This window comes from Tenebrio molitor, chromosome 5 (genome assembly GCF_963966145.1).
Source record: "Tenebrio molitor chromosome 5, icTenMoli1.1, whole genome shotgun sequence".
Classification (NCBI taxonomy): Eukaryota; Metazoa; Arthropoda; class Insecta; order Coleoptera; family Tenebrionidae; genus Tenebrio; species Tenebrio molitor.
This window is the reverse complement of record NC_091050.1, coordinates 20,671,758-20,960,115: the sequence shown is the minus strand read 5'-3', so window position 1 is coordinate 20,960,115 and position 288,358 is coordinate 20,671,758. Positions and strand designations below refer to the sequence as shown.

The window sequence follows — 288,358 nt, the reverse complement described above, 5'->3', positions numbered from 1 at the left end:
GATCGTGACACAAAATCATCCTCATGAGTAATAGCCATCATTACCCGCTCGTTGAATAATATACTATTTTCTACAGTATACCCTACAATCAAATTCAAATTGTAGTCGTAAACTGTGTTCTTTGGAGTCGGTTTCAAGGTAAATTACAATTACAAAAGGAATTAGGAAATATTACCATAGAATGGATTCCAATGGTATGTAAATGCCCCGTAGGTATACATATATATTAAATATAAATTACGTAAAGTAATAGACACATTTGTAACCATTAACAAATAGTAGTTTATTTAATAAGTTCGTGCGTAAATTGGGCCTTTTTCGGCACGAGTGGATCATTTTAAAACGCAAGTGAAACGAGCGTTTTAAAGGTCCACGAGTGCCAAGAAAGGCCCAATTTACACACGAACGAGTTGAATACGTTTTTTTGTTCGACGAGCCCCTTAAAGGCTCCAAATGGCTTAAAATCTTTAAAATTAGCTTGACGTTTCGTTTTGACAAGTTGTGACATTTATCAAAATCCGTTCACACAGGAGAAAATTCTCAAATTCTGACAGTGTCGAACAAAAAAAATTATTTTTATTGCCTAAAATTTAGTTCTGGTGACATCTATATAAATTTAAAAAAGAAACAGTTTTTTTTTTGTCTTGGACGCAGTCCGGATTTCAGAAACAATAAATTTTACCCTCTCGATTACAATATTTTTAAAAAATTAAAAAAAGGAATATAGTTTCTGTCAACCTTCAAAAACTGACTCAATTATGAAGAATTATTATTTGTTGAGTTCATATTATGTTTTTGTTTGTTATCAATTTTTCCTGCGAATAAAATAATAATAATTCTACAAAATGAGAATGACAGGTAAATGGATATGAACGTAGGCTCCTTTATCTTTTAATGAAGTTCCGTTATAATAACAAAGCAGCAATTTAGACAACAAAAACGACAAATATAGATTTTTACCAGTTTCATTTATTATATCTCAATTTTGAGCAAGACACGGAACCTGCTCAATCAATGAAGTGTTGGCCATCAAGCATATTTTTCTGAATTAGCTCCTTCGTATTATCTAAAAGTTAACAGGTTTGCAGACCAAGAAGACCTTTTTTTTTCCAAAGAGCTGGAATTACTTTATGAACGTTGTGTTAAGTGCACAATGTCGATGAGTGACTATTTATACTAGGCTAGAAACTTCTGAATACTTCTTCGTAGTCTACGTGATTGATAATGTTGCAGATTAATGTAATTTTGCGACCCACGAAATAATCAGTTAATACTCACGGTCGCGGGTAATGAATCGCATCACTTAAATTTAATTGAGAATAAACGTATACCTTTATAATGAATGTACGAGGAATTACGTTTAAAATTGCTAATGGAGCAACGTTTTTTTACAGAATTTCAGTTATTGGTAAAATGTAAATTAAAAATACAATAATTTAAATTTGCATTTTAAAAAATCCTCTGGTAGCAAAACCACCAACGTCAGCATTCATCTGCACTCGTCAATTAAACTTCCACGCTTGTCACACCAGTTGTGATTTTAACTCCAAAATAATGTTAAACTTAATTTGTGAAAAGATTTTTTTTGAGAAAGGTTCTAATAATTAAGAACTTTTACAAATTAACTTATCAGTTATCAATGTTATCACTATTGTACCTTTTACAACTTTTGTTGTATTTACATTGAATATATTTTTTGTTGCTAATTAACTGATTAAATTGTCGTTTTGTCGAGTAAATTTTCCAGGTAACAAAATCCCGAGTGCCTAGCACGAGGGATTTTGGGTAGAAAATTTAGGAGAAATATTTCTTTAAGCAAAACGTTGCGACAAAAAACGTCAAAATTTAATTAGGTTATTTTCATGCACGCGGAGTATTCGGAAAGATTATCTCCTGAATTATTATGAACAAATAGATTTTATAAAGAAGCGATTAAATTTTGACACATAGATATTTACCCGATGAAATTTTGACGTTTCAAATTTAACCGATATAAAAGCCAGAAAAACCATCGCAACTACGGCTTTTTATACAGGGTCTCTATAAATGATTGTCTGGTCAAGCCAGCCTTGGAAAAAAAATTTACTGTTCCGCTTTTTTGAAACCGATGCCAAATTCTAGTTCGTTTTCACGGTCACTTCTGACATTAGTGAATGACGTTTCGTTTGCGCTTGTCAGTCGAGTTTTGGTTCCTTATATTCGTTTTATGGCAGTTAATCACAGTTAATATACACCAAAAATCTGTATTTTTCAATCAAAATTGCAAGTACGTCCGCTTTTAGAGGTAAATACACTGGCAAAATTTGTGAGGTTATGCTTTAATGTTTTATGTTTTATTTTAGCTTTATTTTCTTTACAATGGTTTATTCTGTTGAACAGAACACGTTCATTGTTGTTTTTTACTTTCGAAATGTAAGGTTTAGTAATGGGGAATTATCTGTTTGTAAAAATGAATTCCATCAAAATATCTGAACAACATTGTGAACAGATTTTTAACAATCAGAACAATTAGCAAGGGTAAATCATTAGGACGACCACCAGTATCTGATGAAATACTCGAGAATTTGAAAGAAATGGTGGAAAAGACTACAGATATCCATAGCCTGTTTATCTCAACAATCTGGTGTACCACGATGCACTTGTCACAAAATCATTAAAAATAGGCTACAACTGCATCTTTATAAAATTAGTGTTGTACAAGAACTCCAACCTGTAGATTATCAAAGCTGTGTTTAATAATGTATTCAGTTTGAAAATCACCTCAATTTCATAATTTGGAGTGCTGAGAATCCACACCAATTTGTAGAGACTCCTTTACATGTTTTGAAAATTGGTGTGTGGAACTGTGGATAGCAGTGTTGCTGTACCCTTAACTAAGAAATGCTGCAAAATATTTTTGAAAATAAATGAAGAATTGTCAAGTGTTTAGAAGTTAATGGGACATCATCAATCTATTTTATAAAAAAATACCTATTTGTTATCGTTATTTAGTCTTGTAAATTATGTTGTTGAATATATTTGATTTTATTGAAAAACCAGTAAGACTTATTTGTTATGAAAAACACTGTTATTTATATTGGAAGAAAAAATGGGAGTCAATACCATATTCGACAATTCAGTCTAGGTCGGTCGTATGTACCACTAGCATAAAACAAGAAATGTGAAAGCACTAAAGCAGACAAAAAGGCAGTATCAAGTATTGTATTGTGGTATACAGGGACAAGGTGTTCTCAATATTTATCTGTTTGGATTTGTTCTCATACCAATTCCTGTACAGTGTGTGGCGGTACGATGGGGGCAATAATTGTTCCCCTGTTGGTGTTGATATTAAATAATAAATACATTAATGTTAGCAAGAGTAAAGCACAGTTGAAACTTGTCTCTGGTTAAAAGCCAACAACCTAACCTGAAAATATGACATTCGTTATTTGCCCAACAAAGCGGCACATTCAAAATTTGACAAGTTTCCATGGCTGGCTGGACCCGACAATCATTTATAGAGACCCTGTATGTATGAAGGAAATAATCACTCTTATTATGTACTTAATTAATTGGTTATTGACAGTTTGCATAAATCGTTCCTGGTCATAAACATCAAGCGAATATTATTTTACCTAATTATAGACTTTCTTAAATAAACTCAATGGATCAATACTGAGTGGGGTAGATAGGCGATATTTTCTTTAAAGTTACGCATTCGACGGTTCTTTAATAAATTTGGGCGGTCCTGTTTGGTCGTTTGTGTGAAAAGTAGATATTAGCTTTATTTCAACGACAACCTTCGATGATTGATGGATTCCGCCATGACTTAACTAAAATACATTTCTACTGTTTCAAAGTAAAATTATCCAATGAAATTTATTATTTTGAAGTCTGCATACGGTTGGGAGAAAGTTATTTCGTGTTAGCTTTTTTACCGAGGCTTTTTCAAGTTTTGATAAACTTCAATATCAAATTTCAACAGTTTGTCCTCTGCGTCTTATTTCTGCTTTTACATATTTAAAATTTAGTGTTTCAACTACTTATTTTATTGGCGAAACATGGTTTTTAGTGTGTTATTTTATTAGTAAAACTGGATACTCGTGTTTTTTTTTAAATTTTGTTACTTATTGCTCAACTGAAAAACCTCTAAAATTTGTCAAACCTCCAATTTGAGGCCATTACTGGTTCTTAATTACAACGGAACTAATGTTATTTCCAACTTCGGTCAACCCATTAAAAGTAAATATCAATAAATAAAATAGTCGCTATCTCTTGCACAACATCAATCAATTCACTCTAAATCAGATATCATATTAACAACCCTGTAGGAGCACGCAATAATTTTGAATCTGATATTTTACAATATGTTCCCTATCTAATTTTTTACAGAACTTATTAAAGCTATCGTTAGAAATTTTTGTATAATTTTTTTTGTTTATTTAAATTTAGAAATGTAGTCAATTTTAGCTGAATCAAAATTGAAAATGGAAAACTATTACTTATGGTAGAGCTTGATCTTTGACATTCTAAACGTAGAAACTCCAAAAAATAAAATTTGCAGGAGTTGAAAATTCTTTTTTTCAAAAAGTCTATTGAACCCCATATTGCAGAATGTGTTTCCTTATGTATCGTCGTAGGCGCACTGGTCAGTTTTAAAAACTTATGGAGTTTAAAAGAATCAGAATAGAATAGATCTGTCTCTAGCTGCTGTTAATGTGTTCTTAAAAAAATATCTGTCTATCAAGATCTAGTTCAGAAATTTTCTGAAAAAATAAGGTTTCCCAAGATCTTTTCCAGAAATTTCCAAAATTGACGAATTTACAGCGGTTTGAAAAGAAGTCCTCTCTAAAATAACAGATACGAAATTCTCGAAACTACGAGTATGTTTTTTAATGAAAGAACATACAACGTACAAGAGTCACACACACTACAGTCAGTGAAAGAAGTCAAGGATCTAGGTTTTACAATCACAAGTGATCTGTCGTGGTCCCCCCACATCTGCAAAATTGTAAAAAGGGCTAATACAATGATTTATCTTTTATTTAACGCCTTTAACTGCCCTAAAGGGTCACTTGCCCAAATATTATTCAAAACATATGTTCGTCCGATCCTGGAATTTGGCAGTGTAATTTGGTCTCCTTGGCTGGTCAAAGATAAAAACCTATTAGAAGGGGTCCAGAGAAAGTTCACAAAAAAGATTCCTACATTAACAGGCAAACCCTACAATGAGTGACTGGCAGAGTTGGACCTGTGTCCCTTGGAGGAACGACGAATAACATCTGATTTACTAATTACGTACAGAATCCTCAATCACGAATATGGCGAGGAACTATTTGGCATTTACGAACTCAGCGATGACTCCCGACTCAGAGGTCACGGACTTAAACTATACCACGAGAAATACAAAACAAAATGCAGAGAACATTTTTTACCCAATCGTGTCTTTCTGTCATGGAACAGCTTAAGTAACGACATAGTCCAATCAAGCAGTGTAGCCATTTTCAAAAATAAATTGCAAAAACATCTCTCTTCTTAGTGCTGTAGACGGCTCGAACGGAGCAAACAGTGAAGCACAGCTGTTGGAAATCGTACAACACTAGGGCTTGCTACGTAAATTTCTGGGAACAAAACAGGCTCATGCCTCTGTTCCTCAAATTGATAATAATAATAATAACAACCTCTTGTCCTGCTGGAAGTCCTTTTGTACAGAGACGATGTCCTGCCGGTAGGACAACGTCTTGTATATGACTGGGTTCTTCTGGAAGGAAGGTTCGTTCTTTCAGCAGTACCGAATCAAAAAGGTGATCGATCGCTAATTGTATAATCCTAGAAATTCTACCTGAAAGGGCCGTTACCTCCCCCCTTGCAATTGTAAATTTAGTTTAAGCCTGTCCACCTTTTACCAACATTCGAGATCTGTACCTCAACCAGCACACTTCGAACGGAGTGAGCTGGTAAAACGTTAATAAATTGTTATTATTATTAACAAGTCTTTATTCAAAAACATTCGACCTCACCGGGTCAAACATTGGTCCTTCGAGCCGGATCTAGTGCGAACAAGTAGTACAATTCACGAAATCAAACCGCGAGTTCTATCGATAAACGTGGTACGAAACTCCAAGAAGAATCGCCACTTCGAGGAACTCCATTCAACCCAGGATTCAAAGGTTCAACTTCCGACAACGTCCAAGGCAGGCGCTCCAAACTTTCCGAGGCCCATCACGTCGTCAGGTTAGTGTCTCTCTTGATTCCTACCAAATCTACATTAACGTTCAATTAATTCAATACACGCTTCGATTTGCACTGAGATCATATTATTCAAAACAATTCAAATATTCAATCCTCACACATATTCAAGTAACAATCCTTTCAAAATTTATTAAATCAATTTCACAAAATGTCTAAAAAACAACTCGCAGAGGTTGTAATCATCTTAGATACTGTGCAGACAAAATTGCAAAGAATAGAGGAATACGTACAAGGTTTTGATCCCACCAAAGCTAGCATCAACCGCTTAAAAACACGCCAACAAATTCTTGAAGGCATTAGAAAAGAATTTGAAGAGACTCAATATGAGTACGAAATATTAGATTCCAAAAATGACGAAATGAAACAAACTCACATCAGATCTAGAATAGCCTTTGAAAATAAATATTGTGACATCATGTCCGACATGATGGATATTATCGATAAGGTCGAAAATTCCTCTATTTCTCATAGTAACACGGCTCCAACGTCAGGAAACGCCGCTAAAGACGTACCTTTTAATCTACCTGTAATTAATTTAGAAACTTTTTCTGGCAGCTACAAAGACTGGACAAATTTCGAAAATTGTTTCAAATCTGTTATTAATGAAAAACAAAATGTGGTTTACCGGACCACCTTTCTTAAAAAATCACGAAAGTCAATGGCCACAATCGAACATAAACGTTGGTCAAATGGAAATTGCAGAATCACGAGCACCCGCCCTAATTTGCAATCTAAACGTTGAAATCGAATTTCTCAAAAAATTCTCACAATTCAAAAAACTACAAAGAGTCACGGCGTGGGCGCTCCGGTTCATAAATAATTGTCGAAGTCAAGACAAAAATTTGAAACCAAATTTATCAACCACCGAACTAAAAACCTCTACTATGACAATTGTGCGACTCCTCCAAGAATCTGAATTTCAAAACGAAATTGTATCATTAAAAAACGGAAAACCTTTAACCAATAATTCGAAATTACTTCCTCTGAACCCATTTCTTGACAATTTCAATATCATACGCGTCGGTGGAAGACTAAAAAACGCAAACATAAATACTGATATCAAATACCCGATATTATTGCCAAAAAATAATTTTGTGACTAAACTAATAATAAAGCACACTCATGAACAGCAGCTTCATGCCGGTCCCCAGGGCACTTTAGCGGCACTCCGCCAAAAATATTGGATAATGTCATCACGCAGTGTCATACGGCAAGTATTACACCAATGTCATAAATGTTTCAAGGTCAAACCAGTAGTGGCAAAATTCAAAATGGGAAACTTGCCCAATCACAGAGTGCAACCTGCACGTCCGTTTGCAACAACTGGTGTTGACTACGCTGGGCCATTTTACGTCCGGGAAATTAGAGGCCGCGGTAAAAAACTAAGCAAGGCGTATATAGCCTTATTCATATGTTTCGTCACAAAAGCTATTCACATAGAACTTGTAATGGACTTGACCACTCAAGAATTTCTTGGCGCTTTAAGACGTTTCATAAGTAGACGTGGTCATCCACATAATCTGTACAGTGACAATGGCACCAATTTTGTAGGCGCTAACAATGAATTAAACGAGCTCTTTAAATTTCTCCAAAACCAACAAACCCAGAACAAAATTCACAACAACTTAACCGAAATGGGTATAAATTGGCATTTTATACCAGCCAAATCGCCCCATATGGGTGGCCTATGGGAAGCCAACATAAAATCTGTAAAAACCCATTTAAAAAAAGTACTGGGCAATTCCCATTTAACGCAGAATGAACTATACACACTCTTGGTCCGAATTGAAGCATGTTTGAATTCCAGACCACTAACCCCGCTAACCGCAGATCCCAACGACCTTGAAGTCCTAACCCCATTCCACTTCCTTATAGGAGAGACACTAACGACTTTTCCAGAATACGATTGGAGTGAGGTGCCAATCAACCGATTGTCGAGATGGCAACTTATAGAAAAGGTCCGTGCCCACTTCTGGAAAAGATGGAGTCGGGAGTATCTCACGTCGCTACAAGGCCGCGGAAAATGGCAAAGGGAGACACCCCCAGCAGCCGACCTTGAGGGTGCAATGGTACTTCTTGTAGAGGATAATATCCAGCCTCTCTGCTGGAAGACAGGAAGAATCGTGGAAACCCACCCCGGAAACGACGGCCACGTAAGAGTCGTCACAGTCAAAACCAACCAAGGACTGGTTAAACGTTCACTACGCAAGGTATGCCCGTTGCCCATCGAAGAGGAGACAACATAAAGTGGAAGTGTATTATGTGAAGGGCAATTTAGTGAAGTGAATAATCCAATATGTTCAGACATTCGTTTCATCATATGTATTGTTGTTTTCCCGTAAATTGTGTCATAGTGATTACTGTATTCAGAATTATGTATTGCTTAACCTACTCATTATGTACTTGAAGCTCAATTCTTGATACCTTCAACGGGGGGAATATGTATAATCCTAGAAATTCTACCTGAAAGGGCCGTTACCTCCCCCCTTGCAATTGTAAATTTAGTTTAAGCCTGTCCACCTTTTACCAACATTCGAGATCTGTACCTCAACCAGCACACTTCGAACGGAGTGAGCTGGTAAAACGTTAATAAATTGTTATTATTATTAACAAGTCTTTATTCAAAAACATTCGACCTCACCGGGTCAAACACTAATTGTCTTGTAGCTAAATATACTTGTCCTGCTAGCAGGAGGTAAATAATTCATAAACTTGCCCTGCTGGTATAACTTAAACCTTCTAGAAGGACCGCGCTCCTGGACGTAAAAATTGTAATTTTTAGAGATGTTTGTTCATAAAAAATATAAAAACGTGAAACTAACAAATGAAATAAAGTCACTGAAATAAGTGTAATTATATATTTTTTTAACATATAATTTTTAAGCAGGAATCACATGCTGAATATGATTGTTGAACCAACTTCTTCCCGTGGCCCATAACTGAAGGACCTCCACAAGAACTGCACCTATAGCTTGCTTTTTGTTGCCTTTTGTGACCAAAAATTGTAGCTAATGCCGATACTCGATCGCCAACAGACACCATTTTGCAAGATCTGACCAGACACACTGTGCAGCTTTCCCAATACATAACTTTGAAAAGAAGACACGTAGAAACTTGATTCAAAAATGCGCTGATTCCTTATTTCTTTATTTACAAAACAAGCTAGATTGCTGTCCAGCTGGCAGTATGCAAAGTACTCAGATATCTTGATTTCCAGCGTCCTCAAATGAATCGATCCCAGTCCTGGAAGGACGCTGTACGCTCTATCATTAAAATCCACTTAACCAATTGATTTCAAATCTAGCATATTCCGTCAGTGTACTTGTCATTATCGCCGGTACCAGAATTGAATTAAAATTATCTCTTCACCCAATTTTTTGAAAAACCAAGAACATTAATAGATAGTTAATTATCAAAATGCCTACATTCTGCCAATTTTTGATATAAATTTAATATTTTCTTTTGGGCATGGATTATAAACTCACTTTTACATCTTATCGTTAATATTTATATAAGTACGTGGAAGTATTTTTAAGTATAATTATTTAGTTTTGAATGATTCAAAGGATAATCGTTGAATTATCAAATATTTGTTTTAAAACATTTTTTTTACATTTTGGAATTTCATTGTATTTTAATAACATTTTAATAAAGCATAGATCACTTTAAATAAGGCAATCAAACCAAAAATAAATAAATAAATAATGAAGTCACTTCAGTAAAGTAGGTACTCTTCATAAAAATAAAATCTATTTTTTTGATATTTTTAGTTTTAGTATTTCTCAAACCATAATTCACGCCTGGTCAGTAAAAAATTGATTTGAACGTTGTACATGATTGATTTATGCTGACGAAAAGCACTTTCTGTTGATTCCTACATAATGCAGCCAAATAATCGCCATTAGACGTAGACTACTTCTTTCCCAGAAATTCACCATTATAGGAGATCCAATTTAATGGTCGATTTTACATCAAGAAGAAAAAAACTAGCGTGCCACCTGCACGTCACCACAACCACTTCATCCCCCGACCGACTACTCTCTCAACCCCCATGCGAAATTTTAATTCGTCAAAACAGGATCGACAACATCACCCCAATTTGCGCCGTCGGCGCGAATTTGCCTTCCCATAAAATTTAACGAGCCACAAAAACCAGCCGCGGTGAAATATGGGCACGAATGCAGCGGACCTGATAAATAAGACAGGCCTATGTAAAATGCAGTTGCAATCACGTGACGACATTAACATTGAACCTTGACCCAATCGTAGGGTCAGGAAAAGTGCGCGCGTCGTGGGCTACTACATGCGCCGCGACGGGGAACGTCAAGCTCGTTACGGTTGAGTCAGTTAACTGTTGCTGAAGGAGTAGCGGCAACTCCTCGGCCGCAAGAAGTTCGCGCCGCAGTTTCAAACGCCAACTCGCTCGGAAGTTTTTCCACGCGTTTTCGGAAAGTGCCATCCGGAGGCGGACCGGGCGCCAGTTCTTGTGTTCCCAGTGTGTGGTTCCAGCTGAAGACGACTTCCAAATATTTTTGCCGGAGTTGGAAGGGCGGAGGTACCAATCGGATTTTTGCACAGTGGTACGAACAAAGAGTGACACTTTCGGACCCCCGATCAATAATTATTCTTCCTTAATAAATAAAACGTTTTAGATTTTGTTAACAGTGAGTATTCAGCACGGTCAAATTTTCCAAATTTTCTCCACCGACTGTTTGCCAAACATATAAAAATAAAACCGACAGGAATTTCTCTAAAAATTGTTATGTTTATGCAGCGCGAGAGGAAGAAAGTGTTATTTTACGACTCGAGAGACCAAACAAATTTCCAGCGAATGGCAAACTGTCCGAAATCTTCTAATTGCCGTTTCGCCTCTGTTCGAATTTTTTCCGCTTGATTATTTATTCGGTGACCAAAATCCCACATTTGCATGATTCGAGTAACAATATCCAATATTCAAATTTGAAAGTGTTCGTTTATTCATAAATCGATAGCGGTGTTTAGCTGTTGGCAGAAAATGTGTTTGACGTGAAGGTCTGAAATACTGAGTAAATTTTAAACCGAGTCTCTTGCGTTTTCCAGTTTGGGAAGTTGAGGTGATGTTATTATTGCTTCCTCTCAAAATATCATCAAAGTTGGATCGTGAGCAAACAAACCGTTAGTTTGATGTAATTCGTCCTTGCGCTAGCTGGTGGAATTATGAAGGATTTCCGACATTATCCATTTAGTTATAGATGCAATCCTGTCTAAGGTCGTTGTTCCGCTTCACAGCTTACGGCTGCGGAATTATAGCCTATTACAATGTATGCCAAAGCGGTTGCTCAGGGTTTAGTTTTGGGCAAAATTATGACTGGATCACCTAACTTGAAACTATCCCAAACTAGGACCTCTGACTTGAGAAAATAGCTAACTAACAATTTCTTCTAACTCTGGCTATTTTAAAATTTAAAAAAGCATTGTTGATTCTTTTCGGTCTCGATTTCAACTGTACATTTTTTACTAGATGATGTGGTTAGAGATTCTATCGATTTTAGATAATGTCAGCCAATTTTGGCCATGGGAATTGTACAACAACAGCGTGTTGCTCTTCGCAGGTGACAGACTGAAGGGCTGTTAATTATTTTTGAATAATTTACAAATTTCATTAACACTTGTGAAATGCGTGTTTACAGTTTCTATAAATTTGACTCATGTACAAATGCTCAGAAAGTAGATGCCAGTGTCTAGTACAGCTTCACGAATTTTACTAGAATAAATGGAAATACTTGGCTCGGAAACAATTTGTAATCATTTATTGTCAAAAGAGCAAATGATTTCTTTTGCCAATTCGCGTTCCGGAACACTGGACTGCGTTCAGTTAAATTTCTGTGACCTTTAAGAATATAACGGTATTTAAATACGTCTCAGCTGCAAAGTTTATTTCTAAAAAAGCTATAAATGTGTTTTACCCGTTTCTTTGTGCTTTTATTGTGCTTGAAATTAACTAAATTGAATTGAAATGTTATGAAAGAGTACAGCAATGGTTAACTTTGGCCAAAGAATTCTAAATTCTAAGGATACTTCAACTTGACCTTGATTTATTTACTGAGTAATTTAATTATATACAGTACTGACTCAAATCGTCCCCCGTCTTAACTTTTGAATCAGGCAAGATGGAGATGGTGGACAAAAACCGAATAAAGTGGTATCAAGTTCACCACTTTTGAATCTAAAACTGAACCGCTAACCGTGCAAAGATGGCGTTAGGGGGCTGCCAACTTTGAAATTTCAAATGGCAAGGGAGGTCATGTGATACATCGTTTGAAACAAATCACAAACTTTATTTAAACTTGGTGTACAACCAAAAAAATAGAGAAATGTGGTTATTTCAAGAATCATCTTCAGAATCAAGTTCGATAATGTTAACTCATGATTCTAAATATTCGCATAAGAAAAATCCAGAGAAGTTAAATCGGATGAACGAATTGCTCATTCGATTGGACCACGTTTACCAATTTAGAGAGATATTTTAATTTTTCATAAAATAAGGAAAAATGAAACTGATTTTTTTCTATTTACTACAAAGTGATTCACGAGTAATAATGAGCCCGACGGTATTGAAAATGCAACCCACAATACATTTGGAACGTAAAGCTGGATATAGGACATTTATCTGACCCTGAAGGCCCGACTAATAAAACTATAATTTTCACTAAATACAGGGAGCCGCATTTTGTAGTTGTATTTCTCAAAGTATTAGGATTAAATCTGAGTTTACTAAGAACGCTCCTTGCAGATGAGGGATTGAATATTCGTTCGGAGTTTCTACCTGATCTGACAAGAATTATGAATGAGACAAAAATGACACTTATGGTAAAATGTTTTTAAGGTAAATTTACAATGAAACCTGTGGTGCCACCATCTTCATCTGGTATCTCTTCGGTGAACAATTGAATATTATCGGTTTATTAGTCGGGCCTTCAGAGTCAGATAAATATCCTATATGGACGCGGTAAATAATAGCTTTACCTAAGTGTGTTGTGGGTTGCATTATTAATTCCGTCGGGCCAATTGAATTTGTTTTACATTTTTCTGACGTTTACGGTAATCCCTTCTACACCGTAGTGCACCATCAGTGCGCCATTTTTGGGACACCTGTATAAAATTATAGAGTTAAATCGAATTTAATTTTTTGTTGTTAGCTGAAGTTAAGTGATTTAATCGATAAAAAATATTTATAATACTGTGCTCCATTTTTATTCAATCTACTTCGAAATGGGAGTATTTTATTGGAAAGCTCTTTAGCGTGGAACATTTCGAGTGAAGAGTAAATTACTCCAGTTTCCTACATTCTTGTTAGCTGGATGATGAGTAGCTAGTTCAGGTGGCAGTTTAGTTTAATTGTTATTCATGTAAGCACTGGAAGTTCTCCAACATGCAGGACCTGTTAAATGTATTATTGGAGAGCTCGAAAAGAGGAAAACGTCGATACGAACAAATCCATAAAATAATTACCAAATGTATAAAACATATTTTCTTAATTACACAATTTTCTCGTAAAATTGTAGAATCTCTCATCTTATGATTTATTTCTGTTGGACAATTATTTTACTATTACAATTAAAAAGGGGCACGGCATCAAGGCCGGATATATTTATCGTTACAGTTATTTCTATCAAATAATTATAATCCCTGGACAGTACAATATTTTCATGTTGTCATTTATTTTACTATACGCCCTCTAGTCTTTACATGACACTCATGCTGGAAAGTTATTACTATTATTATTATTAACTTCATTGGCTACAAAGCCGTGTTTACAATTATTCATCCAAGCAGAAGCGGACCAAATGATTCGCAAAATTCGAAATAACCCGATTCGTTGATGTTTTGTTTGGTACTTTGCAGTTTTGTAACATTTAGCTTGAGCAATTTCGTAATGAGCAATTATTCTGATGCTCGGTCTGGCATGGATTCGTGAAAATAGACGTCGCCGGGTCATGCGACAAGCAGAGCGTTCAATAAATTATTTTTTAGTGCAATTTGTGTCACTTATAATCCGGCATGTTAAATTTATAACTTGCAAAAAGCAACGTGATCTTAACGCTTCCATCCCTACAAGAAGAATTAAAAATATTTGGAGTCTCTGGCCAAAAATGCAATTTTAAATGATGAAGCGGTCGGGGGTGTAAAAGTTTAGATTAAAACTGTCTGAGATCGATTCCATTACTATCTACTGATTCATGCTTCTGGATTTAAATAGTTTGTAAAATATAGATCCGGTAGGTATAATAAATGATTAATGACTGCTTTGGCGGTGGAATGTGTGTGTATAAAATGTGAGTGCGAATTGATGCTTCATCTGCGTATGAAATTTATCCACCTTGGTTTAGTTTATAGCATATTGCAGCATTTATAGTCATAAGAGCAGTAAATGCAGCTAAAAATACATTTGCGCATTGCGCTTTAATGAACTCTTTATTAAAAGTTGCTTTCCCGATTTCAAACTAAAACAAAACCCTTCTGAAATGGAACGTATTTACAAACAGTTTGTTAAATTTTCAAAGGCTCTTTCAAAAATTTATTTGGAAAAATAAATAGTAAATGTTGGTGTGATTGAGTTTTAGTTAAATTTTATTATTTTATTTCGTTCTTTGAAATAACAATTTAAATTTGTACTTGGCTTTTGTGTACTAAACAACTGAAATTGTAATCGTCAAAAGCAATATAATTTTAAAAAATCGTTTCCAGGATTTATGAAAACAAGAAACGAGAAGAAGATGTAAGATTTAATTTAATAAACATAATTACATAACATTTTTAATTTACAATGCAAAAATTTCCGATAATAATGCGGAATCCGGAAAAGTGCCCCGAATGCTTGCAGCGTTTCCACGTTGAATGGCAAGAGAAATCCTCTCAAAAAGGAATTTCTTAGATTTTGAATCCCCTGATTCCGCGATAAGTCGGTCTCCGATTATTAATATTTAAATTTGTATTTTTTGTAGTTAAGTACATAGTATATTATGTTATGAGGAGCAAAAATGAAGTTTTATGAGCTGCGGCTGGTAGATTGGCTGCCGAACGCAGTGAGCCAAAGATTAAGAGCAAAAGAAAGATGGATGAATGGAGAGATAAGTGAAAGGAACAAAGACACAGATAAGCAACAAAGAAGAGAAAGAATCAAAGAATCCAGATACAACGGGAAGTATGAGAAGTGCATGACAGAGGAAATTTCGGAGTACCTGGGGAGAGAGTGCAAAGGAAAGAAAAATGATGGCGAGATTTCAATGTGGGAACGAGGAGAGAGAAAACAGCTATTGCATGGAAGGAGAGGAAACAAGGTGCAGAATGTGTTATGAGGAACGAGAGACAATTGAGCACATCTGGAATGGATGTTGCGAAATGAGAGAGCGGGAGAGAAAGGGACAGGGAGAAATACTGAATGAAGAGGATAGGGAGATAAGATTGACGAAAGAAATATGGACGAGGAGGGAAAGAATAGAAATAGAAAGAGGTGGGAGATAGAAATAAAAATGTGATTTTTTTGAAATTCTTATTTTTATTATTTTAAATGTTAATTAAACAAATATGGGAAAAATGTTAGAAAATGTATACTTTATAATTTATTGTAATAATACAAGAAGAAATAGGAAAACAAAAATATGCTAATTCACAATATAATAATAAGCAAAACAAAAACAGAAGAAATTTGGTAATTGTTCACTTTAACCACTTCTGGAATTTTCGCGTTCTTTATGGCTAGACAGCCTCAGGGCGTCCTCCTAGATCGTGTCCCACCATTCAAACCTTGTGCAAAATGCCTTTTTTTTCTTTCTTGTTGTGTTTCAAGGTCGCGTCAAGGTCGCGCCAATGTCTTAGTATAACTAAAGGGTAAGGAAAATTCATTTGCACAAGGTTTGAATGGCGGGAAACGATCTAGGAGACGCCCTAAGGCTGTCTAGCCAGAAAAAACGCGAAAATTCCAGAAGTAGTTAAAGTGAACAATGACCAGAAATTTTTTTAATTCACATTAATAATAATAAACAAAAATAATATAATGACTTGATATGCCAATATTGCCAAAATTGTTATTAATATATTTTTCTACTCAAGCTTTTAAGTATTAATAAACTTGTATTTATCAAAAATCAAATCATATTAGAAATTATTATAGGGTAGTCATTTTCACTTCATCTTAATTCATATTGCCATACAAAATATCGATTTTTCTTGATTCATAATTATATTATGAACTTAATGATGTATGACTGTTGACATTATCGATTCAGACATTTCAAACATATTAGAGAACATATGAACAAGGTAAAGTAAGAATGTTGTGAGTTACAAAATATTTTGGGCAATCATCTCTGTGACCTGCTGCGGCCATTACTTTAATTGATCTTGTCTGCAATTTTAACAAATTATACCAAGATGAAGTGGCTTCAAATAAGTAAAACATAAATAAAGAGATACGACCTTGTTAATGGAAAGTAGCTGTTCTCATACTAAGTGTAGACAAATCATTTGAAAGATTGTAAATTTGACTTTATTTAGTGGCAAGAAAGCAGTTTTCAGTTGAGGAGTACAATTAATTTTTATTGATAATGAGTGTTGACTCTAGTACTTTAGGTAAAATAAATTGAAACTTATTAACGTGTACAGAGTGATCAACAAGAAAATAAATCAAGAGTGCTACCTCATCCTTTGTTTTATCGAAACGTCTGTCTTAGCTTAATCGTACACATATGTAGGTATACTTGCATACACAGCAAAAATATTAATACATTACTAATGCGGTAGGCATTTTACATCACTCGGTTTTTTATAACACTCTCGCTGCGCGGTCGTGTTTCAATCTAAAAACCTCGTGCTGTAAAATGTAGCCTACCGCATTTGTAATGCAAATAACTATTAATTTAGCACAACACTTTATTTATATGATAAATAAATCTATCAAAAAATCATCAATATTTCAAAAAAGTGTTGCACAACTTTTCCATAAGGTGTGAATCACGGGATCTCCAAGACACATTCCTGGATTATTGCAGATTCGTCTACTGCTTCATTCACATCCTTACGGATTTTTTTCGGTGACAAATCCTTTTCCGACAGATATTTTATTACCCCTGAATCCTGGATTTCAACCATTCTAGAGAAAGGCACCATTTACAGAATCGTCTAACTTTTACACAAATTCCACATGTGTTAATAAATGATCAATATTTTTTTCATTTGTCAGAGGCAGTAAGCGAACAACCACCTTCCCATAGTAATATCAGGATGTTGTCGATAAAGGGATAACAGGATTTGAGACTTTAGCCAGAAATGAAAGTAGAAATAACACAGCAAGTGCCTATAGTGAGAAAATCAAAACTACTGTATTTACTGTTTAAATACGAAAAACATTCAAATGTCTGGAAGAATTTGTTTACATCCTAGCCAATTGTTTACAATTCTTTCACCAGATTTGATTATTATTTCTACGTCGATTATGTTACAATAGACTATTACGTTACTGTTAGTGAATAGTTTTTAGATAATATCGTACCCATACGTACGTACTTTGTTAAATGAATTTAATTTTAGAATTAAAATTTTCACCGGCATCATTTAGAGAACAATGTGCCCAGTTATTTTCCTAATTAAAAACGAGTATGTTTACACGACACCCAAATTCAGATGTTATCAAACTCGAGCATTGTAAATTTGGCTAAATGAAATTTTCCGTAGATGCTGAAACTCGCTGTTAACACAAACCTCTGAAATGTCGTTCTTTTAATTTCTTTTGTGAAAAAGCTCAGTTTTTACAGGTGCTCGCAAGTCCACAACTGAATTTTTCCCAGTCGAGGATTCATTAGATAATTAATTTGGAGCGACAGCACCCCGGCCATCATTAAATAATCATTTAAATAAGTGTAATTTAAGTGCGGAACAAATATCGAACAAATTAATTAAAATGGGAGTGATTCGTGCGTTCGGAAAAATCTCAATCGCAAAAGGGCCATTTTGCATCTTGATTTAGTGCGAAATTAAATTGAAAACTACAATGGAGATAAAAGCTCAGCATAAAGTGGTATCTATTGTGGTGAACAACAAAGTAATTTACTAGAGTTGTGGGATATAAAGCGGAACATACAAAGGAATGCTTTCTCATAAACATGCAGGTAAGATCTATATTTTATTTATTGTTGGTATAACACCCGTATGTGTGTCGGATCAAATAAAAGTTGGTAAGGGTCAACGAACAAAGACCAGGACCGGTGAATTCACAGACGAAGATACTCCATTATGCTCTTTTGTCCTGAAACGTCGGAACACTTATCTTCGGTTACATGAGTCGTCCTGTTAAATGGAGGCGATAAATTGTCTTAATATTACGGACGAGAAATAAAATCAGTTCTTTTCTTTTAGAGTGAAAAAAGTTTCGCTTCTCTCTTTTAACCGAATAGTGCGTAACGACTGACACTATGTTCGTGACAAAATGTCAAATTTGATTAAAAGAGTAGCTAAGAATTTATCCCTAGTATAAAAACGTATTAAAAACATTGGTTCACTTTTATCAGTAATATTATTATAAGTATTTAACTCTGTCAAGATTAATAATAATTAGCAAAAGTTTTTAAGAAATTCATGTATTCTATAGTCTGTTTTTTAATCAAAGAACCACGACCTGTTGATTTAGGTTTGCAAATATACAATTTTACTAAATTTGGGGAATTTAATGATATCTATTGGCTATTTTTGCCAACGCCTGTCATTTTTAATGTCCTTGAAAGTACGCAAACTCGTAGGTAAAATTTGAACGTGTTATTAAAAATGTCTCGCAAAGTAAGACATTTATAAAACTCTCAAATTAGTTGTTGTTAGTTGTTATTAACTTTATTAACTTGCTGCGCTACTAATATCTCTAATAACCTCAATTTTTATATGATGAGATTTTTCACCCTAGGTCAAAAGTGTACAATGTTGTCAGTTCTATTTTGGGTGTAAATTGCGGTGTTGTGGTTCTTTGATTAAAAAATAGATTATACCGGGTGGGGCATCGTATACGCGCACGTGAGAAATCGCGACTTCTAATTAAATAAAATTGTCGAAATTTTTCAGACTTACCTGGCTATTGGTAAGGTACATTTCATAATGTACCAAAAAAAATTAAAATGTAAATTTCAACCAAAAAGTCAAATTCTGATTTTTATACTAACCTACCCAGATTCACTTCCTACAATTATTTACGAAATCTACGGAAAAAAATACCAATTAAATTTTGAATTAAACGCAGTTTTACATTTCAACTTTCAAAATCATTTTTATTTATTACCTGCTACTTGTGCTGTCGTAAATTTAGGTGACAATGGAAACTGTCAATTTTATGGCAAAAAGGTTTAAAACGGTCGGCTATACCTTTGTTGGGAAATTATACCATTGTGCTGTAAATCACCCGTCTGGTTTACGTTTAAATAAAAAAGCGAATTATTTAGCTAACCAAGTCAAAATTAGTAATTGTGCCACCAGGGTTTGATGGGCTAGCAAATACAGATTCATTTAGTGTAAAAACTTTATAGGTAAATTAACAGTTAATTTCAGAAAACTAATAAAACTGTTACGGCCTTATTTATTAACAAAAAAAATTTAAAAATGTCTCAAATATACCTTATCAATAAGTAGTCACGTTTATAAAATTTCGCCAATTTTAATTAATTAGAAGTTGCGATTTCTCGCGTGCGCGTATACGATGCCCCACCCGGTATACAACGTGTAACAGAAATAAGTACATCAATTTTAACCAGTAACAGAACTCGTCATGATGAACAATTTTTCTATGTACCACTTTTTCCAAATCGGCAATTTTTTTGAACATTTTACCCTCCATAAATTAAGGCGCCGTTCAGGTTTACGTAAACCTTCTAAGCACAGCGACCAGGTAGCGTGGTCTCCAGTGGCGGGTAGCGAAATTTGTGAAAAATTTTAAACAATTTTAACTCATTAACAAGAACGTTTACAAAAAAATTGTATTTAGAAAAGTTGTTGCTCTTGATGAGTTTTATTACCAGTTAAAATTAATGTACTTATTTCTGTTACACGTTGTATAAAATATTTCTGGGTAAATAACCAACCATTAATATTGATGTACCTAACGAGTGTTCAGAAACTAATCGGTGTTCAGCAACTCGTACATTTTTAAACATCTGTATAGGAGGTACAGTTGTACTTATTGTTTTTCTTATTTGTAAGTCCTATTTTAGGTTATGTGACTTAACTAAGGTCCACCAACTCCACACGTGGGAGTTTTTGAACCTCCGTTATTTTCTTACAAATAAAGTTTATAGAGTCAACAAGTCAAAAAATCTAACTTGTAACAAAAAACTAGACTCTACATCTTAAGATTTGATTTTTAAATCTATTAACAAGGAATAATAATTTTATGAAAAATGGATTTATTGGATGTTTTCTTAATTAGGTTGATGTAATAATTACCAAAAAAAAAAACCTAAAACCAATACCTATATAAATTTTCATAAAAGAAATTAATGATAATCTTACTGCCTTACTATGACATTTTGTTTTTTGTTTTTTACCAACATTATTTTAGAAATGGTTTTTAATGAAGAATACGTTTTTCCAAATATGTTTTTTCAAAAATAAGTTTCATGATATCCTAAATAGAATTACATTCCTACTTAAAACTTTGTCGGGATCTATCAGGTGTTCATTTAAATTTATCCTCAAAGTAGACGTTGAAGAGTCGATTGTGATGGCACTACGGATTACAGATCACGGATCAGCTGTTTAAATCTAACCTCACTTTTTGCGTTGTTTGTGTTTTTACTCTGCAGACGGGCGAGTGGTGCGTTCACAATCAACTCTTCAACGCCAACTTTGAGGATAAATTGAAATGAATACCCGATATAGGCCAGTATAGGTATTTTCTTCAAAAAAAATTGTATAATTTTTTTTTATTTAGACCAAAATATGATAGGGCTTTTCAATGTGTAAGAATATATCCTACTGAACATAATTTAACATTTAGAAAATATGTTCAACACTTTGTCATAAGTATACATATTTGTTAATTCATATTTTTACATAAAATATTCCATAAATCTTCCACATGTTTCAAGAAACTTTTACAGAAAAGTAAACATTATTATTAATTAAGCTACAGACGGTACTTCGTCATTTTTAGATTACATTAAGGTGGTTCTTGTGGTATCTGCCCTATATAAAAATGCAGCTTTTCCTGCAAAATTTTCAATGCCTTGGACCTTGGGGGATTAATTTCAAGAAACTTCAAAACTTAATTAGAGAATAGTGTGTTAGGAATTATTCTTTGTAGCTAATAGATTTTTTCTTACGGTTTTATTTAATCTAGCCATGGTGTTTTACTTTTTGCTGTAAATTTTTAAAGCCCCTTACAGTGTAAACACAGCCAATCTACCCCCGCATGAACTAAGCTGATATACTACATACATGACTTACTGGTAGGAAAAATATTACTTCTAAAAATGTGAGCAATTCAGCATGAAAGAAGAAAACAGAAATCAGAAATAATTTGTATCTATATATTTGGAACGGTTTCATGGACTTTCCAAAATGAAATGAAATGTATAAAGTTTCTGTGGCTGCAAATCTAGCATGAAATGAAATAAATTTCAGATCAAGAGTGCTTTGGAATGACATCTGCTCCATTTAAATACATGTGTCGAATGACAGTCCATAGCAATCTTGATCTGAAATTTATTTGACGACACAATATATATTTCATTCGTCAAGCTAATATTTCTCATATTAGTAAGTCAGACGTCTTGTCATTTATAAAAAAATATCAAATTGAATCGTATGGGAGCAGATTGGTTACGATTGGATGGAATAAAAAAATATATTTTTCAGAAATATTAACTGAAATATCTTTGGTCTAAATTTTAGACTAGAAAGATACCCCTTAAAGAGTTATTTGAACACATATTTCACATTTGAATTAAATTTGAATTATTTACATTATTTGTAAGTAAAGCAATAATTTCAATCTTGTAACAGAATAGTGCGTCACAACACTTGTTTCCAGATTTACACCGCCCTCGGTCGATCTTGTGCCAATTTATAGCCACACCTGTACCCTGTTTTTCATATTTGCTGATTCGAATTTAATGAAAATCTAGAAACGATTACACAGAACACAGCGAGAGATTTTTCATTTCATTTAACGAGTTTTGTCGGTGAAATAAGAACAAATATTGGAACCAAAATATAAGAACTTGCTTGAATATGAAAGAAAATTGCTAATCTCGTTTCTTAATATGTCGACTAATGAAAATTTCATATTAAATAGAAGGCCAAGAAAATTATTTGTTTGTCAATGGAGCCAAGGATTTTCAGCTATTTATGAAACCTAAATTTTATTTTTTTGTTTGACGGAACAGGTTGTGGATGAATGAAAATGTAAATTAAGATTACTTGTGGAGCCAGAAGCATCCGTGAAAAAAAAATGTGCAGAATTTTTTAACCACTTTATGGACAATTTATTATTGTTTACAACAAAATTTGTTCTATTGTATTTGTATTTTTCATTGCGAAAAAATCAAAAAAAAAATTTAAAACGTGTGTGCCTATGAATTTTTTGCTGTAGATCTTTAAATAATCAGATATTTTTGTTACAAAATCCATTAGATTCATGCAAAGAATTTTAATTTTACTTGGGCCCTCCCAAGTATGGCATGCCCATGCCATTATCAATATTTAATGACTTTAATGTTTCACAGTTCTTTGCTTTCCAAATGCAAACATTTTCTTTAACTGTTTTTAAAAAATAAATAAAACAAAACAATAAATGTGTCTGTTACCAACCCATGCAAAAGTCCCTAGTCTAATATGAAAATTTGAACAGCCGAAATTTCAGGAATTAGTAAAGCAAAGTAGATAAAATAGTATATTACACTCGTTTAATAAAACGTATTAACACACTCGTTCCATTAAAGGACTTGTGTGATAATAAAGCGTCTTATCAAACTCGTATAATAATATACTATTAATGATTAATGAGCTTCTCATTACTACAGGAACGTAAATCCCTTCCTCTCCATGTTCTTGTGATTTGACGGTTTTGGCCTTGCCTGAAAAGTAGAGTACACCAATAAATACAATTGAGGAACTTAGAACATGTTTTAAAAGTATTAGACTTAAACACCTCATCAGTCATCACTAATTCTGCAACATGTGTTGCATTAAAGTGAAAACTGTACAAATTTATCTCCAAGAAGGTGGTCATCACATTTCGACGGTTGAAAATCAATATCTCGCAAATTATGAAATTTTTAATTTTAATACACTTCATTATTTCAACATTCCGATAACGTGAGTTACATATGAGTTATCATCATTTACCAAATTAAATAAACCATCTTATAGGGAACAATAATTATTGCATTAGCATTCTAACTGAAATATTGTTCTTTGGTAGTAAATAATTTGGATATATTCAAGAAATTGGAGCAACCAGAAAGTTTTATCTTTCTAGTGTAAATTCAATTTTTAGACTTGCGAGGTATTGATTGCAAAGTGTCATTTTGTTATAAAGTTTGGAGTTTCAGTTCACAATAATTCGTAGTCTCGTTGAATACTTTTGCAAATTTTTTTGTTTTTGTTCGGATAAATTAATTAGGAACCGTGTGTTAACTCTGCTACGAATTGTCTTAAAAATATCTATTATTTGATGCTCTTGCGTGTGATGTTTTCAGATTTAATTTTTAAGTAGCGCTCTTCTGGTCACAATTCAAGGTTCAAGTTCTTGTTTAATCACAGACATGCTCCCAATTTCCAACGTCTGCTCTAATCTGAAATTTATTTGATCCGCCGATATCCACTTATGCTTATTCTTACCTACATGTTTTTTTAAATTTTATTATTTGACGAATATCACATCTGTATTGTACATATGTCACTGAATAAAAAATGAAAATCTTTTTTTTATCAGAACTGGCGTCCTGAATAAATATGTGCCTAAATGTGTACTGAATTTATGAGTTCTATTAATCTTTATCCAAATTTCTGTGTGTGCTCTACGAACTACTAGATAAAAGAAATTTATAGTGTGTAATATAATACGTAATACCAGTAGTTTCATATTTTTTCAGGTTATAAATCTTTTAACAGCTTTGTATCGTAAGGTAATTTTTAAATATGTAGTAATTTATGAGGTGGTAGTGGTGTCAGATTAGATTCCACACAAATTGCAACAAAGTTCTGAAATCAACCTCGCTAACAAGTTTTAAGAGAGTTAAATTTGTATATGTATTTATTTTAAAAATTCAAAGTCACAAGATTCAATAGGTGTGCAGTTAAAACCCCAAGCTGTAATAAAGTTTGCGATTCATGTTTGTCAAGACGTTGACGTTTTTTTGACATTTTCACGAAAAATCTGCTTACCAGTGGCGTCGCGTTTGGAAATAAAACTAGTAAATTGCCCATTCTTACGAATGTAAAATGTTGCTCTTGTTTATTTTACAAATTTTCTTCATTATCAGATAATTATAATAATAAAGTGAGACCACAAATTATCTACGCTTATTTGCATGGAATCCGCTACGACATGGCTGATCATTTGCAACGCCTCCTCTGATTTGTTTTCTTTTTGATCACTCTGTACATCTTAAGTGCGACACACTGTATTTATAATTTTTGAGAAATGTTATTTATTATCGGATGCAATGATTAGTTTCATTCAATGTGTTAGCAATACAAATTAACTCAAACTTTAATTAATAAATAACAGATAATTTCGTGTCTCAAAAACTTGACTGTTGGCAGATTTTAATTTAATATACATGCTGTCTCAAAATTGGCGTACAAACTACATACTACCACTACTAGTAGGGCCCTTTTAGAACACTTTGTTTTTTTTTAGATCATTTTGCCCTGTTTTTCAAGGTAACTTTTTAATAAAGTTCAATTTTTAAGAAATTTACCCTGTTTTTCCAAAGGTACCCTTTAAAAAAAGTTAACATTTTAAGGAAAATACCTCGTTTTTTCCAAACGTGAATACGGTTTCGTCCAAACAAATTTCCCTTTCAAAAACACTCAAATTTAAGAATTTTGCCCTATGTTAAAGACTTTTTTCCTGTTAGGCCCCCTTCAGCACACACCATTTTTTTATCAGATGTACCCCGTTTTTCAAGGTAGGTACCTTTGTTAAAAGTTAAAATTCGCCTTTTTGCTCAGTTTTTCTATTGGGCCACTTCAGTACACAACACGTTTTTATGGGGTCTGTCCTTTGTATAAGGTTTATTAAAAAAATCAAATATTTTAAGAGAAAAATAATTTATTGAATTAATTATCAAAAAGTAGCATATTAGCAAAAAGTAGCATACAAAATAATAATAACATAATTAAAATCCACCTCCATTCGGCGGCGCCCCTTCAGAACTGTCCCTAAATTTCCAAGAATAAAACAAGTGTTAAACCATTCTTACTCGGGGTCCAAATTTCCTAGGGCTGCCTTGAAGCGTTCGCATTCTTGAACTGTGTAAAATTGAATGTTTATATTGAGAATATCGTCGATATGTAGTGTTATCGTCGTCTCATCCAATTGTCGCAACTGCTGTCTGGGTAATTTTAGATGTTGGCTTTCACTCTTTGTTCGACTTTTTCGGAGTTGATAAACACTTTTTTTCCCTACCGACACAACTTCGTTGAAAAAAGCCAAAAAAAGATGTTTATATTCCTGATTAAAACGAAAATTTTGAGAATTGAATATTAGGCTGGGTTATTTGTTTAATTAACTTGTCGTCGCATTTGAAGATTTGACGTTTGTTCGAAAATTTGAAATAAACGGTAAAGTAATCTACCTACCAAGCTTATCTGTTTATTTTTCAGATTATATGATTGATCTACCAACTTGCTTTATTGAATTGGCTTTCATTTATCAATAACTTATTTCACTTTTGACACTTTTGACATTTGTATTTTGGTACAGTTTTACCATAAACATTTCATGATTAACTTTCTTACCTTAGCGAGAAAGTTGAATTTTCTCACCTCAAATGAGGTATCCACAGCCTACATTTCTAACCGATAGGGAAAAAAATAGTATTCAAACCTTGTTAAGAAAGTGCCCTTGCAGATCTTAGGCACTTACAAACCTCGCCTACGGCGAGGTTTATAATCTTTGCCTGCGGTCTGCAAGAAAGCACTTTCTTACCTTGGTTTGAAATATACTAAATTGCCCTTGCTTCGAAACCCATCCTTTCTCGTCGAAGACCCAACTGAAATAACCTCAGTTCTTCTATGCTTGAATTTTTTACCTCAAAACGTTTTTGCTCCATTGATTTATCTGCACATAATAAGCAAATATAAAAAAGATTTGATTTAAAATGAGGCTGATAAATAATAGTCTCGAATAATTTAGCGTAATTTTTCATCTAGTGGTATTACTTACCTCAAATTGATAAAAAAGCACAAAATGAAATTAATAGAATAATATCAATCTTAACCTGGAATGCAATAATTTCAATTGTTATGGACTTGGGTCTTCAATAACTGACTTTTCGTTTATTATTAATTTAAAATACAAACAGTATCTACAAATACGAACAGTTCTCGTAGTATGCGTCTCTTTGTTTCACACGGTTGTGAAACAAAGGAAAATGAATAACAAAATTATAATAGTGTTTGTAATAGATAACAAGTGTTGACTTAAAGAAAATGAAATGATGAATTTCTTAATCTATCTTAAATACCTATACTTGTTTTTTGTTCCTGTACTATAAAGATTGATATTGTATTTATTTAAAACAATCCTCATATCTTTATTATAAAACTCTTTTCCTTTATCAGCATGTACATTTTTTGGCGGATTGTGTTTATCTTTGTTGTATGATTTTTAAAAATGCATTAGCTACTTCTAATCCTGATTTAGTTTTTAAAGGTTCTTTCTACCCATACAAATTTAGAAAAGGTGTCTTCAGCAACTAGAATAAAGATAAATCCCTTGTTAATCTTTTTAAATTTATTAAAATCATTCGTTTTTGTCTTTAGGGTTTTTGTTCTTAAAGTATAGCTTGGATCTTCTGATTTTCCTTTTGGTCTATAAAGAACATAAATATCTATTTGCCAAGTATCATCAATACCTTTGTGTTGAAAGCGATGGTGTGTGCTGAAGGGGGCCTAACAGGAAAAAGTCTTTAACACAGGGCAAAATTCCTAATTTTGAGTGTTTTTGAAAGGGAAATTTGTTTGGACGAAACCGTATTCACGTTTGGAAAAAACGGGGTATTTTCCTTAAAATGTTGGCTTTTTTTAAAGGGTACCTTTGGAAAAACAGGGTAAATTTCTTAAAAAGTTACCTTGAAAAACAGGGCAAAATGATTAAAAAAAAAGTGTTCTAAAGGGACCCTACTAGTTTAAAATGTACATGAAAAAAATATGGAAAAATGTTTCCGACAAAAAAATCAATTGTTTTTATTATCATTATTATTAACGGTAATACAATGTAAACAAACATATATTCGTACATCATTACCTTGCAATGTTACCGTAGTGGATTTAAAATATGTTTTTCGATTTCCAAAGCTTCTAAATTCTCTATTATGCAGGATTAGATATTGGTAGCGAGTGATCTTGTACTTTGTGATAATATGTACAATTAGAGGTAGCTGTCATGACAATTTCATACATATAGGTATTTCAAAATAATTGACCTGTTAAGTGCCACTTTCAAAGACCGCCAAATCAGCAAATAAATTCAATAGAATTTTTTTAACATTTTTCTGACGTTTACGGTAATCTCTTCTACACCGTAGTGCACCGTTAGTACGCCATTTTTGGGACATCCTGTATGTACATAATTTAAAAACGTTATGTTTGGGTTCTTTCAAATTTTTTATTGTTTTTCCTTTGTCTGCTCTCAATTTTTTTTTGAGTTATTTATTATAAAATTTAATTTTTATTGTAGAAATCATTTATGAAAAACAAAGAATACAATGTACAAAATGGTATGGTAGAGGACCGTCCGGTACATATGCACATCACACATTACTGCACCATTGCGAAAACCAGCACGCAATAACCTTAAAAGCTTCTCTGTTGCATTATACTGATACCAAAATAAGGTTTGCCTAACCTTTGACTTGCCAATTTGCAGTCAAAGTCAGAAAACATTGTACATTGTTCAGTTTCCAACGTCTGCCCTAATTTATTTTTTTCTTTAACTATATGTTATAGTTGAATCTATTTTTCTTTGCCGAAATTCAGACGCGCTACTTAATATAAATATCATTTATTAAGATGATTGTTGATTATTATTGATCAGCATAATAACTCTTATTTAACCCGAAGTGTTGAAAATGGTCGGTCTATTATATTTATATTAGAAATATTATTTATAACGCGGCGCGTTCCATTTTGTGAATTATAAACATACGGCATTAAATAAATCAAAACTATAATTAAATTGGTGTGTATTTATAAGCGTTGCACAGTCGAATAAAATATTCTTTGCTCAAATAATTCTGTTGTGTTTTTGAGTTTTCACCTGTCTGTTGAAAGGTTTCATTATAAATGAGTTAAGTATAATCTGTACTTTGATAAACATCGCGAAACTTCGCTACTGACGTGGCGATAAATCATCTTGACAAACATGTTAGTGAATTAAAAAGAATGGCCACAGAAGTATCTGTCGAAAAGCAATGATATTAGAGAGTCTTTTCTGAAGGAAATAAAAGAAATCCGGTACGAGCTTATACTCGTACGCGTTTTCAGGAGCCTTCATTACAGGTCAGCAGCATCGGATTCAAGAGGTTGGTAAACTCGTTGAAACTATTCGCAATGATAGGGCCATGTTTTGTGCAGGTTTGACGGTCTCGGCATTGCTTCAATAAAGATTCCAATCTCTCAGATTTTCGATTGCTGACCACTGTAAGCCGCAATTTATTGCAAGAAAGGCCATATCTCTGGAGATATAGTCGTTTGTCTTGCGAAACGATCCAGGACTAATCAATAAATTTAACGACGATTTCACACAAAAGGACAATAAAATGATATGTGCATTTGGTGCAGTCGAAAAACTAAATTTGTCGCATACAAAAGGGATTCGGTTTCTTGGTTCTTCTATTCAGATTAAAATTTATTTCCACTTCTTTTACATTATGTAAATGGGCGAAGAGAAATAGTGGATAATGTCTGCAACCTTTTAGGCACCTGATTAAGTAGAATATTATTTTAATTAAAGTTATTGGCTTTTAAAAAGCGATTTGAATTTATATGTTGATGTCATTTTATGTTTAGTGAATTAATTAAACGTGGAAAAAACAAACGAGGTATTTAAAAAATCATGAGACATCAAAATCAAGTTAGTTTTCACTTGTCAATTGTATCAATTTCGAATTTTATGTTTAAATTAACGTTTAATAAAGAAGATACTTGTTTTATTTATTTGGTCGTAAAAAAAAGTATAGTATGCAACCCGTTTATAAACTTCTCTAGACACTTGTTAAACACTCGCTGCGCTCGTGCCTAATAAAACTCGTGGCTAAAGTGCCGTTTATAAATCTTGTTGCATAATATACTATTTTCTCTCGTGGTTTATACGTTTTTGCTGTTTTGTTTACATATCTTGACTTTTATTTGTAACTTTTACAAAATGATGAATCTATCCTGGTTTTTCTTTCTAAGAAAACACTCAGATACGGCGGAAAGAATATTTTTTTCACTTTTACATTTGTGATCTTCAGTCTCGCAAATAAAGATCGCTCACGCGCACAACAGTCTGTATTCTTACATAGAAGCAAAAGTCTAGGAAATTGCAAATAATTTTATTTTTCTTCAAACGTCCGTAAATTATGACATTATCCTGCTGCATTGATAATGCTAAAGTGTCACTTCATTGTCATGGCATCTAACGAGCTAACGAGCGGCAGATAAAGTTATTATCTCCGCTGAGGGCGTCCGTGAAGTTATTATCTCCGCTGATGAGCGGCGGTAAAGTAAACTAGCTAAATCCTACTTGGTTTCTTAACATGTCTTAAATAATTTGTTATGAAGGTTTGAAGAAAAAACAGTATATGTTATTCGGAGCAAAAATGGTTTTATGTGCTTTGGCTGGTTTGTCTGCCTCACTGCGTTCGGCAGCCAATCTACCAGCCGCAGCACATAAAACTTCATTTTTGCTCCTCATAACATAATATACTATTTTCGTCATAGGCGCTTGAGATACTAATACTTTATTGATGCTGAAGTGATCTGATGGCTTCACAAAAAACATTTGACCTAAGTTATTCATTTCCCTTCGTCAACGTCATTCTTAAACAAGTGAGATTCTCCTGTTAAGGTGATTATTTAAGGTCGCTAACAATAATTCAAATTAGGATATAAATTTGTCATTAAAGTGATGAGAATTCATTTAGAATAAGAGTTACAGCTGTGGGATTCAAGTAAGTAAGTAATTGAAAACGAAAAGTTTTGCATTGCGAATTGCGAGACAGCAATGTAAAATTAAACGAAGCATCTGCTTACTTGCAGTGCTCTACGTTCTTGGAAGAATACAACAAAATAACTTTTAAAACAAAATTTCTTGCAATCGTATTCTAATTGCGTGAACGTTACTCGCTTGAGTTTGCTTGGACAAGTTACATGAAATGAATAAAAGAAATACCCAAGTTGTGTGTTCGGAAAAGAGTAATTCCGCCACGAACTTTTGTAGACATGATCGTGGATCAATATACCGGGTATCAACCACCAAACCTAAGGTAACTAGATCAACACACTACGTGTAGAGGTACCGCCATTCATTCCTCGCGAGAGTGGATTGTAAGATAAAGATATCAAATGCAAATTTCACAAGTGAAATAAGGAAGACAATAGTTTTGGGGATTTTTTTAATGAAATAATGGCATTACTACAATGTCAAAAATTTGTTAGGTTATGTCGCCCATTATTAATCAAAATTTTTTAACTGAAATATTTTACTGGTTGCAGATATTTTTTTAATTAAAATTTACAAAAACCACTAATAAAACCCAAACAAGTTACCAAATTTTTAATCGTTTAAAAATACAATATCAAAATATATTTTGAACTGCTCTTCTCGTTCCCATAATTTTACTGTCACATTTTGACAACAATTAATATTTCTCAGAAGATTCGTAAAAGGGTAGTTTTGGTTAAAGAGAGTTTCGGGATTAGGGTTTAGTTGGGGAACAAATTCAGTTGCAAGATGATCTACGGCAACTAAAATCTAGGAAAAAAGTTTAGGTATTGAAACAGTACATAATTATTGTTAATAAAATATATTACTAATGTGGCGGAGGGATAGCATAAAAAAAAGTTATAGGTATAGGTAGCTGTTTAAACTATCAGACACAAAAATACCTATAATAAATATACCTATGTTCATAGGTTCCAGTAACAGATGAGGGAAAACTTCAGGTTTTAATCGCTGCAAATCTTCAGTCCAAAAGAAATCATCTTTACTAAAATGTTTCTGCAAATGAAAATAATATTAAGTATACTGTAGCCACTTACCTATATCACCTAACATAAGAAAAACTAAATCTTTACTTTATTATGTAGATACTTACACAGCAGATTTGTAGACAGTCTCAATTTTTTTAGCCCCTGTTCCCTCCGTACTCTGTTTTTGACTCCTAATGTTAAATTGCTTGTTACTGTATATAAGTATATGTAACGGGTGTCTTACCGTTTGGAACATAAAACAATTTAAATCCATTTTTTCTAGAACTTGAACAGCCGCTAACACAACACTTGTTACTGACCATGTTATAGTATTAAAATTAACGCAAGTAACTGAACCAAGTTAAAAGATGTAACGAGAACAAAGAAATAAATGACAATACTTAAACACAAACGAAAACTGTAACGAAATAATAAGTTAGATGAATCGTGAACGAGGATTATTAAATATGCAGCAGAATAATGACACTAGTTTTTGTTAAATTACGTCAAATCATTTTTAGATTGTGTTTTTTTTATCCCCAGTTTGAGTAGATTGTGCGACAAGGACAGACATAAAAAATCACTAATGGCGGTACCTCTATACGTAGTGTGTTGATCTAGTACCTTAACCAAACCTGGCCAGAGGCACATTACACATATTAAAATAATATATGAGTTGCTATGAAATATATTATTGTGTAATGTCATATTGACAGCTATAATTATCATCCGTACAAACAATGCCATCAGGAAACTTTTGATGTAGGTAACGTAGAAAGTAGAAATACTTTTGAAATTTGGAAAAGAGAAGAACGATCACAGAGCAGTATTACGCTCAATTATTGGGCAAATTTGACGAAACAAGAATATGTTTCATAGCAACTCATATATTATTTTAATATGTGTAATGTGCCTATGGCCAGGTTTGGTGGTTGATACCCGGTATTTATGTATGTAATTATTTCTGAACCTACATCGATACGATAATGCAGATATTTTAAAGCTACGACTCTTGCTGTGGAACTACTTTTTTCAATGAACATCAATAAACTACAGAAATGAGTAGATTAAGATGAAACATTGTGGATGTTTTGTTTAGAGTACTTGAATTGTATTATTCTTAAAATAGGATAGCGATGAAAAGCTCATCCGGAGTTAGGTTTCATAATACCAACGTCAGCCAATTTAAATAAACTTTCACATTCTGTTGTCTATTCTATTATGTATAATTAAAAATAATAAATAACTTGACTGATAGACTAATGGACTAGCAAATAGCAAAAATAATAAGTGAAACGGTAAGGTAAAGGTAATTTTTTATGCAGGATTATTCACGTAAAATAACGAACCTGACCAGGTAAAAATGCTTTAAAGTTGACGTTTGTTTCCAGTTGACGCAAAATCTGCTTACCAGTGGCGTTGCGTTTGACAATAAAGCTGGTAAATTACCCATTCTTACTAATGTAGGTACAATTTTGCTCTTGTTTATTTTAGAAATTTTCTCCATGAATTATCAGATAATAATATTAAAATGCGCAATTATAATTCCAACGTCTAAAATTAAAGAGTTATGATTTAGCGTGGTTACCGTTTGAGACCACTAATTGTCTACGCCCATGTATTGAACGTTTATTTGTACAGTAACGGCCACGGAATTTCGTCAGTCGTTGTCATTCAACTGACATTAGCTGTAAAACAGGTTTTTTTGTTCGACACTGTCAGAATTTGAGAATTTTCTCCTGTGTGAACGGATTTTGATGAATTTGACAACTTGTCAAAATGAAACGTCAAGCTAATTTTAAAGATTTTCAGTCATTTGGAGCCTTTGGGGGGGCTCGTCGAACAAAAAAACGTTGTATTCAACTCGTTCTTGTGTAATTTGCGCTTTTTTGGCATGAGTGGGCCAGTTTAAAACTCGAGTGAAACTCGTTAAATAAATAACTATTATGCATTTCTAACCCCACATTGGATGTCAATTTGTCAATAAAAAACGTTACTGGTGGCATTTTGATTTTTATTGTGCGTGACAGAATTTCTGTCACAAAAATTTTGAATGTCAGTCATAATGACAATAAAACGTAGGCTACACAAGTTTTTTCGAATTGACAGTAAAATAACTGACGAAATTCCGTGACCGTAACTGTACCTATAGAATTCCGCTACGACATGACTGATAATAATTTGCAACGCGTGCTTTGATTTGTCTTCTTTTTGATCACTTTGTAAACTATACTATATGGTTCTACCATATTTTACAAAAAAAGCGCAAGTACAAAAAAGGGAGTCAATATGATGTCCACATTTTAAGTCAATCAATGTCGAATTTATCGAGTCAAATTTTAATTTAATTAAATTTGTAATATATTTCCACAAAGCTAGTTAAATTTACTGTACAAACGCTGCAGTGACCAGATTGGCTTAGTGGTTGTCATCACATCAAGCTTTAAAAGTTAAAGGTCAGAATTAACATTTTATAGAGATTTCTAGTTTCACATCCGATACTGCAGATATCCGCCGTCAGACATTAGCTGTTATTTAGCGGAAGTTTTAGAGAGTTTTATGTCTTGATAAATATAAGTACATCTTAGTACATTCATGTTAGTAAATACTTTCTCCGTACAGGTGCCAAATATGATTGGGTGAATCAAGAAAAAAAATTTAATTTAACATTTAATATTCCAGTGTTTTAACTTATTTTTATTCAAGTAGGTAGTGTTCAATTCAAAAATGTTTTTCTTCAGACTCAAATGATTTCAAAGGCAGATTTCTGTATTTATTATGTGAAATAAGTCCACAGATCATAACTGTCGCCGCTTGTTGCGATATTCAATATCCTTTGTGCTTTGTAAAATGTAACTTTTTCAACATAAACTTCATTATTTCACAAATATTGCTTTGTATACATTTTTACTTTGTCAGTGAGCCAGCATTGTGGTTTATTTAATTTATAATTTTTGCCATTTGGTTTTGTGTGATAAGAATCCAAGTCAGCTTATTAAGAATAACTACAAAAGTGCTCCTCCTTTGTTGTCCTTAACACAAAAGCAATGAACCAAGAAAATTTACCCAATCCTATTTCCCAACGTAGCTACCTAAGACATTAACACGTCTGTTTCAGCGTTTCTATTCGTAGAAGCAGATGTGCGATTGGAATTTTGAAAATAACTACCTACTAATCTCTAGAGGCTAGATTTGGTGAACAAGGGGGCTTTATACCTCGAAATCAGTGCTGTAGTATAGTCAGAAGCCACGACCTGCTGTTAGCAATTTTAATACCTATTGCCAAGTCTGAAACGTTTAAAGTGCTTGATACAGATGCATAGGTATTGATACTAAACTCATATTCTAATTGTAATGGATTTCCTGCAGCGACAAATCATTTCCCTATTTTAATTTATTAGCTCTCCGATCTGGATTTTATCCCATATCAACATTCCATTTGCCTGGGCGTACGTTGTACTTCGTGTCTATGAAGCAAATTAAAGTCATTAACCTGCACATGAACTCAAAACTAAATTTATTATAAAAAAGATTATCAAATATGGAGGACATAAATAATAAATAAGATAGTGTGTGATATTATCTATTTTCGTTTGAATTGACAGGGGTAGTTGACTTTTACCATTATTGTGTTATGATGTGTCTAGCTCCATAAATTTTTGTTGGTATGATAAAAAAATGTAATATTTTGTTGGTGAAATATATTCAAACATGAAGTTTGTGATCCTTAGAGACCAGTCTGCATAGCCGCAGCGGTTCCACAAAGGTTCATTGAATAATTTCCTATTCGTAACTTTTGATATATTGGTGATCGAATAATAAAAATGACCGTAACAAGATGATTTTTGTAGTATATTATTTTATTATCCTATTTGTTATAAAATTGGAACGTTAGCTTTTAGGACGGAGTTGGGAATAAAGAATCAAAATGGAAAAATATGAAATTACTTAAACTTTTCGCTGTTTGATATAACGGGACAGTAGTCAATCAGGACACTCTACTGCAGAGAATTTAGCAACTGAGAATGGGCTTATTGTTAATATTAATTGTTCTTTACTTTCCCTAGAGTGAACGCTTTATGGACCTTTAATGAAGAACTTTCCAAACGTTTATTCCCACCTAAACTCTTGTGAATTTGTAAATAGAGTATAATTATTTAGGCCTCCGCGGTTCATGCTTTTCACTATATTGTTCTGGAGAAAGTGTTGTCTCAAATTAAATTGAACATGACATTTCATCTGTTTTTGGGGTTCCGTTTTAAGCTCAGCGCAACTGGAAAATTAACGAAGTTAGCATCGTCCACTATATTTCCATAACAATGGCTCATTGTATTCGAGATATTTTATCAGACGTGCATAACTGCTTAAGTTTATTGCAATTTAATTTCAATAAGAGCGTTCCGAAGTCGATAGAATTCAAGAACAGAAAAACTTCGGAATGTCGTGTCGCAACTAAAGCTTATCTTTTTCTCCCACTTTTATAATATTTAAAAAGACATTTACGTAGGCGGACTTTAAAATTTCTGTCACGATTTAAGTGTTTAAGTTGTTTTTTGTGAACTGCGATGAATATAAGAACCATAAAGAGAGTTTAATGTTTTTAAAAGCAAATTTAAATCTTGTTGTTTTACTGGGAAAGCCACAAACGCTTGCTTTTAGTGGTATAATAATCTGAAGAAATTTTATTGGCATTAAAAATTTTGTCGTTATTGATTTGTGTCAATTGGTTGTTTCGCGGGACAGAGAGGCTCCTCAAAAGTTCCCTACAAGAATTGCGTGGTACTATTTTTTAAATACCTCAAATTCTAATTGAAATAAATATACTAACACCAAATTGTCTTTGAAAGTGTCTTTAGATAACGAAATCTATTGTTGTTAAGTAATTTTACAATTAAACAAAATCGATTACTGTAAAAAAGTACTGCCAATGTTATGTTATGAAGAGAAACTGCATGTTTGTTGGTAGTGTAACCAAATAAAACAATTTAGTGTATCTGCTTTCCAGCAACGTTAATTAGCATGAACACATGTCTTAAGACATCAGAGAAGTCAAAGATAATGTGGATTATTGTAAAGAGAATTTGCGCTGAAATAAACTCTTTGGGATTAAATAGATTAAAGACGGAAAATCGTCTTAGAAGCTTAAAAGTGAGTAAATTTCATCTTCCATGAACACTAATATTTGAGAAATATACTTTGAGTTCCTTCAATATTAACGATATACTTATAAAGACTACCATGGAAGCGTTCTGAATTTGTTTGTAACAGATTATTGAAAAACTCTTTTGTCCTCTAGAAAGCTATGAAATTATTATTTCTTTTTTTTTGGCAGTGATGGGAAAAGGTACTTAATAGTATGACTTATACTTTTTTGACAGAATCACTTAAATTTGACGGAATCTTTTATTGAACGAAAGTTACTTCGAAATTGTGTAAAGTTGGATAATGAAGAATAGGCGTATTCCTCGCATGGAAAAATTTCGCACAATTTTTCTGAATTTTTGTATTTCTTAAAATGACATCACTAATACAATAAATAAGATGGTACATTTTTTCCTAGTCTTAAAAAAGGTATCTCAGCTATTCGAAAGTTTCACATATCTACTCGTATTATAATTATAATATAACTGATTCACCAACGCCAGTTAAAGTTAACTGTAGGTTAAAATATACGAAATAGTATATTATATCATTAAGAGTAGAAGTGTCTTTTTTTGTGCTGAGCCCAGAGATTGAAGACCGAAACGCAGTTGAGGTCGACAACTGGGCAAACCACAAAAAAGCTTCTACTCTAAATGATATATAGTCTAGAGAACTCAGAAATGTTACCTTTGTAGCCAGATACTTTTCATCATGACGTGAATAGCAAACGATTACAACTTACTGATGTTTACTTTTTAACAGTGAACGGTATTCTTGTGTTATTTTTTAATTTTGACATCATGGCATCTGACATCTATATCCACGCCGTGGACACGCCCACAACGGGAACGGGCCTACAAAGGCGGCTCGTGGTAGACAATAGGGGAAGCGGTTAAATATTGGGTAATAATTTTGTCATTTCGCTTTTTTAGAGGCTTTCCTTTAATAGGGATAATTTAATTATTACATATTTCCTGTAATTGATAAATAAATCCTGACAAATACTTCAAATCACCTTACATTTGACTCGGTCGACCCGCCTCTGAGACACTTCTACTCCTAGGCGTACATTTTATAAAACATTATATACAGGATGTATTTTTAAAATGTGCCGAAATTTTACCTACGAGGTTGTAGAACAACGTAGAAAACTAAAAGCAATTTAAAAAAATTGTAGCTCAAAAAATAAATGTCATTTTATTTTTTGACATAGAATTTTTTAGATATTTTTTCCGAGTTCTACATGAAGCCAGTAGCTCGTGGTTAAAATATCTGTACAACTTTCAATAACACCCTGTATACAGTTTTGATGTAATAGTAGAAAAAAAGTATAATAATTGATTCAGCAAATTTGATTGTCAAATTAGTTCAGTAAGTAGAATTCATCAAAGTTATTAAATAGTGAAATAGTACAGTGCGATCAAATAAAAAAAAAATCAGAGTAGGCGAAAATGGTGATTTGAACCAATCAAAGCATCAGAATTGCAGAATCCAGGTAACTCGATTTTTTTTTAATTGATCGCACGTTATATTATGATACAAGGTTATAAGGAAATGGTCAGTTGTTGTTTTTTTGTTGCTATCATAAATTGTGTATAAATGTCTATTTATCATTTTCAAAATGTAGGTGAATTTGTTGTTACCTAAGCAACCCTTAAAGCTTTAGTGTTTGAAAGGCCCTTTTTCGCACGCATTTTAGTGTGAAAAACAGGGATTACGATTCAGGTAGATATAATAAAAAATATTTAATTTTATTGAAAAAGCATTTTGCCTAGGCACTTTTAAAAGAACAAGGCACTGCATTTAAAAATGATATACTTACAGAAAATAATGTGACTTTGGTTAGTGCCAGTTTTTACATTATGTGTTCACGGTTCTGATGTGGTAATAATGCTGAAATGATGAGACTTCCAGACATAAGCTTGGCCTTTTTACAATTAGGTCTTTGAAGCAGAGTAACATCGATGTTACGTTGAGTTATTTTCTTATTACAAAGTAATTGATTTCTACCCATAAATCATAGACCAAACTGATATTTTCTGTAGACTTCTACAACTTTCTATTGATTCAGTTTTACTATACGTCTAGTCTGAGCTCATCTGAGTGAAACAAAGAAAATATCAGTGTCGTCAAATATGTCATTTTCTTATTAATAAATATGTAAGGTCTGCGAGCGGTCCCTGTGGAAACCCCTTACACTCTGATTAACCAAGTTCTCTTTGCCCAATTATTAAGTATCGTTTTCCATTGAATTTTACACTGTTGAATTCCTTTCTTCATGAGTTGATGACGCTTCTTTTGACGTCTAAGAATTTATTAATCTGATTAAGGAGTTTGAAAAGCTAAAGTGTTCTATTATAATTTAGCGATCAATAGTCTCTGTTGTTGCTTGTTCAAGGCTTTTGACAAGAATAATCGTGTGAGGCAAATAATGTTGCAGCACTTGTTCACATCAAAATCTATGTTGGTTCCAGACAAGAAATCCTAAAAAATTATACAGGGTGTATCAAAAATATTTACATCACATGATTCTATGATGCAATAGAAGCCAAAAAACTCAAGTACCAATTTACTGTTAACCCTCCGCTCATGGAGTTATTAACAGTCGAACTTGGAAATTTGCATCAATTGTAATACATTTTAATAGCATCAATAACACATTACGAACTCCTCGGCTTCGCCTCGTGCCTGAAATCTGTTGTCGAGCTGGAAAATACACCTCCCGTACTCGAATGAAAATATAAATAATTATGACGATTACATACAATTTCTTATACGATAATTTAAAATGTTGTCTTTTTTCAGTCACCATAAATGCGGAAATTTTCACTGAACACGACTTCTGATTTAAAATGCTTAAATCAAAATAATTTTTAGATTTTAAATGAAATTACTTTGAGCTGAAAAGTAAAAAAATGTATGATATTTTTTAAAGAAAAAAAATAAATTCTTTATTTGTGCTAAGATCATAATCAAAATGTCAGAATACTGTTTATCAAGAGAAATTTATTAATTTGATAAATTTATTAAATGCGAAGACTGTAGCTTTGCATGTTCAAGCCGAATTTTTAATTAGTCCATTCGTGTTTTCAGCTACTTTGTAATACTTTACTTCCTAAAAATATTAATCATCCAAATAATCTGTGTTTCTTTTGTAACTATTCCAAAGAATTTCTTAATTTGTTAAATTTATACAACACCAGACCACAAGAGTTTAACAGCTTTTATGAAATACATATTTTGGATATCAGGTCGAATAATTTAAAACAAAACAGGACTTTGTATAGCTTCATAAAATCTCAAAAATGAATATCCTTCCAGACCGGTAGTGATTTAATAAATGTAAATTTTACGTAAATATTCCTTTACGCATATGAAAAACTCCACATCGTCTGAAATTTGTAAACATTTAATCCCCAAATTATTCCTAATTATTAAAGCTTTGAATAAAATTAACTTTATGTGCGTGCGAAAATGCGGTCCTGCTGAGACTGCATTGCGTGTATGTGCGTAGGCCACAGGCGAAAGTTTTAAGAGCAACCAAACGGTTCCTCTGATGTATGGTGATGATTGTATTCATATTTTAGTGATCGCTGCTCACATGTTTATTGCATTTTATTTTTTAACGTTTCAATCTGCGCCACTACTGATGCTGCGGAAATTAAAGAAAAACAAACCATCGACGATATTTACCAACGATAAACCGAAATTGATGCCCGTTGAGTGCGAATCGCACAAGAAGTCGAGGCAGTTTCTCTTATTTATTTTGCTTTTTTGAATTGTACGTGCCTTTCTGCAAGTAACGAACTTTTGTGTCGATCGTTGAATACAAGAAACTGGGAAGTGCTTCAAGAGATTTATACGTAACGACAGCTTTTCTACATCGGAAAACATCGAATTCCCAAACAGTAATGACAATTTTTTTTATTAACTCAATGAAAGTTAGGCAGACGCTCTTTAATGGTTCAGTGTAAAAACAGTAAATGAGGGCTGGAATGAATCAGACGAGACTAAATGTTAGATGCTTTAAAGGACACTAAAGTACAAACTTTTTGTTAAAAGCGTGCCATCATCAGTTAAAAAAACTTTCACAGTGGCTAGAAAATGTTGCTTCTAGCCCAAAATCCCATGCTTGTCTTTATGGCGGTTCAAAATAACGTTCAAGGTCATTTCTCTTGCTGTATGTTTGGTTGCCTGCCTGACATTTTTCGTGGTTCTGGTGTTCAGCGTCACATTACTAAATTTTAAAATTATCTACGTACTACTTATTTTTATTAATAATGCTTCTAAAATCGGGTTGCCAAACAGATTTTGACCAGACCTGACCTGGCCTGACCAGGCCTGTAAGCTGTGCTTATAAGATTTCTAGTCGAGGCGCAGCCGAGTTTGTTTTTGTTTTCAATTGGTTTACTCGGTTTTGTCGGTTTCGTTGTTAACTTACAAACAGACCAACAGATGGCACCAGGACAGAAAAGTGCGCCCGAAAAACAATTCCACTTTATACAGGGTGTTTCTGAAATACGTGTGTTAATTTTAACCAGTGAAAGAACTCGCCAATTTATGAAACTTTTCTCTATAACATTTTGTAAAATTCGTAAAAGTATTCCAAGATTTTTTGCCCCACAATTTTAACCAAACGAGTCGTTTTGTGTGATTAACTAGTTTCAATTTTTTGTAACCATGAGAATCTAAATTTTGATTATTTATTTTTTTCTATAACAATGGAACTTTTTAACAAAGCTCTATTTCTCTTACAACAGAAAATTTTCGCCCTTACCCATAGGCGGGTATACACTTTGATGGTTAATTTATTCCAAATTTTGAATCAATTTGTATTGTTTTTTCGTAAAAATGTTATAGAGAAAAATTCCATGATTTGGCGCGTTCTTCCACTGGTTAAAATTAACACACGTATATCAGAAACATCCTGTGTTGTGAAAATTGTGTAGAAGTTTAATTTGTTACCCAACATACCATTTATTCTTACCAACTACTATAAATTAATTACATTAAGCGTCATCATTTTTATAAACCGCAGATCAGTAGGATCTGCAATATGTTGCTATACTTTAGACACATTTATTTATTCAATTTGTTGTGTCCTATCCGATTTAATCCCATTTTATATTTTAATTTTTTATTCAGGTAATTCCGCCACAGTTTTCTTCAATCTAGGTATCCTTTTATATATCGACTACACAATTAATTCCCACTCACTCCAAGTCGAGTCATGATTAGGCTCATAAATAAATTGCCAATAAAATTTAATAAACAGGGTACATTATATCAGTTTACAGAACGAGCTACAGCTTGCCATTCCTCCAAGGGAGTTTAATTATAAGTGAAATTAATTTCCACCTTTCCTGTGCAATAATAATATCTTACGCAGCCTGTTTAGCACTTTTGTCTTTAATTAAGGGTTGTCGACAACCGACGAACACTGTTTGAAGAGCCTTTCACCATTAAATGAGAATTTAAATTAATCCAATTCAATGTTAGTTCCAAGCATTACTAGAAAATCATTTCAATCACTCATTGTTTATACAGGATTATTCACGTAAGATGACGAGCCTGACCAGGTAAAAATTCAGTCCAAAATACATTTTACAAAGCATACATTATGTTTTGGTATTTAAAAATTACATCAGGAATACAAGTAGGTATTCTATATTACATAAATGTAGTTTGAAAGTTATATCTGTCGTTGCATTTTTCGTTCATACTTATGACAGAATCGACATGATCCAACTTACCTACTCATTATTTTATGATTTTAATTGCTTATTATTTTTATTAGATCATACTTTGTTGAGAGAGGTATTTTTCTGATAGAACTTGACGTTAAAAACTATCTATGTTTTATGTGCATTATCATAATGTAATAGGGATCGAGATAGTTTTATAAATCGTATTTTGGGTTGCATTTTTACCTGGTCAAGCTCGTCATCTTACGTGAATAATCCTGTATTGCAATAGCAAAAATCCTTACATTCTTACAAAATCCTCACAAGGAGACGTAAGCAAACATTTTAAAGCAATGCAAACGCTTTGAAACATGTCAGGGAAATTTAAAATATAATTTTTCAAAGTAGGTATGCATCAAAACTTTCACAGTTTACGTAATCTCTAAGGAATATTGGAGTAAGGAATGTTCTTAAACTAATCCTTTATAATTTTCCGTGTGGCTGCAATTTAGAATTACATTTTTTAATAAAGTAACGGGTGTTTCTTTAAATTTGGCGTCGAAGTTGGCGTTGAAGAGTCGATTGTGAACGCACCACTGGATTACAACTTTGATAAGCTGTTTAAATCTAACCTCACTTTTTGCGTGTTTTTAAGACGAGTGGTTCATTGACAATCGACTCAACTTCGACCCCAAATTTAAAAAAAAACAGCCTTTGTAACTAACCATTATTTTTTTTTATGAAAAATTAAAGAATAAGAATAAAACCTAAGAAAACGATGCGAATTTAACTATGTAATCTTAAATTAAAATTTTCAAGTACATACATACTTATAAAATCCCATATAATTAATATTATGTAGTGTACACCTGCTAGCAGAAATGTGTCTAATGGAAATTCCAGTCTCCCTTATTTGAAATATTTGACCCAGTCAAAGTCACTTGCTGTTAAGGATTTACACGTCGGCATATTCCAAATATCTACCGCAATGTCATGAGAGAAGCCAATGGAATGATAAAACAAAAAAGGAAACATGACATTTTGTTTAAAATAGCTTCAGAATAATTTCTCATGAACTTGAGAAACTCATTGAAAAATCCAGTTTTTCAGAAATTCTGAATGCATTTATCAATTATGTATATTTTAATAAAGAACGAAATGTTTACTTGTTTTATTTATAATGGCGGTATCTCAGATCACATGACTATTTTCAGCATATCGTTATGTTACTGATTTCTCAGTTTTCTTTTTATAATTTTAATATTTATAATAACAATACCTATTTTTTGTATGTTTGATTTTACATCCGCTTTAGGCTTCGGCGATATAATGGATTGCTTAATTGGTTTATGGTTTGTGTAAGTCCTTTCTCTTGTCTATTTAAATTTAAGAAGGTGGCCTCGGGACAAACAAGAAAATATGAGCATTTAAAACCTCTTTAATCATTATGCTTTAATCCCGACCCACTCAATCGGGATAAAATTGTTACAGTTTTCTGTAATAGCTCTATAAAATTACTTTAACTGGTTTAGTCTGCGAAAAGCAATTTTCATCACGCAAAAGATGAGCTTCATGCAATATTAAGAACAAGCAGTTTGAAAAGATTAGAGAGACGCTCCGTCGTTCCTACACATTTCACATTTAGAGAGTTGCAAAAACCAGAATTCCCGAACATGCACTTAACTAATTACAAGATTCCAATTCTCTTCGTGAACACATATCCATATTCATTTGTGAATTACCTTGCACTTTCAGTGCCTTACGATTTGGTAGAAAATTGACATTTAATCGTGAAAAATATACCAGCTACGTTTACTTTCCACTTACGCGTACTTAATTAATTGAAAAGTTGCATGCAACGTCTCTGTGCACTTGGTGCACTTTTGTTAATTTCTAATTTAGATAGATTGTGATCATTTGCAGCAGTAATATATCATATCGTGGACCGGTGGTTGTACAGGTGTTTACAGTGTAGATGGTGTTGAACAAGCTGTGTAAATACCAAACAACAGATAATAGAAAAGCTTCCGTTTCAATTGATCCACAATTAACATAGTAAACAGTTGTTAACGTTGGAAATTGATTATGAAGAGGATTGCAATTATTATTACTTGGTTACATATTTTTTTAACGGTGCAAAGTGTTAATTTCGCAACTAAAAACGAAGAATTTTTTCCATGTTGTCTAAATTTGTCATAAATGGGTAAAGATATTTATATAAGTAAATATGAATTTTTATTGAAGGACATTAGTTGGCGGAACTAAAGGAGGTTAAGGATTTCGAAAGGACGTCAACAACTGTAATGGTAACGGACAGACGGGCATTTTTCCTCATAAAAATATGTTTCTTTGATCTGAAAACGTCAAGCCTTGGGACTTTGTCGATTTATTGCACTTTTGAATTTGAACATTTTAGGAAATGTGATTTTTTCTGGAATTCTAACGTTATTGTCTTTTTGCTGCTTATATTGGTAGAATTTATTTAATTTCAAAATAATTAAAGCATCACGTGGGTGTGTTCAAATAGTTAGAGTCCAATGTCTGTGTCACCACCTCTAAAACAAAGTGCTCACGCGGGAAATTTCTCTTCCCGCATACGTTGTTTAAATTAATGATGTTTGCATATGTATTTTATTTTAGTGCTCCAAAAAAATTCTCTATTTGGTAAATATTAATTTAAGAAAATCTACTCGTGTTAAGTAATAAGTTCATTATACCCCGTCACGTAATGACATTCATTACTCACAGCCGTCAGTAATGTAATGACTCGTTACTCCATAGATTGTGATCAATCGCAAAAAGCAAAAAGGAATGCGCATAGACTGTAAAGTTGCTGTAATAATCAAATAAAATATTTATTTGTCATAATTTGATTACAACGTCATAATTTACAAGTCTGTTAAAAAAAACGCTGTTCAAAAATCAAAAAACCATTGTGGTGCAAATGACTTATCTGTCACTGTGATAAGTAATAGGAAATGTCATGAAAAATGTGTTATTTGCACCACAATGGTTTTTTGATTTTTGAACAGCGTTTACATGTCTTATTAAAAAGTGGTAATAAATGGATTTTGAAAGTGAAAATTATAAAATGTAAAAAGGCAAAGAAATATGCAGCAGCAGTTACCTACTAGGATGATTGCGACACGAGTTGCAGGCGTGTGTAATAGCCACCATTACGCACTCGTTGATTAATATTTTCGCTGTAAGAAATAATTCTGTTCTTTGTTGTTGTTTGTTCCATTTTTAACTGATTTGTTTTTACATTTCTTTGTTTAAAAATTCATTTTTCATTCTGTTTATTTTTTTTGTAACGATAGCCTCGATTTAAATTTTCTCAGTGTGTGATGTCAGTGATGTTTATCATTTAAATATAGTCGATAGGTTTTAGAAATATAGACCGACTGATGTAAACTGTGTGTGTGTAGGTAATAATGACAACGTAGATGTATTTTGGCCAACCAACTAAAGGGTTGAAACCCTTAAATGAGTAGATACACCTGTAACACTATGGAGTACTGTTGCTACAATTGTGTACAAATAGGGTACGGTGTCAGCTGAGTTTGTAATTGGCTTAGTAAAAGCTAATCTTGCAGTAAAGAAAAGTTTACACTCACTTAAAGCACACACTAAAGTCGATAGAATTTTTTTTTGTAAATTGAGGCTTTTGTAAACATTCCGCCTGGAATTGGGGCATCATAATAATTTTATTCCCTTAAATATTTGAATTTTATCGAATGTTTGAAAAGTGCGACCCTAAAGTAGTTCCAGGGGTATTATTATAGGAGTCTTGAAGTGACATAAAAATGGAAGGACGCCAGTAACGTTTCCACCAGAAATGTGGCTAGTTTGCTCCAAAAACACAATTTGGAAAGGACAGCTCTTAAAAGAAAATGTCCAAGTAATGATTTGCGATGTGAAAATTCAAATTTTCATATGTATCACAGAAAAATAAGAATTGACGTCCTTGCAAAAATATTCATTCACACGTGAAATCTGCATCTCGTCCGTGTGTTGTTGGTTGATAATTTTATCACGTTCCCGTTGCTCATTATAATCGATTAGAACGGGTCAGTTGGTCACAGTTCCATCAATTAATTTTCACTGGTGAGAAGTAGGTAGATACATGTGCAGCTGAGGCAATAATTGAAATTGGGATTAGGCTACCAATTTAAATTGATTTTTCAAGTGCACCAGAACTGTTTATTCTACACGTCGAAAATAAATTCGTTTTTATAATCTAAACAGAGAATAGGTGATCGATTAGGTCATAAATTAAATTTGGATGCTCCAGAAGGTTAGCGTGAAAATATTTATTTATTTGTTGGAAATGATGTAAATATTTAAACTACCTTCTCCACTCAATTTTCTCATAAAATAAATTTATCTATGATTTGAGAGGGTACGTAACACTCTGGTGTTTTGCACGCTATAGAGTGGTAAATCATGTCTTGCGGAAATAACTAACGACACGTTCGCTGTCATAATTTTGAGGAGGGATCGATTATTGTCCATTAAATTTCTTTATGTTATGTGTTGCCATCTAAATTTGTCGTGGGGATCAGGCCGGTGTCGTGCGGAACAAATGGACGTGCTTGTTTATGGAAGGAAAAAAAGCAGCAAATTACGGCAATAAATTTTCAAACTAATACTAAGTAACATTTGTAAATTTATTTTTGACGTTTTTTGATCTTACCTGTATGCAAAAGAGCTACATCTAAAGGTAGAATGTGCTGCCACAAAAGAAAATATCGTTTTAGACATTTTCATCAGCAGAATGTTGTCATGAGCTCTTACGTTGGCTCTTTCCTATATTGTTAGAATTATAGATCATGTGCTGCAAGCGTCCACTTTACAACAAAATTCTCAATGCATGCGGCACTTTTTCCGCCAAGACGGAAGATAGTGGGGATTCTGGAAAATCAGACACCCATTGTTTTTTACAAAAGATACCCTCACTTATAGATGCATGCATTTTCTGTGTTGCTTGTAGGTGTGATATGCAGGTAATGTGTAATTTTACTTTTGAATATGATTAAATTATCAGCAGGACCTACATGTAAACAAGATGAAATTATTTTCGGGCTCAATTATAAGATCTGAAAGTTTAGGGTTGAGAGTGTCCTTAAATATTTAGTATACGTAAGTATGTCTTAAATTAGTATAATTTCCCGGTTTCTGATACAAAGTGATTCACGAGTAATAATGAGCTTAATCAAATTGGTGATGCAACCCACATTACATTTGCACTGATTATGTGGATTAAAAAAAAAATAAAACATAGTCACGTGCCCGACATTACATTTATCAAATTTAATCAAAATCATTATATGGAATAATTGTGTAACCTAATAATCAACATTTGTATGGAGGACATGTATTGTTGGTTGCATCACAAATTTTGTTAGGCTCATCATTACTCATGAAGCCCCTGTATTGTTTCACACCTATACAAAAACCTGGTACGACGATAAATGAAGTTTGTGAGATAATGATGATTCTGAAAGAAATAAATGAGTCTCTGAAATTACAAAATCTGAGACCTGAGACTCAATTTCTGTCAGTAATCGGTTCACTCTTAGAAATAAGAATAGTCTAACGTTTCTCTCGTATTATTTGAGACGCAAAAAGAAAGAAAAAGATACAGGGGATAGGAAACTCTCCATTGTCGCCTCCACAAACTAGCACGATAAATTTAACAGTGGCATATAAATTATTTGTGAACCTTACTTTGTTCCTGTCACAGGTGTGCTTGGTCGGAGACATTTGATACTCAAGTTTTGATTAAACCCCAACGTTTTTTGCTCTAGCAATACTAGTGTCGTCACTAACAATAGATACAAAATTACGTTTACGTTAAAGAATTCAATTTACAAAAAATATTTCTACTTAGAAAAAATGGAAATCAAAAGTGAATCGTTTCTGTCAATGTCTTCGTCGATTTTATCTATTAAAAAAATTGTGTAAAACCCAAATTCATCGTCCCTCAAAGTTGAACGTAATATTAATTAAGTACTTAACATTTTTAATTTATTTTAATTGTTCTAAGAAATCAATTTGTTGGCAGGGAAGTGGATGCTAACATATTTAAAGTAAAGTAAACATTGAACTATTGACTGAGCAAAGTTTTCTATTTATTAATAATTTACAAAGCAATAAAACAAGTTTTTATGATGATTTTTTAACAAATTTGGAGTAAGCTAGTTAGTGTCTAATTAAATAGTAACAATAAGTTCACTAGGAGTAACATAACAGTAATATTAAAAAAAGTGATTTCAAAAGAAATTAAGAATTTACTAAAAGTAGTTGCTATTACGAGTAGTACATCTTTCAACTGGACAATGAATCGATTTTTGATTTTCATATTTAGTTGCATTAAGCAAGACTTTTACGCTAATAGATCCTTAACCTGGTGCAAACATTTCTAAAGTACTATTTAAATTTTGTTTGCACTCATTAGAGTTTTTTTAATCTAAGACAAACAGATTTAATTTTATTCGCAAGGTGTGTTTGAAATGTTAATGGAGAGTCAAGTCGTTCTCTTAAATATTTAGTTTCGTCCGAATTCTGGTTGTTCAATTATTAAAGGAACGGAAGAAAATAGTAGCCAGACATGTTGACAGGAGAAAATCTTCAAACCATAATACCTACCCCCTTGACTGATTGATTGATGATTTCTACTATCACAATATAATAACAATATCGGTACATTGTTCCCAGTGGAATAAGATTATATAGCTCCAACAACTCTCGTTGGCTTTAATAATGAGGACTCGTCTGTGATTTATTCAAGGTTTTCTTTGCTTATAATTCGTAAACACAGCAGGACCGTCTCCGACTTTTATTCATAATTATTTAAAAAATTTGTAGAAAATGGTTGAAATCAAAATGAAATAATATATTACCAGGAGAAATATTATATTATTTATTTATTAATTAGTTGTTTAGTCTTATGCTCTGTGCTCAGAAAGAGAGGAGTCTAAATAGTAAACAGTCAATTACAAAGATCTGCGGATACAAATTTTTGCTTTTAATGGAAATCATTTTTAAAAAGCATTTAGTTTATCTGTGAAAAAACAGTAGGTACACGAATAAATGTCAGAGCCGATAAAAATTCATTGGTTTTTATTATTTTCAAATGCTGGCTGTAATTGCTGCGCTCTAGTGCACGAGAATTGGAAATTTTATGTGGCATAGGGTAGTTTTGTTTAATGTGCAAAATGGAAACGCATCTGGCAATTGTTTACATTGTTTCTTGTAACTAATTGGGAAATTATACAGGGTTAGTATGAATGACTGTAGTCGAAGCAGACCATGCCCTTGTTATTAAATTTTTGCCGCTTTCATGTGAACTGTCAATTTTTGTCGCTGTCACTGTCATTTTTTACGTGAAAAGTGTGGTGAGAATTTCGTTTATTTTTTTTAAATTAACGATTGAATCCAAATATATTCAGCTGTTTTGTAATCAATTCTAAAAATATTGAGTTGTTTTGCAGCCAATTTAACTCCTGTGTGTGAAGGAGTGTACTCACTTATCATTTTGATGAAGCGGCAACCGTAAATTATACATTCAGTTTTACGCCTACTTGCACTACAATCATTTATAATAATAACCTTGTACTTGCTGTACAATAAAGGTGATACGTAATTAATAGTAGATTATGCACCGATATTTATCCAAATATTCACCTAACATGTACAGGGTGTCTCAAAATTTGCGAATTCCGAATTCAGAGCGTAGTAGGGAAGGACCCAGTGGAACCCGAAAAATACTTAGAAAAAAATTCGCCCTTCCTGAAGAAGATATAAGCACTTTCATTTTGTTCAATACATAGCAGCCTTCATATCCACAGTGACAAAATACTGTTCTAGCTACGTTGCCGTTACATTTTTAAGAAAAATTACAAAAATCTAAGATTTTTTTACTCCAAAGTAAAGCTATTCTTCAAAAAATTGTTTTACGTTATTATTTTCCACAAGCATCTACACCATAAATAACAATAAACACTGAACTTTTCAGACTGTATTTGAAGAAAACGCACTTCAAAGACTGCACCTTCAGATCAATGTATCTTTGTGGGGAAAGTCCCGAGGTTTTTTTTTATTTCCATGTTTGGACTACTGAAGTGATCCCCTACAACGCTCTGAATTTGGAAATCGCGAATTTTGAGACACCCTGTATACATTTGTCATAAACTTGGTAAAATATGTGGAAAAACATCCTCGCAATTTTTTCCTTGTTTGTTCCTGGATAGCATTGCATACTTTGTTAATTAATGTACTTACATATTAATATAATATTTCCCTGTCAGTAGTCTGTCAAAAATATTTTATCACTGTTTCAAAAATGTATTGCCATAATTTGGCACTTTTACACTGAATCAAAGTGATTTTTTTAGAAGCGAATTGTCAATAATACTTCCACATTTGCTCTAACATTTACCTAAACCTAATTCCTTGGTCAACATTCTTTCTACGCTGCAAAAAAACCACAATCCTCTTCTATAAATTTCGTAGAAACCATATCGTGAACCAAATCAATGTTTCCCTGTATCATAACAGTTCTGGGGTGTCCGGCGCCTCTGATACATGTTCATTCTTTGCCAAGTTTAAAATCTCTGAAGCAGTTCTTAACCAATTGATATAAACTTACAAAATTGCATATTTATTTTATTTAACCATAACCCAACTTGGGGAGACAAATCTCTTTTACTGACTCTTTTACCACCCCAGATTGAGATGTCAAAAGTTGGTCATCCACCATACCTGAAGATTGAAGAATTAAAATACATATTCTAACTAGAGAGCATAACTTAGTAGGAATGAGATCTTCAGTATTGGGATAAAATGTGATCAAACAGAAAACAAATCAGACCAGGCGTTGCAAATTATTATCGGTCATGTCGTAGCGGAATTCTATGCAAATAAGCGTTCAATGGGCGTAGACAATTTATGTTATTTTATAATAAATCATGCCTCATGAATTTTAAACGTTGAAGTTATAATTGTGCATTTTTTTTTTCGTATCCCACCTCCACCCGGCGGAACGGCAATTTTGCCGGAGTACATACACTATTACGGATATTACTATCAAGTAATAGTGCAGTGCTTATCAACATAATTACCGGCGTCTCGCCTCCACATTTTGACTTTGTTGTGTTTTATTATGTTCTGTGTCAATGTTAAGGAACTTCCTCACGATGTGACATGAGTATAATAATATACCTTTTTGAATTTCAACTGCCAATGTGTTATCTAAATCCAGAATTTTTAAATTTTTAAAAAGAGATTGCGGTACTATTCCCGTTGCTGAAATTACAAGTGGTAAAACCGAAATTTTTTCTAAACACCAAAGATTTCTCATAGCAACGGAGAGCTCTAAATATTTATTAATTTTTGTGTTATACATATGTCTGTGTTATATTATGTGAATTTGGAACAGCTATATCTAAAAGATATGCTTGCTTTTGTTGTTTATTTAAAATTATAATGTCTGGTCTGTTATGCTTAATATGATAATGGAGAAAATTTATAAAATAAACAAGAGTAACATTTTACATTCGTAAGAATGGGAAATTTACTAGCTTTATTGCTAAACACGACACTGGTAAGCAAATTTTTCGCGGAAATGTCAAAGAAACGTCAACGATGTGCTGTTCTTAATCTAGAAAAAAGCATTTCCCAAGATAAGTGATAAAATAGGTTTTGATATTGAAGATAGAACATTAATTAGATATTAATCAATTTTTAATAGATTTTTCGAGAGATAGGCAACCAATAAAACGACAAAACAAAAGATTTGATTTCTTGATCACTCGATATATAACATGCACATTGTTGTACAGATTCATGTACATTTTATGGGTAAGTACGAACGGAAGGAACCATATTTATTTCAGTTTAATGAAATATCCTCCGCAACGTTGCTGATGTAAAATCTGTTACAGAAAATTAATTAGCATCTTCGTAATGAGGAATTTACAATCTCTCTGTTAATTTCAGCTCAGTCAGAAATCAAATAAACAAGAAATTACAGACTATGCACCTCAAGGCATTAACAGATTAAAGAACCCTCGAGCGTTTTAACTTCACAAAAAATAATTTGAGATGAAACACTAAGAAAAACAACAGGATTAAAGATAAGCAGGGGTCCTGGTTTAAATCACGTTTACGACGCAATAATTTTAGTAGATGCACTTTTATCACTGAATTAATTAAAGGAAAATTAATCAAAACGAAAATCAACTAACGGATAGATGGCGGATTAAAGCATTTAGAATTAACAGCACGTCACGTGCATTCGCTTCGCAAACACAGATATAAAAAGCACCGTGCATACAATTAAAACATTAATTTTAGGACGGCCGTTGCACACAGAGGATTTAAAGGATAAAGCTTTTGGAAAGTGCAACAGTTTTAAACTGTTGTCCTGTGAAGTTAAGCAATTTGTTCGCATCCACAAAGCAGTAATTTATATATTTCAGAAATAAAAAAAAATAATTTTTGAGTTTTAAGACGATAATCTTATTATCCGCGTAATTTGAAAAGTTTGTTCAATAAAACCGACTTCCAAAGTTCTTGTTTGAAAATTCGAGTAAGCAAAAACTTCATGCAGATTTAACTGAAGTTATCCTTGTGATTTATAGACAGTCTAGTATTGCAGACTAAAAACTCCCGGCAAGCCTACAAATCTAGAGAACCTTGAAATCAGGCAAAACCAAATCATTCATCACGGTGATACATGCGAAGTAATTACTATTAAGGGATGATCCTGGCTGTTCGAATTGTGTCTCACCCTAAATATAGACATTTTAATTATGGATGTAACAGGTACAGGAGAAGCACACAACGGGAACTATACACAGTGTACGAGTCAGCGATGTGATCGTCGAACACAAAGTGAGTTGTCATGGCTAATTTTATTTGCTCTATTGGCCAAGCACGTAATGATTGCGAGACATATGTAAGAACAGCTGTGCAAATTGTAACTATGTATAAACAACTAAAATAAGACGTAAAAGATACAATATTCTAGTAAATGTACATTTTGAATTCGTCGTTTGATAATTAAGACAAATTCTATTTAAAGTATTACAATGCGCAGAACGATCTGAACGCATCCAAAAATGTCCCGAAGCAACACCTTCCGGAACGATAATGTCACCGGTTTCGATGAATGATGAGTGATGATCCAGAGCGAAGCGCTCAGGCCTACCTGGAATGTTCCACACAGGCATGGGGTAAAAACGAGAAGACAATTCGCAACACAGCAGTGACAGAGCAAAAGTGAGGAATAACGAATTATTGGTGAACGAAGGCGACGATTTACAAATGTTAATTGCGAGTGCGAATTTCAGTTTAATTTTCTGTAGTATGAAGTTAACGTTTATTTAATATAGGTAAATTGTTTCTTTCTTTATTAATCTCAGAAAGTATTTTGTCAGACATTGAGATTGAAGGAAATGGCTATTGCAACTTGGATGCAATACCGGCGAAATCAAGACACAAAATGCAAAATGCTCACATTGGACAACAGTTTACCGGACTGGCGGAGTAAAGCGTCAGTTTGCTACATTGGTGAGGTAAAAATGTCACTTTACAACATCCGTGCGGTAAAATATGACATTGAAATGAATGTCATAAAGTTTGACTTTATGTATTGACAGTAGATTTTATTTTTTTTTTGCGAAAAAATGTCATGCCTATCACAATATTGTCTTCTGTTGTTATGTTTTAGTTTTATCCAGTCTTTTTGATTCATGTATATTTAATAACAATTTCATTTTAGATTTATTCATCTTAACTGATGATAACAGGTAACATGATCTGCATTTTTTCAACAGAACTCAATTTATAATTTGTTTTTTTTTTTGGTTAATTCTCATTTTTAACTTTCTTAAGATTCCCACAGAGTAGGTATATCAAATGTTTAGTTAACAAAGAATTACATATATGTTTAAATGTGTCATGAAAAAGAGTTTTTCAGCTTAAATAAAAATTATTTTCGTATGTTGACTTAAGAGAAACTTTCTTTCATCATTTAAACCAATCGCCACGTGTTAGCACGCATTAACTTATTTTAAGTAAAGACGATTCTTTTGTTAGATACAACGTGAAGCTACTAAACTTTTATTACTGTTTGATAGATCCCGTTTATACACCAACTGTCTAAATTACTTAACTTATTACCTAACTCAGTACTCAGTCAAGCCACGCATATTTTTAGCACCTACTCCCTGTACCTATTCGTAAATAACGCATTATTACGATAACGTAATACTTAATGTGTGACGCCAGTGGCGTAGATAGCTTTTTGCTTTGGGGGGGGTCCACGTACTTTTGCATTAAGTTTTTGGTTTTCAATGTAGTTTCCTACTTATAACACTAGAATATGAAATTATCACAATACGACTTGAAGGAACACATGTTTATTGTTTATACTCATGTTGAAAAAAAAAAAACCTCAAAGAACAATTTTAGATAAATAGTCCAGCACGGAAAAAAATCGCCAAAAATTATGCTGTTTTAATTAAAAAAAGATCATGATTTAAACAAATACGTACGTATAGTCGCGATCATTAAATTTTGGTCATCAATGTCATTCTTTGACGCAATTTAAATGGTCCATTGTGTTCAGGCCGTTAGCCCTACCACTGGTGGGGGTTACCACCCCCCCTAACGCAAACCCTTGTTAGTTCTATATCGCACTTGTAACTGAGAAATAAAACCAGAAACATCATTTCAATAAGTCTTTTTTTGCTTCACCAATTTTAAAAGCGCCAAACGATATCGCAAATCTGGTCCTGGTCCGCGATCACATTGTAAAACGGTCGTACCTAAATATCATAACCTATCATCATGTCGTATGACATTAATTTTCATTTTTTTACACTTTGTTGACGTGGACATAATCCGCTAGGGATTTTTCTTTAATTTGTGACACCAAATTTTGAAATGACATTGACGACCAAAATTTATTGCTCGCGACAGTACTTAGGCAGGCAGGCAACGTTCACGTTGTTTTGGTATAACGAGAGGCCATGATTAATTTTTTTAACGTTGGACACACTGTTTGATTTCTGTCACTAAAGTGCCTGACATGCGGACCTATTAAAATGAACATAACATGTTGCTGAATTTCCCGCGATGTCTGAGTATTCTTCTATTGCAAAGTAGTAAAACTGACAAAAATGCACTAGACATTGACGCTATTTATAACCTCAAACTTAAAAAAATATAACCTAATTCAACAGACACCGTTACTAAAATTAAATGCAACATTTCCATGGCCTCCCATTAGGCCAAAACAACGTGAATGCATTTTATGTAGTCGATCTTTCAATTTTTAAATCGTGATTTTTTTTTCAATACTTCATGTATAGGTACAGTGCAAAGGTGCCAAAGGTAATTGCATGGTAAAACTTATACCCCCTCTTAACTTTTGTTCAGATGAAAATATTCAAACCATTTTTGGAACAAAGTTGGAAAAATTTTTAAACTAAACTGTCAAAAAAGTTGTGAAAAAAATATTTTAGTAAAAGTATTTTCTTGCCACTATCATTTTTAGCAGGCTGAAATGTTAGTTAACTTTTGCCACCTTCATTTTAAAAAAAGTATTATTCAGTTGTGAAAGAATATGGATGAGCTCTGGGGGGGGTCCGGACCCCCTGGACCCCCCCCCTTATCTACGCCACTGTGTGACGCGATTTTAAAGAAAACGTAACAAATTTTCAGTATTGCAGTCAACTTATTAAGATGCCTAAAGTACATCTTTAGTTAAAACTACCTAGCCTGTTTTCCGTCAATATCGACGCGACATGTGATCAAGTCGCCTGTTGCTTGCTTTTGTTTCCGTGAAGGTATGGCGTAGCTTCATCAGCTGTCAAACCATAGATGTGAAACGTCATTTCTTCAGTCATTACTCTGTGTGAATTATTTCTTTCGCAAAAATCAATTCTTTTTATAACCAACAGACGAGTTTTCCTGGTTTCTTCTTAGTGCTCTACATCATGGTTTTTACTTTAAATTAAAGATTTAGGTAATTTGTAATAAGATGATAAAAGTGAGGTTAGATAGCTGAAGGGATTGTCACAGCACGTCAACTAAAAAGACAATCTGCATTATTGTCAAAGAGCAACCACCGTCTGTCTGAGCACAAATTATTTTGAACGTTCGTTATTTAAACTGGAGAAATAAATTGGAATGGAATGTCAAAATCATATATTTTCATAACAGGTAAAACTTCAGCATCCCCTATATAAAAAGATTTTTGTGACAGATTTAAAGTCGAAGCTGGACGCGGTATTCTGCCCGACTTGCGTATTTATCATGCAAGGAGAAACGTTACACTGGCAATGACAGACTAGTCCCGCAGGACAATAAATCAACTTTTCAGTTACTAGATCCAAGTAGGTTACGTTTCAGCGAGTGTTGTCAGGAAGTGTATCCGGGATGAAGCTGGAAATTCGTCTCGAATACGATTTAGATTTTTCTCAATACAATAATTTTATTTTTAGTTTATCAAATATGCAAACGAAGGTGACGAATATTGCTTGCTTGATTTAGTGTTAAAATAAGACTTTTATATAGATATTTAACCAACATTCTGAGGTCAATGTTACCTAGTACTATTGTTTAAATTTAATTTATTTAAACAATTTTACTATGATAACTACGTTAACAAACTAACACCTTCAGGAGGAGCCGTAATAATTTTATACTTCAAAGCGCCTATTCACTAAACCAACATTCAGATGTTTTTATATATTTCATTGTCCCACCAGTGCTATTTTACTTCAGGAAAAACTTTAACAGGAAGCATTTATTAATGAACAAAGTGGCTGTACTACATGCCGTCACACTTTTCTCCCTAAGTAGCAATTCATCAGACGTCACATCTCCACAAAGCACTGTCATCTGTCCCCTCTTCTTGGAGACATTTTCCTGGAAGTATTGTTCAACAGTTTTCACAGCAACGGTCGAGAGATGTGTTTACTCCAAAGTATCGAGAGACAAATTTGAACGAAAGTGATCTTTACTTAGGTCTTTTCTTGGGTCTGGACGGAAATCACTCTCCAACATGCTGTTTATTGGAATGGTCAGATAATAAACGTGTCGTTTGTTACATGTGGTTTTTTATTCTTGGGGTTGTATTTTAGTATTTTATAGTTGCGAAATGTGTGGCTATCAGCGGTAAAGTCAAGAACGTAACAGCGTCTGCAGTTTTTTACACATGCTTTAAGAGACCAAGAGGGTTTAAAAAATGTTTCATCATGGGGAAACGTATAAAATGTATTATTTATTTTAGTCTGGTCTGATTTTATTTTGTGCTGCTTTTTTTGATTTGCAGTTATTGCAGTAGCTACGCAACGCTTCGCCTCGCTATGCAAACAAATTGCTCGTCAAAAAAGTACCACTTTTAATCCTAATAACACAATCTACTGTTTTAATTAAAAAACATTCTTAGTTTGTTTTGTTTCGGTTAAAGCTAACTACTAATTTAGTCTTTATATTCTTGTTAATGAAAGAAAACACCAAACTCTAGAAAATATTTTTTTCGCCGCTACAATCGTGTTTACTTCTGTAATTTCTTAGTATTAGTTTTGTAAATATTAACCAAGTTTAGCGTTGAATTTGTTTTGTTCTGTCGTTTCTATTTTATTGCTGCAGTTGCTGTCGGCTTATTCCACCCTAAGAAATACTCATTCATCTGTATTGATTTTAATAAGGGAGTCATGCGACTGCATTCTAATTAGGTTTGTTTGTATAGGAAAACCGCATATCTGGCGCAAACAACTGATATTGGTAATTAATTATGAACTAATTTACCTGTTAGTCTACACTTCAATAACACCTTATGGAGCCCCTTTTGCTGCTTATAAATCATTTCCAATCCTTCCGATAACTGAAATTTAAAGAAATCTTAATTAATTTCCATTAGAAAAAGTTTGGAGAGCGCCCTTTTAAGAAAGTTGTTTTTAGATCAATCATTTGCCCGGAATGAATAATTTATGGATGGCTGCAATGCGGGTGGTCTGTTTACTAACAACATTCGCAAAGTACTCAGTTTTTTACGTTTCATTGGTGATTAATATTTAAATTTGACTAACGTGTACGGCAAGGAAATCCAAATTCTTGATTTTATTTCCCTCTATAAACTCCCGAGAAAACAAATAAAATTAACCTTCATTTTAAATAGACTGACGACAAATAAATACTTCGATAATTGCGATTTCTTTGTGTTTTCTTTCAAGCCTTGTTTGATAAATTTAACACGCGACTTATTTTTGGAAGCGAAATCTTCTGGTCGAACATGCCAGAGCGCAATTTGCTCACGATGATTGTGTACAAACATAAATTTAAGATATTAATGTGATTATTTTTAGATCTTTTCGTCTGGCTCTGCGGATCAATTTATTACAAATTTCATATATTCAGCACGAATTGCCAGACTTCAATTAGTCTGAGAATACATAACACAATACGCGAAATTAGAGGGACCCTAATAAGTTTTGCTGCTAAAGACCTCCCAATGTCTAAAGAAGTTAGGTTTTGGAGCCGGAACGAGTTTCATTATTCACGATTTCATATTGTGTATGGTTCTGCGTTAATTTGGAAGATTCAGATTTAAATTCAGGATTTTGTGGTGTTTCGTATTCACAGCATTTGCATTTTATCCGTTGTTTTCCACATTTTTTCGTTGCAAGAAAGGTAAATTAGATTTCTTCTGTGCAATTTCTCAACGTTCTAACATTTAACATTTATACATTTTCGTGATTGGTTTCATTAAGCAGTGCTTTGATGTTTGTGATGGCTTCTGAAGAATGGAGCTCACTTTGCATTCTTTTATGTACCAATTGTTTCGAAATTGTTATCTAAGGGGGTCATTCACGAAACCCGGTAAGGCTCGATAAGATATTGCAAATTCAAAACCATGACAACTGGTATTGTTGAAGCATTTTCGTTAACAATTTGCAAATTATCTGAGTTTCGTGAAATCATCCCTCAGACTGCAACTGAAAAGTCAGATTAGTAGGAGAAATTTTTGTTTTATTATAAAGTGTTGTATTCGAGTTAGCAAGTTACTGCCGTTACCTGTCAACACTTCATAACTGCTAATATACAGGGTGTTTTTAAAATGCTAGTACAAAGTTCGACATAGAAATAAATTAAATTTTGGTTAAAATTGTGGCTGCTGAATTAAAGGTATTTTTTTATAATTAAAAACGTAATTGGAGTTGTCAAGCAACAATAATAATTTTGTTGTATTTTTGTTCAAAGCATTGTCGAGTTGCTATGGTTTAACTTATTGTTTACTATTGTTGTATCTGTGGCGTAGAATGTGCATGGACAGAGTTAGTTTATCACTACCGTTTTAGATTTTAAAAAAATGTTTTCTGGACTCTTTAGAATCTCTATATGACCCAGTTTTTTGCATTGAAAACTTCTTTAGGCGCGCCATATACATTTTAATCCCGGGCAGTGAATTAGTTTCATGCGACACGGTAAAATCCTTCGCAGCACAAGCGAAAATGGTTCGCAGCACGACACGGCAAGCTAAAATCAAGGGAGTCGAGTTTTTTAGCGGAACGAGCGAAAAAAAATCAACTGTGCGTCACTTGTCAATTTTAAATTTTAATTGTACAGTGGCGGCCATAAATTTGGAAACACCATGATTGCAAATTGTATGTCACTTTGACAATGTTATTGACATATCAATTTCGGCTGTGACAGTCTGTTGAATGCGCTCAACGATGACATGGGTGACATGAGTTCATGACATAACGTTTACACTATCAAATATTAGAAATATCCAGTAAACTAGATTAGGCCGGTGTTTCCAAATTAATGGCCGCCACTGTACGTTGTGTTGTGACCTGACTGACTTCAGTGCAGAGCTGCAGGAGTAACCGTATATGTATACATATACAGGATATTTCACGAGTGATAATGGGCCTGACGTAATTTGAAATGCAACCCACACTATATTTCCGAAAAAAGCTGGCTACTGAAATTAAAATGTCCGGCTTTTTTTGAAAATGTAATGTGGGTTGTCTTTATTATTCCGTCAGGCTCATTATCACTCGTGAAATACCCTGTATAGTTTTAGATAATATAAACGATAAAGACACGACAAATATTGTAAGTTTACAGATGAATGTAGGATCTATTGGAAAAATTTGTGTAGCAAAATGTGAAGAGGAAAATGGACAAATTATCATAAGAAAAAATAGTATATGTTAAACAATCAATATCTCTATAATAATAATATACATATAATATATACCGGGTGTATTATGAAAAATCTTTGGTGCTGTAACTTCCTTCTTTTTAATACGATTTTAATAAATGATATGTCAAACAAAATCATTTTAAATGGGCTACAATTTGAAATGATTTAATTTTTGTTCTTGAGTTCTGTTTTTGACGGATGCTAATAAACTTTTTTTTTTTATTGCACTATTAACTTTTTTTTACTCAGTTTTATAGAGATTTTTATTTTGAATATGAAAATGTAAACAACCATGCTCATTCATAGAAACAAAAAGAAGAAATTAAAAAATAATGTATTTTTTTTTAAATCAAACGGACAAATTAAACAGTAATAAAAGTGCATTCTAATTTTCCAAAGTGATTAAGAGAGCTATTGACATTCAAGGCAATGTCTATTTGACTCCGCCCGATAACAGAGATGATTTAGTAAGAAAAATCGTAACAGTATGTGAACAGATACCACTATAGTTCATTTTTTAATGCTGTAGAAAAAGTCAGGCAACCCAATATACAGTTATCAATGCTGCCTAGATACCTTAAATTCATTTATAATTGAAATGGATCCACGATGCCGCTAAAAATTCTGGTTGTCAAAATCTCCGTCATTCTGACAAGGTTTTGACATTCGATAAAAAAATTTAATTGAAATGAGAAAACGTGTTTAATAATGTGTTTAATCTCGAATTCATGAATAAAAAAGCAGTAAGTTAGTAAATCAAAACAATAATTAACCACAACTCAGACATACATATTATGGATTTAAAAAATCAACTCTCATCTTCGAATTCTTCTGGTTAATCCGAATCGTCATCAGACTCTCCAAGGTGTATAATCAGTGGTTCCACGGTCACTTCAATACGCACATCCAATTCCCACATCTGCTCTTCTTTAGTTTAACCGTATCCCCAACCCCTTAAGTTCCGCATGTTCATCATAGATATGTTTGTAAATATTCAACATCATATTTTTTCGAATACGAATAAGGGCGACTTACTTTTTCGTTGAACATAATTTGTTCTGTGCGGCCCATCGATAATTAAGTATAAAAACCCTTGACCAAACTAGCCTTTAAATTAATACCTAATTGACAGTGACACGAACTGACATTAGTGCATTTATTGTGGCATATGGCATCATGGATTGAAGTAATTTACAAAATTGAAATATGAATCTAGTGAACTATTGAAAGTGTATATTTGGCTGCCTGACTTTTTCTACAGCATTAAAAAATGAACTATAGACTTTTTATGAAACGCCGCAATGGGCATTAGTGGAAAGTGGCGAATGTGTCTTAGATAGAATGGAGGTAATTTAGATCATTTGCTATAGTAAAATTATGGTTACTTGATAATATTATGTCAAACAAAAAGTATAGCATGTCGGGCTATAGTGTTTCTAAAACGATTTTGTTTGAGGTATCATTTATTAAAATCGAATAAAAAATAAGGAAGTTATAGCATCAAAGATTTTTTATAATACACCCGGTATATAATAATTAATATATATTAATTGAAAACTTTTCATGTTGGCACAACGGAAACTACAGTCTAATTTTAACAAATTAACACATGCCCTTTAGAAAGAAGAAGAATACATATTATAGGAATAATTAAAAATATAAATACTATGTAATTTATAAAATAACTTTGTTTGCCATTTAAAAAGAATGGCAATGATGTCATTGCGCAGAAATGCCAAGAAGTGGACATATGAAAATTATTCCAAACTTCTGGCCTATACTGCAATTACACAGGGTTATTCACGAATAGTGTCCGACTTATTTACAAAAATATAATTATTTTTACACATTTGATTGACACTATAGTTTCATTTTTCTAAAATCAGATTACTATGATCACAAAATTTTATTCAAATTGAAAAACAACGAAGTATTTTAGAAAAGAGCAATTCGTATTGCAGGAATAAAGGCGCTAAATCAGACACTATTCGTGAATCACCCTGTATACGAATAGATAAGAATATATTTACTAATTGAAAGTTATAAACATATTTAGCATTTGACATAAAGAAGTAAGTTATTTTTTCTTTAAACGTCAGTTAAATATGACATTATACAGCCTCAGCAGATAAAATTTCATTTTTGCTCCTAAAGTGCGTCTATCGATATTTTGAAACGACTTTTTAAACACCAGTTAACATTTTGGGTCGTTTATGATGGTCTCATTACTAGGGGGTTATTTACCTACCCTGTAACAAAAACTCTCGATGGTACCTGCGGATTATTGAGGATCGGTTACCCACCACTTTTACGACAATCTTTGTTAGCGGGCAATAAACCACTGAAGGAAGCAAAAGGTCGTTTTAAAATATCGATAGACGCACTTTAATAACATATCGTGCGTTCATTTAAATTTATCCTCAAAGTCGGTGTTGGATAGTCGATTGAGAACGCACCACTCGTGTAAAAGCGTAGGCTCAAACAATCATTTATCCGTACAGTGCGTTCACAATCGAGTCTTCAACGCCTACTTTGAGGATACATTTAAATGAGAGCACGATACTATACTACCGTGCGATCAACAATAATTATTTAAATGAAGAAGCCTTTGAAATTTTCGACGTATGTTCGAATCTACACTTTCAGATGCTCTGGATACATGGAAGTGTTTTTGGTTGCATATACCTGTTTCAATTTAAATTTGGAAAATTTGGCCGAAACTCGGTCAACAGCGCTGGATTTCCATTACTTTTACGTTAAAATTTGCTTCATAGTAACAGTTGTTTGACGTTTATTAACTGGGTTAGCAAAGATACGAAAAATCTAACACTGTCAAAGTCATAGCCGCCCCTTATCTAAGTAATTGTTGATCGCACCGTATAAGGTTAGTGTTTAAAAATGATGCTTAGCCAACGAGAAATTGTTGATTGTCTAATTTTCACAAGCTGAAATACTTGGTATTTGTGAGAGTATCCTTTAACGATTTGTTTTATATTATACTATACTAAAAGAAAAATGTATTTGAAGAGAAATTCTAACTCTTGTGATGCTGATGAATTGAAAATTTTAACAACATGATAAGTGATAACTTTGCAATACAAATATAAAGTTACCAGTTTCGGATTGCCTACACTCTGAAAAACGGCAAAAGAGATTCGAAGTAGTTACAGGATAAGTAATCAGTCTCTTAGTTCTTTTGATGCTGTCTGTCGAGTCTCTAATTACCAACTGGCGAAAAGTTGTTCGCTGAATACTTGGAACTTTTTCTTATCCATTACTTTTGGTCTTAAACACACAAACCTGCAATTTGTGAAATCTCTGTATGTTGATATAAAAAAAAGAATAATTACGATATTTTAAAAGTTCTTCACAAAAATAAAATAACTGAATTCATATAATTTTTTTTAAGTTTCAGAAATATTCTGGAAATGTCATTTATAAACATTTTAAACTTTTCAAAAATAACTTTTTTCGCATTTTATACAGTAATGAACTATATTACTGTACTCAAAATCGTACAGTAATTGGTCACTTTACAGCATAACAACCATTACAGCATAGCAATCAATCATTTAGTGTTTTTCGTATCTTTTCTTGAATTTTACAGGGAGCAGAGTTTACGAAGGTTCTCGACCAGCATTTAAAATATCTGTTGAGGTATTTTCCGTTTTAAAAAAATAATGTTATGTACAATTTCTGTTAGGTTACTATGTTAATGAAAATCTACTTACTAATGTTTTTGAAATTATTCGCAAAACTTTTTTACGAATAAATTTTAATATTCTTAAAATACGCTCCTCGTCGGAAAAGTGATTTTACTGCACTCGTATGGCATTTAAGTACTCGCTGACGCTCGTAGTGAAACTTGCCATACTCGTCTAGTAAACTTCTACTTTTCTGAACTCGTAAAGTAATCTACTATTTCCAGAATGTACACATTACGTTTCAGATATCTATTAATAGACTGCTCGTGAGTTATCCACTAGAAGAAATATGTAAATTGTAGAGGTATTCAATAGTAATTTACGTTACTAGTCCGGTAAGTTACTTGTAACAGTACGAGTTGAATTTGGGCATTTTTATTTTGGTTAGGCCCGAGAGCTTTAGCTCGAGGGTTTAACCTTTGAATAAAAATGCCCAAATATCAACGAGTAAAATTGTCTAAAGCAAAAATGTTTAAGTGAAAATTGGGAAATGTATCAGATAAAAAAATTAGGTCGTGTTATTTTTGACAAGATTAATTCCAGAATACACACTTTAACCTTAGGTAATTATTTATTTATAATACAGTTATTAAAAATACAATTATTAAAAACAATTTGAGAATTTGACAGGAGTTGCATGCAATTTTAATCACTTTTGACAGATGACAGAGCAGCCGGACGTTTTTATCGCGATAAACATTTTTGATTGGATGAAAGCAAGCGCTCTGATTGACTGAACACGTACGTTTGATGTACGTGGAAATTCATCTAAAATAAATACATAAAACTATACTATAACACTTCAATTTGAAATATAACGCAAAATATGTATACATTGGCACAAAAGAAACACAAAGCGTACGTCAATCAGTTGTCATAGAGTCATGTATAAAGTGTATCTTTTTAAAGCAGCAAAAATTCTACAGCCGACTCTATTGATTAAAAACTGAATGATTTATATGCAATTAATGTGCAAAGCAAACCCGGCCGAAAATAATCTCATTTCATATTCAAGAAATTAGCTGAAAATTGAAAACAATGCTCCACAAATGGTATACCAAATCGATTCGTCGAACTGTTTTATCGAGACAGGCAAGTTTTCCTTCAGACTCTCGTTCAGTATGCTGAAATTGAAATATTCAATTCACCGATCGAGTGTCGTTTGAATATTAATATGTATTTTGCCATTATTCAACAACAAAAGAACTGCCACTTCTATTTTCGCCAAGTTATTGAACCGTCCATTATTGTAATTTACTTCTACAACGAGACGGTAACGCAAGGGATCCTGAAATTATTAATTACGACCCATTCATGCTTTAATACCTTAGCTGGATCTAATTGGGTTGTTAATAGAGTTTCCGAGGCTACAGCAACATGCGTTTGTTAAGACGACTTAATAAGATTATTGTAGATCCCCTGATCACCAGGGTTGTTTCATTTTCCTACAAAAAAATCAAGTGTGCTTGTTATGATTTTACTTGCATGGGGTGGATTCGCAACAGAACATTTTTCTTTTCAAAAGCTTATTTTTATTGAGGACTGAAATAGGGAAATTGGAAGGAAACTTTTGTTTTCCACGTACTGTGTTAAGAATGGCAAGAAAAACATTGATTGAGCTGCTGTCTAAATATAGGCTTGGAAATGATTTGAAAGCACTGTAATTTACAAGTGGCTTTAAATAGCCGCTGTATTTTACTTCCAAACTACCACTTAGGTGAAACTTCTTCGATAGTCGGACATTCAATATTACAGCCTTCATTCTTTCCAGAGTTAAAGTGTCACCTTCACCCCTGCTCTGATAATGTTTTACCGTGTGAGAGAAGAACAAATACTCGTGGTAAGATTCGCGCTCAAAGAATTATTTATAGAAAGAGCAGGCGTTTAACTCAAATATGAATAAAAAATTTGCACTCACGTTGAAAGCACTCGTAATACAAAAGATATAAAAAAGACCGTCAAGGTTAATAGTGCCTCGACTGAACAAGTAAAAGTGCATTCAGGTACGCTTGTCAACTGACCTACTTCCACACCCTTCAAGGGTGGCTAAATATAGTCTGACCCTCGTGTACAATTACTACATATTTAATATATGTAGATACTCGTACAATTTATTGAATGTAAAAGATGATAACTTTTATTAAACATTTTATCTGAAAAAGCCAGTCAAAAGTAGAAAATAATATTTAAGTTATTTATCTCTTTAATATACGGCTGTACACGCTACAAAAAACATTATTAATAAGATAATAAGTAGGTGCTGTCGGAGCATTATGTATAGCAATGGTCAATTCCCATAAAATAATAGAGACCTAATCTATGAATTATCGTTCGTGTTCCTGCGAATGCTAAAATTATTAATTCAAAAGTAATTGAATATCGTCCACCCGCATGAAACGTACAAGCACAATGGATACCATCATGATACAGGATTAATTGATATAAAATGAAAACTTACAAACATGTTTTAATTTAATTTAAGTGTTAATAGTACATTATTCAAAGAGTGTGTCATTAGATGAGGGTGAGGTTTGCTGCACGAGCGGTAGGCGAATGTTAATATGTACATACCATAATGAGCGAGTAAAAAATAATACTTTTTCTACGACGGATAAATTAATCACTTTCAGATTAAAATTATTCACATTATGACATATAAATGTTACGCTCTATCCCAGCAACTTTCTTCTGTATAATGTTATGTAATCGTGATTTTGCGATTGGTCACAACACGTGGAGTAATGAGTCATTTCTCACGGGCGTGGGTAATGAAGAGGATTGAAAAAAATTTTTTTGTTCGACACTGTCAGAATTTGAGAATTTTCTCCTATGTGAGCGGATTTTGGTAAATGTCACAACTTGTCAAAACGAAAGGTCAAGCTAATTTTAAAGGTTTTAAGCGATTTGGAGCCTTTAAGGGGCTCGTCGAACAAAAAAACGTTGTATTCAACTCGTTCGTGTGTAAATTGGGCCTTTTTTGGCACTCGTGGGCCTTTAAAACGCTCGTTTCACTCGTGTTTTAAAATGGCACACTCGTGCCAAAAAAGACCCAATTTACACACAAACTCGTCAAATAAACTACTATTATTGTTTCAAGTGTTTTGCAAGTGTTTTTCAAGTTCTGCAGATATAAAGATAATTTCAGTGACAGATGAAGAAACGAGAGATTTTAAAATAATCTCAACTTTATTTTTTGTTGTAAACTATTTTTTTTTGTTCGAAAACATTTGAAAATAAGAAATGATATAATTATGTAATTTAAAAGTACTTTTGCTGTTTGATTTCTCAGAGTTGAATTATTGTGTAAAAGTTTCCCTATAGGTAAATGTAACAACAGCACACTTTTTAACTTTACAAAGTTAGTTCTCTCAAAGAACCAATTGTGAATAATACATTATTTTTGTTAAAAACAATTGTGTAATAAATTATACATTTTCAACCACATTTTAAGGTCTTTAAAAATGCTTTATTAGCAAAAGGAAAAAGTTACATTTCCTCCCTCAAAAGTAATTACTTAATATAAAATAGAAATTTGTACTACTATTCTCCATATATTTTTGATAGAAGTAAACGTCTCAAATTTTTGTTAAATCTATGTTTTGCACATTAAATTAGTTTTTGTACTTCTTTACTGACAAAGTTCTAAATATTATTTAGTATTATCCTTTCCTTTCCAGAGTGTATTTTTTGAAATATTGTAACGGATGTTTTATTTTCAAAAGTCAAAACTATATGATTGTGATTATGATTAATGCTGAGTATTAACGAGATAAAACTGTTACAAATTATGTTTGACGGCTTCATTTTAAATATTTGTAACAAATAACAGAAATTGCATGCACCACCCTACAATAAATTTGAGTTATAACACATAATCTAGATTTATTTATGCTCATACATTTAATTTGTGGCATATTTATGTGCTTACCAAATATCGATAATAAATTATTTTAGATTATTTAATCTTCCAAATTATTTATTTAAATAGGTATTAAAAAAAATCTCACACGAGTTTTATGATTTTGTCTGTTATTTATTCGACATCTGTTTCTATGCTTTAAACTCATTGCATATTTTTAATTATGAGGTGAATCATACATCATATTTTCGTACAACCATGTTTATTCAAAATATTTTAAAATTTATGGCATAGTCTTGTTTTTCTCTTATGTTTATATGTTTTTAAGAAACTGATTTCTTGGGAAAAAAATTGTTACCTACACAATTATACCCTGAAAAAAATTGAAAAATCTACTCTTTTCCACGATTAAAATGTTGACATTATATGGTATTATTACATTTTATTTAAGAGAAATCTATTTGGAACCCAATTGCAATTTTAATTCGTTCATTTGGAAAATATAAAATTGTTTTTATTTCAACAAAAAAATCCAATTTTTTCCCACTGTAGGATGCATAACAAATTTTCAGCGAAATTTAATCACACTTAAATCTACGTTGTTCAGTTTATTAAGGTCAGCTTTTGTAGCTCAAGTAAGACAGTGCTGGTCACACCAAATATGGTAATTAAAGCTCATTACTACCACGCGATTATATCATTGCCCTAAATTTCTATTCAGGTGATGAAATATTATCCTTAAACGAGTACTGTACGTGTTTTATACCTACTCATAAATTCATTGTACAAATTAAAAAATGATGAAAAAATTAAAAGCTTTTATGATAATTTTATACTAAGGTAGTTTTTCTTTCAGAAACCATTAAGAGAGCTCGGCTTAAAGCGTTTATGGTCCGCAGTGAAGTCAACTAACAATAATACAGGACTGCAGGGTGAACAGGGTTTAGATTCTAGTACGGAGGAAACGAAACCAGGTCCTAACTGTTCGCTTCCTTTGCTGCAGGTGAACTTATTTCTCTAATTTATGTTAGCAATTTATTATATGATGCTTCTTATCTATAATGATAATTTTGATTTTTTACGACATTCATAGCTAATCTAAGTTTCCTTTATAAGAAAAGTTGCTGGTTGTCATTGTATTAAACAAGTACAATTTTTTTTTGTTCCTTGGATTTTGAATTGGAAATATGTATTAAGCTATTTGTAAAAAAAACTTAATGCGAAATGTCAAATATCATGTATGTATGTACATATATTTGGTACCTATACAGGTTTACAAAGTAATCCGATTTTTATACATTTCCACTAACTTAATATAATATATAATAACTAAAAACTAATCTAATCGGAAATTTTCGCATTGTAAATTAAAAATGTTATTTTATGTTAAATTTTAATAAATGTCATCTAACTAAATAAATAAAACAGTGATTCAAAATCAATAACCAATTAACAAATTAGCAATTATCCCTCCCCACATATTGTCCTCCTCCTCCACTCAACATTCTTCATCCATTCGATCCCTCTTCCATCCTCATTCAACATTTCTTCTCTACTCTCATCTCTCTCTCTCAATTCTACGCATTCATTCAACAAATGCTCCATGGTCTCCTTTTTTTCTCCACACATCCTGCACACTCTAATCCTATCCTCATTTCAATATTTATTCTCTCTCTCCTCATTTTCACACCTAAATCTTGCTACTATCACTCTCTCCTTTCTACTCTCTCTTCTTAGGTACTTTGGTAGTTCTTCCGTTATTATTTTTTCATACTTCCCATTGTACCTAGATTACCTAATTCTCGTTTTTCTTTCCTGCACTTGCACATCTCTGTCTCTCTGCACCAATTCATCTGTCATTGCTCTGCCTCCCTTTCGCATTCTTTCTATCTCCGCTCCTGCATACCCACATCTTTCGAAATATGCCTCCCTCTCTTTCCATACCCCTTTTCCTATTTCTTTCCTTTTTTCTTTCAGACACTCTTGCAAAATTCTACACTCTCCTCTCTCTATCACTCTCTCCTCAAATCTTATTGCTCTCTTTCCTGCTTCTATTCTTATTCCATCCCTTTTTGTTTCCTCCATCACTATATAGCCCGGTGTCTCTCTATCTACTCCTAGCACCCATTTCAAATATTTTCCTTGCACCCCTTCCAACCCTTCTTGCTCTCTCCATCCCCATATTTCCGCTCCATACATCATCACGCTTTTCACCATACTATCAAACATCATTATTCTCCTTCTAAAGTCATGTCCAAATTTTCTCTCTCCTATCCCCCATACCGCTCCTATTATCTTATTTGCTTTTTTCACTAACTCTCTCACATGTGCTGCTGCTGTGTTTCTTTCATTCATCACATAACCTAAATAGTTAAATTCTTTCACTTCTTCAATTTTATCCTTTTCCCATCTCCACTCATTTATTTTTCTCCTACCACCCCCTTTCTAAACACCATCATCTTGAATTTCTCTACATTCACCGTCAACTTTTTCCTCCTCATATATTTCTCCATGCTTCCTAACATTCCTTTCATACCTGTCTCCTCTCTCGCTAGCACTACCAAATCATCCGCGTATGCCAAAGACCACACTTTTTCTTTGCCCACCTTTCGCTCTCCCTCTCTCGGCATTCTCCTTTCCAATCTTTCCCACCCCTCTTCTTCCACCCACGTTTCTACCAATCCCACTACGTCAAATTCTCCCAAATACTTCCAAAACTCATGCTCTTTGTTTTTTATTCCCGCTACAGTCAAATATCATTTTAAGCACAAAAAAATTGATTTTAATTTAATTTCTGAGTAGCTGTAGATAAAATTTTGTATGTCACATCTGGGACCGTGTTGACTTTACGACCTCGTCATGCTACTTTCATACGCGTATTATAATAATGCCTTTATCCCACTAATAACATAAATAACTAATATTGAACGATTATAACACGTTTTTGGAAAATGCAAACATGAATTTAGAGGTTTTTAGACATTCCTCTTTCGTGATTTGCTAACTATTAGTTTGACAATGGTTTAAAATAATTTTAAAATATTTATTATACCTAAACTACGTCATATACAAATAATCTAATTTAAAAGTAAGAAACATGACTTATTTTTTACAACCAACTACAGGTGATTCAAAATGATTGTGGATAAATATGGCAACTATGTACAAAAATGTATGTGGCAACTGTGTGTAGGATAGAGTTGACATTTCTTTGACAGTTCATAGTCGCGCAGTTTTGAAAATTGTCAAGTCAATGTGCAATGAAATGTCCTACAAATGTCAACTCAACCCCACCCACACAGTTGCCACTTAAATTTTCGTACATAGTTGCCATATTTATCCACAATCATTTTGAATCACTCAATACATTAATGTTTTATTTATGTTTTAATTAATTTATTTATTGTCTTATAAACAAAAACAGTAAAATTGAAATTGAAACTGAGGTTCATATTGTCTGAGGATACTTGGACTTAAAAATTTGTTAAATATTTTTCAAAATTTGCTAAAAAACCGAATCAGAGATTTATGTTTATTATTAGTTATTACATATCAGCAAAGTTGTAGTATTTTCAATCTCAATAGCCATTAACTTAGGTGTTATCTGCACGCAGGTGCTTAAAGTGACGTGAAAATTTTATAACAAAATATTTCTGTGTAAGTTGATATGACACCTTGTAATGAAAAAGAAAAAAACAGTTTGACAGTTTTAAACGATAAATTCAACAGTAACATGTAATATAAATATTTTATTATCAACAAATTTATTAGCGAGGAATAATTTTATTTAAATGTTTGTTTCGAAACATGAGATGTTAAAAATATCTTACTGAAGGGTACCTAGCCCACACGACCACAAGTATCCCTGTACAATGTACGTTTTATTCTCGTTATAAAATATATTATATATCAAGGTTGGTAGGAAAAGTTTTTATGGGCAATAAAAATTATTTTTATCAGATGAAAAATGAAAAATACATTCCACCCGAACCATTTAAACGGATTTTAGAAATAGAATTTGTGATGGTCAAATAAAACACACTTATTTTTAACGATTATAATAAAGTTAAAACGACTAGGAAAAACGCAGTGGTGCGTTTATTCCTCTCGTGAAAGTTATCTCGTGAATTATTATTTGAGTAGTGTTGTCTAAATAAGTATTTTTTGTAATGAATTGTATACCATCGATTCAGGTTTGGCCGAGTGCGGATTCTCCTCGAGGTGAGGCAGATGGACAAAGTTTTATTTTTCCAGTTTGTGCCGAAGATGCCACCTCTCAACACTCCACCTGCTTCGAAATCAATCACCACAATGACTCCGGAATCGAATCTACACAGGTAAATGTTTTTTCCTACTTTTATTGGATAATACTACAATTATTAAAGTGTTTTATCATTGGATAACAGGATTCATTATCCACGGCCTGTTGAATAATAATTTCTCAAAAATCACGGCAACTAGTTTATGAAGTCCAATCGCAAATTTTAATGCAATGGTATCAAGTATACAAACTAATAATTTTAAAACGTTAGTTTCAGTTTGTATAATAATGAAACATATTTATCAATTTCTCTTCATAGTCGTAGAAAATGTATAGTATTCTACTCGCGGATAATGGCTATTATTCGGACAAAAACACCCTCACGAGTAATAGCCATCAATGCCATCATTATCCGCTCATTGAATAGTATACTATTATTACACTTTAATAATATTTGTACAGTTTTAACAAACATGAAATATTTATACGAGTATTTGATTTAAGAAAAAAGTTATAAGTAAATTATGTGAACACGTGATCATTTCCAAATTTATTTCTGAGCAAATGCAAATATTCCTTTAGTTCTATTTTCAAAAAAACAAATTTTAGTCCTGATTTTATTGAGGTAAGAAGAAATAATCTTTGGAATTTACCTACGTCTGTACATATTATATCTTTACTGTACGAGGACGGTTCACTATTTATTCTCCCTGACAAACACAATAACATTTTAGGAGATACTCCAGTAATGGATTGTGTAATTTATATCGAGTGTTCGTTTAAATTTCTCCTCAAAGTAGGCGTTGAAGAGTCGATTGTGAACGCACTACGGATTACAGATCACGGATCAGCTGCTTAAATGTAACCTCACTTTACATATTTTTTTTACATTTACATATCTATGTACATAGGTTCTTTTTTTTGGCTTTTTTGGCTTATCAAATGTGAACGTGAAAATGTATGTTTTATTTATACCAAGTGACTATGAATGTTTCTTTTTGTTAGGTTGGCAATATATTTTAAGTTTGATGTTGGTATACCCGATTATATCTCAAACCAAAAGTCAAATAAAACGCAGTTGTTTTTATCACCCTCTATTTTTTAAATGGTTTTTACTATAGAAGCAACACGCTATTGAAGAGGGAATTGCAAACGTGGGACTTGAAAAGTAAGTTAATCTTTTCAATAATTTATAAAATGTTATGCACAATAACACTAAACTTCCAAAACCTTAACTCATTAGGCTTTCGAATTGCTCAGGGTCGCCAACAAAATAAATTTGCTTCAGTCATTCGTAGTCACTTGGTATTTTTAAAATTATATCATGTAACGTAAACTGGCGAAAATACGAAATAAAATAAAAATATTGAATAACATGGAGATAACCAAAAACGTCTACTTGAAAGTGATAAAATTATATAATAAAGAAATTTAAACTAAAATAATAATAACAATAAGAAACTCACAGTGTGTTGAAACTGCTAGATAGAACTTTAATTTATAATGTTTTCTCTGCGGATAAATTTCACTCAACATGCTTCAAAGCAAATTAAATATTGTAACGTGCAAAGTGAACTTAATCTTTTATAGAATCTACGATGCAAACTAACGATATTGATACACATTAATGAACAAAACTTAAGATTAAACTGTAGTAGCTGTTTAATAAGATAACATTGAAAGAGAATTTTTTAATATTTTATAAAACTGGAGAGTTGGTGTTTTGTTAATGTTTTTACCACCGATGACATTTCGTAAAAAACGCACAGCTTTTTAAGCTCCTAAAATTGGCTAGGGCCACAAGAACACAAGGCACAAAAAATCGCTATAAACTTTACACGGAATCTTTTACTGTTATGGCGCTTTTATGCCACTCTTAAGTTATAAAATTTTAAGAGGTAATTAGTTCCGTTAATTTCACCTGCAAGCTTGTTTCCAAACTGTTGGTCTCGTATGAAATTTTATCTTCAATTAGTGCACTCCAAAGTGCATTCGTTCGAATATACCTACATTTTATGCAGTAGCTCCATTCATCCACTAAAACAGTCTATTAAATTACTCAACTAAAAGGAAACATTTAAACCTGTCATGTTCTACATGTCGTTTGGAGTTGCAGAAACCTAAATTACACAGACAGACAGAAATATTTGTTGGCTTTGGACATATTTAATTAAATAATAAAAGAAAAACTACGAAGTATAAAATTACTAAAAAATTACTTTCATCAATTATTTTGTCAAATTACGTATTTAAAGGTTTATCCTTTGAAACCTTAGGCCCTTGGTGTAAAGAAACCATCGATTTCATTAATGTCATCGGAAACCGACTTATTGCGGAATCAGGCGATTCAAAATCAAAGAAATTCCTTCTAAATTTTTATTACTGTGAACCATTGCAGCTGCAAAAGTAATTGCTGTAATGTCATGAGTATTAGGAAATGTACTTTTATCTGCTAAAGAGAGTAAAAAGTTGAGAATTGCATATCAGGAGTGTTTTTAAATAATTTTTTTCCATAATCATTGAATTTCAGTGAAAATAGTGAGCAAAGATGGCAATTGAATCACTAGTGAGGAAAAAATATTTTGTCACTAGTGAGCAAAGTGAATGTTTTGCGAGTTTGTCGATAGAGGGCAAAATCGCATTGCAGTTCAGGGTAGACTGTAAACCTTTTCAAATAAGTCTACATTTCTTTATTAAAATAAATAATTAATGATAACTAAAATAATGTAGGTAGTAAAAAAGTACCTACTGTATTATACTCGCATGTAATAAACTATTACTCACTCGGATGACTAAAACACTCGTCTACATTTCGTATCGCAAACTTCGTCTTCGTGAGTAATGGCCATTATTACATGTTGGTTCAGTAATGCACTGTTTTATAATTATTTTCAGGGTAGAATTTAGAAAATATGGAATTCATTGAGAATGTAGCAGACTTTTGACATTAGTTTTGTTGAAAAGAACTTCAATTTATCATAACTACATACAGGATGAGTCAATTGTGGAGTATTTCTGAAATTTTCTTAGATGCAACCAAGAATACTAATTCCACTTAGCACTTGATACTGTGTTTAATATAAATAATAAATTGAATCAAAATTGCATTTTTGGCTACAAACGTCAAAATGACAATGTAGGAAATTTAACCAGCAAAATGACAACGTAAAAAGAAAACTAACGTAAACATTGTTCAACATGCATTCCATTTTAGAGTAAACACGCGTCAACCCTGTTTAAAAAGGACCTTTGAACGTTGTGTAATGTCTCTGGCGTTATGTCCATGCACTCATCACGAATTCTTTGAGTTCATCAATCGTAAGTACAGATGTTTGGTAGACTCTTTCCCTCAAGAAAAAAATTTAAAGGCGCTGCTAGAACCCATTTACGTTGTTGTCTTGTTCATTTATTCACATCCAACTGTTCCAACAATAAGAGTTAACTCATTTTGTAAAAAATTTAAACAAATAATTGTGTGGCTGCAATTTGGATACTTCGATACTTCGATACTTCGATCATGGCATTTTTACGACATAGGTACCCCGTACATGAGAAACCATGTCCACTTTCTCATTGTTTGAATCATAAGAGTTCATAACCAAGTTTCAGCAAAACTGTCAAGACAAAGTTGACAATTCTCAAAGCAATGCAATCATGGATTAATGTTTTAATTTTTTTTAAATTACAGATCTAGTGAATGCTGGAATTAGTATTTTTGGTTGCATCAAAGACCATTTCAGAAATACCCCACAATTGACTCATACCGTATATGCTTGCAAAAACTGTTACAAATATTTGCCAATAAATAAAATTTTTAGAATCTGCGTCTATTATTGTATTCAATTTGGAGTCGTTTATGGCTATCTATTAAAGCACTTGCGGTTTAATAGATCTCTAAGAAAATGTTTACCAATATTTCAGTGTATTATTGTCATTTACACCAAAAAAACTTCCAATGTTAATGTTCAAACTCTACTTTTTAACATCTGTTGCAGATGTACGAGTAGTTAGTTTTTTATTTAAAAATTAAAACAAGAATGCAAATTCTAAAAAATAACTCGTTTTATAAGGGCATTGGCGCACTCGTCCCATACAAAACTCCCCTACGGCTCGTTTTCTACACTCGTTCTTGAATATACTATTAATTGTAAGAATTTGGACTGTTAATAAATTTATTTCAAGATTCTTTCCCGGCGCATCCACCAAAGTAAAGGTTTCCTGTTGAAATTAAACAAAATTAAACACAATTAAAATTCTTATTATAAACAGAAGTTTTGTATAATGGGCCAATACATGTCTTTTTACATTATTTGTAAATTTGCATTGTAGGTATTTCTTAGCGTAGAAAAAGAAGTTAAAAAATTCTTAATTTTCATGAAACTTTTCACTGCCTGTTGACACAGATAAATAATTAAACCGTGAGAGTTTAAGCTTAATTTTAGGTAGTAAAAGTTTATGATAATAAATGTGAAAGTAAAGTTAAATGTTGCTGTGTGACATTTAAAAACTGCCGCTCAAGAATTAGGCGGATACTAAGCATTTAATTAAAAATTCTTAAAGTGGAAATCAATAATGTAAGACATTTGAAGCAATTTTTCGCTTAGTAAATTAACGACTCTTCATTTTAAGCATTTTTTATTTGTAATATACATTTTTTAATTTAATAATACAAATTCTCATGAAAGATGAAATTTAAAGAAGTTGAATGAACTCATTTTGTCCATTCGTGTTGAGACATCGTTAAACCACCGAGAGGTGATTTATGGGGGTCACAAAATGTATTAGAGAGATATACCTAAATATTAAATGTTTTATTAAGACTAGTTGCGTTATAGTGAACATACATTTTGTATTTATCCTGGTTTCAATACAAATACACCACGTCGACTATTAAGTGTCTCATGACCGGTTGCACCGCAATTTTTAATCCAGTGATTAACGTTAAGTATTATTTAAGTTGACAAGTTTGTTTGCACCGCACTTTAAATAACCTTTATTCAATTCTGACGTTTTAAACCGTATTTATCAACTTCATAACAACCAAGGTAAACAATTGTTTATTCGGTAGAGTGAGTTAAAAAAAATTTAACTCACTAGCGATTTAAAAAAATTTTAATTCAGTTTTTATTAAAGAACAGATATATAATGTCCTCGTATGTATGTAGAACTTGTTCTTCCCGTGTCAAAACCTTCTACTTCTTTGCCCTGTGTCCTACAGAATGCTGCTTCAAAAATATTTCTACTTGATGGAATCTACAAACCTTAATTTAGCACAAATTCTATAGATAAACATCCACAAACCTGTTTATATCGACATTTTCCTTAATCAATAACATTTTCGTCAGCTGTGAACGGTATGACCACAATTAAGATGATTTTACAGATTTTGATAGCTCCGAAATATAAGCCAAACTTATCTTCACGTCGACCCCCGGGCGTTCTTCTTATTTCTCCAATTACACAAACAATTATACTCTTTTTCGTACAATATTTTAGATTTTACTGGCACAACTTTGCCTACTGCTTCTAGTGCTTCATTCATTACATCTTCCGGAACAAAAATCTCGTTTCGGCGCATATTTCTGACTCCGACATTTTTCACGAAAATTATTGACACTAAAATAATTGTTTATAGCAAAATGGTTGTCACGGAAGTGTTGCCACTGTCACAGACTTGATTTTTGTTGCAATATTTTACATAATTCATAATAATTCGTGAATTGAAACTGTCTGTCGCAAAATTGAATAAAATATTGAATAAACCGCGTGAGTTAAACGAATGTTTATTCATTCGAAGAATTAGCTCACTCGCGCTTCGCGCTCTTGAGCTATACTCAATTTCATATAAATGTGCATCTAAGCAAGCCATGAAAATCTGATTTTCTGTTGGTATTAAAGCCAAAGCTAGTGACTTTGACTTTCAAAGTTGCGTGCTCTGCGCGAACCCGATTTGACTAATTTTTCAGTTTTGTCCGTTTTAACATTGCTGATTTCAAAAGCAATTTTACGTCTTTTTACTGATTAAATTAAAGTAATTCTTATTTGTTTCTGTCTTTGTATTTTTACCAAGTAAAGATTTATTGGACATGACCTTCATAAATGTGACTTTTGCAATGTAACTAAATTAAAGGTGCTTTTACACATGCACAGCTCACTTGATGAGCATTTATATGAAATCAACTATAAACATTCTTCTCTTGAATAAACATTGGTTTAACTCACTTGGTGTATAAATATCTATTAATCTTTGTTTAGTAAAGTAGCCAAAATCGGCGAATTAACCCTGAAACTATTATTAATTTATTAACTATTAAAATCCTTGGCAATTTTCGGCCAACACTTACTTTTTTCCTCCGAACTAACCACGTCTGTTTTTTGATTCGCTATGATATTCTTGTACTTATGTTTTTATGTACAATACTCAAAAGAAGCGTTTTTTCCTCCGGGGAATAATTCGGACAGCGTTTTCTCTTCTTTTTGCCTCGTTTTTCATCATTTTACAAAATGGAAATTGTTTCTTTTAGAACCTCTCACAAATTGTTTACAATTTATTTTGACTTTTTCCACTTTTTCTTGAAATTGTCAACTTTGAAACTGTCAAATACTAGCGCCTCTAGCGAAATTCTTCTTCCGTTGTCATGGGTTTGTTTACAATTCGATTATTATCGTTTATATTAATTAATTAATCATATTTACTTAAACAGACTTTAAAATATGCGGTGCAATGAAACAAATTTTAATACACTATTAAGTTTAAATCTCGTTTTAGTTAATAATACATGATTAACGAAAATGCGGTGCAACCGGTCATCAGTTAGATAACACATCAAAATGACTGATTAATAATTATCCTGAAATTTCATTTGATCTTGAAGCTTTAAAACAATATAAACCGATAATAAATAATCGTATATTGGGATATAAAGTTAGTAAGTGCATTATAACAGAATAATATAATATAACATAATAATCGTATAGTCCACAACGTTTTTCGCACAATCGCTTATACGAAAAGAATTGGCTTTTGTCGTCATTAATGGCTTACCTCAGTAGGTATCGATACCGTTATTTACTTACAGCATTAAGGCTGTAAGTCCAACTTTCAAATTGTGTCAACAAACAATGGTAACTAGCTATAACAACACGACTGCGACTGTGCGAAAATGAATTTGGAATAAAACTCGTATAATTCCAGCAACAATTTAAATGAGATGATGAAGTAATTATCCTAAATTTTAATATTTTTGGATATCCGACCATACACACCAGTAACTGTGAAAGTTTTATAACGTCATCGTAAAATCCTAACTTGAAGCAAAATGTGAAGTTTTTACATTATTGAAGGAAAGTTGCGTTTTGTTGTAAACTAATTTAATTAATCACTGGTTGTTCGAATATTATGTGAGTCTCGGCTAATCTGTTTGTAACAGTAACAAACAGATTAGCCGAAACTCACATATAAAGGGTGTTTTAAATTTGGCGTCGAAGTAAGCGTGGAGAGTCGATTGAGATCGCACCACTCGTGTAAAAGCGTAATACGAGTATTTAAACAACTGATCCGTGCTCCGTAACCTGTATAGTGCGTTCACAATCGACAGTTCAACGCCTACTTCGACGTCAAATTTAAAAAAACATCCGTTACTCTAACTATGGAACAACGTATTAGGCTTTCAAGATTTTTTTTGGGACCGAGTTGGCTATGACCATATAGTGTTTTTGTTTGCAATACTTTGGTGATAACTAAATTCCCTAAAGGAAATTAACACTTCTTGTGTTAGGTTAGGTGTGGGGGACCTTATTGTCAAAAGGTGGCAAACATTTTTTCAGCACTTTACGATACCACAATCATTTTGGAACACTTTGTACAAGACAACATAAAATACAACTTTTAAAACTAAGTAATTCAGTTATTGCTAAGTAACAAAACGGGACGAGAGCATTTATTGCAGGAAGGAAGCATTTATTTATACAGGGTGACTGACGAAAAGCCTTTGACGCTGTATCTTGCTTATTTTTTTATCCGATTTAAGCAAATGTCACATCAAATGAAACAGTTCTAAAAATACTTCAAGATTGTCTAATTCGATATTATTTTTATGTGTCGAAGAGATTACCGTACGCGTCAGAAAAATGTAAAAAAAATCTATTGGACTTATTTGCTGATTTGGAGGTCTTTGAAAGGGACACTTAACAGGTCAATTATTTCGAAATATACAGAGTGATCACAAAAAAAACGCCCCTTTTTTATTTGAAATCCGATTTCAGCGAGCGATACATCAAATCAAAGGGTTCAAAAAGTACTATAAACTGGATAAATGTTGCCCTTAGAAACCCTCCTTTGCAAGGGTCACTTTAATTTTTTTAAGTTAAAAAATATAGTACACCCTGTATATTTTAATGTTATTCAAACGTAAGAAATAAATAAAAGTCAATTACGTATTATTAGGAATAAGTAAAACTGTAGGTATTATTTATTTATCGTAACAGGCCATGAATTAGGTACTTATGAAGACATTCTTGTAGCCATTGAAATAATATTTACTCATTAATACAAACAATAAACATAACAATAATTTTTTTTTCAACAAAACTGATAAAATTGAGCACCTTTTTGTTCCAGACGTTGTTGACATCTACGTATCACACTTCGCGTGGCATTCAGAAGGATTTCAGGTGGCTTTTTTCTGCATGCAGTAATTTCTATTATTTTCGAAATATGATTGTAACATATCCATAAGTTCGTTATTATTCATTTTATTTCACAACACGAAATCGGAGAAAAAAATTGAACAAAAATGAAGACAAATAATTTTTATTTTCAAAATAAATTTTTATTTGTTTGTGTTTCCATGGCTACAAGAATATCTTTATAAGTAATTCATGGCCTGCTTCGAATAAAGTTCTACTTTTAATAATTTGTGATTGACTTTTATTTATTTCTTATGTTAGAATAACATTCAAATAGACAGGATGTGCTATATTTTTTAAATCAAAAAAACATAATGAATCTAACTGCACCAAAAAAATTATATATTGCCATTTTTAAATTTGACAGGTGATGGAAATAATCAACAACATTGAAACGGAAGGTCTAAAATTTCCTACTGATCAATTTTTTGATTTAACACAATTTCATTAACGACGGATCGATTATTCTGTTGAAGTGTACTTGACAGGATAGAATAATAGTGTGCTTTCTGTCTTTGTTATAAACGTTGTCGTAAAGTGAATAAAACAAAATTACTATTTAAACTTCCAAGAAAATACCTGCAAAATAAATTTCTTAGTTAACAAATATATTTTCTTAATAAGAAATTTCTACATATTACACAGATTAAAGTCAAAATTTCTGTTCAGTAATTACTGGCACAATGTTTTAGATAAAATCGTGTTTTATTTTATATATTTTTATTCTTCATTTTTCTTCTTACAGTCTCTTTGAATCTTTTTACGGTGGCTTTCAGATCTTTGCAAATTGAAAAATAATTAGAAATCAGGAGTGATGCCTTTAACTACGAAATTTTTTACTCCATCTAAGTGCATTTTGACTGCAGCTGCACATTTTATTTTGTGTGCGTTCATAAGGATGCAGATTCTTAAGACCCTCTTCATTGTATTCAATTTTCGGTCAAATGAAAAATACATATTATAGCTCATTTTTAGACAAATCGTCTTATTATTGGTCAAACAGCACTTTCGGCTATGTATTGAATCCAGTTTTAGTCTTTGTCAGTCAGTCAGTCTTTGCCACTTATCGGAACAAATGCAAAATGCAAACAAATATTGGCAAACATAATTCTCTGTTTGTTGGTTTGCTTAATTCCTCAGAAATACGTCTCTGATGCGTACTTTAAAAATAGTACGTTGGAACTCTTTGTAGAGAGCTTCCACCAGTTTGATAAAGGCATAATACAATAATTGTCTGCAGTAGCGTTTCCCCCACTAACATTTTACTAGTTCCAGAGCGGCTCCCTCTTGGAGGAACTATGTATACCTTTTCCTGAAGTACGAGGTTTTTGAAGTGAAACTTTTTATGGAAGGGGTTTGAAATTCTGATCGGCAACCTTTTTGTGTGACGAAAAATGGTGGGGGTAAACACTGTCTCGCACAACGGCGGCGTTGGTCAGTTGGGCCAGGCGTCAGGTAGAGGGATTAATTTATCGTTCAGTTGGGCCGATCATTAGTTTGGGGTAGGATTATAGCGTTATTTGTAATCTTCTTTTCGTATGTTTATGTTTTCGACAGCACCAAACAAAATACTTTATTAGAAGAGTTGCTGTATTGCTATAGGAATAAATATTTAAAATCAAAGATACAACATAAAAAAATGCACGGTGTGGTGCGCTAACTCTCTTTCGCTCTTATCTATCTTTAACAGTTACCCATATTTGCGGCCACTTTTCCATAAGCAACCGTATTCCATCGTGTAGAGAAAAAAAATAGCTTTAATTTGATATATAATTTATGAGGATTCGTTATGACGATATAAATTAAACAGAGAGGTACAGTTGCGGCCGTTGAAAACTCAGACACTTTGACAACGCCAAACTTTTAGCTTTGTAAATGGTATTGAAAGTGACGTTTCTCAAAATGTCACTCAAACATTACCCACATTAATTTCTCTTGCAATGGCTCTTATACTCACACCGTCCCTCAGTCAAACACATTTTTGCAAATCAGATAATTGCGGCATTTCAAAAGATACGCGCGATTTTGACCTAATATGTCAAATACTGACACTGACTTTATAATCCTTGATGAAAATCCTGTTTACGCTAATCGAATTTCTGAATTTATACAGAGTGTTTAAATCTTTCCTGTCTGAGATTTCAACGGCCGCAACTGTACATGTTTACACCCGGTTGCCAAAGGGTTGCGGCCAAGTGAGAAATGGCAACCCAAAGTTTTCAATTTCTTTACACATCTCTCTTTGAAATGACTTATAATTTATGTAAAAAACAAGTGAAAGAAACTGTTTGGGAAAAAATTATTTAATTAATTTTAATTAAAAAATACTTGCGGCCATATTTTGATAGGCAACCCTGCAGAATAGTAGTTTATTTAACGAGTTCGTGTGTAATTTGGGCTTTTTTTGGCATGAGTGGGCCAGTTTAAAACTCGAGTGAAACGAGAGTTTTAAAGGCCCACGAGTGGCAAAAAAAGCCCAAATTACACAAGAACGAGTTGAATACAACGTTTTTTTGTTCGACGAGCCCCCCAAAGGCTCCAAATCGCTGAAAATCTTTAAAATTAGCTTGACGTTTAGTTTTGACAAGTTGTCAAATTTATCAAAATCCGTTCACACAGGAGAAAATTCTTAAATTCTGACAGTGTCGAACAAAAAACATATTTCTCTATTCATAACTATCTATAAAAATTTTGTTTCGATTAAAAAACAGATGAACGTAGAAATCATGCAGTGGGATCTTAGACTATCAGATGTGGTCAAATTTAAGAGCATTATCTCTCTGGCCCAACTGACATACGTTCCACAACGGTTGCGCCAATATTTCCATCTCAGTTATATGTAAATTAATCTGTTTGACACGATACAAACATCCCTTAAAATTGTGTATACTTCTTTGTCTTTGTCACACTCACGGCATTTATCGATAATGTCCTCTCTTTTAATTAAAAATGAACAATGAGTTACGCATTTCGATATTGTTTAGTGTTATCGTTAAAATACAGGCTGTTTGATGAAAAACGCCTCAACCCATAACTTTGTTATTTATTACCCGATTTCAATGAACAAAAAAATCAAAGATATGGTTTTTCAAGCGCTACAAAACAGCCATAAAATGTTTTTTTTTGGCGTTATCTTCAATAGCTAACGATAGTCAACTTTTTTTTTAAAGACACATGTAGTTTTTTGGGCTTGGTCTGGTAAGGTTTTTTTTTTCTAGATCTAATGATGTATTGAAAGTTATCATTTGGTTCATAGCTAACTGAAAAAAAAATAAAACATTTTTTTGTGGTTCAGCTTATTATAAAATTTTTAAGAGTGCCGTGAAAAACAATCGGAATACAAAGTACGATAAATGTCATCTAAACGTCAGTTTAGAAGTTTTCATCTGCTTTTTTAAACTTTTTTTATTTAAGTATAAAATAACATTGTCAGTCATGCAGGATAGCAGTCATTTGACTATTATTTTATGTTCGAGTGTAATAAAAATCGTAATTAGTCAAAAACAAAAAGATAATAGAAAAAATAATAATTATTATTATTATTATTTATGTTTTCCAAGAAAATAATAATAAAACTCTTCAAGATTGCACCTGAAAATTTTCAAACTCACACTTGACATTTGTTGCTATTTGTATTCCAATTGTTTTTCACGGCACACTTGAAAATTTCATAATAAACTGAACCACAATTTAAAATTGTTTTATTTTTTTCAGTCAGCTATGGACCAAACGATAACTTTTAATACATCGTTAGATTCAGAAAAAAAAACTTTATCAGACTGAGCCTAAAAAACTACATGTGTCCATTAAAAAAAAAAAAGTTGACTATCGTAAGCTACTGAAAATAACGCTAAAAATAGCTATTTATGTAACCAGTTAGGAAATGCGTTATTTTGTGTAACGAGTGGAATATTTGCGGGACGAGCGCAGCGAGATCCCGCAAAATCACACGAGTTACACAAAATTGCATTTCCTAAAGTGTTACAAGATTTTTTCTACTTTTGACAAAAAAAAGTTTCTTCAAACGTTAAACGAAATAATGAATTTCATTAATAATAAATTATTATTGTGTTAAAATATTAAGTAGGTAAGTAGGCACGGTTATTTTGCTTAAAAACAAAAAATATGACAGTGTCAAATTGATGATACAATAAATTTTTCGTAACCAGTTAGGAAAGATTTTACTTTTCGTAACCAGTTACGAAAAGTGTGACGTTTCCCAACGTCAATTAATTTTGAAAAGTGTCACTTTATATGTCAAAATTAGAAAAAAATTATTTTATGGCTGCTTCGTAGCGCATGAAAAACCATATCTTCGGTTTTTTTTGTTCACTGAAATCGGATAATAAATAAAAAAGTTATGGGTTGAGGCGTTTTTTATCAAACAGCCTGTATACAATTTTGTTGTCTTGCTTAAGTCAGGCGCAGAAAGAACAAGAGCGTGGCGTGAGAGAAAACGTACGAGTGAAGTGACAGTTGAGAATGTGAAAAAAACGGTGTAAATAATAAAGACAATGAACCAGCAACTAGCACCTCGGCTCAGCCACCTCCTCTTGCACCTATCAGTGATAATTTACAATATTCTGATTTTCCTGTAATACAAAAGTTTCACTTCTATCGTGCGCCTTTACGACACACTCTCTTTTTTTTATTTTCACTGCCGCTTTGAGTAAAATTCCCTCGTTACGTAACAATATTATTTTAATTTTTTACGTTATTTTCATTATACTCGTAGTCGTAATCTGGAAAATCGTAATCACTCGCATTTAAAAAGACTTTATTAGATGAGCTATTTTTTCCTTACCTAACGAGCAATAAACATTTTTATGAAATTAGAAAGACCGCGCATTATAACGAGCTTTTCATCGGGGTTAGGACAATTTTCATAATAGTACCTACAGAGTGATCAACAAGAAACCAAATCAAGAGTGCTACCTCATCTTTTATTTTACCGAAACGTACGTCGTATACTAATCAGACACTTTTATATAATTGCTGTGCACTCGTTTTGTTGGTTGCCTACCTCTCAAAAATCTATTATTAATTGCCTTTATAAATTGTTTGTAATTCATGAATAATGGATTTAAAAGGAAGTTATTATTAATTATTATTTATTACTGATTAAGGAAAAAACACACAGTTACATAAAATTCCTTCATAAGGCATAAGGCAATCTTTGGTTACAAAATTTTAAAAGTAATTATTTTTCAGAATTCTTTGTTTTGTTGTTTTCTGTAAGAAAAGTGCTAGTTATTATTCTCACATTTTTGGTTAATTGAGAACTTACTCGTATATTTTCTAGCAGTTTAATTAAAACATTTAAATTATTCCAAGGTCAAAAAATAAGTTTTCACAAAAACTGCTCCAAATGTTCTCCATTGTGGTCCAGAAAGAGTCAAACTCGCCTCTCATATTTTCCAAAAACACTTATGAAGCTGTCAGGTGAAATGGACTGCCAAAATTCATTTATGGTGAAAATTTCTTTAAGGTAATGTGTGGGTTTTATTTCTTGCAACACACAAGGGAAACAAATTAATAGCCTCCTTCAAAATTTTTGCAATAAGTGCCATAACTCAATTTAATTTGCAGTCTTAAACGCCTTATGGAAGTTGAGGGATGTTCCTTGATAATTTGTCGAACATTTTGCACCATTTCTAAAATTTGAACTAAGGACTGACCTGACTTCTTCTTAATGATGGATTATGATTCATTAAAATTAGGCATTATAATTTTAAGACATTGATAAACTTGTTAATAACCAATACCATCAGGTTCAGACATTTGGCTTAAAATTCTTCAGTGTAAGGGGGTACAAAGTAAGGCCAGTCTTCACTTTCTTGTTTCACCCTCTTTCGAAAATAATCTAATAAAAATGCCTTCTCTTTAATGGTAAAACCCATTTTACAACTTATTCTGGGATAATTATTGCTTACAATTCCAATAAACGTCTGTAAATATTGCCGAAATCGAAGATTTGTTTTTTAGGTTAAATCACTTAAATTGTCAACAACAACAACCTTGAATTTTGAAATGTGACATTTAAACGAAACATCTCCGTACCAGTGGCGTCACGTTTGGCAATAAAGCTGATAATTTACTTGCTCTTACAAATGTAAAATGTTGCTCTTCTTTAAATGTTGCTCTTATTTATCTCCACCGCCGGGTGGAGGTGGGATACAAAAATTCCAACGTCTAAAATTCATGAGGTATGATTTATTATAAACTAGCGTTTGAGACCACAAATTGTCTACGGCCATGCTTTGAACGCTTATTTGCGTATGATTCTGCTACGACGTGACCGATAATTTGCAACGCTTGCTCTGATTTGGATTCTTGTTGATCACTCTGTATATTATGTTATTAGGAACAAAAATGAAGTTTTATGTGCTGAGGTTGGTAGTTTGGCTGCCGAAGTGAACAAAATTTCTGAAAATATGTGACCTAACTTAACAAACTGTCACTTCTCAGATGTGACATTTCCATAATTTTTATTTAAAAATGATTTTCCCTCAAGAACACAAAATATTCATAACAAATGAACAAAATGATGATTGGGCTTACCATAAAAAATCTTGTTTGTTGCAGTTTCGGCAAAAGCTCCTTCTCTTCATACCTGTTAGTATGATTGAATTTACGCCACACGTTTTCAGAAATTTTGTTTTCCATAGCCGCCCTTTATCTGTTTTTCTATTAATTATACCTACCATGTTACAGAAAATAAGAATTAACTGTGTACAGATTGTATCTACATAGAATACTCGTACAAATAAAAATGTTTACAAACATTTTTGTTCATTCTAATTCTAGTATTACTAAAAAGTAGACTATTCTGTTCAAACCTAAAACAATAAATAATTTACTTGGACAAAGTTTGTTGATGTCGACTTTATTGTCCGTTCCAGGTGTCGCCGTCACCGGTCCCATGTGCCTCATCGTCCCCGATCCACTCCCCCACCCCCAGCATACGTCGACCAAGCAGTGCCCTTCTGCACCCCGACCACGCCCGCCTCCTCCGCCTGTACCCCGTATCATCCCCCGAACAGACCTCCATGGAGGACGTGTCCGATTCGAACAACCACGTGATATCACCGTCGTCGTCGACAACTTCCTCGCTGACCTCCGTCGCCGCCGCCGTGTCGGCCGCCTGCGGGTCCCGAACCGACTCCGCCGACAGCCGCCGGAGATCTTCCACCATGACGGCGCGATACTCCCTGTTCGACGCCCTCGACCTGGAGTACGCCCTCTTAAGAGCGGCAGCGCGAGGCAGCGTGGGGCCCTACTCCCTCAGCGAGAGCCTCCACAAGCTGACCTTCACCCAGAGTCTGGCCTTCCCGGCGCTGGCCCGCGGCCTGGCGGGCAAGAGGAGGCGCTCCCAGCAGAACAACAACACTCGGCCATTGGATCCGTCTGAAAGCGGCTTGAACGCCTTCGCCAAAGTGGTGACGGCGCTCGTTCTGGTCCTCGTTAGTGTTCTAGTGTTCGCAGTTGTTTACAAGTTCGTGAGGACGTGAGGGTTGCTTTTGGCTCCTGGAGGAGCCAGGCATGCACGTTTTACGTTGGGGAGGAACACGTCGGGGGCGTCGTCAAGTGGTTACCGCAACGCAGGGGATGTTACGTGAAAGCCTCGACGGTCGCAATAGCGTTCAGAATCTGAAACTGTAGCTTCAAGAGGAATTGATCGTAGTCACGTAGCGTAGGTGGAGGTTTCAGTTAAAGAGTAAAGTCCTTGAATTTTTTAACGATAACTAGTCCTCGACTGCTCCTGCGAGTAAAATATTTCACTTTTAAATTTATCGGCAACACACAGGTCAGCTAATCTTCCCTTGGTTAGACAAAATATCATCTTGACAAAGCAGCCATCCTGCATTTACCTACATTTAATATTGAATACAATAAAATTGTCTTTAAGATCTGTCCAGATTCCAGAGATATTTTTTTTTTCTTATATTCTTAAATACACCATTCCACGAAGAATGTTTCTTTTTCAGTTTATGGCGCTACATCCTAAAATAGTTATTTCGGTTTAATTATAAGACGTATCGTTCAATTTTTGGAATTTAGATATTTTTGCTAGGCTTTCAACTTATAGCGTACATTATTTCAATACTGGAGAGCAGAATGGCTGAATGTTTTGACAATATTTGGATGTAAAAAATAATTTTTGATTTCTTTCAAAATGATATTACGCCTCTTTAAATGCTTCAGATGATTGATAAAAATGATAAATATTGGCCTTATAATGCATATAAGCAACTAACTATTGTTGTAAGTATAAAAGTATATATTAATCGATTTGTAAGTTAATCCAGTTTTATTGGTCAAATGTGTTTTTTGGTTTATTAATAAATTTACAGTGTGTTTGCATTATGTTAATTTGTAAAATGCACTCACTTTAAAAAAAATCACCGGAAATAAATAATAGCATACTTTTTACTCTACATATTCAATTGGCCTTAGATCTGGAAATCATAGCGGCGCTTGGATTATTTAACAAAATACTACAATACGAATGGTATTTTTAATTAGAATAAAATTCTCTACCTCTTCTTAGTGTTGGGCTTTTAGTGTTGTTATTTATTCAAGTTCATGTAGAATAGAATGAAGAGATTTTGTGTAAATTGAAATTATAATGGGTCCAAGTGATTACATATTTAAACTTTTCTCTGTACATCTTCATTCACACATTTAACAATTTTTTGATATTTCACAGAGAAGTTACTTGTTTAATGTGCAAACATAATCTGTAAATTTATTGATGAGAGCATATTTTCTAAGTAATGTACATGACCATTTGGAGTTTGTTACGAACTACATATATCATATTTTTACTAGCAATTAATTCTATACAAGATGTGCGTTTGACCCTTCGTATAATTTAACAATTGGAGTAACTTTGTGATTAAGACGGCTTTATATTTTTATAAACAAAATGTATAACGTTCTTATTAGTATTATACACGTAGGTGATAATATTGTAATTATTGTTGAATGAATCAGTTGAAATTTCTAAAGTACCCTAGCGGTACAGTCGATAAATGTAAATTAATGTAAATGTACATTTAATAATTAACAATTTTTTCGAATGGCCTAAATTTTTATATGAAAGTTGTCTATGTATTTCAGAAATATTTTAGGTGTATTTTGACAAATAAATAAACCTTTCTATATCGGAGATATTTTCTATGGACCCGTCATTCGCAAAATTAGATACTTCCATGATCCGTTCATGTTTTCATTAAAAAGCGGCTGAGAAGAAATTGTTATGAGATTTTGATTATTTCGAATACTTTCGAAATTATTATGTGTATAAAAATATGAAATATCATACTCACATTTAATGTATTTTAAAAATACTAAACATTACTTGCATAAGCATGTGTATCGATACTTAGATAAAGCAATTGAAGAAATATATTCTTGTTACATGACAATCAATTATATGTTATACTGTATTATGCACAAAGAATTAAATAGAATAAAAGCTTGAGAATAAGAATATCTTGTATTATCTGTATGGTTTTTGGGAACGCCTGGCATAGACGTGTAGGTAAGTAGGAAACGGTGGGTCAAATCTGTGTTTTACCACTGACGATTTTTTTCGGGTTTCTATTTCTATACAGGGTGTCCCAGAACTGGCTCCCCAGAGAAAAAAGGGAGCCTTAGGGCGAATATATTAACGTGTATTTTAAAGAAAAAAAGTCCTATCTCAAATGATAACCGAGAAAAGACATTCTGAAGTTGACCAATTAGAGTTGAGCATCATTAAGGTGGAATAATCGCAATTTTGCGTTGCCTAGGTTTTTTTTTTATCCGTAAACCTCCATAATTCTGTCCATTAGATTTGGTCCACTACATTTATTAGAATGATTGTTTACGTCAGTTTGACATTTGTTATACAATTTCAGTGTATCATTTAACATGTATTCTTCCTCTGAGTACGTAAATATGATTCTTACTTTTGCGCGATGTGGGAACAATGCATGTGAAGCAGTAAGGTTGTACCGTGAACAATTTCCGCAACGACAAAATCATCCGGATCATAAAACAATCCTGAAATTAATCGCTCGGAGTCGAGAAACGGGTCAGATGCAGCCAGTTCGAAGAAGAAGTTGGGGGTGCTCCAAGAAATCTAAGAACTGTCGAACACGAGGAAGCCGTATTGAATGTCTTTGAGGAAGACGGCACCCGGAGTATTCGAACAGTTTCTCGTGAAATGGGTTTATCCAAGAGTTCGGTGCAAAGAGTTCCAGCTGATAATAGGAGGCATCCGTACCACTATACAGGAGTACAACATCTTCTGCCAGAGGATTATCCAATTAGGCGAGAGTTTTATCTATGGTTAATAAACCAAAACGATGCTCCACACTTCTTGTCACGGATACTGTTTTCTGATAGGTCGCTATTTTGCCGGTAAGGTTGTTCCAATTATCACAACCTTCATATCTGGGCAGAGGAAAATCCAAGAGAATTATTTCCCAGAGGTTTTCAACATAGGTTTTCTGTTAATTTGTGGACTGGGCTATTGGGCGATCGTTTGGCAAGTATACCTGTGGTGGATCCTTCCATTTGTTAAAATTCCGAATTTCCCGCTCTAGATTGGACCGTTTGAATTCCCCGCAAGATTAACGGGGGCAAGATATGCTCAGTTCATTGGCACGGAGCTACCTGATTTACTTGAAATTGTACCTCTTGCTTATCGCATAAATGACTGGTTCCAACATTTTAGCAGAAATGTTCGGGAAATTTTGGATAACCAATATCCACAGCGCTGGATCGGTCGAGGAGGACCGCATCATTAGCCTGCCAGGTCTCCAGATCTGAATCATTTATCGGCGGCCCATAAATTCAGAGGCTGATCTGAGAGTTCGAATTCAGGAGGCTTTGTTTCAGTTACTGAAGAAATGATAACTAACGCTACTACAAGAAGTTTGTTTACGTAGAGCACAATTGTGCATACAAATGAATGGTAGTCATTTCGAACATCTGCTTTAACATTGTTACCTATTTAAATAAATGGTTCTTTTTAGAATCGCCATTTTTATTGTTTTATTTCGAATTTTGCAATTGTCAAGTCTTGATGTTGATGACAGATAAACGTCAACGAATTTTTATATCGGAAAACGTCAAAATTCCAGTTGCCCAAACATTTTATTGATTTGTGCGATATCAGCGATTTTTTGTTGTTGTTTAGCAACCGATCGGATTTTTTAGTAGCACCTGAGGACGAGCTTCGGGGATTGGTAAAATTAAAAACTTTATAACTCGGTAATTTGAGCTAGCAGAAAATTTATTTTAGTCAATTTGGAGTCTCTTTTGTTGTCGGCACATGCCTGTTTTCTCTGGGGAGCCAGTTCTGGGACACCCTGTATGTCTTCCAGTATTCATGTTTCAACAAATTTACTAAAACTGCACAAATGTTTATTGTAATTTTATGTTGTTAGTGTTGTTACAGTGATTACGTCTCACATCTATACCCAACGACATGTGACTGGATGCTGCATAACTTGACTGAACATACCGTTGCTATGACAACGTTGTAAATAATTTCGTTCACAACGACACATTGTGTCTCCCATTTGTCACGTGCCAAATGAGTACGTCATCGAGATCGTCCGTTGCGAGGTGTGTCGGATAGCCCAAAGAAAATAATTTTGAGTCTTGTGACGCCACTGGTGCCGTCCTAGATTGGCAGAATTATGAAAGACTTTTTCGTCATGGCTAAGATGGAAAATGAAAGTTCAAACGTCTTTATTGCATTTCTAATGATTTTTTGAATTTCATATCTTTTGTAGATTTTATGACAAACAGTTTCTGTTTCCAAGAATAGAAAAAATTAAAAAGGAGTGCAAACAGATCAATATACCACATATGCCTAAAATTCCTTATCCACCAATATTTGCCGTCACTATAAATAGCACTGCAGCATAAAATGTGATGATTGTATGTAGTAGCAGATTCGCCTAATTAAGCAAATATTGATACTGGTCAATCACATCGCGTGCCTTGTATTCGACTTACGTCAGACGAGTCCCAGGAGGACAAGACCGGTCTATGGCTTGTTTGGTGAATGGCTTCGGTACCTCAGTGTTCAATTTTGATAAGGACGTCTAGGTGTGCATATACAGGTTTATAAATGCCGTCACAATGCCATAAAGTTCAAATGCGGACGTGTCGAGTATTGTCGAGGTCGTTTCAATAATGCAGATGTTGGGTATAAGATCAAATGACACTGCGGTTTTCATAAACCTGCCATTAAACAGGATACTTATTGCGGCGGATCTGCTTTGCGGATGTTATATAATTGATCCACTGAAATATACTGACCTTTAGCACAATATCTGCAATATACTCGGTGTGAAGACAACGCGTCGAACCTCTCTGGTGTTTGTTATATTTTAAATCAGAATACTTTCTAACTTATTATCTTTACGGTTTAATAAATATACAGTAAAATTGGGTAAAACACCCAATTATTGTAAGGTTTAAAAGATTATTGGTAACTCGTTTACCGGTTTAGAAGAGTCATCTATCTATGCCAATTTGGTAAATGCACCAAGATGAAATCTATACGAAATGGTGACAATGTGCGGGTTATAAATATAAGGTCATGAGGTTCGATTCCGAGTAATATCGTTCATCATCTGTCAGTGTCGACTTTTGCCCGTTTGCCATTGATTGAAAAAAGAGACACACCAGTTCTAAAAGATCACAGTTTTGTCTCCACCCATTATTTCTATATTGATCCTAGTTATATGTTGTTACTAAGGTTGATAAAAACATTAGTAGCTATTGAATTATTTCTTGTATTTTTCATTTAGATAAACTGATAAGGTTGTACGAGTGTGGAATGTAGCATATTAGTCACGAAAGAAGAAGTTTAGCCAAATGCCGGCAGGACTTGTGGCGAATTTACTTGAGTGACTAATGTGCATTCCACACAGCTCTAATACAACATTTTAACCAATCTTAAATCTTTTAATCAAATTCTTTGACAGTGACAATAAGAAGTCATTTGATATCTTATGTTATTTTAGAAACTCCAAAGAAGCCTTGGATTACTTGTTATGGTAAGTTGTGTTTGTTATTTGTTGTTTTGTGGCGCAACACGAATGAACAAATCTGCAGCAATTATTTTTTAGGCACCCTTAATGAAAAAGGTAATTTTACGTACTCCCATGCGGACAAGAAGTAACTCTTTTTCGGACGCACTTTTTCGTAGGCACTTTTTCGGACGCATTTTTCAGGGCATGGACCGTGGTGCCATCTGTTGGTCTGTTTAGTAAGTTAACAACAAAACCGATAAAACCGAGTAAACCGACTGAAATCAAATGAATATTTGACAGTTAAATTTAACCAAAGTATTTTATTTTCCCGAAAAAGTGTTGTATCGTTTATTTCTGGTGCTTATTTGGTGCATAATGTGAAAATGAAGGTTCATATAATCGATAGCAACAGCGTTATGAAGAAATATCTAATACAACAGCCAAAGTAATGTCTAATGTCTAATACGCCGCCGGACATCGCAGATGATAATCGCAATAATTGTCCTGTCACCATAAATTATGTAATTAAGTAATTGTATTAAAAGTAGTAAATTTCTCGTTTTGTTGGTAAGCTGATAAAAAATACTATAAAAAGTTGTTGATATGATATTTGAAAAAAGTAGATACAAAATAAATTTGTAATTTCCCTCTCGGCTGCGCCTCGACTAGAAAACCCAGACTCCAACGAAAAAGATGCACTTTTTGCCCTTGATACACGTGACTTACGAGTATTTATTTAATATTACCACGGGAGTACAGTTTCGGCCACAGAATTTTGGCCATCACTTGTCATTCCATTGACATTAGATGTAAATCGGTCCTTACGTATTCGTAACCTCATTTTCTGCTGTTATAAGATTTGTCATTCTGACGCTGACTGACTTGCATGAAATTTTTGGATTTCAATTCCAAAAGTCAATCATATTCACAGTAAAGCATGGACTACATCTATTCTTTTCGAATTGACATGAAAGTGACGGGCCAAAATTCCGTGACCGCAATTGTACATTACTGAAAAATGTGTCTTTCTATACAGGGTGTCCCAGAACGGGCTCCCCAGAGAAAAAAGGGAGCCTTAGGGCGGATATATTAACGTGTATTTTGAAGAAAAAAAGTCCTATCTCAAATGATAACTGAGAAAAGACACTTTGAAGTTGACCAATCAGAGTTGAGCACCATTAAGGTGGAATAATCGCAATTTTGCGTTGCCTAGGTTTCCTTTTTATCCGTAAACCTCGATAATTCTGTCCATTAGATTTGGTCCACTACATTTATTAGAATGATTGTTTACGTCAGTTTGACATTTGTTATACAATTTCGCTGCGATATTTAGTTCAAGTGTATCATTTAACATGTTATCTTCCTCCGAGTACGTAGATATGATTCTTACTTTTGCACGATGTGGGAACAATGCACGTGAAGCAGTAATGTTGTACCGTGAACAATTTCCGCAAAGACAACATCATCCGGATCATAAAACAATCCTGAAATTAATCGCTCGGAGTCGAGAAACGGGTCAGATGCAGCCAGTTCGAAGAGAAGTTGGGGGTGCTCCAAGAAATGTAAGGACTGTCGACGGCATGGGCATGGGCACCCGGAGTATTCGAACAGTTTCTCATGAAATGGGTTTATCCAAGAGTTCGGTGCAGAGAGTTCTAGCTGATAACAGGAGGTATCCGTACCACTATACACGAGTACAACATCTTCTGCCAGAGGATTATCCAATTAGGCGAGAATTTTGTCTATGGTTAATAAACCAAAGCGATGCTGACCCACACTTCTTGTCACGGATACTGTTTTCTGATGAGTTGCTATTTTGCCGGGAAGGTTGTTCCAGTTATCACAACCTTCATATCTGAGCAGAGGAAAATCCAAGAGAATTATTTCCCAGAGGTTTTCAACATAGGTTTTCTGTTAATTTGTGGACTGGGCTATTGGGCGATCGTTTGGCAAGTATACCTGTGGTGGATCCTTCCATTTGTTAAAATTCAGAATTTCCCGCTCTAGATTGGACCGTTTGAATTTCCCGCAAGATTAACGGGGGCAAGATATGCTCAGTTCATTGGCACGGAGCTACCTGATTTACTTAAAATTGTACCTCTTGCTTATTTTAGCAGAAACGTTCGTTGAGAGTTCGAATTCAGGAGGCTTTTGTTTCAGTTACTGAAGAAATGATAACTAACGCTACTACAAGAAGTTTGTTACGTAGAGCACAATTGTGCATACAAATGAATGGTGGTAATTTCTGCTCTAACATTATTACCTGTTTCAATAAATGGTTCTTTTTAGAATCGCCATTTTTATTGTTTTATTTCGAAGTTATTATCTTTTACAATTGTCAAGTCTTGATGCTGATGACAGATAAACGTCAACAAATTTTTATATCGGAAAACGTCAAAATTCCAGTTGCCCAAACATTTTATTGATTTGTGGGATATCAGGGATTTTTTATTGTTGTTTAGTAACCGATCGGATTTTTTAGTAATATCTGAGGACGAGCTTCCGGGATTGGTGAAATTAAAAACTTTATAACTCGGTAATTTGAGCTAGCAGAAAATTGATTTTAGTCAATTTAGAGTCTCTTTTGTTGTCGGCACATGCCTGTTTCTCTGGGCAGCTAGTTCTGGGACACCTGTATAAAGAAATAATTCCTAATTTATTTTTATTGAAATTTTTTTTTCTTTCTAAATAACGCTTGAAATGTTGGATTACTATTTGGATCACTAGTCCAGAAAATGATATTTTGCGAGTGCGAGTGGTATTGCCTAGCCAAGGCGCCTAGCCGAGGCGATAACAGGAGCACTCGCAAAACATTTTCTGGACGTGTAATCCACAAAATTTTTCATGCCGACAAATTTAAATCATTTTTAAAAAGTAAAAAATTATTATTAGTTAATTCAACCAAAGTAACTTCTATATCAAACTTTGTTGACATTTAAGAATCAATGCTGCCAGTCCATTCTCTAGTGAATTTTTAATCAAGATTACTTTTGTAAGTACTAGGCCGGGAATTTAACGTTCCCGGCGGATTTTGAATCATGCAAAACCCTCGATAACGACCGGCGCGGTGGCATGGAAAAGTAATAAGGAATGATATCGTAACATAATTTTTCTAATTTATCTAAATCAACTTGAATAGGTCCGAGATTTGAATTTTTCATTTAATGGTTTTACATCGTGCTGTTGGTAGCAAACCTGTTTGAAAAATACGTACTAGTGACAGTGCTTGTCACGTTGAAATGAGCTTTGGGATTACTCCACAGTTTGGTACACATTCAGTGTTGTTTATACAAAATTGCATTCCTTTATGCAACTGTAGAAAGGGCTGTGTAAATATAATTCAACCTTTTCGAAATGTGTGTGTCGAGGGTTTGATTATTATGTCGGATACAAAACCCCTTTACAGACAAATAAAAATTCGTTTATTAATTTTATTCACAAACATTTCGACCATTAGCATCCCGTCAGTCAACAATGAATGTAAAGAATTAATCAGTAAAATTAAATAAATCAAAATTTTGTCGCCTCCACGTCACACTAAAAGCTAATGAGAGGCGAAATTTTCGAAACAATATCGAAATCGAGCCAATTTTACTTTAACAAATTATATTTATCCAGTTACGTCTGGAATTCTATGACAACCGCATAAACATCTGTTTGTAGCATAAATCACGGATTTAGTACCAGAGCGCCCCGTACTAACCCTTTCGGAGCGCTACCGTCGCCAGCGAAAATCTAATCGGTGGACCCCTACCGCGGAGCCAGCTGCATCATCCCCAGCCAGGCTATAAAAGGAATGCACACAATAACAAATCATCATTATTCATAATGATCAACTGATCAATTCGAACTCCCTCAAGAGTCTCACAACAAACCTTTGTTAACTTTTGTTTACCTTTATGTAAATAAACAATTTACACCACAAACAACTGTTAAAAGTGGCGCTACAACGTGGGGCATGCTGTTAAATGTTTATTTTAAATTTTAGATTTTATTTTCAAAAAATAGAAAAAATACGTGATTTGAAAAAATATCGACCCCTAATATTACACTTGCAAGTTCACTAAGTATTCCTCAAAGCACGATTAAGACCAAGTTATATACAGGGTGATTCTGAAATAAGTTTGAAAAAAAAATCCCGTAATTGGTGATGAATGATGATGAGAATAAGTCATAGACAAAAAAAATTTCTTATAAAAGTTTTTTCGTTTTCGAGATACGAATGATTGAAAATTTGGTCAAAATTGCTAGTACGCTGCTGAGTGAAAGGTGATCACCTGATTATCTTGGTAGTTTAGCAACAATAATAAATAATCAAAGGTAAAAGGTGCCCGTCAGTCACAAACTTTAATATTTACCTATGATATTACAATTCTCGATCAATTCCATAGAGACATTTACAAAGCAGTGTGCTTGCACCTAGGACTTTATTGTGGAATAGATGTAACAATGGTTGCTAATGAAGTGAACAAATTCGGTCAAATTTTCCCGTCGAAAATACAAAGATATAGGGTAATGTCCATCCTTTTCATTTCACGTCCAAAATCATTTACGCAGAATTATTTTGTGTCAAGGATACTCCACATTTTTTTTAACTTGTTTCAGAATCACCCTGTATATGGAAGCAATTCTTAGAGTTTTGCAAGAAAAAAAATTATGAACTAACGGCCGATGTCCCTGTAAACCGTATAGAAGAAATTTTACAAAATTGGTATTTCATAATTATGAAGAAAAAAGACCCTGATGACCAGATGATCATGCGTGAAGTATATTTAGAACTCTACGACCAAATTGCTGGAGTAAAAATACTTTCGGTATTTTGGTATAAAAATTCATTTATTCTTGGATATTATCTTCTGTAACTTTTAAAGGGGCGTTAAAATTTCAAGCCCTGATTGCTGAAGCTAGGGCCTATTATAACTTAATTTAACTGCGTTTAAAATTTAGCGGAGCAGTTACAGAATACGCCCCAAAGAAGCAATACTTGCCACTCTGGCCAGAGGTTCGAAAGGAAGAAGCGTTTACGGATGCTCAGACGGATGTTAGTACTTAGGTATTAACATCGGAAGAGATCCAGAAAAGATGGTTAGCTTGTGGAGAGAAGAAAATTCTGAAACTCTGCAGTAAAAATGGTTTCACAAATGTGCTTTCGAACTTGCTTGGAAATTAATAACAATGGACAATGGACAGGAAAAATAGAAAACAGAGATTATTCCAAATCACTTGCAAATAGTAAGTGGTTAATTCAAAAATAATGAAAATGAACAGTTTTGTCCTGTTCGGTTACATTAAAAACAATATTGTAAAATCTTTTTTATTATACCTGAATCATAATCCCTGTTTTTGACACTAAAATGCGTGCGAAAAAGGGCCCTTAAAACACTAAAGCTTTAAGGTCGCTTAGGTAACAACAAATTCACCTATATTTTGAACAATGGTAAATAGACATTTATACACAATTTATAATAGCAACGAAACAACAACAATTGACCATTTCTATATCAACGATTAATGACACAGATTATCTCGGAAAAGGTATTTCAATTTACTTTTATTGTTATAATTTTCAGATTGTAGTGCAGGTATAATAAAAAATAGCGTATGCTACACGTTTATAAGGGCCTTTAAAGCACTTGCGACGTTAAAACCACTCCGCTACGCGTCGTGCTCTTAAACTCGTCGCGCGTGCTTTAAATCATAATATACTATTCAATTCTAAATTTCCACCAACAGTGCATTCTACGTTAGAAATACACCCGGCAACACTGATCAAAAAAATGCATCAGGTTGTACCGTGCGATCAACAATTCTTTAGATCAAAGAAGGCTTTGACATTGTAGTGACCCAGTTTAAAATTTAAATTTAAATTTCCGGTACCGCCACAACAGCGCGCCAAATGTGAAGGTACTAGCGGCTAGACTAGGAACTACGAGCGGAAATATAGCGGGGGTTGAAGCTCGCTCGCGCGGGTGGTTAAAGGGGGTAGGTCACTTTTGTTTGGTTTTTCGAAACGAACAGACCTTGCGAAGAGCGATCCAATATTCCAAAAATCTGTAAGTTACATCTGAACCGATTACACTACCGTTCTGAGTAGATATTTTGTGTCCCCGTGAAGAATCCGGCAGTTTCTTTTTTATCCACACGGGTAATTATTTATCTCACGTTCGTTGTCCGTTGTTTTGTTTTTGGGACCAGGACCACGTGGAAAGGGTATGTTGTAGATTTTATTTTGTTGCATGCTGTTGCTTTAAGAAGCGCCCATTTGTTAATTTTAAGCGTTATCTTTCCCCCGGAAGGTTCATTATTTTCGCAATCTGGTAATTTCGAAAATTAGGAGCCGTCGTCTGAACCGCGTGCGTCCATTTTGTTTTTTTTCCTTTCACTAAATTTTCTAACGGCACTCGACCCGCCATTTTCTTTTTTGTTTAACATTACCAGTGATTATTGTATTCGTGGTTTATGTTGTTTACTGATATTTGTGCCTTTTAAGGTGGTTCTATTTTATCGTTATTTAACTTCACGTTTTGTTCTCTTTTATTTCCTCATTGTTTAATGTTGCGGTTTGTTTTTGCTTATGTTATCCTTGTTTAATGTTGCGTTTTGTTTTGTTTATTTGATTATTGTTTAATGTTGCGCTTTGTTTTGTTGAATTTTCGCAGCGTTTAATGTTACGCGTTGTTCGATTGAATTAAACTCGGGTTTTCTTTATGTTGTTGTTAAGCACCGCTAGATTTCGCAAGAGTTAAAGTAAAATGTTGTAAGTGCGCCACTATGGGAGTTAGGTTTCAATCAGGAAGTCGTGGGGTTGTCTAGTAAATTTCTGGGGAGGGCACGGTTAAGTTAAGGCCGTTAGCGGAGGCGGACCTAAGCCCTGCTCGATGCGGCTCTGGGATGCTGACGTGAAACCTCCGTCGCGGTTCTAGAGATCTTAGGTTCTTGTCGGTAAACGGTTGGTTGGGGAAGGTGGAGCAAGCTCTGCTCGAAGCGGCTTGGGAAGCTCATCGTACAACCCCGAGGCGCTCTGTCACTCTTTCTTGGTCGGTGAAATAGCCCGACTTTCATTACTAACCCGAGTATCTAGAAACGTCGCTGGTCTCAAGCCGATTCAGATTATTCTTCTGAGTCCCCTCGCGGCCGAGAGTTTGTTACCTCCAGCTCTAAGCTCCCGTCGGCGTACCTTGACCGCGTAGTTCCAAATGAAACATTGTTTTGTCATTAATCGAATTGTAAAATATGAGTAATACCTGGGATACGGTTTTTGAAGAGGGTTTTTCATCCGTCCCTGTCTGTAATAACTGCACGATAATTTGTTTACTTGTTTTGCAAGCTTTAATTGTCATTTTGTCTGTCATGTGCCCGTTTTTCTGTTATTTTAAATATTGTTGCTTTCATCTTTTTTATCTTTGTGATGTACTCAACTAGTAATTTCTTGTACTTCGTTAAACTTAATTGCTGTCCTTTGTATTCGTTTCCATTTCTTTTTCATCCAAGTTATTACAGGCATTTTTAATAAAAGGTATTTTGCGTCCCTCACATGTGTGTTTTATTTGCGGCACTCTTCCAATTGGAACCCTCATCTTTTGCATTCCGAACCTTTTCCGCCAAAAGAAAATCACAACGTAGGGCTCCTCCGATTCGATGACGATCACGACCACATTTGTTACCGTTTTGCGCAGGTTCAAATATTTGGCGGAAAAAGTAATGTATTCAAATCATTACAACATTTTGGCCGTATGTCGACAGAAGTTTGGAATACATGGAAGTATTTCTGGTTGCATACACCTGTTTCAATTTAAATTTGAAAATTTTTACAGAAACTCGGCGACACAGAATTTTGCACTTGCCGAAAAAGTATTTTCTACTTTTTCATCAATTTGTCTATTACTTAACTCGGGTGCAAACCTTTTTATCTCTTCGAAACGTTTTACTAGAATATTTTTCATTTTGGCGTCAAGTAAATTACGTTGTTTTCGAATCATGTTTATTTAAAATAATTATATTGCCAACTTTGGTTATAACAATCCCCAATTCAACAGGTGGTGGAAATTTTGAATTGAAACAGACTATACAATAATGAATGACAGATTATTTTTAACTATCAATCCAAAGTGGAAACTGGAAATTGGTCCAAAATTAAGACGTTATCAAAGTATACTAAAGATTGTTCATCGAAAATTGGTATAGAAATAAAAAAGTAAAAATGACAACCATTTTCATCGAGCTTCTGCAGTATCTGTTTTAGCAAAAAACAGTGTTGGTGAACATCAACTAATCAAGTTAATAGGACATTCCTCTTCTTAATGAAGTGCTTACAAGTACAAGTACAAGGAAAAACAACTTTTGTTACAACCAGAAAAAATAACGCCAATTCGAGCAAAATTGTTTACAACAATCGCATTTTCAAATAGTTAAGGCAATACCTAAATTTTTGTACGTTTGAATGTGTAATTTTATTTATGAAATAGTCATCCCAATATTATTCGTGCTAAACTTTTGTCCCGTCAGCATTTTCTGATTTATTCACTAAAGTCGATGCAGGTTGCAAAGAAGCAGGGGAAAAAATTATGTTGGTAACATTTCTGGTAATTTACAACATTTATAGTTGGCGACGTTGGCGCTTCTTTCTTTCATGAGATTTGAAATCCCTGTCAAATTGATATAACGTTTACAAGGAGAACGTTTAATACACATAACCTAAAAGTCAGCAATTTGACAGTGCGTTTGACAGTTAAAAAAATGTAACTAGAATCCCGACGCACACCAAACAAGTGAACTGTTGCAGTCGTTGCAAACATCGTTACATTAGGCAAATTTCTCAATGTCGGTTGCAAGATGCTTCTTTGCAACCTGTACCGACTTTAGAGTTTGTTGTCAATTTATGTCGTGACGTTTGTCAAGTCAATAACAATGTCACTTGTAAAATTGTCAATCAACAAACGCTCGTAACAATCTGGAAAATTTGCTAACAAAATTCTTCTTTCTCGAGATACTGTGCGATAAAAAAAATCAATGTTTAAAATGGAAACCATTTCCCTGCATAATATGCAACGTTATTATTCATATCTTCAAACGCATTTCGTAGATGAAACAATTAAGGGAGGGATGCTGCAATAGAAAAGACGTGGAATGAGGAGACGATAACTCTGAGCTCTGGAGTAGATGAACCACACCATGAAGATGGTGAAGAAGGTGAATAAGGAGACCTAACATCAACATTTTTGAAGAGGCACTTTGTTCTAAGAATAAAGATGCACTAGGGTTGACTAGACTATATGAAAAATACTGGGTACCCCAAAATTCTCGGAATAGGTAACTCAATGGAGCAATGTCAACGAATGTTAGAATGTAATGACAAAAATAATAAACAAATTCTATACCTTTTAGATTTGAAGATATGAGGGCTCAAAAGGTGCAGCTTTAATCTCATTTATTTTAAATATTAAAACAGATTTTGACTATTTGTCTTTTACTACTAACCAGTGACCTAATAATTCTGAACGATTGTGATCAGGTTTGCAATTATTTTCTTCATTATTTCCAGCATTTCCAAGTAGTAATTTTATGTCCGTTTTACCTCAAATAACGTATGGCAACATGGCTTTGATTTTTCTCTCTCATTTCCATGGATACATCAAAAATATAATATTTGAAGACTATTGGGATACATTGAATGTTTTTAAATGTTGCCACATTTAGTGTAACGAATAGATCCATATTTTCTACAAAATAGAAGATTTTTTTTTTTAACATTTTTACCTGATATTTTAATGACTACTCAAAAACGTACTGCTAAGCTGTTCAGCAAATTTTGGGGCACCCAGTATATTATTTTCTGACAAAACATAATTAATTTGGGAAACCTGCGATGATTTGATAAACAAGGCGGTGGATTTGGAAATGTGTCGTAGCCTGGAACATTATACTTACTGTCTTCCTTTGAATTTACATTATTACCGATTATCTGAAGTGATCCGAAATGAGCATTCCTATAGGCTCAATTTGAATCCCAGCAAATCTGTAGTGACGTTAATAGAACAATAATGCAAAAAGTGTCAAAAAGAGGCTTAGCATTCTATTCACGTAGACAGAAGTCGCCGTTTAAAAAAATCTAATCGAAGAAATTTTATTTTACATTTCTAATTAGATAACAAGCATTAGTCGATTAGGAAATACTCGGCATGCCTAATGTAAAGTTTATTCAGAGTAGTTACTAAACATTGTTACACATTTTTTACTAACATTTCAAATAGTAATATCTAAAATAAAGTCAGATATAAATAAATAAAACTTGATTATTTACAACTAAAAGCAATTGCTTCCTTTATACATGTTATAATCAAGCTCCTACTTGATCCCTTCCTTGAAATTCATACATTTAGTAGAAGAATATTTTGAGCTCGCTTCGTAATTCTAATAGGTAAGTTTTTCAACATTTCACAGAAATTACCCTTTGGAAGTTAATTAATTTGTACTTAATTATAAAATAACATTCGAAGCTCAACTTAGGTCATTGTACTGTTAAGAGTAATATGATAATGATAGATACACATTGCGACTAAAAAGAACAAAGCATGACTTCACGTTGTGCTTTATAATTTTACCCTGGTAGTTGTCAACTGCACAAATCTTCAAGTCTTTAGAATAAGTTGAGCTCATGCTTTTTTCTTTTGAAGATTGTAGAGCAAACACTACCTTAACGTAATTCCTCTAAAAAAATAAAATCGTCATGGATATGTGCGTTTCTCTATAAAATGAAAATTTCAACTAAAGCTATCATGAAAACGCTTTCTATTCACAAGAACCAAAACAAACAACTTCTACATCTATTACGCTTGGTACTTTGTTTACATGTTTTATTCGTTAAGACCTATTTTAAGTTCTGATTGTATATACTTACAATTAGACATGAGATCTAGACACCACTTCAGATTCTATTACAGGAATGATTGATCGAAGTACAAAAATGATTTTAAAAATGACAGCCTACAGTAATCAGTGCTTTTTCTATTTACTATCTCATTATGTCTGAAGCAAAGGTTCCGCTTCCTTACTACTAAAATTTTGATCGCACAGCGCCACCTCCGCGTCCGTGGTGAAGACCTCGTCTTCGATTTTCTGATCGGTACATTCGATCACTGTTTTTTCCTCAGATTTGGAGGTGGGACTGTCGTGCGATTCGTCTTCTTCGTTCACCGTCTCCATGGCGGTGACACCTATGATCGGGGACACCGGAGCTGTCGGCGGCGTGATCTTCCCCGCTTTTCCGAGAAGGTAGTACGTCATTAGCTGGCCTTTTCCCTTAACCGCCACCAGGCCGCGCTGTTCGAACTGGTAACCGAAGTGCTGCAGGATTTCACAAGTCTCTTCGGTCACCTAATCGATAGCAAAACACTAATAATTAATAAGCACTCTAATTTAGAATTAGTTTAATAAGTGCAGACTATCCGAAACCGATGTGTTTAATAGCCAGACTGACTAATAAATTATTCTACACTACCTATTGATTTGTCTCATTCTCCAAACTGATACGAAAACGATCGACATTATACAGAAAGTTTAACATCTATACCACAAATCTCCACCATCCTTAATCATTTCTTACAACTAGAATCTGTTGCTGACAAGTTAGTCTTTTGGCAATTTTATTTACGTATCCTACGAGTATAAATTTCATTTGAAAGCACTACATAATGCTCTTGTGATGATAATTACAAACAAAATTATTAATTTGTATCAGATCAATTCACAAATTCATGCTCATTCTCAAAAATCTTTACATAACAATAGAACAGTTGTAACAGTACTAATTTGGAAATGTCCACGTAATTAAAAAAAAAACTCTCTTTTTACTAGCACTATGCGTGTTCTACATTTTTAACACTATTATAGAATTTGTATTCTTTAAATGGATTGAAAGTTACAAAATAAGTAGTCGGTTGTGACAACTTCTGGGGACTACAGAGTGTAACTTCTTGACTGATCTACTGACAACATATTGATATATTTAACTGACTATTTTTAGTCAGTTCTGAGCTTTTCGTTTAATCTTTCATTGATTTCAAACAATTCAACAAATAACATTGTTTCCATCCATCAAGCTAAGAAGTACCTTTTTTGAGTACGATCTACCCATTGTCTTTTACTTTCGTCGTCAATGTAGTAGTACTTTTTCACCAAACCTGCTCTTATCCAACCAAAAAATAGATTGTTGGTGTCATAAGAGAGATGTTTGTGTCTATTAGCGAAGGACTTGCTAATGGTTCGTGGTCGATCAGTTTCTCTAAGTTTTTTAAACGGATTTCAAGAACAGAATTTCCCATGTCTGCAAACCGATAAGTTGTCAATCCTGGCCTTTAATCTGTTCGACAATAATATCCCATTCGATATTTCAGAAACATCAAAGGTGATCCAGTTTTTGAAAAAAACAATTTTTGAGAATGAAGTTTTCAAGTTAAAAGGTGTAGTAGATGTCTTAAGATAACCAATATCCTTTTAAATCAACGAATATATTGCAGCAATAAAATGCTTGTCATAAATTTTTGGTATAACCTGGATGTAGGGGTGATCTCTTTACTTCACATTCCACATCATTCGATTCACCAATAGATATTTGTTGAAAGTAGATAGCGATAGATAGACAGTGTGTATAATGAAGAGATTGGCAGGAAAATTTCGTTTCTAAAATCGTTTATCAGAACAGATTATGACGCTTCAACAGTTCCATGGTGGAAATGAGAACAATTTTAATTTTTTTTTTTGAGTGACAAGGAATGAATGCGAAAGAAAAACGAGGCAGCCACTGAAATAGCAACCCTCCTGCTTATCTTCCGTTGTCAATAAGATGTGACGAATGAAATGGAGTGTGAGATGAAAATCTCATTCTTACATCTAGCTGGTTCTATCCATCGCACGTTTAATAAAAAAAAAAAGAAAACTCTAAACTGACGCAAATCTTTGTACTACTAACACAAAAATTAAAATTTTACATGACGCCACAAGAATATCTGCGTGAAATTTGAATACAAATTTAAATACAAAGAAAATAATTAAGATTAATTAAAAAAAAACTTGAGAACTTTATGGTTATTCATCAAGGGTGTTATAAGGTTGATAACGCACGAGGTCGGTATAGTGAAACAAACCCAAGGGCATCCGGCCCGAGGGGAGTACGCCGACCGAGGGCGTATCATTAACACCCGCGGTCCCTTCAACGTTTAATGTCCGACTAGTTTCACGTGTTTTTGGATTGACAATGATTAGATTAATTTATACCAATCAGTCAAAATTTGGTCGTAACTAAGCAACAAAAACCTTATAACGCCCTAGAGCCTGTTATTTGAAGATAACGGGCTAATAACGTATCAGAAAACTGTGTCATTATCGTTCAATAAATACAGTTGGACATTAACGCTTTTAATGCTTGATAATTTTAAAGTAAACATTTTAGAAAAATTGAACTGTTTTAGGTTCCGAAATTTAGTACGTTGCAAATCAAATAAAATTCCTTTTACGAAGCTATTCGCAACGATTCTGTTTTTTAAGCGTTCTCTGACTAGTTTCCATAGATAATAGAAAACAAAAAATATCAGTGCAATCATGAAATATTGTAACGTAAACTAACATTTTTTTTATTAAAGTGGAAAACTCACATACTTAAAATTAGAGTTAGTAGAATATTTCCTAACAAAGGTGAAATAATATTCACTGAACACTGAAAGTTCAATTTTGATTGTTTCCTGAGATATGTAACGTGAAAAGTGAAAAGTTATAAATCTTTCCGTTTATACAGGATGTATCTGAAACACGTGTGTTAATTTTAACCAGGAAATCTCCAATTTATGAAACTTTTCTCTATAAAATTTGCAAAATTCGCAAAAGTTTTCCAAGATTTTTTGCCCCCCAATTTTTACCAAACGGGTCGTTCACTGTGATTAAGTAGTCTCTATTTATTTGTAACCATGAGAATTTTAATTTTAATTATAATAATTTTAATTAATTGATAACATAATTACATAAATTACATTTTAATTATTAAATTTTTAAAACAATGCAACTTTTTGAAAAGGCTCTGTTTCTATCATTACGAAAAATTTTCTTCCCTTACCCATAGGCGGATGTACATTTCGTGGACTAATTTGTTGCAAATTTTGTCAAATTTGTCACGCTTCTTCGTAAAAAAATCAAATATATTTTTTTCAAATAACAAGCTTTTCTACGTGTTAAAATTAACACACGCATTTTAGATACAACCTGTATACAGGGTGTTTTTGAAATGTGAGCAGAAATTTTAACCACGAGATACTGGCTTCATGTAGAACTCGGAAAAAAATTGTAGCTCAAAAAATAAATGTAATTTTATTTTTTGAGCTACAATTTTTTTTAATTGCTTTTAGTCTTCTACGTTGTCCTACAACCTCGTAGGTAAAATTTCGGTACATTTTAAAAATTCACTCTGTATATCATGTTTTAGAAAATCTACGCCAATGCGAAGTAACATATAGGAAATATGCTTTAAAACAAGGAAACCGCATTGGTCTACGTTTTATAAAATATGATATACAGTGTGTATTTTTAAAATGTGCTGAAATTTTACCTACGAGGTTATTTGACAACGTAGAAGACTAAAAGCAATTAAAGAAAATTGTGGCTCAAAAAACAAATGTCATTTTATTTTTTGACATAGAATTTTTTCATTATTTTTTCCGAGTTCTACATGAAGCCAGTAGCTCGTGGTTAAAATTTCTTCACGCATTTCAAAAATACCCTGTATTATTTAAATTATTTAACTAGTTGTTTGTATGGTAGATGAGGAAAGTGTTTTGTTTTCTCCCGCGGGTGAAGTTTAAGTTCGGGGTGTAGTACAGCGCAGTAATTACCCAAGGTAGGTAACTTTATTCCAGAGTTTTATTCCGCATGTAATTTTTCATGCTACCCTCTTCTTATTTTTTACGACAAAACCTTTGAAACTCAAATTAAGTTTTCTGAAAATCAGAGCATCGGAGTAAGCACACTTGCCGTTGCCAATGTTGTGTTTTATAAACAGTTTATTTTAAACTCTCTGCTTTTAGAATTTTTTTAGAAATCGTTTCCGGTAATGATTCCGAAGAATTCGTTTCCCAAAGTGTCTTCGAAAAGGCCAAAGCGGCATAAATCAATTTATTACCAAAAAGCTCTGCCTTAGTAAGGCTCTGATTTGTGATAATTGAATAATAAATTATCGCCAAGCCGCCACAATTGAACTCGAATTGAACCCGTTTCTTTCCTAATTTAGACAAGCACTGATCAAGCATTTTATCGATTTTTAACCTGAATACAGCCAGCCTTTCCGGTACTTTCCATCCTGGAAGCCACATTGACCGTGTTACCCCAGATGTCGTAGTGGGGTTTCCTAGCTCCGATTACTCCCGCCGTAATAGGTCCGTGATTAATTCCCAATTTTAGAACAAAATGATTGAAGCTCTGTTCGTTGATACTCTGCAAGGCTTTTTTCAGTTCTAACGCGAACTCGACAAGGAGAGCCAGATGCGCCCAACGTATCGAAATGGGGTCTTCGGGCTGAAAATATATTTTATATAAAAATATCGATTCAATTACATGCGGAATCCCACTTTGACTTGACGGGTCGGATTTAGGCCGCTTGCTGCCATATACGTTGAGCTGATTGTCTTGATTTTTATTACATCTTGAAACTGAGGTAGCTCCAAAAGCTGAAATTAAACGGATTACAAGACTTTCGCTTGCGAGACGTGTCCTTACAGCGTCAAAATCTGAGATGACTTCGTTCAAGAAACGCAGACACTCCAGGCCTTGATTGTTGACGGTCTCTTCCGAATAGAAATCTGAAAAACATTAAGTCTTACGATCACACTAAAAATAATAATCAGGCACTCGGCTTTGCCTCGCCTAGTTTTCGCGCTGTAAAACACCCCTACCGTACTCTAATCCCTAAGACGTTTTTATTTAATTGACAAATACCTCTTCCGTCAACCGGGAAATTCTTGGCGAATGTTCTCCCCGCGCGATATATTATTGTCGGCGGTGACAAGTTTGAAAGCTCCTAATATTTTCGGTTATGATTTATGACAATGGAAGATTGCCTCATCTAATCTAAGTTCACCTGAAAAGTTGGGCATCGAAGCAAAAAGCACTCCAACTTCGGCATAACTTTGAGAATAAAGTTCGTCGTGTTGCCTCTTCCTATTTCCCATAAAGTGCGCAGCCACATGTGGCGGCAGGATATTATATACTAGAGCTTCATTTCTCCTCCTCATATCCTCCGCGAAATCACGCTGCTCCTCCACCTCGCATCTCCACAAGAATAACACCCTCGCTACCTGCTCCATCTACCGGAAAAACATTAATAACGTGGAAACGCAGCCCGGAAAACTTACATGTCTCGCGAGGAAAGCCAAAGCGAGCGTGGCCGTGAGTAACAATGCTGAAAGCGTGTATTTGCCCTTAGTTAAGCTGCAATGCAATAAGGGTCACTACTGAATTATTCACGAGTCGCGCTATTGTACCTCTTCCAGTTTTTCCTCGACTCTTCGCATTCCAACACCAGCTCGAGGACGAAGATGTTAACTAGGCACTGAGCCAGGGCTATTATGACCAAAAACAGAGCCTTCCAAATATATGAAAGACAGGCTGGAAGAGAGGAAGCGATTAGAATTAGAACGGCGAAGTAACTGAAGTAGGATGGATAGAGACATGACGAGTTTATATCGTCAGTGAACGTGCAATTATCTGAATTCGATTGGAACTGAACACAAGAAATCTGAAAATAGAGTTGTCAAAGTATTTCTTTCGGAGCAATCACCCTACACTCACTGTGTCTATCACGTTGACCGTTCCTAAGAGAAAGACACAAACGGCTGAAAGAATCCGTCGCACCGTTATCGAATCCTTAAAAGCGTGCCAGCACTTGAGCTGAAATTATTGCATTTTAAAATCCTTCATTTCCCCTTCGAGGAGTACTTACGACAGGAGAGAACTCGTCACAAATAAGTACGGACAACAAGACTATGATTATTAAATTCTCCGTACAATACGATATATTGATTGACATGTCCCTGAAAGTATAGATTATCCGTCAGGAAATTTTTCTTTTCGGTGAAAACTAAATATTTATTTTACCTTGGTAAGACAATGAAAACTGTCAGACCGATGGCTAGGCGTACTATGAGAAACATTAACAAAGTTATGCTGGAAAAGGTCTCCACTTGCTGCTGATAGGATTTCTCTTTGCGCTCATCGGCAAAACTGAGAGTTAGACATTTCGTGTTTTTCGACAACTCTCTGAAAGTTTAATGTGTTTAATTAATCGTCGCCATCCAAATCGACCGACTTACTTGTGGCCGTCTCTGTTAACGAGTTCTGTTCTCAATCGGATCTTGAAATCTCTGGAGTCTTCGCGGGATCTTTTCTGGTTAGTGTCCTGGAATAAAACGAGAATTGGCTGAATTAGCACGATGAATGGGAGACAATTTTCGCTCGGAACATTGAGAAATCGTTTTAATACCTTGAGGGCTCGACTTTTTACCTTTCATTCTCCGCCGTTTTTAATTTAATAACGAAATCAGAGCGACAAACGCGCATACCAAAAAATTCAAATCTTATGCGCGATCTCTTTCTTGGAAAGAAGACAGCTGCAGCGATTTCAACTGGTTTTAATATAAATGTAAATGTAAACGTAGTTTATTAAATTCTTTAAAATGTTTAGTTCTACTCAAAAAAAAAAAGATTCTTTCAAACACAAAAATAGACGAGAATGCAGTGATGGTGGCGGTAATGAATGGCTCGAGAAACACACAAGAGAAATTTTTCTAAAAGTAGAAAGTACTAAAGTACAAGGTTCGGATTTCATCTATTAGCACCTCGACTGATCATCACTGCCTCAACACATGAAGGTTGAGGCCTCGGTGTTACTGACTCCGTTGAAATGTATTTTTGTTTATATTTTATTTTAAGTAACTAACGTGAAGTTCAGGTTATGAATTTATGACCATTGGTTTTTTAAGGATAAAAAATCGCGCCTTTCTATATCTCTATAGAAACGGTTGAAGTGTTTTTTTTTAACAGGACTTAAAATACTTCAAATCTTAGGAGTTGAAATGACCACAGGCGGCTCGACCGAATCAAATGTAAGGTCATTTGAAGCATTCTCACGATTTATTTATCAATAATTACACGAAATATTTAATAATTAAATTATCCCTATTAAAAAAAAAAAACGAAATTATTACCCAATATTTAGCTGGTGCCACTGTGGTGTAACACGAGTCGCCCATGTGCACGGATGACAGATGTCATATAAAATAATTTGAAATGTATTTTGCTTTTGTGTCAAGGACAATAAAGGATGAACCTTGTTCATATTTTATGTTCGGGATCAATTTTCCGGTTATATATTTTTTGTTTTCAGAGTGCATTTGCATGTCTAGATTTACACTCGTGTAAAACTCTTTCGATATCAATAATGTTGATGTTTTCCTGATTGTAGACGTGCTTAATTTACTTTGCCTATTCGAAGTGATGTTGCTTTGTTAATTAAGCCAAAGTCAACAGCAGACCACAATTCGCTTCCATAACACTCCATGTACATATTGGCAATTGGTGCATGCACAATAATTTACGAAATTGTCGCAACTGTGGCATTATTCAAGTGCATTATTCCGGGTTTGGTTGTTATTCAGATGTCTGCCAGCGCAAATGGTTTAAGCTAATCGAAGCTGCATACAGCTGTTGAAGATAAATTACTAAATTGACGATAGAATTATTACTGTTTTACGAATACAGTAGTAACACATATAACGTTTTTATAAATGTTTTCTATTGGTTACGAGTAAGGTATTTTCATATAGGTATTATACAACTAGAGGATTGAAAATTCTCGATTATACGAGACGTGATGCCCGGAAACACCACGAGATCGTAGATCGAGTGGTGTTTCAGGTAATACGTCGAGTATACCGACGACTAGGGCAAAAAATTTTGTAAGTTAAGGCTGCGAGCGAAAATACAAAGGTTGGTATATTCGAATATAAAACGTGTTCAATTAAAAAGTTCATCAAATTGGCTTTGATCTTTATCGCGCTATCTTTGTCTAACCAACTTAATTTACGATGTTGCTGTCTTTTAAAAAATAAAGTCAAAGCCAACTCGATGAACATCTCAATTGAACACTTGTTACAAAGGTTCGTATATTCGAAATCGAAAATCAAAGGTTCTTATTGGTTTATAAAGTAATGAATGATATAGTCCATAAAATTTGAGTTTCAGCGCAAAGATAGTTTCAGAAATTGCGACGTATTTACAGGTGGACCACTAAAAAAGAGACAGATGTGTTATGCGAATTGGAAATTTCTTTTCTTCTCGGGGTATAAGCGAAAAACGGAAAAAACAGCTCTTCATATACGAGTATATATCAGAGGCTAATTAAAATTAAATAAAAATGTAAAATACTAAGAGAAAAATAGTCACTTTCGTGAACCAACTAACACTTGATTTGCACTACTGATTCTTAAGTATCCTGTTCAAATATTCTTATTAGCAAAAAAAATTCATTTTTAAAATTTATTTTGATTAAAAGAAAATTACTAGCGCAGTTTTTTTAAACTCAATTTTATTTTAACATTTAATTCGCACTAACATTTTGAAAACGTTTTCATTTTGTTTTTGCTTCTCTGGCATCTCTCATTTCATTTTTTACTTTTTCACAAATCATGTTGTCGGAGCTGCGAAACGGGGGACGTATTCTTGTGAAGCACACTCTTCCAACACATTTAATTAAATTTCTATTTTTTATACTCTTTTACGCCCGGAGAGCGCTTGGTGGTGTCTAGAGACTCGAAGCAGAGCACATAAGTGGCACCTCACAAATTACGCAGAAATGACCGTAATATTTATCTGACACGAAAAAAATACTGCGTACTCTGCAGACTTAGGTCGCAACAAGCTTTCCGCGGAGAATTTCGTCTGAGAAGTAAAAGCAAAGCGGTGGCGAAATAAACGACACTGGAGTCACCATCATCTAAGTTCCCACTAACAAAAAAAATTGCTGTTTTATTTGTTTTGTTTATTCGTTTATTTGCTGATGATTGATCAGTCAACGAAAATTTAAATTCAATTCAATCAAAAATAGTTATAGTTAAATAAAATGAAAGTAAATTGTTTCTCTTCATATTCATATATTCAACGGTATTTTTTAAAGAAATTTCAAAGAATAGTTTCGAAAAACCTGTGAGGCACACCACATAGACACATTTATTTCAATCCCTCTCACATTTTTTTTTTTTGTATTTGAGCAGCTATTTTCACTGCAAAACTACCCCTATCTTCGTAGAGTTACAGTATTTTGATAGATACGATAATAATCTGATCAGATCTAATTAGTTAAGTTCAAGTTACTCTAGTTTCCATAATTTTAGTTCATACTTGTGGTAAGTATAAGGCGTCGCAAGCAGCCAACCCATCTGTGGCGACATTTAGGGTAATTAGCGTCAAACTCTGTAATTACCAATAATGACATTATGGCTTAATCTACGAGTATTATGTTAACAGAAGATCTTTTAAAAAACTTTTTAAACAATGCTTTTATTAAGCTTATTAAATTTAGTGTTTTATCTGTCTTCTTTTTGTAGTCCAAGTAAAATGTTAAAAAATGCATAATACACTCTCTTTTTATTTAAATAATACCATGATTTTAACTCATTTTAAATATCGGGTGTTCATTTAAATTTATTTTCAAAGTTGGCGTTAAAGAGTCGATTGTGAACGCACCAGGGATTACAGATCATGGATTAGCTGTATAAATCGAACCTCACTTTTTACGTTGTTTGTGTTTTTACTCTGCCGACGGGCGAATGATGCGTTCACAATCGACTCTTCAACGCCAACGTTGAAGATAAATTTAAATGAATACCCGATAAACCTTGTAACCTCTCAATTTGCTTTGTTTTAACATTTTCTTATTTTTTACCTATATATTATGCTTTTCAACAAATTCTTCATAATGATTTATTGTTTCTATTAACAAAAAATTATTATTCTGGTATGTACATTATGTTTTATATTTTTAATTTCTAGTATTGTGGTACATATTTCCTTTTCACGAGTGATAATGAGCCCCGTGGAATAGAAAATGCAACCCACAATACATCAGGAGGAAAAGCCGGATATTTATCGCCTCCAGGTCTAGGTTTACGTTCCAATATGTTGTAGGCTGCATTTTTTATTCCGACGGGCTCATTATCACTCGTGAAATACCCTGTATATTCGGTGAGATTATACTTTTTTAATGCACTCACTACAACAAGACAGAATGAAATTATTGAATCATCATTACTTGCGTTTTCATTAAAGATAATTTTATTTTTTATGGACCTTGTGGCTTATCATCTTATCGATATCGGATCTCATAACATAACACATCTCTAAACCAAGAAAAGTTTTAAATTCAGTTTAACTGTATTTGTTGTTTGACCTTGAAGACCCAAATAAATATTCGTTTACAAACTATCTACAAAGAAAGGACAATCAATAACTCGTTACATGTTTACATCCAACATTGCTAGCCAATAAATCTAAATTACAATAGCCAAAATAATCGAAACCATTGTAATTGTATCTAATACTTTCACTGATACTAACATTCTGCAAAGCTAATTATGTAACTTTATTATTTTTTCTACTCCTATACTTTAATTGATTTATTAGACATTTACTCTCTGTACTTTAATGATATTCATTAAGATACAAGTTTATAACCATTAGAAATGCAACATCACGGCAATATGCGTTCAATATGAAATATGTATTGCCATGAGCATCTGACAGATCTAAATTTATCAATTTTGACACTACATAGTTACTGTTTACTCGGTCGTAGAAAAAATATTGTATGCAACTCACATTTAATAACTATTAAGACACGAATCTGAGAATTACGACACGAGCCCACGGCTTCTCATACTCGCGTCTTAATAGTCATCATCAAATGCTCGTTGCATAATATGCTATTAATTGTATGTGGTCATTTTTATTTTTTAATAAATGCAAATGACAAAACTTTTCGAATGGGATATATTTTCACATATTTAAATTGCTTGAAGTAACACTTCCACAGGTTAATATTGATAAAATCAGCATGAGAACTTCAAATATTAATGCGTGTATTAGTTCTTAAAAAGCAACTGAAAATGTATAAAAATCAGATTACATATTTTTTTAGAAAATATTAAATGCTGTGGAATTACACTAAAAATGCTATATTCGTGCATGTGAATTCGCAATCATTTAGTAACGTCGACTTCAATTTTAATGTTTTCTAAAGCCAGACATTTGTATTATTGATTTTTTCAGCATAAAATTTGTATAACCATTATTGTGTAACATTATAATATACCAAGAGAATAAAGAAGTCATAAAAGTATTTTATGGCAAGAACATCGACTACATTACATTTCAATTGATTTTACATGATACAATGGGAGAGAGAATGCTCTTTAAAAGTACTAACTCGGGTAAATGCAGGAAAATATTTTGCAAATTGTATTATCATTGAAGCTAAAAAGCTTCATAAAATTAAAAATCCAAATTTAGTCTTTTTAGTATCTACTAATTGAACAGTTTCAACGTTCAGTCGTAAATTTATTTAATTAATCAATAAGTAAGGATTTCCCTAGTCGTCGAGATTGCGGCAAATGCGGCTATTATAACTTGCGAAATCACGCCAAAATATAAAGAGTTTACCTTCCATGACACCACTACGGCACTAGTGCGGTAAAGTATCTCGTTATAACATTGAAATGAATACCATACAATTTTACATTAATATTGATATTAGATAAAGGAATTACTAATGGTGGAATGTTTCGAGTGGTTCAGTATTGCTTTCACTTCCTCCATATTCACACATTTTATGGAAATAATTGTAAAACAACTCCAAATGTGCACACTTCAACGTGGTGACAGTTTTTCACTTTTAGTTGATTCCCTAAGTAACGCAATGACAGTAGAAAGTTATTAACACATTAATATTTTGCAGATTTATTAATAATTATTTTCGTAATAACAATGATCTTTTCTGTTAAGAAACGATGACTTATGTAACTCGTCCACTTTCTTTACGCGTGGGATTACAACACAAGTGTATATATACTTCTCACTGGTAAAAAGAGAAGTTCTTTATGCAAATGTTGCATAAATAACTATCTCAAAGCAGAATTTTCAAATATCATTTTATTCATATTTTATAATTATTGTCATTAGTTGTTCAAATTAAATAAAATTTACCTAAGACGGTATGAACCCTTGGCATTTATTTTTTAGATTGTAACGTGAACAAATTGGGTTGTTTATAATCCCGTCCTTTCAATTCGACCTACAGACAGGTCTCATTTGAGACTAAAAAGGCAATTTTGTTTTTTTGAAGTAGTGAAAGTTCTTTTGAGAAAAATGAAGGCTCTTTTTATTCCTTTTAATAATGAACACAATGTTTTCTTTTCTTTCCTCGTCATTACCGGTGATGTTTCATAAATGTAGCCATTTCGAGTAAATTCCTCAAATGAAACGTAAATCGTCGAATTTTCAGTTTAACTAACGTCAGAAGCATCGGATCAATAAATCAACGAGGCTTATAATGCAGCAAAATCTGCATCTCTTACAGTCGGCGGTTTGTATAAAACGACCTAGAAAGCTTTCCACAGCTCATAAATCTATATTTATCTTCGTGAAAGATGAACAAGTTTACAATTTAAATTTTTTCTTGGTTTAATTTCTCGACTACAAAAGTAATCATATTTCTTTCCACAATTTTAACAGGATAGCTAAAGGTAAGATCCGAGACAATTTTAGAAATGGAAAAATAAATAAGTGCTCACGTTATGTACAAATTATACTTTTTTAAACTGTTACAAAAAGATAAATAAAAATAGTCGTTTGACGATTTTAACAACAGTTAAGCAAAACTCCATTTATCTTAGTAATGTATAGCAGTACATGTTCAGCAACCAGAACGCCTACATATTTACACAACTGACTTGTACCCTTTTATCCCGACTTACATAAAATATTAACTTCCTATTACCACCATAATTTAAAACCGATTAACATAAAATTTAACCATCAGCCCTTTATTTACTATTCCACTAAGTTACTTAATCTATTAATTTTAATTGCAGGACATTCCGTTATTTTATTCTCTGAAGCACAAACAAATAGAAAAGCTTGGCAAGACTTAATTTACGTGAAAAACTTTTAACATCATTTGCTGTCTACCGAGTGAACAGTAATTAGTGATCTAACGTTAAACTATAATTGAAGTAGGACAACATGGCAAAACGGAACTTCGAAGTTGTTAACGTGATTAGTTTAAAATGTGTAGCTGAAAATGTGTGAAGCTTTTTTACATTTAGAAACGCACTTTTAACGTGCATGTCGCCAAAGGTGCTTGCAGCTTCTTGTCAATTTTTAAGATAATTAAAAAAGTAATGATTTATTTAGCTGAACCTTTATAATGAGTTTATCTACAAAATACGTTACGTATTTTCCGAGGCAAAAGAGAAAACCAGCGAAAGCGGAAGACTGAAAAATTATCTAATTTCCTAGGGAATTAAGACTGGGAGTTTCCGAGATGCCATTTCCAGTTAATTATCTGCTAATTCTAATTATCGAACTTTGTTTCTTTCCAATAAACAAACTTAGATTTTAGATAAATTAATCATTACGTCAAAACTACAGTCGTCATAACAATTTTGATGAGACTAGAATTATGCAATAATATGTATTAACATGCTCTATTTCATTAACTAATCTCTTTATGTTAATGAAGTAGATTTTCTTCAACATTTTGTAAAGATGAATTTATTTGAAGTTATATTTACTAGTGGTGGAAATACTATCTCAGATATGTATATATAAAAATATAAAATTGAAATGTTTGTCTCTCTCGTTCTCTCTTTGAATCCACAAAACACAAAAACACATCTATTTTCTTCAAATAAAGTTAATTGTAAAGAGAAAAATCTTGATTGTGTTCTACGCTCTATTTCGTTACGATACGATGTGAAAGTTACACAGTAGTAAAAAATCTGTAGCGAGTGTACCGGGGTGTAGTGAGCTTGCCCCACCTAGAGTAAGGCCGGCCTGAGATATGGCATTTGGTGGGGGTGTGCATAGACGGAAAACAGTCGGACGAGTCCATCTTTCGTAAAATAGGGTTGTTCACCAGACTAACACTGTTACTGTAACCGCTGTTCTCTGCTGTGGCCGGTTTTGCCATGCCACTGGAATATTTTGTTCGCGCAGAGTTTCCCCACCAAATGTCATATCTCAGCTCGCCCTTACTCTACGTCAATTTAGTTGATTTTAACCTGAGCGACATGTAGTGGTCCCACCATGTCTTATGTTTTTTCATGTAGCATTCCTAAATATTAGAATTTCATTTTTACTTTCACTCTTCCTTTAGTTCTTTATACAGTGTGTCTCCAGATAAGTGAAACGACTCTTGTAAAAGATAAAAAATTCTCGATTTAAATTGTCATTTTCTGGGGTTCAGCCCTGCTTGGTTAAAGACTAAATTTTAACATAATTTTAGTTTTGAAAAGTGAAGTATGCCTTGGAAATTTTCAAAAAACCTATTTTTCTGTAGAGTAAAGTGCCTTTTATGTGGTAAATACGACAAAAAGTTATTAAGAAAAGTTGTTTAGAATCAACATCTAGGCTCCTAGACAATATTTCAAAATCATCGGCCCACTATGATTTTTCATTTTTTTCCATTTACTCTAAGGTTTTAATTTACTTTTATTTAATTATAACTTATTAGTGTTAAGCCAGTAACTTGTAGTAATAATCTAAGTGTGATTTTATTTTTACTCATAATAAGAGAAGTGTTGAAAATAAATTTCTTTGATTTGTGAAATAAACATTAAAAATTTGAAAATTCATAGTTGGCCGATGATTTTGAAATTTTGTCTAGGAGCCTAGATGTTGATTCTGTACAACTTTTGTTAATAACTTTTTGTCGTATTTACCACATAAAAGGCACTTTACTCTACAGAAAAATAGGTTTTTTGAAAATTTCCAAGGCATACTTGACTTTTCAAAACTAAAATTATGTTAAAAGTTAGTTTTTAACCAAGCAGGGCTAAACCCCAAAAAATTAAAATTTAAATCGAAATTTTTTTATCTTTTACAAGAGTCGTTTCACCTATTCGGGGACACACTGTAGTATTAGTTAGTTTAATTTTTTAGTTGACTTAGATTTATTTAAATTTAGTACAGCCATTAATTTTTTTCAATCTTCAATAGTTGCTCAAGCTCAAGCTGAAGCAAAGTGTCATAGGAATCTTTGAAGAAACTTTCAAATAAAAATTTATTGACGTTCTAATATGCTTAAATATTCCCAACAAAGCTAACCAAGCAAAATAAAAAAAAATGTACTTACATTCACCTCAGTTTCGTCTTCGTCCTTCCCGTCTGCTACTTCTGAAATAACACAACTATCCTCTTCGGGGACAATGCCGCTACCATTTTGAACTTCTTGAGCAGGAGGTTGAAACTAGAAATCGAAAAGAATTTTTTCGATATCAAAGTAATGTAGGTAACCAAGAATCACTTAGCTATAGTATGAATATAAAATAGATAAAGATAAAAGATATACCGGTGTCCCACAACTGCCTTCTCCGAGAAAAAATGGAGATTTTGGTAAATGTGATAATCTGAATTTTAAAGGAAAAAAGTCCTATCTCAAGCGATAATTAAGAAAAGACGTCCTAAACTTGACCAATCAGAGTTCAGCACCATCAATGTAGGATGACCGCAATTTTGCGTTGTCGGAATTTCGAAATCAAAATTCCAAAATTTTTCGGAGATTGTGCGATATCAATAATTATTTTTGCTATATAGCAACCTGTCCGATTTTTTAGTAATACCTGAGGACGAGCTTCTGCAATTGGTGAAATTGAAAACTTTATAACTCGGTTATGTGAGCCACAGGAAAATTTATTTTAGTCAGCTTGGAGTCTCTTCTGCTGTCGGCACATGTCTGTTTTCAAAGGGGAGGCAGTTCTGGGACAGGCTGTATAAATAAATGAAAGTAAGGATACTAATTTTTATACAATAAAATTTGCAACAGCCTAGAATTTGTTGAGAACATATTATTATAACTTACAGGTTTCAAAACTTTCCCGATAAAATATGTTTTTAATCCTGCTATCCTAAGTGCCTCTTCCCGTTTTTCTCCATAAGCTGGCTCAACTTCAAATTCACCGCTGAGGAAAGATAATGTGGTGGCTGAAATGTGAACTCTCCTAAAAAAAAAATTAGAGTGATATAGTAGTGGAGAATCTTTATTTTTTCTAACAATTCTATTTTTTCTATGTATCTACTATATTTCGAATGATTTCAGAAAAAGGTAATTAATTTACTTGACTTTTACAACAGCTAACCAATGTCAAATAAAGTTTAATTATAACTAATTTCACAAGTATCTGAACGAAAGGTAATTGCTGAAATTTAACAAATTTGTATACAACAGTGTAAACACCAATAAATTTGTTTTGGTTTACTTCATCCGTTTAAATCAGAATAAAATATTAACTTAAACAAATATTTCATTGAATCATAATTTACAATGTTAAATAAAGAGCATCCAGAAAAAAATTCTGGTTAATTGGCCGTGGGCCTGTTTTTGTTGTGTTGACGTATGACGTAATCCATCAGCTCTCAAACCCTCAAAACCTAAATGTCAATCTAATAAGTAATAATGTGAATTATTTCTTCAGCAAAACACATTTCTTTAAATAACCAATTACTTTACTCGGTTTTCTAAGCTCTGCATGATTTTTAACTTAAGTTTTTAGTTAATAATTTAATTCACAATAAATGATAAATGATCAAAGGAAGGTTATAAATTTGATGGAAATCTCAAAGCGTACTGGCTAAAAAGACGACCTGCGTTTGTAAAAAGGGAAAAAACGGGAAAGAAAACCACTTCTTCAGCACAAATTTTCTTGAGTGCTCGTTATGTGTGTTGGTTTGGAAAATTGTAGTGTCAAGACCGAAAAATAAAAAAAAAAATAATACGAAGGAGAACAAGCGTGGAAGACATGATTTTAAGCAGAGGTCACGGATTTTGTTTTTAGTTTTTTTTTTACGATAAACTGAAAGTACTATTCCGGACACGGAATCTTGGCCAACATTTTTGAGATATTTAAAAAAAAAATGATGTAAACCAATCATTAGTGTCATTAATACATGACAATTATTAAAATTCACTTTGAAGTTTTGCTTGTGACATCAAAAAAGCAGGAAAATGCATTATCGAGTCAAAAAGTGGGTTATATTCAAGGCCAGTTCACACATATTTGTCAGTTAAATGTCAGTTATGGCCAAGATTCCGTATCCGGAATAGTACATAAACTTAACGAGACAAGGAACAAAGTTCATTTAATGAAGAACAACGAAATATAAATGTATCGAGAAATATACAGAGTGATCAACAAGAAACCAAATCAAGAGTGCTACCTCATCTTTTGTTTTATCGAAACGTATTTCTATCATGGATCAGCCGCTTTTATTTACTTGTTGTGGACACTCGTTTTGTTGGTTGCCTACCTCTCAAAAATCTATCATTAATAGCCTTTATAAATTTTTTGTAATTCATGAATAGTAGATTTAAAAGCAAGTTATAATTAATTATTTATTATTGATTAACGAAAAAACACACAGTTACACAAAATTCCTTCATAAGGCACAATCTTGAGTTACAAAATTTTAAAAATAATTATTTTTCACAATTCTTTGTTTTGTTGTTTTCTGTAAGAAAAATGTAAAAGTTATTATTCTCTAAATTTTGGGTAATTGAGAACTTACTCGTATCTTTTCTAGCAGTGTTTAAAACATTTAAATTATTCCAAGGTCAAAAAATAAGTTTTCACAAAAACTGCTCAAAATGTTCTCCATTGTGGTCCAGACAGAATCAAACTCTTATGAAGCTGTCAATTTGTTTAGGGTAATGTGTGGGTTTTATTTCTTGCAACACACAAAGGGAAACAAATTAATATCCTTCTTAAAAAATTTCTGATAAGTGCCATAACACAATTTAACTTGTTGTCTTAAACGCCTTATGGAAGTTGAGGGATGTTCCTTGATAATTTGTTGAACATTTTGCACCATTTCTAAAATTTGAACTAAGGACTGACCTGACTTCTTCTTAATGATGGGTTATGATTTGCTAAAATTAGGCACTATAATTTTAAGACATTGATAAACTTGTTGATAACCAATACCATCAGGTTCGGACATCTGCCTTAAAATTCTTCGGTATAAGGGGGTACAAAGTAAGGCCAGTCTTCATTTTCTTGTTTCACCCTCTTTCGAAAATAATCTAATAAAAATGCCTTCTCTTTAATGGTAAAACCCATTTTACAACTTATTCTGGGGTAATTATTGCTTACAACTTCAATAAACGTCTGTAAACTTTGCCGAAATCGAAGATTTGTTTTCTAGGTTAAATCACTTAAATTGTCAACAACAACAACCTTGAATTTTGAAATGTGACATTTCAACGAAGCATCTTCGTACCAGTAGCGTCGCGTTTGGCAATAAAGATGATAATTTACTTACTCTTACAAATGTAAAATGTTGCTCTTGTTAATCTTATAAATTGTTTCCCTTATCTTATAATAATAATAAAATGCACAATTATAATTCCAACGTCTAAAATTCATAAAGTATCATTTTTATTAAATAGCGTTTGAGACCATAAATTGTCTACGCCCATGTTTTGACTGCTTATGTGCATATGATTTTGCTACGACGTGACCGATAATTTGCAACGCTTGCTCTGATTTGGATTCTTGTTGATCACTCTGTATAATATAAACCATTCACGATTATTTCAAATTCGGACTATCTATGAAAATCTGACATTTTAGTTGGCAATATTGTGATTTGTCTTAATAAATCTATTTTAGGTTATAATTCAAGGGAACACTGCTCCCAAGTTGTTACATTTTTTAAATAATTGAACGCGTTAGGAACAATAATCGTAAAATTGTAATTGAAATCAAACATACATATTTGTAGGGCAGTTCTGGGTAAATTCTTATTAACTAAATTAATGACGGAATTGACAACAATGCGAATATTTAAAAACGAAACGTCATATGACAGGACCTGACTCCAATCTAACAAAAAAATATCGCGGCCTCCTGCGTGTTTAAAATAATCGTGAACGGCATATAAAGGGTGTTTTTTTAAATTTGGCGTCGAAGTAGGCGTTGGAGAGTCGAGTCGAGAGTCCGTAACCTGTATAGTGCGTTCATAATCGACAGTTCACCGCCTACTTCGACGCCAAATTTATAAAAACACCCCTATGTACTCGTAAGATAGTAAAAAATGTGTGCGTACTTAAAAAGAAATTAAGAAACATAAACAAAGCATTAAGTGATGGAAAATAAAATAAATCAGAGCAGGCATTGTAAATTATCAGTCATGTCGTAGCGGAATTCTATGCAAATAAGCGCTCAATGCATTGGCGTAGATAATTTAGGGTATCTAGCGCTGCTTTATAATAAATCATACCTCATGAATTTTAGACGTTGGAATTACAATAATTGTGCATTGTATTATTATTATCAGATAATGGGGAACATTTTATATTCATAAAAATGGGTAATTTACCAGCTTTATTGCCAAACGCGACGCCACTGGTAAGCATTTTAATGTAATTGTAAGCAACAATTATCCCAGAATAAGTGGTAAAATGGGTCTTACCATTGAATATAAAGCATTAATTATTAATAATTAATAATTAACGTTAGATTTATCGAGAGGTAGGTAACCAATTAAACTACTGTACATATAGTATGTATAATTATTCGTCCAACTCAAACCAAGACATATGTTTCGATAAAACAAAAGATGAGATAGCACTCTTGATTTGTTTTCTTTTTGTCTTTTTAATGACCTTGTAAACCCAACGAAACGGAGGTAAAGGAAAGTAGCTCATACCTTCGTAACCTGAAGTTCCTATTACCCTGACAGGACAATAGTTTTTTAACAAGATTGCAGACTCTTCAGTAACTCCTTTATTCGTTTAAACGCAACTTTAAAATATTTTTCTAGGTTACATCAGCGCATCTGTAAATCAACTTCTGCAATTACAAATGCCTCGTTCACGGTTCAGATAAATGAAATGCTCGCAGTTCAGAAGCGTTTTTTATTTCGGTTCCCAATTTTACATTTTGCTGAATAAAAGTGATGTTTTCATTTCATAACGCATTAAACATACTCTAAGGTTTCGTGTTCAGTGAAAACAGTTTTTATTTAAAAATACCCACATCTTGGGACATGCAGAGAAAAAATTGTTCACGTTGGCGTAAACTGTAATGTTTGTCGTTGATAAAGCAGAATTCATTGGGGCTGGCTGGAACTCCTAACATTTGCGTGCAAGAACAATATCAAAATAAATTTGCTCGAAATATTCGTTATGGGGGGGTTGCTAAATTAGATATATCGCTCAACGCCAGTCGAAGGGAGGAATGAGGTGGTATTTTGTTCAACAGCACTAAATTATAAGACGATTTGTGGTTCTAATTATACTTGAGTCGTTTTCACTACTTCAAAAAATTAACAATACCAACCAAAAATGATTCTTTGTCTTTGATTGTTATTGACGCCTAGATCAAATAAAATCCTTCGTACATTTTAAGAAAACACACTGAATAAATTTAGATGAAAGTTTTCTCATTTTAAAGTGTTTTTACACTTTACAGTTGACTCAGTACCCAAATATTTGATTATACAAAATGAAGTTTAATAAATTTTATTCAAAGCCTGGAAAGCTTGTGAATCCTTCACTGGCTCTACTTCTGTTTATCTTTTCGGATCTTATGTTCAGTAAGAAATCCTATACTGCAAACATTATTTTATTACTACTAGTCCATGGGTACATAAACAATTTTCAAAATGTTTTGTTTCTCGTTAAAATTTACTCAACTGCCCACTCTAAAGTAACATTTATTTTACTACACGAACAGTTCTAATGCAGAGTTAAATTATCTAACTAAATGTACTTTACGCGTTTGCTACCTCGTTTATGTATTTATACGTTTAAAACTGTTGACATTTCTGCAACGAATCACTAATTATCTCTATTACGACAGCTAAAATAAGTTTTATTCAAGAACTGAAAAAATGATGAATATTTATGCCATGATATGTTTTTCAATTAACTTTGATTATTTGAGTGATGTAATATTTATATACATATTTATATTAATAATTAATGAGATTTCAATGATTTGTTTGAAATGTCACATGCATACATATATTGAAATTGTTGAACCGAATTGACAATCGATACATTTTTATTGTAAATTTTCATAAACTGAGTGGCAAAATCTCTCATATCTACTGGCGCCATATTGATCAAACTTTTCCACTTTACTGTTTCTGGATACATGTCCTAAATTGAAAATTTAAAAACTTTTTAACTTATACTTAAACCAGAAATTTGAAATTTAAATATTTCCGCAACTTGTGAGCTTTATAGAGGTTTTTGTAATTTGCGGATTTAAACTTTATTGTCGACTGTTACAAATATTTTCCTATGTAATAAACATAAAAAGGTGTTTCAAACGTTAATATTCTTATAAGGAGATCTACTACTCGTAATTAGAAATTAAGCTTTCCAATAAATTTATTTCACAATCCGTTACTGTAAATTTAAAAGAAATCAACATCTTACAGCATACACCAGGAAAAGGAAAACACCTACAAACTCTCCGATTCGTCTTAAAATCTTAAATATTAGATATCATGTTTAGCCGTAATGCCATTTTTATGTGAAAATTTAGAAAGAAAAAAATACTAATTTCGTAAGCGCTTTCGGAAACCGATATATGAGTTAATTTAAAATCTTGCTAAAGAAAAGTTTTCCAGCATCTAATGATGTAATAGTATATTATGCAATAAGCATGTAAGCTATATTTATTATTCAGCGGGTTTGAAAGTTACGAGCCTAAAACGAGTGTTCTAATCATTAGAGTGAGCGATAGCCACAATCCGCAATTAAAAAAACATACTTTTTGTACGAGGCATGTATCGGATGTTCATTTAAATTTCCGGCCAAAGCTGGCGTTGAAGAGTGGATTGTGAACGCATCACTCGTGTAAAAACGTAAGATTTAATTAGCTGATCCGTCATCCGTAATCCGTAGTGCGTTCACAATCGACTCTTCAACGCCTACTTTGATCGGAAATTTAAATGAACACCGGATATTTCATCATCTTCATTATCAACATTCATCGACAACTTCTTTTTAATAAAAACGAACGCAGACTGGTAAGTTGTGGCATTTCAAAGCAATTATGAACATCACGCTGTGTCATAACAATTTTATAATCTACGGGACAAATTATTGGTATAGATGTTGGATTTTCTCATGGGCTATGAGTCATTTCTGCGCTACGCAAACGACGAATATCGGTCTCAAGTAGGCGTTATAAACCAACCGGAAAACATCGTCATTCGTTACGTTAGATTCGTTTCAATTTGAAAGTATGTAGTCGACGTTTTCAGTTTTCATTTAAGGATTTTTCACTGGTTTATCGCTCCGCTTTCGCGCAGATATTTCCAAGGTCACAACCCATGAGAGAATCCAACACGTCTACAATTATTATATTAAATATTATTTAATTAAGAATAGCATACCTAGCTATCATACAACAAGATTTTAATTTTATTTGTCGTTTTTGCATGCTCCCTCTTATCCGGACATCATAAGAAGCTTCAAAAATATATTTATTTTCTAGTTTTAAAATTTAGACTTTACAAGCAATTCGTAAGATTTTAGGTTACCCGTGGGGAGCGATATTTAACCGTAAATAAACTGCACTTTGAATATAGCTAAAAATATATTACAAAGAAAAACAAGCAATTTCCTCGGAGATTTGCGAGACGAACCGCGTGGGGAGGAATATATCAAGCGCGTTCAAAGTGTGCTGCGAACATTTTTTTATGATATCAACAAGTGTTTGTTGTACTTGGTAAAGAAATTTAAGGTGTAAATTTAATTTGGGTCTGTTTATAATGTGATTATTTTATTTGATCAAATTACGCTACTTTTTTATTTCGTTATAAAACACTGTTTGAAAGTGTCAATCTAATCTAAATTATTATGAAATTATGTCAATAATTATAATTTGAATAAAGTGACAGATTATCTTGATAAATCTTTTATTTTAAGAGAGAAAATGTCAACATACATAATGATAAAGGAAGATACAAAAAAACACCATTAAATTAGACGAAATTAAATCTGGGTCATATTTAATTGTTTTTAAACAAATTTGCTTTTGAATTAATAAGAAAAGATTTTTAAAATGTCATTGATTTACTGTGCAATTATGTTGATGTCAGACTTTAATATAACTCTTGCCAAAGTGATTTATTTAATTTTCCTATGAAATTAATACTTGTTTAATGAAAATGCATTTACTGCTGGATCTCCTTCGAGACTGAAGACGACGTTGGGATATCACAAAATTATTCAAACAGGAAGCACATTGAATTACAGTTGAACCGATTGAGATGAAAAGGATGCAGTCAGTTAATAATATACTTGAAGTGTAACGAAAGCGTAAGAAATTTATTTGGGTCATTAAACGGAAATTCAGGAAGTATCTAAAATGTACTTCAATTTCTTTTTAAATTCTAGGTAAATAGAAAATCATGCTAAATAGCAAATTGACTTTGTTAACATCGTTTTAGATTTTTTTTTATTGCTGACATTTTTTTTTGAATTACATAGGATGTATTATGAAACTTCCTTATTTTTCATACGATTTTAATAAATGATGTGTCAAACAAAATCGTTTTAAATGGGTTACAATTTGAATTGATTCTATATTTGTTCTTGAGTTCTGTTTTTGACAAATGGTAGTCAACTTTTTTTTTCAAATTGCACTATTAACTTTTTTGCTCAGTTTTATAGAGATTTTTATTTTGAATATGAAAATGTAAACAACCATGGTCATGCACAGAAACAAAAAAAACAAATTAAAAAATAAGTTATAGCACCAATGATTTTTCATAATACACCCAGTATAATGTAACTCTTGCAGTAATGAATCACATGAAAATTGGTTATTTGGTGATCGGATAATGTATGTGAAACAAACTGTGTAAATATGGGTTGACATTAATTCGGAAATCATTCAACATAGTAATATTATATTTATGTAAATTTGATCGTGACAATTTGTACTTTTCTAATCTATGGTAATTTTATAATCGAACAATAATACTCTATGCACTAAATACTAGGTTATTTAGTTTAATTAGCTTTAAGTAATTGTATTTTTAAAGCTGTTATTCTTTTTTATCATTGCGTTATTACATCATGCGTTCAAATGAAAACCTGGGCTGAGCGGGCGTTGTAAAAAACCATGTGGAAGGGTGTAAAGTTTGAATTTCCCGCCGCTTGAGACAAATTACATTTGTTTATATTTAATCGGCATATAATTAAACATATTTGTTTTTAGCAAAGGGTGCCTTTAGATATTTGCTTCGAGAATAGGAATCGTTATAGTTATTCTATTTTTAATGTAAAACATTGTAAAAAAAAAAACAGAAAGATTTTTTCTTCATGAATTTTAGGTGAACTGTCAACATGCTCTAATTACAACTGTCAATTTACACTTTAAAAAAGCAAAATAATTGACGGTTTCCAACTCCTTCCCAGCTCAGGATTTCATTTGAAACCCCCGATATAATGAAACTAATGAAATAAACGTTTTCTTTGAATAAGTTTATTTTTTGGTACACCGCTAATCAATGATTCATATTTTTTTATGTTTGTTAATTATGATATTGTATTGTACTGTATGCTCTTTGTAGGGTCTGCAGTCGCTGGACAGCAAATTAGATTGTTGTTATTAGCATTATCATTAATGCAACACAGTGCTGCAGCGTTCACCGTCGTTGGTTTTGCTCTTAACTTAACAGCAAATTAATTTCGCTTACAATAAGAGAAGAGATACGAGAACAGTTTTACTTAGTGTATTCGGTTTACTTGGCTAGTAAATTATATTGTTGTATGTGTAAATTACCTTCTTTTTATGTATGAAGTGAAAGAAAATGCAAAATTAAGTTTAGTTTATTGAAGGATCAGAAAAAACAATTTTCAAAAGAAGAATTAATATTCAAAATATTAAACAATTGTATGTCTTAATTTTAATTTAAACTTTGGATACCAAATGTTCACGAAATCAAGGTGATCGTGAAAGTAAGTTTATAAATCCTACAATGGGTAGAAGTGAGTAAATAAGGAAATGACATTAATTTGAGCTACTTATTTTATACAACAAACTTATGTTTTTGAGTTACAGGCAAACATAATCACATGTTTTGTTGCAACGGCGAGGTTCTAAGAACTTACTATACAGCCTGATTCAGCTAAAAGAGGTCCGTCGTATAAAACAGAAACTAAAGAATAATTTGAAAATGTTTTGTGGTAAATTTAATGTGTGGTACACTCTCATTGTATGCACAATTTCTTAAGATCCTATGACAATCCTGTCAGGAGGTATTAATTAAAAGGAGACGTCAACAAAAACATTTTTGTGCAAATTTATACCTTTTTATATTTAGTTGAAGGATTTAAAAAAAATAATGTTAGTGCATTTGTTTTGGTGAAAATTAAACAGATTTGCTCAAAACCATCCCTTATTTTCAAGAATTATTCTAACATTGTTGTAGTTTTTATCCAAAACAGAGTCAAGTAGTGATCCTGTTGTCTTTTGTTTAGAATAAATTAGCAACATTGCTGAAATAATTCTTGAGAATAGAAAACTGAGGTTAAATACGAAAACAAGAAAATGAACAAATGTAGAAATGAAATATTAACACATTGATAAGAAGATAAAACTAATCATAAACAAATTAATTCTTATCGCATTGGTAAAATTTATTACTCTTAAAAGTTATTAAGAAAAAAGTGGTTCAATTTATTACATTTCTACAACAAAAATGTAGTTTTTAGGTCTTAACTAACCCGACAAATAATAACGACATCGAATTATTTTATACATAATTTTCCCGGCGCATCCACCATTTTTAGAAAACAGGTGTTCACACAAATGAGTTTATTTTTAGCGTCTTTAACGCTACAACTTCCAATTTTTGAGAGATTTCAGTTCATAGGGAAACATAATAAATGACGGCATTTTTAATGAGGAATTCAAAACGAAAGAATCTTTTTTAGTATGTCTGTGTGAAAAATGATATATTGCGAAAAATGTTATTGAGTTTTGACTTTTAAATTTAAATTTTAAAAATTTAATATTTTTATTTATATATTAGAAACATCAATTTAGCCGAAGTTTAACACTAGAAAAATTGAAAATATTCAGCATGACTTTGAGAATCGGTTGTACTATTGTCATATATAATATACCAAGGGACAGATATATTGCCGGAAATTTTTTCGAGCAGTCCTCGCACACGAGTGTTTGTAGCAAGAAAATTACACGAGGGCGCCAGCCGGAGGGTAATTTTGAGCGACAAACACGAGTGTTGGAGTGCAAGAAAAAATTTCTGGCGATATACATATATCTGTCCCGAGGTATATTCGGAAGAGAATCGCCCGAAAATTTTTTTCCCTAGGTCAATTATATCGGAAATTTTCCCTAGGGAAAATTTCCGCTCAATTAAATTGTGATTGGTTGCTATTCAAACAATTCGGAGTTGTGATTTGTCAATATAAATCATGTGACATTTGAGGGCGATTCTCTGAATAATAAACAATTTGGAACATTAAATTTGATTAAAATAGGTAACTGTGCATTATTCAATGAGCGGATAATGATGGCTATTACTTGCGAGACTGATTTTGTGTCACGAGCCGCAGGCGAGCGAGTAATTCCCATTATCCGCGAATAGAATACTATACTGTTTCTACGACTATAAAGAGAAATGATAAATAAGTTTCATTATTAGACAAACTAAAACTGATATTTGAAACTGACGTTTTAAAGTTATTTCTTTGTGTACTTGATACCATTGCATTAAAATTTGCGATAGGACTTCATAAACTAGTTGCTATGATATTTGCAGTGAGTTTTGAAATTATTAATCATCAGGCAGTGGTTAATGAGTCATGTTATCTAATGAAAAACACTTTAATAATTCAGTATTACCCAATAGGAGTAAAAAAAAATTATTACCGTATTGCTGTTAGCTCTTATGGGCTGAGTCCCATCTTGAAATTTCAGATTTGTTACAACAAAGACATCAGAGAACTTTTCACGCGGTCACCCGGTAGATTGGCTTATTTTAAAATCCCTTAGGATTAACTCTTAAGTTAACCGATATCACTGAATTTTTCGCAGATTTTTTATTTAGAGTAAATAAATTGGAAAACGTTTCTTAGTAATGAGTGGGTCCACTACGATATCTTATTCATGAATCTACTTTTCGAAGCATACTTCTCATACCTTGTCTCAAGCTTCTTGAATTCGAAATCGACAATCTTGTGGGTTATTCCAGGGGGGGTCAAGTTACTAAGTCAATTACGTACCACGCATTTTCAATTGAATACAAATCTTCCAAACGAGCAGGCCGTGCAAGTAACGCAACATTATTTTCTTCTGGATACTCTGTTGTAACCCTTGGCTTGTGAGACCGTTCAATATTTTGCTAAAATTATTGCTGATTTAACTCACTTAGACAAGGAATCATAACAAATCGAGTACATTTACTTTTTAATTTCGACGAATAAAAACTAATGAGTAATGACAATCTGCTACCACGTGTTATTATTATTACACCCACACACCTCAGACCATAAGCGCTGTGTGGTCTTACACCGCAAATTGGTGTTCTTCGCGTAGTCGTCCATCATGAACTCCAAGACAAAACCGAGACTCGTTACAAAATACTGAATACACTTGATTCCATTTATGGCATCACTGTGTTCGCTCATTACACTACTAACAGTGGAAGGGCATGGTGTTTCACTTTAAGTTCTTATTTTACAATAAACAGGTAGGTGCCAAGGAAATTCTACGTTGTCAATTTTCTATCTCTCGAATAGGTGAAAACCTGTCTTTTAAGACAACAATTGTGATTCTTCGAGGATGGCCAAATCTGGGTAGACACTGATGGAGTGTTTCTTCAGATCACGTCGACCATAATTGCAACACTGTTCAAACACAACTTTTTTTTCTACTTAGAACTCACTTAACTGGCGATAGTAAACCCATTCATTCGTCTCGGCATTTTCAACACTTTAGGAGTAGCTAATTATTATGAATAGTTGTATCGAACTACTTCACATAAGCAAGGAAATTACATACTAGAAGGAAATAATTTAAAATAAAGGAAAGATAAAAAATTAATAACAACGTACAACTTTTGATTCAAATTTTAATTACTTTGTCCTTGTTTTAAAAAAAAAATCAACGAAATCGGTCAACACCTCCTAGGTATTTATATTTTCATGCAAAGCGGTTTATATTTAAATACGTAATAATTTTTACAATCAATATTTAGAATATTCAAATGGAAAGATACCAGTTCTTAAAGTATTAGTTTCGTCAGACAACACGAATCGAAATATTTGCGGAAAATTTTTCCGACATCAATTTTTAATTATTATTTCAAACTATACATGTAGAAACTTCCGGTCCATTAGATACCAATTATAGACATGCGGTTTTCTACGTTGAATTTTTCGACTATTTACTAAAGACAATTTTTTCTTCAAACGTCCGTAAATTATGACATTATCCTGCTGCATTGATAATGCTGAAGTGTCACTTCATTGTCATGGCATCTAACGAGCTGACGAGCGGCGAGCGGCAGATAAAGTTATTATCTCCGCTGAGGGCGTCCGTGAAGTTATTATCTCCGTTGATGAGCGGCAGTAAAGTAAACTAGCTAAATCATTTGAAATTCCTATCTGGTTTCTTAACATGTCTTAAATAATTTGTTATCAAGGTTTGAAGAAAAAATAGTATACGGTATTTAATCCGATAATTTTCTGTTTTCAAGGAAAACTTGTTGCCTAAAAGTGTGATTTCTACGACAAAATCGCATAACCGAAGTTCCAGTTTAATTTGATGAGATAATTTGTTGACTTAAAAAATACAAAACATTAGGGTGTTTTTATAAAATTTTTTCACCACGGGTTCAAACAAATGTTTGGCTGTAGTAAATAACCAACTAATAATGTCTGTCAAACAAAGTGCCACATTTCTTCCCTATTTGTTACAAAAGAATAAAAATATCGTTAAAAAAACTGTAAGAGATTTTTTAGTTATAATCTACCTAGTACATAAATTATTTCCGAAGATATTTGCAAGCTTAGGAATGCTTTTCTTGTGATGAAAATGAGCGCGAGTCGCTGAGGAATCCCTTATTTCTAAACAATGACAAAATTTGCTGGAACTAATTAAGAGTCATAAGAGAAATTCCACAAGAAAATGTTACGTCAACATCAGATAACTTCTTGAGGAGAGTATTTTAAATGTTAAACCTGTAATGTCAACTTTTCATGGTAACATTAATTAAATCATATTGTATACCTAGGGACTAAAGTGAGTCTTTTAATCCCGAGGATAAAGTTCACTACAGTCTGTTTTTTAATCAAAGAACCACAACACCGCAATTTACACCTAAAATAGAGCTGACAACATTGACTTTTAACCTAGGGTGAAAAATCTCATTATATAGAAATTGATGTTATTTGAGATATTAGAAGGGCAGCATGTTAATAAAGTTAACAATAACTAATAACAACTAATTTGAAAGTTTAATAAATGTCTTACTTTGCGAGGCATTTTTAATAACACGTTCAAATTTTAGATGCGAGTTTGCGTACTTTCAAGGACATTAAAAATGACAGGCGTTGGCTGGTATAGCCAATAGATATCATTAAATTTCCTAAATCTAGTAAAATTTTATATTTGCAAACCTAAATCAACAGGTCGTGGTTCTTTCATTAAAAAACAAACTATATATTATATTTAAAATAAGCTGTCAACGTGACAATTCAGCTTTTTAAAACAACTCAAATCGCAGTTTCTGATGGTTATAAAATATACTGAGTAACTTGGCAATTTATAAACATCGATGGCCATATTTAAAGATAAGGCAAAAGTTCATTTTTTTTCTCCTGAATTATTGATTTTATGGTTATGAGAAAATAAAATACTTAAAATGATATTGGATGAAATTCGAGAAGTAGCCGCCAAAGCAAGTGCAGAAGAATTCTATGAATTTTCAGCATATTTTTTTGAAAAATCAAAAATAAATAATGCCTCTACCGTGTGTGTAAAACAGTTATAAAACTAAAAAAAAAATAGTTGCTATGGTAACACCTATTATTTTTCGTTTAATCCCTCGGGACTTTTGAAAATGTTCAATCCCTCCGATATTAAAACTGATATTTCACTCATCGAAAAAAGGGATTAAATGAATACTTTCACTCCCGGAACTGCACAAAAAATATTTTGGCCAAACGCATACACACAATTAATTTACACTTACTAACTTTTAATTAATATGTAATAATAATTTAATGGTAAAAATTTTCCCGAAATTCTTGTTACAATTACAACCAAAGGAAAAGCAAAGTTTTCTATTGGATATTTATTGTAGGTGTACTATATTTAGTGCGATTCTGTTTCAAAATTTAGCAAGATTATTATTGAACAATATTGATCCAACCAATCAACAGCTTCATATCATAGCAACTACAACATTGTTATACATATAGCAATATTAGTAAATTTTAAAACAGAATCGCACCAATTAAATCGTAATTGCATTAAAAATGAGTCATTTGTGTTGACAAAATCTACGAACGCACTTTTTAGATCTCGTTGAGTAAATCATAATTCCACCGATTAAGTAATTTAGAGCAATCTAGTTATTTTTGCAGATTGAGACTAGTATTTCAAGACATTTAGTTACGTAAAAGCACTGACGAAAAGCGGAAAAATTATCTGAAATGTCTTTTTATTTCATCCGAATAGACGTCAGTCAAATCTTATTTAATTCGACAAAAGTCTATGTTCCTTTTTTGAGCTTATTTTATCAATACAGATTTAGTCTTATTGGATGAACGTAAATAGGTTTTCTTACCCTGCCATGCCGCTGCTTTCCATTTTGTTAGCTAATTCGACGTCCTTGGAGTACACGTCGAACTGCCATTGCCGCTGGCCCAGAACCCCCGCCAGTACCGCCCCCGTGTGGATTCCGACTCTCATATCTACAGGAGAATTTGCTGTCTGCTGCACATATCTGAAATTTAAGTTAATTGGATGACATTCTTCCTTTTACAGCACTGGGCGTATTTCATAAAATTTTCGTCCAAGAATAACACAACACTCGAGAAATATTGGAGAAGGTTTCACGTTATTAAAATTCCTTAGCTATTCGTGGATTCCTAATTTATCGACTGGCAAAAAAACCACTGAATTAAATTTATCTTTATTAGCGTCCGCCTTACCGAAATTGAAATGTGCTTTGATAAATTGTTTAGGTGGTTCCTTAATAAAACAGAAAGTTTTTTCCCTTCATATTTTTATACGTCGTATGTTTCGTCCTCTTTTAATCACATTTTGCACATTAGTTGCTTCACAATATTAAAACTCATTGCCATTATTTAAATGAAGAATTTAGTGCTTCGTTTAATAAACGATTGATTTTTATTAAACTATGTATATTTTCTTTTGTTAAACTTTTTCTTATATAAATAGTTTTGTTCATCAAAACGTTTTAAAATTATTTTTTAGAATCTGCGTGTCTAATAGGTCTATTATTGTATTCAATTTGGAGTCGTTTATGGCTATCTCTTAAAGCACTCGTGGTTTAATAGATCTCTAAGAAATTTTTTATCAATATTTCAGTGTATTATTGTTATTTACACCAAAAAACTTCCACTATTAATGTTCAAACTCTACTTTTTAACATATGTTGCAGATGTAGTTGCATCTGTTACCTTGAATTACCAATTAATACAAAATTCCCTAGAATTTGAAAATTAAATTTTTTTATTTAAAAATTAAAACAAGGGTGCAAATCCTAAAAAATAACATAAAAAGACTCGTTTCATAAGGGCATTGGAGCACTCGTCCCATACAAAACTCCCCTACGGGTCGTTTTCTACACTTGGGACTCGTGCGCCAAATCAACCCTTATAAAACTCGTTCTTTAATATACTACTAATAAATCCACAACTTAAAGGACTTGAGCGCCTTCATGTTGATTAGAGAATTTCATTAACATTATGTTAGGTTATGATTTAATGGAACTGGAGACAATAAAGAGACTTTCAAGAAAACAAGAAATGTATGCATATTTTATTTGATTTCCATTAAGAGAATAAAATAAGACATTTGGTTAATATAAAAAGATATTATCACAGTGCTGCTGATGTATAATGGGAGTTCTCTGGCTGGCGTTTTATCGGGCCATTTCTTTTTTACGATACTATTTAATGTGGAACTTTTGCATTTATACACTCTTTTACAACTTGGACCTTACAATTTTTCATACATGGAATTATAGCTTCAACAAAAACTTTAGCAATCTTTCTTGAGTTGGGGAGTTTGAAAGATTATTTCTTTTGCAAAGCAAAATCTCGAACTAGATAGCAACGGCGAAATAAAAAAGGAAATATGTTGCCAATGTGAAAGTAAAATGAACAGAAACATAAATACAGACTGATTCACATAACTTTCCGACCCTAACGAAATTTAAATGCAACCAGTAATACGTTATTCAGTGATAACTTGATACCTTTATTTACTATGAAATCTGAACACTCCTGACACTATTGACAATCACTTGACAGTTCATTTTTGTATAATTCTGAAATAATTTTTGTTACTTAAAATGTGCTCCAATGACGAAAGGACCGATATGATATTGATATATGATGAATCAGTTTCTTAAATAAACCAAAATATTGTCGATTACTGCCATATAAAACTTTAAAATAATTCATGTTTTTGAATCAAGTTATGGATGAAAAATGTATTGCTGGTTGTATTTAAATTTCGTTAAGGTTGGAAGTTATGTGAATCAGTTTATAAATGCAAGGGGACGATGAAACTAATTTTTAAGTCTTTCTGTAAATACGTATTTCATGTTCAATTTTACATTGCTAAAAAAAAGGATGAAGAGGGTAAATAGAAAAAGAAAAAATGTATCTAGGTCATAGCTATTAGACAATCACTTCTTTGAGAAAAATATGGACGAGACAACCAGTGCCAGCAGTACATGAAAGAAAACTACCAAATAACACTTATTAATTTTCTTGTATTTCCTAAAACTGGAAATATACAATTACTTTAAAATAAAATTATATTTTTTATATAGGGTGTCCCAGAACTGGCTCCCCAGAGAAAAAAGGGAGCCTTAGGGCGAATATATTAACGTGTATTTTGAAGGAAAAAAGTCCTATCTCATTTGATAACCGAGAAAAGACATTCTGAAGTTGACCAATCAGAGTTGAGCACCATTAAGGTGGAATAATCGCAATTTTGCGTTGCCTAGGTTTCCTTTTTATCCGTAAACCCCTATAATTCTGTCCATTAGATTTGGTCCACTACATTTATTAGAATCATGGCCTCCTAGATCGAAAGAGACAAAGTCTCTTATAAGGCCAGTCGCATCGTAGAAATGTCTGTTTTTAAATGTCTTTCATTGACATCCCTTATAGTAGCTCCCTCTATTTTTCAGTCATGTACATTACGATAGGCGGCTAATTTTGAAAAATCAAAAATATTTGTCAATTTATTTTTACAAAATGCCATACGTAAGAAAGTGCTGCATAAAATCGTGTAATTCAAGTAATCCTGATGATAATGTTTCTTTTTATTCTATGCCTGCAGACGCAAATTTAAATTTATTGTGGAAAATTTTTTTACCAGAGAACACTGGTATGTAATATGAATTTAAAAGTGTAGAGTTTACTTCTCTATTTCGTAGACATGGACCAGATAACGGACTCTGCAGTTATAGGTATGTAGTCAACATTTTACTGCAAATAGTTTTGTACCAAAAATAAAACAGCGTAAACTAGGCAAGGGAGCAATTCCTTCCTTATTTAATGTTTGTTAAAAGTGAATTTTCAAAAATTAGTTTAGTAATATTTTTGTAGTTTTCAGACCAAGATCCAAATTTTCATACTGGTTCAGATCTTCTAAATTTAATCAATCCACAAAAATTTTTAGATAAGAATATACAAAGCAATATTACGTCAGCAAAAATAAAAGATTTGCTTTATACAAAGCAATCTTTGGAACAAAAATTAAAACGTATACGAAATCATAATCATAATCTAAAAATTGAATTAGATTTGGAGAAAGAAAAAAATATTAGTAATTCCGAGTATCGAAGCTTACACCAGATTAAAAAAGATGCGTCTAACAGCTTTCCTATGTGGCTATTTAATTTTGAAATTGAAAGAAGGTGTAAATTGTGATATATGTTTGTCGACTTTATGTGATGCGTCACCTAACAAGAAAAGTCCCTTGTTAGAATTAATTTGCAATCAAGATAGAAGAAATTTAAATTATCCAAACGAACGATTTATAAAATTAGTAGAAATTTTGGTCCAAATTATACAGGAAATCTTGCCATATCTTCCACATAAAAAAGTCGATTATATTTTCAACAAAATTTTAATTTCATACCTTTATATCAACCCCATTTTTCGATGTAAAATTCATAATTACACTGTTTGCAGTATAATAATAGGTAAATTAGTATCTCCGGTACTAAGTAATTATTGTAATTCGAAGACACAATTTTTTAAAAAGACAAACATTCTTACCAAAAAAAGAAAACTTATGAAATTAAATTAATTAAGAAAATAATTTAGAATTACATAATCATGATTATCGTTACGTTATTATTGTTCAATAAATAATTTTTGATAACTGGCTTATCTATTGTAATTAAAAAAAAAATATATGATGATTTTATCGTTCACATATCAGAATCTCAAAATTTATAGATTCTTACACATCTAACCTTACGCTGCCAATTATTTGAGGTTATATTATTGAAGATAGGCAACCCTCCAGACCCCTTATAGTGCTGCCCTCTTAAAAACACGAAAAAGGCCTGAAACTAGCTAATGCGACTGGCCTTATAAGAGACTTTGTCTCTTTCGATCAAGGAGGCCATGATTAGAATGATTGTTTACGTCAGTTTGACATTTGTCATACAATTTCGCTGCGATATTTAATTCAAGTGTATCATTTAACATGTCTGAGTACGTAGGTATGATTCTTACTTTTGCACGATGTGGGAACAATGCATGTGAAGCAATAAGGTTGTACCGTGAACAATTTCCGCAACGACAAAATCATCCGGATCATAAAACAATCCTGAAATTAATCGCTCGGAGTCGAGAAACGGGTCAGATGCAGCCAGTTCGAAGAGAAGTTGGGGGTGCTCCAAGAAATGTAAGGACTGTCGAACACGAGGAAGCCGTATTGAATGTCTTTGAGGAAGACGGCACCCGGAGTATTCGAACAGTTTCTTGCGAAATGAGTTTATCCAAGAGTTCGGTGCAGAGAGTTCTAGTTGATAATAGGAGACATCCGTACCACTATACACGAGTACAACATCTTCTGCCCGAGGATTATCCAATTAGGCGAGAATTTCGTCTATGGTTAATAAACCAAAGCGATGCTCCACACTTGTCACGGATACTGTTTTCTGATGAGTTACTATTTTGCCGGTAAGGTTGTTCCAATTATCACAATCTTCATATCTGGGCAGAGGAAAATCCAAGAGAATTATTTCCCTGAGGTTTTCAATATAGGTTTTCTGTTAATTTGTGGACTGGGCTATTGGGCGATCGTTTGGCAAGTATAATTGTGGTGGATCCTTCCATTTGTTAAAATTCCGAATCTCCCGCTCTAGATTGGATCGTTTGAATTCCTCCCAAGATTAACGGGGGCAAGATATGCTCAGTTCATTGGCACGGAGCTACCTGATTTACTTGAAATTGTACCTCTTGTTTATCGCATAAATGACTGGTTCCAAGATGATGGTGCTCCACTACTTTTTGGGAGAAACGTTCAGGAAATTTTGGATAACCAATATACACAGCGCTGGATCGGTCGAGGAGGACCGCATTATTGGCCTGCCAGGTCTCCAGATCTGAATCTAAATCATTTAAAATCTATCATTTATCGGCGGCCCATAAATTCAGAGGCTGATCTGAGAGTTCGAATTCAGGAGGCTTTTGTTTCAGTTACTGAAGAAATGATAACTAACGCTACTACAAGAAGTTTGTTACGTAGAGCACAATTGTGCATACAAATGAATGGTGGCCATTTCGAACATCTGCTTTAACATTATCACCTATTTAAATAAATGGTTCTTTTTAGAATCGCCATTTTTATTGTTTTATTTCGAAGTTATTATCTTTTACAATTGTCAAGTCTTGACGTTGATGACAGATAAACGTCAACGAATTTTTATATCGGAAAACGTCAAAATTCCAGTTGCCCAAACATTTTATTGATTTGTGCGATATCAGAGATTTTTTGTTGTTGTTTAGCAACCGATCGGATTTTTTAGTAGTACCTGAGGACGAGCTTCCGGGATTGGTGAAATTAAAAACTTTATAACTCGGTAATTTGAGCTAGCAGAAAATTTATTTTAGTCAATTTAGAGTCTCTTTTGTTGTCGACACATGCCTGTTTTCTCTGGGGAGCCAGTTCTGGGACACCCTGTATTTTATTAGTACTAGTTTCCTAAATATTAGAAAAAATATCTCCATTAATTTAACAATTTAAGTGGGGTAATTCCGATCAGTGACTAATCACAATCACTTCCTGGTTCACTTTTCTTGATGTCCTTTATGTTTGATCGCACGTTTCGTCCTTGAATTCCAGGCTGCTTTGGCTGGCCTGGGCCTTTGTTTTCGTTTTTAACTTCTTTTATCAAATTTCCACCAGAAGTTTTCTTTGAAGTGGAAATTATAATTTAAGATTATACTTGATTTTTTATTTTATTTTGGGACTCGACATATTGTTTTCTTCTGCACATTAAACAAACAACAAAAAAGCGTAAATGTTGTGTGAAATTAGACGAGAGTGTATATCAGAGACAATACAAGAAGACGAAAGGAGCAGAAAGTTATTGAGGGTCAACAACGCCACAAGACTTTAGATCATATCGTTAGGATTTTTATATACCTCATCATTCAACCCTGTAATGGTACAGTGAAAAATTCTTATTCCCTGAACACGTCAGCGCTCATGTAGTATCTTCCTGTTTTTCTAAATCCACTCACCATCATGTCAAAAGTTGCCACCCTTACGAAAATAGTCTTAAATAACCCTGGAATTTCATCAAGGGATATTCTTTCGCCTGTTTTGTAAAATGTATTGGTTGCTACACAAAACAATGTTAAATGTGTTTGTCAGACGACGCCAGTGTCTCAGGTTCTTTCACAACTGCAGTGATCGAAATTACCCCAGTTTCCTCTACAACGGCGTTACCCATCGTCTTTGAAGTATCTTTAAAACATTTGTTACATACTGGTAAATTACTAATATTGCAACATATTGGCATCCTTTGAGGACTGTCTGTTCTTATGCAAATCTAAATTCAAATATTGATTATACATCTCGCAGGATATTTGGGTATTTATAGAATCCGTTGGTTGCTATTATTGGCAAAAATGTCTCCATAAGTTTGTGGTATTTGCAATCTTATGAAATATTGATAAAACACCTGAAGGCCGTTTGTCATTGGTTTCGCTTAAAATAAATCAACTCGGTCACAAAATGAGATTTCGTAAACACCTGGTTCGCTGTTAAATTCGATTTAGAAATGCTTAAAACAAAAATTATAATCGCATGCGACGAGATTTTATGAAAATACCTTCAACAATATCAACAAACTTAGTCCAGGAGGAAGCATTTGCTCCTTTATTTTTAGTTTAAATACTGTTTTAGAATTAATGAAGAAATGCTTGGGAAATTTACATTTAATGAACTTTTTTATCAAACAAATGGAGCATAATTTGTTCGAAAACGTGTTCTGGCTATTAAGAAAGTTTGAGTTCGGCTGCAGACTACTATGAAATATGTTCATTGTACTAATTACCAAAATTAAATTTGGAAGTTTTGATCAAACTTGATATACCACAAGTGATAAAGAATGTAAATTATTGTAACTACTCGGGTCTTGTTCAGGTGAGAATACCGTACTAAAACTGAACTGAAAATTTTCCATTTAAATATATAGGAAACTAATCGATAAGTACACTTAATACAATTATTTGAACTGATTAAAATTATTTGAGTTGGCCACCAAGTTTGTTATTAGACATTATCTGAGTTACGAACCAATTTTTCATCTTTCAGAGAAAGAAAATGCGAGGGCCAAAAAGGTTCCGAATTAACTGACAGTTCAAGCAAATTCTTCCAAAACTTTGTCTTCGTTTTGAATTAAAAGTTCTCGAATGTAACAACTGCCTGATAAATCATTTTGCTCAGGTAGGTCGTTAATAATTCTGCTTATTGAAGTATTATATGTATGGGTATTTTCATATTTGTGGCGGAAACAAAAGACCGAGAAATGTCACAAAATTGTATTGTCAGTGTCAAATTTCTCATAAACGCCGTAAAAAGGAATGTTTAGGTAAATTTAAATTTTCGCTAAATAGATTAAAAAAATAAAAACCCGTTGTTTAATTTTTGTCAATGGTTCAAAAGGAAAAGTTAGTCTCATATAATCAAACGTATTACAAATAATTTCTCTAGTTTGACCATGAATAACTTTCTTACTCCCAATCTGTTGCATTTCTGTCGAAAGCACGAACGTCTGAGAAATTTGACACTGACAATACAATTTTGTGACATTTCTCACTCTTTTGTTTCCGCCATCAAATATGAAAATATCAATAGAAGTTGAAGCGTAGTAGCTTCAAGGGTATTTATGTGGAACACAATCCTCATAAATGATAAATTTTGTTGAGGGCACTTGATCTCTTCTAAATTCCGATGGAAGGGAGGAACAATAGAAGATGCTGTGATACATAATTAAGTAGAATAATGTTTTTAGCTAACCACCATGCCATTAGTATAATTTAATTGCTGTCAATTAATTAAAATTAAAGGTTGGCGGCGTAAGCAGAGATGCCACACAAATTGCCCAACTGGTAAACGACAGATCCAAAAAGTAAACAACAAAACGCAAATTTTACTTTACAGATTCCAATTTTTTTTAATTTTATTTCTGCATAAGGTAAAATGCATTGACGTTATTTTGGCATAATGAAAGACCATGGAAATTTTGCATTTAATTTGGTAGTAAAGCTGTCTGTTGAATTAAGATATGTTTTTTCAGGTTATAAATAGCGCCGATTTCTAGTGCATTGCTGTCAGTTTTGCTAATTTTCAATAAAAGAATTCATCAACATGTTATGTTCATTTTGATAGCTCCGCATATCAGGCACTTTAGTGACGGAAGTCAAAAAGTGTGTCCAACGTTAAAAAAATAAATTATGGCCTCCCATTATGCGAAAACAACGTGAACGGTGTTTACATAACAAGATCGTCATAATTGCACATGACAAATGCATTGTGACAAAATACATTTTTTCACAATGTTGTAGAATGTTTATTGATTGATGAAGACAACGAATTCCTGAACATGGGTGTAGATGTAACTGACCTTGCTCTTGACAGTTGATTCTTTGACAGCAAACCTAGAAACTTTCTCGTAAGTTTGAAATGGTATAAATTTAGCTTCAAATGTCCAATCTGTGTCTATTTATTAAAGGTGGGTAGCCAAACTGACCTTTCTTTGTCTCACGAAGAGGCAAACGGTATTGACCCACTAGGTCACTTGATTAATTGGAGCTCGATGAAGTAAATTACTTTACCCTTCATATTATATAAATGATCTTTGATTGCGGATTCCGGAAGCTTAGGATGAAATACCACAAAGTGACAGTGCAGAGAAAACACAAGATGTCTGTAAAATATTTGCATCAATAACTAAACTATGTGTGTTCATTTGTCGTGTATAGAGATAAAGAGACAAAACATTTTTTAAAACGACAGAAAAAGTTAAATCTAGAATTCTAAATTTAAATCAATCGATTAGAATCTGTGTGATTTTGCATAAATAAACGAGTCCTTTGTTCCATAAATGTATATTGTTATGTATGATGATATGAAATTTATTCACGTTGTGGTGGCAAGCAGTGCGTATAATATTCAAACTTGTAAACCGAGAACGGGGAGAAAATTACAAAATACAAATTCTGCTCTTGTCATTTGGTTCGTCTCTTGTTATAATATTTATTCACCGCCCTGTTATAAAGCAACGCAATTATAGGGAACACCTCTATCCACAGGACACAGTAAGTTATCTAATTTGATGAACACAGGATAGTCATGCACGACCGCTGCCAAAATTAGAGGATTATAATATTCTGTTCAGACACAACAACATTAAACAAAAATAGGGGAAAAAGCGTTATGTTGTTTCTAAATACAATTACAACGCAAACAATATTGTTTTTGTTGTACGAGCGAATCTGCAGGATTTGGTCCAGGTATGAGACAGCGGAGAGAAAACAAGCAATATTGATTTAAAATAAGTAGAAACAGCAACGCTTCTCGAATATTGAAAATAGAACATTGTGTTTACACATTTGCGTCTTTATGCACGAACTTGTCCAGAATATTGATGGCGTGTTTTTGTTGCAGTGTATAATGAAGGAATACGAGATTTTCCCAAGAAAAGGTTGATAAATCGATTCACACAGACTTAATTATAAAACATAAATTAGTAGTTAGCATAATATCAATAGAATGAGTGTTATAATACTTTATAATTTTTATAATATGGCGTATTAGCAGTAATATCATTATTCGATAAATGAAATTAAGCAGTCCCAAGCGCGATAAGTATTTGGATGGGTGATTGACGGAGAGCCAGGTTCCGTTACAACCTCAATCTTTTTTTACAACTTAATTACTTAATTATAATAAACACATAACTGTTATAATACTGTAACAAAATACTGGAAATGCTACAATATTAAGAAGGGTAAAAATCAATTGTGTATTATTTACAAATAGATATCATAATAATCACTATATGTGTATTTTTAATTATAAAATTAAGAGCAATGATTAAATTAAATAAAATTAAAGAAATATAGCATTTGTAACGAAACCTATTAAATTAACTTTCTTACATTCTCCATGAAACTTTATCTTTAGCACCGCAGTTTGGAAAGTACGTAACTTTATACGGAGTCGCCATTGTGTACGGAACTGAAACTCCTCCTTTGAAACTTTTTTTGTACATCGAATTTTTGATTAAATCCACAGAAATAACTACATCATTTTAAATTGTTTTCTTTTCAATAATAGTTATTTACATAATTAGTGGGATAAAAGCAATATTACAGGACTCGAGTGTGAAGATTGCAGATGACGAGGGCGTTAGCCCGAGTTCATCTGTAACACACGAGTTTCCTGTAATATGCTTTAGCCCACGTGTTATGTACAACATTTTATCTACGGCTGCGAATTATGAATTTAAAAAATCAATTTTTGTCAAAAACGTCAAATTTGACACTTACAAAAATATATTTTGATAATTATTAAATGTCAGTTTCAATCGTTTCAATTCAAAATCAAAGCAACAGGATCGAAACAATTTGCTCAATACCAGGACAACCAACTAATTCTGTTTGTAATCAACGCGTTGTTTTGAATTTTTCATAATTGAGAGCCGGGTCGTTTACGTCTTATCGCGGCTCTCGGAAGTGAAGTGACTTCGAAAAATGTACATTGGGGTTACCCCGACGTCAAGTGAGAAAAGTACCAGAACCTGGAACGGAAACGTGTGTGATCCTGTTTCGAGGACGACCTGGAGTGCAAGAGACGAGCGTCTTTGGAGGTGTCACTGCAGTTTGCGTCGTTTTTCCAGTATGGCGTGTATTACAAAGTGGTCTCTTGTGCGAGCAACCCAAAAGAGAATTAAAAGTGGAAGTGAGACTTTTTGTGCCAAGCCCAGAGATTGAATACCGAAACGAAGTCGATGCCAGCAACTGGGCGAACAGAATGCAAGAACTGTGTTATGTATTTACAATAAGTATATACCTAGCTTTTCTTTTGTATTGTTGTCTTTCAATAAATTTTGTCTGTTTGCTTCTAAATAAAAATGCGTTACGTAATGAAACCAGTGCGGTAATGAACTACATTACGCAACTCAAATGACTATAAATGAATGTGGTTATAAGGTCTTATCCAAGGAGCCGTAGATAAAATATTTTAAATTTCATCAAAAAAAAAGTAAGCATAAACTGTCAGAAAATAACTCGCATTTTGGTAAGCAAAAAAATATTTTGCATACAAGGAATCTTAAAGGGTAGCCTTCCTTTGCTGTTAGTTTCCATCAAGCGACTTAAAACATTAGTTGAACATTGTGCTCTTAGCTACAACATGTATTGTGTGGGCGCTTTGTACCAGTATTCTAACAGTTATGTTACGTCCAAAGAGAGCAAAATTTAACAGGAATTTCACCAAATATTATGAGATGCACACTGAGGAATTACAAGAAAAAAACGTATCTCAAATTAATATCTTATTATATTTCAAGTTATGTTTGCAATCATTTTTGAATGTGAAATATGTAGTTTAATTAATCTTTTTCATATATGTACTTTAATTGGCAGTGGGTTATCATGATATAGTTTCCCATAAATAACAGAAGTTTGATTCTAGTTTTGTTTGTGATTTGCAAAATATTTAGTATTCTATTTTTTATTTTTTAAAAATTAGGTAAAACTAAAGCCGATCGTTTGAGAAGATCTAAGGTGATAAATAAATTTCAAAATTTTTGTAGATTCTGAAATTGTTTATTAAATGTATATATTATTTGATTATTTACTTCGTACAAACACTTTCAAAAATAATCAAAATCCAACGGGTGAGCTAGAAGTATACAGGGTGTATCTGAAATACGTGTGTTAATTTTTAACCAGTGGAAGAACTCGCCAATTTATAAGATCTATAACATTTTGCAAAATTGGCAAAAGATTTCCAAGATTTTTAGCTCCTCAATTTTTTTTGTGTGATATTTTTTTTATAACATTGTAACTTTATTGACAAGGCTCCGTTTTTATCACAATAGAAAATTTTCACCCTTACCCATACGAGGGTATACATTTCGATGGCTAATTTATTCGTAACAAATTCAAAAAGAATAAACGTATCGTTTAACAAGCGCTGCTCCGTATTAAAATTAACACATGTATTTTAGATCCACCCTGTATATTTTTTTTTGGACCAAGAATAATAGTACATTATTTAACGAGCATATAATAATGGCACCGATGAAGTTTATGGCACGAGTCGTAGACGAATTCTGTAACCATCCGAATGAGTAGTAGCCATTACACACAAGTAGAACACGATATTTTTCCTACGGTGTTCAAGATCCATCATTTTCACTATAAGAATGTATTTCTTAGTTCTGTATGGCGTACTATGCCAGCGAATAAATTTCTGACATCAATTTCATGTCATTGTCATTAGTTGCAAAACACTCTTTACATATTAATAACCCTATTTTTCACAGTTACATTGAAGTATTGAGAAAATAATTCAAATATGCCAGAAATTATGACAATAAAGCCTAGACTACATTTCATTTTTCAAAATGACAGTAAATTTGATATACATACTCGAAAATTGTGACATTTCAATGAATATTACTTTGTCTCATAGCAACTTTATAGCCTATGCGATGATTTCCAAATACAATTTTGCAATTAATCGTAAGCTGTAGAATAATGAGTAATGAGTAAAACTCACTCGTGGGTAACCAATAGCATTAATTAACAATGAACGGATATAAAAAATGTTTCAACTAAGTTAGCTTTGTTATACTCGTATTTTGTGTTCATAAAAATGAATGCGACAAAAAATGTTTATTGGTTTTCGTATTTCATGTCATTCGTTACAAAACTTGCTAGTTTCAGAACGCTTGTTGTAAATTCGTCATAATGAAATTATCAGAAAATAGCAAAATAAAATTTAAGGTTTTTAAAAAATGTAATTGCTGACATCAGATAAAGCAAATTAAATTTTTCACACTCACCATCTGGATATTTAATTAATAATTTCCAATTACTTTTAGCTTCAACATTATTTATTTAATTTGCCACTGTGTACCTAATTCGCGTTTGATTCCTTTTTTCATAACATTTTACCACCAATGATTTGTTTATGTTCTAGAAAATGCATTACCTATTCATTATTGATGTTTTACAAATTATTGCAATAGTTATTTTTCATTTAAGTAACAATCTAGTTTTGATAAATATCCTATCGTTATATTAATAAGTACTATCGCGGCCAAAATACTTTGGTCGTCAATGTGACATAAATGATATTCAGTTGTAAAGCAAGCTTTTGGATGTTTAACCTTATTTTTTACTGTTGTCAAAATTATTTTAATCTATCAGTGCCATACGGGTGAGGTAAATCCCAGCTGCGGAGGCAGGGTTCAAAAGCAAAATATCAACATGGTCGCGGTTTAGACAACCTTCAGAAGCAAGTAAAATTCTATACTTATCAAAAACTGAAGGTGCCATATTTTTGACAAGAATAATTTGAAATTGTCATGTATATTGACATTAATACTTGATTTACATTTGAAGTGTCAAAAAGTGACGACCAAAGTATTTTGGCCGCGATAGTACATATTTGGTGTGATTCTGTTTTAAAATTTACCAATATTGCTATATAACGAGGTTGTAGTTGCTATGATATGAAGCTTTGGATCTATGCAAAATCAATATTGTTCAATAACAATATTGCTAAATTTTGAAACAGAATCGCACTAATTATTATCAGAATTAATAATGCGCTTCATTTGTTGAAAATACAATATTTACATCATGAAATGGAAAGACAAATATTGAAACAGCTATTTTATGCTTAAACGTTCAGAAGAAAAACAATTAAGTTGAAACAAATCTGTTTAGTGAAATTCTAGTCAGCACTTCGTCCATTTAAAATAAAAACATTGAAGAATCTGAACTTTAAATTAAAATCCACAACGATCGCAATTTTACGAATTTAAATATGAAGTGTCTTCATCTTGATAGAGCTGCGGACGCAATAATTCTTTGCTTTAAGACGAACGGTCTTGTCAAGTTTCCCCAACGTGACTCGACTACTGCAATCGATAAACATAAGATACGAAAAAGTATAAAAGCTGGAACCGTTTTTTTATCTGTCGTAAGACAAGTCAGAACAGACAGAAACTGGATTAACGTCACCGTTGACACTGACATTGTATTTTCTAAAGGACGATTATCAGTTTTCCACGGGTTTGTTTGCTCCACAACGCTCTTATGACCTGTTTTATGCAACAAAGTTGACGAAAGTGTCATTTTCGTTATCTTAACGGCGGAAAAAGAGAAAAAAGTAGACCGCAAGAATAGTCGTAACACTGGATTTTATCAAAAAAAAAAGACCGCAAAGTTTATTCGTAATTCACAGTAAATCAGTTGTGTAGTTGCATCTGATCTCACTGATGCTGCGAATGCTTTTAAGACAAAATGGGAATTTTAATCAAGAGCTGTGGCGGAAAGAGAGCTTTATTTTATTCCAAACAACTGAGAAACAGGGAGATTTTATTTTCCATATTTTAGTCGTTCTTGCTTGTGATCTGCATTGGCACTTTTTTCTGTCAGTAGCGAAATGTATGCATGAAAGAGTTCAATGTATTTACAAATTCACACAAATTTCTTCTGAACGTAAAGAATTTTCGATCAAGAAAACCTATGACGTGACGTGATACATGAGAAGCTAGTGTAAGTTGAGTTCGCTACATACACTGTAATATACTCGACATAGATTTATCGTTCCTGTGCCACTCCTTGACGTCATATCGTGATAACACCAGATGCAGAAACAATGAGAAATCTTCTCATTTTCACAAACTTTGTTTGAAGAAAATTAATGAATTGGTTTTTGAGTTAACTGGATTCATACAGATAAACATAAAGAGAAAAATGGTGAAAACTGCTACAGTGTCTTCTGGATGGGGTAATTAATCCAAAAATTACGCAAACGTGTGTAAAAATAACAAACTGACACAGAATTATATTAAAATGTTCAGATAGTTCCTACGTACATAAATTCTTGTAACAATATCATTTATGGCTTTTGTGAAGTACGTCCACAATAATGATCAAATTCACTGTTAGTAGGTAAATTTACAGCTCATAATATCCTTACCATTTTTCAATATAATAATGGATTTACACAAATCACCTAAAATTCTTACAGAGAGAAAAAAATTTTGTGCAAAATAATATAATAATAAAAAAAAAAACATTAATACCTACTATACAGGGTGTCTCAGCTAAGATTTACGAGCCTAATATCTTGGTTATTTGCCAACGGATTTTTATGAAATTTAAAATACAGATATTTTAGACGGTGAAGGTTCAATTAGTAGGAATAATAAAATTACCTCAAGTTAAAAAATGTAATTTGAACACATGTTTTCTTTATTGAAAATGCAGCGCAATTATTATGAGATTGTTAAACATTAAAAAGTAGGTCTACACAAAAAATTAATTAAATCACTCTGATTCAACGAAAAGATTAGATTTTGTTGTTAAAAATTTAATTTAAATTTTGAAAGTATTTGAGCAGTTACCTTTTGAAACAATTGATGAAAAGTTGCCAAACAACATTTTGTACACCCCTTAAAATATGTCAAAAGCGGGCGCGCTTTATTAGAAAAGTAAAATTGTGTAAATTTATTGAAAATACTCTAAAAATAGACTACAATGGCAGAAATTTCCATATTGTTGAAAAAGGGAACAATTTTTGCATATGGAGAGTGTCGTAAGAACTTCAATGACACAGTTATTTTTCTCGTGGAGCACTATCCAAATGTAGGCTTTACAAAATTTAAGGTTCAGAGAGTCGTCAATTTAATTGAAGACACAGGAATCGTACCTCAACTAAATTACTTTGCTAAAATATCCCAATCGTATTTTAGTCTTTTATGGAAGAATGAAAGTATTCAGTATAATAAATTACGTCCAAATGTTGTCTTTAACTTTGTAAATGTTTGTAGGGTTAGAAAGATAAACGTCAAATATGTCACCTGCGTTTGTGCGAAGAGAAGTGACCAAAATTCGGCGATAGTGCGCTTTTGTTTTCATACGCGTCTACGTTTTTGCATCTGCAGCCACATTTAACACAGTTTTTTTCTTTTTTCTTGCAAACTAGATGTCTTTGAAGGACGAGTTTCTCCTTACAGCATTTTTTATTCACGATCAATTTTTTGACATAAATCTTAAGTGATTCAACATTTTAAAAAGGCATGTAAAAATTACGTTTTTAAGAATTATTGGGTTATTGAATTGATGGTATTTTACTCTTCACCGTCTAAAATATCTGCATTTTAAATTTCATTAAAATCCGTTGGAAAATAACCGAGATATTAGGCTCGAAATTCTTAGCTGAGACACCCTGTATAGGTATGTAGGATCAATATTTTTAGCTTTTTAAAAGTATAAATTTGACAAAATTAAACGAATGGAACTCATTTTCAACAGTCGTTGATACGTTCTAGTTGTGATGATGAGCTTTATCTGCTTAGGAAGACACAACAAATAACCCTACCTGTCTGTTATTAAGGCAGCCACTAAATTTTCCACGCTATTAATTTTTAGCTTATTAAAGTAATTGCTTTTCATGGAACAAAATCATAATGAGAAAGTTAATAATTCTCATGAGTTAATTCTCATTTATGGTTAATCATGTATGTAAACAAATATGAAATTCTAGCTAATATTTTACACCAATTATTTTAATTCGAATTTATCCTCCCGTTGAAATATCTAATTAAATTTCATAAACCATTTACTAATCAAAAACGATAAAAATTCGTTAATTGTAAATATTTTCATTTCATTTAGATTAATAATTATTCAGGCCGTTTGTTTCCCCGGCAAAAATCAAAATTTCAAAAAATCACTAATACAACTTTGTTCCGTTAACCGCACGTCGTACAAAGTAAATTTATTTGTTTGTAACTAGTATTGTCTATTTAGTTGCTACATTTTTAGAGGAAAGTCACTTAACGTTTTATTGCTCAGCAGTTTACTGTAGCTGTATATTGCAGGGTACACCAAAGTCATAATAGAGAGAAAGCTTCAGAAATAAAAAGATAAAGTTAAGTGAACGTGGTAACTACCATGGTGCAGACGATTTTTTAAAGATATTGACCCGCTCTACAACACACTATGCCTCTCAGACAAACTTTTCAATTATTCAGACATCTACCAAACAATCCGAGCACGTTGAAATTTTAAATATAGTGCACTGTAATATAAAATAAAGGAAATATTTGTTTTCTTATAGTATGAATATCATTACACCAAGATTATTGTAACTTAATTATTAATTTCTCTAGTAAATGTATACATATCTAATGAAGACGTGCATGCCCATATCTGTATCTATTATTTCAGTCGGAAGGTACTTTGCGACAAGACAGCAGATCTAACAATAGTGTAAATCCACTCCTGTCATTTGAGGATTTGCATCTGCGCTTAAATCAAACTGATTTATGAATGTACTGAGGAACTGATAACGGCCGCAGGAGCGGAAATAGCCAAATTTGCAGAATCGGAATACCTCAGTCGTAAATTTTACAGTTGCGTTTCACCTAAAATAGCTGGAAGGTTCGAAGTGGGCAACTCAGCGGTGGCTAAATGTTAACCGTCACTTTTTTTTTACCAAAATAAGCCGTATCAATTTTTAATTTCTCCAACTCTAGGTTTACATACTCGTAACATTTAGACGAAATAACTTTTAGGTCAGAGATGAATAAGTAATGGAATAATGTAAAGGAGCTAGGTATTAATTTTAATAATTAATTCTAATAATAATTCCTTTTATGTTAATGTAATATCTATTCACTTTGATTGTGACCAAAACGAAAAACATAGTAGGCGCTGTTTAGCTGTGTGCTGCATACGTTTTACACTAAATATTTGTGTGGTGTGAACATGATGTGAAAATGTCAGAATTGTCAAAACTTGACCAGGGTAGTAAAGCAACGATTTTAATGTATTTATCAATATTAATAACGGAAATCAATATTTGAAGTAGGAGAAACTAAAAACGTCTGTCTGATTCTGTGATCACGTCTGTTGAAAAGTGGGGTTATATCCAGGTACAGATTATTTAACGTAAAAACTTCGAAATCACCTCATACAATTCTCGATATTAATGAAGAACGAAGGAAATGGTCATTTGGCAGCAAGACAAACGCGAAAAATGCCTGGGGATTACCTACTAAAGGTAATAATCAGAACTTTCAATTAGCATTGATTAATACAAATATTTTCAGATAAAAACTAATTAGACAGAAAGTTCAAAAAAATGATTTACAGAGAATGAAAAGGCAGAAGGTATCAAACTACAACACTTACTAGCCAAAATGTACAACAAAAAAGCACAAATAGAGTTAACTTTATTGATGATGTTCGTCTTTGTGAGTTGTTTTCCCGTTGGCTTCAATAAATGTCTCGAAACAAGTCAATATTAACCGTTTGGTCCCAACTTTGAGAAGACGACGTGACATTTTCTTTTTGAATTCTAAAATTTTGTACCAAAACTCAATTTTATAGATATGCGCACAGTGTACGTCGAAACATGTTTGCGCACGCGTTCTCCGTTCTGTCTTCTGTGAGCGTGACGTTTCTGTCAAAATGGCGCCTCCGAGAGTTGCCAACTGCGACTGGATTTAGTGTTATCTAAAATTCCCTATCAATAACCTAGCAACTCAAAAGTTACTAGGGAGTGGTCACAATCAAAATGAATAAATTATATAATACAATTTATGTTCACACACGTCATGTAAATTTACAGATAGATTATTAGCAGTTATAGATATCATCATATAAGATTATTTAAAATGTATAATTGACGCTACACTAAATAGTAGATCAGCGTGATCAACAATGACTGAGTCTGTTGGCAATGAAACAATTGAAAATACTGGTGATTTTTGTCTAGTAATTGGCACTGACCACGCACTGACCGGATTTTTTAACTTGAGATGACATTAAAAACATTCTTGGTTATGCAGGTTATGTTTATACTATTACAAAAATGAACCTTCGTTGGTAAATTTTAAATTTGCCAAATTTCATTGTTACCAACAGATTCAGTCATTCTTGATCACCCCGTATCTTTAAGAGTAGAAGTAAGTCTTTTTATGCCAAGCCCAGAGATTGAAGTCGAAGTCGCAACTGGGCGAAGCACAAAAAGGCTTTGTATTCTGAATGATATATGTATACTATTTTATCTTCAAGCGAATCACAAAAAAAAAATTCGGACATGAACATGCTGAATTTATTCGAAGAGAATCTGTGGATGCGGAGATATTATTATAATTAGTGAAGAAGTTTTTATTAATGCTCCCTGTTGAATAAATCTATGTAAAGAAATGTGGTCCCACCTTGCACTTCCTCCACAACTAGTAAATAATCGATGAAGCTATTAAAGAAGGGATTCAAGATTTAGGAGATGACGTTATAAAAATATTATGAAATCTTCCGAAGTTGGGGGTAAACTAGATTACGTAAATTTTGGACACACCCAGAGGTATTACCAAATTAGATCTAAGGAATTTCTTTTACTAGAGTATATGCTGGTTTTGGTATACGTTCAACAAAATATTCACAAATCACAAGAAATTTTTGATTTGAGAAAATTCATTTTAAAACTACCGCTTTAACAACTTAATGGGGCATTTAATTTAGATTAATATGCACAGTCTTTAAAGGCGCTCCTTTGAAAAGCTTTATTTTTAAAGTTGAAATAAGATTTTAATCAGTTGAAGTTGTCTCGCGATCTTAGATTTAGGAACATCGAATTTTAGATTTGTGTTTTGATGTTAATCATCTTTCTAATTGCAGATACTTCATTGTACGGAAGTCATGCATAAGGTGTCCTTTTTTTCACTCGTCGACTATCCAAACTTTCCATTCATGGAAAAAGTAGGTACTACTTGTACACTTATTGCATAAATTGATATTAGATAACATTTCTACTGGACAGAAATAAGTAATTGAAGATTATTTTGCTTCAAATGTACCAAATTGGTAAATTAAAAAGATATATAAGTACACATCATTAAACTTATTCAAGTTGAGTTAGACAGAAAGTAAATACCATCGCTATAATTTTATGTTTTTGCCAATTCTACACATATACTCATAACAAGGTTATTCGCGGGTAATAATGAGTCTAACAAAATTTGTGATGCAACCAACTCCATATCGTTTTTTTAGTTTGTGTTGCTATTGATTAAATCACATAAATGTCTGAGTATTCTTATATTGCAAAATAGTAAAACTGACAACAATACCCTAGATATTGACGCGATTTATTATAACCTCACACTTAGAAAAGCATAACCTAATTCAACACCATTAACTACCTACCAAATTAAATACAAAATTTACATGATCTCCCGTCATGCCAAAACAACGTGAATGCATTGTAATAATTTGACAAATTCTGGATTTAGATAACACATTGGTAGTTGAAATTCAAAAAGGTATATTATTATACTCATGTCACATCGTGAGGAAGTTCCTTAACATTGACACAGAACATAAAACACAAAAAAGTGAAAATGTGGAGGCGAGACGCCGGTAATTATGTTGATTAGCACTGCACTATTACTTGATAGTAATATCCGTAATAGTGTATGTACTCCGGCAAAATTGCCGTGCCGCCGGGTGGAGGTGGGATACGATGTAAGGCATATTGACTATGTTTTATAAAATTAAAATATGTTTTTTAAAACCACATAATCGATGCAAATGTAATGTTGGCTGCATCACAAATTTCGTTAGGCTCATTATTACTCGTTTATCACCGTGTACATATGTATATGCTGAACACATACGCAAGTGTACGCCATGAAATTACTTTTTATCTTAAATAAGTAAAGATTGTTTGGTTTTTTGCTCTTTGTCTCCACCTGTCTTAGCTACTGAAAAATAAAATTGCGTTAGTATTTTTGGTAACCTAATGCGCTAATTTCCCATCCTTCAAAAATACTAATTATGAGGTAACTCGCGTCTGAATATTCCGTCGGCAAAACCGCCAATTCCTTCCAGCTAATTTGAATTTACTCGCAAAAGCTCAACACGTTGTAAAGAGTTGTTCTGGAAAATTCGTCCTGAACGCTCATCTTCGAATCTTCACCAACTCATCTTCTGAGTCCTTCTACATTGTCTCATTTTGAAACGGAATTATTTAATCTCTTAGCAAATTCGGGACAACAATCTCTCGTTTCTCCTCAGGTTTCCTGAGCTTAAGCACGATACATTTCAATAAATTCTTCTGGAACATTAGTCCTAAACAGTCTTCAAACATCCCTCAAAGTGTTGTAGAACATTGTTCCTGAACAGTCGTCGATGTTTCGCCTCTTCAAGGCCTCACGGTGCTACATCCTTCCGCCGTCTTTCTTAGACCATCTTAGCCTCATGTGTCATCTCATACTATACCGTCCCGTCGGATATCATTGATTAACTCTCGTTATTTTATACATAGTTAACTAGTTTGTTTGCTTAATAATTTAAATAAATGTATAACTTAGCTTTAAATTCAATTTTTTTTTCTAAACATTTAGATAGTGTGTATATTGTATTAATTTGCATTGGTGGAATATTTTTTTAAGTAAAAACTAGATTCAAGTGATAGCAAGATATCATCTCAGAAAAGAGAACTCAAGATATCTATAAAAATGTAAATAAAATTTTAAGTCCTTCTGAATCAGATATCAAGTGGTTAAGAATTGGTTTAGTGACTTTCAACTTGGCAGAGAATGTTATAAAAATGCAGCCAGAACTGCTGTGACGATGTAGATTTAGTTCACGACATGCCGAGTCACAATGACAATTTACAACAGAACTACTTAGTTTTTATGTAGTGAATTGAGTTTAGTATTTGGTGAGGACAAAAAATCTTAACACCAGATCAGAAGCGCATTGACAAATGTTCACATTTAGCTGTCATTAAGCAGAGTCTGGATAGATTCATTATAACATATGCCAGAACTGCATTTTCCGGACGATAAAGCAGTCATAACGAAGGTAATGTCTGGCTATAACAAAAGAAAAGACTGTGGGGAAAAATGTTATCAAATTAATTTTCTAAGTTATTTGGTCTTATTTCAAGGAAAATAAATTATTCATCATTTTCGTGTAACAACTAATATTCTAAATGTGAACAAAATTTTAAAAATTATAAGTGAGTTGTGAACGTACTTGTGAAACTTTTGTTGTCTTGCTCCAAATCGCTCTGTTCCGATTATAATGAATAGTTTATGTTGGTAAATTATACACAGTTAGATAGACAGTTAGATAATAATAGAAACTGCAATATTCCGATTGCTTCTATTTTCATTTAATTTAGATTACCACAACTATCATCAAAGCAGCAAATGCTCCAAATAATGTTGACAACAAAAACAAAACTGCACCTCTTGAGTAAATTGTGATATTAAATTAAATACACGATTAAACAATCACATTATTAGACTGAAAACACAAGGAAAACAAGACTTCTCCAGACTAAATACGTTTCTGCAACATATACCTTGTTCTTGCTACAATGTCGATGAAACGGTAAATTTATCGAATGTTACTGGATATCACACAATCTGTGCTGTTGACTAGGACACTATCCAACATCAAAGGATAAATTGATTGCGCAAATCAACCTGTATTAATTTCCTTTCACTCTCAACTTTCAATTATCAAGTTTCAGAGAATTACATCCCCGATGTTTTCAATGCCGATTGCCAGGTTGATCTAATTACCTTTATATGCGTTCGTAACTACAAAACACAATTAGACTGTTTATTAATAATTAAAGTCATAACGAAATAACGAATTATGAGTTTTGACTTAAGTTGAAAAAAATTAACTGAACTAACCAAATACAACGAAAGTGATATGAAATTTTGATTTCATTAAGAGTAGAAGGTCTTTTTGTGCTTCGCCCAGTTGCCGACCTCGACTCCGTCTCGGTCTTCAATCTCTGGGCTTAGCACAAGAAGACTCACTTCTACTCTTAATATTTTAATATTTTTATGGTGGGTCCCTCAAATGCTTTTTCTTATTGGCAAAGTTTTCAATCATTTGGTCATTAAAATTTGGAAATATTTTAACAAATCATTTTTAGCGGATAAAACTGCAATAGCTATTACACAACGGGCATGAATTATTAAATTGGGCAGAAATATTTGGATTCGTTGTAATGTGGGAAAGCTTTGTTTAGATTCTACTATTGTCATAGTCTGTGCTGTATTCGTGGCAGCACCAGTTGCCACCACGATCTCATTATTTTGGGTGATTCAAAATGATTGTGGATAAGTACCTATGACAACTATGTACGAAAATTTATGTGGCAACTATGTGGATGGGGTATGGTTCACATTTGTATGACATTTCATAAGCGTGCATTTGATACCATTGCACATTGATTTGACAATGTTCAAAATTGCGCGACTCCTAACTGTCAAAAAAAGGTCAACTCTATCCCACCCACACAGTTCTCACATAAATTTTTGTACATAGTTGCCATACTTATCCAAAATCATTTTGAATCACCCAATATTAAAACTGATGCTACTTTTCCACGGTGCACAGATTCAAGGCCGGGGAGGGTAAAGCCAGTGATTTCTTCTTCTGCTTATGCGTAAAGTAATATGTATACCGTGAGTTTTTTATTTTACTGAACATAGGATTCATGGATCTGTAAGTTTGGTTGCCTATTTCAAATGAATTGACTTGTCCATTTTAAAACTGAACATAGCCATTTTACATTGTATGTTCAGCGAAATAAAAAACGTACTGCTCGTCAAATCTTAGATGGCCGCTAAGGATGCGCAGAAGAGGGAGTGCGATGCAAGATGTGGAACCGCGATGCGACAAGGTGAAGCGGTAAAGTGGGGTATAATTCTGAAAAGTACACTCAGATACAGAAATCGACTTGTTCTAACTCCGCGTTGTCGACGAGATTTTAATCCTGTAGCTGTAATCTAAAGTCCATTCATTTTGTATTGAACTTTTCAAGGTCAAATAATTTTATTTTTTGGCTGTGTAATTATGTTTTGTAAATAATGACATGCAGGTAAACACCGTAAACGTTGAATTGAGCATTGCTAAATCACATTATGTTGGTTAGATGCATGTCACTATTTACAAAACATAATTACAGAGCCAAAATTTAAATTATTTGACCTTGAAAAGTTCAATACAAAACGAATGGACTTTACTGACGTATTGCGAGTCTTCAACGTATTTGGGATCTGCAATTTTTATTACCTAAATAATAATAAATAGGTGCCTTTCCCACTAAATTTCCGACGGCATTGTAATTTTTATATTTCTCCTTTTTAGAAAATGACACCCATAAAGTTGCTCTTATTGTTAACACACGTTGTACATTTTGATAATTATGTCTCCTTAAATTTCAAAATCATAAAGCACTGTAAATTTTATTGAAGTACCTGTCCTATTTTGTCGGTGGACGAGTCAATTGGACCGTTCGCTTAAATTACAATTACAAACAGATGTTCGTTATTCGCAGCGCTTCAGCCACTTTTACATAATGCCGAAAACAATTTCCCAGAATTCGAATACGGTAAGATGAGGCACAAAGAATTATTCATTATTTTAATAAACTGTTATGTTTATTAAATTTAATCGTTTAAATTTAAAATATTAATAACATAATTACATAACATTTTTGTTTTATATTTAATACAAAAATGTCCGATAATATTGCGGAATCTGGAAAAGTGCCCCGAATGCTTGCAGCGTTTCCACGTTGAATGGCAAGGGAAAAGGAATTTCTTTGATTTTGAATCGCCTGATTCCGCGATAAATATGTTTCACTGTGCTAAAAGCCATGGTCCCATGGTTTGGAGTGTACCAGTGTTTCCACTGCTGCGACGCTCGAACAAGTGACGTTCCCACTCCTACCGTTACCATTGCGCATCCGAATCTCAGCGGCCATCTAACATTTGACGAGCAGTATACATATTTAATTTTAATTTGTCAGATTCCGTCATGGTACGATTTATATGTATACATTGAAAATAATAATGATACATTTTTGTGAAAAAATTTGCTGATTTTCCAACACCGCCGCACTTATTGCATATTCTTTTCTGTTGAATAAGATCTCTTAATACGTTCTGCACTAAAATTAATCTTGAAATCATTGGATAATATTTTGTTGATATTTTTCGTCTTCAAAATAAATTGTCCTCATCATTAATACATCTTCATCGTAATGTTTCTGAATTATTAAAATTTTCATTTTGAGAAATATGTAAAAGCACTATATTTTGAAAGTTTTCATATTAAGTCTTACCCAAATTACCATTTATTTTATGAGCATGAATAACATGTTAGTGATCTTCAAAGACATTGGAAAGCTCGAGACAACATAAAAGCACATTGATCAACATTGAAAAACGGTCCGGAAGTCAATAATTGCTCAATAAACCACAGAGGTTATTTAGTATCGATTTGTTTATTTTTGTTACTGAATGCTCAAATATCAATTTATTATTCTCCTCAGTGAAATACGTATTCCAACAAAATGAATCAACACTGTTCATGCATATTTACCGTTTTATAAAACAATGAAAACGCATTTCTGTGAAACGTTACATTCGAAAACTCACTTTATTGCTTTGACCATGGACAAGCCCATATGGACGCAAAGAACTGCATGATCTGGTCTCTCTCGAGGCGCTCCACTGATGCAGTAATAACAGTCCCCCAAAATTTTTATCCGAAGCTGTTGGTATTTCTGAAAGCGATACAATTTATAATTAAGAAAACCATTATGAACCAGATCAGATTAAAGTTAAAATACCAACTTCCAATGACTCTAATAAGTCTCGACAGGATTTTTAAAACTCATGAATATGAAATGAGCCCTGAAATATATTCTCACCTCGGCAAGTTTGTCGAATCTTGCAAATAATTCATTCAGCATTTTCACTAGTTCTTGAGCTGAATAAGTTGACGATATCGCTGTAAATCCCACGATGTCCGCATACAGAATGCTGAAAATAAAACGAAAGTATTTCAGGTCGAGATAAATCCGAATGAAAAGTGATTTAAAAGTTGATAATAAAATTTGGCCAAATATAAAATGGCCCATCTCGTCATTCTCGTTGTAAATTATGTATTTTAAGCCTTCGCCAGACTCTCTTTATCTCGAGGCAAACACGGTTCCTCGATAAAGATCACATTCTGCAAGATTTGACAATAGAAATACGCAAACCATTGTGTACGTCTGGATCTGGATGTCTATATATTTTTATTTGGTGCAGAAATCCTGTTTCTGCTATCGGACGGAAAGGAAATAAATAAAACAGCAAATAAAGTTGAATTAGGCTGGGTTTATCAACAATGCAAATCGAACTTTTCAAGGGTAGAGACAATGGAGATAGATTTTGTGACTGAATACGAGTATGTTGCGTTGTCAGTTGTTTTATTTAGAGCTTTACAAGTTTACCAATAGGAAATTCTTTCGACAGTAGAGCCTTGCGAGAAACAATAAGTTTTTTTATTCAAATACTAAGCAAGATAAAATGTTAACAATACATCACAGGAATATCATAATATAAATCGAAAGGGTTTTTTAAAATATAATGCTTTAAATTTAATGATAGAAATCCAGTCGATTAGTGAAGGGACATTTTTAGTAAATAAGAGTGGTTGCTATTGGATGGATGTTTGGACCGCGCAAGTTTCCCTCACCAAATGTCCCTTCACTAATCAACTGGATTGTACTCCTCAGTTTCTGGAAAATCTATAATACCGGGTGAGTGAAGTTTTACCGCCCGAGCGAAAACACTCACTTTTAATCAATTTAAAATTCTCAAAAAATTCAGGAATGATTGTGTATCACTGTAGAACAGTCTGTAAGAATTTCAAAATTTTTAATGAAACAGGTAAAGATTTTGTTTTAATTCAATAACCGCTACATTAATTTACATAATTTTTCAATGAGAGTTCTTTCAAACATTTAGGAAAAATTTGGTGTCATGGAAATCATGAAAACATCACCGGTTTTTGAAATAAATGGGATTTGATATTAAAGTGCAAAATTTAGCTATGATTTGTTATTAAATTGGGCGGTCAGTTCCACAAAAGAAATTGACGTAGGTTGTTTATGGTACCCTTTATGGACTTAAGAATGACTAGAAAAGTGGTCAACAGAAGTTTCCCAACAATGAGATATTTATTTATGACAGTGCAGTTATTAATCTTGGTCATTTTTCGCTCTTAATGTTAAAATTGGAATAATTCAAAAACGAATAATTATCTTTTGATGCGAATTTCATAAATGTGTTCTTTGAATTAATTGTGAATTATGAGCGTGTACGAAAAAAAATTGTTTTACTCAAAATCGATTTTTTTAATTTTAGGACTTTGAATTAAGTGATAAAGGAAAACTACTTGGAAAATAACCCATGATACTTACTCAATCGTCACTCACATTCTTAGAATCTTCCTAATGTAAAAGTGACATGAAACTCTTGAGATTTTACAAATTAATGTTTCGTTGCAGAGATTCAGAACCGGGGTTAAATGATAAGAAATATTTATGATGAAACTCCACCCTCACGAAACACCTCCACAAGTGCAAGGACAGATTTATCGTGATGATACGATCTTTTCAAATAAAAGTTTATTGATATACAGGGTGTTTCTGAAATACGTGTGTTAATTTTAACCAGTACAAAAAACTCGCCAATTTATGAAATTTTCTCTATAACATTTTGTAAAATTCGTAAAAGTATTCCAAGATTTTTTGCCCCACAATTTTTACCAAACGAGTCGTTTTGTGTGATTAACTAGTTTCTATTTTTTGTAACCATGAGAATCTAAATTTTGATTATTTATTTTTTTCTATAACAATGGAACTTTTTAACAAAGCTCTGTTTCTGTCACAACAGAAAATTTTCGCCCTTACCCATAGGCGGGTATACACTTTGATGGTTAATTTATTCCAAATTTTAAATCAATTTGTATTGCTTTTTCGTAAAAATGTTATAGAGAAAAGTTCCATGGTTTGGCGCGTTCTTCCACTGGTTAAAATTAACACACGTATTTCAGAAACACCCTGTATTATATTGTTTTATATACGAAATTTATAAGACGCTTGATTGTGACACGAGCGTCACAGTCCGTCTTATAAAACGAGTGTAATATACTATTTTTTTCTATTTTGGTTGCATTAATTTGACAAAAACTCAAAAATCTAATTATGAAATAATCTAGGAACTTTTGTGTTGCACGAGTTATGGTGGCATTTCTGTGAAATTTATGTCAGTTGTTTTAATTGTTAACAGGAGCTCGCTAGAGATGCCGGACGCTGGCCAGCGTGCTATTACAGCAATACCAACGTAATACAAACAAACAAAAACCATTTCACAAAAAGTGCCTTTGTGACACTACTTTTAGTTTCACAAAGACTCACTTGTGATACCAAAGTAGAAAAATATTTTATTTGTAATTCTGGAGACTTTTACGCATAAATGTACTTACAATTCCCTCTATACTATCCTATTCAGCAGTGAAAGTTCCATCGAAATCGGTTAAATGTTTTTACTAGACAACAAGAAACACAAAAAATACTTTGCATCCGCACATATCATCTCCCTTTTTCGGGCAAAAAGCGCAAATTTGTTGTAATTAATTGAAAGGTCTAATCGAAGTCGTATCAATCAATTTAGGAGATAACATTTATTTTTTCAAAGCAATAGAGAGTTCCAAATTTTATGGCGCCACACAATCGATAGTAAGTGTCGAGGAAACAGTTGTGGTAAATGAATATTAATGATAATGAGTTATTCAATTGTGTATTAGCCACAATAGTGGAGTAACGATAGACAAAAATACGGCGTTATTTCGGAACCGGTAGCAAGAGTTCCGATTATAATAATTTATTTTTTTTATGTCATGAATACAAAATACTAAAACCTTTATAGGTTAAAAATTAACGCTCATAGTGGGAAATACACTCACCGGCACAAAAAGCGACTCATTATGATTTCTTTAATAAATAATCTTGAAATAAATATAATAGTTAAATTGGGATATTTTCAAAGATCGGGAGTGCTTTGGTCACCATGGCAACCGAATTGTTTTGTTTAAATAAATTATTGAAAAGTTTGCGCTACTTCCATGTTGTGTTTTTGTCGGTTGTTTTATGTGTTAAAATTTTTAATTTGACAATACGAGATACAAATTCAAAATACTGTTCAAATTTTGACAATTTTTTATAACAATTTTTTTTTTCTAAAAAATCACTTTTATCATTTTTCATTAAAATCTTATTTGACAATGAATTACTTAAAATTCAAAGTGAGTAGAACTCGTCAAACGATCATTGTGACGGGTATTGGTAAAAAATATACAAGAGATGCTGAAAGTAAAAATTTATTAAGAGTGTATTATAAAAATCAAATATTTTCCCCGGTTTCATCCTCTTCTATGTCATTTTCATCTAAAACTGTTGATGGTGGGCAATTACAGTGGCCTATTTTTGAACACGTTGTTTTTCAGGAATGGAAAAACAAAATAATCAAGGCAAGTTGTTGGTACAGTTGGGTCTAAAAAAACGGACATCAAAATTGTGACATTTTTAAAAATTCAATACAACCCATTCTTTATTGTCAATGTGACAGTTTATGACAACTGGAACATTTGAAGAATTGATCAGACGTACCTACTACCTTGTCAAAAATTAATTACTCCCTATATTTCGAACTTTTAGAGAAATAACGTTTTTCATGTTGTGTAACTAGAATTTTCAGAAGTAATTTTGAATGCCTAAGGTTGGTTACTATGAATTGAGGGATTAAGTTCAATTAAATATGCCGACAGAAACCAAAATTGATTGTGAAACGAAAAATCATCTATCACTTAGCGAGGCATTAGTCATTAATTTGCAACTGTGACAAGGAATTAGCCACAGCCTTACATTTTTGAGATATCTTTTGTCTGCCACCAGAAACCACATAGCCCCCAACCTAACCAACTTTATGGCAACCTAGTATCGAATATCCCTAAATCCTAGAGAGTAATTTATTTTTGACACGATTGTAGAACAGTTATTAACTAAACTGTCACAATCAGTCTAAATAAGTTTAAATGTAGGAAGGGCGGTTTCACACTTATGACTGTTATGTCAAAAATTATGTCTGGTTTTTTTTACTCTCCACTGTAAGTGCTTTCAAAGTCCGAAAACTTTTGTTGAAATTCCTCGAAAACTAGAGGTGTTGAATAGGACGATTCGCCGTTTCTGAAGTAACACTGCGCAATGAAAATTTTTTGCTCTGAAGTGAACATATTGCAATAGCAATTTTAATAGTCAATAATTAATAATGACAGTTCTCCATTGTATTGACATATGATGACATTTGAATTACATTTTTACATGTTGCCAACTGAAGCGTATTACTCACGGACCTCTGGATTTTTTTTATTTTCGATCCCATGGTATTACTAAACACTTTTTTGTCAAAAACCATTAAAAATAATAATATATTTTCTTCAAAAAATGCTAACTATTCGACTCTAGAAGACAAACTGAACGTGTTTCTATCTGAGCCGGTCAACACCGGGCTACCGAACATCTGCCTATTGTTCTTCTTTTTCCACATACAATTAATTCCAAACAAGTTTCAATATAACAATATACTTACTCTCCCCAAAGTCATTCTATATTGTTCTCTAGTATTTTTCTTGCGAAAATAACGATTTTTAACTGGAAAATTTCAGCTCTTATAAATAAACAATAAATTAATGAAACAAACAATGAGCGGCAATTTTTAACCTATAAAGGTTTTAATATGTTTTATTTATAACACATTAAAAAAATTTCGTTCAAATCCGAGCTCTTGCTACCGGTTCCGAAATAAAAACCTAACGTTACTCCACTACAAGTAAAAAAACCTAAGACTGTATTTTTAGTGTGGCGACGTTATTTTTGTCTCTATTCAAAAATAAAAATACCCTAAGAAAAAATCAATACGTGTAGAATATACAGGTGCCCCAGAACTGCCTCTTCAGAGAAAAAGAGAGTATTTGGTTATCTGTGATAATGGAAAAAAGATATCCTAAACTTGATCAATCAGAGTTGAGGATCATCAAGGTTGAATGAGCGCAATTTTGCGTTTTTTAGTATTGCCTGAGGACGAGCTTCTGGGATTGGTGAAATTGAAAACTTTACGAGTATAACTCGGTTATATGAGCCACAGGGAAATTTATTTTAATCATCTTGGAGTCTCTTTTGCTGTCGGGACATGCCTATTTTCAATGGGGAGGCAGTTCTGGGACAGGCTGTATTTTTAAGCAGTTTTATTTCTAAAATATTGTAAAGTGCTGTGTTTACTTCTTTATTTCAATTTTTTCTTGAAAACTTAAAAACCTAAAAAACGGATTTTTTTTAACGCTGTGATGACCTACATACATGTTTTTTCGCATTTAGGTCGCATTTTAAACATAAACAGACACTTATACACCCTACATCTATAAAATTCCATAGAGATCGTTAAAAATCCCCTCGTAATAGCATATTTACGTGTTCCATTCGAGTCTCGACGCTACGACACCTTTACAGCAGCTTCAACTTTTTAATTGTCATTCACACCAAACATCTTTTATCAGAAAAAACAGTATACGTACATTATGTGAAAACCTAATCGTTATGAATGGTGATTTTTACCTTACGTTTTCGTGTCTGCTCATGTAAATTTTCTTGAATTGGCTATCGGCTTGGTCTAAATCTTGCCTCATTTGTACAGCAACATGTTCTGGTAGAACGGATAGAAGTAAACGTTCCTGTAAATTAGACAATATTTTAACAGGTGTCATAAAACCTTAATTAAATTTTGAAATATTATTGGGGCACAAAGGGCCATATATTTTTGTTATTATGTTATCAGCTGTTTTTGGTCGGATAGCTGCAACAAATCCTTAATTTCTATACATTTTTATAAGTGAAGAATATTTTACACAAATTGTAAAATAAAAACGGTAGATCATCGGAACTAAAGTTTATCGATTTTCATTGAAAATTGTATCGGTTGTTCATTTATTTATCCCGTAGGCGTTGAAGAGTCGATTGTGAAGGCACCACGGATTACAGATCACGGATCGGCTATTTAAATCTGACCTCACTTTATGCGTTGTTGTGTTTTTATTCTGCAGACTGACGAATAGTGTGTTCACAATCGACTCTTCAACGCCTACTTTGAGGATAAATAATAATAAGCTTTGGCCGATATTACAACATATCGCCCAAAATATATTAGTAATAAATAAAACTGATGTGCTTGGAAAAATGATACAATACAACAGATGTTTTGACTATTTAAATTTCCACTTCTTCGAACAAAGATAAAATTAAATTAAATTTAAATTAAATTTGATCATGAGTTTCATGTTAACAAATTTCAGATGGAGACTACATTATTACATATTTTTTTTATGTCGTTGAAAACTTTCTCAAAAGTGAAAGCGAAAAGCAGAAAAATCCCATCAGGAAAACTTTTCGGGGTTCAACTACCAACCAAGAAGTATTAAATTCTAGGTAAATTAATGTAGGTGTTTAATATTCATTCAAATTTAAAAGAATGTAGGCAAAAATGTATTAATCATTTTTAATCAGTAAGAATAAAAATAATTTGATTTAACTTTTACCCGAAACTTAAAAAATAATTTCTTTATTTATAGTACAGACAAGACAGTAATTTTTCAACTCAAAATAAATCTTTTAAATTAAAATTTTACACCAAGGGCTCATTCATAACAAATATTTGTCTCATACTAATATTGTTTTTACTGCTTACAAAATTTGCCATACTTTGTAAATATTTGAAGTATTTCTAGTTAACGCACGAGTAGCAGCATGAACATAGGAAATAGTGTATTTCGCAACAAGGCTGATTCACGAAGTATAGTAGAAATTTCAATCTGCGATGTGTCCGCATGCACAGATTCTACATATATGGAAAATTGACGTGTAGTTTTTTTATTTTATTTCTTCAAAACCGTTTTATAACTGCTGCAATAGAAACTTTACTGAATTGGAAATAAAATGAATCATGAGCACTCGTAAAAAGGTTTTTTTTGCTTCTAGTATTTCAGGCAGCTTTACTAACTTTTTACATGTAATTAATAGTTTGCATTCGTATATAGCACCTAGTACTTGGTAAAATTATTCGTTTATTGAAAAAGTGGACATAGTGTACATCTATCTATGGTGCAGCTGGCGGTAACACATTAGAAGTGGTAACTCTTTTTCGGAAGCGGTTTCTAAATCGTCAGATCCTGACGCGCGAATGTTTCCCGCAGTGTTTCAACATCTTCGAGATTACGGCTCTTTTAATATGCACATGGCGGATATAGGGCCCACACAATGTGACCGTAGGCTAGAAGCTGTCGCACACACTCCAGGATTAAACACGAGAAGGCGCACCATTCAACAGTCCATGGTATGAAGAATTTTACATGAACAAGGCCTACACCCATATCATGTTCAACGTGTACGAGCTTTACATGCTGAAGATCTTCCCCAGTGAGTACATTTTTATGAATGAGTACTTCAGCAACACAATAGAGATAATGAATTTATCAAATCCGTGATGGCGACTGATAAATATGGCTTTACGTTTGAAGATACATAACAGTCGCAACACCCACATTTGGAGTGACGAAAATCCGCAGGCAATTCGAAAATATCGATTTCAAAACCAATTTTCAATAAATTGTTATTGTTTTGAGGAATACGCTGGAAGTTCTCTTAGAGAGGATGTAGCCCTGAGGAGTGTGGTTTTTACTGAACGGACCACATTTTGCAGTTGTTGTGAGGAATTGGTTAGATGAGAATTATATCGACAAATGGATCGGAGAAACACACTAGTGCCATGGCCTCCTCGTTCACCGGACCTAAATCCTTGCGATTTTTTTGTGTGGGGCCACATGAAATAATTGGTCTATGCAAAACCTGTGAACAGTGCAGAGGAATTTCGTGTTTGCGTAGAAAATGCCGCTAGAACAATACGTGAAATGCCTATCATTTTCGGTAGATTTACGTCGTGCTCGTGTATGCATTGATAAATCAGGGGCGGCATTTTGCACAATTTTTGTAATCTGTATTATTTTGCGAATAAAAATAATCTCAAAATGTAAGGTTCTTTTTATATCTACTGGTGCGATAGTAAAATTTATCCGATATACAAGACAATTTACATTAAATGCAGATTCCAAGACAAATTAAATAAAAGGTAAGTACGTACATATTTTCATTAATTTTGATAACCAACTCTGTGATTAATATACAGGGTATTTCACGAGTAATAATGTGCCCGGCGGAATAGAAAATGCAATCCACAATACATTGGAACGTAAACCTGGACATGGAGGCGATAAATATCCGGATTTTCCTCCTGATGTATTGTGGGTTGCATTTTCTATTCCGTCGGGCTCATTATCACTCGTGAAATACCCTGTATTTGGGTATTTTGCCTAATAAAAATGAACGTGTTTTTTGTGTTTCAGCCCCTGCACCGCTTTTTATATCTTTTTTGTTATTAATGTGAAAATATTTGTATCGCTAATCGGCTTGATGCCTCTGTTTTTGTTCATATGATTCCTGTGACAACCAAACAGTTTTCAGTGGCTTGAATATGATACTTTTACTATTAAAAATTTCAAATAATTTTTAAAGGAACCTTTGGGGGTTGTAAAGTTTGGGATTTCCGTATCTACTATACTTCGAGAATCACTCTGTAATGACATGTTACTGAACGAATATGGCTGCTTTAAGTACGAGTGCAGCCAGTTGTAAAGTATCACTTTAATAAATGATTTTCAATTTAGAATAGTATAGTTTATTACTGGATATAATACATATGTCACCAGTTTATGAATCTTTGCTGCTGGAGTTCATTTGCATCAGTGACATTTTGAAATCCAATAAATTTACAGCTAGAACATTTCAAAAATCGTTTCAGCTGTATTTAATAAACTTGTGTTTGAGATGCTTCAAAACTGTTAAAAACGATAGAATTAATGGTCTAGGAAACCAAAGAATAACCAATTAATAAAACACATCTTTAAAACCATTGTAAATTTCTCGTTTAGAAAAATAGATGTAACAAAGTACGGAATACAAAAGTTTGACCGAATAATGTTTTCTTATTTTGCTTTTTTTTAAGTAAACGTGTCTTTAGAGCTAAAGCTCCGTTGAGTCTCAGTCGAACTCAATTAACTGTACTAAAATAACTCTGCTACATTTAATCTTACAGTTTGTTGAGAAGGAAACAGTGACTGTCCACAAGGTTTTATCTTTTGGCCCGAACACACTCCAAGTGATTTAAAAGAAATCTTTTTGCAACAGCCCTGGTAGAAACACAGGGATTAAAGTCGTCTACAGAGATTTTATACTTATTCATATTTCTGTTTACTAAAATAATTTTTAAAACAATTAGTGGACACAATTTGAAAGATGACCACTTCTTATTTTATCAGTTTTAGATTAATAGTTAAGTGGGTACAAATTGCTCGTTAAATATCCGTTAATTGCTTTTCAACATGTAACAGCATGCTCTTGTAACAGAAATTACTTGTCCTGCACTAATGACGGTTGCTATGCATTTAAAGGTCGGATTAATTTGCCGCTTTCCGTTACAGGTTATGTGTAATTATGATATTACTAAGAGTGATTATCGAATAGTTATTAAGCTTATTATAGATAAGCTTTATTACATTACGATTGAGAGAGTATGATAACCTCCCGTACGGTAACAAAAATTTAAGGACCAAAACCAAAACATCTATCCAGTAATATATTTTTTACCAATTAATTATGTAACGTCATTAACTATTTACATTTTTCATTTGCTGCTACCTTGGTCAAAAAAAAAATCCTTGTTATAGAATAGTACATTCTTCAACTAGCGTATAATGATGGCGAGCTGTAGGCGAGTGAATAATAGCCATTATACGCGAGTTGAAGACTATACTGTCTCCACGACTATACCAAGAAAAAACCATCTTTGAAAATTGAATTTTATTTGATTTTTAATATTTGACAATTAAAATTGCACCTCGTTTAGCGGTTGCTACGCGATGCGCGACTTATTGTTTACAGTCGCATCCGATTGGCGATCTACCGGTGATAGAATGAAAATTCGAGGGATGTGATTGGCCGACAGCTATGGATTACAGTATATTCTATCACGGGGCGTGGAATTGATATCATTTTTTCATTGAATATCCAACAAGAATGCATTCATTCTTTAATAGTCGTGGAGAAAACAAATTACAATTAATTATTAAAAAGATACTATATGATTTTCGTGTACTTATTGCATTTTTCAAAATCAGTTTTTATACTTTTGAAAAAATGTAAACTGTATTCCACAGTCTTAGTTTAGTGATTTTTGACGCCCCATGTTTACTTCAAGCCTTCCTTTCAGAAGATGTTGAAAAACTTGATTATGCGGGCTAATGAATTTATAAGTTTAATTCTTATCAAATTTGTTTAACTCCTGGTAAATTAAATTTTCAGCAAATTAAATTACCTCTAACAGCTACTAATGAAAAGTAAAACATAACAAAAGTGTCTGCGAAACGTACTTTCCATCCACGTATGATGATAATTAATGGTGTCATACTAACCTGCTCGGCACTTTGCTCTTCTATTACAAGTTTCATTTCCAATGATTGTCTAGTTTCAAGGAAAGCTCGCCGTTGCTGCTTATCTTCCACAAGGTAAGATGTCAGTCCCAGGATGTTTGCAGTCAGCAGCAAGATGCTGTTAGAGACTTGCTGAAATTGTAAGAGAGTTTTAATGGTACACAAAGCACCAACATATGAAACAAACGTTTATACAAGGTGTCATGTAAAACACAGACAGCATCACAGCCACGTTATTTCCCACGCCAATTTAAAAAACGGCATAAAAAACAAAGTGGTAGTAAATAGACTACAAACACAGGTGGTAATTTACATTTAATAACCCAATATTATAGTTTTATTATTTTATAAGGAATAGCCTCACAACTCCATTTGAATCTACTGAAAATAACCCAAAAATGGAATTTCGTTTTATAAAGTTCAATATTTTTATATTATATATAATTATTTCCAAATTTAAAAGTTTCGTATTATTTTGGAGATTTAATTTTGTAATCGTCAACGAACGATAACAATGAACTGCAAAATAAGTGTCAGTTAAAAATAGAGTGTCGTTCAGTACTTGAGTTGTTTGGAACTGATATGAAAAATTTATGAGCCAAGTCTGTGAAGAAAGTTTTCCAAGACACTTGTCCAACGTTAATACATCGTAGATTACAGATTAAGCGTCAGGATCGATAGCACAAAAATTATCTAAATTTAGCCTTGGAAGTAAACTTCTACAGTATATCTAAATTTATCAGTAAAGAAAAAATTGAATTAAAAAAATTAAATGTCCGTTTAATTAATATAAGAATATGCTACTCAATATTTAACCAACAAACATTTTTTACTATTGTTAAATATTACATTCGTTATAATTAGCCTCTACGGTTAAGTAATGATAGTTATTAACCACGACCGTGAGTTATGATTCATTATTCCATCGGGTTATAAACCATGACAAAATTCCATTAGGTAAATTATAATTATATTATAACGTCGTAACGTATTATGTATATTCATACGTCATAATTATTTTAAAATGTCCTAACTTGCCAAAAACAAGTTAGAAATGAAAATAATAGTTTTAGGCAAATCAAATTTGGTATACCTCAACGGCATATATTTAACTAAAGAAAATTACAAAAACAATTTTACAACTCTTAGTTAGTTCTAAGTAATACTTAAAAATGTAAATTAATAACGCAAAACAAAATGGAAACGACTATCATAGTATCGATGATAGTCGGGTTTTCTCTGGATTGGTGAGGTTTAATACTGTGTATGCCCTCTGCAAGTACGAATCACTTCCTCACACCTGCGTGGCATGCATCGCACTAGTCTGCGAAGAGATTCTTGGGGTATGCTTTCCCATTCCTCAATCAGGGCTTGTGTCAGTTCCTGTATGGTTAGTGGTGGATTACGGAGCTTGCGAACACGTCGGTCAAGTTGATCCTACACGTGTTCAATAGGATTCAGGCCAGGACTTAACGCCGGCCATTCCATGACCTGAATTCCACGTTCTTGTAAAAAGTTTCTGGTGATGCCGGCGGTATGTGGCTTTGCATTGTCCTGCATTAGGATGAAATTTTGACCGACGCCATATGCAGCAGGCACCACATGGTCCTCCAAGATATTTTCGATGTAATTCATGGCATTTAGTCTACCAGGAACCCCAATAAGATCAATTCTGTTGTCTATACTGATTCCAGCCCAAACCATCACAGATCCACGACCAAATCTATCCACTTCCTGTATAGTAGCGGCTCTGTAGCGTTCACCAGGACGTCTATATACACGTACTCGACCGTCGCAACGAGTTAAACGAAATCTGGACTCGTCTGTAAGCAGTACAGGCGTCCAGTGACGAAGTTGCCAATCTCTGTGATCCAGAGCAAACCTCATTCGCGCTGCTTTGTGATGCTGCGTAAGGCGTGGTGCGGGGACAGGCCTTCTTGGTTTCAAATTCGCTTCTTTTAATCTGTTTCTAACAGTTTGATCAGAAATTTCTATTCCATGTGCTCGTCTTAGGTCGTTTAGGAGGTCTCGTGCTGTGGCAGTACGCTTACGTAGAGAGGAAAGGACAAGAAATCGGTCTTGATTTTGAGTAGTTTTTCGATTTCGACCTTGTGCAGCTCTTCTAACATATTGGCCAGTCTCCAGAAACCGATTCCATAAACGCTGAATAACAGAAGGGGAAACTCGAAGGTCCCTGCTAACGTGTCGAATAGAGTGGTCGTGCTGAATAAGGGCGACAGCACGAGCAACTTGTACTTCACAAGATGCCTCATTTTACTTCTAATCACGCTTCTAATCAACGAAAATTCATTTGTCATCTTTAGTAGGCTTTCATACGTAAATTAAAAGCATACTTGACATTTTTTCCATTTTGTTTTGCGTTATTAATTTACATTTTTAAGTGTAACTTAGAAGTAACTAAGAGTTGTAAAATTGTTTTTGAATTTTTTTTAGTTAAATATATGCCCTTAAAGCATACCAAATTTGATTTGCCTAGAACTATTATTTAAAAAGTTACAGGTTTTGAAAAAAGTGTTCCCCTAATTTTTTTGAGCAGTGTATTACATACTGAGGCGGAAATACCAGTTGAGTGAAATATGTTTTTAAATTATTGAGGCCTGGTTCTTAATCCATGTAGACAGATGAAACTACTTTTTAGAGCAAATATTTTTCTTAAGCCTAGTGTTTTTAAGTAAGTAGTATAAAAAAGCGTAAACTTAGAGATTCTATTTATAGAAATGTATAAGTTATAAAGTTGATATTTTAACTGTGTTTTTAAAATTTCAAGAAAATTATAGAGAACAAGAACCCTATTAATTTTCAAAACAAATGTATTATATCCATAATAACATGAATTAAAATAGGTAAAGGTAAAACATAATTGTGTGTTCGAGGTTTTTAATGTTCGTATTTATTAGTGCTATTTAAGTTGAGCTTTCATCTATATTTCCAAATTGCATTTGCAAATTTATAATGACATCGAAATAAGCACTGAAATAATTACTGTTCGTTTCGAAGCTATAAATAAAAATAACAGTTTTGATAAATTGAAAAATAAACTTGGAGCAATGCGGGAAAAAGTTGCTTCGGGTTCTTTTGTTCCGCAATAATTTTTTAATGGAAAAATCTTAAAACAGACTACATAAATATAATTCACTCATCGAAGCGTTATAAAGCATTTAAAAATTCTTGGCGCTGCGAACAGTACTGAAAAAATAAATGTATTTAAAGATTCTAGTATTAACGAGACTTTAGTACTGAAACAATTTAATTTAAATTTATACAATGCTATCTGCAATAATTATTAAATTAATTTTTGTTTATTTTCCATGACTCATCGATTTCAGTTCGAATTTGTGACATATCGACAGTGCTCGTTGGAACATTTTTAATGCAAAGCAACGTTTAAAATAGCAAGGAGTGTTCGATAAAAAAATGATCTCAACTTGGGCTGGACATAAATTTTTTATAAGACGATTCAGAGTAGTGAAAAGCATTCCATTTTGTATAAGCTTCAGTTCAAAGAAATATTTTCACAATACGGGGAGAAAAGATCATTTCCAACAAACTTATACCCTTCTTTACAATTTTTTTCTCTATTGTACTCTACAATAACATTTGTTCAAAATATATCTTGTATTCATACGCATATAATAAAATAGAATAAAAAAAGTACATTTATTATCAGTAACTTAATAAATCAAAGTGAACAGATAACGTTAAACAATGATCAAAATAATATAGTATAATAGTTATTTATGTACCAAAAGAATTATAAAGATGTTAATTATCGAAAGCAATAGAATTGCAATTTAGAGGGCCGTTAGGCCCGAGGGATTGTAATGTACCTGAGGTTATTAACATCAAGTAAAAAAAAATGTGTTGGTCCTTAAATTAGACCAACTGATTGCTTAATCAAGGTGTACACAACATTTTTTCTGCAACTGAAAATTTGTAATTATGCTCGTAATAAAACGAACAAGTAAAATTTACTTCACTGTCAATAAATACATATAAATTCGGCTTAAATATCGTTATGGAAATAAAATAAATAAAACAATTCATTTTGTAAATAATCGTAAAAATTTCGAAAGAGAATTGTAGTGAAAGTGATGTTTCAGTAGGTCGGTAGGTAGGTACATTATAAATTCTCCGGTTTCTAATTTCATACCCGAAAAATCTAAACGCCAGTCTTACATGGAAACTTTGATTTGGATCAAATATTAAAATGACGTTTACTTTAACGGCCGTCGTTAAAAGCAACGGCCGCGAAATTTGATTTCGCGGCCTGTTTTTTTGTACGCGAAGTGCTCGTTTCGCATACGGTTGCACAAAAAAGAAATTGTGAACTTGTAGTAATGAGTGAGAAGGTGAAGAGCAGCGGTATTTCGGAAGAAGTCTTTAAGTAAAAAACACATCTATTCCTGACAACTAGTCCTGCGAGTCTATCTAAGAATCAGTTATTGGTTTTTACAGTTGTACTCCCGTCGTAACCATTCAGAGTAAATATGAGCAATTTAAAAAGCATTCATAACATTATAGTATAGAGAATAAACAAAATAGTGATGTTAAATATAACAGTTATTCGGTTCTGTGCAAATCTCTTCTATTAATTTTTTGTTGTAGGTACATTTTATTTTAAACAACATTACATCGTGTAATGCAATGTTTTGATAAAATTTCGTTTTGTATGCATCACTTGTTTGCATAGCATTACCTTTATTCAGAAATACACACGCTCATAACGAAACCTATTACAAAAAATCTTTTTGTCGTTTCCTGTTGATTAAATTTCTGCTAATTTTACATAATGTATGTTTAGTCATTTATGCAAACGAGCAATGTCCCGGTTGATTTGTGTTTATTAAATAACGACTGCCGTCCATTTTTTTCAACACTCGATGACACTTTCAATTAATTGAGCACAGCCCATCCTGAAAATTATCTTTCAGACATGCAGCTGAAGCTTCCGACATTAACAATGAAGATCGATACCTTGTGAACTCTCGACCTTCTTCCACAACTTGTACGTACATTTTTACCCTAATTGAAGTACACTTTAACAGCATGTAACGTATCTTCCAGTCACTGTACGACGGCGACGTACGGTGTAGGCGATAATTAATTTTTCGGATGGGGTTAGAACGGTTCGAGTGGTGCAGGGTTCGGGTACTTCAGATTCCTATTTTTATTTCCCTAATTAGATTTAAAAATGATATCCTTTTGTCGAGTGCGTCGACTAATGGAAATTCTCTACTTGAAAACTCTAACAAAATTACCGAATCACCCACTTACCTCCCCTGACTCGGAACAAAGCCGTTGTGTTTAATGGCGCACTTATGTTGATATTACGTTTTAATCCACTTCATTTCGCTTGATACTAGGTTTCAAACCACTAACAGCTTATCTTGGTACGTTGTGTCATCAATAATCCTAGCTCAGCTAAGGAGACCCCTAAACAATGTGGAGTATTTGTAATCTTTGCGTTCGGCATTAAGGGTTACCCTCCATTCGAGTTATATTTATGGAACACAAAACTATTTTTTTTTTTAGAAATTCAACCTGTTTAGAAACCCAAGGGTGGTAGAACTGACTAATTTGTATGGTAGGTTGCCTCGTTGTCATTTAGAACAATAGTTTGAATTTTTTCCCCCCCGCAAAAGTTACTCGTGACGTCATAATGCACTAAACTTTTACTGCAGTCTGTCGATCACGCATTAGGTGTTCCCTCACTAGAATAAAACCCAAAAAACCACCCAATAAACTCCATGGAGCTTATAAACCTTGGGTTCTATTCGAACACTCAAAATTTCTGGGTTGATTTTACGTCACGAGTTACTTTCCCCCCGTCCCCCAATTTTCAACGAGGCAACCTACTATACAAATTAGTCAGTTCTACCAACCTTGTAGAAACCGAAGAAAAGATGGAATTCATTTCTCACAATTTTTTTGTTATTTCGTATTGCAAAATACCATTCTAGTAGAAAAAGTAAAAAACAATTCAAAAACATCACCCACTTTACAAATACATAACGGGTGACTATTAAAATTTTCACTTGGAGTTGGCTTTGAACGAGTTTTTATTTTTTCTCTTACTTTAGACACACGCAAGTACGAACGACAAATGTCAGTCAGGTCAGGTGAAACATAACCAAATTAAGAGAAAAACATTTATTGAAATGTCAAACTTGTCAGTGTCTAAGGTACAACGGAAAACAAAGAATGATCCATAGCCAACCCTAAGTGAAAATTTTAATAGTCACCCGTTACAATACGTACAATCGCGAGCAAAGAATGCTGGTACAGTATGTTACTATAGACACTTCCATAACTTAATCCATACGGTACCAGTATTCTTTGGCCGCAATGGTTCATATCAGGTGTTCATTTAAATGTATCCTTACAGTAGGCGTTGAAGTATCGATTGTGGACGGACCACGGATTACAGATAACAACTTTCGGATAAGTAATGCTCTTCATGACGCACGGATTATGAGTAATAAGTAGCAACAGTATTACTCACCATCGTGATCAATGAATAGTTAAAGAACAATCATTCAAATTCTAATGGTGCAAATGATGGAATTTGTAACTCCTGGAAAAAGTATCATATTCTACTCGCGTGTAATGACTAACAACTACCTCAATATCACATGTTTAATGATGCTATAATAAAGGGAAATTTATTTTTATTCATATCCTGAAAGTCCTGTAGTAAAGGAATTGATAAAAAAAAATGTACTCGTAATACTGGATACATTTTTAAATGCCTTCGTTAAAAAACACAAATTCAAACGCAAAACTTGTTAACGAGTATAATAACTGTTATGGAGATTAAACTCGACTAAATAATTTTACAAACTTATTTTAACTTTTACTCACGTCATAATCATGATTGTCAAGTGATCTTTACTTGCTTTTGTGAGTAGACATTGCAACGTCTTTGAAATCAGTTAAAGTTGTTAGAAGTTAATGTACAATACGGTAAGTTTGAAGTGTTGTGCTTGAGTAAACCCAGTTCACTGAGCTAATTTTACAAATAAATTGAACTTTGTTGTGGAAATCTTAAGAGAAATGCAAACAGATTTTGCGCTAATTATTGGCATCAATCAAATTGACACATTGATAATGATAAGAGTCATTCGCCACAACAATTTTACAAGTCACTTAAGTATGAATAACCTCAATGTCATGTAATTATGTGATATTTTAAAAATTCAAAACGTATTGATCAGGTGTGTTTCCAGTTCAAGGCAATAAGATTGTAAATATTTTATTTTCGGTTAATTACTTAAGTAAGCCTGAGAGTTTACATTAATTTGTCGTCTTGTGTTACTTGCGGAATTAAATAAAATTTTGCTAAGACGTTAGCTGGTGTTTCGAACGTTGTGTAAATTTAACGGTCAGCTAGACATAGCTTGTACGGATTTGCTCTACCGTTAAGTTTAGCCAACTTTCCCGCAACTTGCTATTGAACTTTAGCCAGACAATACAGTTCCTACAGGAAATAGTTAAATTGTTAAGAAATGAAATGAAAAATTTCGTTGGCTTGTGTTCGGTAGCGGGTGCCGTTTCATTGATTCAGATACTGACATATCTAAATAATTTAGTAAGTTTTCAAGAAGACATAATTAACTCAAAAATCTGTTAAGTTTCATTTTTGGGTCATTTCATAGAAAATCAATCAATAAAAAAGTTAGTTTGGGAATTTGTGTCATAGATTTGGTTCTGAACAGCTTTAGCTTACCGTACGAAAAAATTAACATTTTCATAAATTATAATTTTTTTAATAAGTAGATTAAAATTGATGAAAATCATTATGTTAAAAATATAAAATTATTGTAAATTACTTCTAATTAACATTAAAAATGTATCCATGATATTTGAATCTACATTAATTTTTGTCTAAAACTGTAAATACATATTTAGATTTTTTAATCAAATGTTATTAACCCGGCATGACCAGCCAAATCTGTAAATCACATGAAATTGGAACATTTCACTGCACCCCTTTGAATGTCTTTTACGTCTAAACTATGACAACTACAATACGACCGTCCGTGGCTTTTTTGTAGGAAATTTTGTGTTCTTGCAAAAAAAGATCCATTGAAGTTACGATATGGAGGTAAATGGAAGTCCGAAAACTTCCTAATTTTTAATAATTTTTATAATTCGTGGAAACAGTCCCCTTAGTATTTCTTTCGTCGCAAATGTATAACAAGGTCTGTATCTTTCGTATATTTTTTCTGCTAGGAGAATTAATGCAAGTAACACTTTAACGTGACTGGATTAATATTTCTGATTGTTCGAAAAATAAGGGAATTTATTTTTCACAATCCACCGACTTAATCAAACTCACACCAATCGTTTTCAAAACAATTTCATCAACACTGAATCCATAACAGGCAAATTATATTTTCTTGTTAAATAAACAAGTTTTAAAAAAGAACTTTATTTACAGACACAACGGCGGTACAACGACTAGTAACAACTGATTACAACTGATTATCAATCTTGCTCTTACAGACATATATATAGGTTTTTCTTGTTTTGAAACTAATTGAAAACAGTGTTAATGTGACAGGGTTAAATATCTATAATTTGATAAGAATATGAATGATGGGCTCACAAATCTAGCTATGATATTTGGAAATAGTGGATAACATTGTATTCTTACTATAATTCGGTTAAAGAACTCTAACTGTAATGAGTAAGTGACATTATAATTGCTTAAATAGCGGGGTCAGATATCTAACTGAAATTATATTTTTACTGTTTATGAAATAATGCGGTTAAAGAACTTATTCTGGAATAAACAAGTACATTATATAAAATTGGTGAGGTCAGATATCTAACTCCTCCCTCCTTAAGTTCGAAAATAAAATTGGTTTATTTTCGATTTTTTCTTCTGGACTTGGGTTCTCCGGGGTTGAATTTGTGGTTTTCTTGTAGCAGCGATTTTTCAATTTCCAGAGTAGTAAACAGCACACGGCAAGGGTCAGGACAACAAGTATGCTGATGTAGACGGGGTGGCTTTGGTGATACTCTACAATTCGAGGGGTGTGGATTGATGAGGCTTCCTTTTTCAGTTGGGAAATGTCGTCTAAATCGATGTGACGTAGGTTCAGGTGTTCGATAGTAGGGTGGTTTTCAACTTCTTCTGTTCTAACTTCCGGGAGTATGAAGGGTTCACCTAGTATGGAGTTTTCCTCATTGATGTAGGTGGATTCCTTGTTTTTGATTTTACAGTGGTGAGGGATTTTGATAACACTGGGTTTTTCTATGATGAAGTAGCCGTTACTTTCACAAGATTTTTCAAGTTTGGATATAGTTGTTCCTGGGATGACTAAAACACAGTTATGACTCAGTCTTTTAGTGATCGTATGAGGTGTGTGGATTGGTGTTAGGGAACATTTCTTCTTCTTCACGTTCAGGATTAGTGATATGACGCAATCTTCTCCGTTGGGGTTTAGTTTGTCTGGACAGATGTAGAGGTCTTCTATGGCACCACATGGCTCGTCTTCATATTGATGGTTTAGCGAGCTGAGCATTAGGAATGGTTGTTCGGGTATTATGGTTAGGTTGTTTTGAGGAATTGGGTATAGGTGGTAATAGTCGAAGTTGTCGGAATTGAAGATAGGCATGATTATTGCGAAAATAATTTTATCTTTAATAAAGGAAGCTCTTAGATCAATCAATTGGTAGTATGAAAGGATGTTTTGGAAAAATGGTATTTTATCGATTTTATAGAGGTTGGTTAATGTATTTAAAATATGTTTTATGTCAGAGACGGAAATGATGGAATTGTGTACAGTATTTAATTTTGCAAATGTAACAGCATTTTCTAAGTTGTCCAATAGTGTTATTAAATTTTGTGAGTTTAAAATGATCTGATCTAGGGTATTCTGTGCTCTGAGAAAACTTGAAATATCATCAAAAGATTTAATGAGATTATGTTCGAAGTAATTCAGTCTGGATTCTATTAATTTTTGATTATTGTTGAGTGTGGTAATTGTATGATTGTAATGATCGATTAAGTGTTGAGTCAAAGAAATTTGCATTTGCATTTGTTCATTTATAGATTTTTGATTACGTGAAAGGGTATCGATTGCTTTTTCGAAATTGGTTGCGTCTTCCGAATCTAATGTACCAAAAAGAAATTTTGACGTTTTTCCTACGAAGTCTATTAGTCCTCTTTTAGTTCTAATATGTGGGGCGAGATTTTTTAATTTATTGTCCGCTTGTTTAATTAGAAAATGAGCGTGTGTCAGTAAGTTGTTTAATATATTTCGATAGGTGACTCTAGAACTAAACGTTGTGTAATTACTTAAAGTATTATTGATTATGTTATAATATGTAATCGTATTATCTAATAGTTTAACTAAGGGGGCTAATTCTACATAGTGGATGAAGGTGTGTTTAGATTCTATTATTTTTCCTTTTCCTAAGTGGAATGGGAGGATTTGCGAAGGGATCGGGGTTACTTGGATGTCTTCTGCTTGTACCACTAGGTACGCAAGCGAGATGATGAAAATGTGTTTAGCGATCATCCTGTAAAAGAGAACCAGTGCTAAATTTTCTTGGTTCTTTGACTGTTGCTTTATGATAGGTACCTTGACGAGTTTTTAATTTTTTATCATTATTAGCAAGAATTTTACTGGAAATGAATTTAGGTTTAGCTTTGTTTCTTTCTTTAGTGCTAATATAAGCTGAATGTCCGGGTATAAATGTTTTAGGTTCTTCTCTAGTTGCGTTTAGTTTATCGACTATTTGTTCCTTTTTTGTTTGTGTTTTCTCTTTTATGTCAGCGTATAATGTTTGAACTTTTTCCTTATGTTGTTGGATATAATTACTGATGATTTTGGTATCTGTCATTTCAAAAGGGTCGTCTGAGTTAATGTGTCCTTTAACTATTTCGAAAGGGGTGTAGTTTGTTACTGAGTGAATCGCGTTATTGTATCCGATGATGGCATAACTGATTAAGGTTTCGATACTATCGCGAGGTTTTTCTAATTTGAGACATCTGATTTCTTCGGCGAGTGTCGAATGGAATCTTTCTACGGGAGAATTACTGTTTGAGTTCTTTGGGGTTGTATAATGAAGTTCTATTTTGTGAAGTTTACAAAAGTCGCTTAGAACATTATTTTTAAATTCTCCACCGCAATCTGTGGTAATTTTTTGGGGTAGACCATGGTGTGAAATGAAGGTTAATAGACTATTTAATATGTTAATTGGATTCAGCGAAGTGATACAATATGCTTGTCCATATCTCGAAAATGAGTCGAGGATGGTCAAAAATGAATGATTGAGGATTTTAAATGTGTCCATGTGTATGTGTTCGAATGGCTTGCTAGATGTCGGTGTTAAATTGAATTTTATTACAGGTGGGTTTCTTTCATATTTAGCGGTTTGGCATATTTCACAATTATTAACGTACGCTGTTATATCTTTTATCATGTTTGGCCAATAGTAGTTTCTCTGAAGGGAATTGGTCATTTCGTTAATACCTTTGTGACATGTCTTGCTTTCATGATGATATTTTAATTTTTCTTTTTGATCTTCCAGGTTTACGAGGTCTTGTAAGATGATGTTACTCTTGATGAATTTAAAGGCTGTATTTTTGAAATACATTTGGACTGTTTTTATAAATCTTGGCTCAATTTCAGGACTTTTGAAGAATAAACAATGGGTTTGTTTGGGATCGAGGTTAGTTTTTAGTATGTTCACGGTGTTGGTTTCAAAATTTGTTAGAGGTATTGAAGCAGTTATTTTGGTTTTATCAAAAGCTTTTGTGATTTTAATGTTTGGTTTTAGTGCGTCTTTATTACAGTGGATTATAATTTGGCTTTTAAAGTAATTTACAGGTTTATTTGTTATTGGGATTTCAAGAACGGGGTTTTCAATGGAGGTGTGTATTGTTTCGTTATCATCATAATCGGGTGGTTTAATTTGGATATCGGATATGATATTAATTTTTTGTTTGCTTTTTAATTTGGAGGTTAGTTCTTTTAGTGAGGGGCAATCGAGAGTGGGTTTCGGATCAGGATTAGTTAAATATTTGTCAATGGTTTCTGAAATGTCGCCTTCATTTCCGATTGTGGAAAATCTATCATCGTCCTTTTCTAATGCATGTATTTCTATTCGCGACAAGGCATCAGCGTTGGTATTTTGTTTTCCTTTTTTATAAACGATGTTATAATTAAATTCTTCTAATTTGAGTCTCCATCTCACGAGTCGTGAACTAGGTTCTTTCAAGTTGAAAAGCCACTGCAGGGGTTTATGATCAGTCACTATCGTAAACTTATTGCCAAATAGGTATGGTCTGAAATATTTGGTACTCCATACAATCGCTAAAAGTTCTTTTTCGATTGTACTGTAATTGCATTCAGCTGTGTTTAGGGTTCTGGATGCGTATGCAATTGGTAAATCTTTGCCAATTTCTCCTTGACTTAGAATTGCACCTATCGCGAACTGGGAAGCGTCTGTAGTCAGTATGAATGGTTTGGAAAAATCTGGATATTGCAATATTGGTTCATTGCTTAAAATGTTTTTACAATATTCGAAGGCGCGGCAAAATTCTGTTGTATGTAAAATTTTCTCACCTTTTTTCAGGCATTTTGTAAATGGTTTTGTAATTTTCGCAAAGTTTTTGATAAATCGTCTGTAATATCCGAGTAAGCCTAGAAAGGACTTTATGTCTTTTACGGTTTTTGGTATGGGAAATTTCTTGATGGCTTCTATCTTTTTTGGGTTAGGTTTTATTCCGTCAGGTGTTATGACATGTCCTAAAAATTCTACTTCTTTACGAAGAAATTCTGACTTATCAAGCTGGATTTTAAATCTGCATTTGCGAAGTTTTTCAAAAACTAATCGTAGATTCGATGTGTGCTCTTGAAGAGAGGTCGAGAAAATGATTATGTCGTCCATGTATACGAAACAGACTTTGCCTTGCAAATCTTTTAAAACATTGTCCATGACGCGTTGAAATGTGGCTGGGGCGTTTTTTAATCCAAAGGGCATTCTAACGTATTCGTAGTGTCCATTTTCGACATTAAAGGCAGTTTTGGGTATGGACTCAGGATCCATTTCAATTTGGTGAAATCCTGACGCAAGGTCGAGTGTTGTAAAATATTGGCATTTGCCTAGTTTATCTAGTATATCGTTGATGTTCGGTAGAGGGTAACGGTCGTCTATTGTCTTTTCATTAATTTTCCTATAATCAACAACGATACGCCATTTTGTCTTGCCGCTAGCATCCATTTTTTTTGGGACGATCCATATTGGGGAGCTCCATGGACTTTGTGAAGGTCTAATTATACCGTTTTCTAGCATTTGCTCTATTTGTTTTGCAACTTCTGCTTTATGGACGAATGGGTATCTATATGATTTTGTGTGGACTGGAATTTCGTCTGTCGTTTTGATTGTGTGTTTAACTTGATTAGTAAAAGTCAATGTTTTATCGTCGCTGTGGAATATATCTTTGAATTCGTGGCATAGGGACAAAATTGCTTTTTTTTCTTCGTCATTTAAATGATCTGTTCTTATGAGATTTTGTATGTCTGGGCTATGTTTGATGTTCTTTGATTTCGTTAAAAAGGAATCAAGGTGAAAAAAGTCGAAATGTTGTTGTTGTGATGTCGGAAAACTTATGACATTTATCGGTGATTCTAATGTTAAGGTAATTCTATTGTTTGTGTTGTTGTGTACTTCCGTATTGGCAAAACCGTTGTCGGCTGTTGTTAATGTTTCTGGTACGTATAAGGCTTTTATTTTTTGTTCGGGAATTATGACGTCTCCTTTTAGGCAATTCACCGGTAGTTTAATTTTCATTACTTCGTGTGCATCGACACTAAAGGTAAACGATTTTTCGTGCGTTTGTCGAAAGAAAAGGGGTATGATTAAAGAATCGCTGATTAGTCGGTTATGTGTTAAATCTATTGATAATTTTAATTTTAATAGGTCTCGGAGGCCAATAATACCGTCGAAAAAATCGTGAAAGTCGTAAAGGAGGAATTTAAAGTTGTCATCTGAACAAAATTCTGAAAATGCGGGGATGTCGGCTTTATATTTAAGTTCCTTTTCACCTGTTGCCGTTTTAATTTTGGAATTTTCGTGGTAAATTGAAGAAGGGAAATAAGTTTCTGCGACAGATGGTCTTATTATTGAAATGAAACAGCCTGTGTCTATTAGTAATTTTAATGGTGGGTTTTGAATTTTGATATACGGTAGTGAGTTGCAAGTGGACACGTTGTTAATTTCGCATGTTATGTTGTTTGGTAAAATGGGCTGGCGTTTGGAAAATTTTGCTCATCGTGTATTTGTTGTTCGTAATGATAAGGTGGTTCGGGAATTTGTTGATCTTCGGTATTAATGTTTTCTTCGTAAATTGTGTGTTCGGGGTAATTATTGAGATTTGAATTGTCCTGGTAGTCGTCTTGGAAATCGTCACCGTCAAATTCAAAAGGATGTGGACTCTGTTGGGCTTGGTCGTTTTCGATGTTATGGAGTTCTTCTGATACGAAATTTTTGGGTCCATTATTAGGTCGGAAATAATTGTTATTCGGATTATATGGGTATGAATGTTTAACCGTGGGATTTCGAGAGGTAGTGGACATCGGTTCAGGTTTACCGGTTGGTTGTTGGCCTGTAGGACGAAATACATTTTTTGGCTTACCGAAAACTTGATTATTAGTGAAAAATTTCTGTTGTGGGGGGTTGCGAGAAGGTGTTATGTTAATTGTTTGCCTAGGGAATTGCGGTTGAGTGAATTGTGCAGGTTGTCTATGAAATTGTCGTGAATTCAGGTATGATTCGTTGTTAGTTGCGTGAGGTGAAAATGATGTTGGGTACGATGTATGTATGTTCGATGGTATGGTCGTTTGTTTTTGATGTGTTTTTGTTGAAAATGAGGTGGGTGGTCGTTGATGGTGTAAAAATGATGCGAAATTTTGCGTATATCTGAAGTTTTCCTCTTCAGTCACGTACGCCATTGCTTGTTCTAGGGTGTCGGGATTTCGTAATCGGATAATATTTTGTAGTTGTGGCTGTAGTCCGCGAATAAATGTTTTGAGAGCTAATTTGTTGTATTGGTTGCTGTAAACTCTCTTTGTATTGATACACATTTCGGTTACACTGACGCTACCTAATTTCGACTCAAGTTTACTTCTAACGATTTGAATACGTTTTCCGAATTCTAAAGGTGGTTCGTTTTTAAACGGAAATAAGGTAAGTAAGTCTTGTTCCAGGCAATCCAAATTTCTTTGGTCACCAAAACTCAGGCGTAATGCATTTTTTAATAAATCCCAAGTATTTAAATCTGTTTTAGTGCCGATCAAGATTAGAGCTCGACCAGTCAGTTTACTAATTACTACTCTCAACAAATAAGCGTTAACGTCGTTTGCCAAAGTGCCAAAAGTTGTGAATAAGTAGTCGCATGAGTTAATGAAGACTTCTAATGTATTAACGTTTCCATCATATGTGGGAATCGTGTCTACATATAATTTTAATAAGCTGAGGTTGGTTGAATTGTTTACAACTTGATTAGGATCAATATTTTGAGGTGTGGGAGTCATTTTGATTTGTTTTTTTTTTCTTGAATTTGTCGATTAATTGATCTAAGTTAATACTACGAAAATGTAGTTCGTGAAATTATTATTTTAATTATATTTTTCTTTTGAAGAAAATTAAAAATTCAAAATGTTCATTCAACTCCGATGCAGAGAGTTAAAGGAAGGAAAAGAAAAATTGGAGCTCAGACTCACCTAGTGCAGGGTTGCGTCTGTTTCTGGAGGTTGTCTCTCGATGGATTCTCCGGAAGTTGACTCCAACTTGTCGCCGATTAATCGTTGAACCTCGAAATCTTGGTACGATACAGGATTTGCGTTGTGGGTCTGCTGTAGGTTCTTCGAGATAACACTTAAGGAATTGAAATTCCAAATCGCGGAAACTTGCACGATGCAGGATTTTATTAGCGATCGCGTTATCCTACCGACTGCGCCAATTATATTTTCTTGTTAAATAAACAAGTTTTAAAAAAGAACTTTATTTACAGACACAACGGCGGTACAACGACTAGTAACAACTGATTACAACTGATTATCAATCTTGCTCTTACAGACATATATATAGGTTTTTCTTGTTTTGAAACTAATTGAAAACAGTGTTAATGTGACAGGGTTAAATATCTATAATTTGATAAGAATATGAATGATGGGCTCACAAATCTAGCTATGATATTTGGAAATAGTGGATAACATTGTATTCTTACTATAATTCGGTTAAAGAACTCTAACTGTAATGAGTAAGTGACATTATAATTGCTTAAATAGCGGGGTCAGATATCTAACTGAAATTATATTTTTACTGTTTATGAAATAATGCGGTTAAAGAACTTATTCTGGAATAAACAAGTACATTATATAAAATTGGTGAGGTCAGATATCTAACTGGCAGAGTTAACTTTACTCCAGATGTGTACGGTATTAAAATAACTGAAGATGTTTACGGTTCAATACATCAATGTTTTACAACGTGCTACTTGAAATTGTTAAACACTGTGAAAAATTACCCGATTTCAGATAAAATTCCCGCGGTGAGTTTGCTATGTGTAAAATGTCGACTAAAGAAGATAAAAATATCCCCTAAATGAAGCAAACATTAATTAATGGCATTTCTGAAAAAAATCAATTAACGGCTAATTAGCTTCCAGTGAAAACGAAGGACGTTGCAAGTGTGTTCCGTAATTCCGTAGTTTCCTTAAGGCGTTATACCTCCTTGAGATTTTCAAAAAATCGACTTTTTTCTTTGGTTAGATTTATTATTTATACTTTTAACAATATTTTAAGCGTTTAAACATGTAAAAAAAGATTTACATTTTTTTAAACAATTTAAAGATTAACATTTTTACATGTACTTTTTTCCCTTTGCGTTTTTCTAGAAACTACTCTTTTCAAATTGGTTGACAAAATATCTAGAAATCTATATCACGTATTCGTTATAATATCATCTAGGATTCTAGGATAGGGCATAGGAGTTTTTTGATTGAATGCCGCATTTGTTTTTTATTAATTTTTAAAACTCAAAATTTTGGTAAAAATCAGAGTTTTTTCAAATACCTGTCATTTCTACAAAAAAAAATCCCGATGCTACAGTTTAGCTATTATCCTTCTTTGCAAGAATTCTTGTTTCTATTTTTCGGACCATGTCTGACAGAGAAAAAAATTCCCCATCGGCAAGGATTTCAAAAGAGAGACGTCTTTAGATCCGCCAATTAAAAAAAATACATATTCGTGTTTTTTTTAATTTGTTCATAACTAATTTGTGCTATAATGAATTTGTGAAAAATAAAAATTATTTTATACAGGTGTTCCAGAACTGGCGAATCAAATTTACAGGCATATTTCTTAGTCGTAATGGAGGTGAAAAACGTTGAGAAAAATATTCAGGGTGCAATAGCTTCTTAGTTATGAATTTTTCAAATTTACCAATACTATTCGGGCAGTTTTCACCTTTACGAGAAAACTATAGTAAATTCAAAAACCTCCTGGACTGTCAAAATTAAATTTTAAATAAAATGCTTGTTTTGACTGTACTTGGGAATTCAAATTTTTCACTAGAGTGTACCCACGTCAAAAGCTAGTTACAAAATATATTTAGGTTATGTTTTTCTTTTTAATCATTGAACTAAAAATGTTTTGAACACTTAAAGCGAAATGCAGCAACTAAAAACCTGGAGCAATTTGATAAAGTTTATTAAAAAAAGAGAGTGTGTCAGTAAAGACGCACGATAGAAGTGAAACTTTTGTATTACAGGAAAATCAGAATATTGTAAATTATCACTGATAGATGCAAGAGGAGGCGGCTGAGCCGAGGTGCTAGTTGCTGGTTCAGTGGTTCATTGTCTTTATTATTTACACCGTTTTTTTCACATTCTGAACTGTCACTTCACTCGTACGTTTTCTCTACGCCACGCTCTTGTTCTTTCTGCGCCTGACTTAAGCATATTTACAACAAAATTGTATATTTTAACGATAACACTAAACAGTATCGAAATGCGTAACTCATTGTTCGTTTTTAATTAAAAGAGAGGACATTACCGATAAATGCCGTGAGTGTGACAAAGACAGAAGTATACACAATTTTAAGGGATGTTTGTATCGTGTCAAACAAATTAATTTACATAATTAGACTCCAAATTAAGTGAGATGGAAATATTGGCGCAACCGTTGTGCGAGACAGTGTTTACCCCCACCACTTTTCGTCACACAAAAAGGTTGCCGATCAAAATTTCAAACCCCTCCCATAAAAAGTTTCACTTCAAAAAACACAAAGAAAAAGAGAAGGTGACATACAACAAACTAAAAACAGGTAACGAACTAAACAACAACCAAAATTGAAAATCGCTTTCTATACCTATTCGAGTCAGATTCCACTAAGATGTTATGGGTGAAACATCTTTAATACTCATCATGGTTAACCAATCAGCTTTAATTAGGTTTTCACAATGCAAGATACTGTTTCTCCATAGTTGGGTAAAATTAGAAACGTTTTTTATTGAAGATATGGCGCCAATAGAACCACCCTAGTTTGTTTTGAACGTTCCATTTTAACCTTTTTACAAAATATACTTAAATAATTTTGCAATTTATTTGACAATGTAAATTTAAACAAATGAATAGTTTGAAAAATCAAAAAATCATAGATACCGAGCGGGCAATATGAAAATAACTTTAACCAACCTAACAACTGCAATTTTGATTTTGACAGTCCAGATGTTTTTTGAATGGACTTTAAGTTCTTTCCCTCAGTTACTAAGTACCTACCGTGTAATACGTATGAATCGTATGAATAATATAAATTTTTACTAGAATGATATTACTAGGCAATTTAAAGTGTTCGTTGAAATCACCTGAAATTCAAATTAACAGCGACGTCCTGAGTGGTCCACTTTAATTGTTATTTACAAAAATCTACTACACCCTGACCATTTTTTTAACGCTATTGCTTTCATTTATCAGTTTATCACCAACGAAAGCCCACTCTAAATCTGATTCGCGAGTTGTGGGCACCTGTTATGTATTTAATAGTCAAGCTTAAAAAAAAATGTGGATATAACTATTTTTTTAAGCCACAAGGTGGTGTAACCCTTTTAATTGGTAGTGAAGAATTCTTGGGCGTATCCGAGTTCCTCCCGGTGGTCACTTCTTTACCTGCATAACCCTTTTTAACGGACGAGTTCCTCCCGAGGTTACCGGGGATTACTGCATAGGTAGTCGACGAGTGGTCGCGCGGACTAGATTATAATGACGAGTATTTTGCTTGAAATTGGCAATAAATACACTGATGAGAGGGAGAAACAATTTTATTTACAAGGGTAAATTAAAATGACAGGGCATTTACAAATTGTACTCTATTTATGTACATGATATGAGTATACAGTAAGTTTTTTTTAAGACTGGCCATAGGGTTTTACATCTCCAGCGTATACGGTTATCACTTATTACATAACTTTCTGGCTTAACGAAATTTTGCACCATTCCCTACAAGTTTGCCTTTTTCAATCAGTTTACATGGTGACGCTTTTAAAGAAATATTTAAACTAAAAATTTTACTTCGAAATGGGCCTATTTATAAGTGAGATTTACCCCTGCATCACACCAAAAAAGAGATGATTTTATCATTGGTCGCAAGAAGTATGTCTTCTAATAAAGAAATATTTAATTTAATATTTTAGGAAAGACAATGTAATTCCTAATTACGGGATCATTCTTATCACCAGTGCTAATCCCTTACCGTTCACTACCTGCTACTAGACCTGAACATTTCTGACCGCCGGGAGGAACTCCGCTGCCGCCGAATTCTTAGCTTCTTCACTACTTCCCTAAAATTGCATATTTCATGTAATAAATGTCACTCGTTTGAATGCTACTTTTGACATTTAAGATTTGAGTTTAGCTAAGCTTTATAATGACAATAATTAGCTCTTTTATCCACATTCCATGAATATCTGTTTTACGAGTATCTCTCGAATGGTTTGATTAAATTTTTAAATTCTAATTTATTTCAAACTGTAAAAGCAAAAATAGAATACCTGTAAATGTAAACTACAATTAGATTGTAACTTGACTTCAAATTAAATTAAAGGTGAAGTTGTAAATAACGGGCCTTCAAATAAATTTATATTTAGAGCAACCTATGGAAATTCAATTGTTTGCAACATTTTTCCAGCGTAGAAAATGACACAAGAAACGTCGGACATTTTAACGAAATAAAATTAGGTTAGAAAATATTTTTAATTTTTGTAGTGCATTCTCCCTATTCGCCTTCCACGGAATATGACAATATGAAATTGGGAAAAAGCTTACTATGTAAGCTGTGTAACTCCGGAGAATAACTGGTTACCTATAAAAATTACTTTACACTGTTAACAGAATTAGAATGTCGCCTACGCCTACCCTAAATATATATTTATTTGAAGGCCCGATAGAAAGCTAGCAATGTTAATGATGTGAATATTTGCAAATAAACAATAACGAACATTAATTGGCCAAAACCAATACAAATAAATAAATAAATAAAATAACATAATAAGTACATTTATTTTAATTGTTAATGAATAAAGAATTTTTTCTCCTTGTCTTTGTATCAATCGCAAAATCTTCAACATTCTTAATCGAGGGAGATTTAAATTTTCTAGGACTTAATTTTTTTTTATCTTTTAATTCGACATTCCTATTCGCCTTTGTGAAACAGACGTTTTAAAATTGTGGATAAGTATTTTATTATATTTCATTTTGCATGGCTGAATTTCAAAGAAATCCAGAATTGCTTACTCTCAAAGCGAAGGATAACTTTTATTTGATGTCGGTTGTTAGCTTTACGAATATGGTTGTTTGGATATCCCACACCTACACACATTTTATGAATGCTCAGAACCGAATGAAAAATTTAACTTGTTAATTATTATTTATATTCTACCACATTAAGCCTGAATAAGTCGTTAATTCCCCTTCCTGGACTTTTGGTCCTATTTCAAAGTACATCTGGGAACAAACTACAAATAAAACACAACGCGTTAATATTTTAGAAGGAAAGTCTGCGCTGCTGCTGCTGCTAGTTGCTTACTATGTAATTAGATAAAGGGCATAGGTAAAAAAACCAATGTTAGATAGCTGTAATCTAGTTAGACTGAATTTTAGATATCCCTCATCATTTAATGAGAATAATTAAAGTTTTAACACAACATACTTTTTTTTAATATTTCTAGGATGTCTGATCTTATACACAACAACTGTAGAACAAAATACACAAAGTAATGAGTTTAACATCAGGTAATTTTTTCTGCGGTAAATTATTAATAGTTTGTAATTCGAAAGCCGACAAAAGATTCAAGTTTAATAAACAGCAAAATACAAAAAATGTTAATTCTCCCAAGCTACAAGGAATCCATATCTTGTAGATGACTGCCTTTATTTCTACACACCAAAGTTTGGTAAAGCGTCGTTTGTGTAATAATTAAATCTAAAAATATATTTCAAGTAACTACCAAACGGTTCAGAAGTGAAACACTGAAAGCGCTACTGTACAGCTATTTTTAATTAGCAACAAGATCCATCTAACAAATTTTTTGACGTTACACAAGCGTACAAGTTTTTTTATTAAAAAGAAGAACTTTACACAGTTTTAATTACCTAGGTATCCACAGGCCATGTTTTATAATGTATAGGATATTTAATATACAGTGTGTCTAAATTATTTATAACCCGCAGGTCTTAGTAAAGACAAAATGTTTTTGTTTCAGTTTTATCTGACAAATGTCACATTTTATTTGTTCAGATTTGATACTACTTAACTTGTAAAAGTGTTTATTTAAATCACTACAGAACTTCAGAAACGAAAGTTTTGAAAACGAAGAATGGAATTATCATTTCGAACGCTGCTTATAAAAATTTAGAAAACGCTTTTCAAATGTGTCCGTCCTGGAAAATGCTTTTTAGAAGACACTGGCTCACAGTGTATCTGGTTCTAGAGAAATCGGCAGCAAATCGAGCAGATTTGCAAGGCTGGTTGCATATACAGGCTGTTTGATAAAAAACGCCTCAACCCATAACTTTTTTATTTATTATCCGATTTCAATGAACAAAAAAACCAGAGATATGGTTTTTCATGCGCTACGAAGCAGCTATAAAATATATTTTTTTTGGCGTTATTTTCAGTAGCTAACGATAGTCAACTTTTTTTTTAAATGGACACATGTAGTTTTTTAGACATAGTCTGGTAAAGTATTTTTTTCTGAATCTAATGATGTATTAAAAGTTATCGTTTGGTCCATAGCTGACTGAAAAAAAAAATAAAACAATTTTTAATTGTGGTTCAGCTTATTATGAAATTTTCGAGTGTGCCGTGAAAAACAATTGGAATACAAATAGCAACAAATGTCAAGTGTGAGTTTGAAAAATTTCAGGTACAATCTTGAAAAGTTTTATTATTATTTTCTTGGAAAACATAAATAATAATAATAAATATTATTTTTTCTATTAAATTTTTGTTTTTGACTAATTACGATTTTTATTACACTCGAACATAAAATGATAGTCAAATGACTGCTATTCTGCATGACTGACAATGTTGTTATTTTATACTTAAATAAAAAAAGTTTAAAAAAGCAGATGAAAAGTTCTAAGTTGACGTTTAGATGACATTTATCGTACTTTGTATTCCGATTGTTTTTTACGGCACTCTTAAAAATTTTATAATAAGCTGAACCACAAAATTTTTTAATTTTTTTTTCAGTTAGCTATGAACCAATGATAACTTTCAATACATCATTAGATTCAGAAAAAAATACCTTACCAGACCAAGCCTAAAAAACTACATGTCCATTTAAAAAAAAAGTTGACTATCGTTAGCTATTGAAGATAACGCCAAAAAAATAGTATATTGTATATCAAGAGTGTGAAATCGAATTTTCAACACGTGGTATACACGATATTTTTCCGACGATCACAAAAAAAACGTTAATATTCGGCATCCCTTCAAACTTCACATATCATTCGACAGAGCTGCGGACAAAATAATTATGCCGTTGCGCGGAGATAGACATCATTAATCATCGGCCCGTGTACAATATAAAAACACAGCTGTCGGCCAATCAGATTTCTCAAATTTTTCATTGTACACGGTTAGGCTGTTCGTTCGTGTTCGTGTTGAAATCGTTTGCAATTTTAAATTTTCACTAAGGAAAAACCGTGTGAAATGTGCCATATTTCACGGTGGTCTTCTGAAAATATATTTTGTGGCTGTTTTGCAGCGCTTGCAAAACCATATCTTTGATTTTTTCGTTCATTGAAATCGGGTAATAAATAAAAAAGTTATGGGTTGAGGCGTTTTTCACCAAACAGCCTGTATGTCAAATTCACATCTTGTGATTTAGAGATTTATAAGGAATTTGTGCTTTTGAAAAGAAAATAAACAACAAATGTTAATACAATGATTAAAAGAATTGTTGAAAGTGACCTCTTTCTTACCACAAGCACAAAACCACGAGTCTCTTCATGTTATTGAAAATATTTTGTAAAACTTGTGGTGTTACCTGATCATATTGGTAAATAATCCGCGCTTGCAATTCTTCCAAATTTCCACTGAGGTTTTATTAAAGATGGTGTTTTTAAATGTATCTACGAATAAAAAATTACAATATAGTGGAATCGGGTTATCTTAGAAGTGGGAAAATGATCTCACTCTTAGAAGATATGTTGTCTAACCGTCAATTCAGACGTTTTCGTTGAAGACAAAAGCAGTAAATTTCGATTTCTCAACGATGGTTTACCTCAAGGCTCAGTATTATCACCAATCTTAGTTAATTTATATACCAGTGATTTAGCCCCAACAAATTCCCGAAAATTAATCTATGCTGACGACCTGGCAATGGCTTACCAACATCAGAATTTTGAAAATGTAGAGAACGGACTGTCAGACTATTTGATACCTTTGAATAAATATTTCACAAAATGGCGACTTTGCCCAAACCCTCAAAAGACAGAAGTTTGCTGATCCATCTGTTTCCATCTCGTAAACAACCAGAAAAATAGAAAACTGAAAGTAGTCAACGAAACTAAACATCTTTATCTTTTATTGTTTGATTAGCCGTTGGGCCATCTTGTTACAAGTAGCCTTCAATGATCTGGTCAGGCTAAATAGGTATTAACATCTTCAGTATCAAATTTCGATATCTCTCACTAATCAATCATATCAAGAAAAAATATTTGTCCAATTAACCTTTTCCAGACACACCAGACACCGATTTTGATGGGATGTAAAGGACTCCCCACACACTCCACATTCACATGATTCTGTTAAGTGGAACAACAAAGAAAGTTAAATTAATTTGGTAATTGTTATTCAGATGTTCCAAAAACCATCAACAGGGTGCAACACGGTTGTCAAAATCAGGTAACAGTAACTCGTGGGGTGCTTGAAGTTTATGTGAGTACAAATTCAAATCTTTTTCAACAATAGTTCAACAAGTTTCAACCGACAAATTGATTTTTTTGGGAAAAAATTCTCAAAGATTTCTTCGTAATTTTCTCCAATCGATGTCTAATATCTTGAAGGATTAATAATAAATGCCACTAAATAGAGTTACAGTCTACACTGTTCTTTTTACAAAGTATTTTGCGGGATGGTCATATTTGGAAAGCAACTTTCTGGTAATAAATAGAACATGCTTCATAAATCCAAAGGCGCTTTGATGAAGAATTTTTTAAAGGTGTTGTGGTTACAATGTGTAAAAAAAGTAAAGTACAGCTGAGTTAAAAAAAAAAACGGGAAATGTAAAAAAAAATGACGTTTTTTTTTTCACTTTTGTCATGGTTTGAAAAAATTTCATTTCCCGTTTTTTATAAATTCAGCTGTAAATACTTACAGTAGATGGACAAATAAAACTGGGACAAAAATGATAATCACATAAGTCAAAATTTACAAATTTGTATCGTTTAATTACGGCTTTATCACAAATAGGTTAACTTTGGTATGACATATTATATAAACACTGATAGATATGTTGACAATTCAATGGTCTGATTTACATAGATTAAATTTTAAGTGTCCCAGTTTTATTTGTCCACCGACCGCACATGTGTTATTATTTTCGAGTAAACTTGTATAAGAATTTTAAAAACTTAGCAAATCGATTCCATTATAAATTGATTTGATATTGATTTCTATCTAAACTGGACTTTCTGTTATTTCTCCAAAGGGTTCAACTTTGACACTTGATAAGACACATCAAATATAAAACTCATTCGTCATTCCAAATTCATTAAATAAAGATGCGAACATCCCTTTACCCGTGAACAACTTAGAATTTGGGTGAAAAGGATTTACAGGAAACTTTTTTATCCCAGCACTAGAATACGTAATATTGTGAATTCAAAGGTTAACATTTTAAAGCTCGTGTCTTACGTCGGTAATGGAAATTTTTATCGTTTCTTAAATCTTTATAAACGACATGTTCCTCACCTAACGTGTGATATATCAATTAAGGCGCCACCTTCTTCTTTTTGTGCCTCGAGATTTATTACTAGTCTAGTGACATGCAAGGTCATCCCACCGATAATCGACCGCTTAATTTCAGTACCGTAAGGAATAGAAGGTGTTCTTTTGGAAACGAGTTTTCAACCATAATATACTCTACAATTAGCAGAAAATTTTAAGGGTAAATAGCATATAATTAACAAAAAATTTCCTCCAAAAGGATTTTATTCCTCACGGTGGAGCAAAACATTAGCAGAGTAGCAACTAATCAAACAGAACAAGGCTGCCCTTGGGGATGGATTACACTGCACACAGTTCTCATTTAAGAAAAGTAAACATTTATGTTACACATCTTGCTAGACATTCATTAGAACTTAATTCGATTTTGTCGTCCTTTATGTACAGTTCGAGACACGGAATTTCGGGCATCACTGTCGATATACTGTCAAAAAATGTAAAATAGGCTTTACATTATTAACCTCAATGACTGACATGCGACTGACATGGACAGAAAATAAATTTCAAAATTTGACTTTTGAATGTCACGTTGACAATAAAGAGTGATTTACATTGCAATTTTTTGAAGCGACAGAAAAGTGATGCCCGAAGTTCCGTGTCCCGAACTGTACATACTATTCCGGACACGAAATCTTGGCCACAACTGGCATATAACTGACAAATATGTGTGAACGAACTGACCTTTATTGAATATAACCCAACTTTTGACTCGATAATGCCATTGCCCTGCTTTTTTGATAATATCTGTTCACGTTGGAATGAACATCAGTGGTGCAAATGACCTGACCTGTTACTATGACAACTCATATGAAAGTTAATGCCAAATGTGTGCGATTTGCACCACTGATGTTCAATCCAACGTGAACAGGATATATCACAAGAAAAACTTCAAAGTGATTTTTAATAATTGTCCATTATTATTAATGGCACTAATGATTGGTTTACATGATTACTTTTTTAGAAATATGTCTAAAAAATGTTGGCCAAGATTCCGTGTCCGGAATAGTACTTTCACAAACGTCCAAATATTCGAATATTCCTCAGAATATTCTTAAAACCAATGCTCTCTTAAAATAGACAATTGGAAAATATTTATAGCACCGATTTGTTTTACTTGTTAGCTTTTTAAAAACATGTGACAGCTGAGGGTAAAGAGTAGAAAACAATTTAATTTTGTTTATTTATTTTTTATTTTTATATTTAATAAGACTGATATTTCTATAAAACATAAATAATAAACTCAGTTGAGTAAATGAATTTAGAGTTAATGTCTTAGATTTATTTTTATTTGACTGGGTGACTATTGTTATGGATTTAATCATTAACTAACTCTAGTGTAGGCAATTCTGTCCTACTCAGACTGGTTACGTTACGACAACATCAATCCTATTTACTGCAAGTAAAATTCAGCACTCAAAGAGGAGGAAAGTTATTTCCTTTTTTGTTAATTTATGTAATTATGATAGTTCCGCTGCCCTCATTTTAATAGGATAATTATTATATTATTAGGAGCAAAAATGAAGTTTTTTCTCCAATCGTCTCAAAAGTGGTCACTTTTAATACCGTTTTTGGTCACTAAAGTTGATGTTTTCGTAACTGTAGAAAAAAGTTACGTGTTACTAAGGCAACACTTTTACCTCCTAGTATTAAAAGTACTTTTAATACTAGACTTAATTATAAAATGAACTAACTAAACTAGTTTTTAATATGTATTAATATGAAAAGTACAGTTAGAACAACTTTGGAAAAAATTAGTCAAACTCGATTTGTCAACAGCATGAAGATTTTCACTGGTATTGTTAATATCGGTATGGGTCATCGTGGTACTTGGCTCTTGGATCATTTCTGGAGCAATCGGTTCTTTTGTATCTTTTGTACTGTTACTGGTAGGTACTAGGTTCAAGCTGACTTAACATCTTCAATGCCATCAATTTTCAAATGAACCAATTTGTAGGAACGACAGGCACCCGCAACTCCTAACATTAAAACAAGCTATAATTATCATTTCTTAAGTTTAGAAACATACGAGTACTATGGCGGCCAAAAAATTTTGGCCGTCACTTTCTTGACATTCAAGTAAAGTGTAAATAAACCTTTAAGAATCGTAACCCCACTTTCGATTCTTGTCAGTTTGACAATCAATTTAAACTGTTTGTAGCTCAGATATTCCAAAAATTCGACATGAATGAACAAAATTAGAGCAATCGTATATAGATAACCTAAGGTAAACGTTTTGTGTAGTAGAAATGACAAAATAATGTTGAGTTTTGAAATTTACCACCCAAAAAATAACGTTCATAATCAAGACGGTAATCATGATGACAATAAAGTACGGATTACAATATTTTTTTTTTTGACTGACAGACAATGACGGCCAAAATTTTTTGGCCGGCATAGTACTTTCATCATTAAGTATTTATTGTCCGGAGCAAAATTCAAGAATCGGTCGACCTGTTCTTTTGTTAGAACCCTTGATTTCTTCGGTGTATAACCATCATTCTGCCTTTTTAAAAATGCACGTAATTTTGACACATTTTCTATATTTATTCCATTTTTTAGATTGAGTGTCGTCTTGACCATTGAAAATTAGCAAAATATACTAATAAAACACTTTCCGAATAGGATTTGACTTATTTTTCATTGCACCATGTCAAAAATGGTTGTAAGCGCACTCGTAAATTTCCCGTGACTTTCCTGATAATAGGTTTGAAACAACTTCTTGTGCAGTTTCAGCCACGTCCGGTGGTGTACTGTGTACTGGATAATTCTTCAAACATATTTGTTCAGGTTAAATTTTTACTTGCTTGCAACAGTTTGACGTTGATTTGAAAAAAAAAACAACTAAACACGTAAACAAAACAAAAGCCAAAATTGTCTCTTTGGTTACACGAATATTTCAATAAAACGCTGGCTTTATTTAAATATGCCTATGAGTTTCGCACTTCTCATGATACGGGTCCTTTACTTGGTTGGAGAAAAAATAGTATGTGTTATTCGGATTAAAAGTGGTACTTTTTTTGACTTGCAATTATTGCAGTGGCTCGGCTACGCTTCGCTTCGCCTCGCTATGCAAACAAATTGCTCATCAAAAAAAGTACTACTTTTAATCCTTATAACACAATATACTATTAAGTGCTGAGGCTTGGTTGCCGAACGAAATGAGTCTGCAACTAGTTTAAATTTGGATAGATATTGTAAGTATATTTGTACATACAGATTTTATACCGAGTGACTATAAATGATTGAAGGAAAATAGTGGACTGGCAACACTGATGCAGTTGGTAGTGCAACTCTTCTCGTGCATCATCTGTCAATCGTTTCTATTTAGGTTAGGTTAAGTCACGAAGTACATTGTCGATTTAGATTTTTTTGACGTTTGTTTCAGTTTTAAAAATTACGTGTGTCATGCCAACGATGTTGCCAACTAAAGATTTCAAATGTGTTACCAACATAACAAAATAATTTTCAATCATTTATAGTCACTCGGTAAATGTTTCTTTTGTTGGTAGAAATGTTTGAATTTATACATTTATAAAAAAAAATTAAGTGTATACAGGTGATTCTGAAATAAGTTTAGAAAAAAAATGTGGAGTATCCTTAACACAAAATAATTCTACGTAAATGACTTTTGGAGGTGAAATCAAAAGGATGAAAATTACCCTATATCCTTGTATTTCCAACGCCTATGAATAGGGAAAATTTGTCCGAATTTGTTCACTTCATTAGCAACCATTGTTACAGTAAAGTCGTACCTAGGTGCAAGCACACTGCTTTGTAAATGTTTCTATGGAAGTGATCGAGAGGAGTAAGGTTACGTTGTGACTGACGGGCACTTTTGATTATTATTGTTGCTAAACTACCAAGATAATCAGGTAATCACCTTTAACTCAGCAGAGAACTAGCAATTTTGACCAAATTTTCAATCATTTGTATCTCGAAAACGAAAAACTTTTATAAGAAAAATTTTTTGTCAATGACTTCTCATCATCATCAATTACCAATTTTTTTTCCAAACTTATTTCAGAATCACCCTGTATACCGGGTGTCTCCGCTATAAGGTCACATCTCTGGTGTCACGTCATCACATGCCCCAGATGTCGGCAGCCACCCCCATTAAAAATTTTAATATCACTTGGAAAACTTAAGTCACTCTCATTCCAGCTTTTAGAATATTTTACCTTATACCTGCACAAGTTTTTTTTACTTTACCTAATAGTGCACTACATTAATTTATTTCTTTTTGTGGTTTTCCTCAAGTTTGTTTTTTCTTAGCTTCCATCTCCATCTAAAATAAAAGTTATAAGGACAAGCAAGATACATGCAGTTAATTTTGTAGAGTTCTTTAATAGATTTTATTATCTTTAAAGTGACTCTTAGTGTACTCTGGCTGGTTTTATCTAGAAATGTTCAACTACGCCCCTTTTGGATGAAACCCAAAGCAAACAAACAATCGAAATCTACGCTTTGGCGTCGATTTCGATTGTTTGTTCTTGTTAGTTTCCTCAGCAATATTTTTCCAATTCGTCGTTATACCGGGTATCAACCACCAAACCTGGCCATAGGCACTTTATAACGGGTGTTTTTTTTTAATTTGGCGTCGAAGCAGGCGTTGAACTGTCGATTGTGAAAGCACTATACAGGTTACGGATCACGGATCAGCTGTTTAAATCTTACGCTTTACACGAGTGGTGCGATCTCAATCGACTCTTTAACGCCTACTTCGACGCCAAAATTTAAAAAAACACCCTTTACATATTAAAATAATATATAAGTTGCTATGAAATAAAAAATTAAAAAATAAATTTAATTTTTTATTTCATAGCAACTCATATATTATTTTAATATGTGTAATGTGCCTATGGCCAAGTTTGGTGGTTGATACCCGGTATATGGAACAATCCACAACCGAAAATATAGCATCAGTAAATTCGTAAAAAATTATATTTTTCCTTTATCATTTGTACATTTTACACAGCAAGGAGCAACGAACCTAGTGTTAAAAATGTTTAAAGTTGAAACTTTTCTTTTTTCGAATCAATCCATACTTCCAGCAGATTCAAAGCTCAGTATTTACTATAATTTGTCCAGCGAGAGATTGGCTGGCATAAAAATCACTAAATTCTACGTAGAGAAAGTAGGTAGTAGCTAGCGCACGTAAAATTTGAAATACCTATATCCTTCACACAGTAACATTTTTGCCCTGAAATTATGCCCTAATCAATGTAGTCTAGTGCATTTTGTAGTGTTGGGTTAATTTAATACAATTTAAAATCTCCCAATCTCTCGCTGGACGAAGTATATCAGTGGCGTACTCAATTTTTGCAGTTGAACTTCACATGGCATTTCTGCCCTCATGCGGATCTATAGTGCCAAACACGTGCACGTGATTTTCACAATTTGTTAATAAAGTTTAAAATCTCCCAATCTCTCGCTGGACGAAGTTTATCAACTTATATCGCGCCTTCAAATAAAATCCTGGATAGACGTTGGAAAAATTAAACCGTTTTGAAACAATGTAAAGTTTGAATTTCCCGCCGTTTGTCACGAATGTTTATGTTTAATCCGGACATAATTGAATATGTTTGTTTTCAGCAAAGGGTGCTATTAGATATTTGCTTCCAGAATAGGAATCGTTAAATTATTCTATTTTTAATGTAAAACATTGCAAAGAAAGAAAAAAAGAAAGAATTTGGCTCTAACTTTTAGGTAAGCTGTCAACATGCTCCAATTAATCTACGCTTTAAAAAAGCACAACAATTGACGGTTTCCAACGCCTTCCCAGCCCAGGATTTTATTTGAACGCGCGATAGAGCCACCTTCTACATCCAGCTCAAGTTTCTTAAATCATTTATTGTTGTACATCATTTATTTATCTGTATTATACTTTCTCCTTAGGAGTTGTCAAAAAATAAGGATATGCTTTCCTCTTCCGATCCGACCTTCGATGGTCCAAATCCAAATTAGTTTCACAAAGTTGTTTACCGGCCCTTAAGTAAGACAATTTAAATTGTATGTTTTAACTTTTCACCCGGGATCATAATCTGAATATTTCAGAGATTTTAGGGTACTGACAGTGTCAGATTTCGACACGAAGGAGGTCGTCGAGGGTTCCCAACACCAACACAGACTGATTGCTAGACGAAATCCGATACACTATTATATTACTCAAATTAATAATGCCTTACGAGCTGTTATTTCCTCACACATTGTTGGACGAAGGCTTCATGAATATAATTTAGAATCCAGAAGACGTGCTAGGTGTCCACTAGTATGTAATACGAAGCTGGTCACATCTAAATTGGGGTGAGGAGGAATGGAAAGGATGTTGGTTAACAGATGAGTCAAAACTTAATCTAAATCATCCTGATGGACGAGTTTTAGTGTGGAAAAAACCAGGCGAGCGTTATTATGAACGTCAAGTGGGTTCATATCCATCCAATGGATTTTATTCACGTCCACTCAGAGCAGCAATATGGATGGGGGTTTTCAAGAGCACAATATTAAAAGAATGATTTGGCCTCTTCGCTCACCAGATTGCAGTCCATTTGACCGGATGTTGGATCAATCGCCATGTCAGTCATCAATTCGGTTGACTTACCCACTACTTTAAATGAGTTGGAAGTTGCATTACTTGAAAAATGATAACGAATCCTCAAGGAATTTTTTAGTAATTTAATAAGAAATGTGAATGAATAAGAAATCCGTGAAAGTGTTTAGCTGTACATCCAGTGTGGAAGATCTATAAGACATCAAGGAAAAAATAGTTTTGGTTTGCATTTTTAAGAGTCTACAAGTAACATGTTTTCTTGATTTCTAAGTTTTTCAAAGAGTTTGCCACAAATTTCATCTCAAGCTTGAGGTAGTGTCTTCGTATGTAATAATACTTTTGGGTCAAGTTTTCTTCATAACATTTTTACAGTCGTTATTTGTTATTTTCTGGACGACGTTTACTCTGAAACTTCCATGACCTACTTAATTCTTCTTATCTAGTTTGAACAATGCATTATGCAGGTGCCATCATGTTGACGCAGAAATTGCTTGTTGTTAAATGTAATCTAAAGCTAAACATTGGTTCATTTGCACCTATTAACAGAGATAGGTCAGCATGTTATTATTATCAGGTTTACATTTCAAAGTGAATTATTTTAGGAACATTAAAAAATACTGTTATTGTTAGATGTGGTGGACCAGCAGGCTCCAATTAAGACTGATTTTAAAAATTCAAAAGTTACTCCATGCCTGCGCACCTACAAGGTGTCTCAAAATTCGCGAATTCCAAATTCAGAGCGTTGTAAAGGATCAGTTCAGTAGTCCAAATATGGAAATAAAAAAATAAAATCGGGATTCCCCCCACAAAGATACATTGGTTTGATTGTGCACTCTTTGAAGTGCGTTTTCTTCAAATGCAGGCTGAAAAGTTCAGTGTTTATTGTTATTTATGGTGTAGATGATTGTGGAAAATAATAACGTAAAACATTTTTTTTAATAGCTTTACTTTGAAGTAAAAAAAAATTAAATTTTTGCATTTTTTTTTAAATGAAACGGCAATGTAGCTAGAATAGTAACGGGCCTTCAAATAAATTTATATGTATTTAGAGCAACCTATGGAAATTCAATTGTTTGCCACATTTTTCCAGCGTAGAAAATGACACAAGAAACGTCTGACATTTTAACGAAATAAAATTAGGTTAGAAAATATTTTTAATTTTTGCAGTGCATTCTCCCTATTCCCCCTCCACGGAATATGACAATATGAAATTGGGAAAAAGCTTACTATGTAACCTGTGTAACTCTGGAGAATAATTGGTTACCTACAAAAATTACTTTACAGAATTAGAATGTCGCCTACGCCTACTCTAAATATGTATTTATTTGAAGGCCCGATATTTTGTCACTGTGGATATGAAGGCTGCTATGTATTGAACAAAATTAAAGTCCTTATATCTTCTTTAGGAATTTTTTTTCTAAGTATTTTTCGAGCTCCACTGGTCCTTTCCTACCACGCTCTGAATTTGGAATTCGCGAATTTTGAGACACCCTGTAGAATTAGGTATGTTACCATATCATAGAATTAATTATTTTCACGTTAACTAAAAGTAGACTTTATTATTAAAGTTCCGCAGGAGCTCTTACCTTAAACCTTTAAACTCAAAGTAACTTGCGCCGTTAGTTCTTAAAAATTTACATTTTAATAGGATTCGATATTAATTCATTTAAATCCAACAACCTCCAATACTGCAGTCTGCACTGCAGCTGTTTGTGATTACACGGCGCAAAATCATGCAAATTTCCGGTTAAAGCATGTTTACTTAGTAAACTTCTGTCCGGATTTCTACAAACTATCGCCATAATCGGATAAGAATATGATAAAATTAGCAGTCCACTCAATCATCAAGTTTATACGACCATGACTAATCTAACAACTCTCATTTGTGATTGTTTAGTAGAGTTGTATTGATCATCAAAACTTTTAAGTGGCTTAATTGAGAGTAATTAATTACTCTCCCCGACATTATTAAAACAAAATCAATTTTGAACATAACGAGATACGACTATTTCAGAAATTAAACTCTAATTAAGAAGTAGTAAGCCAATGCTGGTTAATAATACTGTTTAAAAGGATAATTTCAATTGAAGATTGCTAAACAGGTAAACATTGTATAATTGTTTTGTTTTTGTACACATTTTTAATAAATTCCCATTCCTCAAAGAATGTTAGGTCGGCAAATTAGTTTATATTGATTGTTTGTCTCAATGAATAAATTATTATTGGCTGTCTTGAAATCAATTATATTGAAACACTCTAACATCTGTGAGAGCAGAAATAAATTTCTATTTTCGTTTCAACGAAATTGAAATTATCTAACATTTCCAAAAACAACAAATATTTTTCTAAGAACATCAAACTAAAGGAAAGAGCAGTACTATGCAAGATATTTCGCGAGTGATAATGAGCCCGACGGATTTGAAAATACAACCCACAATACATTTCCAAAGTTAACGTGGATAAAAAACATAAAACATAGTTAGCAGTGCAGTTTCGTACATTTTAACATAAACGTCATTCACTTGGTTAAATTAAATTGTGAAAAAATGAAGAGTTTTACTCACTAGTGAAATAATATACTCTATATATGTAATTGTTGGTTACTATAGTAATATGACTATAATGGTTAGTTACAATAGTAATTTTTTGTCTGACTTATTTGAATTAATCTTCTTTCGTACAAAAGCTGCTGCTATAAGATAAAACGTCGTATATCACACGTGAGCGAAATGCCATTATAAGCTCGTGAGATGCGTTCTCACTTGCACATAATTTTGCATTTTCCTCTTACAATATAAGGTACTATTCTCCCAGTAACGTGTTAGCTTACAAACCATTTTAAATGTTTAAAAAATATTTCTATTAAAAATGTTTCAACTGTTCATTTTTCATATTTCATTTTCTGTCTAATAATAAATGATTTAATCTCGAGAACTATGTTGATTGTGATGCAAATCACAAGCAGAAAATTCATTTTAAAAAATGCGACGTTCTTTCACATCCACGCATCAAAAGTTTTTTGTCAATTAGAGAAAATAATAGTATATTATGTTATGAGGAGCAAAAATTAAGTTTTATGTGCTGCGGCTGGTAGATTGGCTGCCGAACGCAATGAGGCAGACAAACCAGCCAAAGCACATAAAACCATTTTTGCTCCGAATAACATATACTATTTTATCTTCAAACGCAATAAAACCATAAAACGAACACCATTAGAACGCAATTTTAGTGATTTAAATTATTAATAAGTATTGTGTAATTATTCATGATAAATCGCCGTAATACCTAATACAATTTGTCACAATAAATATTACTAAATGATTTCGCTGAACTCTTTGATTTTTGTAGTTTATGTGATTTGGCACATAAAATAGTCAATTTTGCTATTTTATGTGTTTAATCACATAAAATGACACTTTTACCTTGTCATTTGAGTGACACAATTTGTCACTTTTATGACGTTTGAAGATAAAGAATCTAACACATTAATTTAACAGTGACCGATTCAACAGACATTTTAATACTCTATAGTGCATATAATTTTAATTTTATTCTAAGTTCAGTGAAGTATCTTTATTACGTTTCCATATACAGGGTGAATCAAAACAACCGCACCAACTACTTGTAATCGTATCAAGTAGAGTGAGAGGAACGTGAAAAAAATAATACAAATGTTCTCTTGATGCTCTTTTGTTTTTTTATTTTTCCAAATTTTGATTTTTTTGTTGACATATGTATACAAGCACATGATTAATTGACTAAGATTTACATATTCAAAAATTGTGTAACAAAAATTTTTGGTTTTTAAAAAAGCAAATGGACCAAAAGAAAAATAATTTAATTAGTGAATGTTATTGCAATTGAATGAATACTCTGTCTAGTATAATTGGAACAAAAAACATTTTTTTTCAAGAACATTTTTGGTTAAAATTTTCTAACTTTAACATGCTGTAACTTTTAATGTAAGTTGGGGAAAAATTTTTTTTCAATTTTTTTATGTTCTTCTCACTGTATTCTGTACAACTGCTAGTAGTTGGTGCGTTCGTTTTGAATCACCCTGTATACAGGCTGTTTGATAAAAAACGCCTCAACCCATAACTTTTTTATTTATTATCCGATTTCAATGAACAAAAAAACCGAAGATATGGTTTTTCATGCGCTATGAAGCAGCCATAATTTTTTTTTTTGGCGTTATTTTCAGTAGCTTACGATAGTCAACTTTTTTTTTTATGGACACATGTAGTTTTTTAGGCTCAGTCTGATAAAGTTTTTTTTTCTGAATCTAACGATGTATTAAAAGTTATCGTTTGGTCCATAGCTGACTGAAAAAAAAATAAAACAATTTTTAATTGTGGTTCAGTTTATTATGAAATTTTCAAGTGTGCCGTGAAAAACAATTGGAATACAAGTAGCAACAAATGTCAAGTGTGAGTTTGAAAATTTTCAGGTGCAATCTTGAAGAGTTTTATTATTATTTTCTTGGAAAACATAAATAATAATAATTATTATTTTTTCTATTAACTTTTTGTTTTTGACTAATTACGATTTTTTATTACACTCGAACATAAAATAATAGTCAAATGATTGCTATCCTGCATGACTGACAATGTTATTTTATACTTAAATAAAAAAAGTTTAAAAAAGCAGATGAAAACTTCTAAGCTGACGTTTAGATTGACATTTATCGTACTTTGTATTCCGATTGTTTTTCACGGCACTCTTAAAAATTTTATAATAAGCTGAACCACAAAAAAATGTTTTATTTTTTTTTCAGTTAGCTATGAACCAAATGATAACTTTCAATACATCATTAGATCCAGAAAAAAAAACCTTACCAAACCAAGCCTAAAAAACTACATGTGTCCATTTAAAAAAAAAAGTTGACTATCGTTAGCTATTGAAGAAAACTCCAAAAAAAAACCATTTTATGGCTGTTTTGTAGCGCTTGAAAAACCATATCTTTGATTTTTTTGTTCATTGAAATCGGATAATAAATAACAAAGTTATGGGTTGAGGCGTTTTTCATCAAACAGCCTGTATACTATGGCAGTCATGTTTATAGATCCATGGTTCAAAGTTTACGATGATTTTGTGCGCCTAGGCAAACATCTAGATGTTTCTTGAAAAGCCAGCGGAACAATATAATTATTTTTCTTCAAACGTCCATAAAATATGACATTGCACTGCTGCATTGATAATGCTAAAGTGTCACTTCATTGTCATGGCATCTAACGAGCTGACCAGCGTCCGTGATGTTATTATCTCCGCTGAGGAGCGTCCGTGAAATTATTATCTCCGCTGAGGGCGTCCGTGAAGTTATTATCTCCGCTAATGAGGGGCTGTAAAATAAACTAGCTAATTCATTTGAAATTCCTACCTGGTCTCTTAACATGTCTTAAATAATTTGTTATGAAGGTTTGAAGAAAAAATAGTATTTGTTATTCGGAGCAAAAATGGTTTTATGTGCTTTGGCAGCACATAAAATTTCCATTTTTGCTCCTCATAACATAATATAAATATACCTACTATTAGAATCAGAGTCCACAACGTTTTGTTTGTTTTTCAAGAAACCTCTAGATGTTTGTTTATTAATAATAAAGTCTTTTTGATGAAAGAGACTTAATAAAATGTTAATGATCTTCTAAATTAATCCTTTTCCAGCGACAAACCTAGGTTTTATCTCTCAGAATATGTGAAATCACAAAATATACGGATATGGAATGCAAAAGGTTCCCATTTTTTTCAAGAACCGCCGTTACAACCTCAAAAATTCCTCTCCATTTCAGGGAGATGTTTAATTATGTCCTTTCTTTGAAGAGTCTGTCACGGCTATTGTGTACATAGTATTTTGGAAGAATTCATTAATCAACCTCAACAACCCCTGATGAGTTACATAATGTTTATTTCCAACAGGACGGGACAACATCCCATACAGCTCAAATGGCGTTAAATTACCTAAGGGAATTTTATGAGGGTCGTTTGAAGTTCTCACACAGACAACAGTTTAAATTATAATTTGAAACTTTTACAACTTCTATATTTTTACCTTTACAAATAACTTTTTAACTGGCGGGTGTTTTTTTAATTTTCACTTCAAAGTTGGCGTTGAAAAGTCGATTGTGAACGCACCACTCGTCAGTCTACAGAGTAAAAAGTAAAAACCATTAAAAACACAAACAACGCACAAAGTGAGGTTAGCTTTAAACAGCTGATCCGTGATCTGTAATCCGTGGTGCGTTCACAATCGACTCTTCAACGCCTACTTTGAGGTGAAATTAAAAAAAAACCACGATACACAATAGTGTGAACGAGAATCTTGATTTGTTAAAGAATCACGGTAAGGAAACATGTACGTAGCTCCAACGAAATCAGAAATCTCTCTAATTCAGTTATCCCGTGATGTAGAAAAACAAATATAATTTACAGAAACTTTGCACATTACCGAATCTACATTGTCTCGAATCGTAGGAATAAATTTAAAAAAAAGCTGCAAAAAGTCTGAAAATTAAAAAAATAGTCTTTAGTATGATTGAAAGTTTCATTTCACTCACGAAAGTACCTAGTTTAATAGAACATATTCAAGCATCATACTCGTAAATAAACATGTAAAAAATCCTTCATAATTGAAAAACACTTCGTATTGCGATTAAACTAGATTAGATTTGTAAAAACATTCTGAAGCAAAAATATGTATGTAAACTTGTTAAGGGTTAACTCATAAATAAAAATATAAGAACGTTGTTCCAAGCGTATGGTATTATAATACAAATTTAATAAAGGGCTAGAATTTCAGCAATTTAAATTAGTTGTCAAAAGAGTGAAAATATAAATTCTATTTAAAGAACTTGGCTAAATCCACACCTAGTAAAACCTACGTTTTATTATTACTAATTAAATAGTAACTACAGTTAATTTAGTTAAACACTTAAAAAATTTAAACTGTTTTGTTATAAATTGTTAATATTTTATAATTGTTCACTCTCTTATTTATGTATTCATTTATACATTCTGCAATGTAATTACCTGCGTAGGTAATAACAAGTATAGTAAAAATTTTAGGTTTCCTGCTTTATTGTCGACTGTGAGATCGCGAAGGTTTTATGACGTTTCCCAATTTTTAAAATGAACAAAATATGGAACCTTATAAAGAATACGGTAGAATTTTTTAGCTTTATTGACACTTTATTACTGCACCCGAATTCCCCCCTTTCAATTTATTTTTACATTTACGCTAGCTCTTTATGCATTCCGCTGAGCACACATTTCAAAAAAACTCTCCCAATTTTCATCGCTTCAGTGTCACACAAATATTTGTTACACCATAACAAAGTGCAATTTCAGTCGTCCTCGAGCCGATCAACCGCCACTACTTACACAGAATTAAGAATGTAGTAAAGAGATAATAAACGTGACGATCAATATAAAAATATGTCTAGACGTAAAATTTATAGAGACCGTCTAGTTGTCTAGTCTCGTGTCGGTCGCACAATAGTATCGTAATTACTGAATGGGGCGAGCAAATCAATTTTATAAAATCGACAGTAAAACAAGCCTCCATCCGGTGCAAAAAAGCGGGGGCGGATGAATTGTACAGGACCGTAAAATGGAGTTGCGTGCTACACCTCTGCACGCTGTAAACTCCAACTTCCAAGAAAACTTTATCTGCGGTCTATTTTAGTTAATGAAAAATCGATGGCGAAATTAAAAAATGGGGTTGGTCAGATTACCTGTTCGGCAAAGTGAAGTTGCGATTTGGAGAGGCCGCTCAGCGAAACTATGTAAGAAGTGAAGGTACCAATGCTGAGCAAGACGCAGCAAGGTAGCCTCAACGGTAGGGTCACGTAGATTAGGTAAGTCAAGAGCAAGAACCAGCCCAGACTGTCCCTCGAAGTGACTTCGTTCTTCTTGAGGAACAGACCGGCGAGGATCTGAGTGTTGGCCATGTGGAAGGCTATGTGGGGGACGACGGCCCAAAGGAGCTTGCTCTGGAACCCTTTCTTGCACCAGATCAGCAGAAAGCAGTTGATCACGAGGAAGCTACCCATCACCGCGATTATGACCATATCTTGGTCGCTGGGCACCACCAACATGTATATGTCGAAGAGGATAGCGGTGATAAGAAAGCACTCCAATCCGGCGCGCTTTTGCCTCACGCTGAAGCTCTGGTAGAGCTTTTCCAGCGAGCAGTCGCGAAAAGTGCTAAAAACGTAGCAGAGGTTTCTCATTTTCCCCGAGTACTTTTGTTCATCCATTTTGACACTCGCTTGATCCCCAAATCTCAAAAAAGTCGTATTTACAAAATGTACAAATGTTCAAGTCGTTTGCGTGGCGGTCATCGTGACTAATTACTTTCCGGATGTTTTAATTTTTTCCGGTCGCATCCATCGTGGTGAGAGAGCGAGCGGGGTGTGCATAAGTCGGGAGCCGTGCGGCGGCAAAATTCAGATTTCTTATTATCATGGGAGTAATCAACGTTTCACTGCACGTGAACTTATATGCCACCTAACCTGCTGACGCGTATCGATTTGGCGGTCCAAGCACCGGACCGGTTCCGGTAACCGGAGTAAGCTCACTGTTACCCGGAGTCTTCCTCACCCGGAGCATTTCAATGGCATCGAGCAGTGCAAGAGGGGCGCAAGCGCTTTGTACTGTTGGGATTCATATGAAGTTAATCCTTCTCGGGGGTTGGAGGCGTATCACTCAGACGTATAAATACTCTTCTTTCTGCGTTTTTTCGATTCGTAATTGCGGCTAATCTTGATTTAAAACTTATCATTTAGCGAAATCCAGTTTGTTGGGGGTTGCACGGCCGCATTTTCGCAAGTTTTAGTTGGAAAAGTTTTGCCATTAGAACCATTCAAAAATCGTGCTTTCAAGATTGCAGTCTCAAGTTTAGCGCACATTTAGTTAAACAAACTGATATAACAAGCAAACCAGTACAGATTTTGAAGTTAGTGAAGTTAATTGTTGTAGCTATTTATGAAATTGAAACGAACTGAAATATCCATTGATTAACTTTCTAAAAATAAGAAACAAACAAGACATAAAAAATTATACTGAAAATAAACAACTAGGCAAATAATTCCGATATTAAAAACTAGATGATCCTAATTTGTTTATGCTTATGTTATAAAAATTAAATATATATTTCAAGCATGACTATTACGTTCTTATCAAAATTTTCTAATAAATCTCAGTTTATTCATTTTGTACAATAATTGCGAAACAAATAAAATAGGAGAGAATGGAACTGAATATATTCATGAATCTGGGAGAGAAAATAGACTCACAGCTGTCTGCTTCAACTCTAACGCATTAATCAATGCACATGCAATGTTGATGATTCTGCTGCTGCTGCTGTTCTGCTTTTTCTGTAAACTGCGTTAAAACTAATAATGTAGCAATTTGACCTTTCCGTCCACTCAGTAGAGGTAAAACAATTTTAAAATTTGAATCCCCAAGAGTGAAATAAAATTATAAAAGTCTCAAAAAACGGTGTTGCAATAGCTATTTGTGCAATAAGTTAGGAAATGTAATTTTTTTCCGATTAGACATGCCGTGTACGGAAAAAATGGATTTCATACGTATTGCACAGATGTTTTTTTCTACTGGAGTTGATCTTTTAGTGTTTAAATATTATTTCCGCACTTGTTAGGAAAACTTTTCCTAACTCAAGTTAATATTCAAATACATATATATGTTAGTTTTCCAATGAACTCTAGTAGAAAAAATATGGTCCGACCTTACATTTCCACAACCATGAATGATCAACATTTTTTTCTGTAATTGACAATAATATATGAAAATAATAAACATGCACTGTAAAAAAACAATTGTTCGATTTTTCACAATAAAAGAGAAATGATATTGCAAATACAGATGTGAAAGGGAAATTATGCAAAAACTTGTATCACTTATAATTACACGAGCTTTTTTTTGTCGAAGTAAACTTGACATTTCAATGAGAATTTTGTTGCCTGGCAATTTAACGAAAAAAACTACCTCTGAAAAAATTACGAGTCCGTAGGACGAGTAATTTTTTCTGGCAGTTCCCAGACAACAAAACTCGAATTATAAATGTCAAGTTTACTTCGACCCAAAAAAAAGCTTGAGTCTAATTCGGTAAGACAATTTAATGAATACGTAGGAATAAATTTTTAAAAAAGCTGCAAAAAGTCTGAAAATTAAAAAAATAGTCTTTAGTATGATTGAAAGTTTCATTTCACTCACGAAAAAGTAAGTTAATAGTAAATTATTTCTTCATTTTTACCGTCAATAGGCATTATCATCCATAAAAACGCAATAACAAATTCCAGTTAGAAGCAAGCAATAAGCGTATTTTTTGAACATTTAATATGATTCGTTCCAATGCCGAAGGAGTTTTTCGTTTTTGTTGGGTCACTCTGTATATAATTCACGTGAAATATAATGAACAAATATGTTTAAATGTTAGAAAAAAGAAACAATCCCGCAAAATAACCCTTTCTTGCTAGAACAAAGAGAATTGTTGTAAATAAATAACGAATCTTAGATAATAATCACAATTAAATTAATGTTTGTAGGCGCAATGTAAAATTTTGTGTTTTAAACATGTGATTATGTGATTTTAGTCTGTATTACAAAAAATATACACCATGTGTAAAAAGTTCTCTCCTTCACAACATTGTCTTAAACAAGAATCTTGTTTAGGTATTCAGCATCTATTGTTTTGTTATCATAATGCGAACGTCAAGTAAACTAAATGCTATCGCAAGAACTTTAAAAGCTGTTTATAAGAACTGTTATATTAAAGCTGCTCACAATAGAAAGCAAAACACTAAATTCAGTAAGTGGATACTTACGAAGAAATCTAATATAGTAGTGAGAAACTAAGATGAGTGATAAAATTTAAAGGGGAATAAAAAAATTTAAATAGTGTTTTTCATGTACAGTCATGTTCAAATAAATTTGGGACAACTTTCGTAACGTGACTCTAGATTCATTTGTGTATATGAATCTGGGATAATTTTTATGTGTTTTAAATGTGACTTCGAGCAGTTAAATTATGTAATTTACATTTTATTTATAAAAATATATTTTGGCTAAAATTAACAATTCAATGGTCGTTAGTTCATAAAATAATTATAGTTTATAAATAAAATTGTCCCAGATTTATTTGAACATGACTGTACTTACCAGCGTAATTGATAGATCATGTAAGCTGCATGCAGGGCGGTAGTGAAATATAACAGCACTAGTGGTGTTTGGTTAAACAAACAACAAGTACAAGTAGTAATGACTAATGACCAATACAACGGCAATTTATGTATGAAGCTTGTTTGACACGATGCTAAATTTCGTAGTAAATTTGTTAGAAAATGAGAGAGACCCTCGACAGGACCAATGAACGATCAGGATCATAGTCTGTCTTTGTCAGATCCTGATCGTTCATTGGTCCTCTCTCATTTACTAGTAAATTTTCTCAAAAATTTAGTATCGTGTCAAACAAGCTTAATAATGAACCACATGGTTGTTTTGTAAAATGTGTCAAAATTAGATATTTTTTGCGTTTTTGTAAGTACATTAATTCGATCGTCAAAAAATAAAGTAATACTTACTAAAATTTTCTAGACTCTGTTATGTTACACTTAGCAACTTTGTAGCGTAATATGTATACTATAACATTGCATTTTTCGAAAGTAATTTCTATAATCGATTTTTCGTCTTTCAGATATTATACGCAAAATGCAATAATTCAAATTTTGTTGTCAATTTTGATTGAATAGAAATATTTAGAGGTGAGAGTGGCTTGATAAGCTACAAAAATATGGCGTTATTTGCACAATTTTATTCTGCTTAAGAAGCTGTTTGTAAACTAGATCTGTTTTTCTCGTAATATAGTGTCTGTAATATAATATCTTTGAAGAAAGACCCAAAATATAAAAATATTTACTATACTGTTTTCTCCTTAATGTGAAATGAAACGTTTAGTAGAAAACAAACGAATGAAAGTTAAGACAGAAAGTGTTCATAGCTTCAAACTTGCGATATAACAAACATTTTAAAAATTTTCCATTGCATCCAAAATTCAAATATTTTGCCATATCTCCGTCTATACATCGTTCACTTAAACAATACAGGGTGTTTTCGAAATTGAAGCGTTTCTTGTAACACGAGGTACTATGCATTATTCTTAAGAATTTTAGCCTAATTCTTCTTAGTAAAATGTTTGTATTAACGGATGATTGTATATTTTTATTGTTTTCTAAAATTTTGAGTCCGGTCCTGTCTATTTCTCCGTTATACTAGATTAATAACTGACGTGGCCCAGGATGGTGTCTTTCTGGAAATCGCTCTGCGTACTCTCTGGACGCCGCAGCTGCATTCTGATAACGTGATAGCATTGCCCATACATTAGTAACATATCTGTGAGTTCATTATTTTCGTAATGATAAAGCCTTTTCGACTAATTACATGACAACTCTGACAGTATTTTTGATTAACGACCATGCTCATTTGATTTTTTTTGTCAATTCTAATTTCTAACAAATCAGAGCAAATTTGAGCAGGACCGGTTCCAAAAATTTCAAAAAAATGAACTTATTGTATCTTCATTGCCGTACACATATTACTAAGGTGATTTTGGCTAAAACTCTTTAGAACAACGCATACTATCACATGTTAAAAGGAACGCCTCAACTTCGAAAACACCCTGTATAGTAATCACTTGCAAATCACCTAGTTCTTGCATGATCACTTGCTGAACAGGCTCCCCTACTTGTTGTGAATCTTCTAACAATTAAAAACAGGGTATTCTGAAGTGCACAATTAATAAAAATTTGGATATAACTTTGACTTTGACGTTGATTAAATGATTTTGAAGGACTTCACAATCATTTTTATTAATCATGAAACTTTTTCGTAGTAGCTTCTCAGTTCGCGATAATTTCATTATACATATCTATTAACTATCAAATAATGTACTGCACCACAGTGGCACCGCATTGCTCTCTGTCTAATTATCGTTGTGTCTCTGTTTAGTTTTATCCAAATCGAGCAAGCATGCGAAAATCACGTGACCATATTATTATATAGCTTAAATGAACGAAGTATAATAAACTGTCGAGTGTGTAGAATTTTGCACATAAAAATAATTGAAATTAAATTTCATTTACAAAAGAAGAGATATTTTTTATAAAATGTTTGGCTTAAAAAGCAATTTTTCACAAGATGTTCTTAAATTATTGTCATTATTTTAGGTACCACCCACGCAGTTTTTAGCCATCCAATTTGTAAAATTTTAAACAAGACGACCAGTATTTCGAGTTACTTAACAAATTTGACAGACAGTATCGATTTACACATAACTATTTATTTCTGAATAGAATGGCATAAATGTCTCATAACTTTGACACTTCTTAATTATTCATTACATTTGGGTTGGTTTATTGATTCAGAATTTCTTACAGTAAAAAGCAAGCTGTTATTACCAAGATCGTTATTTCACAGTTTCTCATTTATTCCTGTCTCTTTCCGTAGAACAGAATACAGCGGTATTAATTTTGTCGGTAGATCGTTTCTCTTCTTACGCCTTCTAATACCTTTCTCGTAATTTCCAATTACCATTGCAACGATGTTCTTCGAACGTACATAACTTGTGTTTATTTAATTAAAAATTTGAATACTAAATAGGAAAATCCTTCCATTATAAAGAAATACTCGCACCGAGATTTAATTCAATTTCAGGACAAAAGTCCAATGAACCGTAACAAATTGTACGTGCTTCCTGTGAAATTAAACCATTAATGAAAAACTGCTGAAAGCCTTCTTGTAGCTGATTAACTTTCTTGAATTAATCAAAGAGCAACCGTACAGAAAGAAGACGAGAATTAAGGATAAAGGGAATTCCGTTGTACCTGTCAGACCTGATTATTATTTTCCAGATAAGGTTGTAGGATAGCTTTTGGTATAACGAATAACTGACACACTATACGTTTCCTGGGGATACTGTGTGGTAAAAGGTCTGCGGTAGGGCAGTATGGCTTTTCACAGAGGGATGGTATTGATTTCTGTGTGCCACTGGTCGGACGTGCCCCCTGATTATCGCCTTTTGAGGTGAGATCCCAACTATCGAAGATTATCCATTCTACCTTAATTTATCACCATGTTTATTTTGTACATTCAACGTAGAGAAATATTGCTTTTTCGGCTCAACCTAAACCGATTAATTTTGATGCCGTAATAAAAAAAAAGTAGATTATTCGCGATCCTATTTACTTTTTGCCATATTTTCTTTTTTTCTTCGTCTTGACCAAGCTTAATGTAACATCAAATGATACATAAATATTAAAGAGCAAACTGTGAACCAATCGATTCTACATGAATCAGAAAATTTGACAACTTGACTTACACGTCACAGAAGTATTTAAAAAAATATACAGGGTGTATCTAAAACGCGTGTGTTAATCTTGACACGCAGCAGAGCTTGTTAAATGAAACGATTTTCTATTTAAATTTTTTTACGAAAAAGCGATAGGTACAATTAGCCAAAATCTAAAGCCGCCTACGGGTAAGGACGAAAGTGTTTTGTTGTAATGGAATTGGGGCCTTATCAAAAAAGTAACATTTTTGTAGAAAAAGTTTAATAATTCTCATATTTGCAAAAAAAAAATTGAAACAAAAAACGACTCGTTTGGTAAAAACTGGGGGCAAAAAATCTTGGAAAATGTTTGCGAATTTTGCAAAATATTATAGAGTTTCATAAATTATTGAGTTCTTCCACTGGTTAAAATTAACACACGTATTTCAGATACACCCTGTATACACTGAATCATCTGGTTTAGTTTATTTAAAAAAGTAATTTAAACAAAAATTGCATTGCTACATAATGACTAATTAGTACGAAAAATATTAAGAAAAAAGTTTTCTTCTTATTCTTCAACAGTTTCAAATTGTATGTGTGATGTTCATAATCTTCTTGAAATTTTTTTTTTAATATGATATGGTGATATGGTGGTAATTACATTACCAAGTGAAAATAATGTTCTTAAGAAAATTCAAATAAATGTCACAATTGACAAGTTACTTTAACGTAATAGGTATTTATGCAACATGTGTATAAAACACTACTTTTTTCACAAGTGGAAAGTTTACACGCATGAATGTTGGGAGTGTTGCAATTCCACGTGTAGAAAAAGAGATTTACTTTGTAATGGAATTTTATTCTGTTAATTATTAGCAAATTCGACAAATTTTAATAAATAGTTAATTATCTGTCAAGCACTGCTGTTAGTTGTGAAGGGTAATGTAATGTGTAATACCTTAATTAAATAATGATTAAATAATGAGTTCGCATGAGCGTAACGAGACTTCAAACGATACGATAATGAAATAACAATAGGTGAAAATTTTACTGATTTAGGAAACGTTACGAGATTTAATTTAGAAGGTACGATTAATACAAAACTAATTAAGTAGACGGCAATTCGTTTAAATTCATTTACTCAGCAATTAAACGCGCACATTAGACCCTTTTGAAACTGTGATATCTCATAAGTGTGCAATCGTGCAATTTACAAGGTTCTCATCTTAAATAATAAAAATATAAATTTAATTTAATTGACAAAACTTATTAATTTTCTTTGGGAAAACCGGTTTAAGAGTCGGGAAGAATTCAAACATAGGAAATTATGAAATATGGCTTTGAAGTAACGAGCGTTCAAAATTTACGGACAAGCAGACCTTGATTGTCTCTCTCTTACAAAAGTAGATCGTTTTTCCACACATACACAACCCCACTTTGATCATCATTTTATTTAAAATTGTGTCATTAGATAATTTAAAGTGAAAACCGAGAAAACTTTTGTTGTTTGATTCCAAAAAAAATATTATACAGTGTATTTCACGAGTAATAATGAGGCCGACAGAATTGCAACTGCAATACATTTGCAAAGTTAACGTGGATATTTGTTTTTTGATTTAAAAAACATAAAAAACACTCGTAGTTAGCTGTGCAGTTTCGCAAATTTTGATGTAAACGTCATTCGCTTGGTTAAATGAAATTGTAAAAAAACGAGACTTTGGAAAAATGTTTATTGTCTGCATAAACGCACAACGGCAGAATCATTTTTATCACATTCACCATAAATCAGGATCATGTTTTCTCATCGTTCGAATACATTTTAATCGTCGTATTTTAACTTTGTCGTCAATGTAAGTTGTGACAAATAAAATTATTGGAAACAAAGTCATCATAGATCCATAATTTCATTTTTAAATAGTACGATATTTAAAATAGCCACGTTAACTTTGGAAATGTATTGTGGGTTGCATTTCCGCCAGGTTTATTATCACTTGTGAAGAAAAAGTTAAATGAAATCAAAATAAGTCAACAGAATTTGTCGACAGAGAAGCTAAACGTATGATAAAAATGATAGTTAAATTTCATTTTTATATATATAAACAGAAGTAAATATTAACTTTTACAAAAGCAAATAAGTATGTGTGATGGAAGCAAAAACAGAATGAGCTGCAAAACGCTGAATTAACGGCTCTCATTCGACTTCATTCATTTTATATCACTTCTTCTATTCGTTTAATTTTACCTATTAAGATATTTACACTATTATTTAAGTAGGTAGGTATATCACGATGTGCAATTATTATTAAATTAAATAAAAATGTAACACTGAAGTCTCAGTCGTGTCTTATCGAATCAGCATCACAGAACAAACTTGTAAAGTGACAATTCAATAATGTGCGTCTTATTTCTTTGATGGTTAAATAAAATTCGTACGGTGTCTACCCTGCATGTACATACTTCGTACAGGAGTTAGATAACTCAATCTTTGTTCTTTGCGATCCAGAAATATAAATAAAGTAGAACTGGTGAAAAACGAGACGAGATCTAAATATATCAATAAAAAATTTATAGCACAGCCCAAAAAAAAAAATTGTTTGCAAGATGAAATTTATCCGGGTTCGATCAGTTTCATCTCAGAACAAATTTATTTGTAATTTTGGGTGGTGTTTATAGACCTTTTTATTAGCAGCCCTTAAAAAAGTAATACTAACTTTCACTGAAAACAATCCTTTATCACTTTTATTTCTGAAGAAAATTTTATGTCCGATAGGTAGGATGAAACAAGTTCTCAAGTCAATCTGAAAGCTTCATAATCATTTCCATTCGATATGTTTTATGCATTTCTTTGAAACGCGTTGTTCCTCTTTCGACTCAAGTCGTCTATTGCTGTTGAGTGGTGCTCTGATGAAACGTGATATTGCAATATTATTGCACTTAACTGACTCAATATTAAATGCAATAGCTTCATGCTGTACGTGAAATTTGTGTTCTACTGTTTTGCGCTTTATCATTTCAGTTTATTGACTGTGATTACAACAACGCAATTCTCTTGTGTTATGAGATTTATACCTCTCATTTTTTCTACTCCTATTAAATAATGCATTCAGTATATGCCTTGGAAATATCAATTGCACCGATAATTATTTTGAAATAAAATGGAAAATTAATAATTTTTAAACAACATTTTATTAACGAAATCTTACTAGGAGAATACTTATTTATTTTGTTGCAATAATATTCAGAAAAATCAATGCCTGAAAGTAAGGTTAGGAAGTTGCTTGTTGACGATTCATTTAAAGCATGTGTAGAGTCGTGGTTCAAACTACAACAAAATGCTTACCAAGAATCTAACGTTAAAAAATAATTAAGGGCCAGTTTACAGAAACGAAATTAAGTTAATCGTAATCAAATGCGAGATTAACTGAACACGTAACTATATTGACCCAATCGAAGTTTCCGATTCATGGGTTAACCGCGCATAAAAATTTCATTCAAGTTAAAGATTTAATTCTCTTTCTATAAACTGGGCCCAGGAAAAACAAATTTGTAACAACTAAAATTAATTGTATTCAAGTGTTCGAATGATGTAAATATAGATTCCACAATTGAGCATATCAGTCGAAGCACACGGTTTCATTCTCAATCTCAAGGTTGACTCTGTTACAAATTTTCTTGATCACACATTATATGCGTAAACGTTAAGTAATAATAGTTATTATTACAAGTTACAAGTTATATTTTGATAGAACAATTTTAACTGACATATACAGAGTGTCCCCAAAAAAAAAGACGAGTCCATAGCTCCCTTATTTATCGGAGGATTTTAATTATCTATACACCAAATTAAATGGTTGCTAATAGGCTATAAAATAGCCTAATAAATTCAAGTATAGCCCTATGGGCTTCAAGGGTAAACTGTAAAAATATTTTTTTCAAATAGGATTACATACCTTTTATTAGTAATTCTGATAGAGATTTTAATTCTGAAAACAAGTATAACTTCACATTAAAAAAAATAATACTAACTTTTGAAACAAATGACGAGCATCAAGCGAAAAGCTATCAAAATGCTCTGCGTTACAGTGTAATAACCAAATTAAGGTAGCTGGAACAACAAATGACAAATAATAACATGTGGGATTGCGCAGATATGCCGCCAATGTTTAGCGCAAAATGGAACATAGACGATAGTAGCGTTTTTTACATTTTTTTTTTTTTAATTTTTGGTATTTAAGTGTATATTTGTGATACATTCTTTTTTTCAGAATATAAATCTCTATCAGAATTAGTACAAAAAAATATGTATTCCCATTAAAAAAAAAATATTTTGACAGTTTACCCTGGAAGCCCATAGGGCTATACTTGAATTTATTAGGCTATTTTGTAGCCTATTAACAACCATTTAATTTGGTGTACAGATAATTAAAATCTTCCGATGAATAACGGAGTTATGGACTCGTCTTCTTTTTTGGGGACACCTGTATATTAAGCATAACAGACCAGACATTATAATTTTAAATAAACAACAAAAGCAAGCATATCTTTTAGATATAGCTCTTCCAAATTCACATAATATAACACAGACATATAACACAAAAATTAATAAATATTTAGAGCTGCTATGAGAAATCTTTGGTGTTTAGAAAAAATTTCGATTTTACCACTTGTAATTTCAGCAACGGGAATAGTACCGCAATCTCTTTTTAAAAATTTAAAAATTCTGGATTTAGATAACACATTGGTAGTTGAAATTCAAAAAGGTATATTATTATACTCATGTCACATCGTGAGGAAGTTCCTTAACATTGACACAGAACATAATACACAACAAAGTCAAAATGCGGAGGCGAGACGCCGGTAATTATGTTGATAAGCACTGCACTATTACTTGATAGTAGGTAATATCCGTAATAGTGTATGTGCTCCGGCAAAATTGCCGTGCCGCCGGGTGGGGGTGGGATACGGAGAATTATAATATTATTTAATAATTTAATAGGTGTAATTATTATAATTATAATAATATTCATTAATCATTACTCCATGGATTGTAACCAATAGCAAAATTGGATTTGCAAATCATCACCTAGGCTATAAAGTTGCTATGAGACAGCGCAATATTCATAAATCATAATTACCTATTTTGAAAGGTCGTAATTCGCGAGTGTATAAACTTTTATTTATTAAAAAGAACTAATAAATGGATTAAACTCGCCTGTAATGGCTATTACCCCTTTCAAAGATTATATCGGGTGTTCATCTAAATTTCCGGTCAAAGTTGGCATTGAAGTTGAAGAGTCGATTGTGAATGCACTACGGATTACAGATCACGGATCAGCTGACAAGTGGTGCGTTCACAATTAACTCTTCAACGCCAACTTTGACCGGAAATTTAAATGAACACGCGATACCACTCGCCTACGGCTCCTGTCGCAAACATCGTCTTCGTGACTGATAGCAAGGTTGATAGCCATTAGTACATGCTCATTGAATAATAATAATAAACTATTAATTCCACAACATAAAGAGTAATTAATTGTAAGAACAATAATTAGTTTTAAATAAAATGTGTCTCGTATTGTTAATCAAAACCATTATTTACTCTTACATGGGTGGTCACTAAAGTCTATTTTTTCCTGGTAGGCGATTGCGCGCGTCATTTAAAAAATCCTGCAACGAAATGCGACCTCCGTATTGGTTACTCTGTTCCACTAACCAATAGGGAGGTCGCATTTCGTTGCAGGATTTTGTAAATCGCGCGGGCAACCGCCTACCAGGAAAAAATATACTATAGTGAGACACAAGATGTAGTCTTGCAGAACCCTTCAATTTTTTGGAAGATGAACACAATATTTAATTTAAAATCATAAAGCTCTGGACAAAATTAGTTTTTCTCAATAAAAAAAAATGATTAGAAAAAATCAAAATGTATCAGCAAGACAAATAATACAACTGCAACCTATCTAATAGTCATAGAACATTCTACATATTCAGCCTAGGACTGTCTTTGTTAAAAGAAATAATTCCATGTGCAAGAGAAAAGACATATCAATACACCTGCTGAGACCATGAGGTATAGCATTATAATATAAGTCACCAAAGAAAATGTTGTTGACAACTGAACTTATATAAATTCCCATTTTAGAAAGATAATGCATCCGAGATATTTTTAAGACAATCTAATGTTATTTTCATAGAATTAATTTCAAAGACTAGAGTATCGACGGAGATAAAGATCAAGAATTGAAACACTTTCAAATGATGTATCACATGATCCCCATTGATATTTAAAATTTTAAAGTTGACAGCGCCATCTTTACAAATTCACGCTTCAGTTTTATGTTGAAAAGCAGTAAACTCGATGTCTATATCTTGCTTGATTCAAAAGTTAAGAGGAGGGAAGGGGAGGGGGGCTGATAAATATTTACGTCCGCACTGTAGACGGAATTAAATACAATATCCTCTTAGATAAGTCAGAAAAAACGTTTCATCAAAAGTTTTCGTTTCAATTATTTTTTAAATATTTATTCCAAAAGTTTGCTAAATAATTGTTTACATAAAAGAATCATGTGTTAAAACGTCATTTTTTATTCATTAAAAATGTAATTCTATTTATTATTAACAAACAGATAAAATTCACTCTTTTATAGTGACCGACAGGATAAAATAAGTAAATTAAATACATTAAATCTTAATGTCACAATAAATATCTAACTATTTTATTTTTACGATTAGTGTGAGTAGAAACATTAATAATTCAAACTCATTTTCTAGAACACCGACTTTATTGATTTGAGTATTGTCATTTAAGTATAAATGAATAATAAAACTGTATGAGAAAAAAATGCCAGATAGTGTAAATTATGTACAAAACAAAATACAAAAATTAATATCAAAAAATCTTCAGCCAAATGATTCCCTAAACAACATTTTCACGTATGAATGGTAAAAAATAAATTATATATGATAACTTTTCTTTTACCCATTTAGTCACTCTCGGTAACACACTTTGACTTACCTAAGACGTGTAGGATGTTACACGACAAAAGTAGTAAAAAAATATTCGCTATTTATGATGGAAAGATTATATTTCAAAAATACTTGTCTCTATGTCTTGAAAAGTGCGCTGGTACAATTAAGTGAACCAAGCTTCGCATAAATTCGACGATAAGTAACAATAAATTGTATCTATATATATTTTTTACCCCTTTCAAGCTTAACAATTTCATATAACAAGATGCAAGCAATAACAAAATAAATATAATACTTTTGATCCTATTGCTAGGATTATAGCAAGAGTTCCAACCATTCTACAATCGGTTGGCTATCTATTAGCAATACGGAACGTCCAACTGGTTCAAAACTCTCGATATAAACCCTTTGATTATTATTGCATCACTGCCATCCGTTGCGCAAGAATGATATAATCTACTCGTCTTCTTGGACGCCGATCTTGTACCCATACTTGTCCAAATTCTTGAAGTACTCCTCTTCTGCGAGTAACTGCATGTACCAAGCCTTGTTGTCAAAACTGCTCCCAGTTCCTCCATATTCCGACGGTAAAATATCGGTGGAAATGAAACCGTGAAGGGCGGTTATGTCGCTACCGTGTAAAAATATCTGAAAATAATTTATCGATTACTCGTCGTACGTAGGACGATGAAATGAAATTTAAAAATCCGTTACCCTTTTTCTGATCTTCTCTTTGAGGAAAGGTTTAAGCACAGCCATGACAGCATCAAAATAGAACGGTTCATTGACAATGTGGAAGCCCTTGAACCTGAGAGGGAAAGTCTCCTGGACCAACTCGACCATTTTCTTCGCGTAATATGGAGTGAAGAATTTCGCGTGTTGAAGGCTCAGACCAGCCATGTCGAGGATTAAAACGATCCCAGCGATTTGAGTTTCTGGTTCTCGAACGATTTGCTCAAGGGCTAACACGTTTGTTCGAAATATGTCGTCTATGGTGACAATATTTGAGTCAAAATAATCTGAAATGGTGTCAGATCAAGAATTACACTCTGGCCATGGTCTCACTTACCCATTCTGATTATGTAGACTCTTCTACCCAATTGGTCCCTGTCTTGTAACATCTTTTGAGCTTGCAAATTGAAAACCTTGCTGCACTCGGAAGGAATCGGACAAGAGAAAAGTTCCGGACATTTCAGTTTCATCAGGTAATACCTTTGCACCTACAAGAATTCAGTTTCTGCAGAAGTGAATCAAAAATCTCCAAATTCCAAAAAAGTTAAGATTGCACAACAACAAAATTGTTTGTTGGATTTTTTTTAATTAGTCTACTGTTGAAATTGTCAAGGCAGACTTCTTGGTGAACAGATCAGTAGATGTAAAAACTGCCTCCGGAAGTATGTTTGCCTAAGATGCTGTTCCTAAATTTCTTTGAATTATCAAAATTTAGAAAGCACAAAATCAAAACGTTTTCATCATTGTAGATTTGTTTCTTACCATGTAGAAAGCCTTCTTGCTGTCGAACTTCCTTGCCCTCAGAAAGCGTAGTAGAAAGGCATCGTCGTTGGGAACACTCAGATTTGTATCATCTACAAGAAATTCAAATTTTTCTTTGTCCTTCACCTCACTGCATGTTGTATAATTTACTTTGTACCATTTGTCGTAACGCAAAAACTTCTTGTTTCAGATTCTCTGGAGTCTCATTTAATTCTTCTTCGGCTCGTTTTTGCCATTCGGCATTAAAAGATCCACTGGGATCGCCAACACAGGCCAGAGATTGTCTGAGAGGAGAAATCGGAACAGAATTTTCGATGGGCATTGTCGGTTTGGAGGTCTTGATTTAATCAGGAATAATAATCCTGTTGACAGTTAGGTAAATTGCGATTAAAATGTAAACTTGAGGAATAATGTATTGATCAATGATTAACAGAGAATTTACTGTGTGGACTTAAGAGAAGGGTGAAAATGTGACTAGATATTGTGAACGAAAGAGATATTTCTTCGTACTTACAAGGATTACAATGTTACAACATAATGTAATAAATATCCGTTCTTCCTGAGCTCGATTTACCCTCACACTCGGTTGATAAACACGGAATTGTGTTATTGACTTATCTGAAACCCTCACAGGATGCGTTACTGAAATGCGCAGAAAACAGAATTATAGGAAAGTATTGAGTTAATATGTGTTGCCATCGAAAAAGGATTATCGATTACATTTTTATATCATTATACAGGCGTGCATACAAACAATTTATATGTTCATTACCCTCTCGAAGAGTTTATTATTCATTCTAAACTAATAACATATTATAGGTATATCTCAAAATAATTAGGTACTTTTGAGATATAATAAATCAACTTAATATTTGTTAAATTCCCTGGTCAAGTCCATGTAAAAAAATGTATCTCTGCTACATCAATTGAATCTTGTTATTTTATATACAGGGTGTATCTGAAATACGTGCGTTAATTTTAACCAGAGAAAGAACTCGCTAATTCATTAAACTTTTCTCTATAACATTTTTACGAAAAAGGATTACAAATTGATTTAAAATTTGGAATAAATTAGTCATCAAAGTGTATACTCGTCTGTGGGTAAGGGCGAAAATTTTCTGTTGTGATAGAAACGGAGCCTTGTAAAAAGTTACATTGTTATACGGGGTGATCAAGAAGGACTGTTTAAGTTGGTAACACTGGATCGTATTTTAAATCGTATAACAGGAGTAACTTCCGGTTGTTGATGGCTTGTCGTTGTTAATGCTATACCTATATCAGATATTTGCAAAATAAACCAACAAAACATATCCAGTTGCAGTGTTATACATAACCGAATTAAAAAAAAATCTTAATTGTACTGCCAACTTAAACAGTCCTTCTTGATCACCCGGTAGAAAAAATTAAATAATTAAAATTAAAATTTAATGGTCACAAAAAATTGAGCCTTGTTAATCACACAAAACGACTCGTTTGGTAAAAATTGGGCGACAAAAAATTTTGGAACACTTTTGCGAATTTGCTAAATATTATAGAGAAAAGTTACATAATTGGACGAGTTCTTTCACTGGTTGAAATTAACACAAGTATTTCAGATATATCCTGTATATTATGCATAACATATTATCATACACATACATTTTATAATTTTTAGTTATTTAATAAACTAGTTTGTTAATGAAGGCGATTAATAATGGAAACTGTTTAAAGCACGAACGAGTGTAGCGAGTGAGTGCCTTTAATAGTTGACAAATTACAGGTTACAAAATATTTTCGTTGACCGCAAACTTTTTTTTTGTGACAAAATTTCAAATTAAAGCCAAATCAAAACCAATTTCATCTTTTTCGATAAAGATGAGACCTTATGAAATACCTTCATCCTTTTTTTGTCCTCACGGTAGGCCATTTTAAAATTTTTCAACACTTTCTATTCACTTTTCCACAAAGAATGTCAGAAGACAACTCCATTTACATTCAATTTCACGTAAAAATCACGGTTGCTAAGAAAACCTAGTTACCTTTGAAAAATATAACATGCGAATTATAACCAAAAAGGTCAGCTTTTGAAAAAGTGAATTCGTAATTGTGTAGTAATGGAGCTATAAAATATAGAAAACCCCGCTGCACTACCTGCTGCAGTGTTGGTAAGTGCAAACAATGCATGTTCGAGGTTGTTTATACATCAAAATATCATCAAAACGTCAAAATCGCAAGAATCGTTGATTAATGAAAAATAGTGTACTTATTAATGAGGTCCATTAATACACTATATTTTCAAAACTCGGAAAAAATATTTAAAAAATTCTGTCAAAAAATAAAATAACATTTATTTTTTGAGCTACAATTTTTTTTAATTGGTTTTAGTCTTCTACGTTGTTCCACAACCTCGTAGGTAAAATTTCGGCACATTTTAAAAATACACCCTGTATATCATATTTTATAAAACGTACACCAACGCGGTTTCCTTGTTTTAAAGCAAATTTCCTAATTCCTATAGGTTACTTCGCATTGGCGTACATTTTATAAAACATGATATAGGTACAAGGGTGTATTTTTAAAATGTGCCGAAATTTTACCTACGAGGTTGTAGGACAACCTAGAAAACTAAAAGCAATTAAAAAAAAATGTAGCTGAAAAAATAAATGTCATTTTATTTTTTGACATAGAGTTTTTTAAATATTTTTTCCGAGTTCTACATGAAGCCAGTAGCTTGTGGTTAAAATTTCTGCACAACTTTCAAAAACACCCTGAATATGCTTTTATTCTACCGACATGGGGTATTACATGGACTATAGATAGATAGGTAAAAGCAAAACTTGTTTCTGTTGCTTACTAAAACTTTGTTCATTCTGAAATTTGGAGAAACAAATGTAAAACCAATGATTATTAAAACGTATGTACAGTGAATACAGAAGAAATTTTTGAATAAACCCTATCAGCGAAATGACATTTTTTTCTATTTTCTTCCCCTCTTGAAACCAAAAATTCAAATTGTTGCAACATACTTGAGAAACATTGATTTTTAAAAGAGTTTATTCGGAATCGTACTGTAATATGCACATTCCTAACCTTATACGAGGGCGGAAAGTTAACCATTCCTTTTTATCTTTACTTCCCTCTCTTGGTCAGTAATAGGCCACTTTCCGCCCTGTTATGACGTTTTTCCAGTGGCGTACACGAATTGTCGAAAAACGGTAGAAATGAAATTGCATCAAATTAATTGTTTATTTGCTAAAACTGTAATGATTCCGAATAAAATAGTTTACAAACCTCGGTGGGAAGGTGTTTCCTTCCTATTTCGAGCATTAGTTCACCTCATCTACGCCTTGGTAAACTATCTTAGCTCTCGACAGGAATGAAACACTTTCCACCTCGGTATGTAATCCACTATTTACGTTTTACTAGAGGCTTTATTCTTAATTGTCTCAGGTATTTGAAAAATCGTTCGAAGGTTACTGCCTTAGTGTATAAAGGGTTGCCTAAACCAATTTAAAATTTCTTGTTTCGTTGAATCTTTAAAACCTGATTACCTAATTATCTATCCAATATAATAAGAAAATTTATGTAGCAATAAATTCAACCCTCCTAAAAACTTAGTTGCATTAATATCGGTTTATTCACCGTAGAGTTCAGGCGAAAATTTTATGTAATATCGTGCGTTCATTTAAATTAAAGTTAACTGTACGTTAAAATGCTTCGTTACTTTAGTTACCTATTGTTATAACAATATTTTCGTATATTTTTATCTGTAGTTAAATTTAACTGAGGTTAGTGAAACCAGCCCTTAGTCACTTTTTGGCGCGCTACATTTTACAACAAACTGCCATTTATTGTATAATTTCTTAGTTCAATATCATTTAAACAATAACATCTTACTTAAACTGTTTTTATTAGAATAATTTTACTACTTACTCTTTCAATGAATTCTTACACGATGATATCTATAGCTGGTACTGATTTATTTGTAAATTAGAAAGACGTTATAGGTAAACATTTGTATGATGTATAAACACAAATAGAGAATTATTATTATACTTACTTTTTTTTTTTCACTCCGAAACTAAGAGTAGGTAGCGAACAAGTTCTATGGACAAAAGACACCATTTTTGGTAAGTACAGTATCTTTTTTTTTATCCAAATATTTGTTTTTAATTGTACCTACTTTTTAAACAAATAATAGGTTAGGGTTAGGTATACAATACAGCGAGCGGCAAAAGTATGGAATAAATTCATTAAAAATTAATTATGTAATTATGTTATTAATATAAGCTCTTTTTCATTAAAAATTAAACAATTTTTTTTTCAAAAAAGGAATAACAAGTCGTTCAAAATTTTTGTCCGCCATAGTACCTGTTATTTTGAGCAAATTAATTTTATTTTCACATTTCGTCAAAACTAATTAATTTTCTACACATTTCTGCAATCTCAAACTTTCTGTCGCCTAGAATATAAAAATTTATTACAAACACATACATACATATTATTAGAGCGAATTTTAAATATGGATGCAGGCATTTAAACAAAATACAAAAGTAATATGGTTGAATACAATTTATACGGGGTCATTATAAATGATTGTAACAACTAGTGGGCGTAGCGGCGCACCTAAAGCATAGTGCACAGCCACCTAGGATGGTATAATCATTTTTCATTTATAATGATCCTGTATTAGGTAGGTATTATGCTTTTTTCTATTAGAAATTCTAGAACTACAATTTTATACTTATTGGTTTTCTTGGTTGCCTACACAATGTTGACTATTTTGAAAAATTCGTTATGAACTTATGACGTTATGTTTTGAGAGGTTAAGTAAAGTTATCAACAAAGCGATCGATAAAACATCGATTTTAAGGTATTGACATTTAAGTTAAATAACAACTTTAATATTGAACATTCTGTTATCAACAAGCAAGTTAGTGTATTAAAATTTATCTAAATAAATCTGTTTTTTTGCAGAAACACTGATTATGTAAAAAAGGGTCCCACTGGAGCAAACTGTTAGGTCTAGGTGGACAAGTTCGCAAGTCTTATCTGTACATTTAAAAGGAAAAAAAATACTCCAGTACATGTCAAACAATTAAATATAAAAACTATTTGCATCACACAAGTGTTGCTAAGTATTGTTGAACATGTAACAGGATATTCGGGTTGGTATGATCATAGCACTTGCATTATCCAAAAGCTAAAATGTTCATGGAGGTGAGTCACACTCAGTTGAATGTTGTTTTACAGTCTTCAATTATGCTGTCTGCTTTAATTTTATTTAATTCAAAATAGTAAGTTTTGTACTTTGTGGTGGAAATGTGTCACCGATGGAAGAATCACAATGTAAAAGTTGTAGTTACATACTTCTGGTTGTAGTATTCCATGTACTGTAATACTGGCTTCTTATTTATTTTTTTTTACAAAAGTGACCATGACATTTGCATTTTTTAATTAATAAAAATAAAAATGTCGTTTCCAGCAAATCTGAGAGACAGATAAACCAAACTGTGTTCATTAATCATTATTGCTACATTTTTTAATACTTGATTGCATTTTTAAAATCCACTGGATCCAAACGTAGATATTAAACATGTAAAAAGCGTTCAAAAAGTTGTGGTCAAGACTCAAGTGGTCTATTGTTTCTGTCAGCGTACTAGCGTACCTATCGCGAAGCTTTATTAGCTGTCAATTCACAGATGTTGGACGTCATTTATTATTCTGCAGACAATAATAATAATAATTTTGTTTGCAAAACAGCCGTTTTTATAACTAACTAACAAGAGTTTTCCTGGTTTTCTTAGTTGTTTTCTTTCGAATTAATGGTTTCATTTACAATTATAAAGTGAGGTTATAGGTATAACTGAACGTTGGACGAACTGAATGACGTGTCGAAAATATTCCACTTAAAATGACGAGCTGCGGTTATAAAAGAGATCGTGTGATCAAAAAAATTTATAATCCACTCAGCCTTGAAAATGTCGGTGACTACAGCGTACCAATAATAATAGTCATATAAAATAAAAACAAGGAAAAGAAAATATTTTAAGACTATCTCGTGCAGGACATTACTTATTATTTATGACGATGATTTTTGTTTTATAGATAACCAGTTAATGGCATCATTGTTTCAAATAGTATAGGTACACTACGTATTGTAGGTGGCAAATTTAGATAGCACGATGTTAAAATCATAGGGCTTCAATGTGAGCATTGTTAGGGACATTCGATTAATCTAATGTTTTTCACAAGTTATGTAGGGTACTTGGACCCGTTATCTTGTTGATAGACGAACTTTTCCCGGATTAGCAACTAAGAAAATTTGTAAATAGACCAGTTATTTTTTCACTATTTTTACCAACCCACAGAATTGGCCCAAGCAAACGTTTCATATTTACTTTTCCATTGCACTATATTTAAGATAACTTACACTCTTCGTACGAAAAGTATAGTGTGTTTAACTTGAATTTCTTTATTTTTGTTTAGGAATGGAACGAGAAGCTAATCGCAGGCATACAGCGAGACCATTTAGAACTGGTGGACAGATCTCTTCGGAATGGCGCCGACGTGAATTCCGTTGACTCCTACGGAAACACTCCTCTAGCGAACGCCGCCCAAAGAGGCGATGTAGGAATATTAAGTCGCTTAATATCTGAAGGCGCGGATGTTGACAAAGTTGGAGCAACAGGAAAGTCCCCGTTGTCGCGAGCGGCTTACTGGGGGCATTTAAATGCAGTAGAATATTTACTATCCCAAGGAGCCGATCTCAACGCCGTCAATCCCGACGGAAACACTCCGTTGGCGTTGGCAGTGCAACACAACCAAATGCAAGTCGTGGAGTATTTGACAACCGTGGGCGCAAACATCAGCAAGATGGGCAGGAAGGGAAAAACTCCGCTTTCGTGGGCTGTTCTGAACGAAAACTTGGAAATGATTGAATTTTTACTGGACAATGGTGGCTTTTTGACCATTCATACCGCTTTCCTGGACGCCATCCAAACGAAAAATTTAAAAATAGTTCAGTTGTTAAGAGAGAGAGGAGCTCGCGTTAACATAGAATACAAGAACGGGTATACACCTCTGACCAAAGCCATAGAACTAGACAGTGCAGAAATCGTTGACGAATTGGTGAGGAACGGCGCCAGCGTTGGTTTATGCGACGGCAACGGAAACTTACCATTAGCAAAAGCTTTGGAGAAGAGCAACATTGAGATCACAAAATATCTCTTAGAAAACGGTGCAGATGTCAAAGCTGTTCAGCTTAAATTCAAGAATTTCCATTTGCTCAAATGTCTAGAAACGAAAAAATTTGATATGGTGAAACTGTTGATAGATCACGGAGCGAATATGGAAATTATTGGTGAATTGGGTTATTCACCGCTAACTAAATCTGTTGAGATGGAGAACTTCCAGATGGTCAAATACCTCGTTGAACGAGGTGCCAACGTCAACCAAGTCGACGATAATCAAAATACAGCGCTGGCGATAGCTGCATCGAATTGCGATCTGCGAATTTTCGATTACTTAATTAAGAATGGAGGTGTCGTCAGTCAAGCTACGTCGAAGATTCAGGAAATGGCAAATGATAATGAAGATTTTGCTCTATATTTGAAATTGATAAATGACGACGAAGTCAAGTTTAGTCAGACGTTGCCACATCTGCCCAAAACAGGTAATTAACAATTTAGAATAAAAAAAAAATCAAGAAGAAAAGAAGATTGCGAATTTTGTTGCTAACCGAATATGCTGCATTCAGAAAGTAATCCGTTTGTAGAGGTGCGTACAGACATGCAACAGAACACCGTAACGCAACATCGTCGCGTATCAAGTATGGACGGCGCTCCGTAACAGCACAAGAGTGTCACATCGTAACATCACAGTGTCCCATCAGTTGTCGTTGCACCACATGTGCACCAAATATGTGTGAACTGGCCTTTATTGAATACAACCCAACTTTTGACTCGATAATGCCATTTCTCTGCTTTTGTGATGTCACAAGAAAAACTTCAAAGTGATTTTTAATAATTGTCATTTATTAATTATTAATGACACTAATGATTGGTTTACATAATTTTTTTAGAAATGTTTTAAAAAATGTTGGCCAAGATACCGTGTCCGGAATAGTACATCTGTTTAAGACGCGTAGACGTTTTCTAGTGCTCATATCCGTAAGTTGTAGCATGTCAAAATGCCACTATTCTTTTGGCCGGTGTAGGAGGCCCAAGTGATCCTACTATTGCTCGCGGGAAAATTACATCGCTGCTCAAACACCTGGAGCTAGCAGAAAAAGCATGACGTCACATGTCTACGCGACGCGCCCACCCTGCCGTCACATTTTTCGGGACGCTCATTTCGAGATCGTTCAGTTTTGTTTGTTTGTTTCATCAGTCAGTTCATTTTTTGTTTATCGTTTCAGCATTCATTTGTTTATCGTTTCACTTTCGAGTTTCCTTTCGGTTTCATTTTGAGTTTTCTTTTGTAGAGACAGTGCCAGCCAGCTGGAACAACACGCGTTGGCCCCAAAATTCCGGGCTGAGGTGGCTTTATGCCTCTAGGCTGTCTAGCTGCGGCCTATCTTTTTATCGTTCTCTTTTTTCTTCTTTCTCCTTTCCTTTTCCTTCAATTCCTCTCTTCTTCTTCTCAGCTTCGATAACCGTACGGCAAAGTCAATTCTGTTTCCCTTTTGTTCCCGTGATTTGCCGGAACGTTATCTTCTTCTCTCCCTTTCCCCAACCTTCTTCCTTTGTTCGCGTGTGTGTCCAGCCTATGAGATCCTGCGGAAAATGGCCGTTACCATCTATCGTGAGATACGACGCGCGGACTCACCGAGACTTTAGCGCAACATCATCCGTGAATTTCCCGGTCGGTGAAATCCAATGTAAACAAACCGGCGCCATGATCGTCCATCTGTCATTTTAGAGCGCACATGTAGTACCGCCGGAAATGGTCATTTAGATGCGCTGTTCGTGCAATCATCGGGAGAGCCTTATTGCAGCGGAAAATAAGGTCCAGCTATTTCGTGTTGCGCACTCCTAGATACGGGGGTATCGAAAAAAACCTATCGTCAGCGGAAATCAGGGACTTGGTCGGCGACCGCCGAGCGGGCGGCTGTGCCGCAAGTCGCGAGATGCGAATTACGTGCGTGGCGATCGGGATCCGCAATCATCCCCGAGAGCGGATTGCCGATCGCCATGGTGCATATCGTCCGGCGCTGCCAGGTTTCGGGAGCCGTCAGGGAGCCCGAAGATTTTTGCCGATTTACCGTTTATCGTTATCGAGGGACCCCTCGCCATCTAGAGAGATAGAGGTAATTATCGTCCATTAGCGATTTCGCATCACTAATTCCGTTAATTAGAGGTAGTTCGATCAAATACCGTACCGTAAGGGAGTACCGGAAAGTCCTTCAAAATTTACCGTGGAGCACCCCTTTTCAGAAGGGGTCGTTCTTCCAGCCAGATCGTTCGCTAGGTCGTACGGATCGTTCGTTAGTACCGCCAATCGTTGAGCTGCCGGATGGTCAGAGCACCCATCTGTACCGTCACCTGTACCGTCATCGCTCGTTAATCAGCATCATATCGTTTTCGGACCAAAATTTGAAAGTACCTCAAGGTCACGCCGTGACATCGTCTCGTCGGAGCCCGTAACCGCTACCGCAAGTTTATCAGGACACCCCCATTCGAGGAATCGACAAATTCGGCTTGAAAACAAGATAAGTCGCAAATTTTTCATTTCGCCATCAATTATTAAGAAACGCCTCGAATTTCCCGCTTCTCAACTTATCGATTTCTTGTATAGTCAGTGTTAATTGACACTTCTCATTTTGTACATTTTTGCAATTTCACACATTTCAAATTTCATATAAAGTTTAATTAGATTTTCATATGTCAAAATTTTACACATTCATTGTCATTTTATATTCAGAAATTCTTCAATTTAGAAATCAAAATCATCGGAACCTTTCCGAGTTTAACATTTTTACAGAATTCAAATTCTCATTTTTTGTCAAGGTCATTACCTGACGCCTTTTTTTGGATTCAATTTCATTTAAAACATTTATTTAATTGTTTCGAAGTCTGAAAATTTTAAGTTCGAAAAGTTCATAATAGAAACCTTTTTTGTTTTGTTCGGAAAATCCACTGTTTTAAGTTTAAGTCAACCCAGAGTTTAGATTAAGTTTCCGGTCACTGTGAGGAAAAGCTTTTCTAGTAAAGACCAAAATAGAATAAGACGATCTACGTGCACTGGTTCCACAATTCATTTCTTTTAATTTCAAGTGCGAACCAGTTCACACTTACAGAACCAGATTGAAACTTGTCCACTGTGTTGAGAGGAGAATAAACCACCTTATTTAAGCTCAGATCTCTTTTGATTGATTTTTCGGCAAACTAGAAAATTGAGCACTTGTCCCGGCAACTGGACAAGACAATCACCAGCTCCGAAAAGTTGCCTGGCGCCCATTTTTGAACCCACACCCTTTGCTCCGAAAACCCCCTGAGAGCCCGGTGCTGTCCCTGGCCCACAAAGTTTAACAAAAACGATCTGGTGTTCATTTAAATTTCCGGTCAAATTTGGCGTTGAAGAGTCGATTGTGAACGCACTAGAGATTACGGATCACTGATCAGCTGTTTAAATCTTACGTTTTTACACGAGTGGTGGGTTCACAATCGACTCTTCAATGCCAACTTTGACTGGAAATTTAAATGAACACCCGATATCATGTGGAACTAAGAAAATCACGAACGCTGTTGTTGTTACTTCTAAAAACAACTGTTTTTGTCAAAAAAAAATCATTCAAACCACAGTTTGTTCGCTGAGTAAGTAACGATTGATACCTACGGTTTGACAGCTAATGAAGCTACTCGTTAACCGAAACAAAGCAAGCACCGGGCCACTTGATCACACAATGTCTTAAACGTAATTTATTAAGATACCGTGAGATCGAAAAAAAATATAGAGTAGGCTCTGACCAAAAAGGTGTGAATTATGTGTGACCTGTCGGTTGTAAAAGTAAAGTTGTAAATCAAGCATTAGGATGGTTAACCTTATTTTTTACTACTGTCAACCATTGTCACTGTTAGACTCATCATTGCAAAATGTTAAATACCGAAAAATTGACCGCTGAATGAGAAATTACGAGAAAAAATTGAAAAGGTTTCCACAAGGCAGTTTGGCTCATGAACAGCCCCTCAGAAGTGAGGGAGACAATTCTAAATTTTTGACAAAAGAAAAGGCAATAATTTGAAATTGTCATCAATGTTGACTTGACGTTAATGCTTGGTTTACATTTTTTTTTTTTGAAGTGACAAAAATGATGACCAAAGTATCGTATGATCAAAAAGTCTTTAGATCGCGGTAGCCATTAAATGTAAAAACCATCTATAGAATTGTTTACCTCTACTGTCGGTAGTTTTTATGTGTACTTCAAAGTAGTGCTAATCTCTCACGGAACTCGTTTAAACATAAACGAGGCGAATAAATCCAATCACCATTTTCACCACGATTTCCATTACTGTAGTATGATTTAATAATAATTAAAAAAAAGAGAGTGTGTCGTAAAGACGCACGATAGAAGTGAAGCTTTTGTATTACAGGAAAATCAGAATATTGTAAATTATCACTGATAGATGCAAGAGGAGGTGGCTGAGCCGAGGTGCTAGTTGCTGGTTGTCTGTTGTCTTTGTTATTTACACCGTTTTTTTCACATTCTGAACTGTCACTTCACTCGTACGTTTTCTCTCACGCCACGCTCTTGTTCTTTCTGCGCCTGACTTAAGCACATTTACAACAAAATTGTATATTTTAACGAAATGCGGAACTCATTGTTCATTTTTAATTAAAAGAGAGGACATTATCCATAAATGCCGTCCCCGTCAGTGTGACAAAGACAGAAGTATACACAATTTTAAGGGATGTTTGTATAGTGTCAAACAGATTAATTTACATAATTAGGGGGTCATTCATGAAAGTCGGTAAGGCTTGATAAGGCGTTGCAAATTCAAAACCATGACAACCGACATTGTTGAGGCATTGTATTTGCCGTTTCGTTAACGATTTGCAAATTTGCAAAGTTTCGTGAATCTCCCCCTTAGACTCCAAATTAAGTGAGATGGAAATATTGGCGCAACCGTTGTGCGAGACAGTGTTTACCCCCACCACTTTTCGTCACACAAAAAGGTTGCCGATCAGAATTTCAAACCCCTCCCATAAAAAGTTTCACTTCAAAAATTGTATGTTCTCTTTGAAACATTTTGAATTATAACCTGCTAACTTGAAAGTTGTCAAATAAATGTCAAAAATCATTAAAATAAATAATTTCCTAGATAGCTTGTTAATTCCACAGCTACTCTGATCCAAAGACTTTTTGATCATACTATATTTTGTCCCCAATAGTAGGTACGTTATGATAATTTGGAACATTTTTTTCAGAATCTGGCCAAGAAGAAGCTTGACATCAGAAATTTCTTAAATTGGAAAGTATTTCCTTCTACCTCCAATGGTACATATTGTATGATTTATAAATTTTAATTTTCTGTCGCTTATTACATGAAAACACCTTTTATAAATAAAATTGTTTTTTACTAGTTTTTTTTTAATGGAACTTTGTTTTTGCACAACCGTCTATATACAGCGTGTTATGGAAGTCCGTGTAACCATACAAGGCTAATTTAATTTTTAATTTAACTGAAACAGAATAGATTTTAATAACAAAAATTAAAAGTTTAAACACGAAATACATAATTTTTATGCGAAAAAAGATGTTCAAAATGGTGGCGATATGGGCATGTGTTACATCACTGAATTCAGAAAAAATACTCTTTAAAAATATTAAATTTGACCCCCCGTGCCGTTTAAAAAAATCAAGTTAGGCTTGTATCTTCAAAACAAATGATGTTAGAAAATTGAAAAAATCTCGGATAATAAATAAATACTTCTAACTTTGTGCCATATTTCAACGAGTTCTGCTAAACCGTTCTGAGAATAATTAGCTGTATCCATCCTTTTGAGCGACCCTGTACCTATGTACAGTTGCGAGCAGTAAATTTTGGCCGTCAAAGTCATTCTTTGACGCAATGGAAAGTAATCTATTGCGAAACGGGCATAACCAAGGCGGTCTCTATTTTAAAATAGAGACCGCCTTGGCATAACCTCTAATATGTAATTTCAATTTGTCTTGTCTTGTCAAGATCTTGTCAACTTTGTGGAAGTCGCAACTGGGTGAACGTATCAGATGGTCATCACTAGCGTTACACCTCATGAACAAATCACTCTATTTTGTTTCTTTGGTGTTATTGTTATTTAAATATATCAGTGCTTTGTTGAAAGAATCACGTAACATTCGTTCCAACAAACGTACCTTCCTTTTACTCTGGTCACCGCCATAGCCACAGTTTCTTCTTCACTGTTATGTGCATCTTAAAAAGTTATTTTAGTTTAAAAATGTGTCACATTAGAAAAAAAATTATTTATTTAATTAGTTTAACCGTGAGACTAATGTGGATATACAATTACAACGTTCTGTAAGTTTCGTAACTTTTCCTGATTTCGTAATCTTTTCTATAAAGCTTTTCATAACATTCACTGAAGTTTAAGGTGGCGGTTCCTCTATACTCAGGTGGAAGATTGTGTGGATCGATAAAATCATGAAGAGATTCCCAGTTCTCAAAGTGAAATTTAACCTAAAACAACATTTATTTTCTAATAAACTCAAAACATTTCAACCAAACATAAACTATAACGATATATGTACACTTTTTCAAAAAACGATTTTATAAACTTACCATTTTCTTCAGGCGATCATTAACAAGTGGCCAAATGATTTTGATAAAAGTGTTTGCAACGAAAGAAGAATTTACAACGTGGAATCTGTATTCTTTTATCGGAAGTACCTGGAGTTTTTTCAAGAACGTGCGCACAAGATACGGCGTTGACCATTTCATCATTCGCAAAGATAAATTCTTAAGATCTACAATTACACACAATCCATTTTCTCTCAGGTTTGGGTCATCCACTATATATTCTAACCAGTAGTCATCAATGCGGATTACATCTAGCAGTTCCATCGTCGATGGATTTAAATTTCCTGCGGGAATGTTTTCCTTTGATAATGTAACACCAATGTTGTTTACTGAGACTGAGTACTTTTAGAAGTAAACTGTATTTACCAATTTTTAGAAGAAAAATAGGTCTACCGCCTCGGTCTTTGAGTGACGTCAAAATTCGAATATCTTTTTCTATTAACGATTTTTGACTTAAGGGTCCATCTTTTGCAAACCATTCCGGATGTTCAACCAGAAATTCGTAGAAAGATCTCATCTGCAATAGTGGTAGTGATTTTGAAGTACCTAAAAATGTTTGAACGACCTTACTTTGTCAAACAAAAATTTATACTAATCTGGAAATTTGATTCCAAAGTAAGATCTCATGTTGGACGAGTACTTACGCGGCGGAAAGCGGCCGGTACATCAAAAGAAGTACTGTAGAGAAATCTTAGTAAATAACTTTCATTGTTGGGCACTTTCTTGAGCAAATCATGTTCTGCAAAGGAAAGAAATAATAATATCACATTATTGGTCTTTACCAGCAGATTAATTTATTAACAGACCTTCAGTTGAGTTGTTTTCATAAACTTAGAGGCATCATTGTATATTATGATACAAGTGTTATAACTTATAACTTATAATAAGACATATTATGTATTATCGCATGAGTTATTTGAGGCACGACAAACGTAGCAACGAGTACCACAAAGGAAGGGGTATAATATACTATTTTTCCTATTTTGCATTTATTATAGGTACACTTTAAATTAAAGGATTCAGTGAAAAAACATATGCCTACAGTGTGTCCAAAAAGTCTGGAAACACCCAAATGAAAACGTAACGCATAATTAAAAAAAAAAATAGTGTTTTAAAAAAGCTTTCTGCTGATATTTTCTTTTTGGTCTTTTCGATGACCTTGAAAAAGTTATAAAAAAATAGGTTTTTTCAGGACATTTCTTATGTACCTAAATTGAAAATTTTTTTGACCGTCGGGTAGACGAATCTACGACATTTGAGCGCGCGACAAATGAGCGCGCGACAAATGAGCGCGCGACAAAAGAGAGCCGCAACATGAGCGCAGCGACAAAAGAGCGCCACGACAAAAGAGCGCCGCGACAAAAGAGCGCCGCGACAAAATAGCGTGAGACAAATAACCACTGTGACAAGACAGGATTTTGAAAAAGCAGCAGTCAATGTATTTACGGAGGAGGTTGCTTTTTCCATTTTTCGCAGGCAATTTATCGGCATGTCCAATCTGCAGGACTCCAAGCATCTTATGCTGTAAATCCTGAATTTGCACTCATGTTGCGCCACCTGCTAGCATTGGCATTTGCGCCAATACAAAATGTACAGGATTATTTGGTAATTGTTCACTTTAACTACTTCTGGAATTTTCGCGTTTTTTCTGGCTAGACAGCCCCAGGGCGTCCTCCTAGATCGTGTCCCACCATTCAAACCTTGTGCAAATGCCTTTTTTTCTCTCTTGTTGTGTTTCAAGGTTGCGTCAAGGTCGCGCCAAGTCTTAGTATAACTAAAGGGTAAGGAAAATTTTCATTCAATATGGAAATTAATTATTGCCTCAAGAAAGGCAAAGGCAAAGGCAACCTGTATTTACCTTCTTTTGTGGTCACGCTCTTTTGTCGCCGCGCTCTTATGTCGTCGCGCTCTTATGTCGCACGCTCTTTTGTTGCGCGCTCTTTTTGCGGCGCGCTTTTGTCGCGATACCGGGTAGACAATTAAAAGATCTATTTAAAACGATAGTAAAAATGCGACGTTGCCATTTAAAAAAAACCTCTGATGACATAATTTTTTCAAGGTCATCAAAAACAGCAAACAGATACCTTCAACAGAAAACGCTAGTTCACCTGTTTTTGTGTTTTTCTCGAAAATCATTCGTTTTTATTTTATTGGGGTGTTTCCAGACTTTTTGGACACACTGTATACCTTTAGGGATTTTTTGGGGAGTTGTAACCACTAACATTTAAAATTCGACGTCCAAGACGCTTATGATAATCACAGTAGGTTACCTTTTTACATAAAGTTGACTCAAGTTGCAAAAAACCACTTGTCATTTGCAACAGCATTTTTTTCATATTTTTGAACCAAATAAAGGCACAAAGGGACCAGAAAATCATAGTTTGGGTTGGATATTTTCCATATAAGTACAGTTTTAAAGTAATTTCAAATGACTAATGCCATAAAAGTGCTGTTGCAAATGCCAAGTGGTTTTTTGCAACTTGAGTCAACTTTACAAAGGCTAATATTGTATAATAAAATGCTTTATTGGTGTGCAATTCAAGGTTGTTGCACGAAAGGCATTAGGAATAAAGAGAGTGTTTAAAATCAATACTAACAACATTTTTGTAAAAATGCAGAATTTTAGAAAAACAGATGTATAAATTTGTTTCGCAGTCTAGGACTGGTTTGCAAATCTATGAGGGGCATGATGACCGGGCAGACGTAAATTCCTCCGATTTCAACCCTCAAACATGTAAATTGCTCTGAAGGATTAACCCTAGCCTTTCTGGAAAGTGGCAAATTGCTCCGGTGGTCTGTTCGGTACCTGAGAGGATTAACCCTTCAGTAGGCGCTTATTATTTTGACATACGAGTAGGCATGTATGTATTTTTTCTATCACAAATTGAATTCTTATAATTTGTTTTAACCAAATGGTAAGTATACAGTTGCGAGCAATAAATCTTAGTCGTCAATGTCATTCTTTGACGCTGAACGATTAATCACTGTTGGGTGGTGATATTAGCCGTTCAAATGATATAGTCGTCTTTGTATAACTACTTAAAAACTTTATTGTATGACAAAATGTTGATGTACAAGTGTTAAGTACCAAGGATAGTGGTAGACTCTTGTTTTTACCGCTATATCCCGACTTAAATAAGGGTGGGTGATTTCACCCCTCTCACAAAGAAAGTAGGCAGGACTACCTGCTACAGTACCTGTTTCTAACAATAATGTTCAAAATTACATTATTTTGTACAGACGCAATAGAAAATGCTCTATTGTGAAACATTAATAATTGCATCTTTTTTTCTCAATTTTTTAGCACTTTATTGACGTGAGTATAATCAGACGGGGATTTTTTTTAAATTTGTGACTATCTAACCAAATTTTGAAATGACATTGACGAACAAAATTTATTGCTGGCGACTGTACCTTAATCTATACTCTAACAAACAAACAAAAAATTTTAATCAAATTAAATTAGACAACATTGTTCAAATTTCAATGTCGGAACAAACATGTTATATTTCTGACAAGAAAAAATAACAAAAATGTGTCAGTTTATCCAAGATGATAAAAATAAATCACAGCCGCCCCTCATCCACATTCATCATGAATCGATAATATTCTACGATTATGTGGGGTAGTCGATCGGTCGGACGTGATGCTTCCATAATCCGGCGGAGAAATTTACCATGCCTAATTAGGGGCTAATTTGACCATCGGAGAAATTTTCCATGTCTTATCAGTACCTAGTTTAACCATCGGAGAAATTTACAAACACCGTGATGACCAACTCAATAGACCGGGACCAATGGCTTAACGTGACTTCCGAATCACGAGATAGAATATACCCTTTTTATTTTGCTGACACGGAATCTTGGACGATTTGTGATTCGATTGACATAAAAATGTAAAACTGGCTTTAGGTGCAACTAACCTCAACTAACCTTCGATTTTTCTAATTTTTATCATACTGACATGCCAAAAATAAACTTTCAAATATCAAATAGTTTCAAACGTCAATCATAATGACAATAAAGCGTGGCTTACATTGACATTTTTTGAATTGACATAAATTTGACGTCTAAAATTCAGTGTCCGCAACTGTACTTAATCAATAATAAAGTAAAAAAGTACATTATCTTAATAAATGAAGAAGTTACAAACTGAGAAATAAGAAATTAGAATAAATCAGGCCAATAATTCATGAAAAATTTTTAGGTATCTACCGTTATTGCGCAATTCCTTGATGTCATTTCGTGATTAGTTTTTGAGTTAAGTGATGCAAACAAATAGACAGACAGACAAAAATTTTAAAACCAGCTAAAATGTCGTTTGTATTGCATACATTTAGATACTTACGCAGTAAATAACCTAAAAAGTTCGAAACTCGAATATCAAAATAACGAAGACACTTCAAAATGACTGCTTTTTGAAAATCAAAAAAATTGTTCATATCTATTAATTTAATAAAACTAAAAAAGTCGACGGAATAGAAACTGAGAACATAAATGTTCGTGCTTCTAGTTTTTTTTTTAAATGTGAATTTGCAAATCTAGTAGGTAATGTGACTAATATCAAAATTTACTCTGAAAACAAACGTATAAACTCACCTTTCATCAGCTCTCTCAGTTGTTCCACACAGTTTTCTTTCACATTAACAGTTCTGTTTGTTTGGATTGCATTCTTATCATCACACACTTCTTCACAAATCATTGTAGAATACCTCCGTTAAAACACTTTGCTACGGCCAAGACACGTACCTATGCGTAACAATATGCAAAATCACGTGCACCGAAAATAATTGTTGTTTTTAGTAACCACGTGTGTTGGGTATAAATTTTCAACAAGGCCAATCAAACTAATAATTAAACACAAACTTTGAATTGTATTAAAAGTTAGTGTTCGAGTGTGAAATGAATAAATCAATTAATTGATCAAATTGAAACAGTCTACTATTTAATATTTACATGTTTAAAGTAAGTACCTAACTAAATAAAAGTAAAAGTTACGTAGAACTTACTTAAGTGAACAATATTATCGAGAAGCGTTTAATCACACAGAGGGTATCTTGTTGAATAATTCTTTCGTACCTGCGTATCTTTAAAACATAAGAAACCTTGAGATATAAATATTGAAAAAGTAGGTTTGATTGAAATACAATGAAATGTTTGCATTTACGGCGGAAATGAATTTCAAAAAAAATTTTTTGAGAATATTTGAATTTTTGCAATACAATGGGCTCAAATGTATTGCCAAACAATGTAAATAAAAATTGCTAATTTTATAAGAACAGAATACAAAATACTATAATTTTCCTTTACGCCAAGAACGCAAACAATAACTATTTTGGAACAAAAAATTCCAATAGGAAGGTAATTTTATCAAGATTTATTTTTTTTTGCACAATCGTGTTGTTATAGCTAGTTACCATTGTTAGTGACACAATCTGAAAGTTGAATTTACAGCCTTAATGCTGTAAGTAAATAACGACACCGATACCTACTGAGGTAAGTAATAGTGACATTAATGTTATATCCCAGTGCAGTGATAAGCTAGTTTCTCACAGTGCACCATCCCGGACGAGTGATAACTGACCCTGACCCTAATAATTTAAGCTGATTTATTTCTTTGCTTTTAACTCAGATGTAACTTTTGATTGTAAAGCCCATTTATTTTCTTTATCTTTAGTTTTCTCACCAGTTATCTAAAATTCTAATATTTCGTTTGTATTGTATTGTATATGTATATCTGTTTTACTACTTTATCTACTCAGATTTACTTCACATGTCAATTTTATTACTTTCTGTAAACGTGTGGATGTCACTTACCTAGTCGTTAATCTTTTCTTATCACTCCCTATATAAGACAAACGTAACGTCCACACGGGGGCATTTTCTTACCATCTTTGTGTACGACACTGTCACTGTCGTAATCGTATCTAATTTTGTAACTTGTATTTAAATAAAGTTATTATTTTTTAAAAAGTGTTTTCGGTCGAAACATAAAATTAATGACAACGTAACAATACACTTATTCAAATATTGAAAAGACAGACATGATTTTAATTTATGGAGAATGTTTGAAGAATGCATCTCTTTGCCCTTGTTTATGTCCAGCGATACCCCGAAAGGAGAGCGCCTTCTGACATGATTTTAAAATATTAAGTAGCGGGTCAGTTCGAGCTGATTGGCCTCCCGTTAAGTCATCAAAGCAAAGGGTAGCCACGGGGGCAGACGTAAATTCCTCCGATTTCAACCTTCAAACATGTAGATTGCTCCGAAGGATTAACTCTAGCCTTTCTGGAAAGTGGCAAATTGCTCCGGTGGTCTGTTCGGTACCTGAGAGGATTAACCCTTCAGTAGGCCCTTATTATTTTGACACACGAGTAGGGATGTATTTATTTTTTCTATCACAAATTGATTTCTTATAATTTGTTTTAACCAAATGGTAAGTACAGTTGCAAGCAATAAATCTTAGTCGTCAATGGCATTCTTTGACGCAATAGAAAATGCTCTATTGTGAAACATTAATAATTGTATTTTTTTTCTCATTTTTTGACACTTTATTGACGTGAGTATAATCAGACGGGGATTTTTTTTAAATCTGTGACAATCTAACCAAATTTTGAAATGACATTGACGAACAAAATTTATTGCTGGCGACTGTACGTTAATCTATACTCTAACAAACAAACAAAAAATTTTAATCAAATTAAATTAGACAACATTGTTCAAATTTCAATGTCGGAACAAACATGTCATATTTCTGACAAGAAAAAATATAAAATTGTGTCAGTTTATCAAAGATGATAAAAATAAATCACAGCCACCCCTCATAATATTCTAGGATTATGTCAGGTATAGGTATAGTCGATCGGTCGGACGTGATGCTTCCATAATCCGGCGGAGAAATTTACCATGCCTAATTAGGGGTTAATTTGACCATCGGAGAAATTTTCCATGTCTTATCAGTACCTAGTTTAACCATCGGAGAAATTTACAAACACCGAGCCACGGATGGGGAACAAAAAATAGTAGGCCTTCAAATTTTTGAGAAGGAACCACATGTGAGACAACGCGAAGTGGCAAGAAGGGTAGGCATTATCCAATCTTCTGTTTGTAGAATTGACAATGAAAATAAGTTTCATCCTTATCATCACCTTGGTCCAAGGGCTTAAAAAAGCAGATTACCCTAAAAGATCGAATTTTTGTTGATTCGTTCGGGAACAAATCAGTTTAGAACAATAGTAGGTATATTTCAAACCAAGGTAAGAAAGTGCTTTCTTGCAGACCATAGGCAAAGATTATAAACCGAGCCGTAGGCGAGGTTTGTAAGTGCCTAAGGTCTGCAAGGGCACTTTCTTAACAAGGTTTGAATACAATTTTTTTCCCTACCGGCACAACTTTGTTGAAAAAAGTAAAAAAAAATGGTTATATTCGTGATTAAAACGAAAATTTTGAGAATTGAATAGTAGGCTGTGTTATTTGTTTAATTAACTTGTCATGGCATTTGAAGATTTGACATTTGTTCGAAAATTTGAAATAAACAGGGTAAAGTAATCTACCTACCTAGCTTATCTGTTTATTTTCCAGATTATATGATTGATCTACCAACTTGCTTTATTGAATTGGCTTTCATTTATCAATAACTTATTTCACTTTTGACACTTTTGACATTTGTATTTTGGTACAGTTTTATCATAAACATTTCATGATTAACTTTCTTACCTTAGCGAGAAAGTTGAATTTTCTCACCTCAAATGAGGTATCCACTGCCTACATTTCTAACCGGTAGGGAAAAAAATATTTTGGAAAATATGCTGTATATTATGTCCCGAATAACCCTCTCTGGATTTGCGAACGACACTTCCAGATGGTTTATTTTACAAATGTTTGCTGAGGAATATTGGGGAACAAAATTATAGGACCATATTTTTATTAATTAATTAATTTAAAAATGTCGTTACGTTACAAGAGTTTATATTCTTGACTCTAGCTTTTTCATAATTGCATTAACAATTTAAAATCTCTGCTTGTAGTCAGAAATTATTGGGAATAACAATCTAGTGACTAGAATAAAAATATAAATTTAAGAAACTACTCCGCCACAGCTATTTTGATTGTTCAATTATAGCAGTATCAAAAAACTTCTTCACAGACAGTTAAATCTTGAATTTAATTTAACGAGGCAACTATCGCAGGAAGATTGAAAAGTAGTTTTATAGATAACAGAATAAAGTCCTAAAATAAGTTCAAGACGAAGGAGAAGAAGTAGAAGAAAACTGTGGCAGGATTAGAATTACAAGATTCTGTAAGTCTTGAAGTTTTCTCTGATTTCTAAATTTTTCGTATAAAGCTTCTCATAACAATCTTGAAAATCTAGAGTGGCCGTCCCTCCGTACTCCGATAGAAGATTGTGTGGTTCGATGAAATCATGAAGAGATTCCAAACCGTCAAAGTGAAATGTAACCTGGAACAAGATTTCTTTTTTGATAGATTCAAGAGATTTCCCCTAACTTCATGCTGGTTGATTTCATAATTTTTCATAAAGCTGTTTCACAAACTCACCATTTTCCTGATCCGATCATTAACAAATGGCCAAATAAGTTTTATAAGAGTGTTTGCAACAAAAGAAGAATTTACAACGTGAATTTTGAATTCCTTTACAGGCAGCACGTCGACTTTTTTCAACATAGTGCTCGTAAGATACGGCGTACACCACCTCATCATTCGCCAACTCAACTTTTTAAGATCTATGATTATGCACATTCCATTTTCCCTGCCGTTTGCGTCGTCCAATGCGTATTCTAACCAGTAGTCATCAATGCATATTACATCTGTTGGTTGCATCGTCGATGGATTTAAATTTCCTGCGAACAAGTTTTTTCTTTACCAATAATTTGATTTTAAAATAATCTTGCAATGGTAGATCAGTTTTAGAAGAAAAATGTGTTTACCAATTTTCTGAAGATAAATAGGTCTACCACCTCGGTCTTTAAATGGCGTCAAAATTCGAATATCTTTTTCTATTAACGATTTTTGGCTCAAGGGTCCTTCTTTTGCAAACCATTCCGGAGACTCAACCAGAAGTTCGTAGAAAGATTTCATCTGTAAGGATGGTAATGATTTTTAAATACGTACCTTGAAAAATGATTGCACGACTTTTGTATAACCGGGTGAGATGAGTTTTATCGTCAGCACGATTAACCCTAAAAAAATTAGTAAAAATTAAGAAACTTTAGGGTTACATTCTCTTGACATAAGACTTCAAATGTGTGTAACCAATTCTCACTTATCACTAAATTCAGAGCCATAAAATTTAAAAAAATCGATTTTGAGCAAAATAAAAAAAAATTTCGTACACGCTCATAATTCACAATTAATTCAAAGAACCCATTTACGAAATTCGCATCAAAAGAAAATTATTTGTTTTTGAATTATTCCAATTTTAACATTAAGAGCGAAAAATGACCAAGATTTACAACTGCAGTGTCATAAATAAATATCTCATTGTTGGGAACATCTGTTGACCACTTTTCTAGTAATTCTTAAGTCCCTAAAGGGTATCATAAATAACCTACGTCAACTTCTTTTGTGGAATTGACCGCCCAATTTAATAATAAATCATAGCTAAATTTTAGACTTTAATATCAAATTTCATTTATTTCAAAAACCGGTGATGTTTTCATGATTTCAATGACACCAAATTTTTCCTGAATGTTTGGAAGGACTCTCAGTGAAAAATTATGTAAATTAATGTAGCAGTTATTGAATTAAAACAAAATCTTTACCTGTTTTATTAAAAATTTTGAAATTTTTACAGACTGTTCTAGACTGATACACAATCATTCCTGAATTTTTTGAGAATGTTAAATTGATTAGAAGTGGATGTTTTCGCACTAACGATAAAACTCATCTCACCCGGTATAAAGAGGGAGTAAAGTAGCACTTTTAGTCCCCTCGGAATGAAAACACAGCCAACTAAGTTAATTTATTGTTAGTGTGTCAAGGTAAGAATAAAGTAATGCATGACTAAGAAAATTAAAAGTGTTCTTGAAAAACTCAATACAAAATTTTGAAAAGAACAAAGATTAATACATATTTATATTTGTTTTATATCTATCAATATTTATATTTATGCATCGACTAAGGTACGTGTACAATTATACGTAATTTTCCCATGTTTTGAGCAAGAAGAAAATTCTAGTGTATTCTGTTTTGTTGACTTTTCGTGCAAGTTTCTTTTACGATTAAATAATTAAATACATCAGGGGCCAGTTTATAGAAGCGAAATTAAATTAATCGTAATCAAATGCAAGATTAATTGAACACGTGATCAGACTGAACCAATCGAAGTTTCGAATTCATGGGTTAATCGCACATTAAAATTTAATTCGAATTAAATGTTTAATTCTCTTTCTATAAACTAGCCCTAGGTCATGGAAAAATTGCATATACTCGTATATCACGGAACTAAAGTGCCTTTTCATCCGTCGTGACTTCCAGGGATACAAAAGATGCCTTTTAGCCTTTTTATATAAAATTACATTAACCGATCTTACTTTGTAGAAATTAGTGGAAATGTTATGTTTTTTGACAGACCGTAAAAGTACTTACTCGTTGGAAAGCTGTAGGTACATTAAAACAAGTACTGTAGAGAAATCTCAGTAAATAGTTTTCATGGCCTGGCACTTTCTTAAGCAAATCATGTCCTGCAAATTAAAATGGGCTATAATATCAGAACATAAATAACTTTTGAAAGAAACAAAATTGTTTTTGAAGTGAAAATTTCTTTAGGCGCACATATACATTTTACCCCCGGGCAGTGAATTAGTTTCATGCGTCACGCTAAAATCATTCGCAGCTGTTCAACACAATAAACCATCGTCAAGAAAATAAAGCCAAAATAAAACTTAAACATCAAAACCTAACCTCACAAATTTTGCCAGTCTGTTTACCTCTAAAAGCGGACAGTTTATGTTGAAAATACAGACTTTTGGAGTTTTTTTTAACGGCATTGTATAATAATATTAATTATTTATTCCTGATTCCTCCAAGTACCAGCATCGATAATAATATAACTCATATAATACATATACAGGGTGGATTTGATGTGCATCACAATCTGAAAACCCTAGGATCTTCAGACAAATTGTGAAAATCACGTGCATTTAGTTTTGCACTATAGGGCAGAAATGCCATGTAATCATGTAAAGTTCAACCACAATCACAAAAGTGGAGTATGCCACTGATATCACGTTAGGATGAATAGTAAGATTAAAAATGTATCGAGTGCAATGCAAAAAAAGTGCAAAAAGTTTTCTTACGCGGGTGCTAGTACCGCGTGCAGATTAGTTGCGTTCAGTGCGACCTTCGGCTATTGTTTGCTTCGAATTTTGCGTCTCAGTGTCATTCATTTCATTACTCATTATCATGAAAAATGTACCGATATGGTACTTTGTTTATGGTATGTACTTTGTTACGGAAGTGCAGATGGTGTTGCCTTAAGGGCACAAGCTTTGTATCGCGAATGTTTTCGGTGCGTCGTGTTCCGCATTCGCAAACATTTCTGGGTGTTGTCTACGGGAAAATGGTACTTTTCGGCCGAGAAGTGTACGCCACGGGTGTTAGACCTCGAATCTCAAATACTAGACACTGTGGAAGAAAACCCGTCAACAAGTATCTGGTAGTTAGTTTGTGAATTTCAGGTTTCTCAGTTTATGGTATGTGGCACCCTTAAAGAGCAAGGGTTGCACCCTTGTCATGTTCAGCGGGTACATACCGGGACATTTTTTTAACATTGAACATAGCCCGTACTTATTCCCTATGTTCAGTTTTAAAAAACACAGGTCAATGCATGTATGTAATCACGTAACCAAGGTAACGAAAATAAGTACTTGACAGTTTACCAAAATGGTCAAGTTATTTGAAGAAGAAATACACATAATGCAGTTATTCTATGCCAATCAGAGCATTAGAAATGTGCGTGACATTTCCAGTGCAACACATGATAGACCAATTCCATCCATTGGAACAATTTTTAACATTATTTCAAAATCTCTGGTGTTCGGTATAGTTGGTTGCATAGCAACTCACAATGCATTGATCTGTGTTTTTTAAAATTGAACATTGGGAATAAGTATGGACTATGTTCAGAGTTAAAAAAATGTCCCGGTATAAGTATTATTGATTGCGTGCACCGGTAAGAGTTTTGTGAGTGGGTGATTCAAATGTACGTCGATCAACTTGATTTTTTGCGAATAGTCTTGTTTACCGATGAAGCGGATTTTACACGTAACGGAGTTTTTAATAGCTAAAACACCCATTTTCAACAACACAAATCCGCGACGATGCAGCAAGTTTTGGAAGGGTTCGGGACAATCTACATCGAAGGGCACAGGCGTGTATTAGAAATCACGGCCGACATTTGGCAATTTGGATAATGTTTCTAATTGTAAGTACGGTAGGTGTACTGTTTAGTCATAGTTTTTGCTTTGACTTTTCCTTTCACTTGGTTTTCACTCTTAATCTTACATATTTTTGAGGCTGTGTTTTTCAGCTATTTCATGCATAGTAAGATTTTCTCACTCTCGGTTTTTAAAGCGTTTTTGGAGATACATATTCATGTTTAGATTTATCAGAGCTTTCAGAAGCGTTTCGTTCGGGGTGGAATTAATTTAAATTTGACTTTACGAATTTAAAATGTTTAACCACATTGTCGGTTTATTCACTTGCTGAAGTTTACATATTGTGATGCATTTCAAATTCACCGTGGTATAATCAAATATTCTCCAGAGTTTTAATGAAGAAATTTTAAACAAACAAGGTTTTACATAAAACTTTTTAACTACGTACTTTTGCACAATTTCAGAGTCTTCAGAGTTGTGTACGACCAAATTATAATAAAACATTTTTCTTCCTACACTATGGTAAAGTTGAATTTTACCGTCTCCATAGGGACGAGAAAGTAGGTGTTTCTACGGCTAGCCTTGCAAAAAAAAACACAAATGGCTAGGCAGTAAAATTTTTTTTTACTTTTTTCAATAGAGGGCGCTGCAATAATATTTACAAAAAAAAAAAAGGTTTTTACGATTTTAGGTAACTTTTTTGGTTCAAACAAAAGCCGTATTCTTTTTATAAAATAACCTGCTTAATAAAATCTAATATAAGTAAATTTTTATTTTAAAATTACCAACAGATATAGATTTCTGCAGAAAGTTATATCTAACTGTGTGTAGGTGCCGCTGCGGTTCGGACTGTTTGTTTCGTTATTAAATCAAATGGTTATTGTTGACAGTTTGTTGACAGACAAAAATTATTGCAGTCATGTTGTGTAGGAAGAAAAATAATGTGTAAACCTTGGCGGCAAAGTGATTTTTTCAGGCTTCAAGAAGTGTCCAGGCTCGCTAAAGCTCGCCTGTACATTTCTTCTTTCAGCCTGGAAAAATGTCACTTTACCGCCTAGGTCTACAATATACTATTGAAATATTCTCAATTTTTTTTGCCCTAGTTTCCAATATCAAAGATCAGCAACAGTCAAAACATTTTTCTATTTCATTCGTTCACATCTCAACAGATTATTTTTTTCCTGAGCCATCACTACGGTATCAATATAAACATCTCTGGAATATCTATGTCTTTTGAAAACCCTTAAAGATTCTTTAAACAGCTTTTATCTACGATCGCGTAAAAAGTAGGCACTTTTGCACTAAAAATCGTTGTCAAAGTTGACGTTTAGAGAAACTGACGGAATCGTTCTCTAAAAGTTTTAGAGCACGATTTTTCGCTTTTATGGCACAGAACTGTCAGAATACGTGGTTCTCAAACGACTTTGGTTATTCATGAAATATTGAACCAATGATAATTATTTTATACAAATTTATGTTGAAACCGGTGTGATGATCTCACGATTGTAGATAAAATGTTGTAAGACATACGTGTAAAAAGTTCCTTTGTTGCACTCACATCTTTTAAAATACTCCCTCGTACCTCGGTCGTATTTTAAACCCGTTCGTGCAATAAAGGATAACTTTTTACACTTATATCTTAAATAACTATTATGTCGTTAGTTATTATGATTTCAAAGATGTTGTATTTTTGTCTAGATCAAACAAAGCTTCAAACAACCATTTGTGATATTTAATTTTTAACCACTACCAGATGACGTTAGAGGTCAACCAGTTGAGGCGTGAAAAAAATATTCCTAAAGCTTGGGCTTCGCTAGTGTGTTCGCGACTCAATAGAGTTTCTCGACAACTTATTTTTTGACGTTAACTTACATCAGGAATTTCGTTGTAACCTGAACCAGGGTTGCACACATGTTTACATAAAACGTCAAGAATCAACTTTCTAACCCTACTTTCTCGTATTCGTGTTATCTCTAGTCGTTTATTTAATACACATTGTCCTCAGTAGGTCTTTTTTTTTTTAAACTCTCATATTTTAAATAATCAAACCTTATTTAAAAATGACCATGTGTTCCATTTATTCTTTTGTTTTTCTTCGCTTTATTTGTCAATTATCGCCGCAGTTTAATTACCAACATTTCCAATGCAAGCAGAGCCGAATCTTAAATTAAACTCAACTAATAATAATTTAAATAATTTTCTCTTTTAAAAAGCGGTTTGGTTTGCTAATTTTACCTAGTAATTCCTCAATAAAAGGTTACTTGTATTGAAAAATAAACTTCATTTTAATCCTAAATTTACTATTATAGTACGACTAACACCAAAATTTACTGTCGGTGCTATAAGGACCAACGATAGTGTGAAATGTGTAAACTCACCATTCATCAACTTTCGTAGTTGTTGCACACATTTTTCTTTCTCATAATCAGTCCTTTTTGTCTGGGCTGCATTCTCATCATTACACAGTTCTTCACAAATCATTATATATTTATTATACCTCGGATAAAACGAATTGAATTTATAGCCGAAACACCTGCACCGAAAATAATTATTAGTGACCCACATCTAAATCTTCAACAAGAACAAATAAACTAATAATTATTACGAACACACTTTGAATTTTACTAAGACTGAGTGTTCGAGAGTGAAAAATAAATAATTTATACAAAATTAATTAAGTATTTACCTTGTTGAAATGTAAACAATACTTTTTCGTAGGTTATTTAAAAAGTTAGTCTGGTGAAGTGTACTAAAATGTTTGTTACCGAAACAACAGTGTCGAAAACGGTCGAACACGCAGTCGATCACCTTGAGAAAACATGCAACATATCTTGGGATTTAAATGTTTAAAAACTCGATTTGACTGTTATAAAATCAAGTTTTTTAATTGTAAAATGCAATATTCTACTAAATGATTAATGATGGAAGGCCATCACCTTTCCTTCTACCGGGTGATCAAAAATGACTGAAACTGTAGTCTAAACGCATTTCTGGTTGTCAGATTTGTCAGTGCAAATATCATACACGTCGGCGAAAGGTTACAAACGCAAATATCAGCAATGACATCAAATATCCCATATTATTACCAAAAAACAATGTTGTTACTAAGTTAATAATAAAGTACACTCATGAACAACAGCTTCATGCCGGCCCCCAGGGCACTTTAGCGGCACTGCGTCAAAAATACTGGATCGTATCCTCACGCAGTTATACGACAGGTGTTACATCAATGCCATAAGTGTTTTAAGGCCAAACCGGTAGCGACAAAATTCAAAATGGGTAACCTGCCCAATCACAGAGTACAACCTGCGCGCCCCTTTGCAACAACGGGTGTCGACTACGCTGGTCCATTTTAAATCCGAGAAATTACAGGCCGCGGTAAAAAACTAAACAAGGCATATATAGCCTTATTCATATGCTTTGTCACGAAGGCAATTCATATAGAACTTGTGACGGGCTTGACCACTCAAGAATTTCTTGGCGCATGAAGACGATTCATTCAGGCGTGGTCATCCACACAACTTGTGAAGTGACAATGGTACCAATTTTGTGGGTGCCAACAACAAATTAAAAGAATCACGTAACTTTCTTAAAAAACAAGAAACTCAAAACAAAATTTATACCGAGTTAACGAACATACTCGTAGGTATAAACTGGCATTTCATACCAGCCAAATCACCCCATATGGGTGGCCTATGGGAAGCCAACGTAAAATCGATCAAATCCCATTTAAAAAGGTACTCGGCAATTCACAGTTAACACAAAATGAGTTGTACACACTCTTAGTGCGAATTGAAGCCTGCCTGAACTCTAGACCGTTAACTCCTCTAACCTCAGACCCTAACGACCTGGAAGTCCTGACTCCTTTCCACTTCCTGATAGGAGAGACACACACCACATTCCCCGAACAGGATTGGAGCGAGGCCCCAACGAATCGTTTGTCCAGGTGGCAATTGATAGAGAAGATTCGAGCCCATTTTTGGAAGCGATGGAATCGCGAGTACCTACCTCACTTCTCTACAGAGTCGTCAAAAATTGTACAAGGAAGCACCCACAGCAGCCGACTTAGAGGGTGCGATGGTAATCCTCGTTGAAGAGAACACCCCACCTCTGATGTGGAAAATTGGCAGAATCGTCGAAACCCACCCAGGAAACGACGGCCACGTGAGAATCGTCACTGTCAGGACAAGTCAAGGGCTTCTCAAGCGCTCGCTGCGTAAGGTGTGTCCTTTACCCGTCGAAGAAGGGACAGTGTAGTGTACATATAGTGACTAGTGACGTGTAAATAAGACTCTGCATTCTAAACCTCATTCTTCGTTCTTCATCTATGATATGTACCTAATTGTTGTCCTTTCTTATTCATCTTGTCTTCATACTCATGTATTTTATATTGTATATGACTGCTTTAATCCAGTAACAATTATCAGGTTTATGTATTACATACGTAATTGTTCTCATTATCAATTACTATATTCAAGTTTATGTATTGTATAAGCTCTCTGACTCATTATGTACTTGAACCCTGATAGCTTCAAGGGCGGGAACATGTACAATCCTATGTACAGGTACAGGTACCCGACCGCTTACCTAAGAAGGGGTTGCTATCTCCCACCCTGAGGTAGTTTCTTGCCACCACTGTAAATTTATATTTTGTGAAAACATTCTGTATCCAAGATTCAAAGAGTGAAGTCGTTGTTAAATTACAACCCTTTTTTTAATCATAACATTCGACCTACGGGTCAACCAAATAGAGAAGAACCTGTCACATGATATTTGCTGCGCGTTGAAGTGGAAGGCACACCGAGTGCAGTGGCGTAGCAAATTGTTTTTTCCCAGCTGTTTGACGTTCGACATAGTTTGATTTATGTGATTATATTTAATTGATACTAAAAATTGTTGAATACATTTTAATAGTTTGCATACGTCACTTTAACAGACATTATTAGACATAACAATACTTATTTCAGAACCTGTTAACTGAAAATAAATAACGTCACACCTGCGCAAATGCGCACCTGACTCGTCACCTCCCCCTGCAGAAAGAAATGGAAATAGGATCAGAAACAAATTTGAATTGATCATAACAATAAATAAACGTTCTGTATTCCACTTCATTAAATGTGCTTGGTTTTTCACCATTTTTCTTTAAGCTCGGTCTAATCTATTCGTCGCCACTCCCTTCTGATGGCTGCTATCACTTTCCAATTTCTAACTTTCATTATTTTAAAATTCTCTTCCACTCTGCTTATCCATTTCTTCTTTAGTCTTCCCTTTCTCTTCTTCCCTACTGGTTTTCTCCTTAGAACTAGTTTTGGCAATTGCTCTCTAGTCAATTCTTCTAAATGTCCCAGCTATCTTAAGCTCTGTGTTTTTATAAAGAGTACCGAGTGACCAAAAAAAATAAACAAAACAATCAATCAATGTTTGTTGTGTCGTATGGATACTGTAATGGTCCGTATAGGTTCGATAAATGAAGAATTTTAATTTTTAAATAATTTTAACGAAATATCCTAAGACCCGTACATTCGGGGCGGAAATGCTTGTCGATGCCTTTGTCGGCACCGTAATCCTTAAAAGTTGTACTGCATTACTCAAGAGAAATTTGCCAACGTTTCTTGGAAAACGGTGCGCGTCCGGGACAAACCCTCGCTCAAGGGTAACAAGTGCTCAGGGTAAAGGAAATATTACAATAAATTACTCGTTCCACAATTTGGGATGTCTAGTTAAAATCAGGGGAGAATTGAATTAATGAATTTGATATTAGCAGAGAACCACCAAATTAATGTTCATTAGGTTAATTGACTTTTTTTGGCATTCTCAAATTTGTATCATATTTGTAATTATTAAAGGACGAGCAGTGCACATTAGAAACAAATCGCTTTATCGCAGAAAATAACTAAAATCGTTTGCAGTTGTAGTTAGAAATGTAACAAAACGAAGTAGAAACGGAGTTGGTAGAAAAGCACAAAAAATGCGGTTACCGTTACGTTATTTAGTTTGTGTGTGAGTGAGAGAGGGTGAATGAATATTACTAATTATTAATTAATTAGAACGGTTTTGGAAAATACAAACCTATGTAGAACAATTCTTAGAGGTAGTAGATCAACGGAATTGCAGGTGCATAGCATGGCAAGGGTTACTTACGTAACAAGACTTCAAGCCCAATTTAGGTTTCAAAATGATGTTAACTTGTTTCATTTTATTTCTGTTTGTTTCTTGATACTAATGTTCATAGTTGTAATTCAATAAGAAATTATGTCATTCGGTCTGGTCCTAACAAAAGTCTAAATTTAAACATTTAAATGTATGGTGACAACGAGGGAGTCTTTCTCGCGTACCGATTGGTCGGTTGACCCTACGGGCGGTCCTACCGTTGGTACCAAAGACAGGCCAATGGTAGCGTTCATCGCGGTAACAAACCGAAAGCGTTCACGCCATGAAGGTACTATTAATAGGAGGGAACACTATTTGAAAAAAGCGGAAATGCCGCGTAAATGCGCACTGCTATAAAGTGGTACTAAATAGAGAGCGTGCCTTTCCAGTGGCATTTTTCACTCACTTTGCAATTCTTCCGAATTACAAAAAGTTCAACAATAACAATAAAAACAATAAAACAACACACGTAAAATTGAAACTAAAATGGCTGAAATGTCCAAATTCACCAATTACCCCCTGTTGAGCACGCCACTGGAAAGATCCCAACGGAGGGCCAATCGTGTCACTAAGGCTGGGGCGTAGTTTGAAAAGAGTCATAAAGTGGTACTAGAGGGTGGTCGACTGATACCGCATCTAAAGCATTGACGGTATAGGGGATGCTCCGTCCTGAGTAATACTAGGTCTCTGTTCACGCCAAGGCGACCCATTTTAAAATAATTTAAAACACCTTTATTAATCACTCGTTCCTTGGGGGCTTCCTTCGGTCGAGGGAAGCTACCGTCAGTGTCCATCGCTCTCGATTAGCTGTGGTCCGGCGTAGAGAACAAAGAGCCATCGCCAAATTTAGATGAATAGTGACCCTTCAGGACAGCTGACACGTGAAGAGAGGTATCTGATAAGTCTGTTAGTACTTTTGCTCCTTTTGTTTTACCTATATTAGACCAGGCTAGACTGAGAGGTTCCAGGGCTATCGCGTCGGGTTCAATTCCAATCTAAACCGGATCACATAGGTAATTCGCAAGTCAAATTCTTATACTGCTGTTCACGCTCATAAATTTACGTTTATCAAGCTTAGTCATGATTCATACGATGCACACGAGTTCCCGTCAGCATAAATTTTATACCAGGGCTTGGACGTAGGCCCTTTAATCCTGCACACGAATTTCCGTCAAGGTAAAAATGTATCTCAAATTATTACCGTCAGAAAAAAATCTCCATTATTGAAAGCACTATTGCGAAAGTAAGATTCAATGATAAATCTTTTTTTCACGATCGGGAGTAGAAATCAACTTTTCGGATGTCAACATCGTGACAGAAGTAGAGCATTTTCTCCCTAGGGAGCAAATATTTGCAAATATTTGCTCCCTAGGGAGTTTTCATTTTTTTGACAGTTGTGACAAAAATCTAATGGGAGTTTTCATTTTTTTTGACTGTTGTGACAAAAATCTAATTGGCAACTACTAATTCCATTAAATTCATCGAAAGATGACAACTCATTTGTCATCATTTTTTTATTCTTAAAATTTGAGATTTTTGTGCTGTTTCTACTAAGGTACTATATCACAAAGGTATCGCCAACGGTGCAGAGATATATCTCCTTCTCTTTTAATTTCGAGGCAGCAGCGAAATGTCATTAATGTAAATTCAGCTGTCAAAATTTGAATTTTCAAAGCGTTTGTTGTGTCTTGTGGATGTTTTTATATTTTTAACTGTTGTAATTGATAATTTTTAATTTCTTGTTGTTTGCTTGTTCGTAGTTTTAGTTTTTATAGATAGGTAGTTATATACCTAGGTGGTGTTTTATTAATTGTTTTCAAAACTATAAACATGGTGCTTAAGTGTTGTGTTGCAAATTGCAAAAACAGAGCCGAAAAAGGACGAATAGTTTTATTTAGTGTCCCTATAGGTAAGTGTTTTATAGGTATATTTCAATATTTATTCATTTTTATTGCCCTTAGGTACCAAAAAATTATTGCTGCAACAGAAATGGCTTGACGTGTTAGGCAGATCATCTCCTAATAGAAATCTGCGAGTTTGTTCTGTAAAATACTTCCTTTCACTAATTAATTTACCCTATTAAACAAACATATATTTTAGGTACACTTTTGTGAATTTGATTTTGATGTTAGTACTCGTTTCAGCGTGAAAAAAAAAATGAGGTTGCAGCCTAAAGCAGTTCCTCCTTTAAATTTAGGTATAAGAGAAGATACTGCATGTGGTAAGTATGGTTTGAAGCAACAGCTTCTTTCCTTTTGCAATTTTTATAAGCCAGGACCAACTGATAAGAGAGATTCACCTTAACTTTTATCACCACATATACATAATGATATTAATTTCGTATGTATGTAATTTATGTATACTTATATGTAACTTAGGAAGTATTAAACTAAACTAAAGCAATTTCGTTATTTTCTTTAGATTGCATATGTTCCTTCTCTGAACCAAACATTCCTGGGACCAAATTTTCACTTCCTGAAGCCATTCCACGCTCCACCTTCCCAAATATTAAAAAAATAATTCCTTTACCTGACACAAGCCCATGCTCCTCAACCTTAATCAGCCTTGATACCTTATCCACAACTTCTACATCTTTTAAAAATATTACTGAAACAGATCGTGAGTATTCATAGCACACAGTAATATGTATTTACACACTTTCGCTTTTGAATTATTAGATATGGAAATACCACCCTCTGAATCCTCTCCCGAACCCTCATTTAATATCAATAGTAAGTCAGATGAAAGAATAGTACATTATAAAAGAAAAATTGATGCGCTTCGCCAAGAGAATAAAAAAATTAAGACGGAAAACTCCACCCTAAAAGAAGGTTTAGATTCTTTTTTGAATGATGATCAGAAATTATCTTTAGGACGGCAATCAATGAGGGGTACCAAATGGTCCAATGAAACCATGATGAAAGCGTATAAAATTCGATTGGCTTGTGGTTCCACCGGGTATGAGGTTGTTAAAGAACTTGGACAACCTCTACCAAGTCAACGTACATTACAACGAAGAATCGAGCATCTAAAATTTTCTCCTGGGCTACTTCAAGAAGTTTTAAATGTGATGAAGGTGAAAGTCAATACGATGGTGGAGGAAGAAAGGCGTTGTGTTATTTTAATCGATGAAATGGCTATCACGCCCAAATTGGATTTTGATCCTAGTACTGGCTTAGTTTTAGGAAAACCAACAATACCCTCTTCTAATAAAATTTTTGAGGAAGTAGCTACCCATGGGCTAGTTTACATGTTGGCCGGCGTTACTTCTCGATGGAAGCAAGTCGTCGGGTATCAGTTTACCGGAAAATCATTTGATGCCGGCTTTCTTAGAGAGGATATTGAAAATATAATCTCCAAAGGTGAATCAATAGGACTACAAATTGACGCTGTAGTTAGCGACATGGGAGGTCAAAACCAAGCCCTTTGGAGATTATATAATATTCATGCAGGCAGGGATTCTCTAATCCAAAATTCAGCCCCACATCCTCTCGATCCTACCAGAAAACTATATTTTAATCCAGATGCCCCACACATTTTAAAAAATGTACGTAACCACCTAACTAATGGTCAAAAAATTACCATTTCTGACGAATTTGTTAAAAAGAATGCACTACCAACAAATATTGTGGATATTGAATACATAAAGGCACTGATTAAAATTGATTGCAAAGATCTTAAATTGGCTCCCTTTCTCAATGAAAGTTGTGCAAAGCCATCACATTTTGAAAAGATGAAAGTCGGTTTAGCGGTGAGACTTTTGAACCACGATACAGGCGCGGCTTTAAGATACTGCGTTAAGAGGAATTTATTAAATCCAAACGCAGTAACGACAGCCTGGTTTTGCGAAACCATATTTAGATGGTTTAAATTAGTGACTAGCCGCAGTAGATCTCTAGCACTGAGCACTAAGATTAGTGAAAAGTATATGGATGCCATCAATTTCTTAAAAGATGTGATAAAACTGTTTGAACAGTTGAAAATTGGAACACAAAAAATTTGGAAACCGGTTCAAACAGGGGTTCTTTTGGCCACCACCAATGCAATAGAACTTGCAGATCTTTATTTAAAAGAAAAAAATTTCCATTATGTTTGTTTAGGCCGTTTTACCCAAGATGCTCTAGAAAACTTATTTTCCAACATCAGATATATAAATCCTGTCCCGAGTCCAAATTTTTTTAAAATGGCCATTAGAATAATTTCAGTGGCACAATTTTTTAAACCTAACAATCGTGGAAATTATGAAATAGATGACTCAGAGTATTTTGCGAATTTTTTAAACACAACACTCATTGACGAAATTGAAATCGACACTTCTTCACTCAATGAAGATTTTGTTGAAGATTTAAACATTGATGAAATACAAAGTTTGTATTATTTAACTGGCAGAACAATACATCAAATTATCAAGAATAGTCATCTGACTTGCAAGGTATGTTTAGAGGCAATCCAAACCAGTCCAAAGGATCCCTCGATAACTCAGTATAAGCAGTTGACTGAACTGAAAGCATTTTCAGATAAATTAATCTACCCTTCAAAATACTTTAAATTAACCTTACCTAATAATTTATTTTTTCCTCTCTGTTTTTGTAGAAATGTGTTCAAATTAGTTGAAAGTGCAGAAGTCTATTTCCAGAAGTATCAAAGTTGCTTAATAAATGGAGAAACCAAACTGAAATTTATATCCAGAAGCTTTTTGAGAACAACAACTGATAGCTTGCCCAAGTGTCACCACTTAAAAGAAGCTATTGTTAATTTATTTTTCAAATCCAAAATTTATTTCCTTCTGAGATCTGTCAACAAAAATTATCACAAAGACAATGATCCCATCAAGTGTGACAGCAAAAGCATTGGCATGCGAAGAGCTGTAACAAATATTTATTAATCCTTTACAACCTAACCTTTATTATTGACAATGAATTTCAATACTTACCTGTGTACTTTCTCCTGAACGACAAAAATTTTAGTAGTTGCCCAACACATTAACACTAAGTCAAACAAAAATTATCAATTATAACAATTATAATATAAGATTTTCCAGTCTGTTTTTCCTGCAGAGAATAATCCATTTGCAGGAAACTTATAGTATTAACAATTTCCAGTTTGCATAATAATATTATAAAAGAATAAAGTGTGAGGTTATTACTAATACTAACATTTGATACTAATGACAATGACAGTTGAACAACTGTGAAAAATTCAAGCTCCCTAAAAAATACTCTTCATCTCTTTCTATGTAAGTTAATCTGTTTCACACGATACAAACAACCCTTGAAATTGTGTATACTTCTAGCTTTGTCACACTCACGGGATTTATTGATAATGTCCTCTCTTTTAATTTCGAGGCGAAAAATTGTGGAGCGGAATGGCGCTACCTTCTAGATATAGTACCTTAGTTTCTACTCCCTACCGTGAAAAAAATAGTATATATACTTCTGGAGAGAATGCTCATTTTTCCCTCGGTGCTTTGTAGCCCTCGGGCTTCGCCCTCTGGCTACAAACTGCACCTCAGGAAAAATCATGCATTTCTCTCCCTCAATATATAATATACTATTATGTTCTGAAGTAAAAACCATTTTTGCGTTCTTGCGGCTGTGTATTGTGTGTTTTTCGACTATTTCATTCATACTCGTACTAAGGTTCTGTTACTCTCTGTTTTTAAAGCGTTTTTGCGCATATTCATGTTTCGATTTATTAGGGCGCGTACAGACTACGCGAACCGAGCATGTAATGTAACATGTAATGTAATGCTCGTCGCAAAATTGGTGCCACGAACAGCCGACGAACAGAGCGCGCAACGAACAGCTTCTATACTCCGTTCATTGATAGATCGCACGCCTTTTCACAGACACAGAGACGAGTGTCTATACTGCAAAAAGTCGAATAGCGCACATAACATTTGTATATCATTAACACATACTCGAAGAATAAATAAATCAACTTCATTCAGATTAACAGCAACATCATAGGCGTAGGAAAACTACTGGCGGGATAGAGAGTGCACGTTTCTCGGGTCCTCTCGGGCTGTTGATGTTGCTATGGGAACTTTAAAAAACGCGCGTTTTTGAAAGTTGGATTTATTATACACCCTGAGGCGTGCTTTAATTAAGTAAAATAGGTTACCAATAAAAAAATATATAACCATCACGGGTGCTGTGCCTGTATTTCGGCGATGGTCAGAATAAAATGGATGCCCGTTTTGGGGCCGATTTCTAATTTTACCTGAAAAGGTAGGAGGTTACAAGGAAGGGATTCGTCGCTAAAGTGTGCTTTCAAAATAAAATTTTCATTCTCCCGCGAACGTACAAGTACATAGTATCTTTTTTCGAGATTTTCGGTCCTATCATTGTCAATAATTTGTCAAAGTCTGTAGGAGACATTCTTGTAAAATGTCCACTGACATGTTGAAATTTTTAATCTTTCATAAGTTCATTACCGACGCGTTTTCTATAGAGTTCGGTTCGTCACCAACGTCGCCGCTTCTTCTCTTTTTTAATCATATTGCACCCATCGTAAAATTTAAAAAAAAGGTAAAGCCATAACTGCACATCTTCGGAGAAAGTAGGTAGAATGTTGGTTGTTTTTTAGTTTTGGTACCGAAAATAGACCGTGTCATCAAAAAAAAAAACGAATTATAGTTTAAAAAAATTAAATTATAATCGAAGGTAGAATAACAAGACCTATTTTTTTTAGAGTTTCCAGAAGCGTCTCATTCGGGATGGAATTAAGTTAAATTGGACTTTATAAATTTAAAATCTTTAAACACATTTTCGATTTGTTTAATTATTGAAGATGCATTTCAATTTCACCCTTTATGCTACCAAAAATACTTCCATGCATTACATAGCAAATCTGAAAGACTGAACTTCAGACTTGGACATACGTTCGAAATCTCAAAGGCTTCTTTCTTCTTTGATCTAAATAATTGTTGATGCACGATACTTCCTATTCAGTTGTTTTATTGGTTGCCTATCTCTAGAAAAATATTTTAAAAATTAATTGATTATTAATAATTAACGCTTTATCATCGATGGTAAAACCCAGTTTACCACTTATATTCTGGATAATTGTTGCTTATAATTACAGTAAAGGTTTCTAAACTTTGCCGAAATCGAAAAGTTGTTTTCTAGGTTAACAATAGCACATCGTTGACGTTTCTTTGACATTTTCCCGAAAAATCTGTTTACCAGTGACGTCGTGTTTGACAATAAAGCTGATAAATCACCCATTTTTACGAATGTCAAATGTCGCTCTTGTTTATTTTAAAAAGTTTCTCCATAGTCACATAATAATAATAAAATGCACAATTATAATGCCAACGTCTAAAATTGATGAGTTATGATTTATTATAAAGTAGTGTTTGAGACCAGAAATTGTCTACGTCCATGCATCGAACATTTATTTGTATAGAATTACGCTACGACATGACCGATAAATTTACAACGCCTGCTCTGATTTGTTTTCTTTTTGAACACATTGTATGTAACAATTTTCATTCTGTAATGATTTGAATACATTACTTTTTCCGCCAAATATTCGAACCTGCGCAAAACGGTAACAAATGTGGTCGTGATCGTCATCGAATCGGAGGAGCCCTACGTTGTGTCTTTCTTTTGGCGGAAAAAGGTTCGGAATGCAAACGATGAGGGTTCCAGTTGGAAGAGTGCCGCAAATAAAACCACACATGTGAGGGACGCCAAACTTTTATTTCATTTAATTATTTGATCCGCAATAACTTTGAATCTTTGAAGCGAGCAACGCAAGATGGCAACAAAACAAAATAAAAGATATACACAAATAAACAGCATTAAACGATGCAACACAAAATACATAATTTACCAAAATCGAAATAGCAAACGGTGAATTTTTTAAAGAAATAAAGACAAACAAGAAATTAGACACAATGCCAAATCTCACGTTGCACTCGCATACGCCGAACGAACCGACAAAGTGGATTTTTGAATTAAGGTGAATGAACGAATTTTTCCCGACAAAACACAAAAATAAACAAATTATAAAACGCGGTTATTGCAAAACGGGACCGATAAAACCCTCGTAAACGGTATCCCAAAGGCGGAATCTTTTCAAACTTCGTAACAAATTTTTCTTAAACACTAATTACAATAAAATATTTCATTCCGGTACAATTGAGATATGGGGACGCGCGATTTCGTCACGAGCCGTTTAAATGGAGAGACAACAACTACAGAGTACATGTGTGAACATTCCTACAACCTCTAACGCATGCGACACCCCCGCGCCCTATTTCTACATCCGCGTGCCGGTCGGAAGGGAGATGACGGGACACACAACTTCCATGTGTGGACGTGAATCTCACGCGTAGGTTCGGAGGGGACGAGACACACAACTTCCATGTGTGTACGTGAATCTCACGCGTATGTTCGGGGGGGGGGGGGGGACGAGGCACACAACTTCCATGTGTGTACGTGAATCTCACGCGTAGGTTCGGAGGGGACGAGGACAAAAGGAAAGGAAATTACGCTGAGTGAACGAAACTACAACGTGCAGTGATCTATATAGTCCCAATCATCAATCAATGCCTATCGAAGTGCGAAACATTTATCACAACCCGTGACGAAACGAACGCTGATGTCGCTCTAAACTGCTTTTCCAATTACATGACACAAACTTTTCTTCCGATACGAACAAATTACGATTTTAACAAATTTGTGAATTTAGCATGTCAGACTTTAATATTTACAATGTTTTTCTACCTACACAACATACCTCTAACAGCAAAACACAGTCCTGGTTCGAACAAAGATTAGTGTAACGCGTGAGACAAAGGGAAAAAGTGGCGCCAAAATGGGACAGCGTCAATATCACTGATTTGCACCAAATCTCACGGGAAAACACTCCGTCTGTTAATTCGCGAATGAAAAGCGTTTAATTCAACAGCGGATGGCAGTGGGAATTAGCAAAAAAAACACGAGATTTTTAAACAAAACACTCTGCACGCACCAAACACGTCTTGCCTCCGGCGAGGGTGGAAAGAAGAGCGCGCGTTTTTTTTTTCTCCCACCATCCCTTCCGTCACTTCTTGACCATGGCCTACTGGATTCCATTTTTGGTAAACAAACCAAGGCCTACTTGGTAGCCGTGAAGTGGAATTTTGAATCGGGGCACTACAATTCCCATCTCCTTATTTTTTCTTCTTTCGTTTTATTCATTATCCACGTTTGACAGGTATATGTGGCCGTAGCCCTTATAACTGTCGTATATACTGTAACGGTCCGAATAGGTTCCATTAATTAAGAGTTTTAATTTTTAAAATAATTTCAACGAAATGTTTTAAATACCGTTCATTTGCGACGGAAATGCTGGCCAGTTGTAAATTTTATTAATGCCTTTGTCGGCATGAATGGTACCACATTCCCCAAGTGAAATCTGCCAACCTTTCTTTGAAAAGGCAGGTACGCGCCCGGTCCGAACACAACACAAAGATAACAGTTTTCATGGGAAAAGAAACATTGCAAAATTTACGCGTTCCACAATTTGGGGAGTCCAGTTAAAATCAGGGGATAATTAAATTAATGAATTTTATGTTAGCAGGTTTCAAATTGAGAGAACCACCAAATCAATGTTCATTAGGTTAATTTACTTTTTTTAGCATTCTCAAACTTGTGGCATACTCGTATTTGTAATTAAAGGACGAGAATTGCAAATTAGAAACAGAGCGCTTTATCGTAGAAAATAAATAGAATCGTTTGCACTTTTAGTTAGAAAAGTCACGAGGCAAAGTAAAAAGGGAGTCGGGAGAAAACAGACAACAGGGTAACGGTAAAACCAGGTAGTTGTAGAAATCAGAGTTGTGAGTGAGGGAGAGAGAATGAAAATTACGAATTAAGTATTAATTAGAACAGTTTGGGGAATTAAACCAATGTAGAACAATTTTTAGAAGTAGCAAATCAACGGAATTTAGTTGCATGACATGGCACTTGCGTAACAGCGTTTCAAGCCCAATTTAGGTTTCAAAATAATGTTAATTTGTTTCATTTTAATTCTGTTTGTTTCATTTTAATTCTGTTTAATTATTGGTGCTGATTTTTATTATTGTATAAAGTCAGTAATCCAGTGTTCCTGTTTAATTGTGTTTGTTTCTTGATGTTGAGGTTTATTGTATAGAGTCAGTAATTTAGTGTTCTTTTTCAGAGTTCTAATTCAACAACAAATTATGTACATTCGGTCTGGTCCTAACAAAAGTCTAAATTTAAACATTTATAATAATGGTGGAAAACGAAAACTGTAATTTCAAAAGTTTTAGAGATTTCGAAAAGGTGTCGCAATCGGCGTAAACTAGAACCGAGCTGATTGGTCACTTTGGTCAAGTAGGGGTTGCGAAGGTGGGGTGCGTCAGAAATGATAAAACCGAATACGGAACGGGAAACGAGGCTTTTTTTTTATTTTATAATAAGTTTGTAATAGATCGCCTTAGCGAGAACACTTTTCCCTAATCGGTAAATGCAAGAAGATCACATTCTTCGCGATAAAGAAATTAATTCAAGATTCTAAAATCACGTGGTCACCAAATGCTCAAAGAAAATAATATCGGGCTTTCAAATATATATACCAGGTGTCCCAACGGTTTGGCAAAGTAGATTTACTAAGTTAATATAAGTTCTTTGAAAAATGTTATTATTTCATGTTATACATACAAGTTATGAGCACGGTTTAAAAATATTTTAGATTATACAGGGTGTTTGGTGTATCGGTGGCAACACAAACTTATATTTTTTTAAATGGCACACCCAGTATTTTTTTATGTTTTTGGAAAGCTCTCGTCAAAACAAAGAGGAAGATACCACATTTGATGGGTCTAACTTCTACTGTTTTCTAACTATTCGCTCTTTTGTGTCCGGACAAACCAAACTTTGAAAATTTGTAAAAAATATAACAGATGATAATTATTTAGATTAGGTTTTTTTAGAACATTGTAAATATCGTCAATTTTATAACCTTGTTGAAAAACATTAAGATTTTTACTTAATCACGTTAATTTATTTGTTGAATTTTGATTAAATACAGGTTATCTGCCAATCTGACATTTCTGACAAATCTATTCAACTTACTTTGATTTCTAATTTAAAAGAAATAACACATTTGATTTAGTAGTCACTGCCATTGTATTGTTGGTTGCGGCAAAATAAAAATTCAGAAGTACCCTTCTCGTGAATAACCCTGTATAAATAACAATTCAATGAAACTCTGGCCTGTGCACTACTTTTACGAATAAGTAAGTAGGTACCTGCTACCGAAATCAGAAAAAACGATTAACAAATCTTGTTTGTTCATACATATGTTTTGAAGAGTCAGAATGTGAAAAATAATACTATCAACAACAAAAATTAACCAAACACATTTTTTCTTGCTATAATTACTACTTTCTTATTTTTCTAGTCTGTTTCTATTTGCTATTTTTTTTTTAATTTCAGGATCATATCCCAACGATCGAAGTTCCTTCCTTACTGTTTCATATTTGCTGAGATCATCAAACCAATGGTTATTATCTAAATTGGGTTGCGTTCCTCCATATGTTTCGGGCAAATACTTCGGATTTATATGTTCATGTAAGCTCTCATTGCTGCGGTGGAAATATATTTTCTTTTTTATTTTCCCGTGCAAGAAAGGCTTGAATATAGTGAGCAACATCTCCAAAGCCCACGAGTGGTTAATGACGTGCACAACATCTACTCTAGTCGGGTGTGACGTCTTCAACAGAGTTAACAAGACCCAGTTGTAAATGAAGAACTAAGACAGCTTACCACTCCGAACTCTACAATTTTTTGAGCTACATTGGGAGTCAAGTATAAAGCCTGGCGCATTGAAATGTTCTGGAGATCCATAACGCAAATTACACCTTTCATTTGGATGCTTGGTTCGAATCCACCGAGTTCAAGAACAAAAAGGGTTGCTTGCAACATCTCCTCCACAGTTGAAATATCTGGGTCCCAGTTACCTAAAAATATAAAAATTATAGTGAATTAGTGGATTTTGTCGTGTCTCATTAAAACAAATAATTAACGAAGTCCTATTGCTAAAACAGGAAACATTTTGAAAACTAAAATCCTATTAAAAATGAAATAGACATTTTCGCGATCAAAGTGGTTCTGTTGAACGTACCGAACTTATAAATAATCATTCTTTTCCCAGTTTGATCTTTATAAGGAGGAATATGCATTATATCTTGCAGTGTCATCTCTATCAGTGGGTCAAGACCAACACCTTCGTACAAATTTCTGTTCTCCTCTCTAAAGTCGTTATAACTGACAAACTAAAAATCTGTTTTGTTCAAAATTAAGACAACTGTTAAAATACTTACAAGCTTGTATGCAGCTTCTAGATGAAACTTTCGACTTCTTAAAAAACGCAGTAGAAATGAATCGTCAGTTCTTGGTGGTGTACATTCACCTCTAGCTGAAAATGAAAATAATAGTCAAGATGAAGAAGTAAGCAGCAAATGATGTCCTAGGTTTTTGAGGTATCCCCAAAAATGAAGACGAGCCTATAACTCCCTTATTTATCGAAGGATTTTAATTATTTATACACCAAATTAAATGGTTGCGAATAGGCTACAAAAAAACCTAATAAATTCATGCATAGCCCTAAGGGCTTCAAAGCTAAACTGTCAAAATCTTTTTTTTTCAAATAGGAACACATACTTTTTTTAGTAATTCTGATAGAGATTTCCATTCTAAAAACAACAATGTATCACAAGAATACGTTTACATACCAAAAATACAAATACAAAAAAAATGCTATTATCGTCTATGCTCAAACCGCGCTCCATTTTGCGACATTTCTGCGCAATCCCATATGTTATGATTTGTCATTTGTTTTTCCAGCTAACTTAATTTGGTTATTACACGCTTCTCGCTTAGTGCTCGTCATTTGTTTCAAAAGTTAGTGTTATTTTTTTTATGCGAGATTATACTTGTGATGCATTGTTGTTTTCAGAATGAAAATTTCTATCAGAATTACTAAAAAAAAAGTACGTGTTCTCATTAAAAAAACTATTTTGACAGTTTAGCCTTGAAGCCCTTTAGGACTATACGTGAATTTAGTATGCCATCTTGTAGTCTATTCACAACCATTTAATTTGGTGTATAGATAATTAAAATCCTCCGATAAATAAGGGAGCTATGGACTGGTCTTCTGTTTGGGGACACCTGTATATTGAGGAAGAGAAATGCATGATTTTTGCTGAGGTACAGTTTGTAGCCAGAAGGCGAAGCCCGAGGGCTAGAAAGCACCGAGGGAAAAATGAGCATTTTCTCCAGGAGTATACAGGATGCCTCAGAGCGTTGTAGGGAGTCACTTCAGTAGTCCAAATATGGTAATAAAAAAAAATCGGCACTCCCCCCACAAAGATTAGGTATATTGGTCTGAAGGTAAATGTTATCACGTTATCAGAATGCAGATAGTATAGCGGAGAAATAGACAGGACCGGACTCAAAATTTTATAAAACAATAAAAACAATCAATTATCCCCGTTAATACAAACATTTTACTAAGAAGATTTAGGCTAAAATTCTTAAGAATAATGTATAGTACCTCATATTGCAAGGAACGCCTCAACTTCGAAAACACCCTGTATTGGTCTGAAGGTAAACTCTTTGAAGTGCGTTTTCTTCAAATACAGGCTAAAAAGTTCAGTGTTTATTGTTATTTATGGTGTAGAATAGATGATTGTGCAAAATAATAACGTAAAACAATTTTTTGAACAATAGCTTCACTTTGGAGTAAAAAAAATCTTAAATCGTAATTGTTTTTAGTTTTTTGTTGATTATCTTGCAAACAAAGCGTTTTTGATCCTATATGTATTAAGAGTTTTATGGTTATTTTTGATCGTAGAATCTGCTCTGAAAGTTTGTCGGTCTGATTCGGATACACCCTGTATAGTTGTTTGAAGACTGAATGTATGTGTTCTAGAGATGGCAAAGCCCAAAGTATAACCGAAAAGAATTCACTTCAGTCTCTAACAATAACAGGGTGTCTCAAAATTCGCGAATTTCGAATTCAGAGCGTGGTAGGGAAGGACCCAGTGGACCTCGAAAAATACTTAGAAAAAAAATCGCTCTTCCTGAAGAAGATATAAGCACTTTAATTTTGTTCAATACACAGCAGCCTTCATATCCACAGTGACAAAATACTATTCTAGCTACGTTGCCGTTCCATTTTTAAGAAAAATTACAAAAATTTTAAAATTTTTTACTCCAAAGTACATAAAGCTATTTTTCAAAAAATTGTTTTAAGTCATTATTTTCCACAATCATCTACACCAACGGTGGCCAACCTTTTTGTTCTCGAGTGCCACTTTATTTTGTTAAAAATTTATTAAAAATATTTGACGTGTCACTTTTTCATTTCTGTTTCATTCTTCTGAATGATTATGCATTATGTACCCCTGCCCTACTTTCATCTGAATCGAATAACAAGAAAAAAGTTTTTACTTCGCGCGAGTATTGTTACCGCGGGCAAATAGTGGCACGCGTGCCGCGGGTTGGCCACCGTTGATCTACACCATAAATAACAATAAACACTGAACTTTTCAGCCTGTATTTGAGGAAAACACACTTCAATGAGTGCACCTTCAGACCAATGTATCTTTTTTGTCCCGATTTTTTTTGTTTCCCTATTTGGACTACTGAAGTGATCCCCAACAACACCCTGAATTCGGAATTCACGAATTTTGAGACACCTGTATACAGGGTGTTATTGAAAGTTGTACAGATATTTTAACCACGAGCTACTGGCTTCATGTAGAACTCGGAAAAAATATCTAAACATTTTTTTTATTGCTTTTAGTTTTCTACGTTGTCAAACAACCTCGTAGGTAAAATTTCGGCACATTTTAAAAATACACCCTGTATATCATATTTTATAAAACGTACACCAATGCAGTTTCCTTGTTTTAAAGCATATTTCCTATAGGTTACTTCGCTTTGGCGTACATTTTATAAAACATGATATACAGGGTGTATTTTTAAAATGTGCCGAAATTTTACCTGCGAGGTTGTAGGACAACGTAGAAAACTAAAAGCAATTTAAAAAAATTGTAGCACAAAAAATAAATGTCATTTTATTTTTTGACACAGAATTTTTTAAATATTTTTTCCGAGTTCTACATGAAGCCAGTAGCTCGTGGTTAAAATATCTGTACAACTTTCAATAACACCCTGTACAGTCTGATTTTGAAACTGGTAAAATAAGTGTTTTGCGCGTGTTACAGGGAGACAATTTAGTAGTCAAGATTCTAGTACTGAGTAGCCATAGAGAGAATGTAGTTTTTGTTTAGTTGTTTACATAAATAAATGTGACGGTTAACGTTTTTGAGAATCTGTGTATCATTTTCCTTGCTCTCGAAGTTTTCCTCAAAGAATTCTGCAATAAAAGAAACTAGTGCGTGTTAAAGGAAGTCAAAATAACTCAACTTGCCTTATACAGGGTCTCTATAAATGATTGTCGGGTCCAGCCAGCCATGGAAACTTGTCAAATTTTGAATGTGCCGTTTTGTTCGGCAAATAATGAATGTCACATTTTCAGGTTAGGTTGTTTGCTTTTAACCAGAGACAAGTTTCAACTGTGCTTTACTCTTGCTAACATGAATGTATTTATTATTTAATATCAACACCAACAAGGGAACAAATATTGCCCCCATCGTACCGCCACACACTGTACAGGAATTGGTATGAGAACAAATCCAAACAGATAAATATTGAGAACACCTTGTCCCCGTATACCACAATACAATACTTGATACCGCCTTTTTGTCTGCTTTAGTGCTTTCACATTTCTTGTTTTATGCTAGTGGTAAATACGACCTAGACTGAATTGTCGAATATAAAATAAATAGGTATTTTTTATAAACTAGATTGAAAATGGCCCCCATTAACTTCTAAACACTTGACAATTCTTCATTTATTTTCAAAAATATTTTGCAGCATTTCTTAGTTAAGGTACAGCAACACTGCTATCCACAGTTCCACACACCAATTTTCAAAACATGTAAAGGAGTCTACAAATTGGTGTGGATTCTCAGCACTCCAAATTATGAATTTGAGGTGATTTTCAAACTGATTACATTATTAAACACAACTTTGATAATCTGCAGGTTGGAGTTCTTGTACAACACTAATTTTATAAAGATGCAGTTGTAGCATATTTTAATGATTTTGTGACAAGTGCTTCGTGGTACACCAGATTGTTGAGATAAACAGGCTATGGATATCTGTCTTTTCCACCATTTCTTTCAAATCCTCGAGTATTTCATCAGATACTGGTGGTCGTCCTAATGATTTACCCTTGATAATTGTTCTGATTGTTAAAAATATGTTCACAATTCGCTTAATGTGAGTTAACAATCATCAAGAATGTTGTTCAGATATTTTGCTGGAATTCATTTTTACAAACAGATCATTCCCCATTACTAAACCTTCCATTTCGAAAGTAAAAAACAACAATGAACGTGTTCTGTTCAACAGAATAAACCATTGTAAAGAAAATAAAGCTAAAATAAAACATAAAACATTAAAGCATAACCTCACAAATTTTGCCAGTGTATTTACCTCTAAAAGCGGACGTACAGATTTTTGGTGTATATTAACTGTGATTAACTGCGATAAAACGAATATAAGGAACCAAAACTCGACTGACAAGCGCAAACGAAACGTCATTCACTAATGTCAGAAGTGACCGTGAAAACGAACTAGAATTTGGCATCGGTTTCAAAAAAGCGGAACAGTAAATTTTTTTTCCAAGGCTGGCTTGACCAGACAATCATTTATAGGGACCCTGTACAAATGTTAATGGTTTACAAGAGAATCAAAGGAGTCAGTTTGTTTGAGAACAGCTGAAAATTTTCAAATTTAGTAGGCAGTTTTCACGTCAACCAGCCTAAAATGCCAAGCTTTCCTGTCATTCGAGGTTATGTTTAATTTTTTTCGTTAAAGTTTTTTGAGTTTCATCATGAATCTTTGACAAAATTTGTAAAGTGATGCCTGCAACTTATTCAGGAAATAACAAAGGTTCCAACAACAAAGTAAAAAGACTGTAATTGTGAGTAAAAGCATAAAATGAAAGATCAAAAAAGTGACTCAAAATGCCCGCTATCGTTCGCAACGCAAGCTTCCGCAGGGCGTGTCTAAGAAAGCCGAACTTGATTCAGAATGCCTCTGTTTTGATGATTTTGTTGAGGGGCGTTTTGAAGTCGCGGCCAAGCTTACAAACTGAGAAACTCCCAGGTGATTTGCAAGACGCCAAGTACTTGTTCGCGGCTGCTTTTCATTTTCGTGAAGAATTTCTTCTTCTGGAACTAAAATGCAATCTTCTCGTTGGTGCCAATGATTGCGCTTATTCATTTGGAAAAGCCCGAAATCGCGAAGCTGCTGCACAATGTTTACAAAGGTTCGTACATTGGAAAGTATCTTTTGGGGAAACCTTTCACCGTAAATTTGCCGTGCTAGCTCTGAATGCCCATGGGCTTCGCCATAGATCAAAACCATATCGGTTTTCTCTTGGGCGGTGAAACCTTTGTGATTTAAATTGAGGTTAAAATTGAGGTTCTTGTCAATGTGAGTTAATTTAGAATTAGATGACAACAAAAATGTCTACTATGATTTTTTTTGACCCATTTTTTCATAAAATTTCATCAGCTCCTGAGCTTTTTTGAAAAATGATTAGCCCCTTTTTCTCGAAAAATATCAACATTTGTATAAAGCATTATTGGCTCAATAGTTACCTATTGTGGTTAAACTGGTTAAAATATCTGCACAACCTTCAAAGTCAGCCTGTATAGCACAACTTTGAAACTCATCCTGTACATACTACTTACTATATATTCCAGAAATCGCGCGTCAGCCATCAACTACAAATTCTAATATTTATTCTGAAACGGACTCTGCAAGAGAAAATGTCCAAAGAGCCGGTAATGATGGCTATTACTCAAGAGGTTGATTTTTTAATTCATCCGAGAGAGTAATAGCCATTACCCGCAAGTAGAATACTATACTTTTTCTATAACTATGAAGGGAAATTGATAAATAAGTTTCATTGTTAGCCAAACTGAGACTGACGTTTTACAATTATGTATTACTTTATATACTTGATGCCATTGCATTAAAATTTGCGACTGGACTTCTTAAACTAGTTTTGAAATTATTATTCAACGGATCATGAGTAATGAAACCTGTTATCTAATAAAAACAAACACGGTAATTGTTCACTTTAACTGCTTCTGGAATTTTCGCGTTTTTTCTGGCTAGACAGCCTCAGGGCGTCCTCCTAGATCGTTTCCCACGATTCAAACCTTGTGCAAATGCCTTTTTTCTCTCTTGTTGTGTTTCAAGGTCGCGCCAATGTCTTAGTATAACTAAAGGGTAAGGAAAATGCATTTGCACAATGTTTGAATGGTGGGAAACGATCTAGGAGGACGCCCTGAGGCTGTCTAGCCAGACAAAACGCGAAAATTCCAGAAGTAGTTAAAGTGAACAATTACCAAAAATACTTTCATTATTACAGTTTTATGCAATAGGAGTAGAATAGTTATTTGTATCACAAAGCTAGAAAATGCTATTTTGCAAGTGCAAGCACGGTTTGTGGAGCAGAGGCGCCAGCCGAGGCGCACTAGTGCGAGCACTTGCAAAACATTTTCTAGCCGTGTAATACACAAAATTTTTTCGGCCGACAATTTATTTAAAGCAAAATATAATGATTGTTGTTAAAAAATTACCGAATGGGGAATTTATTTTTCTTTCATTGGCAACATAAAGGATCCAAGAAGCGACAGTCACGACTAAAGTCAATCAATTCCTCAAATATTCAAAACCGTCGTCGTCCTCTCTGTTATAACTAAGACGTCGCTTGGTACCCCCTCGGCCTCTGCTGCTATACACAATGTATAGCTTGCGATAAAGGATACAAATTTGCCCGACATCAATATTTTACACTTAAAAAATTGTACAAAAATTCCACATGACATTGACATTTTGTGTTGCCAACCTAAAATCTTTCATTAGAAAATCCTGTTTCGATTTTCTTGCCTAGGCAGGAAAATGCCAGTTTCCACACGATTTAGACGAATGAAACATCAGTGTTTCTAGACGGAGGCCGAAAAAATCATTTTTCATTAATTTACCACTGGTGAGTAATAAACAGATTCAAAGTAGCTACAACCTACAACAGTTTTAAATAAACAATCGATTTAATCGAATGAACAGGCTGTAATCAATGAATGGTATTTTGTGCATTAAAAACGTTGTCTAAATCAATACATTTAATTTTAAAAAACTTGTCGTTGTCAATGTCACTGTAATAAAAAATTCAGAAATGAGCACCAAAAATCAATATTTTTGAGTAATATTAGTGATTTAACAAAGTAAATTTAATTTTTCTATTGACAGGTTTCTGTATTTTAGGTTAGGATTAGGTAAAAAACTCGTATTCCATTTTTTTCTGTCACGTAGCAATAATACAAAAAATTTATTGATTTAAAATACCGCGTGTTTAATGAAAGAAATTTGAAATAACAATCCTTTTGAATATAAAAAAATAGAATTTAAGGTGCTACTAGTAAAAAAAATAGTAGGTATCTTTACCACAGTTGAGAAGACTCTTACTATTAATAATAGCCTTTTCAACCTTGGTTAATAATAATGTGTCATTCTTAACTGTAACAAATTGATTTGTAGATAAAAACTGATGTTTAATGAACTAAAGGGTTAATGAGCAAATGAAAATGTTTAGTATAATAATAATAATAAATACAGCCGTTGTAAGAGAATTAACGCTTTGAATCAACCTTGAAAGATGTAAAATATCTTAAGTGGTCGCAATTGACTGAACGTTTTAATATCAAAGTAGATGCATAAAAACAAGAAAATCAACATTTTTAGCAAATCACAAAAAACGCCTATAGGTAGTTATTTGCATACTTACAATAAATCATGTCCCTCAAATCCGAAATTATCTGGCTTTTTGTGTCTGAATTCTCTCCAATATTATCTTTGGCCCAGTTCAACAATTCCTGCGAGGGCTCTTCTATCTCAAGCACGAATTTCATATCTTCGTCTCTTGACAATTCACCTGAAATCCGAAACATCTAAGAACTGAATTTGCTAAATAATATGTACGAATGAATGAGGATGTGACCCTGAAGCATATATAATTATGTATCTTTTATATTTACCATTATAGATACTACTTAATGTGAGAACTAATAAAATAAAATATAATCAATATGAAACGAAATACCGGGTGGCTACAAAAAATAAAATATGTATTTGTACGTTTGCAGCATACCTTAATAAACTGTCACTTTCAACGCTGTTTTACTTGTTTTGTTTTCCACAGCCACCCCTTAGCTGTATATTTTACTTGGTAGTTATTTGATTGATTTGACTTACTAGTCCTCGCTACCGACTGTTCTTGATCACACTAGTTGATAGTGACCATGAGCAATATTTTTATGTGTAAAAACGAAACTTGTAAGGACAAGTTATGGTGCAGATTTGAGAGAGGTTGCAAAAATTTGACCTTGCTGCTAAGATTTGAATGGAGTGGATGATATTTCTTTTGTTTAATGGAACCAGGAAACTCACTTAAGTTAAGTTCATTTAACTCAACTGCTACCAGAGGTGGCCCCGTTATTTAAATTTATTTAAAAATAGTCTGGAAAAAAATTATAAATTAAATCCCGTTGTTTGTTGCACCTTGCACCGGTGGTTAAAATTTACACGTGGATTTCCATAACACTTTGTATACTTACCGAATGAAGAACGGGAAACATATATTGTAGAACTTCTCCGATAACAGATTATCTCAGGAAAAGCAACTCTTTAAATAATCAATCTGAATCCCATCTAAGACTTTTAGGTCTTATATCTCTATTATACAGGGTGACTGACGAAAAACCTTTGTAGCTTACTTATTTTTTATGCGATTTGAATAAATGACAGATCAAATGAAATAGTTTGAAAAACACTTCATTATTATCCTCTTCGATATTTTTTTAGACATCTATTTTTTGACAGACGATAGCCAAGTTTTTTTTTTTCAAATAACACTCTATATATTTTTTTATTCGTTCTTATAAAGAATCTTCTTCTGAATATTCGTACATTAAAAGAAAAAACAAAAAATGTATTTTAATTGAAAAATCAAGTATGCTATGTAATCAAATTTGTAAACAATACAAAATCTATTCTGGTTGCTCAAAATTTCCTCAATGCTGTTGAAGACACTGTCGATACCTTCTAAAATGCTCACTTTTGCATTCAGTAAAAAGTTTCGGGATTTTTCCTGACATACTCGCACTACTCTTTTTTTTAACTCTTTTTGGGTACCTGGTGGGATCAAATAAACATTGTCTCGAAAGTTTGCAATGAATATAAACAAATCCAATGGATTCAAATCCGGGGATCTAGCGGGCCATCGAATAGCTTCATGAGCACCCATTCATCGTCCAGTTTTTGACAGATGAACATCAGCTTCTTTTTTTCAAATAGCACTGTACATTTTTTTTTTTTATTTAGTATTGTAGAGATTTGTCTTCTGAATATATAAATGCAAAGAACTATACCCATTCATTAAACAAAAGTCAAGAAATTAAAGAGTAAATGTACAAAATTTAAAAATCAAGTGACCAAAATAGACAAGAGAGAAGTTTGTTCTAAGTGCTCGAAATGACTAAGTTAGCTCTGAATATTCATTTGTCAAAACAGTTTGATGATAATAATAATAATGTTGCTGTGGAAGAAAATTTCCAAAGACGATTTAGTGTTAACGTGTGGTGTGGCATTTTTGGAGATAGAATGGATATTAATAGGATTAGAGATGCTATTGCTTGTGTAATAAAATATTTTATTGATGCTTCTGTAGAAAAAACGTTTTTTTTTTCTTGTGGGTCCCTTTTTTATTGATAGCAGTCTCAATCAAACAAAATATCATATTATTTATTATCAAACGAAATAAGCAACTTTCTGGATGAGATACCATTATGGTAGAGTGCATTAATATGCTTTTTGTGACTTCCGTGGGGGTTTTGTTGTTACAAGCTGAATTATATATAAAATAGAAGCTTATGTACTGAGGTTTCAAAATCCCAAGGCCGTCAAAAAACGTCCTGTTCCAAAGGGCATTAAACTTAAAAAGCGAGTTAGATAGATGATCATCAAGAAGAATAAATGACAAAATTTTTGGTATATTTTTCACAAAAAGTTTTGTACAGCAAATATTTTTTTAAATATTTCTAAAATGGTCCGTGATTAAAGTTAACATTAGTCTCTTACGGGAGAATAAATTCGAACAAAACTTTAAACCCCAATAGGTATCTCAGTTTCAGATGGTTGAAAATCTAATTCATTTTACACAATTTTTTCGTTTCTATCGCGACATCTCTAAAACAAAAGCTCTAATCAAAATTTTGTATTCTTTAGAAAAGTTTGTAAGGTACCTGATCCAAATAAGGCCCAGCTAATTTTTATTTTCAAATATCGGTTAGTAAAAACAAGTAAGAAATTTGGATGCGGGTTGTAAATGAAAGTTTATTCTTTTCCTAACATAATAGCATAAACATATTATAAATAAAAAAAATAATAACAACCAATTATTTTATCTTTGGATTCTCAAATGAATATATGGTATTTAGATGATGGAACCTTAGCTGATTACCCAGAAGTAGTTTTATCCGACTTTAAAAAAGTTATAAATTTATCTCAGGAAATTGGCCTTGAATTAAACTTTAACAAAGAAGTTATTCCTTTTTCAAAAAAACATTGTTTGTGGGCCTTATTGTGTACGATGTGCTTAATAAGGCCCACTCATTAAATTTTCGATAAAAGTTAATAAAACATCATTTTCCTCTAGAATACTTAAATAAAAACAACTTTAACTTGCATGAACCACACAAATAATCCAAATGATTATCTTTTATTAGGCCTATACAAGATTCGTGGTACCAAACAGAACAATTCTTGCACATACGCATACTTATCATTTCACAGGTGTCACATCAGGGACGATACCAACTTCCCTTATTTGATTTTCTGTCAAAATAATAATTCAAGAATAAAGCCCACTACGGTGTTAATAAGGCCCATTCCTTTGCCGGGCCTTATTAAAACCAGCTCACATTAAAGGGTATAAGATATGATACGAAAAGAAGCTAAAAGCAGATTTGAAATAAATGCATGCAATGAAAAAGAACTTTCCAAGGAATACTGCAATGCTATTTTCAAACAGAAATTTGTTGTAAATACCTTAAAATCTTACATTTACTTTTCTCGCTTTTTAACAACATTGGTGGGTGAACTTTGCAATGTTATTTTACCGCGAAATTTGAACATATCTGGTACGGTCATTTGTACGAATTTTATGCACTCATGCTAAACGAAGCCCTTATGTTGTCGTATATTTGGAGATTTCTATAACTAAGTCAATATCATTAGTGGGCCTTATTTTCGAGCGGGCCTTATTTGGAACAGGTACTTTATTATCTTTTGTGTTCATACTAGTATCGGTTTTATAATTTTGTGAATTATAATAAAAAAGTTATACAGGGTCGCTACAAAGTATGGCAACAGTTAAATATCTCGAGAATGGTTTCTCGGAAAACCTTGAGATTTGGTAAGGAGTTAAGAGCATTTAAATTCTATTCTTTCCAATTTTTTCAGTTTTATACCTTCATTTGTTTTCGAGATACAAGGCTAACTTGAATTTTTTTAAATGGCAACAGGGGTTAATTTTATGATTTTTGAAAAGAGGTTTTTTTTCTGAATTCAACGATGTATCACATGTAATAATAGTTTACATAAGAATGGTCAAATTTTTTTTTAATTTTAATTCAAAAATAAATAAACAGTTATCTTTGAAAACAGTTTCTATTATAAAATAACATTTTTAATTTACAATGCGAAAATTTCCGATAATAATGCGGAATCTGGAAAAGTGCCCCGAATGCTTGCAGCGTTTCCACGTTGAATGGCAAGGGAAATCCTCTCAAAAAGGAATTTCTTAGATTTTGAATCCCCTGATTCCGCGATAAGTCGGTCTCCGATGACATTAATGAAATCTATTGTTTCTTTGCACCAAGGGCCTAAGGTTTCAAAGGCTAAACCTTTAAATATGTAGTTTGACGAAATAATTGAACGATATTTGTTATGTTTGCGTTTGCAAGCCATTTCAGCGGCAAAACCTGAGACTTCAGATGTTTTCAATACGTAACTGTCTGCAAGTGTATCTACGACAGTAACGTCCCAAACCAAAGGTTGACCTTTATTCCACGGTACTAAAGTCATCCCATCAGGGCGTTTTCCGTCATCACGAGATAGTCCGTTTGGTTCTAAAGTTGAATTAACATGAATAGAAGTCAAAGACCGGTTGATAATAGAATTAATTTCAGTGTGTCTTAAAAATCTACCACTGCTTTTGGAACGACTTAGACCGTGAATACCAATTCATACCATTTCATCAACTTTCGCATTGCATTTGCAAATATGAGGTGTACAAAGATTAAACCAATACAAACTTGGAAGGAAGTGTTATCTAAAAGAGTACCAATATTAGGAGAAGGTATTGCATGTAACCAAGATCCTGATTCTCTGCATTGCAAAGCCTTAAAACGAGCCAAGTCCCTAGATGAATTAAAGATTAAGTCATTGTCAATTATTCTTTTGATATTGATATTATCCCAATTCTTCTGAAATTGTGGAATTGTTGGTCTTTCGTTCTCATTTTCTACATCCCAGACTTCTAAAGCTTCATCATAATGGTGAATAATAAGCTCATTACCCTTTGAATTTAGTAATTGAGAAACAAGCTTTTTAACACCATGAACTGAAGATAGGAAAGCAGGGAGGCAAATGTTTCTATTATTAATTTATTTATTACTTATTTATTTATTATAAAAATGCCTTATTTAAGTGAAACCGAGCGGATAGAAGTTCTAATGATGATTGGATATGGTGATAGGAGACGAAGCTGTGCTGAAGTGATGACACTTTTGATGACACACAAAAAATGAAACGGTCATTATGTGATACAGTGTTGAATTAAAAAAAACGCTCGGTAATTGTTCACTTTAACTACTTCTGGAATTTTTGCGTTTTTTCTGGCTAGACAAGCTCAGGGTGTCCTCCTAGATCGTTTCCCACCATTCAAACCTTGTGCAAATGAATTTTCCTTACCCTTTAGTTATACTAGGCCATTGGCGCGACCTTGACGTGACCTTGAAAGACAACAAGAGAAAAAAAAGGCATTTGCACAAGGTTTGAATGGTGGGAAACGACCTAGGAGGACGTCCTGACGCTGTCTAGCCAGAAAAAACGCGAAAATTCCAGAAGTAGTTAAAGTGAACAATTACCAAACACTCTTTATCATGAAATTAACCCCTGTTGCCATTTAAAAAAATTCAAGTTAGCTTTGTATCTCGAAAACAAATGAAGGTATTAAACTCAAAAAATTACAAATTATAGAATTTATTTAAATGCCCTTAACTCCGTAGCAAATTTCAAAGAATTCCAACAAACGGTTTGATAGATTTAATATAAAGAGCCTCAAACGGTAGCTACGTTTATTTATTTTTGAATTAAATTTAAAATTTTTTTTTTAGGGTTGTAATGTAAACTATTATTACATGTGATACATCATTGAATTCAGAAAAAAAATCTCTTTTCAAAAATCTTAAAAATAACCCCTGTTGCCATTAAAAAAAAAATCTAGTTAGCTTTGTATCTCGAAATCAAATGATGGTATAAAACTGAAAAAATTGCAAAGAATAGAATTTAAATGCTCTTAACTTCATACGAAATCTCAAGGATTTCCAAGAAACCATTCTCGAGATATTTAACTGTTGCCATACTTTGTAGCGATCCTGTATAATTAATGCAATGCAATGTAAATTTTCGGCGATCGCTATAAGTCGCTAGTAGGCGTCCCCACCCCGATGAATCATCTTTTATTGCAGTTTTCTCCGTAGCTCCATTGCGCTTCCACACATTACAGATATTATCACCGGATATTATGTATTAATTATTACTATTATTTATGTACTCATAACAATACCAGTATATAACTAGTATATTATAACAAATCTATCTTTATACATGTAGTGACCCAGTTTAAAATGTAAATTTTAATTCCCGGTACCGCCACGAGAGCGCGCCAAATGTGAAGGTACTAGCGGCTAGATTAGGAACTAAGGGATGGGGTTGGTAATCCTGGGGAGTGGTGAACTCTGCGAGCGGAAATATAGCGGGGGTGGAAGCGGGCTTTCGCGCGCGTAGTTGAAGGGGGTAGGTCACTTTTGTTTGGTTTTTCGAAACGAACACACCTTGCGAAAAAGCGATCCAATATTCCAAAAAGCTGTAAGTTAAATCTGAACCAATTACACTACCGTTCCGAGTAGATATTTTGTGTCCCCGTGAAGAATCCGGCGTTATTTTAATCCACACGGGTAATTTATCCCACGTTCGTTGCCTTTTTGTTTTTGGGTTTTGGAACCAGGACCACGTGGTAAGGGTATGTTGTAAATATCATTTTGTTGCATGCTGTTTCTTTCGAGAAGCTCCCATTGGTTAGTTTTAAGCGTTATCCCTAAGTTTTTCCCGGGAGGTTCATTTTATTTTTGACGATCTGGTAATTTCGAAAATTAGTAGCCGCGCGCGTCCATTTTGTTTTGCTTTCACTAACACTTTCTAACGGTACTCGACCAGCCAGCGGTTATTGTATTTGTGCCATTTAAAGCGTTTTTTTTAATTTTATCGTTATTTAACTTTGCGCTTTGTTCTCTTTCATTTGCTCATTGTTTAATGTTGCGGTTTGATTTGCTTATTTTATCATCGTTTAATGCTGCGTTTTACTTTGCTTATTTTATCATTGTTGAATGTTGCGGTTTGATTTGCTGGATTTTCTCATCGTTTAATGTTACTCTTTGTTCGATTGAATTAAACTCTGGTTTTTCTTTGTGTTGTTGCTAGATTTCGGAAAAGTTAAAGTTAAAATGTTGTAAGTACGAGCACATGGGGGCTAAGTGACATTCAGGAGGTCGGGGGGTTGTTTAGTCAAATTTCCGTGGGGGCGACGGTTATGTAGGACCGTATAACGGAGGCGGAACAAGTTCTGCTGTATGCGACTCTGAGAAGCTGACGTGAAGCCCCCGTCGCAGTTATAGGGATCTCGGGAGTTTGTCGGTAAACGGTTGGTTGGGGAAGGTGGAACAAGTTCTGCTGTATGCGACTCTGAGAAGCTCATCGTACAACCCCGAACGCTTATATCACTCGGAATTGGTCGGTACACAGTATTCCGACACACAATACCCCGAGTACCTATAAATGTCGCTGTTTGCAAGACGATTCAGATTATTTTTCTGAGTCCCCTCGCGGCCGAAAGTTTGTTACCTCCAGCTCTAAGCTCCCGTTGGCGTACCTTGACCGCGTAGCTCCAAATTAAACATTGTTTTTGCCATTAATCGAATTGTAAAATATGAGTAATACCTGGGATACGGTTTTTGAAGAGGGTTTTTCATCCGTCCCTGTCTGTAATAACTGCACCATAATTTGTTCACTTGTTTTGCAAGCTTTAACCTGTCATTTTGTCTGTTATGTACCCGTTTTCTGTTATTTTAAATATTGTTGCATTCATCTGGTCGTTTATCTTTGTGACGTACTCAACTAGTTAATTTCTTGTACTTCGTTAAACTTAGTTTCTGTCTTTTTGGATTCGTTTCATTTTTTTTATCAAAGTTATTACAGGCATTTTTAATAAAAGGTATTTTGCGTCCCTCACATGTGTGTTTTATTTGCGGCACTCTTCCAACTGGAACCCTCACCGTTTGCATTCCGAACCTTTTTCCGCCAAAAGAAAATCACAACGTAGGGCTCCTCCGATTCGATGACGATCACGACCACATTTGTTACCGTTTTGCACAGGTTCAAATATTTGGCGGAAAAAGTAATGTATTCAAATCATTACA

At 33.4% G+C, this 288,358-nt stretch overlaps 7 protein-coding genes and 3 long non-coding RNA genes across 17 annotated transcripts; 3 read left to right on the top strand and 7 right to left on the bottom strand.

Annotated features, from left to right (window-relative positions):
• Window positions 1-10,565: 10,565 nt before the first annotated feature.
• LOC138130957 (uncharacterized) lies at window positions 10,566-90,719 on the top strand. The gene is made up of 5 exons (XM_069047686.1): window positions 10,566-10,811; window positions 18,024-18,377; window positions 69,131-69,277; window positions 72,468-72,611; window positions 88,126-90,719. Exons 2-5 carry the CDS (start codon window positions 18,372-18,374, stop codon window positions 88,732-88,734), a joined length of 906 nt encoding a protein of 301 aa, XP_068903787.1. The 5' UTR covers window positions 10,566-10,811; window positions 18,024-18,371; the 3' UTR covers window positions 88,735-90,719.
• LOC138131793 (uncharacterized) lies at window positions 53,133-54,590 on the top strand. The gene is made up of 3 exons (XR_011159901.1): window positions 53,133-53,378; window positions 53,584-53,878; window positions 53,924-54,590. It is a non-coding gene; the product is annotated as an uncharacterized lncRNA (long non-coding RNA).
• Window positions 90,720-104,447: 13,728 nt separating the features above from the next.
• Window positions 104,448-213,802, bottom strand: Ac3 (Adenylate cyclase 3). 2 transcript variants are annotated; one of them, XM_069047846.1, is made up of 19 exons: window positions 212,972-213,802; window positions 173,129-173,278; window positions 168,168-168,283; window positions 162,378-162,489; window positions 162,103-162,230; window positions 136,420-136,578; window positions 121,436-121,574; window positions 120,710-120,823; window positions 111,615-111,700; window positions 111,400-111,561; window positions 111,245-111,335; window positions 111,094-111,192; window positions 110,787-111,040; window positions 110,658-110,733; window positions 110,384-110,609; window positions 110,023-110,105; window positions 109,875-109,973; window positions 109,573-109,821; window positions 104,448-105,639 (listed from the first exon to the last, which is right to left on the bottom strand). In XM_069047846.1, exons 1-19 carry the CDS (start codon window positions 213,494-213,496, stop codon window positions 105,286-105,288), a joined length of 3,222 nt encoding a protein of 1,073 aa, XP_068903947.1. In that variant the 5' UTR covers window positions 213,497-213,802; the 3' UTR covers window positions 104,448-105,285. The 2 variants fall into 2 exon arrangements, with proteins under 2 accessions (XP_068903947.1, XP_068903949.1); XM_069047848.1 differs by lacking the exon at window positions 212,972-213,802 and adding an exon at window positions 180,029-180,155.
• A 12,542-nt stretch (window positions 213,803-226,344) lies between these two features.
• On the bottom strand, window positions 226,345-230,341 carry LOC138130204 (alpha-tocopherol transfer protein-like). Its single transcript, XM_069046616.1, has 6 exons — window positions 228,563-230,341; window positions 228,199-228,410; window positions 228,049-228,140; window positions 227,624-227,774; window positions 227,269-227,573; window positions 226,345-227,202 (listed from the first exon to the last, which is right to left on the bottom strand). Exons 2-6 carry the CDS (start codon window positions 228,368-228,370, stop codon window positions 227,011-227,013), a joined length of 912 nt encoding a protein of 303 aa, XP_068902717.1. The 5' UTR covers window positions 228,371-228,410; window positions 228,563-230,341; the 3' UTR covers window positions 226,345-227,010.
• Window positions 230,342-232,764: 2,423 nt separating this feature from the next.
• On the top strand, window positions 232,765-240,611 carry LOC138130202 (ankyrin repeat domain-containing protein 50-like). 4 transcript variants are annotated; one of them, XR_011159524.1, is made up of 5 exons: window positions 232,765-232,900; window positions 233,005-233,247; window positions 234,517-235,702; window positions 236,513-237,337; window positions 237,386-240,255. XR_011159524.1 is itself a non-coding variant. In XM_069046613.1 (4 exons), the coding sequence occupies exons 2-4, from the start codon at window positions 233,236-233,238 to the stop codon at window positions 236,947-236,949; spliced, it is 1,635 nt and encodes a 544-aa protein (XP_068902714.1). In that variant the 5' UTR covers window positions 232,765-232,900; window positions 233,005-233,235; the 3' UTR covers window positions 236,950-240,255. The 4 variants fall into 4 exon arrangements, 3 of the variants coding, with proteins under 3 accessions (XP_068902714.1, XP_068902716.1, XP_068902715.1); XM_069046613.1 differs by having other exon boundaries at window positions 236,513-240,255; XM_069046615.1 differs by lacking the exons at window positions 236,513-237,337; window positions 237,386-240,255 and adding an exon at window positions 240,457-240,611 and having other exon boundaries at window positions 232,766-232,900.
• Window positions 240,612-241,477: 866 nt separating this feature from the next.
• LOC138130205 (clavesin-1-like) lies at window positions 241,478-246,921 on the bottom strand. Of its 2 annotated transcripts, XM_069046617.1 has the most exons (6): window positions 246,835-246,921; window positions 246,425-246,574; window positions 242,471-242,565; window positions 242,193-242,343; window positions 241,809-242,110; window positions 241,478-241,706 (listed from the first exon to the last, which is right to left on the bottom strand). In XM_069046617.1, the coding sequence occupies exons 2-6, from the start codon at window positions 246,525-246,527 to the stop codon at window positions 241,536-241,538; spliced, it is 822 nt and encodes a 273-aa protein (XP_068902718.1). In that variant the 5' UTR covers window positions 246,528-246,574; window positions 246,835-246,921; the 3' UTR covers window positions 241,478-241,535. The 2 variants fall into 2 exon arrangements, with proteins under 2 accessions (XP_068902718.1, XP_068902720.1); XM_069046619.1 differs by lacking the exon at window positions 246,835-246,921 and having other exon boundaries at window positions 246,425-246,707.
• A 2,811-nt stretch (window positions 246,922-249,732) lies between these two features.
• LOC138130201 (clavesin-1-like) lies at window positions 249,733-257,177 on the bottom strand. Its single transcript, XM_069046612.1, has 6 exons — window positions 256,907-257,177; window positions 256,599-256,753; window positions 252,431-252,525; window positions 250,771-250,921; window positions 250,382-250,683; window positions 249,733-250,283 (listed from the first exon to the last, which is right to left on the bottom strand). The coding sequence occupies exons 2-6, from the start codon at window positions 256,699-256,701 to the stop codon at window positions 250,113-250,115; spliced, it is 822 nt and encodes a 273-aa protein (XP_068902713.1). The 5' UTR covers window positions 256,702-256,753; window positions 256,907-257,177; the 3' UTR covers window positions 249,733-250,112.
• Window positions 257,178-264,729: 7,552 nt separating this feature from the next.
• On the bottom strand, window positions 264,730-265,771 carry LOC138132050 (uncharacterized). 2 transcript variants are annotated; one of them, XR_011159972.1, is made up of 3 exons: window positions 265,307-265,768; window positions 264,933-265,238; window positions 264,730-264,874 (listed from the first exon to the last, which is right to left on the bottom strand). It is a non-coding gene; the product is annotated as an uncharacterized lncRNA (long non-coding RNA). The 2 variants fall into 2 exon arrangements; XR_011159971.1 differs by having other exon boundaries at window positions 264,933-265,771.
• A 3,020-nt stretch (window positions 265,772-268,791) lies between these two features.
• On the bottom strand, window positions 268,792-280,912 carry LOC138130961 (clavesin-2-like). 2 transcript variants are annotated; one of them, XM_069047692.1, is made up of 6 exons: window positions 280,794-280,912; window positions 280,327-280,473; window positions 272,714-272,808; window positions 272,515-272,665; window positions 272,157-272,350; window positions 268,792-272,103 (listed from the first exon to the last, which is right to left on the bottom strand). In XM_069047692.1, the coding sequence occupies exons 2-6, from the start codon at window positions 280,448-280,450 to the stop codon at window positions 271,780-271,782; spliced, it is 888 nt and encodes a 295-aa protein (XP_068903793.1). In that variant the 5' UTR covers window positions 280,451-280,473; window positions 280,794-280,912; the 3' UTR covers window positions 268,792-271,779. The 2 variants fall into 2 exon arrangements, with proteins under 2 accessions (XP_068903793.1, XP_068903792.1); XM_069047691.1 differs by having other exon boundaries at window positions 280,690-280,865.
• LOC138130962 (uncharacterized) lies at window positions 274,784-280,320 on the bottom strand. The gene is made up of 4 exons (XR_011159679.1): window positions 279,122-280,320; window positions 278,225-278,290; window positions 278,132-278,167; window positions 274,784-275,775 (listed from the first exon to the last, which is right to left on the bottom strand). It is a non-coding gene; the product is annotated as an uncharacterized lncRNA (long non-coding RNA).
• Window positions 280,913-288,358: the final 7,446 nt, after the last annotated feature.

Coding starts and splice junctions, on each gene's coding strand:
- LOC138130957 (XM_069047686.1), top strand. Junction 69,278..72,467: donor GTTCGCTTCCTTTGCTGCAG/GTGAACTTATTT, acceptor CCATCGATTCAG/GTTTGGCCGAGTGCGGATTC. Junction 72,612..88,125: donor CCGGAATCGAATCTACACAG/GTAAATGTTTTT, acceptor TGTCCGTTCCAG/GTGTCGCCGTCACCGGTCCC.
- Ac3 (XM_069047846.1), bottom strand. CDS start 213,496: ATGGATGAACAAAAGTACTCGGGGAAAATGAGAAACCTCTGCTACGTT. Junction 120,824..121,435: donor TCGGGAAAGTTTTGAAACCT/GTAAGTTATAAT, acceptor TTCGATTTCTAG/TTTCAACCTCCTGCTCAAGA. Junction 109,974..110,022: donor TCATCTCAGATTTTGACGCT/GTAAGGACACGT, acceptor GTTTAATTTCAG/CTTTTGGAGCTACCTCAGTT.
- LOC138130204 (XM_069046616.1), bottom strand. CDS start 228,370: ATGCCCATCGAAAATTCTGTTCCGATTTCTCCTCTCAGACAATCTCTG. Junction 227,775..228,048: donor GCAAGAAGGCTTTCTACATG/GTAAGAAACAAA, acceptor GAATTCTTGTAG/GTGCAAAGGTATTACCTGAT. Junction 227,574..227,623: donor AGTCTACATAATCAGAATGG/GTAAGTGAGACC, acceptor ACACCATTTCAG/ATTATTTTGACTCAAATATT.
- LOC138130202 (XM_069046613.1), top strand. Junction 235,703..236,512: donor GCCACATCTGCCCAAAACAG/GTAATTAACAAT, acceptor TTTCTTTTGTAG/AGACAGTGCCAGCCAGCTGG.
- LOC138130205 (XM_069046617.1), bottom strand. CDS start 246,527: ATGATTTGTGAAGAAGTGTGTGATGATAAGAATGCAATCCAAACAAAC. Junction 242,566..246,424: donor ACTGAGAGAGCTGATGAAAG/GTGAGTTTATAC, acceptor TTTCCTTTGCAG/AACATGATTTGCTCAAGAAA. Junction 242,344..242,470: donor TACCGGCCGCTTTCCGCCGC/GTAAGTACTCGT, acceptor CCACTATTGCAG/ATGAGATCTTTCTACGAATT.
- LOC138130201 (XM_069046612.1), bottom strand. CDS start 256,701: ATGATTTGTGAAGAACTGTGTAATGATGAGAATGCAGCCCAGACAAAA. Junction 252,526..256,598: donor ACTACGAAAGTTGATGAATG/GTGAGTTTACAC, acceptor TTTAATTTGCAG/GACATGATTTGCTTAAGAAA. Junction 250,922..252,430: donor TACCTACAGCTTTCCAACGA/GTAAGTACTTTT, acceptor CCATCCTTACAG/ATGAAATCTTTCTACGAACT.
- LOC138130961 (XM_069047692.1), bottom strand. CDS start 280,450: ATGAAATTCGTGCTTGAGATAGAAGAGCCCTCGCAGGAATTGTTGAAC. Junction 272,809..280,326: donor TTTGAGGGACATGATTTATT/GTAAGTATGCAA, acceptor TTTCATTTTCAG/CTAGAGGTGAATGTACACCA. Junction 272,666..272,713: donor TAGAAGCTGCATACAAGCTT/GTAAGTATTTTA, acceptor ACAGATTTTTAG/TTTGTCAGTTATAACGACTT.